The sequence below is a fragment of the Acomys minous genome (assembly GCF_964271855.1).
Source record: "Acomys minous genome assembly, chromosome: 19".
Lineage (NCBI taxonomy): Eukaryota > Metazoa > Chordata > Mammalia > Rodentia > Muridae > Acomys > Acomys minous.
Window position 1 is genome coordinate 19,808,456 of NC_140499.1, and position 288,358 is coordinate 20,096,813.

At 43.5% G+C, this 288,358-nt stretch overlaps 2 protein-coding genes, 3 long non-coding RNA genes and 1 pseudogene across 19 annotated transcripts; 4 read left to right on the forward strand and 2 right to left on the reverse strand.

Annotated features, from left to right (window-relative positions):
- Positions 1-12,117: 12,117 nt before the first annotated feature.
- LARP1B (La ribonucleoprotein 1B) lies at positions 12,118-144,706 on the forward strand. 10 transcript variants are annotated; one of them, XM_084769340.1, is made up of 19 exons: positions 12,118-12,760; positions 22,583-22,641; positions 23,773-23,832; positions 25,365-25,539; positions 26,650-26,790; positions 30,110-30,253; positions 30,582-30,747; positions 33,973-34,117; positions 36,716-36,890; positions 44,873-45,045; positions 48,865-49,221; positions 80,594-80,737; positions 89,015-89,203; positions 89,625-89,734; positions 99,012-99,172; positions 99,486-99,630; positions 101,590-101,699; positions 102,507-102,634; positions 104,880-105,212. In XM_084769340.1, the coding sequence occupies exons 1-19, from the start codon at positions 12,247-12,249 to the stop codon at positions 105,120-105,122; spliced, it is 3,339 nt and encodes a 1,112-aa protein (XP_084625466.1). In that variant the 5' UTR covers positions 12,118-12,246; the 3' UTR covers positions 105,123-105,212. The 10 variants fall into 10 exon arrangements, 8 of the variants coding, with proteins under 8 accessions (XP_084625466.1, XP_084625468.1, XP_084625467.1 ...); XR_014776865.1 differs by lacking the exons at positions 80,594-80,737; positions 101,590-101,699; positions 102,507-102,634; positions 104,880-105,212 and having other exon boundaries at positions 12,124-12,760; positions 89,092-89,203; positions 99,486-99,623; XR_014776866.1 differs by lacking the exons at positions 12,118-12,760; positions 80,594-80,737; positions 101,590-101,699; positions 102,507-102,634; positions 104,880-105,212 and adding an exon at positions 13,051-13,103 and having other exon boundaries at positions 89,092-89,203; positions 99,486-99,623.
- LOC311590407 lies at positions 61,561-89,544 on the reverse strand. The gene is made up of 3 exons (XR_014776872.1): positions 89,317-89,544; positions 75,767-75,801; positions 61,561-62,907 (listed from the first exon to the last, which is right to left on the reverse strand). It is a non-coding gene; the product is annotated as an uncharacterized lncRNA (long non-coding RNA).
- On the forward strand, positions 125,847-136,623 carry LOC311590408. Its single transcript, XR_014776873.1, has 2 exons — positions 125,847-126,006; positions 133,441-136,623. It is a non-coding gene; the product is annotated as an uncharacterized lncRNA (long non-coding RNA).
- On the reverse strand, positions 135,840-152,379 carry PGRMC2 (progesterone receptor membrane component 2). Its single transcript, XM_084769348.1, has 3 exons — positions 151,934-152,379; positions 138,861-139,016; positions 135,840-137,064 (listed from the first exon to the last, which is right to left on the reverse strand). Exons 1-3 carry the CDS (start codon positions 152,349-152,351, stop codon positions 136,967-136,969), a joined length of 672 nt encoding a protein of 223 aa, XP_084625474.1. The 5' UTR covers positions 152,352-152,379; the 3' UTR covers positions 135,840-136,966.
- Positions 152,380-152,657: 278 nt separating this feature from the next.
- LOC311590405 lies at positions 152,658-157,081 on the forward strand. Of its 5 annotated transcripts, none has more exons than XR_014776867.1 (4): positions 152,658-152,832; positions 153,807-155,423; positions 156,602-156,696; positions 156,771-157,081. It is a non-coding gene; the product is annotated as an uncharacterized lncRNA (long non-coding RNA). The 5 variants fall into 5 exon arrangements; XR_014776870.1 differs by lacking the exon at positions 152,658-152,832 and having other exon boundaries at positions 152,843-154,772; positions 155,383-155,423; XR_014776868.1 differs by lacking the exon at positions 152,658-152,832 and having other exon boundaries at positions 152,843-155,423.
- A 13,423-nt stretch (positions 157,082-170,504) lies between these two features.
- Positions 170,505-172,914, forward strand: LOC311590118 (annotated as a pseudogene). The gene has a single exon. The product of its transcript is annotated as an uncharacterized misc_RNA (transcript).
- The last annotated feature ends 115,444 nt before the right edge of the window (positions 172,915-288,358 follow it).

The window sequence follows — 288,358 nt, forward strand, 5'->3', positions numbered from 1 at the left end:
GGACTAGGATAAACCTTGTCTCAAGAAACCAAAAAAGAAAAGAAAAAAATGAAAAATTCCACCTGACTGCTCTCTCTGTTCACTCTATTTGCCTTGTTGCTATAACATAACAATGACAGTACCACACCTGTTTCTATTGTGACTGTTCAATTAGTGTAGCATAAAGCAGCCGCAGAAAACACAGAAATGAGTAAACGTGAATGGGTTCCAACAATGTTTTACTTAAAAAGCTGAAATTTAATATAATGTTTTTATGTGCCACAAAAATATTCTATTTTCATTTTAGAGGGCTTTTCTAGCATGTTCAAGACCTGTGTTCAATACCCACCTTTGGAGTGGAGTGGAGGTGGGGGAAGCTATTCTTAGTGGACAGGATTTGGCCAAGGCCACAGTATGCCACTGCCTAAGCTGGGTAACCCCTGCAGCTCCAACTTGTTTCCTGTCTAACACCTTTACACTATTATGTACCCATTGCCATGGGATGGAAGGAGCTATCCTGTAAGACAGCCACTCCTGTTCGAGGGTCACTTAATAATAAAAACAGTTGGGCTAGAGTTAGCATTTGTGAGCCTCTGAGTTTGATACCACCACTGCCAAATAATAATAACAAATTAATATAATAAAGGCAAAAATAGTTACATTAGGAAAAAAAAGCCAAAAGCCTATCCTTGCCTTTATTTTATGTATAACACTTTTCATCACTTGGAAAATATTAGGTCACAGGGTTACAGCAGCACATTTCATTACATACCAAAAATTACATTCAGGGGCTGGAGAGATGGCTCAATGTGTATGAATGTTTTCTGTGCAAACACAAGGACCCAAGTTCCTATGCCAACACCCATGTAAAAGCTTAATGTGGCTGTGCACGTACCTGTAATCCTAGCACTATGTGAAGAAGAGACAAGTTCGTTGGGGCTTGCTGGCCAACAGCCTACCTCCAGGTTCCTGAGTGAGAGATTCTTTCTCACAGGAATAATGCAGAGTGAGATAAAGACTTAAGGCATATTTTCTGGCTTCTGCATTGCCAACACACACACACACACACACACACACACACACACACACACACACACACTGAAAAGCTTTTCTGTTCATAAATAATAAAACCTCTGAGAATGAAACCAGAAGAAAATATAGCCCACTCATATTTTAAAAAAGAAGCTGGGCATGGTGGTGCACACCTTTAATCCCAGCACTCAGGAGGCAGAGGCAGGCAGATCGATGTGAGTTCAAGGCCAGCCTGGTCTATAAAGCAAGTCCAGGACAGCCAAGGCTACACAGAGAACCCTGTCTCTAAAAACAAAAAAACAAACAAACAAACAAACAAAACAAACAAACAAAAACAGCATAGTATTTTTTCACAAAACTACATAGGCCAAGCCGGGCATGGTGGCGCACGCCTTTAATCCCAGCACTTGGGAGGCAGAGGCAGGAGGATCGCTGTGAGTTCGAGACCAGCCTGGTCTATAAAGCGAGTCCAGGACAGCCAAGGCTACACAGAGAAACCCTGTCTCAAAAAACCAAGTTAAATAAATAAATAAATAAATAAACAAACAAACTACATAGGCCAATAGAATAGAAGACCAACAAATTCACACAGCTACAGCTACCTAACGTTTGATGAAAATATCACAAAATGGCTCAGCAAGTATTCATGCTTGCCACACAAAGCCTGACAGCCTGAGTTTAATCTCTAGAATTCAAATAAAGGCAGAAGGAGAGAGAGAGCTGACTCCTCAAGTTGTCCTCAGACCTCCACATGTGTGCCACGACACATGCATTCCCACACATCTATCTCTCACACACCCACAATGATAAATAAATCAATTTAAATGTAAAAATGGATTCAACTCTAGATTTCACTCACATACCCTTTCTCTATAGACAAACTAATTAATAGAAAACTAGATTAGGCCATCAGAGAGTCTAGAAAAGGGGGTGAGTGTAGTAGTTACCTGCATGTAACCTCACCACTGATAGATGAGACTGGAGGCTCACTAGTTTCAGACCAGCCTGGGATATACAAGAAGAACCTGTCTCAATGATACTTGTTCCTTGCCAGGCTTGGTGGTGCATACCTGTAATCCCATCACTCAGTGAGGCAGAGGCAGGCACATCTCTGTGAGTTCGAGGCCAGCCTGGTCTACAAAGTGAGTCCAGGACAGCCAGGGCTATACATAGAAACGCTGTTTAGAAACAAAACAAACAAAAACTTGTTCCTTTAGTCTCTAGATGGTGTAAAATTTAAGAGCAGGGGCCCAGCACTGTGGTGCATGCCCGCACTCGGGAGGCAGAGGCAGGCAGATCACTGTGAGTTTGAGGCCAGCCTGGTCTACAAAGTGAGTCCAGGACAGCCAAGGCTACACAGAGAAACCCTGTCTCAAATGCACCCCCCCAAATTTAAGAGCACTTGGTCTCATAGAGGACCCAGATTCAATTCTCAGCACCAACATGGTGCTTCCAACCATTCATAATTGCATGCACTAGGCATGCACACAGTACACATACATACATTCTTTTCGAATGGGAAAAAAAGGTTCTACTTTTCTTTTTATTTATTATGTAGTATTCTGCCTGTATTATGCTACAGGCCAGAAGAGGGCATCACATCTCATTATAGATGGTTGTAAGCCACCATGTGGGTGCTGGGAATTGAACTCAGGACCTCTGAAAGAACAGCCAGTGCTCTTAACCTCTGAGCCATCTCTTTAGGCCATTATTTGAGTTCCAGGACAGTCAGGGATACACAAATAAACCCTTTCTTGAAGATAAAAAAAAAACAAAACAAAAACAAAAAACTGTGTTATTGAAAGTTTTTTAAATTTAGAATTATTATTTTTTCATGTGTATGGGTCAGAAGAGGACATTAGATCCTTAGGAACTAGAGTTATAGACAGGTGTAAACCACTATGTGTGAGCCGAGCGTCGTGGCGCACGCCTGTAATCCCAGCACTCGGGAGGCAGAGGCAGACGGAGCGCTGTGAGTTCGAGGCCAGCCTGGTCTACAAAGCGAGTCCAGGACAGCCAAGGCTACACAGAGAGACCCTGTCTCAAAAAACCAAAAACAAACAAACAAACAAACAAACAAACCACTATGTGTGTGCTGGAAACTAAACCTGGGTCCTCTGCAAGAGCAGCAGATGTTCTTAACTGCTGCCCCATAAGTTATTATGTTTAAAGATTTGTTCTTAGCCAAGACACTTAGGCTTTTGGGACACTAAATTTCTGTTTCAGTAAAACTGCCCTACTGAGTGCTACCTAAGCTAGGAGTGGTCATATGTTCCTTGTACTCTTAAGTAGAAATAGGCAGATTTCAAGCTCAGGCATGCTTTAGCTAAACAGGAAGATGAGACTGTCTTTGTTTTGTTTTGTTTTGTTTGAAGACAGGGTTTCTGTGTAGTACTGGCTGTCTGGAACTCACTCTGGAGACTAGGCTGGCCTCAAACTCAGTGAGATCCACCTGCCTCTGCCTCCCCAGGGCTGGGATTAAGTGTGCGCCACTGCCATCCAGCTAGGCTTTACTCTTGTTTTTGTTGGTTTTCTGTTTGTTTCTTTGTTTGTTTGTTTTGAGACAGGGTTTCTCTGTACAGCCCTAGCTGTCGTGGACTCATTTTGTAGACTAGGCAGGCTGGCCTCGAACTCACTTGCCTCTGCCTCCTGAGTGCTGCTAGGATTAAAGGCATGGGTCACCATGCCTGGCCAGGTTTCAATCTTAAGTAACATTTCGTATTTAAAATCAAAAGTAAAAAAAAAAAAAAAAGTTTGAATATACAAAGTTGCTGTAGCTCTAACAGCTGTACATGAAAGTAGTTTCCAAGCCAGGCATGGTGGCTCATGCCTTTAATCCCAGCACTCCAGGGGCAGAAGCTAGTGGACCTCTGTGAGTTCAAGGCCTACAAAAAGAATCAAGGTTAGCCAAGGCTACAGAGAGAATCCCTGTCTGGGGGGGAGCAGGGGGGGAAATGGGGGGGGTGGGGGGGGAAGGGCCCCAAGAAGCAACTATTTTGCCATCAATGATTCAATGATGTCACAGGAAAAACAGGGAAAATTTTTTTCCTTTTGTTTTTAGAGACAGTATTTCTCTGTGTAGCATTGGGTGTCATGGAACTCTATGTAGATCAGGCTGGGCTAGGGACTCATGAGATATGGCTGCCTCTGCCTCCCAAGTGCTGGGATCAAAGGTGTACACCATATTGCCCAGTGTGGGGTGGGAGGCAGACTTTACCAGGCGTGGTGGTGCTCACCTTTAATCCCAGCACTCAGGAGGCAGAGGCAGGGGAGTTTGAGGCCAGCCTGGTCTACAAAGTGAGTCCAGGACAACCAGGGCTATACAGAAAGTCACTGTGAGTTTGAAGCCAGCCTGGTCCACAAAGCTAGTCCAGGACAGTCAAAGTTACACAGAGGAACCCTATCTCAAAAAACAAACAAAATGTTTTTTTTGTTGTTTTGTTTTTTTGAGGGTTATGGTTACCGCCTGCCTCTGCTTCCCCAAACGCTGGGATTACAAGCCACAGAACCCCGCTCTCAAAAAATCATTTTAAAGAGAAATTGGCCGGGCGTGATGGCACACGCCTTTAATCCCAGCACTCGGGAGGCAGAGGCAGGCAGGATCACTGTGAGTTCAAGGCCAGCCTGGTCTACAAAGCGAATCCAGGACAACCAAGGCTACACAGAGAAACCCTGTCTCAAAAAGAAAAAAAAAAGTAAAGAGAAATGAGTAATTCTTACTTAGGCAGGGGCTAAGGAATAGTCATAGTCATCTGGGTGGTTTAACATAGCTTTGACATAGCAAGCACAACATATGTTGTGCAGATTATTTATTATTATTATTTTGTTTACTATTTGGTTTTTAGAGACAGGATTTCTTTTTGTAGCCTAGGTTGTCCTGGAACTTGCTCTGTAGACTAGGCTGGCCTTGAATTTATGGAGATCTTCCTACCTCTGGGCTTTAAGGCGTGCACCACCACCACCACCACCACCACCACCGGCCAGCTACATAGTTTGAAAATGCTTCCTTTTTTTTTTTTTTTTTTTTCATTCTTAGAGACAGGGTTTCTCCGTGTAGCCCTGGCTGTTCTAGAACTTGCTTTGTAAACCAGGCTGGCCTCAAACTCACAGACATCCAGAGATTGATTCTTCTTGTGTTTAGCTAACATAATGCTGCTTTCCCCTTGCTTCTCACCGGTTTATCTGTTACCTGGTTACGGTTTTTCTTATAAAGAGCCTGCCTTAAGAGCAGAAGGACATCACAGATCACTCCTGAGTCCACTGTGTCCCTGGCCACGGTCAATCTTGGGGTGTGGTATTTTAATAAACCATCACTCTCACCAGGTGCAGTGGAGCACACCTTTAATTCCAGCACTCAGGAGGCAGAGGCAGAGGCAGGCAGATCAATCTGAGTTCGAGGCCAGCCTGGTCTACAAAGTGAGTCTAGGACAGCCAACGCTATCACAGAGAAACCCTGCCTTGAAAAACAAAACAAACCGTCACTCTCCCATTGAAATTAGTGCTTCAGTGGTTTGTGTGGCAATTTTTGTATTATAGCAGCGGGTTCAATCATCGAAACGGGAAGAAGGACTTCTCTTCCAAAAGCTTATTTGAACAATCCAGTCATCAAGGTTGTCTAAGCATTATTTTATTTTCTGTAACTTCCCAAGGCTCAAAAGGACCATCCTCCAGGGACAACCTTCTGTTCGCTATATTCTAATTTCCCATTACCCTTGTGTGTGTGACAACCTCAAGTAATTTCCTATGCCTGCTGTACTTTATACTCATCTCCTGCAATTGTCACAATAACGGAAATGAGCCGTAGTAGAACAGAGTGGTCAGTTCACAGGCAGCGGCACTACAGAAGGGTAATGGTGGCGTGGAGGAGACACTGACAAGATCCAACAGTCAGTAGGGTTTAGTGAGAGCCTGGAGTGATGGACTTTGGCCAGGTCCATTCTGGGTACTCAGAAAATAGCAACAAGCCACATTTTGCAGAGGCTTCAAAAGGCAACCTATATGGCCACTGTATTTCCCATCTAGTCCAATCAGAGGCAGGCACACATCCTGATGTATTTCCTGCCTACATCTGATCAAGCACTTCCAGTTCACCTGGGACAAACAAACTTGCTTGGGAGAGTGAAAATGTGTGGCTCAGTGCCATGAACAAGAGCCTCCAGCATTTCAGAAAGTGTCTGTCCTTGGGTAAGGGGCTTACAGGTTAAGAGGCATTTTGTTTCATGAATCTCTTTGGCACAGTAATTAAAACTTAAAACATAACTTTGGCTCTCACAAAACTAACTGTGGAAGGGGAGAGAAGCCGATGTGCAACATAGCTCCTAACTTTTAAGGACTAGAAAGTGGTTGCCACTCCTTAAGGGTGTTAAGCTGAGTGTGGGGCACAGGCCTGAAATTCCATGACCTGGGAATTTAGAGGCAAGATGATTAGTTCATACCTCTCCCCAAGTATATAAAGAATTCAATGCCACCAGGTGGTGATGGGCACGCCTTTACCCCAGCATTTGGGAGGCAGAGGGAGACAGATCTCTGGGAGTGTGAGGCCAGCCTGGTCTACAGATTGAGTTCCAGGACAGCCAAGGCTACATGGAGAGAAAACCCTGTCTTGAAAAAAAAATTTTTTTTTTAGTTGTTTGCAGTGGCACAAGCCTTTAATCCCAGCACCTGGGAGGCAGAGGCAGGCAGATCACTGTGAGTTCAAGGCCAGCCTGGTCTACAAAGGGAGTCCAGGACAACCAAGGCTACACAGAGAAATCCTATCTTGAAAAACAAACAAACAAAAAAGAGCCATTTACAGAGGTGTGAACAATCTTCAGAGAACTCAGCACAGTGCCTTGAGGGCTGGTAGTTATCTCCATGCCTAAAAGGACAAAGATAAGAAATAGAGAGGACCTTGTAAAGAGAGTTCTGCAGACAACCTTTGGTGATCCACCTTGGGGAAGGGGGACTGTGAACTCCCTATCTTTAGACCTTTCTAATATTCAGATACTGGAGGTCAAGACTGCTCTTATCTAGGGAGTTAGACTTCTGGGGAACAAAGTCAAGAGAAGGGTGATTGCCAAGTATGGGGGCACTTGGGTGGCTAAGCGTGGTAGATTGTAGATTGGAAATGAGCCCAGGCTACGTAGCAAGTTCTAGGCCAGGCTGGGCTACCTAATGAGACTCAGTCACAAAAGCAAACCAAAATAAAACAATACAAAGCAATCCAACCAAACAAGACACAGAATTACCCATTTCCCTGACCCTTCCTAGGGAGCTGTTACTCTACTTCTTCTGATTTGTTTTGAGACAGGGTTTCTCTGTGTAGCCCTGGCTGTCCTGGACTCACTCTGTAGACCAGGCTAGCCTCACAGAGAACAGCATACCTCGGCTGGGACTAAAGGCGTGTGCCTCCACTACCCAGCTGCAGTGGTGCACACCTTTAATCCTAGCAAGAGGCAGGGAAATCTCTTAGTTTGAGGCCAGTCTGGTCTTCAGAGTGAGTTCTAGGACAGCTAGGGCCTGTCTCAAAAAACTAAACCAAACCAACAAAAAAGGAAACAGTTACACAGAAGCACGAATTCTTAGTACATACTCACATGACAGGTAATAGTTAAAACCTGCCACTGTATTCTAGTGTCCCAAGACCACCACTGGCGCCCCCCCCTTCTCTCCCTGCAAACCAAACCGTTTCCTAGAGATGCTGCTTCGTCCTCATCCTTCACCTTGACTTAAGAAATCTGTGGCTTGAGCCGGGCATGGTGGCACACGCCTTTAATCCCAGCACTCAGGAGGCAGAGGCAGGCGGAGCGCTGTGAGTTCGAGGCCAGCCTGGACTACAAAGCGAGTCTAGGACAGCCAAGACTACACAGAGAAACCCAGACAGAGTTTCTCTGAATAGCCTTGGCTTTTCAGTAGATCCTGATGGCCTCTAACTGACAGAGATACCCCTGCCTCTGCCTGGGATTAAAGGCGTGTGCCACCATGGCCACCTGGTGAAGTTTCTGACTCTTAAAGACAACACAGAACTGGGGTGAGAGCTCAAGTCAATGAAGTACTTGTGAGAATTTAAGTTTGATGCCTTAAAAAAAGGCCAAACATGGTGGCACTGGGAAGGCACGGACTCACTTCCAGCTGGCCTAACCTAGTTGGTGAGTTAAAGCCAGTGAGAGAATTTACCTCAAAATAATAAACATACAAATAAGTAATACATAAATAAATTGGTGGATATGGCCTGGAGTGTTCCTCTGGCCTTCATACATGCACACGAGCGTGTGTGTGTGTGTGTGTGTGTGTGTGTGTGTGTGTGTGTTCTTTTTCCTCCACTGACTCAGTTTTTTTTGGGGTTTTTTTTTTTTTTTTTTTGGTTTTTCGAGACAGGGTTTCTCTGTTTAGCCTTGACAGTCCTGGACTCACTTTGTAGTCCAGGCTGGCCTCAAACTCACAGCAATCCACTTGCCTCTGCCTCCCGAGTGCTGGGATTAAAGGCGTGCGCCACCACACCCAGCCACTGACTCAGTTTTGTATTTAAATAAACTGATGGTAATAAAGAAAGAGAATGCGTTCAGAATCCCATTAATTGGTATTTGTTGGTACCATTCTGTACAAGAGTTATTTCCTAATAGGATTTTAAGAAACAAAAAACTAGGGGCTGGAGAGATGGTCCACGGTTAAGGGCACTGACTGCTCTTCAAACCAAGGCAGAGGCCACAGCTCCAGCCAAGGCCCAGGCTTCAGCCCCAGCTCAAGCTCCCATAGATGCCCAAGCCCCTGTGAAGGCCCCAGAGAGAAGGCTTCTGCCAATGTGAAGACAGATGGACTGGTGTGACACACCTACTACACACTACTATTGACAGGTGACCAGTGTCCTATGCTGTTTTTATAATAAGCCTGAGGCAAGATCTGTTATTTAAATAGGGGAGGGGCAGGCATGGTGGTGCACACATTTAATCCCAGCACTCAGGAGGCAGAGGCAGGTGGATTGCTGTGAGTTCAAGGCCATCCTGGTCTACAAAGCAAGTCCAGGACAGCCAAGGCTACTCAAAGAAACCCTGTCTCCAAAACAAAACAAAACAAAACAAAAACCAAAAACAAACGAAAGAGAGAAAGAAAGAAAAAACTGACTACAACAAGAACAGCAAGCAGCTGGGTGGTGGCGGGGTACATCTTCAATCCAGCATTCTGGAAGTGGAGGGCTTCATTCAGGATCTCTGTCAGTTAGAGGCCAGATGGATCTACAGAGCTTTTACAGGACAGCCAAGAAAGGCATTGGGCAATACAAATGGAAGTACAGTCTCCATTGGCTAGCAGCCAGTTTTGGGAGGTTGCTTAGGGTCAGGTAAACTGGACATTTTTGTGTAGAAGACAAGAAAAGCCTCACTGTTTATAGCCGAGGTGATGTGTGAAATGTTGAGATTTAACATGGTTGGGGGTGGTGTGAGATGGAGACTGACTTTTCACCAATAGAAACGGCTCTCAACGATGACCTTGCAGAATATAACTATATTAAACCATATGTATGTGCAGCCAGTATCACCTCAAATCAAACTTCAATGCTAAACAGAAAGATCTTACTAGGCTTATCAAAATGTATCTGTACTCTGTTAATACCCATTGCAGGGGAGAAAAACTGGGAATATAGTTAAGTTGTAATCAAGTGCTATTTGACAAATTAAAGACTGGGAGGGATGGCTAATCACTCCTCTAATCAAAGCACTTGGGAAGTGGCGTCATGGTCAGTGTTATGTCTCAAACCAGGGACAAATTGCAAAGGTGCCTTTTTAACATATCAAAGCAGACATGGCAGCCAGGAGAACCTAGCCTGCCTCAGTCTCTACCTATTACAGGGCCCTGCTGGCTCTTATCCTGAACTCTCCAGCCCAGGGCCTAGGCTGCCCTTCCTTATATAATCCAATCATTTTTGTAACTTTGGCCTCCTGGCTGTGGCAGCTTGTTCCCCTCTCTCCCATCCCCTCCCCCCCCCATTCCCCCACCATGGCCCAGCTCAGCATGATGGTGTCCACTCTGGACTCCTCCACCATACCTAAGAGAAGTAATGTCCTTTCCTTTTTATTTTATTTTATTTTTTGGTTTTTCGAGACAGGGTCTCTCTGTGTAGCTTTGGTTGTCCTGGACTCCCTTTGTACACCAGGCTGGCCTTGAACTCATAGTGATCCGCCTGCCTCTGCATCCCGAATGCTGGGATTAAAGGCGTGCGCCACCACCACCCGGCTTTTTTTTTTTTTTTCATTTAGTCAATTGTCCAAACCTAAGGGGCTGGAGAGATGGCTTGAAGATTAAGAGGACTTGCTGCTTGGCTTGCCCATGCTGGGCAGTTCACAATGGCCTGCATCGCTAGTTTAAGGAAGATCCAATACCTCCGGTGATCCAGGGCACCTGCACACTTGTGCGCGCGCCTATAATTAAAAATAGAATAATTCATGCTGGGCGAGGCAGTGCACGCCTTTAATCCCAGCATTTGGAAGGCCAAGGCAAGTGGATCTAAAAAAAGAAATCTTCTAGATGGAGAGAGTGTGAAAGTTCAAAGCCGTTGGGTGTGGTCCTTATGCCTTTAATATCAGCCCTAGGGATGTAGTGGCAGGGAAATCTAAAAGTTAAATCTTAAAAAAAAAAAAAAAGCAAGCCAGCTGTGGTGGCTCAGGTCTTTAATCTCAGCCTTCCTGAGGAAGAGGCAGGCAGATCTCTGTGAATTCAAGGCCAGTATGGTTTACAAAGGGAGTCCAGGACAGCCAGTGCTCTGTTACACAGAGAAACCCCGTCAGGAAAAACAAAAAATAAACATCTTAAAAAAAAAAGTTAAAGACTAGCTGGTGCGTGGTACTCTGGCCTGTAGTCACCCTAGCGTTTAAAGGCTGGGCAGCTGCATTCCTTTGAGTTCAGAACCAGACTGGTCTAAGTGTTGACTTCCAGGACAGCCTGATAGAGAGAGGCTGTCCCAAAGAGCAAGCAAAAGAGAAGGGCGTGGTGGCGCACACCCTTAATCTCAGTACTCCAGAGGCAGAGGAAGAGGCTGATCTCTGAGTTCAAGGGCCAGTCCAGCACAGCCAGAGCTGTTATACAGAGAAACCCTGTCTCGAAAAAACAAACAAAAAACAGAAACAAAAAGAAAGAAATAAAGTTCACAGCTAGTCTTGAATTCGAGGTCAAACTACAAGGAGACCCAGGTGAAAAACACCAAAACCCACTGAAAAAATAAAAAAATGAAAATAAAAACCTGGTGAAATATTAAGTATTTTGACTCCAGAGCATCTCGCTCTCTGTGGGGTGGACCAGTAGGGACGGACAAGTGCACTCCTTGGAATGTCTGGGCTGGGTCTCCATCTGGACTTGGATCCGGCTCAGGAGTGCCCGCGGAGCCCACAGTGTCTCTGGGAAACGTTTCTCGGGTCCTGAGGAGCCGCCGCCGTGAAAGGCCTGCAGCGCTTCACCTCAGCGCAAACGGACCGCCTGTTCTTCCCGGTGCCGGCAGAAAGATGCCGGGTGCGCCAGAAGAGTAGCAGGTTCACTCTCGCCGGCCGCTGGGGCGGGGCCCACATCAAACCACGCCCGCCACACTTGCCGAGACTCTTCCAAGCCGGGGTCGCGAGCAGAGGCTAGGGGGAGCAGCGAGTGGCCACGTCACTCTCCGGAGCGCCACGCCCCTACCCCGCCTCGTCTCACCTCGTCCTCTGCAAGCCCCGCCCCTCACCCCGGTCCTTGGGACCTCGCCTACTGAACGCCGGGCCTCTGGGCGGTCTCGCCTTGAGCACGCCCCGCCCACCACGCGCCCCGCCCTTGACACGCCCCGCCCACTGGCCCCCTATTTGCCCACCCCGCCCATCGGCCCGCCTCGCCCCCTGCGCGCCCCGCCCCCCGGCTACCTCGCCCTCCGCACACCCCGCCCCCCGGGGCAGTTACCGGCTCAGGCCGCGCGCGCCTCCGCAACTCGCCTGGTGATCTCTCAGGCTGGCTGGATCACCGCTTTGCCGCCCGCGCCCGCTGAGGGCTCGCGGCTCGGGCGCGCCGGGCGCGTGTGGCGAGCTCCGGCCGTGCGCTGCGACGAGGCCGGGCGGCGGGCGGTTAGCGCTCCGCTCGGCGGGCGGGGAGGAGCGGCACGCCGGGCGCTGCACGCCTCGGCGGGCGGGTTCCGCGTCCCAGGACCGAAGCGGGTCGGTGCCCCCGTGTGGAGAGAGGGGCGGCCGGGCTCCCTGGACCCGGACGCCCCCGGGCTGGGCAGGAGGCTGGGGCCAGGGGCCGGCCATGTCCGCTCGCGCCCCGGTGCCCGCCGCCGCCCCCCGGGAGGACCCGCCCGCCGTGGCCGGCGACCGGGACGCGCTGTTGGCAGCGGCAGGCCGGCGGGCGGAGCAGCCGGCGCCCGGCGAGCGGGAGGGCAAGGAGGCGAGGGAGGAGCGGGCCGCGGCCGCCACCAGCGCGGGGGCGCGGGGAGAGCCGTCGCCGGCGCTCGTGCTGGGACACAGCGTGCCGCAAGCGGCCGTGCCCGTGAGGCCGCTGGCGCTGCACCTGGCGCACAAGGCGCGCGCGCCCGGGGGTCCCTTCGGCGGGGAGGCCCCTCCGCCGCCGCCGCTGCCGCTTGCGCCGCGGGACCCACCGGAGGAGGCCCGCGAGGACCCAGGGGCCGCCGGCCCCGAGGACAAGCCGCCGCCGCCGCCGCTGCCGCCGCCGAAGGGAAACCCGTGGACCAAGAAGCCGCCGCAGCACCTGTCCCCCGTGGGCACCGGCGCGCCGCCGCCCGCTCAGGACGCCGCGGAGGCCGGTGAGTGCTGTCGGCGGGAGGGAAGGTGTTGGGTCCCTAAGGTGTCATTCACGGTGCCGATTTACATAAATGGACATCGGGGCGCGGGAGCGACAGGAAGAGGTGGGACCTCAGGTTCTCCTTGACGGGTAGGGGCACGGCGTGGGTGACTGGGCAGCGCGGCGGTGCTCGGCTCGTGCCTTCCTCGCGCGCCGGCGGCGACCGGGACGCGGCGAAGGCTGTGGGAAAGTTTGGGTGAACTCGCCACAGAGTGGGAGCGGGGCGGGGCGGGGCGAGCGGACCTGTGTGTGTGTGTGTGTGTGTGTGTAAGTGGAAGCGCGACCCGGCTCGCTCGTGAGGTGAGGTGAGTGGTGAAATGAAAGTCTCAAAAGGCTACTACTAGGTTGATGTGGCGCTGCTGCAGCAGCTGGCGTTGAGGTGGGGTTTTTTGTTTTGTTTTGTATTTTTGGTTTTTTTCGGTTGCGTTTCAGAGTGCCTGAGGTGGGACAGTTGATTCAGAGTCTGGATCCGCATGGCTTGGTCCCATGGCAGCCGGCGAGTTAGAAATTGGGTTGTGTGCCATTGCGTTCGAATGCTGACCAGTGCAGTATGGCCCTTGGGGCTTTATTCGGGTTGCAGCAACTGCTAGTTTGGAAAATAAAACTAAGACCGGCCTGTATTTTGTGGCGCACGTCTGTAACCCTATCGATATAGAGGATTAGGCGTTCGAAGCCAGACTGGTTTATTTAGTAAAGTCCTTAGGAAAAAAAAGGTTAGAATGGAAATGCTGAGTAAAACTCCGCATTTGTTTTTAAAATTAGACTATTTAAAAAGAAAAAAAACTAGGCCTTTTTTTTCTGTGGAAATTGCGCCTGTTTTGTTGGCAAGTTTTCGCTGGTCTGGGAGAGTGGAACATCCAAAGTTCGAGCATGTTTATGGAGTTGTGAGGGTCAAACGCGGTGAACGGATCTTATACAAATGTGATTGTTGTATCTCTCCTGTAGGGGGAGATAAATGTCGAGCCAATTTAGTTTGTTAGCTTTTTGCATGGAAAATCTTCATTAACTTTCTTGTTTATTGTTATTTGTTTGCTTTTTGAAACACTTTGTGCAGCCCAGGCGGGTCTGGAATTCTCCTTGATCCTCCTGCCACTGCCTCCTTCCAGTTGCTGGGACTATAGGCATGAGGCTCTCCATTAAAACAGAAAATTCTGCTCTCCCGTTTGGTGTTGGCATAATTCCAACCTAGCTGAAAGAGCTGTTTACTACCATTGCTAAGTGAAAAGAACATGCTATGCCAAGCCTCCCTAACATTGAGAAAGGCAAGCCTATGTTGATCACTTTATTGACTCTTACCCCTCCACATCTAGATTTAGTGTTATGCATTGTAGTACTCATTGAACTACCAAATATGATTTTACAAACCCAGTTGTTTAGACTTTAAAACTTTTCAAAGTAAGACTGGGGATTCTTTTTTTCTCCCCTATGCTGTGGATGAGCCCAGGGCATTGTGCTTGCTGGGCAAGTGCTTTATCATCAAGCTTTATGTGCAGATTTTCTACACCCCCCCTCAGGAATTTTAATTGCAAATTACTTGGAAAAATATTTGACAGTTTAACCTACTTGAGACTTGGGCGCTCCAGTCTTACTTACATTAAGAATACAGTGACACTTAACTGGAAGTGTGGCCCATACCTGTAATTCCAGCAGGAGGATCATGAGCTGGATTACACTCAAGACCAAGACCTTGGTCTCAGAAAATCAGTAGCCTTTAATCCCAGCAGTTTTGAGGGAGTGACAAGTGGATCTCTGAGTTCAAGGTCAGCCTGTACTACTTGCTATGGAGAAAGACCTTGTTTCAAAAACAAGAAAAACCAAAAGGAATTTCAGTTGTACCAATATTTCTGTATTGACAATTTTTACATTTTGGGGTTATTCTGAAATATTAGGAATGCTTTTTTTTCATATCTGTGGCAGGCTAGCAATCCTGACTCTTAAGCTCCACAGTGAGTAATGGGTGACTTAAATACGAGGTTGTGGTGTAGGAACCTCGTGAAACCTGCTGAAAGAGGTTGGTGATAGTGTAGTTATTACTAGTGAGTTTACTTTCCTTAGTAAAATTATTAGTCTTGTAAATTAATGACATGCATAGATTCATGCCTTGTATTTGTTTTTTCTTTCGAGTTGGCATTTTTTTATATTACAGAGGCTAGCAACAAACTACAACCTCACCCTTGGCCTTCCTAGTACTGGGGTGAGGGCTCCCAACTCTTGCAGCTCTTAACACTAGAGTGCTTTCTACATGCAAGCTAAGTGCCATGGCCTCTTTCTTGTTTGTCTGTGTTTTTTTGTTTTTGTTTTTTATTTGTTTGTTTGTTTGGTTTTTCAAGACAAGGTTTCTCTGTGTAACAGCCCTGGCTGTCCTGAACTCTCTTTGTAGACCAGGCTGGCCTTGAACTCACAGAGATCCGCCTGTCTCTGCTTCCCCAGGGCTGGGATGGCCTCTTTCTCGGTTTCCCTAAGAAAACTGAATAGAATGAGCTCAGGCTCAGTGAAAGCACTCACTGCTCTTGAAGAGGACTCTGGTTTCTAGCACCCATAGCTGGCTCACCCACCCAGTTTCAGAGATCTATTGCCTTCTGGCCCTTGAGAGTATCTGCACATGGGTGGTGCACATGTCTAAAACTAACATTAAGACATCTTCTAAAAGATGTAGAACATTTAAAAAGGAATAAGAAGATATGTAGTGGCACATACCTGTAGCTCCAGCTAGCTGAAACTGAGAGGGTCAGCTACACCTAGGAGTTTGAGCAATGTAGTGAGGCAGGGCTGCAGAGGTGGCTCACAGATTAAGAGCACATAGCACTTTTAAAACAGGATCTGAGTTCAGTTCCCAGAACCCACACTGGGCAGCGCATAGCTGCCTATAACTCCAGCTCCAGAGAATCTTAGCACCCTCTTATTTCCTTGGGCACCTGCACTCACACGTACATACATACAGATAAATGCATAACTAAAGTGGAATAAATAACTATAAACATAGTGAGGCCTTATATTAGAAAAAATAATAAATGATAAATAAATATATCCACAGATCATTTAGGATTCAAAGAACGCAGTTATATTAAATTAGCAGGCTACTGATAGGATACGACTAGAATTTGTTCTATAAAATAAGGTACTCTTGAAAGAGAGTATGTTAATCCCAGCTAAACTGTCACTCTTACTAATGAAGTGAAGAAATCACATCTATAACTGTCATAAACATCATTGTCAGAGTTAGGTACATATACTATAGGAAGAATGGGGAGTCTTTAGGATACGATCAGATCATGGATTTTACTCATGACGTTTATTTCTGTGCATGCATACCATGGTGGTTTATGTGGAGATCAAGGAACAGCTTTGGGGCAGGGGATCGCTTATCTTAGATCATGCCTGTTCTGTGGATCAAACTCAGGTCAGACTTGGCACCAAGTTTCTTTACCTTCTTAGCCAAACCGGCAGCCCAGCTTTCTCTAGACAAAATTGAGGCAAATTCTTGATGGCTCTCATGTTTTTGAGACACCCTCCTCCACTTTTTAGGATGACTCAGGTGTATAACTGTTTCTGGGAAACAAGATAAAACACTTTAGCCAAAGCCAGGCCTACCTAGGAATGTCTTGAATTTAATATTGAGACTAATGGCCTGAGATCTTCCCAAACTATATCGCAAGCTTGTGTTAAATAGTTGTAATTATTTAATAGGCCCTTCATTAAGTAACAGCCTAAGACCTGCTAATTACTTGCTTGTAGCTGTATAGTAAAAATCAATCTTGTAGCCAGGCGTGGTGGTGCACTCCTTTAATCCCAGCATTTAGGAAGCAGAGGCGAGTTCGAGGCCAGCCTGGTCTACAAAGCGAGTCCAGGACAGCCAAGGCTACACACAGAAACCCTATCTGGAAAAACAAAACAAAACAAAAACAACAGTCTTGGAGTGAAATTTTACAGAAACACAGAATATAAAAATACTGATATTTAAAAAAAAAAAAAAACCAGAAAAAGAAGCCGGTGTGGTGGCGCACGCCTTTAATCCCAGCACTCGGGAGGCAGAGGCAGGCAGATCTCTGTGAGTTTGAGGCCAGCCTGGTCTACAAAGTGAGTCCAGGATGGCCAAGGCTACACAGAGAAACCCTGTCTTGAAAAACCAAAACCAAACCAAACCAAACCAAAACAAAAACCCGATATTTTGCCCAGTTTTGTCATCCTCATTCTTTGACCCTATGTTGTTTTGAGAAAGGATCTCACTATACAGCCCTGGCTGGCGCAGTTCACTATGTAGACTAGATTGGCCTCACTCCTTGATCCACCTTCCTTTACCTCCCTAGTGCTGGGATTAAAGGTGTGCTACTAGGCCTGGCTCTATGTTGTGTTGTCTCTGTCTATCTCTGTCTCTCTCTCTCTGTGTGTGTGTGTCTGTCTGTCTTTTTTCTACGTTGCTTTCTTTTTTTGAGGGTGGCTCTTTCAAGACAGGGTTTCTCTGTGAGGCTGGCCTCAAACTCACAGAGTACTGGGATTACAGGTGTGTGCAATCCGTAATATAGCTCTTATAGTAAATTTAGCTTCGACCTGTTGATCTTACTTGTTCCCTTTCCTTATCTTGACAAAGCAACATTTTATGTTTCTTTTGTAATACCTTAGGATAAAGTAGAAATCAACTGTTATACCACAGGGTATTACTGTTTGACACATTGCTTTCCAGTGGCTATAGATTGATATTTTCTTTGTTAGCACAGGAGAGGATTAAGACTTTTCTTGTTTTGTTTTGAGTTTGGGGAGTTTTCTTTTTTTAGGTGAAAATCTTGCTGTGGTAGCTCAGATTGGCCTTGATTGATTGATCAGTTGGTTGATGATCGGTTGGTTGAGGCTCTTACCTCAGCCTTCCCAGAGGACTAGGATTATAGGCTTGCACCACTCACCTGGATTTTTAGATATGGTTTTTAAAAGATTTATTTTATGTTTTTGGGTGTTTTGCCTGCGTGTATATCTGCACCACCTGTGTGTATGACCACGACTTCGGGAGCCAGAAGATAGCATTGGATTCCCTGGAACTGGAAGTTAGAGACAGTTGTGTGCCATCAAGTGGGTGCTGGGAATTAAACCTGGGTCTTCTGCAAGAATAATCGGTGCTTTTAACCTGAACCATCTATCCAGCCTCCAGATAACATTTTCTTTTCCCATGGTTGTCCCCCCACCTTTTGTCCTATATGCCTGTGTTTTTTTTAATTGCATGGAGTAGGTTTTTTATTTCTTTATTTTTTTTTTCTTTGCTTTTTTATTTCTTTTTGTTTGTTTTGTTGAGACAGGGTTTTACTGTGTAATAGCTCTGGCTCCTCTGGAATTCTCTTTGTAGACCAGGCTGGTCTTGAACTTGCAGAGATCCTCCAGAGTGCTGGGATTAAAGTCATGTGGCACCACACCTAGCTGTTTCTTAATTTCTTTCTTTCTCTTTCCTTATTTCTTGAGATTATAAATAAATTACTTAATTTCCTCCTTTCCTTTCTTCCCTCCAAACCCTCCTATTTACCTCTCCTTGATCCTTCAAATGTATGACTTCATTTTTTATTGTTATTCTTATATATGCACTCATATTCCAATACATAAATACAACCTGCTCTGTATACTGTTACTTGTATGTATGTTTTCAGGCCTGACCATTTGGTATTGGATAACCAATTGTTGTGTTCTTCCCTGGGGAAGACTTTCTTCTTTCAGCATTCCTTTGTAGTTTGTAGCTCTTTGGTCATCACCTTGTCCACTTTGGCATGTTTATCATAGGTGTTGTCCTTGTTCAGCTCATGTTTAAGTAGTCACATTGGTAAGATTTTATGGATGTAGTTTCTGACATTCCTATGATGCCTAAAATCACAGCAAACCCCTTGGTCCTCTGGCTCTATCATTTGCTCCCCCCCCTTTTTCATTGTTCTCAGAGCCATAAGTGGGTGAGTTGTAGTTATATCTAATAGGACTGGGCTCCACAACTCTTGTATTTTGATTGATTGTGGTTTTCTTAAAGAGAAGATTCAAGTTTCCTTGGTGAGGAGGGAAAACTACACTTGGATATAAGGGCAAATATTTAGAATATAGTTAGGGATTATGCTGGCTTTTTGGTAGTACTGGCTGTAAATCCTCTTGAGATCCATGATTTCACTAACCCAGGGTAGTTGGCTAAGTTTACTGTACCAGGCATGAATTCCCTGTTTGTTGTTGACCTTGCCTTAATCCAGTTAGATAGATCCTGATTACTGCCAAATTATATGTTTTATCCATATGAATATGCAGTCTATTCCATGTACTTGTGGAATTGTACAAGAACATTCCACCATGCCATATTACCTTCTTTGATAAGTATTTTAAAAAATATTGTTGGCCTGGAGAGATGGCTCAGTGGTTAAGAGCACTGGCTGTTCTTCCAGAGGTCCTGAGTTCAATTCCCAGCAATCATATGGTGGCTCAGAACCATCTATAATGTGATTTGATGCCCTCTTCAGGCATCCAGGTGTAAATGCAGGCAGAGCACTATATACACGCAATAAACAAACAAACAAAAATCTTTAAAAAATATTATTGTGGGGGGGAATATTATTGTAAGGCGGGCAGCAGTGATGATGCACACCTTTAATCCCAGGGAGGCAGAGGCAGGCAGATCTCTGAGTTTGAGGCCAGCCTGGTCCACAGAGAGAGTTCCAGTACAGCCAGAGCTACAAGGAGAAACCCTGTCTCAATATATATTTACTTTATCTACCTATCTATCTATCTATCTACATAGAGACAGGGCTGTCCTGAAGTTCTCTATGTAGACAAGGCTAGCCCCTAACTCAGATCTTTCTGTCTCTGCCTCCTCAGTGCTGGGATTAAAGCCCTGTGCCACTACACATGGCTGTTGTCTTAATTTTAATTTTGTGTATGTATGTGGGAGGTGTGTGTATATGCCTAGAGAGGCCAGAAGATGTTACAGGTAGTTATAACCTGCGTGACCAAACTCAGATCCTCTAGAAGAGCTCTTAACAGGAAACTATCTCTCCAGCTCTCCTCTCCATTTCAAAGATAATTTCAGATTGCAGTCAGCCTGGTTTTGAACTTTTGGTAGTCCCCCTGTCACAGCTTCCCTATTCCCCTGATGATAGGTATTCTAGGTCCCATTTAAATCTGATTGTAGGCTTTAATCCCAGCAGTCAGGAGGCAGAGGCAGGAGGATCGATGTGAGGTCAAGGCCAGCTTGTTCTACATGGCAAGCACCATTGTCAACTCTACTGTGTTGCCCATGTGATGCCCAGGGCCTCCTCAACAGAATGCTGATATTGGTGAGGGCCAGGGCCAGCTCTTCACTCTCCTGAGCTAGGAGTCAGTTTTCCCACCTGCTGCAGGCTTCCAGGAGAGAGGGAGGGCATCTCTCCCTTGCCCACAGCATTACATGGCAGATGAGGTTTAGAGCTGGCTCATCCACGCATCCACCACCAGGGTCAGCTCTACTGTGCTACCCAGGTGAGGGGAAGGGGCTATTCAACCAAGCGCTGCAGCTAGCAAGGGGTGGAGGCAGCTCTGCAGAGCCCTTAGACATCAACATGGTCCCTGTCAGCAGCGCAGACTAGGGATTTCCCCATAGCCTTTAGTGGTAATATGACCCAGGGACATTGGCACAGACCCTTGCTGCTGCATGGCCCTAATTCAGAGGTGGCCCTAAGCGGCAACCCAGGCCTGGACTTCACCATGGCCACAGGTGGCAGCACTAGCTACTCACATCATACTCTTTCTCTCTACCCTGAGTCTCCAGTTCCACCTTTCTTAATAGTGCTCAGGGATGGTGGCACATGCCTGAAATCCCAGCACTCAGGGAGGCAGAGGCAGATGGGTCTCTGTGAGTTCAAGGCTACAAAGGGAGTCCAGGAAAGCTAAGGCTACACAGAGAAACCCTGTCTCCAAAAACAAAACAAAACAAAACATTCTACTTCTCTCTCATCTCCACCACATATTTACATTGTAGTGGCTCCCACTGCAGGTGGGCTACCCAATGGCAGCCCTCTGGGTGTCTTCTTCAGGCTTTTTGTTGTTTGCTTGTTTTTCAAGACAGATTTTCTTTGTGAAGCCCTGGCTGCCCTGGAACTTGCTCTGTAGACCAGGCTAGCCTCCAACTCAGAGGTCTATCTGTCTCTGCCTCCCAAGTGCTGGGGTTACAGGCAGAACAGTTTTTTATGATCCACCATTTTGCTTTCTTTCAAGATAATCACAGGTGGTGCAATCAATGGTTGTCTGTGGTGTTTGCTTGGGCAATGACCTTAAGCATGTTGGGCAAACTCTCTACCTGCCACTGAACTGTAGCCCCAGCTCATTAATGTCCGTAGAGACCAGCTACTTTCCTTCATGTGGCTGGGTTCTGGGTGTCCTGGTTGGTTGGATGGTGGTTTGTTTTTGCTTGGCTGTTTGTTTGTTTGTTTTCCGAGACAAGGTTCCTCTTATAGTTCTGACTCTCCTGGACTTTGTACATCAGGCTGGCCTCAAAACCGCCAACCTCTGCTTCCCAAGTGCTGGGATTAAAGGCATGCTGGGCTACCACACCTAGCTGGATGGTGTTTTATTTTTATTATTTCAATTTATTTGTTTAGTCAACTTGACACAAACTAGCATCTGAGAAGAGGGAACTACACTTTAGAAAATTCCTGCATAAAATTGGCAAGTATATAGGCCATTTTAATTAATGGTTGTTTTGGAGGACCCAACATATTGTGTTACTACCCCTGGGTTGGTGGTCCCGGGTGGTATAAGAAGGCAGGCTGAAGGGCTGGGCATGGTGGTGCACACCTTTAAACCCAGCACTTGGGAAGCAGAGGCAGGCAGATCTCTGTGAGTTCAAGGCCAACCTGGTCTACAAAGCAGTCCAGGATAGCCAAGGCTATACAGAAAAACCCTGTCTCGAAAAACCAAAACAAACAAAGAAGGCATGCTGAGCAAGCCATGGGGAGCAGCCTTCAGGTTTCTGCCCTGACTTACCTGCGATGGACACTTAACCTAGAAGTATAAGATAAAAACAAGCACTTTCTTCTCCAAAATGTTTTTGGTGATGGTGGTTTTGTTAAGATTTATTTTCTTTATGTGGTGAGTGTTTTGCCTACATGTATGCATGTGTACTGTATGTATGCCTAGTGTCTACAGAGGTCAGAAGAAGCTGGTATATTTCCTGGAACAGCATTTATGGATGTCTGTGAGCCACCACAAAGGCAACGGGACCTGAACCCAGGTCCTCTGCAAGAGCAGGAAGTGCTCTTAATCATTGAGCCATCTTTCTAGCCTCTGGTAATGGTGTTTTACAGCAACAGAATCCTTAACAGAGATACTGGGTATAATCTATTAAAGTTGCCAAACCTGTTTGTTTCCTAGAAGTAGTTTGAAGTCTTATAATACTTTCCAAATATTTCTTGGTGAATGTTTTAGTTTTATTATATTGTATTTTATTAATAAAAGGATTGGTCTGTCAGTTTAGTATTTTCCACTTTTTCTTTTTTTAAGACAGGGTTTCTCTGTGTAGCCCTAGCTGTCCAGGAACTTGCTTTGTTCCGCCTGCCTCTGCCTCCCTAGTACTGGGATTAAAGGCATGCACTACCACGCCCAGCTGTATTTTCCACTTTTAAAATGTGGATAACATTTAAATTTACATATTACAGTTGATATTTTTCTAGGAATTTGAGTACCAGAAACTTGCATTTTGTTGGGAATGCTGACTATGCTAACTTGCTAAAATTGAAGTATTTATTTTGTTAAACTTATTAAGTGAAATGGTTGTAAAAGAAATTTTGTTTATTTTCTTTAGAGCTCAGTTCCCCAAAAATTATAAAAGCAGGAAAACTCAAGACAAAGAAATCCAACAAGGTATGTCTTTACAGGAAGTACTTTTTAAATAATTTTGAAACAATCTGATCCTAAGACCACTGAATTTTTAACTGAGAAATATTTTAATTAACTTGCCAAGTCTGCATATAAGTAAATATAGGTGGTTTTAAAAATTACTGATCTAGCCAGTGATAGGACATCTTCCACAGTTATGTGGAGAGCAGGTACTAACTCTGACGTGAGCTCTGGTGCCCCATATTTGATGACCTCCCCTTCCGTGGGAGCCCTGGTGGCACTCAAAGAAAGAATAGGCAGACTACCAAGATGAGACTTGCTAGCCTGCGACCATAAAGTGGGGGGAGAGATCCCCCTCAGACATGGACCTAAGGGAAGGAAGCAGGATGGGGGTGGGGAGGGTAGGAGGAACGGAAGGATACCAGTGATAGAACAATTGAGTTGTAATCTGAATAAATTAATTTTTAAAAAGTACCATTGCTTTATTTGTTTTTGATGTTGCTTCTTTCCCCCCTTCAGTTGAGAAAGGGTCTCACTACATAGCCTTGGCTGGCCCGGAGCTCAGAGGTCAACCTGCCTCTGCCCCCTGAGTGCTAGGATCAAGGGCATGTGCCACCACAGCTAGCTTGTTGCCTTTTCTGGGAAAGGATCTCATTGTAGCCCCGCCTTGGGTATCCAGGGCTGATACTGAATTCCTGTTCCTGTTCTTTCTAAATGCCAAGATTGTGGGCATGTACCACCATGCCTGGCAACAAAAATTACTTTTAGCAGTTTTCCCCCCCCCAGTTTAAAAATTAAAAAAAACTGGGGGCTGGAGAGATGGCTCAGCAGTTAAGAGTACTGTCTGCTCTTCCAGAGATCCTGATTTCAATTCCCAGCAACCACATGATGGCTCAAAACCATCTATAATGTGATCCAGTGCCCTCTTCTGGCCTGCAGGTGTTCATGTAGGCAGAGCATCATGTACACAATAAATAAATAAATCTTGTGTAATCTCAGCACCCAGGGAGGCAGAGTCAGGTGGACCTCTTTGAGTCCACAAAGAGAGTCCAAGACAGCCAAGGCTACACAGAAAAAGCCTGTTTGGAAAAACCACCACCACAACAACAGCAAAAAAATTTTAAAGTTATAACACTTATTTTATTCACCTTTTAGGCTAGTGACTTCAGTGATATGGCAAACTGGCCAACACCAGGTGAATTGGTGAACACAGGGGTAAGTGTATATAAGTTTGTTGTTTTAAAGAGAAAATTCTTATTTTAGCATTATTTGCTGTGATGGGTGTGTTTAAAGATGTAGCTCATCAGCAGGATTATTTTGACATGCAATATCTTTTTCTGCAAAGTAGTATTTGTAATGAATTTCTTGGCTTAACATTTACCCAGGGTGCTTTACCTTTGATTTTTGTAATAATCTCATATGAGTTATAAGGCATCAGTTTTACATTTTAATATGATTATAGTTCTTGATAAAATGATAAAATTTTGACAACGATTCTTTTTATAGTTTTACCCAATTATAAGATACTGCTTTCATTTACATTTCCCTACCTGGCTATATCCCACAGGGGTTGGGATAAGGTGTTAGCATTATTCTATGATTTTTTCCCTCAAAAGGATTAAATTTTATTTTTTCTTAACTAAAGAAATTAGATTCATTTATTTAATGTGTCTAAGTGTTTTGGCTATATGGGCACCATGTGCATAGCCTGTGGCGATCAGAAGGCCTGCCTGGGACTGAGGTTAAAAGTGACTGTGAGAAAGTGAGTGCTGGGAACTTGAACTCAGGCTCTTTGAAAAAGCGACACATGCTCTGAACTGCTGAGCCATCTCTTCAGCCCCTAATTATTATTACTTATTGGGGGGGGGGGAGTTTGCTCTGGCTGTCCTAGAGCTCACTCTGTAGACCAGGGTGACCTCAAATTCATTGAAATCTGCCTGTCTCTGTCACCCAAGTGCTTGGATTAAAGGATTGTATCACCACACCCAGCCTTAAGGTGATAGGTTTTTATCTGAATCTGCATGTAATCCTGTTACCACAACCAGAAAATGAGCTTTTCTTTTGCTTGCAAGCGGTCTAGTCAGCCCTACCATCCAGCAACTCCTGAGAAGCTTTCTGCTTTCATGAACTTTTTGTATTTTTTTTTTTAACTTTTTGTATTTTCTGTCTATGTGCAATAGAGTAAGAGGCACTTTCTGGCTTACTCAGCACTGTTATTTTGAGATTTCTTCATGTTGTCTGTATCAATGATACATTTCAATTTATGGTTGTGACTCTGACCATTCACTTATTTTTTGGTGGACATTCACATTATTAAATAAAACATTTTATAAAATTTTGCACAGGTATCCTCCTCTCCAGTAGATAGCCAGTAGAAGAATGGCAATTTTTTAGTTTTTTAAGTACCGCCAAGCTTTCACTCCCACTGGTGATAGCTAATAATTCCAATTCCTTTACAGTCCCAGTAACTCTTAATTTGGTCAGTTTTAAAACTGTACCCATTGTACTAAATATGAGGTTTGCTTGCATTTCTTTGACTAATGATGGCAGCATATTCATGTGTGTTAGTGCAATTGGAATATAATCCAGCACCTTACGTGTACTACTAGACAAGTGCCTTACCCTCCAGGATTTTATTTTTCATATTTTTTTCCTTTTTCATTTGTTTAACAATATTTACAATAGGTATACTGACTTTTTTCTTTTTTTAGTGAAATGACTCTGTTTAGAACACTTTTTTTTTTCAGTCTCAGAGTGTTATCAGCCAAGGAAATAAGAAGCCACAAATTAGAAAAGAAAAAGAAGAGAAGATTGAAAAAAGAAGCAACAGTGAGAGCAAAGAGAATCGGGAAGCAAAACTAGATGGTCCTGTTGAGACTGTCAGCGAGGATGAGGCTCAGTCAAGCAGCCAGCGGAAGAGAGGTCAGCTGCCTGTGCCTTCATTTTTAACCTGAGGTTTTGGAGACTGCATAGTGATGAATTGCATTATGTAGCTGCTGTTGTGCTGCCCCCACCCCTCTTCTCTCCCTCCCTCCCTCCCTCCTTCCCCACGAGACAGGGTTTCTCTGTGTAACAGCTCTGGCTGTCTTGGACTCGCTTTGTAGACCAGGCTGGCCTCGAACTCAGAGCAACCCTGCCTCTGCCTCCCCAAGTGCCACCACACCCTGCCTTAGCTGCTCTCTTTGTCAACACATGGATATGTTGTATTAAACCATGTGCAGCAGTAACCAATTTGGCCGGTTGGGTTTTTCTGTCCTGCCCCTATACCCCTTTGTTTATTTTTTTCCATTTAAACTTCCATACAAAAAAGGAATGAAGTTCCTTACAGGCTTTGTTTTTTGTTTTTTGTTTTTTTTTTTGTTTTTGGTAGATATATTCTTGGATAACATTGTTCTTTTAAATTTACATTTTATTTGTTGTTGTTATAGCACCACTGAGTGGCCTGGAACTCACTTGCCTTTTGTCTCCTTATAGCACATCTGACAATTTTTAAAGATTTATTTTCATTTTTAGTAATGTGCATGTATGTGTGTGTGCGCATTGTCAGTGTATAGTATGTGCCTGTGGGCAGAGATAGTCATGGAATTCAGAAGAGGGTGTTTGATCCCTGGGGTTGTAGGCAGTTCTGAGTTCCCCACCGTGGGTACCAGGAATGGAACTAGTCTGGTTTTTGGTGTGTTTATGGTATGTGTATGTGGTTGATGTGTGCATGCACATGTGTATGAAGGCCAGTTGCTCTCTGTCTTATTTATTTGGGATGGGTTCTCTTACGGCCATGAGTGCTGGCATCCTAGGTCTGGCTTTTATGTGGGTGCTGGGGGCTATCCTTTGTTTGGCCATAAAGTGTTTTACTAATGGACAAACTTAATGAAGGATCAATCTATAAGAATGAAAATGATTCTTTTGGTATTCTACAGATAATCCATTTAAAGTCAGACTGGATCTTTAATTAAAAGCCAGTCCTTTTAGGATTGCAGAACTCTGATGAAAACTGTACATTAACATAAAATGATTTTGTTTCCTTTCTTCAAGCTAATAAGCACAAATGGGTACCACTCCACTTGGATGATGTAAGACCAGACAGCCAGGAAAGACCTGGGTCCCGGAACAGCTCTAGATGTCAACCTGAAGCAAACAAACCAGCACACAGTAATAGGAAAAGTGATACACGAAGTAAGTGATTTCAGGAGTCTGCATGAATTCAAATGAACATAGCTTTAGTGCTTACCTTTGGAACTGTATAGGGTAAACTGCAGACACAACTCTTGAACCCTGCATATCTTCAGAGGACATGTCTAAAGAATAGTGTATTTCATAGAACTTAACAACAAGGCTGAACGTTAACACAGTGTAACTATCTATAACCTTGTATCCTGGGCTGGAGAGATGGCTCAGAGGTAAGGGCACTGACTGTTATCCCAGGGGTCCTGAGTTCAATTCCCAACAACCATCTATAATGTGATCTGATGCCCTTTTCTGGCCTGTAGGTGTACATGTAGGCAGAGCACTGTATACATAATGACAAATAAATAAATATTTTGCTGGGCATGGTGGTGCACGCCTTTAATCCCAGCATATGTAACCATCTGGAAAACTAGCTGCACCAAGGCAAGGAATTTTAGCAAATAAGATGTAAATTTTGTTACATTTTCAGGTGTTATCCATATTCTGCAGTTAGGAAACTGCAATGATGTCATAAAAACCCAGCTGTTTCTAAATTAAAAAACATTCCTGCCAGGTGTGGTGGCACACCTTTAATCCCAGCACTCTGGAGACAGACGCAGGTGGATCTCTGTGAGTTCAAGGCCATCCTTGTCTACAAAGTGAGTCAAGGACAACCAAGGCTACACAGAGAGACTCTGTCTCTTAAAACAAACATATAAAAAAACTATAACCTTGTATCCAATGTTGCTTTTGTTTTAATTGTAAAAGTAACTTTTATTCTCCTGGCTCAATTGTTGTCTGGGAGGCTTACTGCCTCCTTCTGCTGGTTGAGGCCTAGTCCTGAAAGTTTCTACCCTCCACACAATCTAACCTGGCCCTAGACTGTTTTCAGTTTCTGAGGCTTACTACTTAATAAGCTCGCCTTACTTGTTCTTTCTGAGCTCTGGGCTGGCTGGTTCACTCAGCGATAGTGGCTCTAACGCCTCTCCCAGCTGACTTACTTAATCTAGCTTCTCTCAACCCAGAACTGCTCTGCTTGGCCTCAGACTAACTCAGCAATCTGCTCTAACCCTCTGGCTTCTTCTCACTTTTTGGCTTCTTCTATCCTTTACCTGATTTCTTTCTCTGCAACCCATCTCTCTATTACGTCATGGCAACACTGCCTGCTCCTTCTGAAATACTGCTTCTAATACTTTTTTAAGTGACACTTACCTTTAAATCACATTAAACTTTTTGTGAGTTTATTATGGCATGATATAAAATAAGGCCTTTTAGATTAATCTATATTAGATACAATTTTATTGTCAAGACCTTTAATGCAAAATCATCCTACTTCAACCTTCCAATAGCTAAGATTATAGGTGTGTGGAAGCATTTTTTAGCCAGAATATTTTAGGGTCTGGAGAGATAGCTCAGTGGTTAAGGATGCTTACTGCTCTTGAAGGGCATCAGTTCCATCACCCCATGGCAGCCACCTATAACTCCAGTTCTAACATCTGTGTGCTCTAATCCACATACAAACAGAAACATAAATTACAAAGAATTTTAAATTGTCATTGCCAGTGGAGTTATGGAGCAGCGGCTCTCAGTGGGGGAGACAATCAGTGTTGGATTGCCTTACTGAGGGATGAATAGATGAAAGGGGTTTTGTCTAATGAGGGGAAGTGATGGGTGGTGCAAAATATCTGAACAGCACACACGGTAATTCCATCTTACCCTCACCTAACCAGCATCCAAAAGATGAGGTTGAACAACAGTCAGGAGGTAGAGGCAGGCAGATCTCTTGAGTTTGAGCCATCCTCTGGTCTACAGAGGTCCAGGATACCCAAGGAAACACACAAAAACCCTATTTTGAAAAACAAACAAAAACTGAAAAATCCTTGGCCCTATAATTTGTTTGTTTACATAAATATTAGATTATTCCAATTTAGTTTCTAAAGTTTTCACTCTCACTAACAGTGTACAATGTCCTATCTCTTCTGCCTTGATCATCATTTTAGGGATCATAGCATAGCTTGGTTGTAGGTGCTAAGCTAGCACACATAACACCCTATACTACCAAAACACAAAGTTGGTATCACAGGACTTTAAAATGCCTATCAGACTGGATCAATGACTCTTTTCCTCAGGGCCAATCAGATGGGGGCAGGGGCATCATTTTTATGTTTGTTGACTACTTGTATGTCCTTGTTTGCCTGTTAGCAATATCCTTGTTTGTGGTACATATTTTATGTTTGCATAAGACAGACAACAGTAGAGAGTGTATTATAGATACAATTCTTGTTCTACATGTGTCTTAATCTGGATTAAAATGTTTTTAATTTTATTTCTTATTTTTATTTTTTGATTTTTTGAGACAGTGTTTCTCTGTGTAGCCTTGGCTGGCCTGGACTCGCTTTGTTGACCAGGCTGCCCTCGAACTCACAGCGATCCGCCTACCTCTGCTTCCTGGAGTTCTGGGATTAAAGGCGTATGCCAGCACCTGCCTAATCCGGATTTTTTTTTTTTTAAAAAGGGCTTTCACATTCTCTTTTCCTTACATATTTTATAGAAAAAAAATTTCCCCCAAGACAGGCTTTCTCTATATAACCTTGTCTGTCCTGGATTCACTTTGTAGACCAGGCTGGCCTCCAACTCACAGCAGTCTGCCTGCCTACGCCTCTGCCTCCAGAGTATTGGGATTAAAGGGGTGTAGCATCATGCCCGGCTGGAAATTGTATTTTTTAGAGTAGTTTTACATCTAAACTCAATAGCCATGGAGCACTGTGAATATGTATATAACAGTACATCCTTAGCAGAAGACTCTTTGTCTTGTTAGTGTGTTATTTACTTATTAAAGAATGTTCTTTATATGCCCAGTACACTCCTCATCTTTATCCAAAGATATTAACAGTCTCCTTGGGTTTCTTCCTTGTTCAAAGCCAGCCTCTGGAAGGTTTAGGTAGGAAAGTCTAGGAGGGTCAAGCCAGCCTGGGTTGCCAAGTCAGATTCTATCTCACCCCCCCCCCCCCAAAGAGGAGCCAGGCCCGTTGGTTAACACCTGCCTTTAATCCTATCATTTGGGGTATACGCAGGCAGACCTGAATTCAGTGCCAGCCCCAGCTACAATAGTGATACCTTGTCTGAAAAAAAAATTTTTTTAAAAAAGAGAGATGGGTTGAGGGTGAACATAGTCAAAATGCATTGTGTGCATATGATATTATAAAAGAATAAAACATGCTTTTAAAATCAAAAGAGGAAAAACGGGCAAAGGTATTTACTATGTTTTCATAAAAATAATTATATTATTTTATTGCAAATTTGAATGTATTAAATATTTTATTTTAAGGTTGGAGACGGGATAGAGAAAAGAGAGATGATCAAGATGAAGTATCCAGTGTGAGAAGTGAGGGTGGTGCCATCCGAGGTTCCGCTAGAGGCCGAGGAAGAGGCCGGGGCCGGGGAAGAGGCCGGGGCCGAGGAAACCCTAGATGTATGTGACAAGAATCTTTTTTAATATGTTATTTTTTTCATTTTTATTTGTATGTGTGATTAGGTCAGTGTGCCGTGGTGTGCATGTGGAAATCAGAGTACAAGTCACTGCCATGTGTGACCTGGGGACTATATTCAGGGCATTAGGATCAGTGACCTGTGAGGGCATCTCACTGGCCCTCTTTCATGATGTCAGCTAATTATTTTGGTTTGACAGTAAATTTGGATTTGTGGTTGAAGCTGTTCATTTTGGATTTCTCTTTATGGTTACTGCTTACTGGTTCTTTTTAAAGTTGTGATCACCTTTCTTTTACTTTATTTGTGTCCAGTGAACTTTGATTATTCATATGGATATCGAGAGCCAGGGGAAAGGACTGATCAGCCATTTCCCACAGAGCTTAATACCAGCATGATGTATTACTATGATGATGGCACAGGTGTGCAGGTGTATCCTGTGGAAGAAACGCTGCTTAAAGAATACATTAAGCGCCAAATGTAAGTAGATGCCACACTAGGCAGAGGACAGTCAAGTCTGTTTCTGTCTGACTATTATATTTTTAGAACTGTAGTAGTAAAAACATTAAGAGAATGAGAAAATTATTCTAATTTTTTCTAAGAGACCGACAAAAATAGGTATCTATAAATTTTCCTCTCTGCTCATGTTCCTGTCATTTTCCTAAGATTAGTTAAAATATCATTGCATAATGAGAAAATATGAAATAAGACTAAAATTTTGGCCTATTATTTGAAATAAAGCCAAATGTATCTCATTTGCAAATACCTGAAAATTTGTAAGAGCTGGTATGGTGGTGCATGCCTGTAATTCCAGCTCTACACTAGAGCGGCTAAAGCGGAACTACTGAGTTCTCAGCTAGACTGAGACACAGAGCAAAACCCTGCCTCAAAAAGCAAAACAAATATAAAAACACATAAGTGATTTAGTGCCCAATTTTTAAAAAATTTTCATAACAATTGATTGCTAGTGTCTGTTTTATCTTTAAACTCTTATTTCTTCATGTCTACTAAAGAAGACTCTTTTCGTTAAGACCGTAGTTTTCCATAAGAACTAGCCTTTTGCTTGTTTCAAATATGCATAATATATATATATATATACCACAAAACTTTCCCAAATGGTTTATGTAACCAACTGGGTAAAATCTTAATTATTTTTCTACCTTACATGATAAAGGAAAATAGTCTAATTTTGAGAAGGCACAAGCATTTTATTTATTTATTATTTTTTTGGTTTTTAGAGACAAGGTCTCTCTGTGTAGCATTAGCTGTCCTGAACTCACTTTGTAGACCAAACTGCCCTCGAACTCACAGTGATCCACCTGCCTCTGCCTCCCGAGTGCTGAGATTAAAGGTGTGTACCACCACGCCCAGTATGGTATACACATTTTAAAACATCAATTTTATAAAAAGAAACCAGACCGTTGTCTATGACTAGATTAATTTTTTCATTGGTCACCCAGGCAGGACCTTTGGTTGCCTTGGTGATTGATGCCGTGGACTCTGTGCAGAACAGCCTGCTTATATTGTTCTTGCTTCCTTTGTTACAGTTGACACAAAACTGAGAAAAGGGCCTTTTTATGTCCAGAAAGTGCCTGTCAACTTCACACTGTTATTCCTGTCTACTTTTGTAACCCTTACGGCTCCCTTCTAAGACCTGACAGTGAGCACGCACCTCCATGTCAGGATAGTTGGCCTCCAGTGTGCATGGGAGGGAGGGCAGAGCAGAGCTACTTCCTTGTTGACAGTTTCTGGTCATGCAGTGTAAAATGCTAAGGTAGGACATGTATGACCCCTAGGATACTGAGCAAATGCCAGACATGGTCATGGCTCCTTTTTGTTTTTTTCAGTGGCAGGGTTTTTGGCAAACATTCATTTAGTTCTCTTAGAGAAGGTGGCTCACAGGCTGCTCACTGGAGCTGAGGCTTTGAGGAGCTGTGATTTAGACTGTGTCATGGCTGTTTCTAGCCTAGTCCTTAAATGATGGATTAGGAGGGTTTGCATTTGCTTTTTTAAGTTTTCATTGTACCTTGATTATACTAATTATTTTACTAGTACTACACTCTAACCAACTGAGCTAATTGGGTAGCTGAAAATATATTTTAAAGATGTGTCACTGTTCCTAATGGGCAGTCTCAGTCACTTTGAATGAAAATTTTATATCAATTTTTTAAAATGTAAGAACATTTTTAAAATTTTTAAATGGAGCCCGCTTGCCTGAAACTCCTAGTCCCTCCTGCCTTGGTCTGTCACACACTGGGTTGAAATTTAATACTATGATTAGTTCTTTTTGGGACACTCTCTTGTCATTCATATTTACAGATTAGTATGTTTGAAACCCAAAATAGACTTTAGCTAATAATGATTTGTGGATTTACTTACGTAGTTTGGTCTTCACAATTGATTATGTTTAAAGGGGAGCTTACTACTGATTTAAGAATCATCATAGTAACTTATGACTACATCAACTGTCCCATGTTTTGTAATCTCATTTCAAGATTCTGAGGCACTGAGTAGGCATTTGAGATGCAATAAAAACCAGAACGATTACTTTGATTTTCTTGATTATTTAAGAGTAAATGGTTTATTAGTGTTGCTGAGTTCTCTGTGAGAACTTTGAACTTTTGACTGATAAATGTAACGCAGGACAGATTTAGATGTCTTTATTTGTTTGCTGTTTTTTGTGTGCTTTTATTTTTGTTTGTTTGTTTGTTGAGACAGGCTTTCTCTGTGTATTCCTTGCTGTCCTGGAGCTAACTCTGTAGACTACCAGGCTGGCCTTAAACAGAGATCCACCTGCCTCTGCCTCCTGAGTGCTGGGATAAAAGGCGTGCACCACAACACCCAGCTTTAGATAGCTTATGTTTTTAAAGTAGGGCAAATTTCCCCTCCCCTCACAAATGAAATGTTACCCCAAACCACTTGTTAGTATTAGAGGTACTTAGCTCTTCAAAGTTAGAATTTGTGCTAAGCAGTTCAAAACTCCTAGTGATGGAGTTTTACACTAAAAAGTATAAAATTGTGTGCATTCTCCTAACTTGTTGCCTCTTGAGAACTTTCTCTGGGACTGGAAAGCTGTAGGATTGCCAGCTATGCTGTCACCATGGGATTCTCTTTATCCCAACTGGGGCCCTGATCTTTGTCTTTAGAGCTCTCTCCCAACCCCCTGCTCCAGACAGTGTTTCTCTGTGTACCCTTGGTTGTCCAGGACTTTGTAGACCAGGCTGGCCTTGAACTCATGTCTCCCTGAGTTCTGGGATAAAAGGCATGTACCACCACACCTGGCTTGTAATGGAATCTTTAACCTTCAATGAGTGACTCATCGATAAATTCAGGGCTGTAGCTTTTTCATTTACCTAGCATGGATAGGGCTAGATTTGTTAATGAGATTCCAAACAACATAAACAAATGGATTTTAAAATTAGCTTTTAATTGATTAAACTTAAGTGAAGTTAATCTATATAGTAGTAATTTTTAATCAGTATTCTACCTTTCTCCTTGTGTGTAAAAGAAAGGATCAATTGAGCAGGGTTTTGTTTGGCCTCATATTTTCCCTGTTGCTATGTGATATTCCGTGTTATACTTTGCCTAACTATAAGATAGTATTACTAACTAGAGGCGAGTGTTTTGGTAGCAGTTGTTGTAAGCAGTGGGTATAGCTCTGTGTTGCCAAGTGAGTTGATGAACTCATGTCCTCTCCTTTCCTAGCGAGTATTATTTCAGCATAGAGAATTTGGAGCGGGACTTCTTTCTTCGCAGAAAGATGGATGAACAGGGATTCCTGCCCATTTCCCTGATTGCTGGCTTTCACCGTGTGCAGGCTCTCACCACAAACCTTAATCTCATCTTGGAGGTAAATATTTGTTTAAAAAATAATTTAAGGGGCCGGAGAGATGGCTCCGTGTTTAAGAGCACCGCCTGCTCTTCTAAAAGTCCTGAGTTCAATTCCCAGCAACCACATGGTGGCTCACAACCATCTATAATGAAACCTGGTGCCCTCTTCTGGCCTGCAGGTAAACAAACAGACAACACTGTATACATAATAATAAAATAAAATCTTAAAAATAATTTAAGTTATTTTCAATTTTCAAAGAACCTAAAACTGCCCTAAAAGTAGTGTTAAAGTGGGCCGCTCAGGGGCAGAGCATTTGGCCAGCGTACATGAGGTCCTGGGTTTATTATCACCAGGAGTATCAAAAAGGGGGGCGGCGGGGGAAGAAAGAAAAGTGGGTTGCTGAAATGCTTTCATGAGTAAGGGTGCTAACCCTGAAGACTTGTCTTATTCCTGTGGCCCCCATGGTGGGAGGAGAGAACTGACTCCTACAAGTTCTTTGACTCCACACTCTGAGCATGTGTTTTTAAAAAGTATCCTAATTATGGTGTTTGCTAAGGATCACTTTTGGTCCCAGCACTGGGGATGGGGGGTTAGGGGGGCAGTGGCAGATTGATCTCTTGGGTTCCAGGGCAGCCTGGTCTACAAAGTGAGTTCAGGACAGCCAAGGTAACAACAACAAAAAGCAAAACAAAACAAAGAATAATTTTTGGGAAGTTCAGGACAAGCCTGAGCTACAGAGTAAGACTCTGTCTCAAAATTAACCAACTGCCCCATCCTACTCCTGTACAAGTATGCTAGGCATAGAGATAAAAAGCCACCCAGGAGACTGAGGCAGTAGGAGTCCTTGAGTCCATAAGTTCTAGATTGGTCAGCTGTCATCTCAATAAATATAATAAAAAACTGCCAATCTGTAGTTCCTAAGTTTCGAGAACATCTCAACTATTTTCTGTTTTTATAAAACTTCTGCCTTTGAAAATTTCAACCTTCTTTAGTATTTAGTTTTTCTGACTTCTCTACTTATTAAAGTTGAATTTTCATGTGCTTTAGGAAACCTTCCCCATCGCACACAAGACCGCAGGTAGCTCAGACATGTTTCAGACCCGATGCCACTGTGGAGCCGAAGCTGGCCTTGAACTTGTGATTCCCCTGCCTCTCCCACTGAAGGGCTATGCTCTAACTGTGGGCCACCATTCCAGTCTGGGAAGGTTAACGGGACAAAGCCTTTCTAGCTTTTTAGTCAGAATTTTGGAGGCCCAAAATATCAGTGTACACAGGATCTCATTTAGGTCAAGACTATCACGCGTTGGGATTTTTAAAAAGGCTAGTTTTTAAAAGGGTCTTTACTTAAACTTTTTGTGTATAGTTGTTCTTTTTAGAATTTTGTTGTCTTTTTCCTTTGATATAGGGTTGTCATCCTCCTACTCTACCCTCCTTAGTGTTCAGATTGTAGGCATGTGCTATTATGCCTGGCTGTATTCTATAATTTTTCAGAAGGTATGAATAGTGAATAAAAGATATTAATAGTGAGTGCTTCATTTCTTTTAAATTTGATATCCCCCTGTTCATTTGCTGAAGACAGAATGCAAAGCCTTATATGTGGTCCCACTAAGTAGGTTGTTTCCTACACAGGGAATAAACTCCATAGGGTCTGTAAAGCAGACCTGATCACCACACTACAGAACCCCTGCCTCCACAGGGTCTATAACAAACAGTTATTGTCTCATCTTTGGCCAGTAATGAGTCAGTTGTCTTTTTATTAACAATCAAATGATCAATGGTTTCCTTTTTTGTACTTTCCTCTTGAGATAGGGTCTTTATAGCCTATGCTTGCCTCCACTTCCCGGGGGCTGGGATTACAGGCATGCTTCACTATGCATAGTTTTCCTTCAGGTACTTGTGATCAAACTCAGAACTTCTGTCATGTTAGGGAAGTACTTTAACGAGTGAGCTACATCTTCAGCCTCCATTATGCACTTATTTTTTTGACCATGGGAGTTAGGGCAGACAGAGTTTCATACACATATAGCCCAACCCAGCCTCATGCTCACCATGCACCTAAAACGACTCTGAGAACTTTGGCTACTTCCGTCATTCATCTCAAGTACCCCATTTCCTGAATTCTGGTTCTGGTTTGGTTTTGGATTTTGTTTGTTTTGTTTTTTGAGACAGAGTTTCTCCCTGTTAGCCTTGGCTGTCCTGGACTCGCTTTGTAGACCAGGCTGGCCTTGAACTCACAGTAATCCACCTGCCTCTGCCTCCCTAGTGCTGGGATTAAAAACTTGCACCACCACGCCGGGCTTGGTTCTAGTTTTTTTTGAGATAGGATTTTACTATGTAGTATTAGCTCTGATTGGCCTTCTGAATAGACTAAGCTGTTCTCAAACTTGACAGAATCATCTTGCCTCTGCTTCCTGGGATTACAGACATAGGCCGATATACCTGAAAAATTACAAACACAGCCAATATCCTAACACTAATTTATGGTTATTTTTTAGACACATTAGCTATACTACAGTCTACTAAATTGAAGCTTCATAATTTTTAGAATAGAAATACAAAGCATACAACTAAGAACTTATGAATGTCACTTTAATGGCTTAAACTTTCTATTGTCAGGCACTTAAGGATAGCACAGAAGTAGAAATTGTGGATGAAAAAATGAGGAAAAAGATAGAACCAGAAAAATGGCCAATCCCAGGCCCTCCTCCACGAAATGTGCCACAAACAGACTTCTCTCAGTTGATTGATTGTCCAGAGTTCATACCAGGCCAAGCCTTTGGCTCCCACACAGGTAACTGCTTTTCTTCTAGTGCAAACATTGTAACAGTGGCTGCTTGATGAGTCTGCCTATTTATCTGTAGCTTATTGAGCTTTTATAAAAAGCAAAACAACAACAACAACAAACCCAAAGCTAGTTAAATGATTCTTGGTTCTCCCAACCCTACTTAGTTTATCTCCCAGATAAACTATAATTATGCAGAATCATAGGTAAAGCTCTGCTTATGTCTTTTCATCTTAGATTTTGTGTGTGCTTTGTATGGTCTTTCTTCTTATCTTTTAAAAATTCTACTAATCGACTGTAGATCGTGCTACTTTTCTCCATGTAAAACCAAAAGAGCCAAAATTTGTGCCCAGGGGTGGACTAGTCTTCCTTGACTTTTGTTACAAATGTACTTAATGTTTCTTGAAAATATAAGATAACCCATTTTCTAAAAATATAACTGGGCTTTTAAAACCTGGTTCTTTTGAGTTTCCAAAAACTACATTAGTGTTACGAAGTTTTTTTGCCTGGTTCATTTTAAAGATAATTGCTCTTGGGAAAAATATGTGTGCTTAACCTTTTTTCAGTCAGGGTGATGATCTACTGATGCTCTTGGATGTCATATGATCGGAATGTACAGTGGAGTAGGTGACTCCCTGAAATACCATGTAAATATGAGAGCAAATCGTGCTGCAGAAGTGAGAGTGACCATACTGTCTTCTGTGCAAGAATGCCTACGCCCACCCCCTTGTGGAGAAGGTTGGGCCAGCCTGCAGTGGAGATAACCACCTTTACGATTATGATGTGAGACAGACCAGAGGACTGCTGTTGTTACTGTAGGAGCTTCTCCTTTCTATGTCATTAGCTTAGGCTGCACGGGCTACTTCATTCATGGTGGGAAAGTTCATTGTTATCATTGGGGAAATACTGCAAATTCTATCTTTTGTTTCCAGGCATTTATACTTTGCCCAGATCAATAAAGCAGAAAAAGAGAGGATTGAGTAGCATTTCCAAAATTGTTAGGTCCTTTGCTATTTGACTTGCTCTTTAATATATTATACTTTGCATAACTCACATGTTGTCATATTTCACATGTACTATAAGATGTATTAATATGAATACTTAAGGGGTAAGAAATATAAGTTAAATAAATAAGGGCATTTTTCCTTTATGCTTCAAAATTGTTTTTAAGGGCCTTTTTTATTATTTTATTTATTATTGTGTGTATATGATGTATGTGTTTTTGAGTGTGGACATGTGTGTCATGGTGTGTATGTGTGGGGATAAGAGAACAACTTTTGAGAGTTGGTTCTTTGTTCTCACCATGGGATTCAGATATTAAACTCAGGTGGTCAGATTTGCCCAGCAAGTGCCCTCACCTTCTGAGCCATGTTGCTGGTTTCAAAACTGTATTTCCTACATTGGCATAAAAGCACTGCCTGCCTATCTATGCCCCTCAAGCAATAAACCACAGTAAACCTTTCTGGTCAGGAATGTGGGCACAGCAATGATAAAAGTAACATAAGATTTGGTACCAAGGAGTAGAGCTGTTACTATGATAAACCTGGCTGAGGTTTGTAGGCATTTGGAACTGGTTTTCAGAAGAAATATGAAAGACTAAGGCGCTATATGCAGAGCTCAGTAGGCCATTCTTATGGAAGACCAGTATGCCAATGAAAAGGTAGAAAGTGAACATTGTGCTCAGTTTTCAGAGAGGGGACAATAAATATTTTGTGGGGAGTTGAGCTAAAGGCTATTTGCATTTTATTCTAATGAAGAATCTGAGTGTATTCTGCCTATTGCTGAAAACGTAAGTCATAGATTGATTTGTACTTTGTTTGGCAGAGGCAGTTTCAAGACAATATTACATTTAGGCTGAGGCATGTTTACCACTCACTGCTCTTATTCAGATCTATAGCAGGAGAGAGCAGAAGGACTGGGAAATGTGCAGTTTGGGGAAGAAAGGAACATGCCCTTTAAAGTTTCCAGCAAGTGGAGAGCATACAAAGCTTTTAAAATTAGTGCGAAAAAGAGATATCTCACATTATTCACTAAGGCAGGGCAGATGCCCCGAGGGCAAAACCTATGGAAGTCTCCAACTAATGAAAATAGAAATTAATTTGAAAGAAAAGGAAACTAAACTTGAGACTTGGCTGATAGGTTCCCTGGTATATAAATAGATGCCTATGAGAAATGTTCCCAGGTTTGGAGGCCAAATTGTACAAAAGCTACTTACAGCAGCAGTAAGAGGGAGGGGTTAGACAGCATCTCAGTCTGGCAGTAGACCTTGGATGCTTCATCACCATGTAAAATGCAGGTTACAGGGTTGTGGAAGCTTACACCAGAAGCTGCTGACACTGTGTGGCAAAGAAGATTTTGAGATGCCGTTGTTTGAAGCTGTGAAAGTCAAGTTACAAAGTAGACTTCCAGGCTGTTGGAAATTCCAGAAATGTGGGACATCTACCAAGAAAAATTGGAGGAGTAGAACCATCCTGTGAGAGAGGCTGTATGTGCTACAGGTGACAACACTGGAGGGTGGAGCTGGTCATGGGCTCTGGAGCCGAGATGATAGTACCACAAGCCCCAGATGCTGATTACGGAGCTGCAAGGCTTAATGTTTACCCTGCTAGGTTTAAGACTGCTTTTATCTGGTCTTCCCTTGCTATACCACATCACTTTCTACTGCAATATGGATGTCTACTCTGTACTGTTGTACATTGGAAGTATGTAATTTGTTTTCTGAAATTATAGACTCTCACAGTTCAGAGTTTGCCTTACATCTCAGAGACTTTGGACCTTTGAACAATGCTGGGGATAGTTAAAGACTATGGCGACTTTTGAATTAATATTGCTTTATGAGATGATATGTACTGGTTTAAAAGTGTCTTGTTTGAGATTCAAGTTGACAAGGCATGTACTTGTGATGAACCTTTATTGTCATTGTGACTGGATATGTCTGTGAGGGCAGTTCCAGAAAGGTTTAAGTAAAGAGGGAAGGCCCATCCTAAGCATGGGCTGGGAGCACCAACATTCACCTCTCTGCTGCCTGACTACAGATACAGTGTGACCAGCCACTTCATGGTCCTATCACCATGCCTTCCCTGCCAGCATGGACTCTACCCCTCAAAACCGTGAGCCAAAATAAGTCCTTTTTCCCTCAAGTTGTTTCTTGTCAAGTGTTTTGTTACAGTGACAAGAAAGGTAGCTAATGCACTGCCTATCCATAAAATGTGATGGATAATTTCAGACATTGTTGTTTGAAACCGAAAATTTTTGTTTTATTCCTTTTAAATTCCCTATGACCTAATTCTCTGTTATAAATTGCAGACAATATGTAGAACTTGTTACTCTTTTAGGTAACGAAGAACTGGTTTCTGTACAACTTGAAAGTTTCAAATGTTTTGTGCTCTCTATAGTTATCTTTCTGCAGACGTTTTGTACCCATAATTTTATCTCTCTAAAAAAACTAGGATGTTTTGTTTGTTCGAGACAAGGTTTTTTTTTGGTGTGTGTGTGTGTGTGTGTGTGTGTGTGTGTGTGTGTGTGTGTGTGTGTGTAGCCTTTGACTGTCCTGGAACTCTGCAGACCAGGCTAACCTCGAACTCACAAAGATCCACTTGCCTCTTCCTCCCAAGTGCTGGCATCACAGGCTTATGTTCCCACTGCCTGGCTAGAGTATGTTTTTGGTTTTTTGTTTTGCTTTGTTTTCCAAGACAGGGTTTCTCTGTGTAGCCTTGGCTTGTCCTGAAGTCCCTTTGTAGACCAGGCTGCCCTCATACTCACAGAGATCCACCTGCCTCTGCCTCCCGAGTGTTGAGATCACAGGCATGCACCACTATGCCCAGCTTAGGGTATGTTTTTAAAGAGAAGTCAAATTTAGGTTTCAACTCCTAAATATTGGATGGAAGACTGAAAGTTTGTGTGTGTATGTGTGTAAACGTGATGTCCTTTTTAACCAGCTTACAAGTAATTAGTTGGGAAGTTGGATAATATAGAAAATAGTTTTTCTATATTGTAGCTGTAAACTTAGGGTTGAAGATGATATTTTTAACTAGCTTATGAACAATTAATTGGGAACATTGGGTAATAATGGAAATATTTTTCCACAAGATAGCTAAGTTAGGTCAGTCAAGTTGGAGATGCCTTTTCATTAAACATTTACGCATTATTAATAAAATTGCAAGAATAAAGTAAAAGTATTATACATTTTAGATTTTAAACATATGTTCAAATGCATACAAATAAGTATAAATAAATGTCACATGCAAATAGATGTATAAATGAAGAAATATATGGGTTCCTGATAGAATCACGCTGATTCGAATTAGTTCATAGGAATAAATCTGCCCACCTCCATTTCCTATGAATCTTCACATTCTGACCTTGTTAACTACTTATAGATGCTTGGAGAAGTAGTATGTCACTATATGTTGGAGAAGAAAGAAGGTAGGAAGTATAGACAGCGTTCTTATGTAACTATATGTGAAGAAGAGGAGTGAAGCTTTTAGTCAATACCCTAATCTCAAATTAGAGTATCTTAACATTTGATTATATTTTTGTGCCACTTTTATGGTAAAATGTTTTAACATAATCCTTTTCATCACAGAAATTTAAATATCTACTTTTTCCTCTTTGGAGGTTGAATTATGTAACATGGGTTGGCATTGCCACCGAGCAGAAGATCTTAATCACCACAAAAGGTTGATTTTCAGACTGGTAAGATGACTTCTGGAATGCAGGGTTTGCTTTGTGGGTGTGGTGTCCTGTCAGCTCATGATGTGCAGGAGGGCCTGATGCTTACTGAAAAGGCTGAGGGACTTCCTTTGAAAGCTATATGCAGAGGTTCCTAAAGAAATCCTTATTACTCAGACCCACAATGAAGGGAAAAGCCACACCAGATCAAAACATACATTTATCTTTGGAGAGCCAGGCTGACATTTTTCATTTAACATAAAATCAGCAAAGGCAGACTGTTCATATTCTCACAAATTTTAACCAAGGTATTATGTGTCTAAATAATTTTGTCTATGTAAATTAATGTCAGAAACTCAAGTATAATTAAACTTTTGATTTTATGTTATTTAAAGTTTGAAGTAGTTAAAGATTAGGAGTCTAGAAAACAAGACAGATTATATGTATAAGTTTAAATATTTTTCTTTGCCACATATTTTAATATTTCATTTCTAAGCACAAATTTTTAGTATAATAAGACAACTCATGGTAAGTAAAACCGTAATTCAAGTTTATAGGACCTCAAGAGATGATCATATAATAAACTGTTAGGTGGGTATAAGAAGGCTAAACTTGTGCATTAAAATAGTAACTATTGGGGCCGGAAAAGGTAGCTTTAGCTGTCAAGACCACCTGCTGCTCTTCTAAAAAACTCTTGTAGGGCAGCTCATAACGGGTTATCACTCTAGCTCCAGGGGATGCAGCACCTCTTCTGGTCTCCTCAGCCTCCCACACACAGGTGGCACCCCTCCCTTAAATAAAAAGAAACAAAATAAAAGCTATAGTTTTTATTTTCCTATTTTGGTTTCCATTGCTCTCCTGATATTTAGATCTTAACTATATGTAGCAATTCCGTTAAATTTAATGATAGTTGTGTAAGGAATTAAGTTATCCCTATAGTTAAAAAGCAAGTGGTTCTTTGTGGCCCTTTAAAACTGGTCACTGGTGCCAGACGGTGGTGGCACACACCTGTAATCCCAGCACCCAGGAGGCAGAGGCAGGCAGATCTCTGTGAGCCTGGTCTACAACACAAATTCAGGACCGCCAAAACCACGTAGAGAAGCCCTGTCTTGAAAACCGAAACACACCACCCCCTGCAAAAATAAAATGAAAGAAAGAACTCTTCCATATAGTGGGGGAGGAGGTCCCCCTTGGTCTTAGACCTAGGGGAGGGGAATAGGGTGAAAGCAGGAGGGAGGGAGGAAACAAGGGATGGGATAACAATTGAGTTGTAATTTGAATAAATTAATAAAATTTAAAAAATAAAGCTGGTCATTGTATAAATATTTCAGAATATTAGAAAAGCAGCTCTCTGGAGTTGTTTTTCACACACACCCCTCTCAATGTGGAAAAGAATAGTCATTTGTACTAGTTATGAGTGAATTGGTGATAGATGTGCTGTTTATGGAGAAGGTTGTAGAGCAACAGTGTCCCAGGAGGGGATAGCCTTAAACTACAAAATGTTTGCTGGGTGTGGTGATACATATCTTTAATCCTAGCAGAAGGAGTCAAATCGCTTGTGAGCTCCAGGCCAGGCTAGTCTACCTTGCAAGTGCTAGCAAAGAGGGTGGCATAGTGAGACTAAAAATCAGCAACCAAACAGAAACATTTAATTTCAGTATGTTTTCATAGATATCTTTATTTAATATAGGCACATTATTTTAACATGTCTAATGTAAATCTTTGCTTATCTGGAACAGAAGATACCAGCTCATTTTTAGATGCATATTTCAGAACAGCCTCATTTCAAGTTCTTTGCTCCATATAACTAGAACTTATTATATTGAACAAACTTTTTTCTGTTTTGTGTTTCTGGGCATCAAATCCAAAGGCCTGCCGCCATCCACATGCTTTAAAGCCTATGCCTGCTATATTGACTAGGACATTCTAGTCCTAGCCTTTTCTATTCTAAATCAACTTACCTCTTTAAAAATAATAGTGATCTGATGGTTGCATCCATGTGTCAAAGGGGAAGATACTAAATCCAACTCTAGGATGTTTATGGAAATAAATGTTGCAACCCCCATCACACACATTCCTGCTCTGTGCCTTTAATTTAGTAAGTAAAAGACTCAGTGTTCATCCGTTTCAACTTTCTGCATATGACATTCACCTCTGAGGTGTTTTTTTTTCGTGAATTTTTGGTGTTTTTACTGACTAAATATGAAAGAAGCGATTTTTAGAATTTTAGATCATACATTTCTATTCAAAGTTAAAACAAGTTATCTTCTGAACCGGGGGTGAAATTATAACTTAAACTTCTGAAAAGCAGCTTAGAGAAAACAATTTGAGTTTTATAGCTGAGTTTTATAACTGAAAGGGTAAGGTGAAGAAAGGTTCATTTTAAAAATGTTTTTTAAAAAGCTTTGTTTTTATGTACATTGGTGTTTTGCTTGCATGTACATCTGTGAGTGCATCAGATCCCCTGGAATTGGAGTTACAGACAGTTGTGAGCTGCTATGTGGGTATTGGGAGCTGAACTTGAGTCCTCTGGAAAAGCAGCCAGTGCTCTTAACCACTGAGCCATCCATCCAGCCCCCAAAGTTTTACCGTTAAAAAAAAAAGAGATGTGTTCATTTTTTATTTTTGTGTATGTTTGCCTGCATGTATGCATGTATGCCATGTGTGGGCCTGGGGCCTGTAGAGGTCAGAAAAGGAAGTCAGATTAGAGTTATGGACTGTTGTTGTCTGCCAGGTAGATGCTGAGCTTTGAAAAGAGCAGTAGGTGCTCTTGCCACCAAGCCATTTCTCTAGCCCTAGAAAGGCCCTTAAATTCCGAAAGCGTTAGATGTTATTACTGTGTGCTTTTCTGTGGTAACATGTATTTTGTAGTGTTCAGCACGAGGTATGCTGTACGTGGTTTGCACTGGTTTTCATGCAGGAACTGTGGGTATAGAAGTGATGGCTACTGTAGTTTAGATCTGTCAGTAAATCATTTTGCCTTGAATGTCATGTATATTTACCTGTGGCTTAATAGCAGTTTACATCTTATAGTTCAGTGTATAGGTTGAAGACTTCACTGTTTGGTTCTCCCGTAAACTGACCATCATAATTGCTGACTCACTGATACTCTTGAAGCTGTAATGAATATGATGCTCTGTATAAGTGTTGGTGACATTCCCTCATTCAGTGGCTTTCCTTTGGAATATTTGAAAATTATGGAAAGGTTTTGAAATTATCATGTTTTTATACAGGAAAAATCCATATTAAGGCAAGATGAAATGCAGTTTATAGGTAAGAAGAACCAGTATTTTAATTGCAGAACTAATTTAAAATTTTAGAGTCTGCCCCAAACTCTCCAAGAATTGGAAGTCCATTGAGCCCAAAGAAAAGTACTGAAACAAGCACCTTCCGAGCGATATCTAGAGGTTTGTCTAGCAGCTTACCTGACCTGGACTCAGAACCACGGGCAGAAGTAACGGAGAGGCATCGTCCATCTGCAGTGGCATTGAAGGTAGGGTACAAACCCGTCAGCGCGTGCTTTGGGTATAATTTATAATCAGTGGGCTTTCTGTTTGCCATATACATAGATTTTGAAAGGTTTTAAAAATTGAATTGTGGCCTTCAAGAGAAACTTCAGTTACTTTTTGTATCTTCTCTTTAGGATACATCTTTTAACACGATTAGAGAATGTTTGGCCTTTTCATTTACCACTAATTTTTTTCTGTGTGATTTTTAAGTAATATTTCAATTTCAGTAAAGTTTAAACATTTCCAAATTTTATTATTTGTAAGAGTCTTAAGACACATGTTAGGGTGAGTCGATGTAACAAGAAGAAAGAAGCAAACGGACTTCTTGGTACGTGAGAAAGTATCAGATGCTTGTAAAAGGGCCAGAGGAAATTACCTGGCATTTTTTGACTGTTGGCTGATGCACAACTTACTATAAAATGTTGTAACTTTAGCACAATAACTACTTTCTACAAGCAAAAGTTGAGAAACCTAGGTAAAATTGTGTGCCTATGTGGGTGTGAGTAACTTGTCTTGTGGTAGATAGTTGCAGTGGTTTTCTGGAATGCTTATTTTTGGGGGAGAGTGGGTGAAGGGATGGGTGAGATGCATTATTTCTTAGAACTGTTTGAATGCTCAGAATAAAAACGCTTGCCAAAGTTTAGAGTACGTGCTGCTTGGCTGCATGGACATTGAAGGTAAGCTCTATAAGGAAAGACAAACAATTATGAACTGAACTATGCGAAGAAGAGAGTGCTAGGGGTTTAAAGGTTTATAAAACAGGTTCTCTGTCCTGGAGACCAGAGGTACAGAGAGGAAACTGGGATTTCAAAGACCCTACATTTGCCCAAGTAGGCAAACGCTTTCTTGTAACTGAGCAGTCCTCTGTGTCTAGTGGAAGTCAGGAGTACGGCTGAGGATCCACAGTGCCCTAAGAGCCCCACATGGTCTAAAGTATTACCAAGCCCAATGTCAATAGTGCTGAGTTTATGAAACCTTAATAAGCAGGGCAAAACCTTTAGTTCCAGCACTTAAGAGGCCGAGGCAGACAGATTTCTGTGTATTTGAGGATAGAGAAACTCCTGTCTTGAAAAACCAAAATAAGAAAGAAAGAAGTCTTCTTTTCCTTCTTTAAATTCAAATACTAAATGTACAAGTCAGGTCCTCAAGTATACCAGGCAAGTGCTCTACCACTGAGCTATATCCCAGAACCTGAAACAGACACAGTGTATTTAAATGTTGCAGAAAAACACCACATTCCAAGGTGTGTACTCCAAAGGCTTAAGCACTTTTGGAAAAAAATCATAACCTTCCTGGGTCCTTGTGGGGATTGTGTTCCTATGCCAAGGCATCAAAACGCTACTTTACACATTTGATATCCCCTTCTATATCTAAAATGACTACATTTTAAAATCTCCTTTCCAGCACCATATAATATATTAAATCTTAAAATTGATAGTTTATATAATAACCGATTTTTACATTGTTTATTTGTGTGTACATGTAGATTGTCAGAACAACTTCAGCAGTCAGTTCTCTCCCTCTACCAGGTGGACTCCAGAGATTAAATTTAAATCCTCAGGTTTGGTGGTCCTGTTACCTACTAAACCATCTGTCCAGCCTATTCCATCAATTTTGTGAAGTCGTTTTTAGAATATTTGTTGTCTTTTAATAGTTATTTGTGAATTTCGGTTGGTGGTTCTTATCACTCTTATAGGAAATTGTAGACTTGCCTTCTGGCTTGTGGCTTGTGAGTACAGCTTGCTCACCCTTGGGCCACTTTGTTGAATGTTTACACAGATTTAAGCAGAATTCTGACTTTGGATCTAAGCCATTACAAAAAATAAGTTTTCTGTGAGAGGTACACTTATTTTCTCTTATTTATTGATGAGATTATGTTTTGTCCCTCTGCCCCTCCTTTGACTAGTTGAGAACAAATGTTATAACTTTACCTTCTCAAATAAAGAAAAGGAAAAGACTGACTGTTTTGGAGTTGGTTTTCCAGACATTTGCTTTGACTGCCTCCCACTGTCTATTTCTGATTTTGTTTTTTATCTGAAAGCTTTCTAGGATCCTGGTGCCAACAGGGCCTTCTGTCTTTTTTTGCTATAATACTGGCTGGTTTTCAGTTGCTGGTCCTTTTTGTGTCTCAATAGTATAATCACCTGTACCTGATGCTTTCTAAAAACTCATAGTTTCTGACCTGATAATTCATTGTTGATAAGTTAACTTATGTGATATATATGTAAATATATATTATATATAATTAAAAATATATGGGGTCACTTATGTATACTATCATATCATAGTGTTAGTTTGACTTCTTCTATACCACCTTGTATCCCCTTGTTCTCCTTTAGTTGTCTTATTGCTTTGGCTAGTCTTTTTTTTTTTTTTTTAATTTATTCGTATTACATCTCGATTGGTAGCCCTTCCCCTGTTTCCTCCCATTCTTCCCTCCCTCCCACTTCCTCCCTTCTCCCCTCCCCTATGTCTGTGATTGAGGGAGACCTCCTCCCCCTATATATGCTCTTAGGATATCGAGTCTCTTCTTGGTAACTTGCTATCCCTCCTCTGAGTGCCGCCAGGCCTCCCCATCCAGGGGACATGGTCAGAAAAGGGGCACCAGGGTTCGTGTGAGAGTCAGATCTCACTCTCCACTCAACAGTGGAGAATATCATGTTCGTCGGCTGTGTCTTGGTAGGGGTTCGAAGTTTACTGCCTATATTCTCCTTGGCTGGTGCCTTAGTTTGAGGGGGACCCCAGGACCCAGATCTGTCTGTCATAAAGTTCTTCTTGTAGGTTTCCAGGACCCTGTGGGTCCTACTATTTCCCCATTCTTTTTGGCTAGTCTTCTATTCCCATGACTCTTAGGTTTGGACTTTTCTTCAATCTTACCTTCTACACCTGAGATTGTCTCTCTTCCATCTCTTCTATTCTGTCGGTGATACTTGCATCTGTAATACCTGTTCCTTTTCCTAGGTTTTATATCTCCAGGACTCCCTCAATTTGTGTTTTCTTTATTGCCTTGTTTGTTTGTTTGTTTGTTTGTTTTGCTTTTCAAGATAGCCTTAACTGTCATGGGCTTGCTTATAGAGATCCACCTGCCTCTGCCTCCTGAGTGCTGGGATTAAAGGTGTGCGCCACCACCACCCAGCTATTGCTTCTTTTTTCATTTCCAGATCCTGAACTGTTTTATTCATTTCTTTACCTCTTGGATTGCATTTTCCTATATTTCTTTAAAGGATTTATCCATTTCCTTTTAAATGTCTCTATCATCTTTAAAGGCTGGCTTTAAGATCATCTTCTTGTGCTTCAGTTGCGTTGAGCTATCCAGGGCTTGCTGTATCAGGATAGCTCGGCTGTGGTGTGGTATATTGCCCTGGCTCTTGTTGAGTGTATTCTTATGCTGCCTTTTAGCCATCCCTTGCGTTGGGTGGATATTCTTGCCAGCAGGACTCCTAAGGAGGGAGCAAGGAATGCCTTAGGTATCCTGGGAAAGTCAGGCAGTGGGACTCGGGACAGTGTGCACCTTATAACTGCTGGCTGTGGCCCAGGTGGATATGGTAGGCAGGGCGACTGGTGGAAGATTTATGTGTCTAACCTGGATCTTTCAGGACCCCAGCATGCCGCTACTCGGAGGCAGTCAGAGCTTTGCACCTGACAATAGAGTTCACCTCTGCTGACTATGCCCAAGGTAGACATAAATGTCACAATACTCTTATGAAAATTGTCCTTAAAAAACCACTAAAATAAATAAAAGATTTAATATAGAAAAAAGAAAAATTTAATATTATATCTAAAATACCGTTTTGTTTCTTCAGGAATCAATATGTGCTCCTGAAGAGACATCAAGTCAACTAAACTTTCAAGAAGTATCAGAACAAGAGGAACTTGGCTTTTTGTTTGAAGAGACGGAAAGAAGGAAAAACACATTTATTGATTGGTCTGATAATGATTCAAACTATGAAATTGATGACAAAGATTTAAACAAGATTTTGATTGTAACTCAGACAGGGATAGCACCTTATATGAGAAAGCATCCTGAAGTAGATCAAACAGGCACCCAAGTATCACGAGCAAAACTTACATCAGAACTTGCTGAAGTGATTAATGACGGCTTGTATTACTATGAACAGGATCTGTGGACAGAAGGTGAAAATACACACACAGCCATAAAGGTAATGATTCCTGGTCAGCATCTCTCAGCTGACAGTTCACATTGATTGCATGTTATTGCTTGTTTTCTTAAACTTGAGGGTTTATTTCATACAGTTTTGAATATAAATAAATTATACCCAATTTGAAAGTTCTTGGAAATATATTTGATAGTCACAACCTGAGAAGAAATTTTAAGTAATGATATAATGAATACTACCAGCATAAAAAAATATATATATATATTATTTCCTGACTAAAACTTGTGGGAAAAATGTATGGACAGGCCTACTTCATGTCCTCATTCTAATTTTATTCTCTTGCATTTCACCATAGATCTGGCCTCTACCCTGCTAAGCTAGAAGCGACAATGTCTAGTCTCTAAATCTCTTTAAATTATAGTGGTACAGTTAGGACTGTAGGAGGGTCCTTTTTCTGCTGTTAAACTTTTTGGAGAAGCCTCAAAAGTTAAATACTTATTTGAGTAATAGAACAATGAGAGGAAGTTACCTCAAATGGGAGTGTGATCTTAGAAATCAAACAGTTACAGAAAGAAAAGCTGCCAGCAAGTGGTTGAACAGTAAGAACTGCCTTGGTGTGAACAAGAGGCATGGCTTTGGAATTTCCATTACTGCTTTTAGTCACTGCCTTTTGAGAGAACCTGCCTTAGGTATATGTTGTCAAGACCTAAAACTATCTTGCCTACCCTGTTAGCATTATTTCTGATGCTTGGTTCTAGAGGTGATGCCTGTCTGAAATAATTTTGTAACAGAAATAGATATGCATTTTAATTCCTGGTCCTAGTGGCATAGGCCTGTATAATCCAGCTACTTGGGAGAAGCTAGAAAGAGTAGTACTAGTTCAAGGCTAGCCCGATCAATTTCACAAGACCGTCTGCCTTAAAATAGAAAAGGACTAGGGCTCCATGATCAGCACGGCTGAGGCTATTTTCATGTTATAATCACTGTCCTTGGTTCTGACTTTGTGCTGGATGTGCAAGTTCTACTTCCGTTAGTGTTTCTCCTGTGGGTCAGCTGAGTAACATACTCATTGAGTGCTGTTGTGTTCAGCCATTGCTAGTCCCTAGACATAAGATAAAGAGTGTTTGAAATTGCCTGATAATTTCAGAGCAGACATTAAAACAAACCACAATAGTTAACAGTAATCACTCATATGATAATAAATGCTCAAAAAGAATAAACAGATTGATGTCAGATTAGAAAGAGTGGACCTCTCAAAAGAGTGAAATCAGAAATGTAAGATGAAGTGTTAAAACGCCAGGAAAGTAGTTCAGGAAGAGGAGTCAGGGGAGAGTCAAGGATTGAAAGAGCAACAGCTGGCATATTTGAGGAGCTGAGAAGTTCGCTCTTAGCTGTGTAAGAAGGTAATTATGGTTGTGAAGGCAGACTAGAATTTGTAGACCATGCTAAATAGTGTAGAATTTATCAAAAGTCAAAGTGCAGGTTTATAGATATACTGTGATATGATCCTAATTCTAAAAGATCATTGTCGTCCTTATGACAAAGTAGTAGGTTATATGGGGACAAAAGTGGCAGGAGCTGTTAATAGGCTGCCCATCAAGGAGATAGTAATTAGTCTTAGTTAAACTGGTTGTACAGGAAATACGGAAATGAGAAAAGCTACTACATCTGAGCCTTGATGGATAAGAGAAGAATTGGGTGTGTCAGAAACTGGACAGTTGATTAGGTAAGAATGGAGAGCATATCAAAATGACAGGGCACTTCTAATGAAAAAATATTCGTGGTTCCAGAAGCTGTGCTGAATTGGTGTGAACTGGCAGGCTCACACATCTTTATTGCTAAAAACCAGTGAAATAGCCATGTGATAAATGATGGGATACCTTAGAATCTCCAAAGGTCTTCAAGGTGAATGCTTAGAAAAGAAAAATGCTGGAACTTGTTTACAAGATCATTGTGGGGTTTTATTGGTGTGGTGGGCAGGGGTTGAGGAGTTGAACCTTGCAGAACCTACCTGAAACAGGGAAAAACAACAACAAAAACTCCACACCCAGACAAAGTTGTGGATTCTAGTAAGAGTTCTTTCATCATCAAATGTTTGCATAAAAGAATTGCATGCTTTGTTGGCCCGGGAGAGACCATGGTCAAGAATGTGGGTTTCTAGGGCAAGCTTCATCCATTGTACTTGGGATGTGCTTCCCCTGGGATTTCTTAAAATTCAGGAAACTCCACAGCATAAGAGAGCATTCATGATCTCCCTAAATTAGACAACAGCAACAAAAGTTAAAAAATAGATTCTCAATGATAGACACAATTTTGTTTTTTAACCTACTTCCCCAGAGAATAGACTATTTTCCTGGTCATTTTAAGCAGAATAGAGAAGGAAAATAAATTATACTAGATGTGTATTCCTGCAGCCCAATTATGTTGCTTGGGTGACTGAAGTGGTTGGGACCTGGAAAGAGAGGGCTTTGCAGCTAAAAGTACTTACTGCTTTCCCAAAGAACCTGGGTTCAGAGCCCTGAGGTTTCCAGGCACACACACACACGATGAGCATTCATACATGTCGGCAAATACTCTGCACACATAGAATAAAAATAAATAAATCTCAGGAAAAAAAACAAGATGGAGAACCTCCTCGTGCATGTGCATACACATCTACATACAAAGACACATACATCACACACAAAATTATTAAATATGTTTTAAAAAGTTAACGCGATCCTATCAATTTCACAGGTGCCTACTATAAACAAATTTAGATCAGTTTGAATCAACTGTATTCCTGGAACACAAGGTATTTACTCAATTATTTTATAAGGAAAGAGTAGTCACAAAGTTAATAATTAAACTAAATGAACTACCACATGTGAGAATGAGCCAAAGTATGACACAGGAGGGCTATACCTTAAATAATTGATGGGGGAATTACTAAGCAAATATAGATCACCTTTGTTTGTAATATTTAAGGTAATAAAAACTTCATCAGAGGGCAGAGTGCTACCGCCCTAGCACTTCTGAGTTAGGGGTGGCAGATCTCTGTAAGATCATCTTGTGATATATAGTGAGACTCTGTCTCAAAATAAAATAAAATAAAAAATCCAAATAGTAAACATAGAAGTTGACTGATGGGATTTCCAGCAAATTAGATTTATAGAAAACATGAAGACCGGACATAGGAGATTGGGAATCAGAAGCAACAAGAAAAGCAGGTGTAAAAGGAGTTTTGTTGTACATACCATTTCCTCTTTGTTTTAAATCACTTGTAGATTTTACTATAAAGCTTTTTCATTTGAAACAAGAAAGCTACAAACTGGAAATACAGGGTGACAGGGAACAGGAAATGGTAAGAAAGAACAGACATGGGCCCCTGGAGTGGTTTGTTTAAACACAAATATTTAAGTAGCTGAAGTAAGCAAGTTGTCAGAGCTTATGCAAGTACAACCTGTTATTTACACGCAAAACACCGAAGAGATGAAAGCAGAAGTGGACAGGAAAGATGCACACCATCAGATTAGCACAATCTACATCAGCACCCAGATGGTTTGTGTGTGTGTGCATGCAATTAACACGGTGATCTGAAATTCATGGCAACTTTTAAATAATACAGAATAGTCAAAACAATGTTTAAAAAGAACAAAGTTAGGCTGTAGATGCACCTCACTGGGAAAATGATTACCTTGAATTCTAGAGACTTTGTATTGTAGCCTTAGTACAGCCAAAGGTACAGTTACCAAGACAACAGTACTGGCATAACAATAGATGTATGAGTAATTTGAATATAATTGAGTCCAAATAAAATATGCCTATGTATCAGAAATTCTCAGATGATATTACCCAAGTTAATAATTTAAGTCATTTAATGGGAGAAGAATATTTGTTTGAACTAGTAGTGATGGGTCATCTGGATATCTACATGCAAAATAATGAAGTTGCTTGGGCCTTTCCTTATATTATTCAAATTTAAGATCATTCTTTACACATATATATTTCTACTCTAGTATGTGATATTCTACCCATACAACTCAATTGTAATACAAGGTTTACTTCTAATACTTTGAAAGTGCTATTACAGGCTGTTTGGGATAAGTAAGTTATGCAAGCTAATTTTTAGTTGATCAAATCATGGTCGTATTAATTACTAGTCTTTTTATCACAAGAATAGCCATTCTGGGTGTAACAGATATGATTCTATAGAAATATAAGCCAAAATAGTTTGATAAGGTCTTCAAAAACCCCAGAGACATACAGAACACAGCATTTAAAGATGTTTTTATTCAATAAGACAGTTTAACTCCTGGCAATACCTAGCCTACCTCAAAGAAGATGATGAGCATCAAAGAACCTCCTTATGGAGATGGCTTCAAATGTGGCAAACCTGACACTGGGGAGTATGTCCTTGTTTCTACCACAGAATTCTGCCTAAAAATGGGCAAGCTTGAATGCAGGCAGAGTCGACAGCCAAATTCTGCCAAGACAGAGTAAGCAAGTCCTCAGTAGTTCCTGCCTGACAAATATGTCTGTCAGATATATTGAGCCAGAAGGCTGAGATGATGCTCCAACATTATAGAGTTTTGGGGGACTGTTATGCAGCAAACTGTCTCTGTCATCTTCTCATTTGGGAAGCTGATAACCTGCACTCCCTGTATACTCAGGTAATCAATTTTATTCCTTCTCAAGTCTCTGATAGGGTTTAAGACCAGATAGTTTAGTCTTACAATTAAGCTTAGTTGTTTAGGGGGTAAGATGTTTTTAGGTCTAGGTAGATGTTTTAAGTTAATAACGATGTGATATGATAGATATTAATTTACATTCAGAATTTTAGACTCACCAAGATAGGAAGGAAAGATGTTTATTTCAATGCTGCAAAATGTTCCTGATTGTTTCATGGTTCTTCTTGTTATAGGTAGTTTATTGTATATATGTATAATAATATAAACATATATGTAAAATATTTAATAAAAAACAGAAAACAGCCCCCCCCCTGATATGATCACCCATATCTGGTAAAAAAACAAAACAAAACAAAGCAAAACAAAACAAACAAACAAACAAACAAAAACCTAATTCAGGCTGAGCCCATGACACATGCTTGTAGTCCCATCATTTGGTGTGTAGGTACAGGCTGGAAAATTAGAAGTTCCAGGTGATCCTCAGCTACACAGTAAATTTGAGGCCAGTTTAAGGCAATCGAGACTCCAATCCTAAGAAAAGAATCCAAAATAAAAAGATTCCTAGGAATTAAATGTGTAAATGTAAGCCAAAAAGGCTCCAAATTCCTTTTATGGCATTCTTTTGGCATTGTTTTTGTTGTTCTGCGGATGGATCCTGATCTTCACAAAGGGGAAAAGAAATACAGTAAAGAGAAGTTTTTGTGCCAGGCATGGTGGTACACGCTGTTAATCCCAGCACTTGGGAGGCAGAGGCAGGGGTATCAATGTTAGCTAGAGGCCAGCCTGGTCTACAAAGTAAGTCCAGGACAGCCAAGGCTACCTACCTGTCTGGAAGCTCTGTCTTGGAAAACACACAGAGGGGGGGAGGGAGAAGTGGTTGGAATAATCCACATCCTTAATGGAAATTAACTCAGTGGATTATATACATAAATTTAAAATAAAAACTACAAAACTCAACCTGATGGCCTTGGGATTGCCTTAATTGTATAACACCAAAGTTTTGTCTACTAAAAAAAAAAAAATCTATGAACCAGATTTTATTAAATTTAGTAAATTTAAAGTATCTGCTTAGTGAAAACCAGTGCCAAGTGAGTTCGAGGTCAGCCTGGTCTACAAAGCAAGTCCAAGACAGCCAAGATAACCCTGGGAAACAAAGGGACTATGGGGAAGCATTTGTCAAAACTATATACATAGGCCATTTAAAATAGGAAATCAAGCTGGTTTCAAGGTGGTGAAAAATGCTGGGTACAGGTAAAGACTCCTGAAATCCAAGCACTTGGAAGGAGCAAAAGGATCAAGAGCTTAAGGCCAGCTTCTACTACATAACAGATTTGAAATTAGTCTGGGCATATACGAGACTCTGTCTCAAAGACAAGCAAAACAAAAATGTCCTTCACTAAAGAAAAACAGATGGTAAGTGAGATTATGAAAAGATGTTCCACATGGAGTTTCACTGGAGAGTTACAATGAGAACATCGGGATGCTGTAATGCCCCCCACTAAGATGACCAAGTGCAAAGACAGGAAGAGGTGATGCGTAAATAGCACTGTCACTTTTGAAGGCTATTTCAACAGTTTTGGATTTTTGTTGTTGTTTTGTTTTTCTTAAGACAGTGCTTCTCTGTGTAGCCTTGGCTGTCCTGGACTCTTTGTAGACCAGGCTGGCCTTGAACTCACCTGCCTTTGCCTCCCTAGTGCTGGAATTAGAGGCATGTGCCACCACTGTCTGGCTCAACAGTTTCTTACAAATTATAATTTTAAAAAATTAGAATAATCAAGCAAATTTACCACACGAATAGAAATGTATAGCCTTTTAAAAGGATGTTTACAGCATTAAAATGACTTCCTTTGGGGTGTCAGCTCCCGAATAATGACACAGAAACTTCCTATACTTATTATAGGCACTATAGGGGGCAGATTCTCAGCTATTGTAACCTGACAATACTGGCCTGGCCTATGTCCCTGTTAGCTCTCTTTCCACACCTGATTCTTTTCCAGAGTTCCTCTTTCTGCACCGAAGTCCTGTCTTTTCTGTAGGTCATTCAGCTCTTTATTAAAGCATTCAGAAGGTGTTGAAGGAGTGTCTACAAAATATGGTGCATCCATATTAATAAACAGTACAAAGACTAGCTTTACTCAGCTCTCTGCTGGTACAGACATCATCATTTGAATAATACAAAGACTGTCTTTACACAGTACACAAAAAGATCACCCCAACACAGCAGCTTTAACCATAATAGCCTAAATGTGGATGAAACCAAGATATCTTTCAGGAGGTCAGTAGATAAACCATGATACATCCAGATACTGAACTGTTATTGATGACTACATGTAATCAAGTTGGAGAAACATAAAGGTAAGTCTTAAGCTCAAGTTTCGGAGTGAAACCAATCTGAAAAGGCTGCACAATGTATGGATTCCAGCTGTTGGATTCTGGAAAATCAACTGGAGACAGTAAGAAGAACCCGAGATGTCGAAAGGGAGACTGCAGAGGATTTTAGGGCAGTGTAGCTACTGTCAGTGATGGTGTGTTCCATTGTGAATGAACAGTGGGCTTTGGTGTCACTTGTAAGCAGTGAATCATTCTGATACTGCTCACTGATGATGGGGAGGGTGTGCTTGCCAGGGTACAGATGTGTGGCAATAACTGCTTCTTTAGGTGTACTTTGTTCATAAAGCCACTCTAAATACAAAGACGTATTAGAACATGGCTGAGGTTTAGACATATATATCTGGTAGAGGACTATATAAAGAATATATAGATATGTAAAGACAGGTTAGTCTAAGAACCCACTTCAAAAACTTGGACAGAATTTAAAGAAATATTCCAAAAAAGATTAATTACACAGCAGGAAAGTGGAAACCTAAATCAATAGCCAGATACCCTCATACTAATAGCATGGTTATTATTTACAGAAGGCAGATACTGGAGGTGCCCCCAGTATATAAAATAGAGCATCTACTCTGGAGGACAGTTTAGTTATCACATGACCTAGCAATTCCATTCTTACATGTGTTACCCAAAACAAATGAAAACATGTTCATACAAATATTTATGTACAAGTATTCATCATGGTATGTTAAAGGTAAAAATGCAAATCTTACCAGCTGATAGATGAGGTGTATTCATACAGTAGAGTATTTGGTAATCAATGTGAGCTGATAAGTGAGTGGGACAACATGAAAGACTATGGAGACAGCAAATCAAGGCACTCATAAAGGGCGATATGTTTTGAGTCTGTTTATATGGAATATCCAGAGCCAGGACATCCACATGGCTAGAGTATAGTTTGTGATTTCCTTGCAGGTTGTGGGAGAAGGTGTAAGAAATGTAGAGTGGATGGTAGGTACTGGGTTTCTTAGGAATCATGAAAATGTTCTAAAATTAATAAAGCTAAATATGTAAAAATGATTGAATTGTATATTTGATTGCTTGTATTAATTACATATTTTATAGGTTGTTATATGAAACAATAGGAAAGAGTTGTAGTTGTATGTGCCTATAGTCCAAGTTTTCTAGGGAAACTGAAGCAGGAGGATTATTTGAGCTCAAGAATTTGTGTAGGCTTAGATTTTCTACACCTACTTCTCACTTCTAACTCAACAACCGGAGGAAGGGGAGAAAGACTGTTAATAGGAAAAAGGCGTTGTGGGCCTATTTAGATGTAGTTCCTTGGACCAATTCCATGTGTTGTCAGGATACCAGCAGTCCAGTCCAACAGCTCACACCAAACAGCACACGAATCCATAGAGGTGGCAGGAACCAGCAGAAACTACAAGGCTCTGCTGAATTGGCACAATCCTTGGAGGTAGCCAGAATCAGCCTAAGTACCACGAGAAGTTCTTTGGAATGTTTCTTTCTGTGAAGTGAAGACCAGCAAAGTGTTGCCCAGCATGGTAGAAATGTCAAATGCCTTGTCTGTTTGTAGTTTTTAATACTCCTTCCCACCATCACTCACCCTCTCACATTCTGCTCCCAGCAAAATATCACATGCCCTCTGTTCCAGAAAAAACCTCTCACAATACAGCTTTCAGCAAAACACCACGTGACATAAACTGAATCTTCAAACAAGCTAAAAACTTCTACTTTTAAGTTTGAGACCAACCTGGGTATCACACACCTAGCCAAACCTTGTCTCAACAAGACCAACAAAAGATATAATACTCTTGTTGATGGATGATGTAACATTGTTAGCATATCAATCAGTACCATTCAAAGCAATCTAGACTCTCTAGTTTCTGCCAAAATCTTAACAGCCTTTTTTTCTTCCAAAAATAGAAATATCTGACCTAAAACTTACTGAACACTGTAAAACATTCTCAAAAAATAATGTTGAAATATCTGGGTGTAGGGCAAGCCTGTGATGCCATCACCCACATTGAGAAGAAGAAAGTTGAGGCTGTCCTGGGTTCTTGGCTACATACATAGTGAGAACTGGTCTAAATGGGAGGGGAGATTGGTGAAACTGCTCAGCAGTTAAGAGCACAGGCTGGTCTTGCAGAGGACCTGGGTGCATTACAAGCACCTATGCTGGGCAGCTCACAGCCACCTATAACTTACTTCTAGGGTATCGACTACTATCTTCTGGACTCTGGACACTAGGCCTGCACACGGTGCTTATATGTGCATGCAGGCACTCACACAAAAATGCAATTATTTTTCTAATGGAGAAAGGAGGCTACTTCACTCTTGAGTTCCAAAAATGCTACAAAATCACAGCAACCAAAATTCTTAGCCAATGGTGTTGTGGTTAATTTATCAATAGGCCTTATACTGTTTACTATCAGGCCTATAACTATTATGGTGGTATTGTCTAACCCACTAGCAATTAATCAAGACACAGGCACCTGTTATATTTTAAAATAGCCTTAGTTAACCTGGGGCAGGGCAGATATTAATCACCTAAACTACTTCCCATATTGTGGCAGGTATCTTATACTGAGCCCCAATCCCATGTCATCTGCTTCTAATAGTTTCTGCCAAGCTACCTCCCATACATAGTCCCAAATACTTACTAATTATCATCATCTGGGCCAAATCACCATCCATGCCAGCCGTGGGCTTCTCTCTTCCTCTGACCCATGGCACGACCTTCCTCTCTTTTCCTCTGGTCTCCCCTCCTTTCCAAGATGCTCTCTGTCTCCCCAAGCCCTGGAACCGTTGCCATACCTAGCCTATTTGCCCTGCCCAGGTGTAATGGGCCTTTATTGGTCAAACAGGAAGTTCCTTAGGCAAAGTTACACACCAACCTTGGGGTATAGAGACAACAAGCAGCAGTAGCGTCAAAATATATCAGACCAACATCCATCACAATGGGACAGAGGAGAGCTTGGAATACCTCCATGCATGTACCGAATGATTTTAAATGTATGTGCACCTCCATGTCTGTGAGTATCTATGCACATGTGTGCCTTACCCTATATTTTAAAATAAATTGAAATTGGAGTATATATAACACCTACAACTATAGAACACTTAGAAAAGTGCTTCTCAACTTGTGGATTGCAACCCATTGGGGGTTGAATAGCCTTTTCACAGGGATTTCATATTAGATATTCTGAACAACAGATACACACATTATGATTTATAACAGCAAATTTGCAGTTATGAAGTAGCAACAAAAAATTTTTGGTTGTGGATCACTACAACATGAGGAACTGCATCAAAGGGTCACAGTATTAGGAAGGTTGAAAACCACTGACTTAGAAGAAGGCTGTAGGTGAACTTTGACAGACTATTACCAATCAGTAGTTTCTTGGATATCACATCACAAGCAAATAGGTACATTTGAGTTTATGAAAGTTTTAAATTGCTATGTGCATGAAAGGACCACTAGAAAAGAAAACCTCAACTGTGGACTGGGAGAAAATTTTAATAAATCACACAAACTATAAGGATATAAAGATTATTTGCATATATAAATAACACAACTCAAGAATATATTTTCACAGTAGACAAAAAACTTGTATCAACAGTGATGTAGTTTATAAATGTTTTCAAAGCTGTTCAACATCATCAAGAATGTAGTTTTTATTTTTTTGTTTTTGTTTTTGTTTTTTTCCAAGATATATATTATTTTATTAATTTGTTCTTGTTACATCTCAATGGTTATCCCATCCCTTGTATCCTCCCCTTCTTCCCTCCCTCCCATTTTCCTCTTATTCAACTCTCCACTCTACTGTGGAGAATGTTCTGACCATTGGCTAGATCTGGGTAGGGGTTTAAAGTTTACAGCCTGTATTGTCCTTGGCTGGTGCTTTAGTTTGAGCAGGACCCCTGGGCCCAAATCTGCCTATCATAATGTTCTACTTGTAGGTTTCTAGGACCCTCTGGATCCTTCAACTTTGCCATTCTCCCATGCTTGTCTCATCTAGAGTCCCAATAGGATGTCCTCCCCACTGTCCCAGTTTCCTGGTAATTGAAGACTTTCATGTGACATGCCCCTTGGTCTATAGTTTTTAAATAAACCCATGAGCTAGTGCTTTATTCAGATGGCAACAAGATAGACACAGATGAACCTGAAGACTTCATGCTAGGGAAATAACCATTTACAAGAGAGTACTGTGTGACTTACGTGGAGTATGTACCTAGAGATGAAAATCTACTAAAGCTGGAAGAACAGGGAGATGATAAATCGTTATTAAATCGATATATAATTTCAGTTTTGTTGGATGGTAGTTTGAGATGTTATAACAGAATCTCTATACTTAACAGTAATGAAGTGCACACAAAAATAGTTAAGATGGTAAATTTTACATGGTTTTAGAATCCCAATTAAAATATGAGAAAACTGTTTCATAAATATCACCAAAATAAAATCTAAGATCAGTCAGAATGTACTTAAAAAACTTGGTGACAAAGCGTTATTTGTGCTGGGCTGTGCCATGTTGCAAAGGGCAAGTTGAGGGTTAGGGATGAGCTTGGTGGTACTACAGTTGCCTAGCATACTCCAGGCCCTGTGTTCACTCCCCATCAATGTAAACAGAAGGTGAAATTCATAAAAAAGATAGAGTTTTAGAAATATTAAGAAGTTGACAGAACAAATCTATCATCACTGATTAATTCTACAAATAAATAGGGATAATTGTAAAGTAAAAGTAAATCTAGAACCAGTTCTGTGTGTGAGAAATGTAGGGTTTTTTTTTTAATGGTTTTATGGCTTGTTTCCAAAGATGTGTGTGCATGTGGCTATGTGGCATCAGATCCCCCTGGAACTGGAGTTTGGGAAGTTTTGAGTTGCGCTAGGTGGGTGCTGGGAATCAAATTCAGATCCTTTGTAAGAGTGGGTTACACTGCTAACCAGGAGCAATCTGTTTGGCCCTACCCGTGGCTTCTTGACCTATAGTGGTTTCAAATCAATTTTCAGTTAGGAATTAAACTAATGATTAGAAGTAAAAGTGAAAGGTGTTGATTAGTTGCTCTGTGCTTGAAAATAAGGTTTTAAAGGAATTCACTGCTCAAAAAGAATTCAGTGGAAAGGAGAAAGTGTGAAGTTCACAGCTGAAGTTAAGGAGTGTAGGCACTCAGAGGAAGGACAGCAGGTTACTGAGAAGAGACTTGATACCCTATGAGCATATACAGGGGGAGGTAATCCCCCTCAGGAACAGTCATAGGGGAGGGGAATAAGGGGAAAATGAGAGGGAGGGAAGAAGGGGGGGATACAAGGGATGGGATAACCATTGAGATGTAACAAGAATAAATTAATAAAATTAAAAAAAAAAAAAGAAGTGTAGCAAACAAAGCCATAAACGTTAACTTTTGCAAAAAACATTTTGGATTGAGAAGCCAAGCTCACACATCATTCTTTTTTTTTTTAATGTTGTTTTTTAATTGAAAAATAAAATCATTCCTATTACATCTCAATTGCTATCCCATCCCGTGCATCCTCCCATTCCTCCCTCCCTCCCGCTTTCACCCCATTCCCCTTCCCTATGACTATGACTGATGGGGACCTCCTCCCCTTGAATATGATGCTTAGGGTATCAAGTTTCTCCTTGGTAGTCTGCTATCCTTCCTCCAAGTGCCATCAGGCCTCCCCATCAAGGGGACATGGCCAAATAAGGGGCACCAGAGTTCGTGTGAAAGTCAGTCCCCAGTCTCCACTTAACTGTGGATAATATTCTGTTCCTTGGCTAGGTCTGGGTGGGGGTTTGATGATGACTGCACATATTGTCCTTGGTTGGTGCCATAGATCAAGCAGAACCCCTGGGCCCAGATCTGCCCATCATAGTGTTCTTGTAGTCAAACATCATTCTTGATTCATAAAATTGTCCTCCAGATAACTGTGGAAGTACACACCTGCAATCCTAGCATATGGAGACTGAGACAGGGAGACCATTCAAGTCCAGTGTAGGCTGTGTAGCATGGCCTTGTTTGGAAAAATAGTGAATGAACACATCCAGCTCTCAAGGGCTTCAAGCAAAAACTTGTCATCCAAGTTAGCTGATTTTGATTCCAAGAGCATGGGACTGGGAAAGAGATGAATGCTGAGTTGCTTTAGCCATCTTATTTTGCGATGGATGTGAACCTTAGTGTGGTACCTTAGTGTGCTTTATTGATGTCTTTGACATTTACTGGCTAGAGTAGATCATGTCACCAAGTTTGTGGGCTTGGTGATACAGGTTCTCAAAATCCTTTTGGTCTGCAGAGCAAGTTCCAGGATAGCCAGGGCTCAAGAGAAAAATCCTGTAAAAAAAACAAGCAACCACAACAACAAAGTAAAAAATATTTGACATTTATATAAAGACAAATTCTTGGATAAATTCCTAAGTAGTAAGACTGTTTTTACAAAAATTTCAAACTCTACAATAACTTAAAATATAGACAAATTATTTTATTAATGTATTTTTAATTGGAATGAATAGTTTCAGTCATGCACAAGTATGTCCAAAGTAGAGAACAAATACATACAACTAAAGTTATATGTTGGGTGAGAATGTGTATTTGTGAGCCACTTTACTTACATCATGAGAAGGGTATAACTGCTGTCTGAAATCCACAGGACCGTGCATGCAGCTCAGCTAGCTAGGGAGATACAGGCATATGAAGATTCCAAATCCTCCAGGCAACCAAACTCAGCCATTAAAAAAGAGAGAGAAATATATTGTATTTATCTCAATAAGATATGGTGATGGACATTTGAAAAATTAGTGAAATTCACATTAACAAAGTTATAATCACATGAGTAAATGGCAGAAATTATATATGAAGGTCAAGATGTTCACTGGAAGGTAAACATAGTTATATAAAAATAAAATAATGTTGTTGCAATTGGTTTTCTACAAAGTCTCCTGAAAGCGAACATTCTAAATGGTGAAAGCTGAAGTTACTCTTTTATATCTATATTTATAGCTTTTATATCTATTTTATATCCATGTTTGTCCAGAGGGAGTGAAATGGATAAGGATGGAAAGAGAAATAAAACGTATAAATTATTAAGTAGAAAAATCTAAAGAATCTTACAAGTGCATAGTGAAGAGTTTCAAAGCAGTTTTTAAGAATAACTTAGACAGTTCTCTGCTTATGATAGTTTAAAAGTCATGAAAAACCTGTTTCATGGCTATAACCACTTGTCAAAAAATTAAAAGGCTAAAACAAAACAAATTTGTGTTTGGGTGAACTAGGCTGATGTCTGTGCTCTTTCTCACAGGATCAAATCAAGGTGTTAGAATTTGCAGCTTGTATATGGGAGTTGGTGCCATTCATTATATCTTTGTTTAAGAATCTTTACTTTTTTATAAATGATTTCAAAAAGTGATAAATTATGTGTGGGTATGCATGGGGTTTAAAAAATTGTTAGCATATATCTATTATACAAGTCGATGGGTGTCAAATGACACTTTTGTTCAAGTGTATCATATACTTTGATCATATTCCAGCCACCATCATTCTCATCTTTCTCCTACTACTAGTCCTGTTTCTCTCTCTAAATGGTGCTATCTACTTTGATACCAGTGTGTGGTGTATATGTACAATCTAGGGTCTGTATGTAAAAGAAAACACATAATGTTCATCTGTTCAATCCAGAATAAACTTCTTGTCTTTTTTTTTTGGTCTGGTGTTTTTTGTTTTATTTTATTGTTTGTTTTTTGTGTGTTTGTTTGAGAAAAAGTCTGAGTGTTCTTGAATTCACTATATAGCTGAGGTTAACCTTGAAGTTCTGATTTTCCCACCTTTACCTCTGTAGTGATGGTTGATACGCTTGTGTTACCATGCCTGTTTAATGCAGTGCTGATGATTGAGTGGGATTCTGTGTACTGTAAGTAAGTACCATGTCAACTGTATCCCTAGCCCATACTTACTGCCCAATGGTTATTAGCATAATCTCTTTAAATAGTTTTTAGATTTGTGTTAATGTATGTATGTATAGCATGTGGTTACCTCGTGCCTGTAGAGGTCAGAGGAGGACACCAGATCCCCTTGACAACTTTGAATCTGTTTGAATACTTCATCCCCAGTTGGTGGACATGTTTGGGAAGGATAAGGTGTAGGATTGTGGGAGGAGGTGTTTCACTGTGGGCAGGCTTTGCGGTTTCAAGACTTATGCCATTCCCAGAATGCCTCTTGCTTGTGCATCCAGATATGAACTCTCAGCTCTTCCTGCTTCCATGCCTTTTTGCTCTGCCATCATGAACTCTAGCCCTTTGTAACCATGCACCCAATTAAACAGTTCTTTTATAAGTTGCTTTGGTCATGGTATTTTGTCACAGCAGTAGAAGAATAACTAAGACACTTTGCTGCTGGGAATGGTTGTGATACCATGTGGATGCTGAGAATCAACCCAGGCCCTCTGCAAGAGCAAGAAGTGCTCACTGCCTCTGAGGCAGCTCTCCAGCCCACTTATAGTGATCTTATTACACTCACAAGGTTTCATTATGGGGACCAGAGAAACTCGTTTTCTTTGAGGGACTTGCTTTCTACAAGAGGTTCAATCTTTAAAAAGTTGTACAAGATCTTTAAAGACAATGTCGTGTGTTATAACACTTCATGGACAGATAGTACTAGAATTTGTTTTGATAGATAATTCACTAAAGAGAATAATGTTTGCCAAATTAATTTAAAAATCAGTTTAATTCTGGGGCTTTTTTTTTTTTTTTGGTCATTTTAAAAATGAATCTGACATGTGTAAAAACTTGACATGAATGTATAAGGAGCAGATATTCTAAGCATACCCTTAAAGGTAGGGCAGAGCAATTTGAACATGTGTAGTGTCATAGGGGAGTAGTGCAATGGCCACAGCATTGTGTATGTGCACATTTGCTAAGTGACAGATTTCAGATGAGTGAGAAAGAGTTGATATTTCTCACATGGTGCTGAGAAGGAAGTGATATTATTGGCTTGTGCTTATATTGTTACTTTGATTTGTCCCAAAGAGGGACAAAGCCATAAGGACCTTAAGGGAAACAGAAGGGGTGTGGGGTGAGTGTATGGTACATGTTACACACACACACACACACACACACACACACACACACACACACACACACACTGGGACTTGGGGCCTCATGAATGGAAAAAGTTTTAAGTAGACATTCAAAAGTACAGTGGGTAAAATATAATACAAATAATTTGTAGCCTTAATGGGAAATTACATGGCCAAGTTGGTCTATGGAGGATTATCTTAGCTGATAATTGAAAAATAGTCACACACCATGGGTGGTACTAATCTGTAGGCATGTGGGCCCTATCTGTGTGAGAGTAAAGAAAGTTTCTGGAAGTAAGCAAGCAGCATGAGTGTATTTGTTTATCTTTGGCTATGAATGTGATGTGACCAGCTGTCTAAGCCCCTGCTTCTGACTTCCTTACAGTGATGGACGCTAACATGGGAACTGCACATCAAATAAACCCCTAACTTGTTTTTGATCAGTATATTATCACAGCAACAGACAATCTGATGCTGATACTAGATTTGGAAACATTGGATCAATGTCTTGACTGCATCCATATCAAGGTCCTTTATTCCAAGTCCTGGAGATGATATGATTGTCAAAAACATATTTTGGAATGTAAATAATAAGCAAAAAGAAAGCTGGATAAATGATTGGACTTTTCAGTGTAGTGAACAGAAACCAGAGTTACTGTGAGCATAAATTCTGAGAGAAAATAGCTGTGATTATATACAGTTTCACTAAAGAAGCCAAGAAGAATGTTTTCTGAGATCATGACCTATATAGGGGCATAAGATGTCTCACCTGTAGCTTTATAGGTTTAATCTTCCTGTTTGCTTCTGCTAGAATCTTGTTAGTCTTTCTATTGACTTCTCATACGTCTACTACCAGACTCTAGCTTGCTTTGCATATAATAGAGAAAGTTGAAGCACAGAAAATTTGTTTTAAAGAATCGTGGTTTCTTCAGTTTCCCTTCTATTCATGGTACCATGAATTTCAGAAAAAGGGATTCCATTGATCTTAACACTCTTTCCACACTAACAAAACACATTGTTTTATGCCTTTGAAAAACGTTGCAATAATATAGCAAATTACCTGTATGTTCACTAAGTTCAAATAGTTAATATCTTACCACATTCCTCTTATTCTAGTGTATGTATATATGTATGTATGTATGTATGTATATACCATATATGCACATTTTCCTGAATAATTTGAGATTTAGGGATAAATATTATGTCACTTAGTCATAAATTAATCACATCTCAAAGGAAGTGTTTTCCTATATAATGTTAATTATCAAGTAAGAAATTTGACATTGATGGTTGATGGGCTGTGTTGAGTATGTAGTATCATATTAGGCAATATGATCCCTTTAGATCGCTTTTCCAAAGCTAGGCTGCCTTGTATGGCCTCTGTGGGAGAGAATGTGCTTAGTTCTGCTGCAACTTGAGGTGCCAGGGTAGGATGCTACCCCTTGGGGGCCTCCTGTTCTCTGAGAAGAAAGAGAGGGTGTATGGGGGAGGGAAACATGAGTGTGTGACTAGTAGGAGAGGAGGGGGGCTGGGATCAGGCTGTAAAGTGATTAAATAAATGAAAAAAGAAAATAAGCAGCTTATTTATTTGTGTCTTTCATGACATTGAAGGCCTTGAAGTGTACATTACAGTTGTTTAAGTTTTTCATGTTTTTTTTTAGATTTATTTATATATAGAATGTTTTGCCTGCATGTATACCTGCACACCAGAAGAGGGCACCAGATCTTATAGATGGTTGTGAGCTATCTGTAGTTGTTGGGAATTGAACTCAAGACCTTTGGAAGAGCAGCCAGTGCTCTTAACCTCTGAGCCATTGCTCCAGCCCCCAATTTTCAAGGTCTTAATTTTTTTTCATTTTTTTTTTCACATGAGTAGCTTTGGGTTAAACATTTTGGGCTTTCTTCAGGCATGGTGAGAATTGATTATATGAATATTATCTACGGATTGCCTTGTTGTGAAAGTGCCTTTCTCACCTTGTAATTAGTAATATCTTCAGAGCAATGCTTTGAAATTCTTGTCTATTTCTTACCTTCTATGATACTGTTTTTCTAGTAAGCATCCTTCTGTACTGAACTTTCTACACTATTTTACAATGTTTTAGTCTGTCTTCCTTCTGTCAGAATGGATGGAATGAACTCTCTCATCCATTCTATTCATTTGGATGTTCAATATGTCTTAATTCTTTTTGAAGCTGGAGCCCTTTTAAGATGGCTACTGTGTACAACTGGAGCACTCCCATCTGTTTAGTACCTTTATACCTTATAGTACAAGAGGCCGTGCTTGCTTGCCTTTTTTCCCCCTCCTCATGTCTCTATGTTCACTCTTCAGTTCTTTGCTTATTTTAAAGCGTGCTTAATTTAAAATGTTAACATTTCAACTATTTTCATTTAATGTATTTATTTGTGTGTATTTGTGCATACACACTTATCTCACAGTACATACTTGAAAGTCAGAGGACAACTGCGGGAGCCTTTCTTTGCATCATGTGCGTCTTAGGGATATAGAACTCAGGTCAAGCACCTGTACCCTATGCACCATCTCACCAGCCTTCAGCCATTTAAAAAGGAATAATTTCTGCTTACTTTTTGTCTTAGGGTTTTATTGCTGTGACGAGATTTCATGACCATGGCAACTCTTATAAAAGAAAACATTTAATTGGGGCTGGCTTACAGTTTCAGAGGTTTAGTACATTATTGTCATGGTGGGAAACATGGCAGAGTGCAGGCACTCTGGAGATGCTGGAGAAAGAGCTGAGAGTTCTGCAGCTTGATATAAGGCAGCAAAATGAGACTATGTGCCACAATTCAGCATAGCAAACCTCAAAGCCTGTCTCCACAGTGACAAACTTGCTCCAACAAGGCCGTACCTACTCCAACATGGCCACACCTTCTAATACTACTATTCCCTATAGGGCAAGCATTTAAACACATGAGCCTAGGGAGCCATTCCTATCCAAGCCATACTCTTTAAACAATTTGTGTGTATGTGTGGGTACACACGTGTGTGTCTGTGTGTGTACGTGCATGCACCCATGTACCACAGCACATATATGGAGATCAGAACTCAGTGTCTTCCTCTCCTGTTGTACTGCAGGATAAGAGGACTGAACTTAGGTTGTCAGGCCTGCACACAAGCATCTCTACCCACTGAGCCATCTTGCTTTTAAATGTAGCCTTCCCAGAATAGAGCCTTGCTTTGCTTCTCATATTACTTTACTAACTTGGCTTATACAAATAACTCCCTATTGTCTCTGTTGGACTTTACAAGTACATAACCAGTAGCCTCTTAAGTTCTCCAGCGTGTGGCTTGTCTTTTATAAGCATTTCAGTTACATTGTGTTTACCATGAAAAGGGAAACCTACCCCGAACCTGTCTCTTGTACTTCCTGTTTGGTGTTGAGCCTTAGGAAGCCTCTTCAGCTTCTGGCCTACAACTTTAGGTGCTGGTCCTTCCCATCCATTCCCCTGCCATGCATCATCTCCTAGCATTTATCCCATAGATTCTTTGAAATCATTCATTCTCTTTCTCTCTTGTGTTCTTTTCCCCTTTTCAACCTAGAGAATAAGGAAATTTCATGCTAAGCCCCAGATGTAGTGCTTGTTTTCAGGCAAGACTTTGTACAAAGCTCAAGAACATGATTTTTTTTTCACAGTGTCTTTGATCTGTCTTCCTCTGTGCATGTCCTCTTTTGTTGGCTTGCTTTCTCCACATGGCAGCAATAAAAGCCATGGGCTTCCAAGCTCATGGTTTTAGCTTCCCATTCTCCTGCACACGCTGTTTCTATGTATTCTCTTCATGACTCCTGACTTGCCAAGCTCCTTTTCATCCTTTAGCTTACAAACTCAGGTCACATCCAGGTCCAGGAAATACTTTTATTGATAGCTTATTTTTTCTTCTCATTTTGGGGGAGGGGCATTGGCTGGGCATCACAATCATTGATCTCTACCACTGAGCCAAACCCCAGGGTTATCTTTCTTCCCCATTTCATTTTCCTTCATTTTTTCCTTCCCTCCATTTCTCTCCCTCCCCTTTTATTCCTCCTTCTGGCACAATCTCATTATGTAGCTCAGGCTAGTGTTGAAAGCAAGATCCTGATACTTGAAGTGGCTGCTTGCTGGGAGAACAGGTGTTCACTACCGTGCCTGGCTTCTCTGGTTCCCATTTTGATAGACTACACTATAAATGAATAAAGAAGAACAAATATAAAAATGAGCTTGGTTGTGCACTCCATTGATGTACATCCCGACCTATCTCGCTGAGCACAATTGGAAACATGGAATTTTAAGAAATTAATTAGAAGAAGCTAACAAGACAATAAAAGCTGTGCCAAAAAATCTAGAAGAAAAAAGGAAATTTGGAGAAATAGAGCATGAATTGGGCCTTCATTTTACTTAAAGGCATCTGCCAGTACCAGAAGTGACTAAAAGCTGAAAGTATATTGGTTAAAGACCAGAGAGAACTCCCCCAACCTTGCAGGCTTTGGGAACTATGGGAGCCGTTTCCTACAAGTCAGAATGAGGAAAAGACTTTCCAGAGGGTCAGCTCCTGACTGTTGATTGGCTTGAGGTGCCTTCAACCACTTTCCTGAAGCAAATATCATGGAGGCCTCCACTTTTCAATAAAAACATGGAGCTAAGGAGGCAAGGATGGTACTGCTCCCAAAGCTGAAAGAGGAGGATTCATCCTCAAGAATAAAAACTGAGCAGCCCTCCCCTCTTACCCACTATCCTGTGAGGTACAGTTTTTCATGGGGACGTACACCTTGGACTAGTGTCTCGATATAAGTGAGTATATACCATTTAGCTCTTTTTGCTTCTGTGTGAACTCACTCATTATGACAATTTCTAGTTCAATCCATTTGTCCACAAATTTTGGAAATTCCTTGTTTTTAATAGCTGAGTAGTATTCCATAGTGTAAATGTACCACAGTTTCTTTATCCATTCTTCTATTGAGGGACACGTAGGTTGTTTCCAAGTTCTGGCTATTATGAATAAGGCAGCTATGAACATGGTTGAGCATATGTCCCTGTTGTGTGGTAGTGCATCCTCTGGGTATATTCCAAGGAGTGGAATAGCTGGGTCTTGAGGAAGCCCTATTCCCATTTTTCTGAGAAAGCGCCAGATAGCTTTCCAAAGTGGTTGTACTAGTTTGCATTCCCACCAGCAATGCAGGAGTGTTCCTCTTTCTCCACACCCTCGCCAGCATGAAGTGTCATTTGAGTTATTGATCTTAGCCATTCTGATGGGTGTACTATTGAGACTTTAGGTGTGAGAAGCCTGGGAGAATGAGGAAATAGAAGGATCCAGCGGGTCCTGGAAAACTACAGGCGAGTCTGGGCCCTGGGGTCCTCCGCAAACTATGGCAACAGCCAAGGAAAAAATAGGCAGTAAACCTCAAACCCCTACCCAGACTAGCTGATGGACAGGACATTCTCCACTGGTGAGTGGAGAAGGAGATCTAACTTTCACACAAACTCTGGTGCCCCATATTTGAACATGTCCCTTGGATGGAGATGCCTGGTGGCACTCAGAGGAAAGATAATAGGTCACCAAGGAGAGACTTGATACCCTATAGCATATACAAGAGGAGGAGGTCCCCCTCAGACACAGACATAGGGGAGGGGAAGGGAGTAGGGGGGAAGTGGGAGGAAGGGAGGAATGGGAGGATACATGGGATGGGCTAACAACTGAGATGTAATATGAATAAATTAATTAAAAAAAAAACTGAGTAGCCACCTAGTGGGCACTGCTTTGTTAGTCCTTGTTTGCAGCAGGTTGGAGGGGTGGCTTTAGTCATTAGCACACCTACTATGTGTTTCTCCAGAATTGCACCTGACAGTTTGATGGGCAGGAGAATGAAGAGTGGAAATAGTTACCATATTTCATATTTTCCTCTTTTTCCTTATAGATTGATTTATTTTTATGTATGTTTGTCTCTACATGAGCTCCTGTGCACCATGTGCATGCAGGAGCCCACCATCTGGATGCTGGGAACCAGGCTCTGTTCATAAAGAACAGTATATGCTCTTAACTGCTGGTTCATCTCTCCAACCCCACATTCACTTCTTGTAGGTCAGGGTTGTGAAGTAGATGCACTCTTTGGAAAGAAATTACTAATTTTGGCAAAACTATACTACTTAGCATATTTTGCCTCTATCTTTTAAAGAATGGGTCTTATTACACAGCTCAGGCTCTCAAACTTGCCATCTTGCCTTACTGAGTGTTGGGATTAGTTTGAACATGCCTCTATGACTAGAATAAAATACAAGTATTTCTAAGAATTCTTAAAGATGCTGATGAATGGCTCAAAATTTAGATTATGCAGCTATCATATATAGTATTATCCCTTGAGTGTTTGAATTCAGTTTAAATATATAATATTGCAGTATAGCTAAAGATAAAAGAAGAAACTCTAATGTAGTTTGAATCTGAGTCAGCTAATTACAAACTTATTTTAACATCATGATGTTCCACTAGCATGATGCTTACCTTTAGCCAAAGGGTACAAATGGCCACTGATTGGCTAAGTACAGGTCGTACAAGTATAAGACTACAGAGTCCACACTCCCTAGTGGCTTATTCACTACATCTTGCTCGGTTTGTTTGTTTGTTTTGTTTTCGAGACAAGGTCTCTCTGTATAGCCTTGGCTATCATAGACTCGATTTGTAGTCCAGGCTGGCCTCGACCTCAACCGATCTGCTGCCTCTGCTTCCCTGACATCTTGCTCTTAAAATAAGTAAATTTTGCTTTATCAATTAAATAACAAAGCTCCCTAAACTAGTAAACTAAAGTTGGTGTAAAATGACAATATCAAACAAACAAAAATGGGCAAATTTTATTTATAGCAGATCTTCCTTAAAGAAAATACTGAAGAAAAAAATTTCAGATGGAGAAACATGATTCCAGACAAAACTCGGGAATGTGGGAAGGAGGGGAGAACAGGGGGAAGTGTAAATTTAAGTGTGTGTGGAACTTAACACAAGAAAGCCAGTGCTGCTGCTCTTAACCAAAGGACTTAAAATATTGAATCACTTTATTTTAGTGAACTCCCAAATGAAAATGTCACATAGCAAAAGTAGCCTCTCTTTACCTAGTCCCAAACTATGTACATGTGTACTTTTCCACAGTTAAAATGCCTGTTATATTTTTATGACTCTTCAACCACAGAGAAAAATTATTATGGAGTTGTAACTAGGGGAAAAAACCTAATTCATAGGCTGGGAATGGGAAGATACAAGCAAGGGAATAACAATTGGGATGTAATATGAATAAATGATAATAAATATTAAGAAATGAAAAAATATATCAATAAAATGACCCTAGTGATTAAAAAAAAACAACAACCAATTCACTTTATATCCTATTCCACAGCTCATGTTCTTTTGCCTTCCTTGTCTCCTAGTACTTCCTTTTCTTGGTCTCCTAAATGTTGTTGTACTGTGCCCATACTTACAGCTGTTTATATAGGTAGATGTATAAATAACAAGTTAGGATCCACATATGAAGAAGGACATACATTTCCCCTCCAAATTTGGGCTATCTCATGTAATACTGTGCATTTTCAGTCCCATCTATTTTCCTGCACATTTTGTGGGGTTTTTGTTTATTTGGTTTTTTTTTTGTCTGTTTTTGTTTTTTTCAAGACAGGATTTCTCTTTGTAGTACTGGCTGTCCTGGGCTCACTTTGTAGATCAGGCTGGCCTCGAACTCACAAAGATCTACCTGCCTCTGCCTCCCAAGCGGATGCTTTAAAGGCACAAGCAACCATTGCCTGGCTTTTAATAGCCTAATTTTTTTTTCCAAGACAGGCTTCCTCTTTGTAGCCACGACTGTCTTGGAACTTGCTCTGTAGGCCAGAATGGCCTAGAACTCAGAGAGCCATGTGCATCTGCCTCCGGGCACCGTGACTAAGGGTGTGCACCACCACCACCTGGTAGAAGAGCTACCCTTTTAACATTTTGAAGAACCTCTAATCTGGTTTCCAGAACATCTATTAATTTGCACACTCAGCAGTGAATAAGAAGAGCTGCTCTTTCCTTGCATCCTTTTGTTGGTTTTCTTGATGACAGCCAACCTAGTATCTCAAAAGTAGTTTTAATGTACATTCCACTGACTAGAGATGTTGAACACTTACTAAATAGTAACTGGCCATTATGTTTCTTCATTTATTGTTGGCTTTTAAATTTTTATGTTTATTGGTGTTTTGCCTGCATGTATGTCTGTGTGTGAGGGCATCTGATTCTCTGGAATTGGAGTTACAGACAGTTGTGATCTGCCATGTGGGTTCTGGAACTTGAATCTGGGTTCTTTGGAAGAACAGCCAGTGCTTTTAGCCACTGAGCCATCTCTCCAGCCCTTCCCTGTGTTTCTTCTTTTGAAAACTGCTTGTTGAATTTATTACCACAGTATGTTGAATGGCAGTTTTATTTCCTTGGTATTTAATTTCTGAAGTTCTTTGTAAATTCTAATTCTCAGCCTTGTTTGAAATATAGCTGGTCTTGGGCCACTACTAGGTATTATTGATCCCAAATCATCCAAAAGAAACCTTAAGAGAACAACACCCTATTTCCTTTAAGGGGGTGTCAGGTAGGTTTTTGGTTGCTTCCTTGGGCAATAGAGGGTTATGCTCTTATTTAGAAAGAAAACAAGGTCAGACTCAGTGATGTCTTTCTTTTCCTTTATCTTACATTTTTAGGTTGGGAGATAGGAGTTGAAAAGAAAGAAGGGGGAATATAGAAATATATGAGGAAGATAGAACAAAAAGTAGGTTAATGAATCTACTACTCAACTTAATGCCTCAATTGCTACTCACAAGATTATTTTTAATTCACTGGTATAGAATTTTGTATATAGATGCAAAATAAGTTTAATTCTAGATGCAGTGGTATAGAATTCAAATATAAGTTTATTCTTCACACACATTATAAATGCATATATATTTCTACTCTAATATGAGGTATTGTACCCATATAACTCAATTATAATACACGGTCTACTTTCAATACTTTGAAAGTGCTATTGCAGGCTGTTTAGGATAAATAAGTTATACAAGTTAATTGTTAGCTGATCAAATCATGGTCATGTCAATCACTACTCTATTTTTATCACAAGAATATACATCTTAGGTGCAACAGACAGATGTGATTCTATAGAAAGATAAAGTAGGATAGTTGGATAAGGTCTTCAAAAACCTCAGAGACATGCAGAATATGGCATTTAAAAATGTTTTTATTATTTTAAAGATTCACTTACAATGAGACAGGTTAACTCTTGGCAACACCCAGCCTACCTCAAAGAAGATGATGAGCATCAAAAAACCTCCTTATGGAGATGGCTTCAAATGTAGCAAACAAGCCACTGGGGAAAATGTCCTCATTTCTACCACAGATGGAATTTTGCCTAAAAATGGGCAAGCTTGGATGCAAGCAGAGTCTATGGCCAAACTCTGTCAAGACAGGCAGGATAAACAAGTCCTCAATAGTTTCTGCCTCACAAATAGGTCTGTCAGATATATTGAGCCAGAAGGCTGAAGAAGATGCTCTAACATAATAGAGTTTTGGGTGACTATTCAGGTAGCAAACTGTCTCTGTCATCTTCTCATTTGGAAAGCTACTAACCTGCACTCCCAGCATACTCAGGTAATCAAGTTTATTCCTTCTTAAGTCTCTGGTGGAGTTGAAGACCACCTAGGTAGCTTAGTTTTACAATGAAGCTTAGTTGTTAAGGGGTTAAGATGTCTCTAGGTCTAGATAGATGTTTTAAGGTGATAGTGACAAGATTGGATAGAGATTGGTTTACATTCAGAATTTTAGACGCACCAAGATAGGAAAGTATTTTCTTCAAGGCTGTCAAATACAAATGGCCAAAATACTAAGAATGTAATATTTATATAATTCCTGATTGTGTCATGGTTCTTGCTCTAGGTAGTTTATTGTATATATATGTGGAATAATATAAATTTGTATGTAAAAATATGTAAGTATGTTTATTTTATAAAATTATAAGCAGTCTATGTGCTATTTTTAGAATTTGATCTTATATTTATAAATTATGATGCAAATTGATACTATGTCTTATATTAGTATAACAATTAGCATTAGTTTTACTGTTACTTGTTTTAATAATTTGCTAGCAATATGATACTTCATACTTTATATCCTAAAAATCCATCCATTTAATAGCATTGTCATCAAATTCTTAGACAGACTCACTAATGAACTATTGGTATCACATATACTGTCGATGCCCGAAGTTTTTCAAACTGTACTGTTAGCATTCTTCATATATCCTGACTCCCATGATCAAAAACATTCTCACAATTTCTTCTGCATTCAGTACTTTTTCAATTTTTAGCTTTATATGGAAAGACTCGTTTTTTTTTTTTTTAAATCACTCTTTGTGGTTTTCTGCTGTTTGTTCACAATTTTGTGGATTATTTTACCAATTATTTTTCTGTAGCAAGAATGTTTACTTACATATGTAAGTTTACTTACACATTGCCAGTCTGTGTTCCCAGCTGATGTTTCCTCTGCACGGGAAAAGAAACAGTCAACAGAGAGTAGCAGATTTTCAAGGTAAAAGAATTGCTGGCGAGCTGGCTAGTGGATAGTGCACTTGCCACACAAGCCTAGCAACCTGATGTAGTCCCTAGGACCCACCCAAAGGTGGAAGGAGAGACCCAACCCCATAAACTTGTTCTCTGACCTTTATACTTTATGGCACATGCATACACAAGCAAATCACATACAACATAATAAAATAAAATCATAAAAATAAAGAACTTTTGCATATATAAAGATGGACATTTTATAATCATAGGTTTAACTGTCCAAAAGTTTCAACCTCTAAACTACATAAATTTACTAATACATAAAATTGCAACATAATATAAAATTTGACAGGTAAACACAGTTCTTTACGCGAAAACAAAGATGTGACTTTAATATTCACACATCTCGGGAGCTTTCAGAAAGAAAGGTGGCTAAAGGTAAAGGCAAGAAGCTTGAGCGTTTCATGCCAACCTTAGCTTTGTACTGAGCTTGAAGATAGTGTAGGAGTAAACCCGGCCCTGCCAAAGTGTTGGGCGTGCTGGCTTATGTCTCTGATCCCTTCCTGGAGGACACTAAGGCGGTGGGGGGGGGGGGGGAGGATCACTGCATGTTAAAAGCCAGTCTGGGCTGCATAGAATATAGTTAGTCCCTGTCAAAATGGCTTTGAGCTTTTACTTATTTCTTAGGTCAGTTCTGGATTCACAGCAAAATGAACATGTCAGATTTTACACACACACAAACACACACACACACACACACACACACACACACACACATACACACATACACACACACACACACGCCTAACCACATCCATTATCAATATCTTATCACAATGGAACATTTGTTATAATTATGCACCTACATAGTGTTCTCACGCATGCTTCATTGTTTTGTGTTGGGCTATTTCTTTGTCAAGGTGGCTACATTTTAAGAGCTGTTGTTACTAGGTGTTGATGCAGAGGTAGAGGGCTGAGACCTTCACCATGCTGCTGGTAAGATGTGCATGGCAGCCTAGAAAACAGTTTGACATTTTAAGGGGGAGCATACTGCTGACTTCACACCTAAAATTTGTATCCATGTTCTTAGGGAACATTCTTCTTTATAACAACTTACTTGTGGTACCCATAATGCAGAGAGGACTAAATACTAACAGTACAACAGGTCTTAAAAGGAATCGTGGTATATTTGTACAGTGGAATAGGATGGAGATAAACAGTGCCATGTGCTACTTATGGTTCTGCAGTCACCCTGATGAAGCAAATGGGTGTACCTGTGCTCTAGTCAATGAGAGCTGTATACCAGTAGATGCTGAAAGCAGACTTTGGCCTTGTTCAGGTGTGTATATAACCTGCTGATTTAACCTGTAGCATTGTAAGCTATTATATTATATTATATGCACAAGTAAGTCACAGAGTCCTGTATGACAACCCAGAATCTATGGTGATGAACTCAGCACCCTGGCTATCATTGGGGAAGGAGAAGCCGAAAGCAGAGTGCTAGGAAGAAGCATGGAGGGAGCTTTTAGGATGCTAGTGGTCTCTCTGAGAGGTAGGTGCACAGTTCTGTTCACCATGTGTATATAGGGGGTGGGTGTTGGGAACTGTATTGAGGTCTCATACTGGACAACTCTACCACACTGAGCCAGGTCACTAGCCCCCCTGTTTGCTTGATTACTATCAAGATCAACACTTTGGATTCCTGCACTTATCTAGTTTTATCAGCTGTTTTAAAATTAGAACAGAGCACACACACTGTCTGGGTCCATTCAGGTTGACTGTGTTTTTATGTCTGCCATGTTATAAACATAGAGTAATTATTTATTGACTTGAATTAGGACTTGCTGATAATGAGCTTTGGGCCCCAGTAAGGAATAGACAGTGAAAAGCAATTTCTTCTTTTTTTTTTTCCTCTCCTTCTTTTCTTTCTTACTCTCTTTATTCCTTTCTTTCTTTCTCTCTCCTGTTATTACAGCACTCACAGCATTGCACATACTAGGCAAGCACTCTACCACAGGCTACAACTAGAGACCCCTCCCAGTTTTCCCCCAGTGTTAAGGATTGAACTCCAGTGCTTCACACATGTAAAGGTAACTCTCCAGGCTTTGGAAGAAGAAATTTTGTCCTAAAGTAAGGAGCCAATAAAAATTTTAAGGCGTCCTTTAAATATATATGTATATTTCTAATCCTTTGAAAATTCCTTATATGTATACCATGAAATATATCATCTATCACCCTCCTTTTATTTTTTTAATTTATTCAGATTACATCTCAATTGTTATCCCATCACTTGTATCCTCCCATTCCTCCCTCCCTCCCGCTTTCACCCTATTCCCCTCCCCTAGGTCTATGACAGAGGGCGACCTCCTCCCCTACTATATGGTCATAGGCCATCAAGTCTCATCCTGGTAGCCTGCTTGTTCTTTCTTTGAGTGCCATCAGGCCTCCCCACCAAGGAGAAGTGGTCAAATATGGGGCACCAGAGTTCATGTCAGAGTCAGTCCCCACTCTCCACATAACTGGAGAATGTCCTGTCCACTGGCTAGATCAGAGTAGGGGTTTGATGTTTACTACTTGTATTGTCCTTTGTTAGTGCCATAGTTTGAGCAGACACCCCTGGGCCCCGATCCACCCATCATGATGCTCTTCTTGTAGGTTTCTAGGACCCTCTGTATCCATTTTCCCTATCTTCTATATTTTCCTTAGCTAGAGTCCCAGTAGGATGTCCTCACATCTATGCAAAGCTCCTGGTAAGTGAAGACTTTGTGGGACATGCCTTTTGGGCTAGAGTCCAATTATAAGTGAGTATATACCATGTGAGTCTTTCTGCTTCTGGGTTAACTCACTCAGTGTGATCATTTCTAGTTCCATCCATTTGTCCACAAATTTTGGGATTTCCTTTTTTTTAATACCTGAGTAGTATTCCATAGTTTAAATGTACTACAGTTTCTTTATCCATTCTTCAGCTGAGGGACATTTAGGCTGTTTCCATGTTCTGGCTATTATGAATAAGGCTGCTGTGAACATGGTTGAGCATATGTCCTTGTTGTGTGGTGGAGCATCTTCTAGGAATATTCCAAGAAGTGGAATAGCTGGGTCTTGAGGAAGCCCTATTTCCAGTTTTCTTAGAAAGTGGCAGATAGATTTCCAAAGTGGTTGTACATGTTTGCATTCCCACCAACAATGAAGGAGTGTCCCTCTTTCTCCACATCCTCACCAGCATGTGGTGTCACTTGAATTTTTGATCTTAGCCATTCTGATGGGTGTAAGATGGAATCCAGAATTGTTTTGATTTGCATTTCTCTGATGACTAAAGACATTGAGCATTGCTTTAAATGTCTCTCAGCCATTTGATGTTCCTCTGTTGAGGATTCTCTGTTTAATTCTGAGCCCCATTTCTTAATTGCATCACCCTCCTTTTTAGTTCCCCCACATTTCAAAGCCCCAACATATTCACCTTCCAATGTAAGTAAGATCATCTAAAACACCAACAGGATTTAGTAGATGATGCCAGTTGGTAGTAACTAATGACTGAAGATGTGACATGCTGTGGCTAGATATTCAGAGCAAACTTCTACAACTTTTCCATAACAATGCTTATATTTCGTTTCCGTCTGACAAACACTTACACCCTCTTTGGATACTGTCCACCTGGGTGAGATCTAAGTGCTGTATGGAAACCCTCCCAGTAGTAGATTGGATAGTTTTCTACCTTTCAGAAGCGAATGGCCTCTGCTTCCAGCAGTGCTCTGCATGTTTGCAGATCAGTGCAACGGACATTACGTGATGATGTAGCAGGAGGAACCTGTGGGGTGGAGGCTCCAGTCTTCTTTACTGTCTGTGGAGCTGTGAGGGGCTTAGAAGTGAATCCCCAGCCCGTCTAGATACATTACTCATCATGTGCACCCCGTCACTAGAGAATGAAGCAGAACCTCCTAGGACCTTTCCCAGGTTCCTCAGCAGGCCTTTAATTGCCCATGCTGTGCACACATTTTCTCATTCACCTAGTTATTTTCTGATAAATGTGGTACCTTTTCTCTGCCTTTTGTATTCTTACCATCCCTTTCTAGAATGCCTTTCCCGTCTTGTAAAGTCTTACCCTTTATGGACTATTTTTGTCCCATTTCTCCAGTTTTTGTGCCAGCGTTCTAGTCATCTTAACTCTTACTCTGGATGCTTCACCTGATAATAATTTGTTTTTATGTGTACACTTCGAGCTTAAAATTCCCTTAAGGGGAGACATATTTAGGTTACTATGTAAATTCAATAATAAGCTTTCCTGTCTATAAATGCCCAACAAATAACTGATGACTAGCATATATGCTCTTACAAATTTTTAGTCACAAAATATTCCTAATATTTTAGGACTCTATGCCTTTTAAGCTTTCAATATTGTTGTTAAATATATTGTTAGGTTCCTTATTAGAACATCTTTAATTTTTTGTTAATTTAATTTTATTAACTTATTCAGATTACAACTCAATTGTTATCCCATCACTTGTATCCTCCCATTCCTCTCTCCCTCCCGCTTTCACCCTATTTTCCTCCCTTAGTTCTAAGACTGAGAGGGACCTCCTCCCCTACTATATGGTTATAGGCTATCAAGTCTCATCCTGGTCCTGTCCATTGGGTAGATCAGAGTAGGAGAACATCTTTATTATGGTAGTTAAGCCCTGTTCGAAAGCTCAGTTGTTTTGAGCTTGGTATCAATTGTTGTCTGTTGGTCAATTTTTAGCCAGTTTAGTAATTAGATTCCTTCATACTTCTTCAGCAAGAAGTTGAGAACTTTAAGAAGCTAAATATCATTAGTAAAGAGCAGTTTGAAAACTTAACACCTGAACTTCCTTTTGAGCCAAACCGAAAAGTTGCTGTAGCACTTTCACAGTCCAGGCAAAGTATGCACACCTGCTTTCGTGTCTGAGTACTCGTACGGCAGTTCTACACTGTTTTAGAGGATGCATTAGGTTTTGAGAAATACTAGAACTAAAAAAAAAAAAACAACAACAACAAAAAACCTGAATATATATATATATATATATATATATATATATATATATATATAGAGAGAGAGAGAGAGAGAGAGAGAGAGAGAGAGAGAGAACTTGTGAACATTGTAGAGATTCAAAAATACCGACTATGGGCTGGAGAGATGGCTCAGAGGTTAATAGCACTAGTCTGTTCTTCCAAAGGTCCTGAGTTAATTCCCAGCAACCACATGGTGGCCCACAACCATCTACAACGAGACCTGGTGCCCTCTTTGGTGTGCAGGTGTACATGCAGACAGAATACTGTATACACAATAAATAAATCTTTAAAAAAAAATACAGACTATAAACTTGGGAGGAGGCATCTTGTAGTAAAGTGGGAGGTTCACTGGGATTGCTTTTTACTCTGTCTGCTGGCAGGTAATCTCATAGGACAACATCCTTATCTGTTGCTGCACCAGTACCACACAGTGCTCAGAGCTACATGCTTGCTCAAAACTGGTTGGTTCTTAGTGCATCTGCTGCAATTTTTCAGTTTGTTGGAAATGTTTCTCTTCTTATAATAAATTAAAATTCCCAGTCCTTGGAACACACTGTGAAGTTTTTTACCCTTTTGTTTTGATGCTTCCAAAGTGCAGATACATGTAGTAGTCCTAAATGGAATCTGATATTTCCAGGCAAGTGCGATTGATTTCTTCATAGTCCTTCTTTCTTCTAATTCTTTCTTTCTCAAATGTTTTATTTATTTTTTTATGTGCACTGGTGTTTTGCATGTTTTGTTTCTGTGTGAGGAAATCAGATCCCCAGGAACTGGAGTTAAAGATGTAAGCTGCCATGTGGTTGCTGGGAATTGAACCCCTGTAGGGCTCTCCAATCCCTCATTTTTTTCTAATTTTTATTTGCCTTTCATATATTACACCCCAACTGCAGTTTCCCCTCCCTCCCCTCCTCCCAGTCTCTCTCAAACACACCCCAGATCCAGCCTCCCCCACCTCCCCTCAGACAAGAGCAGGCTTCCCACGGAGCCCAAACTCGGCATAACAAGCTCCAATGAGACCAGGCACATCACATCAAGGCTGGTCAAAGTGGGAGGAGATGGGTCCCATGAGCAGGCAAAAAAGCCAGAGACAGTCCCTGCTCCCACTGCCAGGACTCTTAAAAGGACACCAAGCTAACAACCAGAACATAAAGACCTAGGTCAGACCCTCTAGGTTTCCTGATGTTTCCAAGCCTTCATGAGACCTGGTCAGTTGACACTGTAGGCCGCGTTCTTGGGGTAACCCATCTGTTTCCTCCGATCTTTCCTCCTCCTCTGCAGGACTCCCCAAGCTCTGCCTAATGTTGGTCTGTGGGACTCTGCTCCCACAGGGAGCGCCACAGGGAGCACAGGGGACTGTTCCCATCAGTTGCTGGATGAAGCCTCTCTGGTCTCTCTGATGATTATGCTAGGCTCTGCTCCCAGCACACCCTGTAGGCAGGACAAACCATAGGTCGGAGGAGTTGTGACTGGGTTGGTGTCCAAGTCTCTCCACTTGAGGCCTTGCCTGGTTACAGAAGATGGCCAGTTCAGGCTCCTTGTCCTCCATTACTAGAAGTCTTTGCCATGGGTTACTCTTGTAGATTTCATGGAGTTTTCATTGCACTAGGTTTCTACCTCACCCCAGAAATGCCTTCCAATTTCAGTGATTTCTCCCAGTATCCTCACCACCACCATGATTCCTCCTGCTCTCAGTTCCACCCATCCCCAGTCCACTGTCACATCGATTCCAATTGCCCTTCCAGGGAGATCCTTGCATAGCCCCTTAAGCCTATCTGGGTCTGTGGATTGTAGCATGTTTATCTTGTTTTCCAGGTCATATCCACTTATAAGTGAGTACATATTGTATATACCAGGCTGTTTTGAAAGAGCTGTTCCTTCACTGATGCCCCATTCCTGGTCATGTACTACATTTATATTCACCAACCCTTTCTTCTTTAGGGTATTACTTCATGGTTTTTGTGTTTGTTTGTTTGTTTGTTTGTTTGTTTGTTTGAGACAGGGTTTCTCTGTGTAGCCTTGGCTGGTCCTGGGCTCACTTTGTAGACCAGGCTGGCCTCTAACTCACATCAATCCGCTCGCCTCTGCCTCCCATTACTTCATGGTTTTTAAGTCTCAGCAATTGCGATTTACAAGTTTGGCTGGGTCGTTATGCTGTTTGTTTTTGTTTTTGTTTAGGACAAGATCTCTCTGTGTAGCCCTTACTGTTCTGAAACTTGTTGACTAGGCTGGCCTTGAACTTAGAGATCTGCTTGCCTGAACTAAAGGCATATACCACCCAGCAACTTAAAACAAACAAACAAACAAACAAAACCCCCAAAACAAGCAAAGTCCAAGGCCAGTGTGACTTGCTGTTGTGGTTCAGTCTGTGCTCAGCATATTCCGACCTGTGGACCTCCACTGGAGGGCTGCGGGCCAGTTAGATGGGCAGACCCTCCATTGTTAGGACTATGCTGCACAGGCAAAACCTGAGATGCCTCAATAGAGGTTGCCTGACCCAAAAAGCCAAAAATATTTATGTACTGGCATTTGCTGAACTTGGCTTTAGTGACATCTTTATTGATTTAAACACAGACAAACAAAACCTTTGAAGTCTCTATCTCATGAATATGATGTTGCTGTTGTACAAGCTCCTGTGGGTAGCAGCAGTGTGGGAAGGGATCACACTGGGCTGTGGGTAAAATTTGGAAAATCTCAACTTGTGGAAGAGTAGGCTCAGGGGCCCTTAGATTTAGCAAGCATTGGGTTATTCATTGGGGAACCTGTTAAAAATGAGGCTCCATAAGTTATAGGTGAAATCTGGGCATGCACATTGCTAGCGAGCTTCCTTTGGGGTGCTGTTAGGGCCACATTTTGCTAGCCACTATTTAGCTTATGAGGTATTATTCCTTCATAAGCTTTTAGCAGTCTAGATGGATGATAGATGGCTTATCGTACGCTGTTCTGAAGAGCAGATGGCCTGAGTTGCTTTTTACAGATTTTTGAAGTATAGTTTACATATCATTAAAGTTTAACCACTTTAAGGCTATCATTTGAATTTCAGTATATGCTAGAGTTGCACCTCAGCAAGCCCTTCAGGGTATAGCAACGCCATCACGCTGAGCGCTCCCTCTTACTCACTGCTGGTGATGTCAGCACCAGACTTCAGCCAATGGCAGCTGCTACATACTTGCTTCTCTATGGCCTTGCATTTCCTAGAGAACATATAGGTGGACCATACTGTAAGTGGCTATGGGGCAGCCCTGGTATAATAGCCAGCCTTACAATTGAGGGTCACTATACACATCAGTGCTTTGCTCTTTTTTATTACTGACAGTGTTCCATGTATTTTTAAACATTTTGTTGTCTGATTAGCAGTTAGTGGATATTTGGATTTGTTTCCAGTTTCATCTATACTAAACAATATTATTATGATTATTCATGTATATGGTAAGACCTATAGGTTTTATTAACAAGAATTAACATTAATCTATTCTGCCAGGCTAGTAGTTGATAAAACTGTTAATATGTGTTTGCTATCTATTTATATATGCATATTTAAAATATCTACATATTTTGTCTGTATGTGTGTTTGATTTGCATGTATGTTTATGTACCACAAGTATGCTTACTGCCCACAGAGGCCAAAATATAGGGTGTCAGATCTTCTAGGACTAGAGTTACAGATGGTTTCTAACTGCCATGTGGGTACTGGGAATTAAACCTGGGTCCTCTGGAAAACTAGCCAGTTCTCTTAACCACTGAACTGTCCTTCTAGTTCCTAAATATGCATATTTTATTAGTAAAGTATATACTTATAAACTACCTTAATAATGTTATATGAAAATATTTTAGTGGACCATACAAATTTTTAAATGCTTTTTTTAAGTTAAAAGGCATATATAGATCATAGTCTTCATAAAATTGCTATATCTACTCTTACTGGTATATAAAGTTAATATTAACCCTAAAATCAAGTTTAAGAATTAAATGGGGGGTTGGAGAGATGGCTTGGCAGTTAAGAGCACTGATTGCTCTCCCAGAGGACGCAGGTTCAATTCCCAGCACCTACATGTCAGCTCACAACTGTCTGTAACTCCAAGATCTGACACCCTCACACAGACATATACACATAGGCAAAAACACCAATGCACATTAAATAAAGAAAAGTACAATATTAATAAAAGAATTAAATAAAAAAACCTTATCTTTTATGGGGCAGTCAGGATGACTTAATGAGTAAAAGTGCTGGCTGCCAAGCCTGATACCTGAGTTCAGTCCCATGTGATGGAAAGAGAGAACTGAGCCCAAGTTGTCCTCTGACTCCCCCACCCCACATGCCCATACCTCATACCCTGCACCCAAGTGCATATGTGTAATTAAAGGGCTTCATCCCTTGATTTTTTTTAAGTATTCAGATACAAATAAAATGTAGGAAATTGTGGAAGGGAAGCCTTGCCCAGTCTCACTCGATTGTAATCATTGTGGCTTTTTTTTTTTTCTTTTTAGTCTGACTAGTCTTCACTATCTATTTATTTCAGGTACTTTATACTCAGTCTGGCTTTGCATCATTTTTCTGGAAATTCTTCATCTGCTGCAGGATAGTGATGGCTGAAGGACACAGTTTTTCCTTGATGTTTACAATAGGCATTCATGAAAAATTCCCAGACCCTCTGCTTTGGTCAAGTTGTAATAACATAGTTCCATTGCATTTCTTACATAGAATTATTCTGTTAAAAAGATCTTTAACTCCAACACTGGGAAGACAGAGTCAGGGGAATTTCTATTGAGTTCAAGGCTAACCTGCTCTACAGAGGGAGTTCCAGACCAGCCAGCGCTACATAGTGACACTCTGTCTCACAACAAAAATGGGGGGAAAGTCTCTCAGCAGCTCTTTGTTTAGTTTGAAACAAAATTTTTATAAGAGAGTAAGTGACAAACTCTTGTTTCTTGTGATCAATTTTCAAAATATTAAGTTGGTATCTTAGCAACTTCTGAAAGTAGCTGGGTCTTAGCATTTCATTGTGGACCCATGAAATTCATAATCTGCTTCTGCCACTGTTGTTACTAGTCATATTTCTGCTAACTGGTGGGATTCCTAATCTTCTCCCTTGTCCTTTGACCTTTGTTATTATTACTTAGATATGCTCTTATTTCCTACTTATATATGTTTCTAATAATTTAGTGTTGTTGGGATCTAGGCTCAGGATTTCCAAGGCTTATGTTGTACATTATATTAGACATTTTTTTCCTTGGGCAAACCCAGCTAATCACTAGTAATCAAACTCAGAAATCACTGCTTAGGAAGTTGTTGATCCTAGATGTTTAGGTGTATGTTCTGTCTGTCTGTCTTCCTTCCTTCCTTTGTTCTTTTTTTTCTTTTTGTGTTTTGTTTTGGTTGTTTTGTTTTGTTTTGTTTTGAGACAGGGTTTGTTTGTGTTACCCTTGGCTGTCCTGGACTCACTTTGTAGACCAGGCTGGCCTCGAACTCACAGCGATCTGTCAGCCTCTGCTTCCCTTCCCGAGTGCTGGGATTAAAGGTATGCACCACATGCCTGGCTCCCCCCCCCCCTTAAATACAGGGTTTCTCTGTGTAGCCTTGGCTGTCCTGGACTCACTTTGTAGACCAGGTCAGCCTCGAACTCCTGGAGATCTGCCAGCCCCCACCTCCCTAGTGCTGGGGTTACAGGCGTGTGCCACTGCACTCAGCTCGTGTTGGGTACTTCTTTCTTTTTATTTTTTTAATTTTTTTATTTTTATTTTTATTTTATTTTTTTCTCTTCGGGTACTTCTTTCATCTCAGCACTTGGTTTGACATTTTCCCAGTATCTGTTCATTCTTATTTTCATGATTCTGTGATACTGTGGCAGAAGTAACATAGCACAAACACACTTGAATTAAGTTTCACATTCCTTCTGAGGCACTATAACAGTCACTGCTACTCAGTGAGTCTGTGGCTGCTGATTTCAGGGATCTAATGAGATGACACATAGGAGTAACATTGATGGGCTAAATGAAACATGACTAGCTTCCTCATACTAAGGCAGAATATTTGAGAGACTTCAAAGAAGGAGCTGTTTATTTTGGCTTAGGGTTTTAAGAATCCAGTCCAGGGCTGAAGAGATGGCTCAGCAGTTAAGAGCACTGACTGCTCTTCCAGAGGTCATGAGTTCAATTCCCAGCAACCACATGGCGGCTCACAACCATCTATAACGTGATCTGATGCCCTCTTCTGGCCTGCAGGTGTACATGCAGGCAGAGCACTGAATATATAATAATAAATAAATCTTTAAAAAAAAAAAAAGAATCCAGTCCAGCGGGTGTGGTGGTACACGCCTTTAATCCCAGCACTCCGCAGGCAGGCAGCTGATCACTGTGAGTTCGAGGCTAGCCTGATCTACAAAGCGAGTCCAGGACAGCCAAGGGTACACAGAAGAAAAAAAAAAAATCCAGTCCATGGTCACTAAAGCTTGTGAGGAAAGAGGAGGGACAGGGGCATGTCTCTCTGTGACCTGACTTTCCACTAACCTCTACCTCTGTAGTAGTTTCCACCATTTCCAACAGTGCCAACCTGGGTACTAAGCTGTTCACACATGGGCCTCTGGGAGGCATTTCAGATCCAAGCTACAGCAGAAGCAAGAAGTGGGTAAAGCACCGAGGACACAAAACATATTCACTCTGCCACAGGAGGTGTTTAAGAAGTGCCTCACCCGCCCAGCATCTGTGTCAGGCATTGAAAGACACAGGGCCAACTAGTTGTACACAAGATGAAGGGCAGGACTTTCAGAGAGAAGGAAAAAACACCTGAAAGCCTATTCACCAAGGAAGCAGGACAGCTGCTTGGGAAACCATGATTGAGATGGAGCATGGCCACACATGGAGCAAATCAACCAAGATGGGCTTTTGTACTGCAGGGTTCTGAGTGGAAGCAGGTCTCATTGGCTCTGAACGAGAGCTGGGGAAAACGAGAGACATCTTAGGAGAAGCAGTGGCATGTGAGTAAGTTCAGTTTTGACTTGACAGACTTGCACCTATGCAAGTATATGAGGATAGTAAGTGCCTGATGGTTCTACTGGAATGAAAGATGAACAGTTACATGTAAATCACGTGAAAGACAGAAATAGAGCCTGAATGTTTGCCGCTGCCTCTTGGTCCGTCTTCTGGCTCTCTTGTCTTGCCATAAGATTTTTTATGAACAGATCAACAAGGCAGATAGCTCAGTGGAAGTCAGTTATAAGCTCACAGAAGGGGGCAATTCTGAAAGTTTAAGGAGGTGTGTGCAAACATCTTCAAGGTCACTGTAACTACCCAGGAAATGCAGATAGCATTCAGATCATATGATGGGAAAGTGCTTAAATCAGAATAAAAACTGGTTTTGACTTGGATGAGAAATTGGCAGAAGTAGTCTGATGTGTTGTTTGCTTTGATGGCATTTCCACTCCTATAAACCCTGGGTACGGTACACCTGTGCAAGAGACATGCTCAGCAACATCGGTGTAGGAATGTTGGTTAAGCCAAAACCTCGGAAGGAACAAGTGTCTACCAGTGTGAGCATGGGTAGATTTGATGTTTATATAGCAGCATATCCTTCAGTACTGAAATGGGAGATTGGCAAATGAATGGAGTACAAACTACTTAAAGAATGATACATAAAGTATGATTTCATATATGTAAAACTCAATTAGGGAAAACAGTATTATGGTATATATGTAGTAAAATACTTAGTCCAGGGGCTTGGTTATATCTCTGGGGGAAGGCAGGAAGGAAATGGAACTATAAATGACAGCCGGCACGCAAGCCTTCCTTAAGTGTTGTGTTACTTGTGCATGTGTGCATGTGTATAGGTGCACACACCCCATGCACACGTATGGAGGTGAGAGGACAGCTTGCTGTAGTCTGTTCTCTCCCTGTACCATATGGGTTCTGCAGCAGAACTCAGGTGGAAGGCACATTTACCTGCTGAGCATCTTGCCCCGCTCACTATAAAACAGAACGGAATGATGTAAAACTAAGTAACCACTAGTTACCAAGTATTTTTTAATATTCTTTTTAAGATATTTAAGATATTTCAATGAAAAACTCTTGTGCCTTGAGTTTTTGAGATTTGTCTTCACTCTCAAGGCAAAATATTTTCCTAGCATCTAAATAATTTAAAGAGCCATTTTACAGACTCGCTGATGAATGAGCTTAGAAGCTGTTTGGTCTTTCAGAAGTGACTCCAGCACTGATGGCTCGCACAATACCCTTTGCAGTCCCTGATTCTCCCAGGATTCATCCTGCAGGGACTCCCAGAGCACATCCAATGCCCGGACTGCAAGATCCAAACGAAACACCGAGGTTTTATCCTGTCGTCAAAGAATCAAGAGCCATCGATACAAAGGTACAAAGACCAAGAATATGAGGCCTGCATTGCATGTCCTCTAACAGTGCAAGGGAAGGCTCTTAACACGTGCATTTTAAAACAGAAACAGTTGCCTTTAAAGTGGTATTTACCTTGGCGGTGTCCTCAAGCTGAGAAGTACCTTCTTTTCTTAGTCATGTGAGTAAAGACAATCAAGGTGTAGTGAATTAACCTGTATTGATTTCCTCTAGCCATGTACTCAAACCAGGCCAGGGTCCTTAACTGTTGAGCTTCGTAACTTGTGTGTGAGACATTTGGGTTTTGTGACTTCATGTGATTTCACAATGTGCCACCTGTAGGGTGAAAATGTGTGAGTTGGTTTGCAGGCAGAGGGTTTCAATTTACTTGTGAAGTTCATACTACCAAAAGAAATTGCAATGTTTGACTTCTTTTTCTTTAGAGTCCACGAAAGAGGAAGACAAGTCACGGCACAAACCCCTCTCTAGAGTATCACGTTGGGTGGGTGATGGATTCCAGGGACCACAGGCCAAGACCACCACCCTCTGTCAGGTACCTGGATGTCAGCCACTGTCATGAGCTCTCATTTCAAGTTTTCTGAAAAGAGTACAAGTTGCTATTTGAAAATTAATATATAGAGGATTACGCAGCAGCGAGCAAGCACAGAGCGGTAAGGGAGCACAGAGATGAAGGAGCATGGGAGGCAAGACCGCCTAGGTGTGCACAGAGCAAAGACTTCACTGACATGCTTCCGTTCTAGTTCTTCTCCACAAATGCGTATTGTCAGATTTGTAAATGGTGTGAGCATTGCAAAGTTCCTTAGAAAGAGCCTAGATTCCTCATGATATTTAGTAGGTTCCTAGGAGGTATTATTAAGAGAATTTTTTTGTTTAAATGATTTACTCAAACTATATTAAGAACTAGAGGATATTTTGAATTTCGTTTTCCTCTTGGGAAGAAACAGGTTAGATCATCTGTTAGCGGGATGTATTCTTTTTTCCTTTTAGCTTTAACTTTAAAATAGGTGAAAATATAAGCCACTACAGTGCTGTGTGTTTAAAACCTATTTCATGGGCCCCTGGGATGGCCCCCTGGGAACAGGTCCTTGTCATTAAGCCTGACCCAGAGCTCACCTGTGGAAGGACAACCGATTCCTATAATCTGCCCTCTAATGTCACGGCATGTGTGCAGTGCGCCTGCACACACAGGGAACATAAACGCTAAAGCCCATTTCATGTTTGTAGACAGTATTTTCAGAATTACTGTCTGGTCATTTTTTTCTGGTTCAGATTAAATTCTGCTGAACCATCTTGCAGGTCCTAGGAAAGATTAGTTTTATGAAAATAAGTGCTACAGATTTTATCTTAAACTCAGAGTCTTGAAACTTTTTGTTTTTTTGAGACAGGGTTTCTCTGTGTAGCCTTGGCTGTCCTGGACTCTCTTTGTAGATCAGGCTGTCCTCGAACTCACAGTGATCTGCCTGCCTCTGCCTCCCGAGTGCTGGGATTAAAGGCATGCACCACCATGCCCGGGTTTGAAACTTATTTTTGTCAAAACCTATTTAGAATGCTTTTACAGTGCTCCCATTAATTACATCATCTTAACAGATAAAATGTGTGTGTGTGTTGTTCAACACACTGCTTTTTAAGGGTTTTATTTCCTATTTAAAGTGCTTTCACATTAAATGCATTATTCTTAATGGATAAAATGTGTGTGTGTTGTTCATCACACTGCTTTTTAAGGGTTTTATTTCCTATTTAAAGTGCTTTCACATTAAATGCATTATTCTTAATGGATAAAATGTGTGTGTTGTTCATCACACTGCTTTTAAAAAGTTTTATTCCATGCATAGGTTATTATTTATTTATCTACTTGGTTTGGTGTGTTTGTTACTTTATTTTACCATGTTTAGAAATCAGTAAGGAATGGTCAGTGACACTTATTTTAGGTAGAATAGGCTTCTTTTCTTTCTTTCTTCCTTCCTTCTTTTCTTTTGTTTCTTGTTTGTTTTTCAAGACAGAGTTTTTCTGCACAGCCTCAGCTGTCCTGAAACTTGCTTTGTAGACCAGAGATCTGCATACCTCTGCCACCTGAGTGCTAGAACTGAAGGTGTGTGCCACCGTACCCAGCAATGTGTTTCTAAGAGTCGAATTTTATCATGTTATATTTTTCTTGGAAATAGTTATCATTCATAACTTGTCCATTCCATGTCTCACTCCATAATTTACCATAGATATGAACAGTGATGATGAATTAAACTTCTGTACACACTAAAATGCCAGTCAGTACCATGGTACACTCCTTTTGTCCTTGATGCTAGCTCCTGTTGGAAGCTCTCTTGCTGGATGCTGGTGTAGCTGCTGTGGTTGTCTTTGGTTCATTTGGGGTGTTTTGCTGGGTTTGTTCATCAGTGTTCCTTTATGAAATCACACTGACCTAGTTTGGCCCCCCCACCAGGACTGTGCCTAAGATTCTTGTTTTGGTTTTTGTATTACTGTGTGACTCAGGCTGTCCCTGACCTTGCCGTCCTCATACCTCAGCCTCCTTGTGTGAGATTACAGTCCTGAGCCACCAAACGGGCTTTGTCAGATGCTTCACAGCTTTTAGGGTCATACACACACACACATTTGTATGCACATGATATTCATCCTGTTGTGTTTCTCTGATAGTTCTGGTTCGGAATTATCAGGAAAAATTTCTACTGTCTTCAACATTTTTTAAAACTTTCTTTTATATGTATGTGTGTCTGAGTGAGTTTCTGTGTACCATGTGTGTTCGGGAGTCCCTGCTGACCAGAAGATGGCTTGATTCACCTGGAGCAGGTGGGTGTGAGCCACCATGTGGGAACTGGGAACTGGACCTGGGTCCTCTGCAAGAGCAGTAAGCGATGTTAACTTCTGAGCCATTCCTCCAGCCCTCTCCACCTCTTGTTGCTTTTATTTTAAATTCACAATACATATATGTCCCAACATTTAATACTGTCAGAGTTTTTAGATCTCTGGTGTTTAACTTCCTTCTCTACTCTTTCCTCCTTATAATCCTCATGCTCTTTCCTCATTGGATAGTTTGTCACTCCCATTCCCATCCCCCACCCTGCAAGACAGAGTTTCTCTGTGTAGCCTTTGCTGTCTGAGACTCTGTTGATCAGGTTGGCCCTGAATGCTGGATTAAATGTGTGCACCTCTACTATTTTCTTTTGTTTGTTTGGTTTTCAAGACAGGTTTTCTCTGTGCAGCTCTTGCTGTCCTGGAACTCACTCTCTAGACCAGGTTTCCCCTGAACTCAGAAATCTGCCTGCCTCTCACTTTGGATGCTTTGACCTTTATTTAAGCATACTGTTTTTTCCTCAGCAAGTTCTCTGTTTGCATGTGGTACTCACCTTTCCATTAGGTGGTGCGCGCATGTGTGTGTGTGTGTGTGTGTGTGTGTGTGTGTGTGTGTGTGTGTAACAGAGAGGGGGAGGGAGAGGGAAAAGAGAGGAAAGAGAAGAAAAGGGGGGAGCTGCTGGCTCTTACTATGTACCTTGGGCTGGCCTTGAACTCAGATCACCCACCCTTGCCAGGATTAAAGGTTTGTGCTCCCACCAAGTGACAAGTCTGTGATGGACCTATTCTGTGGGCTGTGTTGGCCCTGTGCTGTGGCCACAGATGACAAGCACATCATGGCAGGAGTGCATAACAGAGCAAAGCCATTTTCCCCATGGCTCAGAAGCAGAAGAGCAAAGAGATGGTCAGGGTCCTATAATTCCATTTACAGGTTTAGGACCTAAAGATCCTCCATTTAACCGCCTGTCTTAAAGGTTCCAAGAGCACCACACTGGTGGTCAAGCCTTTTAAAACACTCAACATCCAAACTATAGTAACATTTTCAATTGAATTAGGAAGAAGTAAGATCTCAACTGACCTGTAATAAAAAAGGAAACTGAACTGGTAATCAGAAACTTCCCAATAAAAGTCTTGGATCAAACAGCTGTGTCAGTGAATTCACCATGAGCCAGGTATGGAGGCACACGCCTTTAATCCCAACCCTCTGGAGGCAGAGACAGGTGGATCTCTGTGAGTTCCAGGCCAGCTTTGTCTACATAAGTGAGTTCCAGGACATCCAGGGCTATACACAGAGAAACCCTGTCTTGAAAAACCAGAGGGTGAGACATGGCTCAGAGGTTAAGAGCACTGACTGCTCTTCCAGAGGTTCTGAGTTCCTAGCAGGCTCACAACCATCTATAATGAGATCTGGTGCCCTCTTCTGACCTGAAGGTGCACATGCAGGCAGAGCACTATAATAATAAATAAATGCATCTTTTTAAAAAAATTAACTGTCATTTAAGAAAGAAACCAGAGGGGGAAAACCCATTGTGTCTCAATATAGCCCCATTTATATTAGCATCCAAAATAGAAATAAATCTAACCAAGGCTGTGAAAAACTTTATGCTCTATACAGGGGGAGGAGGTCCCCCTCAATCAGTCATAGGAGAGGGGAGTAAGGGGAAAATGGAAGAGATGGAGGAATGGGAGGATACAAGGGATGGGATAACAAATTATATGTAATATGAATAAATTAATGAAATATATTTTAAAACTTGTATGCTCAAAACTTCAAACCATGAAGCCAATGAGATGAGTCAGTACAGTCAGGTGTAGTGGCACATTGCTTTAATCCCAGCACTCAGTAGGCAGAGGCAGGCAGATCTCTGAGTTCAAGGCCAGGCTGGTCTATAGAGCCCAGGACAGGCAGGGGTACACGGAGAAACTTTGTCTCAGAAACCCAAAACAAAAAACAAAGGGTGGGGGGATGGGGGGATGGGGGACATGAGAGGGGAAAGATGGATCTGTGTTTAAAGCACTAGTTACATAAGCCTCATGACCCAGAACCCATATAAAGGGAGAGAGAGAGAACCGCCCCCATGAAATTGTCCTTTGATCTTTACGAATGCTCAGTAACACCCCTCCATCCATTATACATCATCATCATCATAATAATAATAATAATAATAATAATAATAATAATAATAATAATAATAATTTTTTTAAAAAAATAGTGAAAGAAATGTAAGAAGATCTAAATAAATGCAAAGGAATCCCATATTCTCAGGTGAGAAGGAGAACACTACTGAGACATCAGTAGTACCCAAAGGATTTGTATGTTGGACACATTTTTATCAATAATATAATAGTTTCCTCACAGAAAATTAAATTCAATGTAATTATAGGGAGTCCTGGAAAGCTAAAAGTAACTGTAAATAAAATAACTAAGTTAAGAGAGCTAACATGTTCCACCTCTGAACATTACTCCAAGTGAAGAGATACCTCAGCAGTTAAGTGCACTTGCTGCCGGTGCAGAAGACAAGGGTTCTGTTGCCCGCACTCAGCATCAGGCAGCTCACATGCCTGTAATTCCAGCTCCAGGCAATCAGAATAAACTCTTAGCTTACGTAAGTTTCCTTGGTCAGTAGCTGATATGTAGATCAATGAAATAGTATAGAAGCCCAGAAATAAACACTCACATGCATGGTCAATTTATTTTTGACAAGGGCGTCAAGACCATTTAATGGGGAAAGAATAAATTGTCACTTAATGGCATTAGGAAAACTGAATGTCCATGTGCATACCACTGAAGCTAGGTCCTTGCCTTTTACCATGTTTAAAAAACAAAACAAAATACTCACACTAGATTTTTTTAAAGACCTAATCCTTTTTTGTTTGTTTGTTTGTTTGTTTTTTTCGAGACAGGTTTCTCTGTGTAGCCTTGGGTGTTCTTTACTCATTTTGTAGACCAAGCTGGCCTCGAACTCACATCAATCTGCCTGCCTCTGCCTCCCAAGTGCTGGGATTAAAGGTGTGCACCACCATGCCCAGCAAAAGACCTAATCTTAACAACTAAAATTATGCAGGTTTTAAGAAGAAAGCATAAAAAATCTCATGAAATTGGATCTGGCCTCATTTCCATGAACAGGACACTAAAAGCCCAGACAACAAAAGAAAAAAAGTAAAGGGACCATATCAAGATGATTGACATCTGTGCAGCAGGGAAGCCACCATTAGAATAATATACCTTAGTGGAGAAATTATGGTCCAGAACATTTAAGTCCAGAACATTTAAAGACTTCTTGTAACTCAACAGCAACAACTACAATAAAGTTTTTAAAAATAAATAAACCAACGTAGGGCTGGGGAGACGGCTCGGTGGTTGAGGGTATAGTGCTCTTACAGACGACACCAGCTCAGGTCCCAGCATCCTGATAGAGTTCAGAACTGCTGAGAGTTCCAGCTCCGGAGGAGCCAGAATTCTCTTCTGGACTCACCTACACATGCACACGCATACATATACACAGGTAAATGAAAATAAAACTTTAAAGAAAAAAATCCCAATTTTACAATGTGTAAGAAACTTAAAAGGACATTTCTCTGGAGAAGGAAAGGTTTACTAGTGAAAACTCAGCATAAAAAAAAAATCATGACATGGTCCTTGACTAGACAAAAACTAAATTAAAAAAAAAAAAAAGAAAGAAAAGAAAAGAAGAAAACCTACAATGAGATATCAGTAGGTTCAGTGAACTGAGTTGTGTACCCCAGAATCCATGTACTGAAGCCCCAATCCTTCGTGTGATTGTGTTTGGTGATAGGGCCTTTAAAGAGGCACTAAACGAGGCCATAGGGTAGAATTCTGCTCTAAAATGCATTTGTCCTAATACGGAGGCTTATAAGCAGACATAGAGACACCAGGCATATGTCTTTATGCCTAAACAGAAGACAGGACATAGCAAGAAGGTGGTCACATGCAAGTCAGGAGAGGTTTCCCCAGCAGCCAGCTCTGTTGGGGTGGGGTAGGGAGATGCTGAGGGTCATGCCCCTGCCCCCCCCCTCAGGCCCTGTTCACATACAGCAATTGCTGTACTACTGAGTTCTCTTCTGAGACAAGGACTCAGACGAGGCAAGTCTGGAACATGCTACATAGAGCATGCTGGCCTCAATCCTGTGACTGTTTGCCCTCTGCCTCCTGCATGCTGGATTGCAGGTGTGTGCCACCCACCTCACGGAGTGTCCTCGTTTGCTTCTCTGTTGTGCTGATGATAAAACATTGGCCAAGACCAACTCGGCAGGGGAAGCGTTTACTTAGTCTTGTAACCCCAGGTCATAGTCCATCATTGAGTGACATCAGGACAGCAGTGCAAGGCAGGGACAGAAGCAGAGACTATAAAGGATTGCTGCTTACTGGCTTGTTTTCATATCCCCCAGGTCTTGGTCCCACCTATATCAGTCATTAATTAAGAAAATGCCTCCACAAACTTGGCCATAGGCCTTAATGGAATAAATTCATCAATTGAGGTTTCCTCTTCCCAATCCACTCTAATTTGTTGACAGAAGAGAATAGAAATGCCTTTTCTACTGGCCGTCTTGTTCTTCAGCATCTAGCCTCTAGAATTTAAGGGAATATATTTCTGTCGTTTAAACCAATCCAATCTGTTCTGTCTTGTTATAGCCCAAGGTGACTGTAGAAGTATAAAAACTTTCTGAAAATGTTTGTGAGGATGCAGACAAACTGGAATCTTCTTCCGTTGCTAGTGGAAATAGGAAATGCTGAAGCCCCTGCAGAAGAGTTAGGCAAGTTTCTCAAAATGTTAGGACGTAGAATTACTGTTTAGCCTAGCTGTACTACTCCTGGGTGTTTACCCAGAGACACTGTGTGTGCATGTATTCATGCCCATGTGTATTTGGGTATATATGTGTACATGTTTCATAAGTGTGTTCTGTTCATGTGGAGGTAAGGACAACCTTAGTAGTTATTCCTTGGGCACTGTCTACCTTTTCTCTAGACAGGGTCTCACTAGCCTTGACCCCCCCTGGGACACCAGGCTGGTTCCCTGTGAGCCTTTGTCCATCGCTCCTACCACTGGGGTCACAAGCATGTTCTATGGCTTGATTTAAAAAAAAAAAAAAGAATTCTGGGGATTGAATTCAGGCTCTCAAGTTTCTAAGCAAGCACTTGCCAAAAAGCCTTCTACTCAGCTCTATCTGGAAGTCCTAAAAACATTTGTTTCATCATATTGGTATAAATTATGTAAAACAGTCAAACTCAGAGGTGGAAGTAGAATGGATAACTTTGGAGGAAGGAGGACTCACATAGTGAAAAGAAAGAGCTGACTTCTCCAAGTTGTCCTCTGACCTCTACCTGTGCACTACAGCATGCACATGGAAGCTTGTACACACACACATATGCACACATACACACATACATACACATATATACACATGCATACACATATACACATACACACATACACACACAAACTTTTTAAAAAACTGCTCCATGGGAAAGCCTTTGTCTGACTTCACAGCTTGATCACATGAGTGTTTTACCACGAAAGTATTGTCTGTGTATCCCGTTTCTTTAGATTGTGGTTAAAAACAAAACCAGAGAGTTCCCGTTGTCACTATTGACGTGCATGTAGGTCTGTGCCCTCATGCCTGCAAGTGTAAAGGGCGGAGGGCAATACCAACTGCTTCTCTGGCCTTCCCCACCTTTCCTGGTTGTGAGATGATCTTTTGCTGAACATGGAGCTCCCCATTTTGGCCACATTGTCTGGTCAGCGAGCACCCAGGATGTGCCTGGCTTCACAGCATCCAGAGTGCTGGGGTTCTAGATATGTGCGCTTTGCTGCCTGAGCCACCTCTGCAGCCCCAGCCTGTTTCCCAGCAGCTGATGAGGGGTCTCAGAGCATTTCCACCATGCAAATCTGAAGCTCCCATGCTTTTGACACTCTATGGCTATGATCTCATAAAGTTACTTTTCCTGCTTCACCAAAGACATCCAAAAGTGAAGCTACTTGTTTGTTTGTTTGTTTGATTTTCCTCATTGCAAGCACACAGTAGGGAAGAATGCAGTCATTAATAAACTTGGGCCACAGCCTCAGGTAATGTCAACACAGCACACTTCTGTCTTGTTAGTGTGGTCAGTATCTTAGCATTGTGTGTGAACAGCTGGGGTTTGCTGGCTTTGAGAAGGCTCTCCTGTACCCTCCGGGGCCTACACTTTGAAAACTGCTGATTTGGATTGCTGTCTTGGGAAGATCTTGGTGGCAAGGTACAGGAAGAAGAATAGTGAGTGAGTCCAAGTGGACAAAGAGGAAGGCCTAAACTTGAATAATGGGTTCACCTGAAAACAGAGACCCCGGGAGTGGATGCTTCAGAGGGAGACATAATTTAGGCACCTGAAGGTGGGACTTTTAAAAAGGTGAGGCTATTAATTTCACCCTGTCAGATTCTGTCTTGCATTTCCATCTTTCATTTTAATCTAGTTAAGTTGAGGTTTTCTCTACCATTATAATATTAACCAAAACCTAACCTCAATTAAATTGATAATCCATCTGGAAGAGTAAATGAGCTGTTCAGTGTTCATTTTTGAGTTTTGGTGAGCTTGTGACATTGTTCTGAGTGATCCTCTTTGGACCTGTACAGCATCCCTTCTGTCCACTTGTGTCAGTAGTTGAGGATAGCTTTGCACTGCTCAGGCAGTCAGCAATGAAGAAAGAACAGCACAGGTTACTTTGGGCTCTTGGGCTCTTCTTTTTCTTCTTTTCATATGTGAGTGTGCACACAGGCACATAGAAGATGGAGATGCTGTTGGGGACCTTCCTCAGTGAGTCAAACCCGGAAACACCAATATGGCTGACTCTGCTAGGCAGCTTGCTGCCATGATCTCCTGAAGCTGGAAGTGCAGGCCACTGCCATGTCCACCCAGAACTCATGTTCTGGTGATGAGAACCCAGCCCTCTTGTTTTGGGTGAACCACTGATGCTTCAGTTTAAAGGCCCTTTCCTCTCCTCAAACAGCAGCTCAAGTGCTTCACCTTCAGAAGGCGCACCACTCACCGGAAGCTGCGGCTGCGCTCCTCACTCATTCCCGAAGTTCCAGCACCCTTCTCATGAGCTGCTGAAGGAGAACGGCTTCACCCAACAAGTATACCACAAGTATCGCCGAAGGTGCTTAAGCGGTAAGGTGCCTCTTCCTCCGCCTAGCTGTCTTGACGGTATAGGAGATTCCAAAATTGAATTGTCATTTTGTATCTAGCCAAGACAGCCTTACGTTTAGTTTACATTCTTCCTGTTACTGTTGACAAGTATTTATAACTTGAACAGCATGTCATAGAGTTAGTGTCCCTCCTCTAGGAGAATCTCAGTTACTGTTTCAGTGGTGTTTGTTCTTGTTTTGTTTTCATGTTGAGTTATACAAAATGCTTGCTACCTTGGCTTTTAAAGGGCATTTGAAGGTGTTTAATTTCAAGGTGTTTCTCTATCTGTTTCCAGAGAGAAAACGCATGGGAATTGGACAGTCACAGGAAATGAACACCCTCTTTCGTTTCTGGTCCTTCTTCCTCAGAGACCACTTCAATAGGAAAATGTATGAGGAATTTAGACAACTTGCTTGGGAAGATGCAAAAGAGAATTACAGGTCAAACATTTCCTAATGTTTTTCCTAATATATCTATATCTATATCTATCTATCTATCTATCTATCTATCTATCTATTTTTAAGTCACAATTTTAAGTAGTCTGATTTTGAGCTGTGAAAACAATCACAATGTAACTGGAATGAGGATTGTATTTTTTTTCCTCTTCCTATATAATAAGCAAACCCTAGACTCAAAACAAACATTTGTTAACTCCTAATAGGGGTTTAGGGCAGGTCTCTGGGCCCATTTAGCCAGGCAACTCCAGCCCAAACCCCACAGGGTTTCCTTGAGGGTGTCTCCGGGGCTGCCATCTCCACGGGGTCTTCCTCATGCTTCTGTCGTTGGCTCTTGGCTAGGGCATCATTTCCTGGCCACAGCTTCTTTCCATCGAGTATTTTTTCAAGGTAGCTTCTCACAGAGCAGCTTCTAAGGCAGAAGCCTCAATATCTTGAATAACCTTTCCTTAGAAATGACAGCATCTCATCTGTCATATGGAATTGCCATACAAACCAGCCCAGGTACAGTGAAAGAGAGAACTGCATGAGACTGCGGATAACGGAAGATAGGGTCAGTGGAAATTCAGGCTGGCACTGAGCCACATGTAATCACAAGAATGTCCTCTGCAGGCAGAGAAATGTCTCAGCCCACACATCAAATACCTCACAGATGTAGCACCAGTCCTAGGGGTCAGATGCTCTCTGGCCTCCAAAAACACTTAAACACACATGGTGTACATACAGCCAAGCAGACACACACACACACACACACACACACACACACACACACACACAATTTTTAAAAAGTTAGAAGGGTTCTGTCTTATGCTCCCATCATTATAGACTTCTTGCCCATGCATGCTAAGAGCCAATGAAGATTTAAGATTTCTTTATTTCTTTTTTTGTTTGTTTGTTTTTGGTTTTCAAGACAGGTTTCTCTGTGTAGCCTTAACTGTCTTGGATTCACTTAGTAGACCAGGCTGCCCTAGGAATCACAGAGATCCGCCTGCCTCCGCCTCCTGAGTGCTGGGATTAAAAGTGTGTACCACCACGCCCAGCCTTTAAGATTTCTTCTTTTTTAAAAAAATTTTTATTAATTTATTCAGTTGTTCTCCCATCCCTTGTATCCTCCCATTCCTCCCTCCCTCCCACTTTCACCCTATTCCCCTCCCCTAGGTCTATGACAGAGGGAGACTTCCTGCCCCACTATATGGTCATAGGCTATCAAGTCTCACCTTGGTAGCCTGCTTATTCTTTCTCTGAGTGACACCAGGCCTTCTTGAGATGAGGGAAAGCAAGACTTTTCAGGCTGTGCATCCTGTCCAGTCTCTCTCTGTGCTCCTGTCCTCCGTGGCTCTGCTCACTGTTCACTGATGGTTGCGCCTCTGTTGTCTATTGATCTACAGTCAGGTACTTGTCCCAGCTTCTCTAGGTGTTCATAAGAAGAAACGGGGAAAGTGCTTTTCCAATTTGTAAAGTGAGTTTATGGTTCTCTTGTCAGTAGATCTTCTATGGTAACGATCAGGAACCATCTAAATAAGCTATGTCATAATAGTGGAAGAGGTTGAACTGTGGACTTTTCCTGACAGAAGATCATTTAAGAAACAAGCACACCATTTAAACTTTGCTTTAAGAAGAATTTAAACCATTTCCAATGTTACTGAATCCTTTCACTACTTCTTAGGAATTACACTGTCCTCTACCGATTAGCATGTCAGTTAAAAATGTGTGTGCCATTGCAGCCTGTGCAAGCTGAAGGGGAGGGGTGGCAAGTCCAGGGCCAGCTAAGACGGTACAGTTAACTCTAGGTAGCCTAGTACACAACGAGACAGCCTCAGAGAGCAAAGCCAACGACTGTCGACTGAACTCTTCTCCTGTTAGGGTTTGTACAAAATGTCACATAAGATGCTTGCATTTTTAGAGCAGAGCCATAATTTTACAACTTTTCCTTCCTTTCCATAGGTATGGATTAGAATGTCTGTTCAGGTTTTATAGTTATGGACTGGAAAAAAAATTCAGGCAAGAAATTTTTAAGGATTTTCAAGAAGAAACCAAAAAAGACTACGAATCTGGTAAAAACAAACACTCACTTTCTTTGGATGTTGTAGACTTGAATAGGTCAATAAATAAGAAAGGAAAGCTGGCAAGATGACTGAGTGGGTAAAGGCACTTGTGCCAAACCTGGCAGCCTCTCAGTAACCTACTCAGTAGAAGGAAGGAACCTGCTCTGAAGAACCCTCCCGCATGTGCATCTTGGCCTACACATACTTGCACGTCCACACATGTGCACGCACACAGACACACAGGCACACATATGCACACAAATATGCATGTACGCACATGCGCGTGCATGTATGCACACACACATACACACAATTTTAAAAAATAAGAAAGACATTTGTAGATTTTTGTCTTTAGGACAAATCACTTAGGATCTAGCCCCCTGGCTGTAGTTGTTGATGAGGGTGGGATAGCACACAGTGAGGAGGCTCCTCCTGTGCGGTGCCTTTACCTTACAGGGGTGTGTCAGCACTAACTTGTTCAGAAACATGACTGCTCACCTGTGCTTCTCACAAGCAGAGTTAGGTGTGCTTGGCAAGGCAAAATTATACCACAAGGAAGGTAGGCTGCATTCAGATCCCTAGGTCCGAATCTCTTACTCTTCTTAGTAGCCATGCGACAACGAGTGGTTCAGAGTAGTTTGATAAGTGATAAAATGTAAGTAGGACCTGTTTCCTAATTCCCCCATCAGGGAATTGTAAGCGCCACCATTGCTAATTGCTTGTGACTTGCTGGGCTGTGAATGGTGTACTGCTGCTGGAATCATACGCGTGATAGGTTTGCTAGCCCCATATAACATATGTTCCTTTGTTATTAAGGCCAGCTATATGGACTGGAAAAATTTTGGGCCTATCTGAAATATTCTCAATCTAAGACCCACTCTGTAGACCCAAAGCTTCAGGAATACCTCTGTAGTTTTAAGAAGCTAGAAGACTTCCGTGTCGACGTAAGTTTCCATTTCTTTCCTCTATTGTTCTTACATCAATAACATTATAACATAACAGGTGTTCATAAGGTTAATCTTACATTTTTTTTGGTTTTCAATTTTGAAATTTTAACTTTTCACTTTTGACATCAAACTTTGGAAATAAGCACAAAAATAGATAAGAAATTACCATATACTTTCTTTATTTAAATTTCCCAAAACTGGGGCATAGGGAGATGGCCCAGGTGGTAAAGTACTTGCCAAACCTGCATCAGGTATCCCCAGCACCCATGTGAAAGCTGAGCACAGTAATGTGTGCATTTATAACCCTGACACGCGGGACAGGGTGTAGGAGAAAACACAGGTGCATGCATTCTTGATGCTCAGTGGCCGGCCAGCCTACCCAAATCCATGGGCTCCTGGGCTAGTGAGAGACCCTGTGTCCGAAGATAGCGGGGAGGGTGACAGAGCAAGACCTCCAGCATCAATTTCTGGTGTCTGCATGCCCTCGTACACAGACACATGCACACTCATGAACACAGGCACACAGATACACACACACACAGATACACACACACACACACACACACACACACACACGCTCTCACACACATACTCCTACACACACAATCACACACAGAATGGGAACATCTCACATAGTGGTGCAGTTGTTGGTGCATTTGAATTTTGATGCACAAGCATACTTAGATGGTTTCTAGCCTGATGAAATGTGCTAGGGGCGTGAAACCTTTTCACTCAGTTTTGTCTGGTTTAGCTTTGGATTGTTCTCCATGGTAAGGACTGAACAAGTGTTCACCACTAAGCTGTATCTTCACCCAGACTTTTTACCTTGTCTTTCGAAGATTATTCTATTTGTGCATGTGTGTATGCATGTATGGAGACAACCCACAGAATCCAGAACAGGGAGTTGGATCCCCTGTAGCCGGAGTGACAGGAGGATGGGAGCCACCTGATGTGGGTGCTGAGAATCTCAGCTCTGGCCCTCTGCAGGCACAGACAGTTCTCTTAACAGGCATCTCTCTGGCCCCAGCCTTCTTCTGCCTCCTCCTCCTCTTCTACTGCTGCTCCCTTCTGCTTTTCGAGACAGAGTTTCTCTGTGTAGCCTTGGCTGTCCTGACTCACTTTGTAGACCAGGCTGGCCTCGAACTCACAGCGATCCGGCTGCCTCTGCTTCCTGAGTGCTGGGATTACAGCTGTGTGCCACCACCACCTAGCAGTATCTTTATACTTTTTTAATGTGCTTTTATTCACATATTTTTTTTAGCGTGTACTGATAGGCATTTATAGTTTCTTCATAATAAAATTAATGTCAGGGCTGAGCCTAGTGTGCATGTAGCTCCTCATTGGATGTTTCCCTGCCATCATAAATTAGTACAAGAATGGTAATTGGCAGGTACAAATTGGTTTGATTTCAAGTGGAAAAGAAGGTTCAGGCAAGAAAACTGCAAAGGAGGAAAGAGGAGAGGGCAAGCCTGAAAAGTAGAAAAGATGTTACACCTGCCTCAATGTAAGCCACCACAAACAGACCCTCAGTTCTAAATACAGCAGAGCACACTGAAAACGGCTGTTCTAATTTGTTTTTCAGATTAAAGGATATTACTCTAACAGTATACATACAGTTAGATCTATAACTGCATAACTGAAACAGACCCTGAAGCAGACACTTTAAAGGCAGAGTCGCCTCCCACTTCCTGCTTGCAGTCTAAGTGGGTTTGGAGGTGTCTACATTTAGTGTCCTCAGTAACACTATCTAGTCCCTCTAGCATAGGAATCTGGGTGAATGACAAACTGGCCGGAAGCGGTTTGGCCTGGCACCTTGACCCCCTTTCTGGCTCCATTCAGCTATTATTTAACATTAGACACTGGAGAAGCCCACACTAGGAGCTCAGTGGTAAGGAAGGGACTAGGATCGCAGTACGTCCAAGCTGAAGGAGGGCCAGTGAAGAAGTGTCAGAGGAGGGAGGGAACCACCTCTGTGCTTAGTCCTGACCTTAGCAGCCACCAGGCCATAAACCCAGGGGAAGCGGAAGCCTCTGAAGTTTTTGTTGACTAAACAAGGTAGCCCTAGTCTGCCGAGGAAATGTAAATGTGGTCCTGTGAGTTGCTGTAGGAATTCATTACAATGCTGAAGATTACAAAGCACCAATGCGGACCCCCTCTCCCCTGGGTCGGGTCGGGAAGTCTGGCATTTGACTCTGAGGGGAGTAGTGAAAACATCTACTCTGCTGTCTTTCATGCTTTGCAGCCCCCTATTAGTGAGGAACTTGGAAGAAAAAGACATTCATCTACTTCTGGGGAGGAGAGTAATCGCCGAAGACTTCCATCTCACTCCTCCACAACAGCACCAAGTGCTGCTAAGCCTGTGTCTGCCAGCGACCACCTGCATGTCCCAACAAATATGCCCAGGAGAAATCCACAGGAGCCCAGCGACAACTCACACCGCAACAGTGCTGTCTCGGCCTCTAGGGGTGAAGCACCAGGGAAGTAGACGCTTACACAAGAGTTGCGTGTTCTTGACATCAGCACAGGCCTCAGCATGTATGTGGGAAGAGCTTCTGATGTTTAGCTGTGGAAATCAGAAAAACAGAAGGGAAGAAAAATGGTAGTCCTTTTTTTTTTCCCTAGCAAGATAAATTCCACATGTTTTCCCTGGTTCTACAAACGAGGTCTGGTTACCTTAGAAGATCCTGTAGTAATGAACTTTGGCCTCAGGTTTTCCCAAAGGCCAAAGGCCAAGAACAAAATCCTTTAATACACACACACGCACACACGCACACACGCACATACACACACACGCACACGCACACACACACACACACACTCCTTCTTACAGGAGATACAGTGTGCTGTAGTCATCTCGTCTACAGAACAACTCTTAAAGAGTCAAATCACCCCACTGTCAACCCATATCTGAACATGGCCAAAGCAAGGGAAGGTTATGTATATTGGTTTTAAGTTCAGCAATGGATATGAACAATGCGTATTTTTGTATATACATAGTTTGAAGGAAATTTCCTTTTTCTTTCTTTCTTTCTTTCTTTCTTGTCCCCCCCCACCCCCCTTCCACAAGTCAGGAATGCACACAGACTGCAGCTGTAGTGCGGCCTGTGGCGCTGGATACTCCTCCTCCCAGTCAGACCAGATTTCACAGCTGCTGTGAGGCTGTGGAGCTTTCTGAACTGGCCTAAGCTAGTTATATATATTCAGACAGGTTGACTGTTCTGGTTCTACAAAACTTGCGCATGTAGTTGAAAACATTCAGGGTTTACTGGACTATTTGTGTAAATAAATAAATGTGTTTTGAATGTCTGCTATTCACATCTGCAAGCGGATGTGTTATAGTCACATAGCCATTCACCTAGGAGGAGCATTTGGGGTTTTTTTTTCCCTTTTTGTTTCTTTTAATTTTGTCTTGTGCCATAGTTGTTTTCAAGAATTTTCACAAATTGATTTCTAATTCTTAGTGCTATTGCAACTGATATAAATGATAGTTTTAATTTTTATGGAATTTACAAATAAATTATTTTGAATTATTTGAGTTGACTTAAATTTTATTTATGCTATATTTACAAAGCTGTAGCATTTGAATTCTACTAGCATCGGTTGTCATGTTTTATTGATGAAGTTCCAGTTACAAAACTCTTCAGTTTTTTTACTGAGCACAGCATGATTCGCAAGTACTAGCGGAAACCCCTAGTTTCAATGCCCTACAATTATTATTTTCTTTTTGAGGAGATTGGATAGCTTATCTTGTTCTCATTAGCTACATATTAAAATACTTTCTGGGCATGTGTCTCAGTGGTAGAGCACTCACCAAGCATTCCTAAGGCCCTGAGTTCAATCCTCACCACTGGGGGAAAAAATCCCAAGTACATAGAGATGGTGATGTAGCTGGGGTAAAACGCTTGCGGAGAGCTCTGAGGCGTGGACTGCATCTGCAGCAGAAAAAAAGGAGAGGGAGAGAAGGGTTGAGAAGAAGCAAAGAAGGAAAGAAGGAGAAATAAAGAAAAAGACAGAAATAATGCCATCTTTTGAGACAAGGCCGTTGATTCATAAATACCTTTTCATTGTGTTGTTATGCATAAATAACATGCAGTTTATGTTTACTACAGAGATAGTTTTGAGGTTTTAACATTAGAAAGCAACTTTTAGTATTTAAAAAGCATTTTTACCGACATATATTACATAGAGGGTGCAAACAAGCTGTGGATTTGAAGACTTAAGTGGATGCTGTTCTGTTCTCCAGGGGGGTTTTCTGAGCCAATAATTCTGTTCAGAAAATAATGTAGCATCTGTGAAAATGTGGCCCATTTGTTTGGTGTATACATGTACTTTGAGAAATTCAGAAAATCTCAAAAGAGAAAATAAAGCACTATCTTTTAAAAAAAAATTTAAAAATGGCATTATGCTATACATATGGAATTTTAGCCTGCTGGGTTTTACTCAGAGAAGTGGGCTTCTAATGATTTTTGTATAGTAACTTTGGTTAGTTACATAGTGTCCCAGTATATCGGGCACAGGTTTTATTTATCTATTTGCCTGATGATGAACTCAGATGTGGCCAAGGTTTGGCTTTTATAGACGACCAGTTTATAGTGTCCTTATAGACCACCTAGGTTTGGAGTTATTACCTAGACTAAATCTCCAGAGGTGAGCATTCCAAGTCAGAACCCGCCTTCTTGGCGCCCTGCACTGGGGATTCCTTCCATCCTTGTAAGCACCACTTACACACTTTTCTCTCCATTAAACTGGGGGAAATGGATTGTTTGATCATATTGCCATTTTATCATTTTTTTTTTACACTTTTGGAAAACATGCCACAGTGAATATGTGGAGTTCAAAAGACAACACACAGGTTATTCTCTCCTCCTGTCACGCGGGTCTGAGGACTGGACTCTGGTCACCAGGTCTGGCTGGCAGGAGCCTCTTGCTGGCCTTCTTGTCATTTACTGAGTGATAAGCTGCATTATCTATCGCTTATATTATATCTAGATTGCTTGGTAATGTCCTTTTTTTCCCCGCAGGGGAATGATTATCTTCTTTGGTTGATTTATTTATTTTACTTACCCTGCTGTCTGATTTTACATTTAAATACTTTTTTTTTTATAAAAGTTAAAATTATGTCCCCTTAATTCTAAATGTACAACTCCAGCAAATAAAAGCATTGGTATTTGATTAAAAGAAAACACTTTAAGCTGACTCTAAATCTAAGTGCTCAGGTCCATAATTTAAGTCTCTTGAGATCCTGCCCTTTTCCTTCCCTCGGACAGGCATGGGGCCCACACCTGTCACCCCGGCAAGCTGTGCAGCTGAGGATGACCTTGACTCCTGACTGGGAAGACCACTGAGGACCCCACACTGTGCTCTTATTTTGACTTTCCTGCACTACGCCAGCCTGGCATTTCCTTAGCATCTTGCTGTCATGCTGTGGTGTTGCCTCCTTCCTTTATGTGCTCAGTCTTTTCCAACTAATTCCTTAACGTCCTAAGAAACTTAATTATTTTGTTCTTGCACAGGAGACAGGTCCAATAGATTCACACTCAATCGTATAACCACTAGATGGCAGAATAGAATAAGTCGGAGCTGTGGACATATGACATAGGAGTGTGTGTGTGTGTGTGTGTGTGTGTGTGTGTGTGTGTTTAACTCTTACTCCATCTTGTGGTGATACAGAATTATAAAAGTAACTTGAATTCCTAATATTCACACACATTTCCCTGTTATTAGTTAATTTGTCTGAGCTATTTCATTATTGATAGAGCAACCATTAAATTTTTGCTATCTTGTCCTTTCACTTAAAACTTTATGATTGACTCTCTTGGAATGGAAACAAAGGAAAAAGATTATCAGATACCTCAAGTTACATGTCTGGCTGACATAAACTATGCAGTTAAATCACTGGTAAACAGGTCCTGCCTGGGACAGGAGGAACTTAAAAGTAAAGCATTCTCTTATAACAAACTAAAAAAAAAAAAAAAGGATTGCACAGCTAGGCCGATGGCCAGGATAGGCTGCCACCCTGAAACCCAAGCCCTCTGCCATAACCTACCAATGGAGTCTTTCAACAGTGAGAACCTAACAGCAGTGCTGTGTCACAGCTGCAGTCAAGCCTAGGTGCTCAGGGTAACACTGCGCTTTGATTAGTGGCTTCTGATGCAGACATGTCTAGTATTTAGATAAGTCCTGGGGACAAAATGGTTAGAAAAGACTAGAGTCCCCATTTTCCCAGAAAATACAAACCAAAAAATGACCATTTGTATTCCAGATGACCCAGAAACAACGTATTTATGGCCTTAAGGTATGAAGAATTTATATTCCAAGGCTAATTAGGAAGAAGCATCTTGGGCTGCAGAAGTGCTCTGGTTGAGAGTGGTAGGTACCCTTATAGATAAACAGAGTTTGAGTCCCAGAGCCCACATTCGGTGTCTCATCACTGCCTGAAACTCCAGCTCCAGGGCAGCCAACACCTTCTGGCTTCTGCAGTTACCTGTACATGCATGCGCAGTAATAAGAATAAAATTCTTTTTAAAATGAATCATCTGTGGCACTTTACTGTTTTCCAGTTTGACTTGACTGATTTTTTAAAAAATATGGTGTCAAGTATTCTAGGCAAAAACTCCATGTCAAGTTATATCCCCAGTCCTGCTTCAAATGAGTTTTTTTTTTCTTGGCCAGTAAAGAAAGATTTGGCTACTAAAATGCTTTCTTTTTTTGTAAATTTTTATTAATTTATTCTTGTTACATTTAAATGATTATTCCCTCCCTTGTATCCTCCCATTCCTCCCTCCCTCCCATTTTCCCCTTACTCCCCTCCCCTATGACTGTTCCTGAGGGGGATTTCCTCCCCCTGTATATGCTCATACAACACAAATTTCGGCAGTAAATTCTAAGCCAGAATGTGCTATTCCTTTTTTATTTTTCCAGGTGATTCTGAATCTACAAGGAGTATGTTTTTCTGTGTGGGTATTTTGTTTGTTTGAGACAGAGCCTCACTACCTTGTATAAACTGGACTTGAATTCAACCAACTTTTGTCTAATCATAGGCACACACACACACACACACACACACACACACACACACCCAAGGATTACAGATGTGCAGCACTACACCAACAGTGTTTTAAGAGCCGTTTGCTCCTTAATGTAATATACATATCTCAGGCCTGGAGTGTTTAATGAACAAATTGCATGTCCCTAATGTAAGGTATGGGCTTTGAGGGAAGGCTTCTTTGAAGGCTTTTGAGGAGAACAGTCCACATATGTTAGCAGACTCCTGGCATGTTAAGGTAGAGAGTTAACAGCTGCTACTGTGAAACTGCTTGGCCCACCTGTAGAGTCCAGGCTCCCCATGCTAAGTTACTGCCCTTCAGCTACAAAGGCCTATCTCAGAGTATTGTCAGAAGCCAGGCAGAGCACTTGACATGGCACCTGAGGTGGGGAGCTCCATGTAAACTGGGCAAGGCTCGCTTCCTCTAGGAAGTTACCAGCAGTCAAGCATCCTGTGAGTTCAGTATACTTATAGCTTTGATTTGCTGTACTTGTCCTCAGCTAAGTTAGGACTTTTGTCCTGCCTTGTGTGTGGCAGGTTCACTTGCCTGTCACAAGCAGGACTGAAGAGTTGGCCACGGCGCCTTCCATGAGGCAGGTACTGACTGGGTCGCAGATCTGCCCACCTGAGAGCTGTTCTGCTGTTATGACCTGTGAGGAGCAGGACAGGACACTGCCTTGCCATGGCCTCTCCCAGCCAGTTGCCCCTTCCATATGCTTTCCGTGTTGGACTTCAGCCCTGCTTTTCATCAATCACATTTTTGTTCACTTTTGAGAATGTGCCCCAAGAATTCTTCGATAATTTTTACAACTTTTATAACAACTTTAACAATAGCTGATTCCCAGCAGAGAAATTGTCTTTATTTCTAAATAAACTAGAAATAAATACTAATATATTAATATTCATTTAAATATTAATAAATAAGTGTTTAGAAATAAATATTTCTATATAAAGTTCTAAGTCAATTTTATTACAGGTCAGCGTGTACCCGCCTTTTCTTCTACTTAACTTGAAACCAATTTGAACAGACACCTTGACTGAGCAGGAACCACCCAGCCATGCCCAGCCTTAGCCTGCTTCGTTCTCGTTGTACTTTTTAGTAAGCGTTGCTCGTGTTAACGTTCAAAATTACAGTATGGACTTTAAGGAGGCCCCAGTGAAGACTCATATGCTCTACAGGTGTCGAGTGGTAGTAAACACTGTCTCTTCTCTTTTTGACTTAGACCAGATTGGCCTTGAACTTGCCATGTAGCTGAGATGACGCTCAACTTCTGATCCTCCTGGCCCTATTTCCGCACCGGGGCTTACAGGCACACACACATCAGCACACCTGGTTTAATAAATACAACTGTCTCAAGTCTTCTTCAAGTTTATATATTACATAAAATGCAGCCACGCTGTGCTCTACGGCAGTGGCGCAACAACTTTAACTTATCATTTTCTCAGAAATAACAGCTTTTAATGACAGTTCCTGAAACATTTCATTTTCCCACCTTGACTATGTTTGAACTATTAATGCCTAGATCATATTGTCCTGATACCGTACTAGCTCAAACAGTCACAACCAGGGTGTTTTAGGAAGAAGAATTATAGATAAGTTATGGTCCAGGCAAAACTTGGTTTCCCATCACCGTTGACCACTTAGCTGCAAAATAAGGGCCAGAAATGCTGTGTCTCCTTGGGCCACAGCTGTTTCCACAAAGTATGAAGAGAGCACCTGAATCCATCTGCCACATACACAGCCAGAGTTTGTATAAATTCTTAAGCCACTGAAGGGGAATGTGTGAAGTCTTTTAAGCAGCACCATGAGTGATACAACAGCAAAGGGGAAGAGGGCAAAATTAAGAGGCAGGGGACAGCAGCATGTTTGCAGAAGTCCTTTTGGTGAACCGTTCATGAGCTCTGGTCTGGATGCTGCCAAGCATATGCAGTACTGAGAAGTTTTGGCTTTTTTTTTTTTTTTTTAAGTTTTGTATGACACACTTGTGATACTGTCTCTGGAGACTCCTCAAGCCAGACACTGGCTGTGTCCTGTTAGCATTGTGTAACAAGTTTTAGGAGGGTCGACTCAATGACATAGTGTAAATTAAGGGCCAATGAAGACATCAGAATACCTCATAAGAGTGTCAAAAATCCCCATTTGGGGGCTTTCTGCTTCGCATCCAAAGTCATGAGCGGGACCAGTGACTTCAAAGCCAGCCTCACTGTATCCCAAGACCTATCTAAAAAATTGAGAGAATTAATTACAGTCCCTGTTCTGAAATGGGCCTTAGCAGTTCGGTTTCTGCTGTCAGCAGCCTAAGCTACTCCAGTTTCCTGTTCCCTGAACATTGTAAGGATTTGTTTCACCTTCCTTTGTGCTGCCTTTTTGTTAGTTTCGAATTGTTGTTTGTTTGTTTGGAGATGGCTCTGGGACTTGTGTTGTTTTTAGTCCTAAAGTTAGATCAGTTCAGGGAAGCTTAACATAAAGAAAAAAAAACAAACAAACAAGGGAGGAGAGGAGACCACGAGACCCCTGCTAGCTGCAGCTTTGCAGTTTACAGGCAGACAACTAACCCGTGTAACTTTTGGCTCATTTTACCATCCCAACTACAACGTAGCAGGCAACATGGGGTGGAGAGGCAAAGATGTCCTTTCCTGGGCCACAGGACCTTGGTGTACGAGAGGGTGATGTATTTCTTCTGCCTGCCATGCTGGGTTCCCTGGATTCTCCAATTGTTAGTTCATAGATGCCCATAAGCTCATGGAGGCGGCTAAGAGTTAAGTTGCTTATTAATTCATTTAGTCTTGACCTACATATGGTTGCATAATCACAGGGCCATCTGTCCTCCTTAATTAACATGCAGAGACAGCGAGATTTCTCTGTACTTTTGTAGGTGGCGTGAATCCTATCAAGAGGCCCATAGTGACTTGTGAGGAGCCCTGGCAATTGCTCTGAGGCCATCAGCCAACGGGGACTGTGTAGGCTTTTTGTTTTGTTTTGTTTTGTTGGCTGATTGAGTCTTTTTAAAGGACCTCTGATGGGACACGCTCTTGTTACCACTGTCCAGCACAGAGGCAGCCTGGTAGATGATCAGCGTTAATATTCTTCCTTACAGGTTCAGGAGGGGAAGAGGAGCTTTCCCCAGATGCCCATGAGTTTCCTCTCCCCCCGGGCTTCCTAGCTTCTCCAGGGTCTTTCCTTGGCTCTGTGACAAGAATGAAAGCAGTGTGTGTGACAGTGTGGCCTCTTGGTTGTCTGCCTGAGCTGATCAGGTAAAGAAGCTGTGAGCTGAAACTCTTAGCAATGAACTTTGGAGGATTTATTAACCTTCATGACCAGAAAATCCTACTTCATGGCCGTCAAGGGGCTGACCAAGGCTGCTTCATGACTCTGGAGAGCTGGAAGGTCATGTGGGTGACAACAGTTTTTGAGTCAGCAAGGTTCGCAGTATTACAAGGACTGTCAAACACACGTTGTCAGTTGAGCCTCGGTGTATCTCTGGTAGGCAGGCAGAGCAGGTAATGTAAGACTCGCATATAGATCAATGAAAATAAAAAGAATGAGGGAACAGCTTCAGACAGCTAGCATTCATTAAAGCCCACTGCTGTGTGTGTGTGTGTCTGTGTGTGTGTATACACATGTTCATCTGCACATTCGTGTGTATGTGTGTCCATGTGGAAGTAGAGATGGACACTGGCTAACCTCTTCTCTTAGCTCCACTTTGTTGAGACAGAGTATCTTATCGAGGCTGGAAAATGATTCAGCAACACTGGCTAGCCAGCAAGATCCAGGGACCCCTCTGTCTCCAGCTCCCCAGACCTGGGACCACAGATGTGCGATCCCAAGCCTGGCTTTTTACATGGGTTCTAGGGCTCCGAACTCAGGTCCTCATGCCTTTTCAGCTGTGATTTTACTGAAAGAGCCATCTCTCCAGCCCCAGACTTTTCAGTGCAGAATTGGGGCTGGTCCTCATTTTCTGGTTTGGATATTTTATGAGACAATTTTCTCTGTGTACCACAGGCTGCCTCCAGCTTCCAATCCTCCTACCATGGCTCCCTAAGTTCTAGAATGGCAGCCATGGACTACCATGGCTAGCCAGGGCTCTAGTATTCACTCTGTACAACTCTTGTTTCACTGGCAGTGGATCTCAACTTTTAATTCAATTCCTCATGTTGTGGTAACCCCCAACCAGAAAATTATTTTTGTTGCTACTTCTTAACTGCAATTTTGCTACTGTAACAGATAATAATGTGAATATCTGATTTGCAGGATATCTGATATGTGACCAGAAGGAGGTCACAATCCACAGGTTGAGAAACGCTGCTTTACGATTCAGAACTTTGATAGGTTTTCACACATCCCTCAGCATGTCCACTTGTCCATAGTGCGAGTACATTACATGCCTACCGTACTCTGCCAGGAGTGCAGTGTGGACCATTCTGAAAACAGACATTAACTGACTTTTTGAAAAGGTGGAAAGCTCAAGGCTAGAGAGATGGCTCAGTGGTTAAGATCATACTGGCTCTGTCAGAGGACCTAGGTTTGATTCCCAGCATCTACAAGGCAACTCACAACCATCTGTAGCAAGAGACCCTGGCATCTCTCTGTTCTCTTTTAGCCTTACTTGGCATTGCAGGCTCATGTATGTAGACATACATACAGATAGAACACACACATAAATGAATGAATGAATAAAAAAGCCAAGATAGAGGGCTATACGGAAGCACGCCTTTAGAGGCTTCCCCTTTTTCTTTTGCACGTGTTCACACTCTCAAGTCTAGCTACTTAAAAATGACCAGAAAATATTTTTGTTTGTTTATTTTTATTTTTATTTATTTAATTTTGTTGTATTAATGTATTCATATTACATCTCAATGGTTATCCCCTCCCTTGGATCCTCCCATTCCTCCCTCCCTCCCATTTTCCCCTTACTCCCCTCACCTATGACTGTGACTGAAGGGGACTTCCTCGCCCTGTATATGCTCATAGGGTATCAAGTCTCTTCTTGGTAGCCTGCTATCCTTCCTCTGAGTGCCCTCAGGTCTCCCCATTCAGGGGACGTGGTCAAATATGAGGCACCAGAGTACGTGTGAAAGTCAGACCCCACTCTCCACTCAACTGTGGAGAATGTCCTGTCCATTGGCTAGATCTGGGTAGGGGTTTGAAGTTTACGGCCTGTATTGTCCTTGGCTGGTGCCATAGTTTGAGCGGGACCCCTGGGCCCAAATCTGCTGACCAGAAAATATTGAAAGCGAGCAAAGTTTGACTTGCACCCTTAAGTTCAAAACCTACAAGGGTATAGTAATTGAAAGTGTGGGCCTGACATACAAACAGATAGGCGCGGACAACCAGAAGTAAACCTCTGCATGCATGATGGATTCTAACAGCAGAACCCACACCACCCAATAGGGGAACGAGTGGTGCTCGGGAAGCTGGTCTAGGGAGGCAAAAGAATGAGGCTGCACATCTGCCAGCTGGTCCAAAGTCACCTCAAAATGGACCAATTAAGGATCTAAAGAACTAACACGATAAACAAAGAGTAAGGGAAATCTGCACGACAGATCTGATGATAGTATCTTAGCAAAAGCAAAGGCAACAAAAGGAAAAATATGGTGAGCTGAGAGCTTCACCAAAACTGTGAGCAGTGTGTTAGCCTCCATGCCAAAGCTAATCCCTCTGCATGAGCAGCCTAGTGGAGGAACGGGTGACTTGCGCTACCGTTCAGAGCGTTAGTGTGTCCTGGTGGGGACGATACATCAGAACAGCCCCAGTCCAGCTGCAGGAGCATGCAGGGGAGCCTGTTCGGTTCACATCACAGAGGACCAGCAATCAGAGCAAAGCTGGAATCGGGCAGGATGTACCATTCAACGGCCTTCTCTGGTGACCTGCTTCTGCCCGCTAGGCCCTGCCTTCTAAGAATCTACAACCTTCCAAAATAGTGTCACTCTCTGGGGAAGAAGTGCTCAAATGTGTGAGCCTGCGGGGGCACCAGATCCAAACAGTCTGGGACACCATAAAGAGAATGAAAAATGAAAAACCACAGACGGTAGAAAGCACTTTCAAATCACACATCTGTTAATAGGTTACTCTCTGGAATATAGAGAGACCTGTAACTCAACAACAGTAAGACCGACTCTAATATACACAAAGGATTTCAACAGGTATTTCTCCAAAGAAGATATGTGCATCAGGAACACACAGACCAGAATTGTGATGAAACGCCTGAATGTCTGCTAAGAGTAACAAGGAAAGTGTGTGTGGTAGCACACGCCTATAATCTCAGCAGCCCCTGAGGAGGATAGAGAGGGTCCTGAGTTCACCAGCCTGCTTTAAGGCAGCTCTTTTGTGTTCTCCAGCCACTCAGTCACTGGTTTATCCCAAGTCCCAACTCTCCAAATACAGCTTTGCCATATCAAGGACTTCTCCAGGACCCAAATTTCCTCAGTAGTCAGAGGAAGGGAATGAGGTTCAATGCTTAGGGCAGAGGAAGCCAGGAGACACTCAAATTCTCCTGGATGATTGTGTTTTATGTTTTCCTTTGTTTGTTTGCTTATTAGTACATGGTGAAAAAAATCCCATGTTCACACCCATTTAAAGACAAAATAAATCCAGGTGTGGCTCACACCTGCAACCAATGTTTGAGAGGCTGAGGTAGGAGTGCTGCAAGTTCAGAGCCAGCCTGAGCTACATAGTTACAGGGCAGCTTAGTTTACAGAGTGAGACTCTGTCTTGGAAACCAAAGCCAACAACAAAGCCAAGCATGGTGCTGCTGGATTGTATAGCCCTGTACCTAGCAGGCTCACTAGAACCCAGATTCGGAAGCCAGCCTGACAAAATAAAGATTCTCCATCTCACAAAAAAGAAATAACCTTTAAAAAAAAAGAGAGAAAGAACAATGAAAACCAACAGAGCACTAAAAATATGTTTTAAAATGCTATACGATCATACGTTTGAATCCCACTCTGATGTTGTATCTATCTAAAAGAAGTAATTCCATTTTTATAATCTGTAAAATTTTTCCTTTTAGAGGAGCAGTTATCAAAATTATCTGATTCATAATAGGATCGAGAGGAGGAATTAGTATTTGCAAGAGTCTAGGACCGTGGAAAAGGAGCGCCAAGTATGGCAGTGCCTGCTGGTGATCAACCTCAGCTGAGGTGGGAATGTGAGTTTGAGGCAGCCAGATCCTGGCTTTCTCCCAAAAATAAAGGTGAGGAGTATGGATCCTCTGGGAGGATCTGTCCTTCCCAGCTACCCTCAGGTTCCTCCAACCTAAAGGTTATCTAAGGTCTCAAGAGCAGCCTGGGGAGGTATTTAATCCTCACTCAGTTGATAGTTTGTGTCCTCTAGGATGATTTTTTCTTTTAAATGGGTCAACATTCTTTTCTGAAAGCAGGGAAGCATGGAACAGAGTAGAGATGGTCAGTCACATCTAACATGTCAGTGTGGAAGACAAGATGGGTGTATTCTGTGATTACACCTAATTCAAGGTCTTCCTAAATCCCCAATATTTGTGTTCTTATTTAAAAGTGTATGCTTTATTCCATAAAGGAATCAAGGGGATTTACAAGAAGTTTAGCCTTATGTTAAATAGACATTTAAAGCCTTTCTCCTTGCTCCTGAAGGCAAGTCCCTCTTTAATTTGGAGGAAACTGCTACACAACACAGCTGCAAGTGCTCCAGAAGAGCTGTGCTGGCCCCTCCTGGCCTGAGCTCTGCATTCACATGCACATGCCAACAAAGGGGAACACTCACACACGACAAACACATAATTTAAAAATAAAATATTTTTTAAAGGATCTGAACACACAGGACTATGATATCAAAAAACCAGGATGACTTCTTTTTTAGGAGTACGGATGTACTTCTATTAAAAAAGAACTTTAAAAGCACAATCCATGCTCACTGGGGAGAGCAGCCCCTGTACCTTGCCTGGTGGACAACACAGGATTGCTGTCCCACTCATTTGCTGTGTGGTCGTGTGAGCATGAGAGAGATGCCCTCCCCTCCCCCCTTGATTCCCCCCTCAAGGCCTGTGTCAAACATGTCAGCTGGACCTGAAGGCATGAGTGCAGGAGAGCTGGTCCTGCCCCTTGCTGGGTGAGGGAATTAGGTGAGCTAGCCAGGGCAGTACAAGAGAGCTGGCCCTGATGGTATGGGCTCAGGAGAGCTGGCAGGCTGACCAAGTCAGCCACCACCCAGGCCCAGATCTAGGGCTTTGAATTGCCTCACCCTAACATCTACCCCATCCATGAACTGCTGGAGTGAGTAAAGTAGCTAGTCATGCAGAACCAAAGCAGCAAGATCCCCACGACACAGGGCAACAACAGGATATCTGAGAGGAGTCCCAGTAAAGATCTCGTATTGAGAGTGTAGCAGAAGCTGGGGCCTAGAAGCGGACCAATGAGTCATTGCAATGAACATTTGCAAGTAGAGATGTTTGGACCAAAGGGCACACTGTGGGACACAGCATGACACACCACAGCTTCCTTGGCAAATATATATTTAAAAACATTTTTTTTTCTTTTCTTAGCGGTGGATATAAAGGGATGGGGAGGTGAGTGGGTTGCATGATGTGAAATTCACAAAGAATCAACAAAAAGTTTTTTAAAAAGCTGGGAGTGGTGGCACGTGCCTTAAATCCCAGCACTCGGGAGGCAGAGGCAGGTGGATCCCTGTGAGTTCAAGGCCAGCCTGGTCTACAGAGTGAGTCCAGACAGCCAGGGATACACACAGAGAAACCCTGTCTTGAAAAACAAAAACAAAAATAAAACAACAACAACAAAAAACTTTTTACAAACACAAAACATGCAGCACAAAAAGTAGTGACAACATAAAGTGAAAGGTCTCTAAACAGTGAGGGACATCATGGTACTAGGTACTGACTGGAAGAACACTTTCCAATGGTGTAAATGACTAAGGTATTGGGGACATAACTCAATGGCAGACCATTTGCCTGCCATGGCCAAGGCCCGGGCTTCTATCTCCAGCACTGCAAAATGAAAGAAGGAAAAGAAAAATGAGAAAGAGGAAGGGAGGGAAGAGATGAAGGAAGATGGAGAAACTACAGATCAACAAGAAAGACAGGGAACCTATAAGGAAAGGATTGAGTGGGGTGCACGCCCTTCATCCCAATACTCATGGAGGCAGAGGCAGGCGGAGCTCTGTGGTCTACAAAGAGAGTCCAGGACAGCCAGGGCTACACAGAGAAACACTGTCTCGGACCCCTGTCCCTCATCCCCTAGCAAAAGAAAAGGATACGATAAGCAATTTACTAAGGAAGAGACTCTCCCAAACAATACATACATACATAAAGAAATGCTTCAAGTTATTCTAAAAGGAGTGCACACTGGCCACTAGCCAAATGACAACCTGGATACTACATCTTCCAAGGAATTCCCACACACAAGGGAAGCTGTGTGGAGACAGCTGTTGCAATGAGGACTTGGAGCCGTGCTGTGTAGCTGTTTCTTCCAGATTAAAGCATTGCCTTCAGGAGAGAGGAGGGAGCGTCACAGGCCTCTCAGGGAGATAAATGACCCATCAGTCTATGTAGTCTGTGAAACTCACAGGATGCCCATGTCCTCTCCCCAAGGTTATGGGTAAACCGCTGCTGGGGAGTACATCCCCTTACCTATGCAGCTGCCTGCAAGTTACAACGAGGTCCAGGTTGCCCCTTTCCCAAGTCTTCACCTGTTTGGGGTGGAATTTCTGGTGGGGCAGTTGCTTTTCTCTCATACCTGATCCTGGAAGGCACGCCTCGGCCATGCTCCTGTAAGTGACATCACTGAACTCAATGGCTCACCGAGTTCAACTTTGGTATAATTGTTACTTCATTAGGTCATCAGTTCCCATGTGGGATGAATAGACATTTAAGTCATGTCTCCCAAGGAAGAATGTCAAATGACAAGCTGGAAGCATGCACTTCTGTCACTGCAGAGAGGCGTGGATATTGCCTCAGGGATACAGTCCAGTCCTAGCATACACGAGGCCCTGGGTTCACCCCTCACCATCCCATGAACCACATGGAGCACACTTGTTATTCTCAAACTTGGGAGTGGAGACTGGAGAGTCCAGGAGTTTAAGATCATATGTAGCCACTTTTTTTTTTGAAGTGTTTTGTATGACGTCCCACTGGTTTCTAACTCTAGAATGATCTTACTGTAATAAATGGACAAAAGAGATGTGGCTGCCTTGGGAGGTGGCGAGCACCATAAAGCACTGCTGATACTCAGGTGTCAGGGAAGATCACGTGGAATTCTAATGAACTTGGAGGGGTCTTGTGTGCTCAGCAGGCTTAGAGACAGCAAAGGACAGACCCTGAGAAGCAAGGCCAAAGTGGAGCATCATAATGAAGGTGAAGGATATTGTTTGTCATGGTTTGAATGAGAGTGGTCCCCACAGGTTCTGCCATCACGGACTCTAACTCTCCAGATGAAACACTTTCTTTTTAGAATTGCCTTCGTTGTGGTATGTTACAACCGCAACAGAAAAGTTGTGTTCATTCACAATGGTGAGATCTGGAATCACCTGGAGAAGGACCTCTGAGGGAGATTATTGCAATTAAATTTATTAATGTATGAAGCCCCTCCCACTCTGGGAGGGGGGGCACCATTTTCCTGGGCTGGAGAGTCCGAACTGCATAATTATGGAGAGAGCCAGCGGAGCCCTGCTGTGAATGCATGCATTCATTCATTCATTCATTCAGTCATTCAGTCATTTATGCGTGCTCTGTTTTTTTGCTTTTTTGTTTTTAACACAAAAGGTATATCTTTGGGTGCTTTGCCTGCACGTATATCTTTGCACCACCATTGTAGCCAGTGCCTGCAGAGACCAGAAGAGGCAATCAGGTCCCCTGGAACTGGAGTTACAGAGGGTTGTAAGGCACCACATGAGGCCTGGGAACAATCCAAGCTCTGTAGAAGGGCAGCCAGTCCTCTAAAACCCGGAGACACCTTCAGCCCCTGTGCTGTGCCCTTGGCTGCAGATGAGACAATCCGGCTGCTTCACGCTCCTGCTGTTTGCATTTTGTGAGCTGGAATAAACTCTCTCTTAAGTTGCTAAAGGGAATCTTGTCACATCAGGAGGAACAGGAACTAAGGCGGCATTGGTGACTACTGTACAGGCTCCGTGGCTGGGACACAGTTCAGGGAGAACACTCAGTGCTCACAAGAAGGGCAACTTGAGAGTGTTGCCAATGGTGCGAGCTTATAGAAGCCTACAGATCTAACCTCCTGTGTACAGAGAAGGCTTAAATGGCTACTTTTTGTTTGTTTATTTGTTTTTGGTTTTGTTTTGTTTTTTTTCAAGACAGGGTCTCTGTGTTGGCCTTGGCTGTCCTGGACTTGCTTTATAGAACAGGCTGGCCTTGAACTCACAACGATCTGCCTGCCTCTGCCTCTGCCACACCTGGCAAATGGCTACTTTTGAATGGACCAAATTTAAGTGAAACCCACTGCCTGGGATTAACATCATGCTTTCAAATGCCAGGAGTACTGCTCCCTATTGTTTCATAGTAAATCTCCCCCAAAGTTAGTAAACCAAAGAACAGCATTCATTTGTTCATCTTTATGTGGGTGCCTAGACAGGGTTTCGTTGCAGTGCTTCTTCTGTTTGGGGTCACTCAGGATTGCACAGCCTGGATGACTCAGGGTGTCTGTCATGTGCCCAGTGACGTAGATGGTTGGACTTCTCTGTCACCATAAGCTTTTCACCCCATGGGAGACACTTTCCAAGATGCAGAAGCTTTGCTGTCTCCCAAGGCCAAGGTCAGAAGACTCACTCCTGGTCTTTGGGCACATCACACAGGTCAGTCAGAACAGGCCCCAAAGCCAGGCAGACTCAAGGAAGAGGGAAACAGATTTCATCTCTCTCTCTCTCTCTCTCTCTCTCTCTCTCTCTCTCTCTCTCTCTCTCTCTCTCTCGGTTTTTCAAGACAGGGTTTCTCACTGTAGCTTTGACTATCCTCCAGGCTGGCCTCGAACTCTCAGCGATCCGCCTGCCTCTGCCTCCCAAGTGCTGGGATTAAAGGCATGCACCACCACGCGGCCAGATTTCATCTCTTAAAGAGAAGTGTATCTGGGGCCATTTTAATCCCCCTGAAAGGGAACTGAGGATTCTTAATAGAAATCATGCTTAATTATAGAAAGGGGGAGGTTTCTCTGTGATGTGTGCATAGCTTATGTACCTACTTGATAGTCAAAGCCCTCAGTCCGCGCTGAGCTTCATCCCCAGAGGACACACACTACGAGGCTCTGAGGAGCCACTTCCTGGCTATTTCAGATGCTCAGTTAGAAACCCAATTTAGGTCCCTTACAGAGACTGTAGTGCTTTGCATAAGAAGACAAAGACTATGGAGTGCGTGTGCTCTCTACACAGTCCCTATCCCTTCCAACTCCCCAACACTAGATAGGAAAGAAAAAAAGTTAGAGGGGAAAAGTTAAGAAAGGGTGTCAATGTTGTTGGACTACTTTCTGCTGAATTGGGGCACTGAGTTCCTTGGGGTAAGTTTGATCTTCCTTGTCAGGGGCAATGGTGGGAGCAGGGGCAGCGGCAGCAGCAGGGGCAGGAGCAGGGGCAGGGACGGGGCAGGGCAGCGGCAGGGGCAGGGCAGGGCAGCGGCAGGGGCAGCGGCAGCAGCAGGGGCAGGAGCAGGGGCAGGGACGGGGCAGGGCAGCGGCAGGGGCAGGGGCAAGGGCAGGGCAGGGGCAGTGGCAGGGGCAGGGCAGGGGCAGGGGCAGGGCAGGGCAGCGGCAGGGACGGGGCAGGGCAGCGGCAGGGGCAGGGACGGGGCAGGGCAGCGGCAGGGGCAGGGCAGGGCAGCGGCAGGGGCAGGGACGGGGCAGGGCAGCGGCAGGGGCAGGGGCAAGGGCAGGGCAGGGGCAGTGGCAGGGGCAGGGGCAGGGGCAGCAGGGGCAGAGGGAACAGTAGCAATAGCCTCTTTTGAGGGTCTGACATTATATTCTCTTGAAGAGTCCTCCAAATTCCAAATGTAAACTATCCTCAGCTGGCAAAACCATGCCCCCTGCTAGAGCTCAGGATAAATCATAGTCAGCTGCTGCGGACAATCTGAAGCAGCCCTATAGCCCATACCTGGGATTAAAACAGAAACATCCCCATACCATTTGTGTTTTTAAGGAAACCAAATTTTCCACTACATATGTGTGCGTGTGGGGTGGGTGGGGAGCGCCCATGCAAGAGCATGCCTATGAGGTCAGAGGACCGCTCTCAGGGGCTGCTCCTCTCCTCTCCTGGACTCCCAGGGCAGACCTCACCTTGTTAGCCGTGCCTGCGAAGTGCGGTTATCCACGGAACCACCTTCCCAGCCTAGGAGCACAGTTTTGGCTACCATAGGGCCTGTCCTGGTTAGGTATTTTGGTGACTTAGTACAAGCTACAATCATCTAGGAAGAGGAATCCCATTGAGAAATGCTTCCATCAGATTGGCCTGTGGGCAAGTCTGTAGGTCAGCTTCTTGATTAATGATTTATGAAGGAAAGCCCAGCTCACTGGGGGCAGTGTCACCTCTGGGCATGTGGCCCCGGGTGTACAAGAAAGCTTCAGTGAGCAGCTGTAAGCATCCTTCTCCTACGTCTTTGCCTTTACTTTCCTCAATGGTAGATGGGTGTGGAAGTGTAAGGCCAATAAATCCTTTCCTCCTCAAGTTGTTTTTTGGTTGTGCTCTTTATCACAGCAATAGAAAGCAGACTAATACAGGGTCTCAAGGGGAGGGGAGTGTGCGGTAGAGATGGCTCAGTGCTTAAGAGCAGTGCCTGCTCTTCCAGAGGTCTTGAGTTCAAGTCCCAGCAAGCACATGGTAGCTCATAACCATCTATAGTGAGATCTGGTGCCCTCTTCTGGATGCAGGCACACATGAAGATAGAGCACTCATATACATTAAATAAATAAATAAATAAATAAATAAAATATTTTAAAAGATAAGGCCTTTATCTAAGGCCTCAATAGGAACATGTTTATGGAGAAAAAAAAAACCAAAACCTTTCTTTGTGTGTGTTAGATCGCAAACCCAGGACAAATGGCTAAGTGGAGTACCTAATGTAACATACCATAGCAGACCTGGCTACCAGGTTCTCCCAGCATCTCTCCGTCCCTGTCTGTTACAAGGTATGGTTGCCATACCCCACCCTTATGCTAAACTTCTCCTGCCCAGGGCCTAGGCTACCCTTCCCTATATAATCGAGCCATTTTGGTTACCTGAGCTTTTATTCTACCCTTCACTCTCCTGGTTCTCCCTCTCCCCTCCACTGCCTCCTCATTTGGCCCAGCTCAGGGTCATGTTCACACTGGATCCTCCCAGATGTCTCCGTCTCTGCCTATGTTCTTCCTTTTAGCTACAATAAACTCTCTCCTCCACCATACGCAGGGGTGCTTGTGTCCTTCCTGTTTGTTTTCATTCAGTGTGGACTTGGGGCCCATGTTAAAGGCCTACACTGAAATCACGTGCAGGGGGAGCGCGCGCTGCGGGTTTAATGGTTGGTCAGAAATGAAGGCAGTGTGGAGGAATGCTGGCCTTGAACTCATTGCTGTCATGCCCCAGCCTCCTCTGGGCACTGAGATTACAGTGTGTACCACTAGACACATCCTGGAAGAAAGTTTTGAATGTCTTTATTTACCATACCCAGGATATGTGATGGAATAGACCTGAAATTTGTCATATACACTGAAAAGTTGATGCCTGCAAGCCTGAGGATTGTACATTTTGTCTTGGTGATGGCAGCTAGGGAAGGAAAACCCTTGCTCCTGTAGGGTAAGATAGGAACATAAGAGTTCATTGAAAAGAGCTTTTTAAAGATTGGCCCGGATGGACAGGGCTGTGAACCTAGCTACTTGAAAGGATGAGGCAGGAGGAGTCCAACTTTAAGTAAAGGGTGACTGGGCAACTGACACCTTGTCTTAAAGAAAAAACAAAAACAAAAACAAAATTTTTCAATAGAAAGGAAAAAACTTCTTTTGGCTTTTTTTCTTTTAGAGGCACCCCAATTTCTGCTTTGCAAACAATTCAGGCTACCACCACCACCACCACCACCACCACCACCACCCCGCCTCTCTCAGGACCCACTCTCAGCATCTGTGTGATCGGATTTAAGAGATGGCTTGGAATCCTTTGCCTGATGTTGACTATTCTGCCACCTGCCTTAGACAGCAAATGCAAACAGGACTCAGTAAGAGCAAGGGACACATGTGTTATGTGTCATATACCTGAACAGAAAGGTCATAAGGTCATGTACCTGGTCGGCCTGGCCCTTTGGGATGTTCTACTGCACTTCTTTACCATGAGTGAAGGAACAATACCGACTCTTTTGACCTTGGGGTGCACGTGGAAACTCTCACAGGGCCCTGATTTTCATTCCTTTTCCTTCAGGGGCACTGAATATGCTGGCTGTTCTCTGAGTGCCCCCCTCTCCCCTGAGTGCTGGCTGTGAGGTGTTACTTCTGAACTCCATGCTTTTGGCTTGACTGTGCTCCATCTCCCACTGAGCTGGCCATACAAGCTACGTGTGCTCTCCTGCAGAGAGTGTTGTGAAAACCTTTGCCACAGAAACAGAAACAAGACACGCGCTCTTGCACATGTGAATGCCAGCAACTTTTCTCTTATAACCTCTGGAACACAATTTCATCAGCTCAGCCACGTGACCAGGAGGAATTACCAGCTTGAAGACCATCTGGTAAGAACGATCCTTCAGCATGGCGCGTGGCACCATGCCCAGATACCTCAGGCATATCCGCCTCATCCTTAATTCCTAAAATACCCACACCCATGCGTTCCGACACAGCCTTATGGGTCTGCTCTGGAGCAGGGCGAAGGGGTCTAGGCCTCAAGTTGTTTGCCTTGAGGAATGTCAGGGGCTGCTGTGTTCCTGGGTTAGGCTAAGGTGTAAGTGTGGCTTCAGGACAGCGCTCATTCAGCTAGTTTTCCATCTATGAGCAGATATTCAGCCTGAGGGGCTAGTAATAGTGTCTGTGTCATTCCAGCACAACAACAGAGATGGAGTAACCCACACACAGGCGACATTTCTTTTTCTCAGTTCCAAAGGTTGGAAGTTCAAGGCCAAAGCACTGGCAGGTTGGTGTCTTGTGAAGGGGTTTGCTCATAGATGGCAGGTCTGGTCATGCTCAGGGTAAGAGGCGAAGAGCACCAGCCCAGTCACATGAGCAGAGCTGACGCCTAACCAGAGGCACAGACATTCAGCACTCACAAAGACAGGAAAGAGCCAGTTTATGCCCTGAAAGGCACCTACAGGGCGTGAAGGTCTCAGAGGAGGAAGGACAGCTGGCCCTTGCAGGTGCAGACGGATGTCACCCTGTTGTCACACTGGCCCAGGTAAGCAAGGGCCACTAGGGCTTAGGGCCACAGAGAGGGCACCTCTTAGGCTGGAAGGCTGTTAATAAAGGCTTTGTAGAGAAGAAAAAACTAGCCAGGCAAAGGAGAACTGTAGAGAAGTCTGGAGCAGAGAGAGCCCAGAGACCTGCCTCCTGCCTGGAGTGTGCGGTGGGAACAGGCCAGCTAATGGCGCACATTCCAACCCTCAGCAGCGTGTTGCTGGTGGTCAGGGTCCGGACCAGGTGTTTCCAGGTTCTTGGCTTTTAGCCAATGGATTGACAGCGAGGGCCTCATGAAGATTTGCAAAAGAAGCAAGGCCGCAAGAGTGCTCAACACCCCAGGGTAGACTTTAAACTAGTGTCTAAAGGAAGGAGACAGGTAAAGTTATTCAGGGGTATAGTTTGGGTGGCTCTCAGTTTTATCGATAAAATTAGGTCATATATTCACCTTTCTTCCTTTCCCTTCTTTCCTTCCTTCCTTCCTTGTTTTGAATTTTGAGACAGGGCCTCTCTATGTAGCCTTGGCTGTTCTCGAACTTTCTACTTAGGCCAGGCTGGCCTCAAATTCACAGAGATCCACCTGCCTCTGCCTCCCACGTGCTGGGATTGAAAAGAGTGCACCATCACACTCGGCCTACATTCACTTAGCTGTGCAAGTCCCTTCCCGACGTGCACCTAATTTCAATCATACGCACACGCAATGAATTACGCATAGGCATAAGATGGTAAGCCGTCTTCCTAAGAGATCACCAGAGGACACAGTTTTGACCTAGTTTGTTTGAACCCTAAGCGAGCTCAGGCCTGATTGGTCTTTTTGTTCTTCATATGTGGAGACATTGGGAATACACTTGAATAGGAATCATCTAGATTGTTTCCAGGGGCAGGGGAACATCATTATTCAGAGAGGGTGTATGCATAGCTCAGTGTGTGTGGAGGGCAGTAAGGGAGGGCTCTAAGGTTTCGAGGTGCATGGTTTAGACTAGGCTCACTTATTGTATGTGCATAGTGCATGCAGGTGAAGGTGCTGGGCTACCGAATACGTTATGACAGGAAGGAGCATGCATATCCCCAAACCAAATAGGGTCCCGGACAAAACTGTCCCCTAGGCTTGCCTGCCTCAAAAGGGCGTCAGCAAAGGAACTCCCTGTGGCCAGACCTTAAAGTGTTAAGAGAATGTACACACTTGTGAGGAGATCCTGCAGAGTGAATGGGAGGTGGAGGAAGAGAGGACCTTTTTGGATGGAGAATGTAGCAGGGTTCAGTGGTGGGCTTAGGAAGATTCCAGGTGCTGATGGACAGTGCTACTGGCACGTGGGGCAGGTGGGAGGAAGAACAGGATGGGGGGAGCCTGAGTGGCTTCCAATAGGAGGTGCTCAGGACATGCTATCCATCAGACCTCTAAGGCAGGAGTCAGGAGCGTTATCCAAGAGTGTACTGGACGATGGAAGAGAAGGCCCCTGAGAATTGGTGAAGGAGGCTGCTGTGACCAGAGATGGGAACAGAGGGTCTGTAGTTAAGGAGAAGGATGAAGGAGACAGTAATGGAGGAGGTGGCTGAGAGTTCTCCCTAGTATGAGTGGGAAAGTAGGAAAGGAGAGGTCCTGGACCTGTGTGGGAGCAGGTCTCGGCTGGCTGGCTCTCAGCAGCCCCAACCCTCCTTTACAGAGCTCACCTCACTGTCTAGGTAGATTTGTTGTACACAGATTGTGGGTTCTCTTTGTGAGAAGCTTCAGGAAGCTAAGCTGGAAATGAGTGCTGTCTCTTCAGGATGCACCACTGTCTACCAGCCAAGCCCCTCCATCCCGGGGCTCTCCTTTCCGGTGCCTCCCACTTCTGCTACATCTGAGATGAAATGGAAAGAAAAGAAAACCGCACAAAACAACATAGAAGCAAAACCCAAATACCCTTTCCACATAATTCTTCCCTTTTGGTTGTCTTTCTGCTTCTAAGATTTATTATTTTTAATTGTATACACCTGTATGTGTATGCAGGTGCCCATGGAGACCAGAGGCATCTATTCCCTGGAGTGACAGGTGGTGGCGAGCTAACGGATATGGGTGCTAGGCATGCACCCAACTGGGGTCTTCTGCAAGAGCAGCACACTAACTGCTCAGGCATCTGTCCCTCTGCGCACCTGTCACCTGGTGCTCTGTGCATCCTCCCTCCTGGACCACTTCCACTTCAGCAGGGGTGGAGGGCCATATGGCAACAGCAGTAGCCAGAGGGACCAGCATGTCCTAATCTTTCTTGGGTGCGAAGAAGGAAATGCCTCCCTTGGAAACCTCAGAGGGCAAAATCCAGAGTATAAACACCACCTTAGACCACAACACGTGTTTGAGTTTTAAACTTGTGGTTTTCTTTACAGTAAGGCAGCCACGGAGCAAGGTAGAACTAGGGCAGCAAGGAAGGTAACTTTGCCAGAAGGCTCTTCAGCCTTGGGGAGCCACTGTCCTCAAATACACAAGACTCAAAGACTAATAGAGGCCTCTAGGGATGTCATTACCCCAAGTGACATCAGGAGCTTCCTGCCTATGCCCATTGGAGACTTGGTAGAGAAATGTTTTCATGACATTTTAAAATTATATTTTTATTATTTGAAAAATCATAAAGTATATTTTGGTCACATCCACCCTCCCCTGCCTCCCTCTAGCTCCCCAAACTGCCCTCCTTGCCCCTTCTCCCCAACCTCACCATTTACTGTACCAAACACTCCTTCCCCCCAGGTCCTCTAATTCACTGAATTATAAAGAAAAAGCTTCTTGAGTAAATGTAGATATTTCTTCTAGGTACTGTTGAAATCATCTTACGGAGAATGCGACTTGACGTTGGAAAGAGATGGCTTTATCAATAAGTAGTACTACGGAGTGCTATCTATAGGACTTTAATGAATTCAATGGCTTATAAAATAACATCCATTAGGAGGTCATTTATGTTAGAAAAAAAGAAGAGGGGAAATAATCGTAGCTACAGCTATATAGTACTTGTTATATACCAGACACTGTTCTGGCTGCTTTGAATATTGGGCTCTTGGGAGCCTAAAATCTGCCCTCTGAATTAACCAGGTTCAGATGTTAAGTTTCTTAGTTAAAGTCATACAGCTACTAAATAGTGGAGCCGGGTTCTAACCCAAGCATTTAGTCTAGATTTTATCTTCCCCTCTGGGCGTGGCTCAGAGTTATATGAGTATATGAGTATAAACCCTCAAAGGAAAAGGTCAGATATATTCACATAAACTGAAAATGCCAGTCATCCTGGGAGAGAACTAAGAATTACATTTGGGGCAGTGAATTCCAATGCTCCATTAGGGGCAATTGTGAAGTTTCTTGAGTTTTCCTCCCAACAGAAAATGGTTTCACGTTACTTTTGAAGCTCGATGGCTTTAGCAATAATTGCTTTAAGAATTGTTGGGGTTAAGCCAGGCGTGGTGGCGCACGCCTTTAATCCCAGCACTCGGGAGGCAGAGGCAGACTGATCGCTGTGAGTTCAAGGCCAGCCTGGTCTACAAAGTGAATATAGGACAGCCAAGGCTACACAGAGAAACCCCGTCTCAAAATACAAAACAAATTATTGGGGTTAACGCAAGTGATTTGGAGCACAGTCGCCAGAGGATGTTCTTAATTGTGAACTCTTTTGTCCCTGGGGTCAGGATGGTTTTCATCTTCTCTTCTGGCCAATCTCATGACTTGCTTCAGAGACAAGATGGAAATGTATGTGTGCTTTCACTGGAGAACAGAAGGAATATGGCAAATGTAGTGTCCCAGAGCTGAGACGTGCCTTAGATACTGAAGCCCAGTTGGTCCAAGCCCATCACGCACTGACCTAAGCCAGGAAGGGATTTGTTACCTAGGTGTCTTGGCTAGGGTTTCACTTGCTGTAATGAAGCATCATAACCAAAGCAACCTGGGGAGGAAAGGCTTATACTTCCGTATCACTGGGCACTAAAGGAAGTCAGGACAGGAACTCAACCTGGAGGTTGAGCCTGGAGGAACCTGGAGGTAGGAGCCGATGCAGAGGTCATGGAAGGGTGTGGCTTACTCCTCGTGGCTGCTCAGCCACCTTATAGAACTCAGGACCACCAGCCCCGGGGTGGTACCACCCACATAGGGCTGCCCGCCCCCCCCCCCATCAATCCCTAATTAAGAAAATACTCTACAGACTTATCTACAGCCTGGTCATATGAAGGCATTTTCTGAATTGAGGTTCCTTCCTCTCAGACGACTAGTTTGTCAGGTTGACGTGAATCTAGACAGCAGATTACCTAATTACAACAATTTTAAAAAGGCATACTAATAATTAAGAAGTATTCCTATAGTCTGATCACAACAGAGTGAAACAATGAGGGGGAAAGAGAAAGCGGGGAGAGAGCAGGGAGAGAATATGAATTTAAAGACGGGTCACATTGTTGTGATTATGAAATCTGCAGAGAGCTGGCTGGCTACACATTCCAGTAGGAGATGATGTTGCAATTTTGAGTCCAAAATCTACAAGTTTAGTTAGGAAGCCCCAAACAGGCTGGCTCTATGCTGAATGCTGGAGGCAGGATTGTTTCGACAGTCTTAGAATGGGTTTGACAGTAGGCGGTCCATATGAAACAGGTGATTCCACATTGCAGTCATGCCTACAAAGAGCTTTCAACCCCACAGCTGGGCAACACACAGAATGAGAATACCCAGAGCGCGTCTCAGTGAACTAGGTGCTGGCTGTTCAAATGCATCCTAGCGATATTTGATTTTTTTATTTTTATTTATTTATCTATTTATTTATTTATATTCGTGACTGAGAAAGTATTCACTAGCTTTAGAGACTCAGTCAGTTGAGAGAAGCCTCTGAGCAGCATGTGTGGTATATTTCGTCCTTTACTCATTTTGCTTAACACAAATTGGGTTGTGATGTTGAAAGATCAACTGAGACAAAACAAGCAAACCTGAGGGTGAACAGGAAATAGGGCAGACTCACACTGTCAAATAGCATTTCCTATTTTGCTGCTAGTTAAAATGAGTTCACACATACAATGGGCTATTCTGCTGTTCTCCAGTGACGACAGCCGCAAGCTCTCCTCACAATTTAACTTCTCAGTATCCAATTCTAGGATCTCAACTAGATACCATTATGGGGAGAGAGAGAGGAGAGAGAGGAGAGAGAGGAGAGAGGAGAGAGGAGAGAGGAGAGAGGAGAGAGGAGAGAGGAGAGAGGAGAGAGAGAGAGAGAGAGAGAGAGAGAGAGAGAGAGAGAGAGAGAGAGAGAGAGAGAGAGAGAGAGAGAGAGAGAGAGAGAGAATATCTATTTGTGTGTGTCAGAGGACAATTTCTGAGCTTCTTTTCCTTTTATTGTGATAAAATACTCAGACAAAGGAAACTTAATGGAGAAATCATTTATTTTAGCTGACAACTCAGGGGTACAGTCCACTACTGTGGGGAAGACTAGGTGGCAAGGGCTTGAAGCAGCTGGTCACATCAGCACAATCAGAAAACAGCTATGAATACACACCACTGCTCAATTCACCCTTAAACAGACTGGGATCCCTGCCTAGGGGATGGTCCCCCCAGTCAAGACCAGTCATCCCACATCAAAGAACGTAATCAAGACAGTCCCCCAGACACAACCAGCTGATTCTAGGTTCTACCAAGCTGTCACCACCACCAAAAAGGTTGTTCCTCAGGGGCATCCACTCACTGGCCTGGAAATTCTTCAGTAGGCTAGACTGGTTGGCTACATGGGTTGTTGGGCGCAGACTGAAGACTTTCAAAGCCCTTTGCCATCCCAGTACTGGGGATATGAATGTGGAAACTGTGCCATAGGCCTGCTTGCTGAACTTAGTATCTGATGCTAATACCACAGAACTGTGGGGAAGGCAGAGGACCACCAGTTAACTACCAAAGGATGATTCAGACAGTTACTTTACTAAGTTATATGCTATCTAAAGACACTTAAAGGCTCAAGAAATGAAACCCCCTCACTGGAAAGTAGCAGGCTCACTCCAGTGAGCCTGTGCTTACACAACACGTGGGTAGAAGCAACGTGCTCACTTCTTCAAGAACTTTCTTCTGTGAGACAGGACTTACCTCCTCTCTCTTTCCCTATTTCTCACAGTGAGGGCAAAGGTCTCTCCACACAGGCCAGGCTTTTTACCCTCAAGAAAGCATATCAGGTCCAGGTCAGTTTCCATTTACCTTTATCACACAGTAGTTTGTAGTCTGTGTGTGAATGTGCACACACACGCAGGTGGCTGTGGAATCCAGGGAAGGGCATCAGATCCTATGGAGCACATGGGATCCATCCAACATGGATGCTAGGAGTCCTCTGCCAGAACAGTCCATGCCCCTAAGAACCATCTCTTCAACCCCTTAGGCCAAACTGAAGTGTTTCTCACCTTGTTGTTTCCCAAGTTCTCACTGGTATCAGCTAGGCCTTGTAAGAAGTGTCTGTGTTGACTGCTGGGTCTGGGGACAGTAAGGAGAAATGACTTCCCTGGAGCACAGTAATGTTGTTATCCTGGTCACCTGGGCTCACTCAGGTCCAGGCTGCTGGAGTGACTGCCTCCTGCTTGATCTTAAACTTGTGTGGTCTATTCCTGGCTACATTTAAACACCCTCTTGAGCTTCTCTCTTCCTTACCCCGTCTCTTCTTGTATCAGCAAATTCTTAATTGCAAACCAAATAAACAGAACTAAGAAATGCTGTTGAGATGCGCCTCCTAGGCTCTCTCTGAAGCCTTGGTGCTTGGGTTTATATTGCTTACTTTTTCAGTTCTCAAATTCACAAAGTGTATGGAGTCAATCTTATGTAGCTAGCAGTGCAGTAAAATCCGTGGAAAAATACTGGGCCTAAGACTGAAGCTGGATCATCAGGACAACTTAAAGGCACGTACCCACTATGAAGGCCTGGACCAGGTCCCCTCACTCAATACGGAGCACTGTAGCTGTTTCTGTCAGGAGCGAGCAGGGCAGTTAGCCAGGAAGGGGACAGGAAGAGTATAACCCAGGCAGTGGCTAGGGGAAGCCACAATTAAGCTGGAAGTAGCTTCATGTGGCAGTTAATGAAGCTGGTGAGGTGGCAAGCATGGCAGGGCTAAGTTTTGATTCTGGAGGTATTAATGAAGGCCTTTCTAGTCAGGGACACACCAAGCCAAATTTAGTTAGATTACCAACAGGTACCAAGTGACAAAAAAGAACCTGAGCAGAAAGACAAATTGGGCAGGGGGTGGCATCGCAGTTCTCCAACGGAGTATAAGCAGCAGGTGTGTAGGGATGATGTAGCAACATTTGAGAGATGTTTGGTGAAACTCAAGTCTTGAGTCAAGAGGATGCCCTGTAACCCAAACATAATGAAGGAGGAAGCAGGAGTTAACTGCTTAATTGAGACTTTTGGCCAATTCTTATTTTTATAACAAGCAAAAGCATATTTTCAATTTATCTTATCTTTGTTTTTGTCTTTTAGCCAAACCTACCATCTCACATACAAAACACTACACCGTAACTTCCATCCGAGAATGGTTAAAGAGCACACTTTAAGCACATATAGACATTCATCAGGCAAACTTACAAGGGGCTGGCTGGAGGTTTGGTCAGTGCTCACAGCACCTCAAGTGGTCCCTTGAATGAAGGCAGGACCTGACGGAAAGCTGCTGTCTAGCTTGGCGTCTTCCTTGGGGGGCGGATCTCAGCACAATGGAAAGGTGGACTTCCTGACACTGGCTGGGAACTGTACTCCTCTGCATGATGACTAAAGGTGTGTCTGGTCACCATTGACCTTTTCCCCATAGCCAAACAGGTCATGCTCTGATCAGTATTATTTACCAAGTCAACAGCTGACCTCAGTGGAACATCCTCTGCCATAGAGGCAGAACTATCATTCACTGCAGTAATACTCAACTCTCCTTTCAACAAGCTCAAAGAGAGCTTGTTGTATACATTTTCCAAGTAGAGTACTTCTAATCTTTTCTGGGGTAAGAGCTGTCAGGCCCTACACTGTTAACAAGGTCTTACTGACAGAGACACCTAGCACGCTGCCACTCTTCTTAAGTCATTGACAGGGGTAGGTGGTGAGATTCCCAGATGTGGATGCTGGTTCAAGGCATCTTTACTTTGAGGACACATTTGTCAAGTGCTAAATCAACACACCAACTTGAGCCTTGAAGCCTGTGGAAGTGGTGAATGGTTGGTCAGCAGCTCATGCAACTCTCAGGAAGGTGAGGAGAATGAGAAACTTCATCTAAATGGGTTTACCTCCCAATGCAAGGAAACTGGCAGTTTTTTCACAGTTCTACTCAGGGTACTTCTGTTCTGGGATGCTGCAAGAGACAAACATCTAAGTGATATAATAAGATTTACTGTTTTCTAAAGCCATTGTTTGATTTTACATGGAATGACTTTTAAATCAACTCTAAAGAAGCTGAATAATAGAAAATCGAGTGTAGAGAGCTGAGGAGATGGTTCAGTGACCAAGAGCACTGGTGTCTTCCAGAGCAGCAGAGTTCAATTCCAGTACCCACACGGTGTCTTACAAACATGGTAACTCCAGTAAAATGGGATTTGATACCATCTTCTGCCCCACACAGGCACTATGGTGCAGAGATACTTGAAGGCAAAACACCTATACACATATATTAAAAACAAAACAAAAACAAAAACCCCAAAACCTCAAATGTAGGGAACTGGACCAAATTATACATTTTATTTTTATTGTATGGCAAATATGGACCACACAACTCCAGAAGATGAATTTCAACATTTCTCCAACATGGCCTATCTTACGCATGACTGGAAGATTCAGGCTCAGTAGTAGGGAGAATGTATACTCTGGAGCTGGGGATGTAGCTAAATGGTTGAGCAATATGGGAAGTCCTAGGTTTGAATTCTAACACTGAAAGAAAAGAAAGAATATATTTTAAAGCCCCTAAAACCAGGTAAATTTGGGGGAAACATGCCAGCTACGGACCTCTCCAAGACGCTACACCACACTACCTGACAAGGAGACATTTGACTGGAATTAAGACATTATCTACAGAATACAGTTTATTTAAAGTCCAAAACACAAAACCACTTCCTTTAAAAAAGCAAAATGCATTGTTTTTACTGCATGAATACCTGGGCTCCTCACAGATAAGATAGATTATCAGCCTTCAGGCTTAATGGTTCAGATACACCAGTTTACTACAGCAGAGGACATACACTTTAACAAGGTGTTTTTAGAAAATATTTTACATAAAAAAGAAAGCATTTACCAACTCTTTAGTCTTCACAAGAGTTCTTCAGCCAGGATTTGGTGACTACCATAGAATATTCCAGTATGCTAAGGGTGTTGCATTTTGCACCCTTCTGCTTACTGTTGCATCTTTTGATGGCCTCTGCTTGCATTACACCCATGCAGGAACAAGTCTTTTAATGTCAACAAAACTTGGGCTTTTCTATGTGGGAGCAACCTGTCCCTGACCAAGAATCCATCATAATAAAGCCAAAATCTGGCCTAATTAGGGTCTGAAACAGACCTTTTTCAAGTAACGAAGAAGGAAACTACTAGCCATCGGCACACTGCTGTATTTTTATGTCAGCTCAGCTCCTGCTTGGAAGGCTGGTGCTCCTAGCATACCTACTGGTGCAAACAAAGCCGAAGCACCCTGTACACTGCACCTCGTCGCATCTTACCTGAGCCATCTACCAAGGTGGACCTGCCCTGCAAGTTACAGTGAGCAGGAGATGTGCACAGCTTTGCTAACCAGGGCCTGGTTTTCATTTCCAAAAGTTTTATTTTGTTTTGTCCTCATCCTGAATCAAATGCAGTCTTATTAGTATATGACACACTAGCTCATGGCTCTGCAGTGAGAGTCCAACTCGAGCTTATTTGGTTTATTGTACATGCTTTATTAAAACGGTTCTCGTATTTACAGCATCGCAGAAAGAGTCCCTCCCAAGGTGCTCTCACACACATCCAGACTCACCCACACAGACATTCATACCACGGCGCCACGCACCCACACCAGTGACATGTGAGGGTCAGACTCAAATTAGGCAGCTCTTGGGGAAGAGTTTTGATTTTTCAGTTTTTCTTGGAAAAGAAAAAAGCATAGGGGATGCATTTGGCCATCACAATGCGAGCTATTGTGTAGTAACACATGGCAGTTAACACTGAGTACTCCTCTTACATTCTACACACAGAGTGACACCAACCTCAGTCTCAATGCTGCTTGTAGTGACTTCTGAATTCAGAGGGGCTTTCCCTAAAAGTAATTCAAGTTTATGGAAGTGAAATAAGGCACAATTAATATTGATTTGACCTAGCAGAAGGAAGGGAAAGAAAGAAAACTGTTTTCAAATTCTCTTAGCTGGGAACTGCTGACTCCAATCCACTGGAAACCCCTCTAGCTTCCAAGCCATGCTTAGGATATTTTCCCTCTTCCCTGACAAAGCCCGGAAAGAAAGGTTTGGGAATTCATGTTTTAACGTTTCAGTGGCCTGAACTTCTTAAATGAATGTGCAACCCCCATTCCCCTGCCCAGGGCTCTTCCCTTAACACAAATGAAACACAGCCTGTGAAACAGGATCCCTAGCTGTTTTCAGAGATCTGCACACTTGAGTAGCAAATACCTATCTGGTTGTCTTTGATACTTTTTTGTTTTGTTTTGTTTTAAAAGAGAGACACGGAGAGACACGGAGGGGAGGCAAACAGGAAGGCAGAGAAGGGAGGGAAGAGAGGAGGGAAAGGGGTAAAAAGAACCTGGTGACTTTCTTGCTGTTAAGAAGGCCCTGTCTCCATTTCAGGAGGATGGAGCCCACCAGACATTACAAACAACTGCAACAAATTCATCCGCAGCACAACAATGCCTCGTATTCAGATCTTCATAGTGAACACATTATCTTGTGAAGTGTTTCTCACAGCAGGTGCATCACACCCAAAGACTGGACATTCTCTGAAAGGAGTAAGAGTTGCAGTTCTGAAGGCCCCTGGCTTTGGTTGTTCACAAAGTTCAGTCCTGTTTACTGTGATCCTTGGTGTCCTCCTCGTCTGTATACTCTGAGGGTTCTTCCCCGGGCTTTAGGAGTCTGCCTACATAATCATATTTTTCTGAAAGATACATCAAAAGAAAGACAGCAGTGGTTAATTTTGTTTCGCAACCTCACTGTACTGCACGAAGGCACTTTACTCCTAAGTTGCACAGAATATGCTCAAGTCCTCCAATGCTTCGTCTACATGCATGTGAGGCCTGGGCAGAAGGCAGCAGGGACTGGCAAGGCTCAGGGCTGCTCTTTAAAGCAGAGTTCACTGTCAGTGGGTCTTAACCACACACTATCAGTATTGCTTGGAGTTTTAAAATCTACATGTACGGACCATCTCAGAGCTGTCCAGCTTGGCTTTACAACATCATGAGCCTCGTAATGTGGCTGTTTCATTTGCTGGTGCCAGGGTTTGAACCTGGAGGCTTCAGGCAGGTCCTCTACACTGAGATCCACCCCCAGTCCTATTCTTTTAACTCTTAACAACCCCCAAATATCACAGTTAAAAATATTATAATCAAGCTGGGCAAGGTGGTGCATACCTTTAATCTCAGCACCTGGGAGGCAGAGGCAGGTGGATCTCTGAGTTTGAGGCCAGTTTGAGGTCTATAAAGTGAGTCCACGATAGCCCAAACAGAGAAGCCCTCTTTTGAAAACTCACTATTTCTCTTTCTCTTTCTCTTTCTCTCTCTCTCTCTCTCTCTCTCTCTCTCTCTCTCTCTCTCTCTCTCTCTCTCTCTCTGCCAGCACTTAGACTGCCATGAGTTTGAAATCAACTTAGGCCGCACACACACACTCACTCATGTATATATATAACTGGAATGTCTAAGTCATTTCAACAGTGGATTATAAAACCCCACGGCTTATATTTTGAAATATAAACACGCAGAAGGACACGGAGACTTCCTTGCGCTGAAGGAACATGGAGTGCTGGTGGCGGCAGAGCATGAGGTGGAGAGCCACAGAGGAAGCAGACCTGAGAAATCTTCTGGAGAGAAAAATGTTACAAAGTAGTAGGGACAAGGACCTCGCTTCTCTGGCTCTCTGGAGGCTCTGCAAGGCCTCGGCTGCAGCATCGCTCTTTCCTCTCTCATGCTCTCTCCATAGATCTGCTACTCTGCATGCTTTTATGTGTTACGCGTTTAAGTCAGAAGCTTGTATACAGCTTCTAAATTAAACATGTTTGTTTTCTGTCTGGAAGTAAAACCTAGGCTGAGTGAGTCTGCTGTGGAGCGGGTTAAGGTGGGATCTGCACCCAGGAGAACCAAGACAAGTGCCAAGGAGCCCCCAGAGCTGCTCCACAGACCCAGCAGGAGATGAATGGCTCAGGTGATGCCACAGGAGGTAAAAACTGACGCTGTGAGGGCACGACAGAGGAACAGCACTCCTTCTCTGCCATTCAAAGTTAAGAACAAACCACCCGCAATGCATTATCATTAGTGTGGATGCCACTAATTCATTTGTTGCTGTTCCTGGTTGGAGCCCAGGGCACAGGAAGGTCATGCACTGTGTACTACTGTGCTTCACACACCCTAACCCTTCAGCTTTTTAAAAAGACAAGCCCGTATTTAACAAAACCAAACCAAACCATTCCTTAATGAACAAGTCTTAAAAAAAAACAATTGAAAGCATCACAATTTCAGACTGTTGGGCCCAAAGGCACATGCTACCTCATCTGGTGCTAAGTACATTTTCAAATACAGACTTTCAACCCAATTGTCATATGTAAGTTATATTAATATTTAGTGGTGTTTAAAATACGTCCTAATATGATGGAACTGAAAATAGACTGTGTCCTTCAAAGCATGGGCAATAGCATATAATCCTGTTTTCCAACGACTCCCGGAATGAACCGACTGAAGATACCTTTAAACTGCATTTCCCATTCTCGAACGCTCTCCATCTGTACCGCGTTCAAATCTGAGAGGTCATCATACTCATCTCTAAGTGCATCCTTATCCAGGCAGAATGTCGCCAGGCCCCTGGAGGCGTCCCTGCCAGCAAAGATCCCATATGGGCCCGCTGAAAGAGAGAGAGACAACTTAGAGCCCAACACCATTTTTGAGTGTCTAAACATCGGGGTCCTCTCCATGATTTGCTTTTGGTACACAACCTTAATTCCATAATATTAAGATTCTGGATGAGATTTGTTGGAAATTTCCTTTTTACTAAAGTAAAGCTCTTTACTGAAAATAAATTCACTTCAGATATCCTGAAACTTGCATGCTGGGAGAGGAGGGGTCAGTGGGACCCACCCCATGAGCGGCTCCATGCTCCAGCAGGTGGCCCTACACCCATGCACACACTGACAGCACCACATGGACACAGTGGGTGTCTAAGAAACACTTCAAATCCAGAGCACAAAGTTGTGGTGGGGATAGGGAAGGGACCAGAGGGGAGGCACAGGGTGGATTTGACCAAACACATCATGTTCCTGTATGAAACACATATGTTCCTGTATGAAATTCTCAGAACAAGAGAAGAACTTTAACAAAACTCTTTTGTGTGTTCATGTGTGCATCAATGTCAGGTGTCTAGCGCAATCTCTCTGCCTTATTTTATTATGACAGAGTCTGTCTCATTAGCTCAGTGATTTGGCTCAACTGGCTGATCAGACAATTCCAGAACCCTACCTCTCCACCTCCCCAGCATCAGCGTCAGCATCAGGCATGCACAACAGGGCCTTGCTTTTAATGCAGCTGCTGGAGATCTGAACTTAGTCCCATGTGCGCACCTACCCCACATCTTTAAGACTTAACTGTTTGTACCTCATACTGCAGAAGCTGCCCAAGAAATCTGTTCAAAATGTTTCTTAAAAAGATTTAAATGATAACAAGATTTCCAAAATATAGAATTCTACAAACGCCAAGTTCTTTCAAGTTTATGAGCTCCTCTATAGATGGTAAGTCACTCTGAGGAAACAGTTTTAAAAGCACAGTTAGAGGCTTCACTTTCAGGAGCAGCCAGTTCCTGCCTTGACCGTTATGAGTGACACTTCAGAGGGCACACTGCATCCTGCTTTGGGTCTCAGGAATCCAAACTCAGGTCACACAAGTGCTGTTATCCACTAACCCATCTCCCAGGCCCAAGGGAACTATTAATTTAATAAAGAGGCTATTAGAATAACGTATTGCCTAACTAAAGAAAACAAAGAGTAAAACTGCCTGAGTTTTTAAGTGAACAATGACCGCATGTGTCCTCACGTGAAAGCATTTAGGAAACTCCATGTTAGATGCAGAAAATACCTGCAGCTTCTGAGACAAGAAATCAAGTCTGCCATAATCAGAAGTGCACCTTGCCACTCACGAGCAGGGATGTGGATTCCTGGCTCAACTTTTTGTTTGTTTGTTTTTGAGACAGGGTTTCTCTGTGTAGCTGCAGCTGTCCTGGACTTGCTTTGTAGGTCAAACTGGCTTTGAACTCACAGTGATCCGCTTGCCTCTGCTGGGATTACAGATGTGGGCTACCACACCTCTGACTGGATTTCTTGTAAACATGGCTGGGGCAGGAAGTTCACTCTTGGAGAGGCCTATTGTGTGCAGCTAGAACGGCTTCCCCCAGGTTTGACCATGAAGGTGACAGGTGTGCAGTGCCTCCAGCTTCTTTAATTATTAAGCATTCTCCATGTTACCAACGGGCCTTAGGAGACTAACACAAATTATAACTAAATGGCTATATTTTTTCTCACTTGAATGGATGTAATTATGATTTAATTATTCTCCCAATAACATGAACATTGTTTTGTTTCCTTAAAGGTGTCTTTTATATAAGAAAAAGGACAACATTTATGACTTTGAAACTTTGCCTATGATCTCAACTAACACTCAAGGAGTACTAAGTGTTTAGAAAAAGAAATTTAATATAGTTTCTACTTACAGAGTAAAATTCAAAAGTTCATTAAATTAGAGTTAACTATTTTAGAGGAAATGTGAACTTTTAAAACAAGCAAGATAGGCTTCTGGGGTAATTAAGTAGAAAAGACCCCAGCTACAGCACCCATCCCCCACTCCTTTTGTGCAGAATTCTCCGAGCTTTGTAAAGAGAACACATGTAAGCAATGAGCAAAGAGTGAAGGTGGGCTTTTTGTTTCTTGAGAAACAAAGATGACCACAGTCTAATGCTTAAAACAGTGGCAAATAAAACAAAGGAAGCATAATAACAAATGACTATCTATAGACAGCAACAAGCTTGAAGAGGAAATGGCAGTTTCTACTTTTTAAAGAATTTCCCTGTAACTTCATACTTTGGTCCTTTCAGATTTTCACAAAGAAGGAGCAGATTTTGTCTTTCCCCTTACTTTGGCAAATTAAATAAATAAAATAAAATGAAATAAAATAAAATCATAGAGTGCAAAATTCAGCGACTCGCCTAACATTCCTGACAGACTGGGATATACTATCTCCCTTTTCTCAGCACTCCAAACCCTGTCTCCAGGCAGCGGAGGCCCCGCAGCCCGGGGCAGCACTCTAAGGCAGCACTGCACCACTCACCACCGAGGCTGCCCTGGCTCTTTTCACTATTTACTATTTTCAGACAGTGTCACTAGGGTGCCCACGTCTGCCTTCAACTCACTATGTAGTCCTAACAGGCCTTGAACTTGTACTCCTCTTGCCTAGACCTCCCATAGATCTGGGATTGCAAGCTTGTACCTGTGTGGCCTGGAAGTTATTCTGCCAGGCATATCATAGTGTAAACAACCATGAAACATATCTGAGTGACGCAAAGGTGAGAATGATGATCAGTGCTTAAGAAAACAACACACAGGCCACACTGCAGGCCCAGGGCCAACCCTCAGCTACCAGAAAACCCTCAGCCTTTGAGTATGCGCACGTGCGCGCACACACACACACACACACACACACACACACGCACATGCGGGCACACACACACACGCACATGCGGGCACACACACACACACACAGTGGGTTCTCATGTCAATTTCTCTGCCAGTTTCCCCAGGGGTTAACTTTGAATAAATAAATTTGCTTATCTTCTGTTACTAAAATAAATTCTAGACAACACTGGTTTCTATCAACTCATTATAAAGGAAATGACTGAGTGATATATTCCTCCACTCCTTAGGCTACACGCAGACTTGTGTGGAAGCATCGGCTGGTGAAGGTCTTTGCTAAGAGGCTCCCTGCGCCATGCTGGAAGGCCACTGAGGAACCTAAGCAGACTAAGAAGCAGAGCTGGGACTGGGCAGCTTATCTGATGAAGGCAGGCTTTGAGGTCTAGCAAAAACATGTCTCCCCACACTCACAGCACAGGGCACAATTCCTCCCCTCAGACACCCTCCATAACAAGCAATAATACCAGCAACAGTATTTTGTTAACTATACGTGATTGTTCATAAAAAACAAAAACAAAAAAACAAAACAAACAACAAAAAAGGCAGCTACCCAAGAGAAGCACATCTGATCTAGTGTTAGGCGTCTGGTATGATTTACCAAAATAGTAAAGGCTGGTTTCTGAGAGTCAAGACTTATTTAGACATTATTATGATGATCCCAACCAAGTAATCAGCTATGATGGTGAATATACTTGGAATTCTGATTGCTGCCTGGACTCAGGTAGAACACTCAGAGGCGCAGCTCCCAGGCAGCTCTGATATAAAGAATCCATAAAGTACAATAAAGTGGGATTTATGTAAGGCGAGTACGTTCAACTGTGGGCTAACGTGAGTGTCGTGAACATGTGCAAGGTAAGACTGGCTAAGCTAGGGTGCTCCATAGGGTAAGCAGATTAGATAGATTTCTGACTCAATATTGACTCTTCTTTTTTTGAGACAAGGTCTCATTATGTAGCCCTGGGTGGTCTCAATTCACAGAAATCAGTCTGCCCTACCTCCTGAAAGCTGGGATTAAAATTGTATATCACCATAGCTGGCTGTGACTTGGCTGGGTGTGGTAGGCACACTTATAATCTCAGTGTTCTGGTGGTGAGAGCGGGAGTGCTTTGAGCCTGAAGTCTGCCTAGTGAGACAAACAAAACAAACAAGTGTGATACAACTGTGCAGAATGGTATGACATATTTTTGAAATAGCAACAAACTATCATATGCATTTAATGAGCATATGATTACTCATTATGAAACAATGATATAAAATAATAAGCAGAAAATGTGGCAAGTGTATAAAATTTATAACAAGTTGACTATAGGATAAGAAACATTCCACAATATTTTAGTTATCTGTGCTTTAAACTGCTATTTCTGAAGTTCCTGTAAATATAGAGACCATTTACACTCTAATCTGGGCAACTCTAGGATTTGTAGAGCCAAGACAGTAAGGCTGAAGAATGTTTCTGTCAAGACAAGACACTTGTACGCTTGGGGTTGGGGGGAAGGGGGACCCAACCAAGTGACACAGTGATGCTGTATCTTCAAACATAAGGCGGAGAAATTATTTTATCTGCCTAAAGTTGAGACCAAATGAGATGTTTCATACAATGATGCTACTACATATCACTGAAACTCCTGTCTTGTTTCTGAATGTCCAACCAGAGGCTTGAGAATACAGAAAAGTGTATCATCTGCAGGAAAGAGGGCAAGCGGGAAAGCGGGAAAGCCATCGTGTTAAAATCAGAAAGACAAAGAGCCCATGCATATGTCACATCGTGACTACACATTAAAACACACATACACGTGCACTCGTCCCAAAGGAAGGGAGGGAATAAGTATAGGACATAAATCTGACTACATACAGCCACAGGCCTAAAGCACTACACAGAGCGAGACTCAGCTAAGTGGTGGGATGCTTGTCTAGCACAAGGGAGGCCACGCCTAGAACTACACACACACAAGCAAAGGAAAAAATGTTCTGCACAGCTGGTGAGGGCTCAGGAAAGGGTGTCGCCAAGTACACTAACAACCTGAATTCTGATACTCAGATCCCATGACAGGAGGAGAACAGATTCCTGAAAACTGACCTAGAAATCTCCATATATTCACTGAGTGTCAGCATTTATGAACACACACAATAAAATATCAAAACAACGAGGGCTGGAGAAACGGTCCAGCAGGTAAGCGCACTGGCTACTCAGCTGCAGGGTCTGGGTTTGACCCCAGCACCCACACGGCAGCTCGCAACTGTCTGCAACTCTAGTTCCAGGGGATCCGATGCCCTCTCCACGAGGCACCCCGCATGCACACAGTGCACAGGCATAATGCAGCCAAACACCCATACACATAAAATAAATTTAAAAATTAAAAACAGACAAAGCCAAACCAACAACAAAATCCCAGCTATACATAAGAGGAAAGAAAAGCACTAAGGACATATTTGCAGCAAAGGCTGAAATGATGAGCGTCATAATTGAAAGAAAATGCAGCAAGGAATCTATGTAGAAGAGAAAATTACTCAGGTCTTCTCCCCCTCCCCTCCCCTCCCCCCAATCCCTGAGACGAGCTTTCTCTGTGTAGCCTTGGCTGTCCTGGACTTGCTTTGTAGACCAGGGTGGCCTCGAACTCATAAAGATTTGCCTGCCGCTGCCATTACAAGCATGTGCCACCATGCCCAGCTGATTCAGGTTTTCTTAAAAGAGGCCCAGTTTTGGGCTAAGGAGATAGTTCAGTTTTTAAAATGCTTGTCCTGCAAGCAAGAAGACTTGGGCTGGCAAGATGGCCTCAGCAGAAAGTCACTTGTTGCCAAGCTTCATGGCTGAGTTAGATAACTGGGTCCTACATGGAAGAAATGACTCCAGCAGGTTATTCTCTGATCTCTACATGTGCAGCCTGCTGTGCCTCCTTCTGTGCACATTTACACACATGCTCTAAGTAAATGTATACTTAAAAAGAAGACCCAAGTTCAATCCCTAAAATCTACATTGAAAATTATAAAAGTGGGTGTGGTGGTATGTTCGCACTCCCAGCATGCAGACAGGCCAATTTCTTGGGCTCCACTAGCCAGCCAGCCTTATCCAGCTACTGAGCTCTAGGCCAGTGATGGGTCCTATCTGATAAAAAAAAAAAAAGGTAGACAGCAACTGGGGACACTCAAGGTTGGCCTCTGGCCTTCATATACATGCACGCATACACGCACTCATTCAGAATAAAAAATGCAAATTACATAACTACTGGAATGCTGTTTTCGCCTCAGCCCCACAGAAAGCAAGCAGGGTAAAGCTCCACATTTGTGACGAGGATGGGAACAGGCATCTTCATGAAGTTCGCATAGGTCAAACTCTCTGGACAGCAACTCCAAATGAGGTCCACACAGTAAGCATGGCCACACCACCAGCGTTAGTAATTCTGCTTCTAGGACTCACAGCCTGCTGTTAACAAGATAACAGCCACACGGCATGAGAGGCTCTCAGGATTAGCATGTACACTCATGTTCAGATGGCTTGACTTGCACAGTACAGCTCTGCAACACTCAGACTGCAGAGCAACATGAGGGGGCTCTCGGGAAGAGCCTTACTTCTCTCTCTAAATCCTTTAGGGTTTTCAGTCTTGGGCATGCAGTTTTTCTTTTAAAACCTACACACAAGGCCTTATTGTGGGACCTAAAGCACTCTACAGTAGTACGTCCACAATGGACAGTTCATGGAACACCCCAACATATGGACAAGAAACAAAGAATGCAGTGACTGGTGGCAAGAAGATGCAACGAAAATGACAAACTATAGGAAGAAAGCACCACCAGGTCAGCAGACACTGGTGCCCCAGAAATAAAAGGAACAAAGAAGGACTCAAGCTGTTTGAGTTATTAAAAACTAAGACATGGGACATAAAAAACATAGAAGAACAGATGAGAAATTAATACACATTTATCCCTCTTCCAGGGGGAAGATGAGAGAGAATGCAGGAGGCAATAATTTAAAGCCAGGTTTAAATGTTCAAAAATGAATGAATGACATGTATTTGCAGACTTTTTAGCAGAATCCGCATGTTAAAAATCAAATCTAGGGGCCTGGGGAGAAGCTTAGTCAGTGAAGTACTTGTTGCACAAGCGGGCCTGATTCTGGATCTCCAGCACCCTACAGCACGCTAGGTATGCGCTCCCCCCAGCCTGGCATGGAGCATGGCTACAAACAGACTCCTAGAGCTTGCAGGCAGCCTAGCCAAACTGGGGAGCTCCAATTTCAGTAAGACCTTGTCTCAAAAAATAAGGTGGAAAGAGGCTAAAGAAGAAAGTGATGCCCACTTCTGTTTTCCACATGCAGCGCGCGCGCGCACACACACACACACACACACACACACACACACACACACACACACACACACACACGAGAAGAAGCCAGGACAGAAAAACCGTCTCAACAACAAGCAGAGGGCAGTGACACACTCTTCTCTAATGAAGGTGTAACAAGAATCTACAATTTCATATTATTACTCCTCAACAAGGACAGATAAAGACAGATATATTTTTCCTACCAGAGAAAAGAACTACAGGCCTTCTATTAAAATGAAGACGGAACTACAAGAAAGATTGAGGTTCAAGAAATGGTAGATTTTCAAAAAGGCAACCGCATAATAAAGACCGAGTTCCATTCCCAGCACCCACACTGGGCAGCTCCAGGAGATATGACTCCTTTTGCTGGACTCTGATTTTATATATATTTATTAGACACACAGACACACAGACACACAGACATAGGGACATAGATGAGAAGTAAAGCACCTGCCCAAAGCGCCCGGGTTGATCTAAGACCAGGAAGGAGAAAAACCTGTCAGGTGACAATAAGGTGTCCTCAATACGTAAGTTTTCCTAATTTACATGGAATGGTATTTGGCTAAAATTCTTCCACTGTTCCAAAGGAGAGATCAATATCTAACCTATATCTTAACATCACCAGAAGAGAAACAGAGGTGTCCAAATCAGCAGAGATGAGAGAGGGGAGGAAATGAATTCTAAGCACTAGCAAGTAGAGTGAAGATCCAAGTGGAGTGTTTTCTAAAGTGAACTGTGTTCAGAGCACTCCTAGTCACAAAGATGTGGCCAGAGGCTGTGTTAAAAAAAATGTTGGAAACAATAATATTGAAGTTATAAAAACATAAAATGCTAATGAGTTTAAAATCTAGTTATATGTTTTTTAAGAGAAAAAAATAAACCTGCACAAGTTGGTTTCAACGGCTAGAGTAAGAAACCTTGCGCTAACTACAAGTAACTAAAGAAGCCAAACCTGAAATGTCAATGGCTGTGACAGGGATGGGTCTGACATGACAGGTCTAGACACAGTGCTAATGGCTTCCATGCACTCACCCAGCTCTACAGTAAGACTAGCAACAACCCATTCAAACACTCTCATACTCAAGCTCTGTGCAGCTGGCCCCTTCAGGTTTAAAACGTCACACTTTCTAAACACCCAAATAATCCTTGATCATATCCCTATTTTCATTATAGCGTACTTTTTTCCTACAGAGTTTAACTCCATACTGGGATGTGTTTGTACACTGCCTATCCTCTTCAAGCAATGCTAACTCCATGGATACGGCCTGGTCTGTGCCAAAGACTAATTCAATTTCTGAAAACACCTTATTTAAAAATGGAGACGAGGCCTTATATTAAAAGCTCTTGAGAAAGGGTACAGGCACCAAGAATTATATAGTGCTGTCTGTCATGCATACATGGGGAGGAATGGGCTACGCTAGGTAGTCCAAAGGGCCTCGAAAACCATCTGGACAGTTCAGTAAATCTGACTGGTTCTTACTTCTAATCTCAGCCAGCACCCTCTCATTTTAATGCTTCAGTATTTAATACAATACAGTTCCCCAAAACATTAAAAGCAACGCAGTGAAGCTGAATTCAGAAGGGGCATCCAAGTGGACACTATGGAAATGATCAGCACAACAGAGAGTGCTTCTGAACTTTGTTTTCTGTCAAGACAGGGACTCACAGCACAGCCACTCGAGTCAACTGCGTAGGCCAGCTGTCCTCCAGCTAAAGGCTCTCCTCCTACCTCTGCCTCAACAGTGCTACCATGAAAATGTGAGTTCCCATGCTTAGCTTCTTCAGGAATTTTTGCTAGTCCCTTCATCTTACTGGTAGCTAACAAGATGCGTGTGGTAACTAGCCCAACAAGAAACCTAGTTGGCTTCAAAGCAAGAAATTGTAATGACAGCTGGATTGTGACAACTCTAGAGATATCCATGCTGCAGTAGGTCAGGCTGGGTTTGGCCTCTATGTAGCAATTCTTGCTTAAACTGCAGTTTTGAAAATTAAAATGCTGAATAAAAGTTAACATATTGGAGAGAAGATTAAACAGGAGGAAGGATTCAGGTTCATGGGCTCCTTTACTCAGCCTCCTATTAGGCAGCGAGTGACCTTTTCCTCTTCAGTGGAATTTAAGAGGTAAATTGGCTATGGCCTTGGCATATATCAACAACAGAGTAAGAGAGAGAGAGAGAGAGAGAGAGAGAGAGAGAGAGAGAGAGAGAGAGAGAGAGAGAGAGAGAATATCAAATAGCCTAAGTATATGCTCTTTTTTTGCCATTCCAAAGAATAAGATTCACAAAGCTCTACTGCAGTAATCGATAACTGTTGGGATTTAGACCTGGTACAAACAGCTAAGGTGCCTTTTTAACCAAAGAGAACCTGGCCTCCAGGTTCTCCCAGCATCCCTCAGTCCCTACTTGTTACAGGGCATGGCTGGCATCTCTGCCCTTCCCCTCTCCTCCCCATCGCCCTCTCCTGCATGGCAACTTCCCTGGCCTGGGACCAGTGAACCTGGCAAGAGCTGCCCACCAAAAACCTGTATTTTGTTTACTCTAATTTGGCTTGAATTAGTTCATTTCATCAGGCAGCAGAATATCTATCAATAATGACTTAAGGTTATTCCATTAATATATTCAAAACCTATTCCATATGTAAGCATGGACTTGATGGATAATGTGAGGCCTGTTGGACTTGGGTTTGATTTTCAGTGTGGCCACTTAGGAGATAGGTGTATTAGAGCAAAATCTCCAAGTTCCAGTCTTCACAAATGTAAAATGAAAATATAAATATCTTGTAGAGCCATTGTAAAAAAATACACGAAAGATGCTCAGGAAGTGGAGCATGAACTTCTGTTTGCTGAATTCCACTAGAACTCCAGGGAAAGCAGGAGTACAGCACTCTATGAAGCCCGAGGTTTAGTGTGGTAGCCACATGGCAGAACGTTTGGAAGGTTACCGAATAACTCATTTTAAATTCTATTAATTTAGTTAGTTATCTGTGGCTTGGGCTACCATACTGAGTAGCTAGAATAACATAAAAGCCATGAAAATATAATTATGTTTGAAGTTCAAAATCTGGGAAAGAGCCAGAAAGGGGAATACAGAAAAGCCAGTAATAGGGCTCTAAGTGTATCCCAGAAAGTGTCTACCAGAGTATATAAAGTTTGTGGCCAAACATATCTGGATTTTCCAGATTTATCTATGTGACCCAAGCCATAAACCTCAAACTCATCTGTAAGGCAGGTACTTTGCAACTTCACCAAAGAACTGTAAAAATGGCAAATGAATGATCCAATATGGCAGCTGCTCGGAACTTCAGTTTCCTACATGAGCATTCTTTTCAAGAGAGCCAAGTGCCTGACTATTATGCTACACATAAATACAATACTGACAACAAAGTCAACACATTCTGTCGAATAGCTGGCAATGAACTACATTTGCATAACTGGCATTTAATTTTATTTTTTAAAACCGGAACTTTAAAGATGCACAGCTAAAAGAGAATGTGTTCAGTATTATGGAGGGGAAAAAAAAAGCCCTCACAGAACGATTTTTAATCCTAAAACATCACTGCAAAATGGGAGTAGATAGCCGTTAGGCATAAAAATAAGCTTTTCAGCTGTAGGCTGAGTTTTTCAAATTACTAAGATTCTCAGGTGGAGAACTGTGGGCTGAATTATAAACTAAAATATCATTTCATTTATTTGAGAATAAGATGAAAATTAAAGGCAACACTTAATTTTACATTTATGTCCTAGCCAAAAATACGGCATCAAGACTCCTTTAACGTACTTTTAACACTTTCTGTCCATGGAAAAAAATCAAGAATCTAAGCTCTCAAGCTGCTCTGGAAACATTTAAGCTCTTCTCAGTAATAAAACCCTCCACATATTCCTATCAGACTGCTTATTGATATGTGTAATAAAATAACTGTGCATCATAACAAGGAGGTGGTTCTCTATTTTTCTGTTTGTTTTCAGACAGGGTCTCACAGCCCCAAATAGCCTGGAACTCACAGAGATCCACCTGCTTCCACCTCCAGGGGGCAAGGTTAAATGCCTGCATCACCACACCCAGGGTGGGTCTACATTATCATCTGAGGAATGCCTGTAGCACTCCAGCCCCAGACCCACTTGCTCTACACTACACCTCTTAGTTTTTAGCTTCTGCCACATTTAGCTCTTTGCTAATGTATAAAGGACTAGTAATGGTTCTTTTTACAAATATTACAGGCAGTCTTTAGCTACTGAACACACTGGCTCAATGTCACTGGGGGAAAGGCTATAGCTAGGTACAAAATCTGTGTAAATTCTCGACTTTAAAAAGTTTATTTGACTTGGTCTGTGTAAATAATGTACTTTGGTCCTATTCTCTTGTCCCACATGCTCTTAAACAAACAAACAAAAAAAGTATTTGCTATTGGAGCTGATGTAAGATGTATTTGTGTTTATATATCCAGAGGAAATACACACATACTATATAATACGAAACATAAAACTAAGAAATAAACAGCTCCAACACCAAATGCTCCAGTTTCTTACCTCTAATCCAATCAACAAACCAAACACTTCTAAAATAGCATCCAGCTGAGCAGTGAAATCAAAAGCATATTCAGTGTCAATAAATCATGTGCACTAACAAAATTAAAGGGAAACTTTTTTTAAAAAGTTTAAAAGTTGGATGTACTCTTTCCAGTAATGAGTCACTTTGGGTCTCTATTCTTATTATAACTGCTCTCTCTCTTTAAAGCTTAATATCAACCACTGCATAATCAGACACACAATGTCGCTCAATTTTATGGGCTACCAACAGATACCCCGAGTCTGAAGTTTGGTTGCATAATATGAAACACAGATTACCACTACACTGCAAAAAAGGGCCTCTATTGCAACGACCTTCCACATAGCTTTTTTTAAAAGTAAAGTTGTAAAACCTCCAACTTAGAGAACCAGTGCATGACTCTTCTATGTCCGCCCCCCCTCCCATTTTGCTAAGGGAAAATACAATAATTATCAACGGGTATTTGAACACTTATCTTACTTTTAGCAGAGAGAGAGAGAGAGAGAGAGAGACAGGAGGGAGGGAGAGAGACAGAGACTGAGAGAGACACGCCTGCCTGCTGGGCAGATGAGCTCCACCCCCACACTCAGGGCCAGTATCTTTCAGTCTTACTTATTAAGGTTTACATTCTGATTCGTCCTCATCTCACATACAGCTGTTAATCTTGGAAAGCATCTTGGAACCAAAACTGGCTTTTTAGAAAAAGAAAGAAAACGAGTTCGAGTGGTTCTTATACCGAGCTCCACAAGCGGGAGGGTTGAGACTTGAAACTACGTGTCCCTAACCCTGGCTCTATTCAGACTAGCCCGGGGAAGGAAAGAGCAGGCAAGTGTCAAACAGACGATCCAGAATAAAAAGAAAGCTGTAACTTACACCGGGCTGAAAACTTTGGGTCGCCACCACTTCAGCCATCTCCTCATCCCTCTTGCCCCCACAAAGCCCAGAAATCGAAAAGCTCAGGAAAAGGGTTGAGAACCAACGTGACTAGTGACAACTCTAAGAATTTTGAGAATTTCAGCCTCAGGAAAAGCTGCGAGGAGACAAGGGCTGGGAAAGGCAGGAACGCCGAGCGCTGGCTGGTTTGTGGGGCGCCTCTGAGCTCTCCCTACACTCACCCCCGCCCTACGCTAGCAGCTGGGGGCGTGCACGGGGCGGCCGTCCAGGTGCGGGGCCGCCGCGGGGGATAGGGTGTCCCGGGGACCCCGACATCCCCTCTCTCTCACCGGGGCCGTAGAACTTGCTGCCTTTGGTTACGTCGAACACTTTCCCATTGACCGCGAGCAGGATGCGCGGCGTGCGCGCCCCGTCGTACTGGCGCAGCTGCTCCAGGCTGAAGTCCCGCTTCTTCATGCGCGGCAGCGTGGCGGCCGGGCTCTCCTCGCCTGCCCCGGGCCCGGAGCCCAGACCCCGTCGCCCCCAGCGCACCCACAGCCGGTAGGCCCCCAGCAGCACCAGCGCCACCAGCGCCACGTTCAGCAGCATCTCCCCGCCCGTCGCCAGCAGCGCCGCCACCCAACTGCTACTCGCCGCCGCCGCCGTCGCTCCCGCGCTGCCCGGGCTCCCGTCGCCGCCGTCGCCGCCGCCACGCTCCCCGCCGCTCCCCAGGGTGCCTAGCTTTACGTCCCCATCACCCGCCGCCATCACTGCCCGCCAGCGCCTTCCTCCTCCCGCCCCCTGCCCTCCCCAGGCCCGCGGACCCGCCCACCGGGCGGCGCGCGGCCAATCACGTGAGGGGACGGGGCGTGGCAGCGCCGGCTGCTTATTGGCTGTTGGCGGGGTAACGTTGTCTGGCTTCGCTCTCGCAGCTCCGGCTCTAGCTGGCGGCGCGCGCGGGCGACGCCCCGCCCACCTCGCCCCACACTTCCCTGCTCTCCCTGTCCCAGAGCTTCAACCTAGAGAGTGTAAGGGAGGGGCGGGGCTGAGGAAAAAAGTGGGGAAGAGGGGGGAAAAAAAAACACACACAGAGAGCCGGCTGTGCGCGTGCGCACTCGCGTGCATGGGCGGGGCGCCGTCAGGGCGCATGCGCGGGCCCTGGAGCGCCACGCGCTGGGCTCTCTCCGGCAGCCCCTCCCTGCTGCGTGCGTGCGCCCCGGTGCCGCCCGCCCCCCTCTGTTCCGAGACGGTGCGTTCGGGTCTGTGACGACTCAGTGGCGGGACTGGAGCTGGATGTGCGGGGCTGCGTGTGAGGCGGGGCTGCGCCCGATGCCTCCGCTCCAAATCTGGGCCCACGCTGCTGCTCTTGGGCAGAGCCCCTAACCCGAGCCCGATGCTAGCGAACCGGTCCGCCCCCTGCCTCCTCCGCGGTGGGCGTGTGCGGATAATGCCGCCCTGTAGCTCTCGCCCTCAACTAGTTTTGACAGGCTTCTGTCGCCCTGCCTTTAAAGAAGGAAGGTGCATCCAAGGCATGGACAGGTCCTTGTAACTTTGAACAACCGACAGGGTGGGGGGACAGGTGTAGATGAACTGTGGCAGCTTAGGGGTGAGCTACCCGGCACAAAGGAGTTGACTCTGGCTTTGGGGTGAGCTGTAGTCTACATAAGTAGGAGTGGGCTTTTCTGGCCGCTGTTAGTTTTTAGGTAGTTATCCTTACTGTCAATGGATAAGACAGCACTACCCATTAACGATACTACTGATCAGAACTTCCTTGGAGAGATTTTGGGACTTGAAGAAAGGAATGGATTGGGAAACGAACCATTGTGCATAGGACTCTAACCATGACTTTTAGTGCGGGGGCTTCGGGGATGGGGTTGAGAAAGTTTTCTGTAATGGGTTTTGTGGGCCATACAGTCTCTGTCCCAACTTCCCAACTCATAGTTAATACTTAAGAGAGTGAGTGTGGCAAAGTGTTCCAATTAAAACTACTCTGCCGTGAGCGGTGGTGCATACCTGTAATCCTAGCACTCGGGAGGCAGAGGCAGATAGATCTCTGTGAGTTCGAGGCCAGCCTGGTCTACAAAACAAGTCCAGGACAGCCAGAACTACAGAGCAACCCTGTCTTGCTAAACCAAACCAAACAAACAAACAAACAAAACTGTACATTGAAATTGAATTTGTTGTTGTGAAATTTTTGTTTACGAACCGGTCTCATGTTTCCAGACTAGCTTTGAACTTGATATGCAGATGAGCATGACCATAAACTCCGCACCCTCCAACCTTCTGCGTGTCAGCAAGCTCTCATAACCAACTGAGCTACATTCTCCTGCCCAGCCGGATTTTTAAATCACTTAATATTAAAGTCGATACCAGCCCCTAAGTAGGTACAAAACAGCCTGTAAGCTATAGTTTGCCAACCCCTGTCTGAGAACTTTTTTATTTTTTTGAGTCATAGTTGTTTTGAATTGGCAATTAGTAATGACGGTATAGTCTTTACAGTGGGAGAACAGGAGTGAAATCGGATTGGCACAGGCAAGCCTCAATAGTCAGGAGAAGGTTAAAGGTTACAAGTCACAGCTGCTGTGGGACTTGGTAACAGAAAATGGAGGTGTCAGTGATGAAGAGAAGACTGAGATGAAACTTGGGAAAGAAATGGTGGTAGCAGTCTGAAGTGTCTGTATGGTTGGAGCAGTGACAGTAGGAAGAAAGGTCCCAGAGGCTTCCTAGTAGGCCAGTCATATCTTACTGTTCAGAATTGGGTCACTGGCTCTCCCTGAAGCATTAGCTGACAGCGAGATTGCATTTTGTTGCATGGCTTTGGGGAGTTCTTATGAAAGACTGTACTGGACATGGGACATGGCTGGTCACCCCAGGCATTATGACATGGAAAAACCTCTTACTTTCTACTGCACACTTGCTCCCTAAGAGGGTGGTACTGACTGAGAACCTAGCATAAATGGCCAGGCTTAACTTTGGAGCTGAAGTAAGGGATGTTTAGTTTTGCTCCACTTAAGTGGTTTAGAAGAGAGGAATCGAATTTCTGTTGTTCCCTACATGGGATGGGGAACATTGGATAGTTAATATTTTCTAGTGAAGCAAGAAACAGTTTTATGCCCTTCTTAAAATATCTTGACTTCATGTTAGAAACCCTACCACCACTTGGAGTCCTCTGAGCAGGTTACCCTCAAGGTAAGCCTCCCCCAGCTGGTCCAAAGGAGTTCTTTCTTTCTTTCTTTCTTTCTTTCTTTCTTTCTTTCTTTCTTTCTCTCTCTTTCTTTCTTTCTTTTTTTTTCCCCTGTCATTTTAATCTCTTCCAGTAGGATATTCCTTCTTTGAATTCCGCAGTAACTTCCTAACTGGGGCTTTCTCTACTTCATGATGGGACTCATTTTGTATTTTAATTTACTTTGATCAGACATCCATCTCAGGGTCCTTGAGGGGTGGGAGAACTCAGCCTTTGAGAAAAGCTGTTAGCCTTCAGTGATTTCCATAAATCCCTAAGTGGCCCCTGCTTTTTTCCTAGATAAACTAATCATTGAGAGCACCTCTCTTAAAATGATCTGTTCTTTTCTTGTAATAGCTCGTCCAGTGGCCCCCACTTGCTGTGCTCATTATCCACGTCCAGCCTCCATGCTCACACTACTGTGTCACTGAATGGCCTCTTTAAACTCTCACCTGTACAGGATTACCTTCCCCCCGAGGCCTTTGACTGATTTCTTCCTTTGAACGTGTACGCTCTTTCCCCTACATCATGCATTTTGACCTTTACTCTTGACTGTTGTGTTTTTGTTGTTTTGAGGCAAGATCTCACTGTGTGGCCAAGACTGCATTCAGACTCGGGTATGTAGCTGAGATTGCCCTCTAGCTCTTGATTTTCCTGTCTCATCCTCCCCTAGTGCTGGGTTTACAGATTTGTGTCAGATATCGTACTATTGAAATTCTTTGGATTTCTCCTTGTGCGCCGCTGCTGTTCTTTCTCTGATTCTTTTCTCTTCCCTGTCCTTTGGTTCCTTAGAGCTGCATGCACTTCCTGATTTACCAGTTACCTCTGGGAGATGTACCTCTGCAGCTCTAACTTTTCTCCAAGAGATGCTAATACTAGCCACATATTGTGTTCACCCCTACCCCAGAGGAATTATTTGTGTCACTTCCAAAGAAAAGCTTGGAACACCCATGCACCTTCTTGTGTTCTCTCCTTTTGCCAGGAGACATTTTCCCCCATTAGTGTTTTGCCTGTATGTACGTCTGTGAAAGGTTGTCGGATCTTCTGAAACTGGAGTTACAGACAGTTGTGAGTTGTCATGTGGGTGCTGGGAATTGAACTCAAGGCCTCTGGAAGAGCAGCCGGTGCTCTTAACCACTGAGCCACCTCTCCATCCTGCCAGGAGACACATTTTTTTTTCATTATCTATTGTCTCATAGTTACCCCTTAATAATTTTAAACAGCTAAGCAACTTTTGTTTTCTCTCGTGGTTTTATGAGTTCCCAGCTCATGGGGCATTGTCTGATTTTGCTTTGAGTTTTCTTCACATGGCTTCTTTGGAAGAATAGTGTTCTGCTTAGGACTTGGAAAACAAAAGAGCAAAAACTTCTAGGTCTTTCTAAGTCTTTACTTGGAGACACCACATTTCTGTTGGTAAACGCAGTCATACATAGGTCTGCTGAGTCGTGAAAAGAGGGAAAAGTGAGTGTCAATGAAAGGAGGGCAGTCTCCATTGTGTTTCTGTTGATGCTGATTTCATCATTTAGAGTCTCATCAGAAGCTGAAAGAGCTGCTAGCTGCACATGGCATCATATGAATGAGAAATATGTCTCTACTGTTTTAACTCACAGATATTTGGGGTTGTACCAATCACAAACTGGTAAAAAAAAAATAGGGCGTTGACATATATGACATGCTATACATTAGTGGTTGGGTGTTAGGTAGCAGTCAGTGCTTGCATTTCCACCACACTACTTAATAAAGATTTCTTAAATAAATTTGAGAGACTGTTTCTTATAATCTTCTCCTATATTAGGGGAAACATTTATTGTTGACAATTCCTGACATATGGAGAAGAAAAGTTGATCCTCTACTCCAGGCTGCCAGTGAATTTCCAGATGTGTGAACCAGGTACTTGCACAACCCATCCTTTTCCTCTCCTTTCTCTCCGTCTTGGGAGTCAGAAACTTACATTTCTTTTTCAGTTACCTCATACCTCAAGTTTATAGGGGACTCCCCTGTAATTTTACCAGGATTCCTGGAAGAAGGGGAGTTTCTGAATTGGGAGCGAAGTTCACTTCTAGAGACCAACAAGACCAGATGTTTGAACTTTAATTCACAGTGGTCAGAGAGTTCAACGTTGGACAGGATGGTTTTGGACTTTAACACAAGTTGGCACTGATTACTTTGAGCTGTAATTTAGAATAAAGCAATTTGATCTCTAATTTCCTCCTGAAAACTTTGTGTTAAGAGAGGCATAAAATAAAATTGGGGACAAATTTTGACAGTTACCAAAGTCCTGGATTTTTTTTTTCTAGAGGGATTATTATGAACAAGCTAGAAGGATGAGATTTGAGATGGTAATAGATCAGGTCATGAGCTAAAGCTCTGGGCAAAAGCTGATTAATTGAGGTACTGTACTGACCCATTTGGGGTCTCCTCAGGTTGGGGGACTTACACATCATTGGTACCAGAAGCTCCTACAAAAAGGTAAAGTATTATAAAAGTGGGAACAGGGCTATCCCAGTTGACTGCTGACTTCACCAAGTGAATAAACATATCCCAAGTTAATCTCATTGGGTAAACTAGAAGGATAAGGCAATGAATGGTCACTTCTTTTTGATATACTGCCTGAAACAATTTTTTAAAGACAGGTCTCATAGTCCAGACTGGTGTTGAATTTACAGTCTTCCTGTCTTAATTTCATACACAATGGGATTTCAGGCTGTACACCACCATGTCTGGCTCTCATAAGTACATTATAATTGACATGCGAAACGTCTTTGTTCTAAGTCTATTTGGGAAAAAAAAGTCTTTGGTATAATATAAACGAATATTTTAAAATTAAAGATGTTATGGAGCCAGGTCTACCACTATAATTTTAGCATTTGTGAGGCAGAGGCAGGAAGACTATGAGGTCACTGAGCTTAAGACCAGCCTGGGCTACATGAGGCTCTGTCAAAAAAACAAAAAACAAAAAACAAAAAACAAAACAAAAAAAACAAACAAGAAGGGTTATTGTCTTAAATACTTTTCGGTAGCTGTGATGAAGAAACATGACCAAGGCAACTTCTCGGAGGGTTTATTTGGGCTTCCAGTTCCCTTGAGGGATAGGGTCAATTACTGTTATGGCCTGGAGCATGGTAGCGAGCAGCCAGGTAGGCATGGCCCTGGAGCAGCAGTTGATAGTTCACTTCCTGGTCCACAAATAGGAAATAGTAGGAATGGTAAGAGGCTTGGGAAACTTCAAAACCTACCCTGGTGATACACCAAACCACCACAGGCACTTACAATTGCACTTAATCAAATATAAACCCCATCGAAGTTTAATACCATCCTCCTTGTCATAGACATTGCCTTTTGATTTCCCCCAAAGGATTTTCCCAGCTTGAATGTATCAATTTCTTTTGATTGGGTTATCATTACAGTTGTTAGTGTATGAAGTACAATTTGACAATTTCCAAAGAGAATTTTACTGGAAGTCTTTCTGTGATTAAAAGTTCTCATAATCCCAATTCAGGAGATATATACCTATATATATCTCAAGACATGCTTTGTCTGTGGCTCCCTAGCTGTTCTGGAATGCTGTCTTTGAACTCAAAGAGATCCACCTGCCTCTGCCTCCCCAGTGCTGGGATTACAAGCATGGGCCACCACCACTCAGCTGACAAATATAATTTTTGCTAGAATATTGTTGGAATGATCTTTTTATGCACTGTGTAAAAATTGTATTTATATTATTCAAGTGCTGATTTTTGTACCAGCAGAGATCTGATTACAGGACAAACTTTGCTATTGTTATTCTTTTATAAACATACACTTCTGTCATCTTCTCATTGGTTCCATAAAAAGCTGAATGGCCTAAAGCAAAGGCAGGGGAGATAGGTGGGACTTCTGGCCAGAGATACGAACTCTGGGAAACAGGTGTGGGAAGAATTGCCAACCAAACACCAGGGGAAGAAACAAGTGCCAGGAACAAGAAGAGATAACAGGTCACATGGAAGAATGTAGATTAATATAAAGGTTAGTTTAAGGTAAGAGCGAGTTGGGAACCACCTGAAGCTATGGCTAAAGTTTAATAATATTTTAAAGGTCTTGATGTTATTACTTGGGAGCTAGTGGTCCAAAGAAAGCCTTGTTTTAGAATAGAAAATACGAACCTATTGATGGGCAGTTCAGGACTTTAAAGTGAATAAATGATTCTTACTAAATGCATTATTTACAATAGAAAACTCATGGCATAAGTGGTAGAGATGAATAATAAGGTAATAAGTGGCTGTCCTAGTTATTTTTTGTTGTGATAATTTTTCCTAAGCCAACTTGGGGAGGAAAAGATTTATTTGGCTTACACATCCTGACAAGCCCATTATTGAGAGAAGTCAGGGCAAGAATCATGGAGGACAGTTGTTTTTTAGCTTCTTCCCTGAATCACTCACCTTTCTCATACCTTTCAGGATGTGTCCATGATAGCACCACCCATAATGGGTTGAGTCCACCCACATCAATCAACAATCAAGAAATGCCTACAGACCATTTTGATAGAGGCATTTCCTTGGTTGAAGTGACTAGTTTGTTTCAAGTTAACAGAAACTAACCACAGTGAGTAACAAAGTTAAACAGTTTTGTTTGGGTTAAAAAATGAATGTAGATTTAAGGAATTCAGTAATTATGTTCTGAAATATCGTCTGGCTATGTATATGTAGCCCAGACTAGCTTTGAAGTGTTAATCTTCCTGCCAGATGTGCATACCACCATACCTAGACGCAGTCATATTTTGTCAAGAGTCTTTCTCCTGTAGTTCAAGGTATTATGTTTTACAAAACATTAACTTTCATGCCTTTTCATCAACACTGGTGTATTGAGATAGAAATCTTTGATTATTTTTACATTTTTCCATATCATACAGAGTAGGCCGCTGAGACCAGGGAAACGGGATTTGGCATTGGGATATTCCTCAATAGCGAGCATGTGTGCCCTGCTGAAGATTAGTAATTCCCAGAATGTTGTTCACAATTCTACATGCTCAAACTCTGAGGAGGTAGGTGGAGCATGGCACTGGCTATATGTTTGCTGTTTGGATGAAGTAGGGACCTGCCTTCTTCCATATTTCCTTTTGTTCTTTCATGTACATTTTTGTGCACATTCTTTGACATCATCAGGGAATAGTAAGGTAAATGGCATTAGACAACATACAGCTCCTGTGTTCTCCACAGCATATAATAACTCAAATGATTACAATGCAGATCAGAATTTTCCATTTCTTGAACAGTACTTTCCTCTTAGTGGAAACCCATAAAAAGTAAGGATACAAGCTTATCATGTTGTGTAGCTGTTTCCTCCATGCATTCCTTCCTGGAGGATATATGTTCATAAGATCCAGGATGGAAAACTTACAAGGCTCAGGAAGCTCCTGGAAGTTACAAGATTTATACAGCTCCTTCCTGAGGTTATAAAAGGAGTAAATGATTGCTGTGGATTGAAGACTCTTACAACTGAGATGCCTACAAGTTATGTGAAGAGCTACCGGGATGTAGCTTTTCTAAAATTCTTTTAGAAATGAAAATATCTTCAATACTGCCTTTTGTCTCTAGTATTTTATATGTATTTCTTTTAGATTTGCATATAGAGGGGTGTGGTTTATTTTCAGTGTTATTTTCCAAGGGACTGGAAATGGATACATACACCCTGAAGAGTTAGTTTAGAGCAAAGAAAGCCACTCTGTGGTTTTAAGCATTTCTTCAAGATTCATTGTGGCCAAGGTTTCAAAAAGATGAATGGATGTAAGATGGGCTGCAGGGCTGGAGAGATGGCGTGGTTAAGAGCACTTGCTGCTCGGGCAAAGGATGTAGTTCCATTCTCAGTTCTTACGGAGAGCAGATCACAACTGCCTATAACTTAAGCTCCAGAGTATCCGACATCCTTTCCTGGCCTCTATGACCCTCCATGTGCATGCAGTCCTCATGCACATAAAGTGTATATGAGTTGACTCTAAGAAAGACGGGCTCACTGCTCAGGTTCTTCCCATACAATACGCTGCCTGCCTGGCTAAGCCATCCTGAAACAAAATATGGCCATCGTATGGGGGAAAAAAAAGCCATAAAGCTTTGTAAAAAAGTGGTTTGGCAGAACTTACATGTTTGTGGATATCTAATATTTATTGAAAATATATTCTTCTCTCATACAATATATCCCAATTGTAGTTTCCCCTCCCTTTATTTATTCTAGCTCCCCCCACCATACCCTCTTCTCCAGATCCACTCCCTTTCTGTCTCTCATAAAAACAAAAACAAAACCAACCAACAAACAAAAACAAAACAACAAACAAAAAACAGGCCTCTTACAACCAACATGACAAAATCAAATATATAAAATGAAGCAAAACCTATCATATCAAAGTTGGCCACTACAATCCGACAGTAGTCCCAAGAGTCAGAGATCCACTTGTTATCACAGTGTGGATCTAATACTTTATGGAAGTGGCTACTTTCTAAAGTTTGTTTTATAAACACCCAGGTCTTTAGAAAATAAGCATTTTTATTAGAACAAAAACAAAACAAAAAACTAACCAACAAACCAAGCAAACAAAAGCTAAGAGTCATAGTTTTGGCAAAAGAAGCTGCTTTTAGAACACTCTTGAACAAATTGTCATGCACTGGCAGAAAATCTGAGTGGCTTTACCTTGTCTTCACGACAAGGTTTTGGAATTTTTTTGGTTACAGTTTGGATTATAGTTTGGTTCCATGTTTCAGGTTGGTCCCTCCAGAGTAGTACCATTTTGGGGGATTGTGGAACCTTTAAGAGATGGCTTGGAGCTAAAGGGAAAGTGGGTTGCTGGAGGGACAAGCCTTCAAGTTTATAGCTTCACCTCATTTCCTGTCCCATCTCTATTTCCTGATCTGCCCAGGTGTGAACAAATAGCATCCCCCTCCTGATGACATGGCTGCAAATGGTCCTGCTCCCATGCCGACCCTGCCAAGAGGGAGTGTGTCCCCTCAAACTATGAGTCAAGGTGTTCTTTCCTCTCTTTAGTTTTTTTTTTTTTTAGCCAGGTATGGTGTCACAGTGACAATAAAAGCAGCTGTACAAACATCAAGTCTTAGTGGTCTCCAGGATGTTAGATCTGACTGATGAGTTCCCATCTGTTGCTGCCACTCCAGTAGAAGAACCCTTCACGACTTTCCGTTTGAATCGTGGCAACACTCTCCTGTCCGGCCCTTCAGTTTCATCCTTGTAAATTCATTCTCCATCATTAGCTCTTTAACAACCTAGGCCAGACTCTATCGCCTCCTGCTTTTGCTTCGTTTGCGTCTCTCCCTTCAAGTGGAATAAATCCAAACTCCTTATCATAACCTACAACATCTGTCTTGTACTTTCTCTCTTGTTGCTCTCAAACTCCTCTCTTTGAACACTCAAGTCCCATTCCTATCCCACGGACTTTGCACATGTTCTTTTGTAGCCCTGGAGTCTCTACCCTTGTGTTCTCATGGCTAACTTGATCTGAGTCTCAAGTCTCAGCAGGAGTACCACTTCTCAGAGACTCCCTTTCCTTATGTCTAAGGAGCTCACAGCTCTGCTCTGTTTACTTTATGTTTTGTTGTGCTTATTTATCTTTGTAACAGGTAACTTGTAACTTGAAGTTTTCTCCACGTTTCTCATTTGTCTCTCCATTAGTTCTCAGCAGCTTGTGATTATCTTTTTTGTTCCCTGCCCTATCCTCAAAGCTTAGAACAAAGGTTGACATTCAGGGGGATTATTAAGTATTTGCTGAATTAATGAATCCAGGTCCTGATGCACCCACAAAAGGCTTCTCAAGAGAGCGTTACACGAGTAATTTGCCATACCTCAGAATTGTGGCCTTTGTTTCTGAGCAGTCAAGAGTCTGCTTTTGCCTGTGTGTGGAAGTTGATTTTCTCCAGGGCAGAACTTAAGTGAACCAAGGTACTTGATTGACATATAAAATCCCCATGCTAATCTCTCAGTTTTCAGTAAGCAGTATTTCACGTGAACCCTGACTTGCAGTGATAAGATCTGTTGGAAAATTTCTGTCTATGGGCTGACATACATAGGACAAGAAATTAAATCAATGCTTTTTGCAAAATATGTAACAACTGGGGGATTAGGTGGCTTGTGTGTTTAAGAGCATGAATATACTTAATACTATTTATGCATCCCCAGCTGTTGTGTGTTCTGTGAGGGGGACTGAGGAATCAACAAGGAATAATACCAATTACCAGCCTTTGAGGGGTTGTCATCGAGTTGTGTGTCAAACTTTTTTTCTAAAAGTTTTGTAGCATTTCCTTTAGACTTACAAGTCTAATGGAAGAAGAATTCATTTTGAATCATGGTATCAGATCTCTCTCTGTCTCTCTGTCTCTCTGTCTCTCTGTCTCTCTGTGTCTCTGTGTCTCTGTGTCTCTGTCTCTCTGTGTCTCTGTGTCTCTGTCCCTGTCCCTGTCTCTCTCTCTCTCTCTCTCTCTCTCTCTCTCTCTCTCTCTCTCTCTCTCTCTCTCTCTGTGTGTGTGTGTGTGTGTGTGTGTGTGTGTAGAGGGTATTTAGAGCCAGGGCTTCTCTGTGTAGCCCTAGCTGTCCTGGAAGTCACTCTGTAGACCAGGCTGGGCCTTGTACTCAAGATCCTCCTGCCTCTGCCTCCCAAGTGCTCTGTTTAAAGGTGTGCTGGGGTTAAAGGTGTGTCCCACCACTGCCCAGCCACGGAGTCAGATTTCAAGCAGGCTCTATTAGCCCTTTGATAAAGGAGAATGTGGCAGAAATGCACGATGGGGCAGAGATACTCGAATCCTGGCAGCCAGGAAGCAGAGACACAGAGGAAGGGGTTGGGAACAAGATAGCCTCTCTCTTGGCACCTAAAGTTTCCATTGTTAACCACCAGTCATTGAACACACGAGGCTATAGAGGACGTTTTATCCCCATAGCAGGTGGGAGGCAGACAGTAGGTCAGTTTCAGAAATTGTATGGCAGGGCTCAGTGGGGTCACTGAGGAATGGGACTGTAGGCCAGTAGTAGAACACTTTCCTAGCTCCTCCCACCCTCCCACCCCACCCCCCACCCTTCCCACCCCATCCCCCACCCCCACCTCCCACCTCCTCCACCCCGCAATTCAGTTCAGTACTAGGAGTGGGAGGCACTGGACTGAGCTTGAGGATTTCAGGTAAACATTGCAGGAAGTGAATGTTTTAGCTGTTGGAGGAGCTAGCTAGGATTGAAGCCAGGCTGGGCCAGGGAAGGGAGCCTTGGGCGGATGCAGCTGGAGTGGAGGTCCAGAACAAGACAGGACTGCTGTTTAATAACTGTAAGACGTTCCATGATACTGGAGTGAAAAAAAAAATTGAGGTTGTGGTTGTGTGCGGCGACTGGGCTCCAGATAGTGCTCATGGATATTGGTTTGGACTTTGTTCCCGTAAAGTGCAAGGGAACTGGCTCCCGTAGGCTTTCCTTAGGGTGGGGAGGCAGAGTTCATCCTGCAGCTTGCCAGGTCACAGCCAACACTTCGCATTCCTCCTGTGGACTTTCCCTAAACATCTGCGTAATGCTCATACTCCTTCTAAACACAGACGGCACCTTCAGCTATGCCCAGCCTTAGTGCCTGCTGCTCTTGAGCAGCACTTGGTGGCACTGTATCCTATTTTCTTCCAAAATACTATTGGTGTGTGCTCTCCTGATCCTCCCACCCTAATCTGCCCCCACTCCTGGCTCTCTCCTCCTCACTTCTCCAGCTTCCCCATTCACTTTCATCTTACTGTTTTTATTTGTTGTCCTGCCTTGTCTTTCTGAGGAGGTGAGCTTAAAGCCTGAATCAGTGTGCCTGCCCTACATGGGTTATCCTTTGAAATGACAAAATAGTGCATGCATTTTTTTTTGTAATAAGCCAGGAAACACAGAAATGTGGAAAGAAAAAGTTAAAACTTGGCCTGGAAAGCTGGCTTAGTGGCTAAGAGCATTTACTACCCTTGCAGAGGACCCAGGTTTGGTGCTAAGCACCAGCAGCAGCCCCATACAGTTGCTTGTAACTATGGTTGGGTTGTCTCCTTTGAACTCCACGGGCACCTATGAGTACCTGGTACACATAAATTTATTCAGGCACTCCCCCATAAATAAAATTATAAATAGATCTTATCTGAAAAGTTAAAGCTTTATATTTCTTATTGAGCAGACATACACATTATGCTGTTAAAAATGCAAATGTAGATGAATATATTTTACAAAAATTGAGCCTTGCTATTCAATTTGAGGTGTGCGTGACATCCCAACAGAGCACTCTACACATTGTCTTAGCACCCGTTGGAAGCCAGGCCCTATATTTTATCTAATATATGACTTCCATATACAGTGGATAGTATGGTCCCTAGTTGATAGACAAGGAATGGAGATGTGATGAACTTCCATAGTGATGGTGGGAGCAGCAATTTGTACATGGTCTCTGGCCCCTGAGACGAAAGTGCTGCCTTTGCTTTTGTTGTCTCCCAAATAATACTTCTACTTAAAAAAAAAAAAGTACCCAGTGCCGGGCAGTGATGACATACACATTTAATCCCAGCATTCAGGAAGCAGAGGTAGACGTACCTCTGTGAGTTCGAGGCTAGCCTAGTCTACAAAGTGAGGCCAGGCAAGGCTACACACAGAGAAACCCTGTCTGGAAAAAAGGGAAAAAAGTACCCAGTATTTATATGGGTGCCAGAATTTATTCACTCTTTTCCCCTACTTATGAATGTTGTCAGGATTGGCAGCTAGCATCTTTATCTGCTGAGCCATCTCACTGACCTATTGGCACTGTTTTTTATTATCTATTTTAATGGGGTTTCTTATGCTTCTTTCCCCCTGCTCCATGCCAATCCCTTCCAACACTAGGTAGGAGAGAAAGAAGGTTACTGGGGAGAGAAGGCGAAAGTTCTCTTTAGCTCCTTTTGGCTGGTTAAGGTCTTTGGGTTCTTTGGAGCAATACCAATTTCAGTTGTCATGATAGCCAGCAGCCCAGGAAACGGCAAATGAACCAGAAGCCTTCTTCCTCCTCCACCACTTTCTTGAAACCTTCTTTAAGTGCCCTGCCCCCACCCCGGACATCTTTCTCAGAGCGTCCTTTGAATTGTTCTCTGAAACATTCTCCTTTCTCTCTCTCTCTGGGCTCTGATATTTATACCTTCTCAGAGTCCTCAGAATTCTACTAATTGCACCTGGCAAAGACCACCCCCTTCTCCTAGCTGCAATTATCAGCTGTGGGCAAACTAAAAGCAGCCACATAACCCCACAGTTGGGATTAAAACAAAAACATGACATAACTGGGTTTTTTAAGAAACCAAAACTTCCCTTACACTGACCCTATCAATGACTTTTAAATTTTTACTCATTTTGTGTGTGTGTGTGTGTGTGTGTATGTGTGTGTGTGTGTGTGTGTGTGTGTGTGTGTGTGTGTGTGTGTGTGTTAGGACAGAGGAAACCTCTTGGGAGTTGGTTCTCTCCTTTTACAGTGGTTTCAGGGATCTAACTGGGGTTGCCAGGGCTATGCATCAAGAACGTATTACCTACTCAACCATCTGTGCTAGTTAACTTTGTCTGCTTGACACTGCCTAGCATCACCCAGGAAGACAGTCTTTGTGGGAAATTCTCTAGATAAGCTTGGCCTTTGGGCACTTCTGAGGGGAATTGTCTTGGTTGTTAATTGATGAAAGAATCAGCCCACTGTGGGCAGTGACATTCTCTAGGTCCTGGACTGTAAGAGTGGGAAAGCAGAGCTGAGCACAGCATGCAAGCAAATGAAGATACATTTCTTTCTTTCTGCTCTTGACTGTGGGTGTGACGTGATGTGAGTTTCTGCCTTGCCTTCCTTGAAACAATGGGTTGTAACTTGGAGTTTAAGCCAAATAAACCTTTCCTTCCCCGTGTTGGGTTTTTTCAGGGTACATTATCACAGGAATAAAAGTAAAACTAGGATACCGTCTCACCATCACAAGCCTAGGGCACACTTATTTTTATTAGAAGTGTTCAAGTCACAGCCTAAGCATTCTATGTCATTCCCAACAGCTTGTTTGGGCATGCTAGCAGAGCAGTCCTTTTCTTTCCGGTCACCTACATCATCCTAGCACTAGAGCAGACATTATAACATCAATCTTACAATATTCCCAAGCAGTACGAGGCAGGGATTTTTTTCTCTCTATCTTCTCTTGTCTTCCATGGTTTTTGGTATTTTGGTGTTCTTTCTTTTCCCTCGCCCAGCAGATGACCAGTAGAAATCGTGTTTTTCCTGACTACTGATGAGGTTGAGGCTTCCTGGGGTGTCTGAACTTCTTATTCCATCTGTGAAAAAAACTGGGTCACATTTATAACCCCTAGTACTGGGGATAGAAAGGTGAAGATGGGAGGAGCTTGGCCTTGCTAGCCAGCCTAGGTGAAAAATAAAAAATAAAAAACTACAGGTTCAGTAAGAGACCCTGTCTCAAGACAGAGCAAGAGTGATAGAGCAGACAGTGGCATTACCACACACCTCATAGTCTCATGATCTCTCAGAGATATACCACACTGCATACTCACACATGGGGGCTGCTGGGGGAGGGACAGGAAGAGAGAGGGTGAGGGAAAGAGGGAGAGAGAGGGAAGGGGAGGGACAGAGAGGGTGGTGGGAGGGAGTTGTTTAATTTTTATGAGGCAGATATGTCAGTCTTTTCCTGAACTTGAAGCTTTGGGCATCTCTCTTCATTAAGGACTGGGGTGGCTGACCTGAACTCCCAGCAGGGTGCTTAAGAGGCTTTGCTTCTGTCTTGGGCTTTTTAGACCTGATGTCTAGTCTCCTGGGGCATCTCTTCTTCCATGGGAGTTGTTAATTACATCCCACTAAACTAAATCAAAGCCTGCCTCGAAGCCATGGTCTTGAAGCCATTTGTCACTTAAAGTGCACTGTCATGTTTGTGTCCTCTCTCTTCTGGCTTGAAGATCATTCAAGCTCCTTCTATTTTTTTGGTGTGCTTTCTGAACCATCTTTAGGCTTGAAGTCTGTGAGCTTTTTCAAGATGATTCAGAAAGAGACTTTGTCCTTGGTACAAGATTTTTAGATAGTGGTAATGGGTTGCTGAGGGGGAGGCTGTGGATTGGCGAATGAATGACTCTGCCTTTGAGTACAACAAGGTCCACTCCCATAAAGCTGGGGTGACAAGAATACTGCTCTGAGGACAATTTTTGACAGTTTAGGAGAAGCCTGTAGGAGTTAATTTAGATATATCCTTCTTTTTGGACATATTTCAAGAATGTTTTTAATGAGGTCAAGTCTTCACAAATTACCTTGGTATCCCTTTTGGCATAACAAACTCTTTTCATTTGCTGTCAGGCCAATAAAAGAAGGATACAATTTGTTGGCCATAATTACTGGTATCCTTTACAGAATCTCTGGAATGGACTGCCAAGTTCATTACTGAGATGAGAAACTCTTAGTGGAAATTAAATTTGGGTCCATTTTATTTCAGCCATGGCTCAGGACCAAGAAACTAACAAAGGGATGTGCAGTTTAGAGATGAGCCTGTAGGTCGAATCTAGCCTGTATTTCAGAGGATGCTTTTAAATATTGTTTTCAGTTGACAAATAATAATGATATATATGACTTTATATATATATATATGTGTATATATATGGTACAATGTGATGAGGTATTCACACATCATAAAATGATTATATCACACCAAGTACCATATCCACACTTCATATACATTTATGGAAATACTTAAAGTACATTCTTTTATCAATTTTGAAATACACACTATGGTTAATAATGGATAATATTCATTGTTCACTACATTTCTGGAAGGAGACAATATTCACATATAATAAATTTCAAAACCTTTTTCTTCCTGTCTAGCGGTAAGTATACCTGTGACCAACATCTCCCCACCCCAGCCTCTGGTAGCCACTCATCCACTCTTGGGTTCTGTTCAGTCTGTAAGTCATTCTTTTTAGGTTCCACACATATGTGAGACTGTGCAGTGCCCCCCACTCACCACTCTGTTTTTGACTCATTTTGCCTGTCTTCCAGATTCATTCATTTTGTCCCTAATAGCAGAACTTCTATTTTGTGACCAATAGTATTTTGATATATATATATATCACAGTTTATTTATTTATTTATTAATTATGTATATAGTACTCTGCCTGTATATGTGCCTGCATCCCGAAGAGAGCACCACATCACATTATAGGTGGTTGTGAGCCATCATGTGGTTGCTGGGAATTGAACTTAGGACCTTTGGAAGAGCAGCCAGTGCTCTCAACCTCTGAGCCATCTCTCCAGCCCCATAGCACAGGTTCTTATCCATTCATCCCACCATAGAACTTTGGTTGAGTCCATTTCTTTTTTGCTGTGATATTGCTGGAATGAATGCAGGAATGCAGATAACTCTTCAACATACTGATTTCATCTGTTTTAGACAGACCTAGAAGTGGAATTGCTGGATCATATAGTATTCCTGTTTTTATTTATTTTTATATAACTATTTATTGGTTCTTTGTGAATTTCACATCATGCACCCCAATCCTGTTCATTTCCCTATCCCTTCATACCCATCCTGTGCCCTTGCAACCTCCCTCCCAAAACAGAAAAAAAAAATCTCATTGTGGAAGCTGTAGTGTGTCACAGTGTGTCGCACAGTATGCCTTTTTGTCCACACTTCTTTGCTTGCAAATGTTCATTGCAATGAGTAATCAGTCCGGTTTGAGGCCTCTGGCTTCTGCTACTCTGTCAATACTGGAGCCTCACTGGGACTCCCCTCAGATATACTGTTGTTGCCCTGGGTCATAAAGATCCTGCAGCTTTGAAACTGCTAGACTGGCCTTTTCATGAGCTCCAGCAGTTCATAGATGGGGTTGATATTGGGATGGGCCAACTCAAAGCCCCGGATCTGGGCCTGGGTGGTAACTGAGTTTGTCAGCCTGCCAGCTCTCCTGTACCCACACCACCAGGGCAGGCTCTCCAGCACTGCCCTGGCTAGCTCATCCAATGCCACAGCCTGCAAGGGGCACAGACAGATCTCCTGCTTCTGTGCCCTTGGGGCTTGCTGAATCGAAATCGCCATGACAATGTCAGCTCTACTGTGCTGCCCAGGTAAGGTGCAGGGCCTGCTTTCCTGAGTATTGTGGCTGGTGAGGGTCGGGGACAGCTCTCCTGCTATTATGACCTCAGGACCAGCTCTTCCACCTGCCATAGGTGTTGAGGGGCTCGGGGGGAGAGGGCGTCTCGCCTTTGCCCATGCCACCACAGCAGACAAGTTTTGGAGCATGTTCCCCCATGCTCACACCCCTGGGCTCTCCTGCACCCCTACTCCCAAGGTCAGATCTTCTTGATGGATTTCAAACTTACTGTGTTTAAGAGATGTTACAGGAGACTCTTGAGCCAATCTTTCAGAGAAGGCTGAGGAGGTATCACCCTTCAAACTGTCACAGAGAAAGGTGTGAATGAACCCAAAGACAGAATCCACCTTCCTGGGGGAGAGTGACAAGTTTCCACTCCTCATACCCCTATAAGCCCTAAGGCGATCTGTCCTCCTCTGAAAGTAGCTATTTCATCCAGATATCGTAGCACAGGAGGCAGAGGCAAGACTACTAAGAATTCAAGTATGAGGGTAGGATGAGAAAGAATTAAGGGGAGTAGTTGAGGTGAATTTGATCAAGATATATTATGTAAAATTCTCACATCATTAATAAAAATATTTTTTAAAATATAAAGATAGATAGTTTTTATTTTAATTCTTATTTATGTATATGTGTGAGTATCTGTGTTGGAGGTGGCCACAGAAGCCAGAAGAGAGTGTTGGCTCCCCTGCAACTAGAGTAGCTGTAAGGTAGCTGACGTGGTTACCGGGAACTGAACTTGGGTCCTCTAAAAGGACAAGAAATACTCCTAACTGCCGAGTCATCTCTGCAGCTCATAAATAAGATTTTGGGCAGGGATCTGAGGAGGGAGGGAGGAGGTGGTAGCCTCAGGTAGATGCTGCTCTTGGCATAAATTGCAGTCGATTAGGCATCGGTTCTCAGATTCAAGTTATAAGTGAGAGTTCAGGTAAGTGAGGCCGACATTGCTGCTTTGAACACCTCGGAAGGGGAGAATGGATTTATCAGGGGTGAAAAAGAAGAGCTTGCTAGGAGTCAAAGAAAATAATAAAAAGTTCAGCACTAGGCCTCTTTCTCCCACCAAACGCAAGAGCCGCTCTGACGAGAAGTCCAAGGATCGCTCTAAAGATAAAGGGGCAAGGATCGTGGCTGGGATAAGACTCGGAAGAGATGCAGTGCTCCAAGGGAACGCAGCAGCACCAGCTCTTGGTCCAGCTCAACCTCCAGCACCAGCACAGGCTCAAGCAGTGGCTCCAGCTGGTCCTCTGCATCCAGCTGCTCAGGTAGTTCCAGTACCTCTCAAAGCTCGAGTTCCATCCAGCAGCTCCTCTGGCTCCCTAAACTCATCTCTGCGTAGGCATGACAACAGGAGGTGTTCTCGCTCCAAACCCAAGCCACTTAAAAGAGATGAGAAGGAGAGGAAAAGGCGGAGCCCTTCACCTAAACCCACCAAAGTGCACATTGGGAGGCTCACCAGGAACGTGACCAAGGAGCATATCATGGAAATATTTTCTACTGATGGGAAAATTAAGATGATTGACATGCCTGTAGAGAGGACGCACCCTAACCTCTCCAACGGCTATGCGTATGTGGAATGCGAGAATCCAGATGAAGCGGAGAAGGCGCTGAAGCACATGGAAGGAGGACAAATTGATAGCCAAGAGATCGCTGCAACTGCTGTGTTGGCACCCTGGCCTCGGCCACCCAACTCGGCGATTCAGCCTACCAAGGAGAATGCTCCCGCCGCCTCCCATGTGGCACAGGCCACTCCCCACGGATGAGGAGGAGGTCTCACTCCCCAAGGTGCAGGTCCCCTGAGCCTGGGAGGTCTTGATCTCCTAGATGGCCACCACCACCAGAGCCACACCAGTTCCAAGTCTTCTCGATAAGCAGGGACGTTGATGCGCACCTCTGTAGCTTATGCTTTTGGGCTCAGTTTTATTCTTTCTCTAGCCAAAGAGGATCTGTAGGGAAGGATCCCTTATCAGGTTAGGCTTTGAAGAGAGAAGTTGAGAAATTTCCTCTGTGGCGGGTACTGGCTGCAGAGGTACTGTTGACTCAGGACTGTGCCCATAGAGGTACCCTGTAGTTTTCTGGCTAGAAAATTCACCCCGTCCAGTTCTTGAGAGCTTGTTTGGTGGCAGAGCCTACTGGGACAAGTAAGCCTCCGTATGGCAGCACACCATTTTCCACAGATGACCTAGAAACTGGTCAGATAACCCGGTCACACACCCTTGCTGTTGCTGTGTTGCATGTGTGGAAAGGACCAAGCTGCTATTTGTTAGGCCTGAGTGCTTTTCAACTTCTAGGGTATTTTTTTTTAACACCTTTGAAAGGGTCTTCATATATAGTTGTCTGTCCCTGTGTCTCTGTTACTCTCTGAAGTTGGGTAAGCCACTTACTTCTACAGGGTCCTCGTGGAACCTTCCCTCTCCCCATTATCACCTGCCATTCATGGTGATGTTGCAGGCTAACCTTGGCAGTGTGTACATTACCTTTTTGCTTTAAAATTTTAATTTAATTTTTTACACATTAAATACAATACGCTACACACAGCAAGAAGAACCACAAAATAATACAAATTAATAGTGTTTTGGTTATTTGTATTTGTCAACCTTGAAGAAAGTATCTTTCCTATCTGAGTCTAAAATTCTGAGTGTAAATCAATATCTATCATATCTCATCTCTATCTAATTAAAACATTTAGACTTAAACGAATCTTAGCCCCTAAGCCACTAAACTTAATTGTAAAACTAAACTATCTCGTCTTCAACCCCATCCGAGACTTGAGAAGGAATAAAACTTAATTACTTCAGTAAACTGGAAGTGCAGGTTAGCAGCTTCCCAAATGAGAAGATGACAGAGACAGTTTGCTGTGTAACAGTCACCAAAAACTCTATAATGTTAGAGCATCATCTTCAGCCTTCTGGCTCAATATATCTGACAGACGTATTTGTGAGGCAGGAACTATTGAGGACTTGCTTACTCTGTCTGGGTAGAGTTTGGCCACCGATTCTGCCTGTATACAAACGTGCCCATTTTTAGGCAGAATTCTGTCTGTGGCAGAAATGAGGACATTTTGCCCACTGGCTGGTTTGCCACATTTGAAGCCATCTCCATGTGGTTCTTTGATGCTCATCATCTTCTTTGAGGTAGGCTGGGTGTTGCCAGGAGTTAACCTGTCTCATTGCAAGTGAATCTTTAAAATAATAAAAACATTTAAATGCCATATTCTGTATCTCTAAGGTTTTTGAAGACCTTATCTATTTTACTTTATCTACCTATAGAATCATATCTATCTGGTAAATCTCAGATGTATACTGTTGTGATGAAAATACACTAGTAATTGAGATGACCATTATTTGATAAACTAACAATTAATTTTTATTACTTAATTGGGTAGGTTTTTGGTTGCTCTTTTGAGCTGCAAATGATTATTTTCAATGGGAGTTGGTTATAGTTAGTATTGTTCTTATTCAAAGAGAAAACGAGGTTGGACTCAGGGATGTCTCTCTTTTCCCCTATCTTTCTTTCATTGGTATGGAGATAGGGGTTGGAAAGAAAGAAGGGGAAATATAGAAAGATATAGGGATGACAGGAAAAAAGTAAATTATTGAATCCATACCTCAACTTAAGGTCTTAATTGTTACTCACAAATAAAGTTATTTTTAATTCATTGGTATAGATTTTTGTATACTGATGCAAAATAAGTTTAATTTTGACACACTGGTATGGAATTCAAATGTAAGATTATTCTTCACACACATTATACATATTTCTACTTTAATATGAGGTATTGTACCCATACAACTCAATTATAATACAGGGCTTACTTTCAATACTTTGAAAGTGCTATTGCAGGATGTTTAGGATAATTAAGTAATACAAACTAATTGTTAGTTGATCAAATCATGGTCATGTCAATTACTAGTCTATTTTTACCACAAGAATATAGGTCATAGGTTTAACAGACACATATGATTCTATAGATATATAAGGTAAAATAATTAGATAAGGTCTTCGAAAGCCTCAGAGACCTACAGAACATGGCATTTAAAGGTGGTTTGTTTGTTTGTTTTGTTTTTTCTGAAACAGGCTTTCTCTGTGTAGCCTTGGCTGTCCTGGACTCACTTTGTATAGCAGGCTGGCCTCAAGCTTAAAGAGATTCACCTGCCTCTGCCTCCTGAGTGCTGGGATTAAAGGCATGCACCACCACTGCCCAGCTTAAAGGTGTTTTATTATTATTATTATATTAATGATTCTATGACAACAAGACAGGGTAACTCCTAGCAATACCCAGCCTTCCTCAAAGAAGATGTTGCACACCAAAGAACCTCCTTATGGAGAGGGCTTCAAATGTGGCAGACCCTTTTGCTTTTAGTGTATAGTCAGTACTATAACGTTTGTTTTGGGTTTTATATCTTTGTAGTATTTTAGATACGGTTGTGTTTGTACTTGTGTAAAGAGAATGGACTGTGTTGAATAAATTTAGGATTAAAATGCAAACTGAAAAAAAATAGAGTTTTGACTACAGACTACTGTATTTTCAAGTTTTAAATTTTGCCCTATGCCTGGAGCCCAGCTCACTCCCCTTTTGCCTTCTCTGAGTAACCCAGCACCAGCTACCCTTCTTAAAGCCTGTCTCTACTAGTGTCTCTGCTCTCCCTCTTCTAGCCAAATTTGCTACTCATGAGACTCACTGGCACCCTGGTCCCAGAGTTGAACTGGATACCTTGACTTATTTTTACACAGGCCATGGAGCTGCGTCAGAATCGCAGCTTTCTCATGTGTGACACCTTTGAGACAGCCTGAGCTGTCCTCAGTTGGCTATATAGCTAAATGTGACATGGAATCCTCCTGAGTGTTAGGATTACAGGTATCTGCCACTATGCCCAGTTTACATGGTGCTAGGAATCAAACCCAGGGCTTCGGGAACTCTCCTTTTAAGCTATATCCTCACCCTCACCCCTACCTAGCAAATTTGGATGCTAAACAAGCCTCTACATAGCTCCATCAGAGGACTTTTAGTGGACCTTGTAGCTGCCTTTCACCTAGACTTTTGCAAGGGCTCTTCCTCCATGTTCCAGACACAGGGAAAGATGGGGAGAGTGAGTTGTTCCTTGTTGCCCAGCTTTGTACAGCAGAGTTTTCGTGTAAAGTGTGTGAAAGATGTTTAGTCTTCTCTTTCCTCACCTTCACTCTAAAACACTCCTGTGATGTCTGTGTGCTCATGTCTAGGTGTAGGAGAGAGGACAGACAGAGAGATACAGAGACACAGACCTGGTGACCATGGAAGCACTAGACAGAAGAAATATCTTTGTTCAGGCCTGCTATAAATATTGAGATGAGGAGCCAGGCGTGGTGAAACACGCCTTTAATCCCAGCACTTGGGAGGCAGAGGCAGGTGGATCTTTCTGAGTTCCAGGCCAGCCTGGTCTACAAAGAGAGCTCCAGGCCAGCCTGGTTTACAACGAGAGCTCCAGGCCAGCCTGGTTTACAAAGAGAGCTCCAGTACAACCAGAGGAGATGCTGAGAGCATCTGCTGGAAGAACCTTGCTTGGCTCAGGCAGGCTCATCTCCAAATCCAGTTTTCTCTCTCTTTTTAGTCACTAGTGTAAGGGGTGGGCTTCAGCCTTGTCTTGGATGCTTTCTTTCTTAACTTAGTTCAGAATCTACACAGTGATTCTACATATCATGCCATTTCCTTTGCATGTAACAACTGTTTTATTTAAATTCTTCATAACCATTTTTATTGTTTTCCTATAGGAAGATAATCAAATGAGAAGTATAAATATATTGTGGCCATCTTTACTTGATAAACACTTCTCTGGAGCTTCTCCCCCACCTGTGATATTCTTTAGGGGAGCAGGAATCACACTTGTCTAGGATCCAACTTCACCCAACAGAAATACTGAGTACAAAAGATTTCTCAGTTCACTTAACAATGCAGTAAGATTTTTACATTTTACTCAGTGACCACATTAACTGTTATTTCTCTAATTTAACTCAGAGCTATTGAGCATAAAGTAAAGCCTGCATATCTACTTTCAATATCATGTTGTAAAACAGGATAATTATAGTAATGCTAATTATATAAAAGTGGTGGGATAAATAATAAAAGTTTGGGTATGAGACTCATAAATGTTTTGGTTCTGGAATCTTCCCTAGGCATCTCTTGCTTCAGCTTATTTATTTATTTGTTTTTTCAAGACAGGGTTTCTCTATGTAGCCTTGGCTGTCTTAAACTCACTTTGTAGACCAGACTGGCCTCGAACTCACAGAGATCCTTCTGCTTCTGCCTCCCCAAGTGGTGGGATTACAGGCGTGTACCTCTGTGCCCAACTATTTTTATTTTATTTTAAATTATATGTGTGTTTGTTGTGACTCTATGCATTTGTGTACAGAGGCCCACAGAAGCTAGAAGAGGGTGTTGGATGTCTTGAGCTGGTGTTACAGGTAGTTATAAGCTGCCCAACATGGGTGCTAGGAAGTAAACTCAGGACTCTGTAAGAGCAGTTAATACTCTTAACCATTAGGGAATCATCTCTCTAGTCCCTGTTTTATTATAAGTTCTTATTCCTTGCCAGGCAGTCTGCTGGGTGTGGGGTTTTAAAGATAAATATGCTTTGGACCTTGTCTTCAAAAGATAAATAGTCCTTGTTGAGAGCTAGCTGGTAAAGAGCCATGAGCATTTGGCATGGAGGCATACTGCAGCACTTGGCATGGAGGCACACTGCAGTACTTGGCATGGAGATATACTGCAGCACTTGGCATGGAGGCACACTGCAGCACTTGGCACGGAGGCACACTGCAGCATTTGGCACGGAGGCACACTGCAGCACTTGGCATGGAGGCACACTGCAGTACTTGGCATGGAGATATACTGCAGCACTTGGCATGGAGGCACACTGCAGCACTTGGCACGGAGGCACACTGCAGCATTTGGCACGGAGGCACACTGCAGCACTTGGCACAGAGGCATACTGCAGTACTTGGCACGGACGCACGCTGCAGCACTTGGCACAGAGGCACACTGCAGCACTTGGCACAGAGGCACACTGCAACACTTGGCACGGAGGCACACTGCAGCACTTGGCATGGAGGCACACTGCAGCACTTGGCACGGAGGCACGCTGCAGCACTTGGCACGGAGGCACGCTGCAGCACTTGGCAGGAGGCACACTGTAGTACTTGGCATGGAGGCACACGGCAGCACTTGGCATGGAGGCACACTGTAGTACTTGGCATGGAGGCACACTGCAGCACTTGGCACGGAGGCACACTGCAGCACTTGGCAGGAGGCACGCTGCAGCACTTGGCATGGAGGCACGCTGCAGCACTTGGCATGGAGGCACACTGCAGCACTTGGCATGGAGGCACGCTGCAGCACTTGGCACGGAGGCACACTGCAGCACTTGGCATGGAGGCACACTGCAGCACTTGGCAGGAGGCACACTGTAGCACTTGGCATGGAGGCACACTGTAGTACTTGGCATGGAGGCACACTGCAGCACTTGGCACGGAGGCACACTGCAGCACTTGGCAGGAGGCACGCTGCAGCACTTGGCACGGAGGCACACTGCAGCACTTGGCAGGAGGCACACTGCAGCACTTGGCACGGAGGCACACGGCAGCACTTGGCAGGAGGCACGCTGCAGCACTTGGCATGGAGGCACGCTGCAGCACTTGGCATGGAGGCACACGGCAGCACTTGGCATGGAGGCACACTGTAGTACTTGGCATGGAGGCACACTGCAGCACTTGGCATGGAGGCACACTGCAGCACTTGGCAGGAGGCACGCTGCAGCACTTGGCACGGAGGCACACGGCAGCACTTGGCAGGAGGCACGCTGTAGTACTTGGCACGGAGGCACACTGCAGCACTTGGCACGGAGGCACACTGCAGCACTTGGCACGGAGGCACACGGCAGCACTTGGCACGGAGGCACGCTGCAGCACTTGGCACGGAGGCACGCTGCAGCACTTGGCACGGAGGCACACTGTAGTACTTGGCATGGAGGCACACTGCAGCACTTGGCACGGAGGCACACTGCAGCACTTGGCATGGAGGCACACTGCAGCACTTGGCAGGAGGCACGCTGCAGCACTTGGCACGGAGGCACGCTGCAGCACTTGGCACGGAGGCACACTGTAGTACTTGGCATGGAGGCACGCTGCAGCACTTGGCATGGAGGCACACTGCAGCACTTGGCATGGAGGCACACTGCAGCACTTGGCATGGAGGCACGCTGCAGCACTTGGCATGGAGGCATACTGTAGTACTTGGCATGGAGGCACACTGCAGCACTTGGCACGGAGGCACACTGCAGCACTTGGCAGAGGCACGCTGCAGCACTTGGCACGGAGGCACGCTGCAGCACTTGGCAGGAGGCACGCTGCAGCACTTGGCATGGAGGCACGCTGCAGCACTTGGCAGGAGGCACGCTGCAGCACTTGGCATGGAGGCACACTGCAGCACTTGGCAGGAGGCACGCTGCAGCACTTGGCATGGAGGCACGCTGCAGCACTTGGCAGGAGGCACGCTGCAGCACTTGGCATGGAGGCACACTGCAGCACTTGGCATGGAGGCACACGGCAGCACTTGGCATGGAGGCACACTGTAGTACTTGGCATGGAGGCACACTGCAGCACTTGGCACGAAGGCACACTGCAGCACTTGGCAGGAGGCACACTGCAGCACTTGGCATGGAGGCACACTGCAGCACTTGGCATGGAGGCACACGGCAGCACTTGGCACGGAGGCACACTGTAGTACTTGGCATGGAGGCACACGGCAGCACTTGGCACGGAGGCACACTGCAGCACTTGGCATGGAGGCACACGGCAGCACTTGGCATGGAGGCACACTGCAGCACTTGGCTCAGAGGCACACTGCAGCACTTGGCATGGAGGCACGCTGCAGCACTTGGCATGGAGGCACACTGCAGCACTTGGCATGGAGGCACACTGTAGTACTTGGCATGGAGGCACACGGCAGCACTTGGCATGGAGGCACACTGCAGCACTTGGCATGGAGGCACACTGCAGCACTTGGCATGGAGGCACACTGCAGCACTTGGCATGGAGGCACACGGCAGCACTTGGCATGGAGGCACACTGTAGTACTTGGCATGGAGGCACACGGCAGCACTTGGCACGGAGGCACACTGCAGCACTTGGGAGACTGAGTCAGGAAGACGGAGAGTTTTTGAGGCCAGCCTGGGCTACACAGTGACTTCTAGATTAGCCTGGGCTACAGAGAGAGACTGTATCCAGAGTTGAGGCTGAGTGGAGGTGCTGGCCACAGCATTCTGCCGAAGATGATCCCAGACTCTTGTATGTAGCAAGAAGGCTTAGCATCTGAAGATCAAGTATGGAATTGGAAGCACAGACCCCAAAGTTGTCCTCTGACCTGCACATGAGCACGTATCTGCCTACACACACAGACACACAGACACAAACACATACACACAGACACACAGACACACACACACACACACACACACACACACACACACACACACACACACACAGGCAGGCAGGCACGCATGCCCCACTAATAATGAATTATAACAACAGAATTCTGGATGAGGGTTTAGAGTGTTATGACTCGACAGTAGATGGTAAAGTTTTAGAATTAAAACACTATATTTAATTAGATATAAAAGTTAACTCAGTAATTAACTTCAACATAAAGGATATCAAACCTCAAACCAAAATACAAAACAAATTACTGTTTTTAATCTCAACTCTTCTTTCCTTCAATGGATGGCCTGGTACTCACTTCATAGTAATGTTCTTGCCCGACTTACTGCCGACCCCCAGGGTTGTGATCGCAGATGTGCACCACAGCAAGCAAGTGATGATGGGCAGAAGTCTAATCTGCAAAGTTGCCACAAGAGGGGCCCTGCCATCCCCTGGGAGCTCAGTGAAAACTAAAGGAAAAGATGGAAGAAAAGGAGCTGTCAGATTCCCAGCTGCCCGTTCTTAAGCTTTTGGAGGAACGTGAAAGTTCAGTTTTTCCCTGCCGCCCTGGGCAGAGCACCTGCCTTTCTCACAAGAGGGCTCTGTTAAAAAGCGATAGCCCCGCCTCCACTCCCATCAAAAAGCCAGGTTTGCATCTCAATAGCTGGGCCTGAGCCCTTGGGCTGGATCACCAGCACTGCATAAGGCAGCTGCGGTGTGGCACTGGGGTACCTGTAGTCCTGACCCTCGGGCAGCGGAGATGCTACCATCAGAAGTTCAAGGTCATTCTTTGCCACATAGTGGGTTTGAGGATGGTCTGGGGTAGTGAGACCCCCTTGTTTGCATTGTTGTTTGTTTGTTGGAAGACTCCGGAAGCAGGTACCCTTTAGCCAGCTGTGGTCACACAGGAAAATGTAGGATAGCATGAGCTCAGCCCCATGCCTGGCTGGGCACAGCTGCTGGGGGATCTACAGGCAATGGATCCTGTCTGTCCACGCACAACTACAGAGCAGCAAGGCTCTGCCCTTGTGGCTTTTGGGGGGATTTCTGCCTCTGCTTTCCTCTGCCATTTCTGTTGCTTAACCATGGCTGTCTTCACAGTTACAGGGCTGGACTCCAGCCTCCGCTTCTGATATCATATCCACCCCCTTAGCAGGAGCCTCGTGGCCTCTCAGCGATAAGTCCCCTGAGCCAGCAGTCAGGAACCTGCTCTTCTCACTTATCAAAAATGTAAACGACCTGAGAGGCCTGCCTGACAGGCCCCTTCAGCTGTGCACTTCTGCTCAAATGCGCTGGTGTCTTGGGGGAGAAGGTGCCTATTTCTGGAAGCTCTGGAGGTGTGAACAGAGTGGCAGAGCCAGAAGCTACCTTTGGAAGTTCCCAAGCATCTGCCTTTCTCATGGAGATGTCTCTGTGAAAGCCATCTTCGCTGCCTTGTGGCTTTGGTTGTCTAAGATCCTCAACTTTAATCTCCTCCCTTCATTTTAGAGACTTATTTGGCATGTTTTACATTTTCCCAAATGCCTGGTGCTATTTTAATAAACATTTTTTATGCCATAAAGTATTTTTCCAGGCTGGGAATATAACAATATTTCCATAGTTTGAAATTGTTTCAAAGTAAGAGCCTATAAAAGAATAAAGATGCTAACGTTTTATTGAGGCATGGATGTTAATTTACATAAATGTAAATCACTACTTATGAAGTTCTTGAAATGCTAATTTTTTTTCCAACTTAGTATTTTTAGTTAAATATTTCCATGTGCCTATTTGGTCACTTACTATGTTAACTTTCTGTTACTGTAACAAAATCCTTGGGGGTAAACTTAGAAAACAAAGAGGCCTCAGACTGGCGACGTGACTTAGTTGGTAGAGTGCTTGCCTAGAACACACAAGATGCTAGACTCAGTCCCCACAAGGACCTCATAAACCCAGGTGGGGGTACACACTGGAATCCTGTACTCGGAAGGTAGAGGCAGGACTATCAGGATATATGGATACATATTGAGTTCACATTCAGCTTGAGATACAAGAGACCCTGACTCAAAACAGAGGCAGTAAACATTATTTTTTTCCTGGGATTATAATTCATTATTTCTGTGAGTGAGATAATGTTTTCTCACAGATGATTATGTTAGAAGATAACGTCTTCATGAGCAAGAGCATTAGTAAACTGACCCAATTGCTCTTAAGAAATATATTTTTAAACAAATAGTCTTGAGCGAATAGCAGGTGTTATGAGTGAATAGCAGCAAATGCTAGTTTATCACAAGCATACTGAAATAATAACGAAGGAAATAAGTACATTAAAACTTTACCGAAAAGTCTATGGCTTGCTGTAATTTCTCTTCCTGGCCATAAGTGTGAGCCTGCAAGATGGGGCTCGGGTGCAGGCCTGTGGAAGACCTTCTTCACGTGTATGCTGTGCTTCCCACTAGCATTAGCAGTGCACGGTGTAGTTTGCTGTCCTTAACCAGTTTCAGTTTATGACCTCAGAACTTGGGCATTATAGTATCAAGACACTTTTTTAAAATTGGTGGTGATGAAGGGACTGTGATTTTACCACCTCAGGTCACAGATTTTCACACTAAGCTGCAAGACACTGGATTGTCACCATGTGTTGGAGAGTTCGTGGATATTCATAGCCCGTCATGGACACAAATTGATTTCCTTTTAATTTTGGACAACCCAAGAAACAACAATAGTCATAACAACACCACTCATCTTGACCACCTTTTTTGGGGGGTGAGGAATTTTTTTTTTTTTTGAGACAGGGTTTCTCTGTGTAACCGCCCTGGCTGTCCTGGGCTCCCTTGAACTCACAGAGAACTGCCTGTCTCTGCTTCCTAAGTGCTGGCATTGCCACCATGCCAAGGGTTGCTTAAAGTGAGGGCCGTTTTTTGTTTGTTTGTTTTGTTTAGATTTGACGGCTTTAGGCAGCTGGTAGAAAGAAAGACTCGAAGAGTCATAGCAGACACAGAACAACTGACTGACAACTTACTGCTTTAAGGAAATGTCCCAAAGACCTTTGCATCTTAAGACAATGATTTTTAAACTGAACAACTGTATCTAAGTGTAAGCTGCCAGGCAGTTTTAGAGGAAACCAAGTAGTAATCCAGGGTGCAGGGCTCTTGAATCACACCACTAGGGCCAGAGTTCACAGTGCTACTAGAGGTTGGCTGCTCTTGGAAATATGTTGATATGGCGTTCAGCCAAGAAAGCAAGGGAAATGAACAAGGACATCTCTTTTCTCCCTGCCCTTTGTCTCTCCAGCAGGGCACTGCCTGGACACACTCTGCCAGGTGAGTTGTCAACACACCAACAGAATCGCCTGCTCATGCAGGGTCCACCCCAGCAGAGGGGGCATCTGATAACTGAGCAGAGCAGAGGCTGTGCAGTTCAGTCAGGCACTTTGGATTTTCCTTATTCCAGACCAGCAACTGCTGGACCTTTGATACAGGCTCTTATCGCTATGTGTAAAGGTGAAATATTGATCGAGCTTGAGTGGAAGAAATGGTGGTACTTCATTCTTTCTTGGCTGAAAGTTGAAAGTCTTGCCTTCCCACGCCACGGATGTCTAACTCTACCCAGCAGACTTTCCCTCATTAAAACACTCTGTTCTAAGAAATAAAAATCTACTGAATGCTGGTAAACAACAGAGCAAGCACTGGCCCCTCCTGTGCGAGTCTAGAAACAAAGCTTAGGTACTCATCAAAGAGGGCACTTATTTATTTATTTCGTCATTGTCTTGATTTGGGTTTTAATGCTGTGAAGAGACACTGTGACCATGGCCACTCTTGTAAAGGAAAACATTTCATTGGGGCTGGCTTACAGGTTCCGAGGGGTTAGCCCATTATTAGCCTGATGGGAAACATGGCAGTGTCCAGGCAGACGTGGTGCTGGAGGAGGCGAGAGTTCTACATCTTGATTTGCAGGCAGCAGAAGAGGACTGTGTGCCACACTGGACAAAGCTTGAGCATAGGAGACCTCAAGGCCCATCCCCAACAGTGACACACTTCCTCCAACAAGGCCACACCTCCTAATAGTGTCACCTCCTATGGTCAAGCATTGAAACACATGAAGTCTATGGGGACCATTCCTATGCACACCACCACAGGAATGTACGTGTGTATTCATGTGTGTACAGATACATCTATCTGTGGAAGCCAGAGACCAACCCCGGGTGCCCACCATTTACTTATTTACATTTGGCATGGCGTCTCTCACTGAACCTAAAGATCCCCGATTCACCTGTCTTTGCCTCTTCAATCCTGGAATCATAAGCATGTGCTACCACTCCTGGCTTTTAAAAAAATGTATTCTTGAGACCAGCCTGGTCTACGTAGTAAGTTCTAGGACAGCCAGGGACATAGAGAAAGACCCAGTCTCAAAAAATGTCTTGTTAATATTTTATGTGCATGGGTGTGGGCATGTGGGCACGTACACATTGAGGGCAGGTGCCCAAAGGGTCAGAAGCATTAAATTGCCACTGACGTGGAGTTCTGGGCGATTGTGAGCCACCCAACATGAGTGCTGGGAGCCAAACTCGGGTCCTGGAAGAGCAGCAAGTACTCTTAGCCACTGGGCCTTCACTCCAACACCCGCCCCTTAAGCCTGGTTTTCTTTGGGGGTTTATGGTATCGAACTCAGGTATTTGCACTTGGAAGATAATGGGTTTGCCGAGTGAGCCATCTCACCAGCCTAAGCAGCATATCTGCCTACGTTCTGCTTCCACTCTTTGCCATCCTCTGCTGGTTTTCAGTGAAGGCAACAAGGCTGGGACTCCCTTGAATGGTCTTTACTCCTCCTCCCAACCCTTAAATACCTCTTCTATTAAATAAAGCCCAGAAATGTTAACAACAGAACTTTGATGAGGCTTGGGGACACCCAGCAACCCTTGGGCCTTAGACCTGTGAGGGAGTAGTCTCAGATCCATTCTCCTAAGCACACCTGCATGCAACCCTGTGCTTTGAATCACTTCTCCGAGTTAGGCTGCAGGGTTGTACTGCATGTTCTTCCTCTGAATTGAGAGATGTAAGTAGCTATTTTATTACACAACAGTAAGAAGCTTATCAGTCTCAATAGAACTTCCTGCGGGGCAGGTTCTAAGTGCTTTGAACGCCTGCTACAGAGTTCTCAGAACGCGCTCAAGGGAGGTGGTGCCTTGTTGCCAGTTTCGGATGAGAAGCTAAGTGGTGGAGAGTTTGGTGACTCTGCAGCACCCTGCCATGTCTTCGTGTGTAACCACAGGACACGGCCTCCTCAAGAACAAAGAGAGCCTGGACAAATACATGGTAGCCTGGAAAGACAGGCCTTGTCTAGAATTATGGAAAGGGAGACAGGAGAAAGAACTTATTATGTCATTTGAATTTCTTTCTTATAATGTTATATTTGCATGTTAGTGCAATTGAAACTTTTTAAAATTAAAGTGATCAGAGTCATAAGTTGGGTTTATAATTTCTACAACCATGACTACTTTTAAAAATGTCATGACTGGAAGAGGCAGACAGATTTTTGAGTTTGAGGCCAGCTTGGTCTACCAAGTGAGTTCTAGGGTAGCCTGTCTCAAAACACCACCACCACCACCACCACCACCACCACATCTGGACATGAAACTGGGGAGGAGTCCTGATTGTAGGATGGTCAGGGAGGTTGGGAAGGGGAGTCAAGGTCATGATATGTTGCATACATATACGAAATTGTCAAAAGATAAATAAAAAATTAAAGTAAGCCAGGCATGGTGATGCACGCCTGTAATCGCAGCACTCAGGAGGCAGAGGCAGGTGGATCTCTGTGAGTTTCGAGGCCAGCCTGGTCTACAAAGCAAGTCCAGGACAGCCAAAGCTACACAGAGAAACCCTGTCTTGAAAAAAAAAAATAGTCAACTAGACCTTGAAAGCTCAGTTGAGAGATCACCAAGTATAAGGCCTTTATTTTTCAATTGAGGAACCTGATGCTACATTCCTTGCTGAAGCTCAGGGAATGAGTTATTAAGGGAGCCAATCTATGGATGCTCAATTTTGAGTTCTTTGGACTACATATTTTGAAATATACCTTAAATAGAATAAATTCTACATTTTTTCTTTGTTAAAGCTGGAGGCAGAAGCTGATGTAGAAACTGTGGAGGGGTGCTGTTTACTGACTTGCTTCTAATGGCTGGCTCAGCTTGATTTTTTTTCTTTTTTTCTACTTCCAGCGGAGTGAGGAAGACACCACCCTTAAAACCTTACTTCCAAATTTTGTCCTGCCTACAGAAGTGTAGGGATAAAGATGGAGCAGAGATTGAGGGAGCGGCAAACCAATGAGTGGCCCAACTTGAGACCCACCCCATGAGAGAGAGCCGACCCCTGTCATTATTAATAATACTCTGCTATGCTTACAGACAGGAGCTAGCATAAGTGTCTTCTGAGAGGCTTCATCCACCAGCTTATAGAAACAGATGAAGATACCCATAGCCAAACAATAGGCTGAGCTGGGGAATGCTGTGGAAGAGTGGAAGGAAGGATAGAGGGAGCCAGAAGGGTCAAGGACACCACAAGATCTACAGAGTAAACTTACCTGGGCCCAAGTGGGACTCACAGAAACTGAACCACCAAGCAAAAGAGCGTTCAGGATCTGAACACCCCCTTTCTCCCCCACATATGTAGCAGATGTACAGCAGGGTCAGCATGTGGGTCCCCCAACAATGGGAGTAGAAGGTATCTCTGACTCTGTTTCCTGCCTTTGGATCCCTTCTCCCTCACCTGGTTACCTTGTCAGGCCCCAGTGGGAGAAGCATTCCTTAGTCCTGCTGCGACTTGAGGTGCCCGGGTGGGTTGATACCCCTGGGAGACCTCCCCTTCTTTGATAAAAAGGAAAGAGGAAGTGGGGCTTGAGGATGAGACTAGGAGGAAAGGAGGGAGGGGGCTGGGATCAGGCTGCCAAGAGGTTAAACCATACAGATCTTAAGTGATCAGCACAGGCATATACCAACCTAACCCCGATAGAGGTCAAGGTCAAGGTGGAAGTCAACATCAACACTTCCGAATGTACTGGGCAGTTTCAAAAGGTTGCCTCTTTTCATTAGTGTGTGTTGGTGAGAATTTGAGAGCTTGCATTTCCTGCGCATTCACACATTTCATAGTTCCCAGAAGAAGCACACCTTAGTGTAGATGATTCCTTAAAATCATAGGATCTCACAAAGTCCTGTGCTCTTATTCTCCGCAAACCAATTCCTAATTGCCGAAATGGCTAATTGCCGTTCTGTGTTTGCAAACATTAACTCAAGTTGCTCTTTAGCCTGACATAATTATCATTACACCAGAAAATTATTCTTCAGTCATCTGATGCTCAAATTCCCCAGACACATTCATAGTCAAAGCACACATCTTTTCCTTTTTAACTAAGCAGTTTCTCTATCAAAATCTTGGAAGTCCTCTAAGAATAAGGTATTTATTAAGGCCACTGGAAGGTTTGGCCTGCTGGGCTTTCCAGCTGACTTGGCAGTACTCTAACAGCAACGGTTCATCAGGGGTCCCCTTGAGCATCTTTCTGTTTTCCTCCTGTGTGTAGTGAGCCATAACCTTCCAGTGCAGCTCATCGGTGTCACTCCTTGAGCATCCTCTTCCTGCTTGCTTTGATCCTGGAGTGGGTTGAAAAGTGTGTGTGTGTGTGTGTGTGTGTGTGTGTGTGTGTGTGTGTGTGTGTGTGTGTGTTAGTGTGTGTATGTGCGTGCCTGTCTGTCTGTCTGAGAGCTATTGTTTGACAACAGTACTAATGAGATGACGATGATGGTGGTGATGAATGAAGGCAATTCTACAATTCTCCATTCACGAGCTTGGGGAATGTCTTCTGGCACGAGCAGCTCGTAATCCACTCACATTCTGACATCTACAACATAATATACTCCATTAGGTCTTGTTCTATAAAAATTATTCAAAGACTTCAAGGGAATATTCCCCAAAGAAATAAGGTAGTTTTTTAAATAAACACATTGACAGCATACTGGAAATAACAAGTGTTCAGTAAGAGAAAGATTAAGCGATGGAGGACTTCCTAAGTGTGGATGATATGTGCTGTTAGTTTGACTCTACAGTGTCCTACAGAGTTATATGTGTTAACGCTTGGTCCCCAACCTGTAGAGCTATCGGAGTGATGCAGCTTTTAAGGGGTGATGCTTCAGGCGGTTTTAGGTTGGGTCCAGAAAAAGGCACGTCTTTGAAGGGGTTGTGAGACCTTGGTTTCTTTCGCCTCTTCTTTTTGTGCCTGGCTGTGAGGTAAGCCAGCCTAGGTGCACTCTACCATGATTGGTTTCCTTGCTGTGTGCTTACAATGGTGGCTAAGCCTGGCCATGACCTGATACCTCCAAAGTCAGGAACCAACATAAGCAAGCGTGTGAGTACATGTGTGCATGTGTGTGCATGCATGTGTGTGTGTGCGAATGTGCAAGGGTGCATTGGTGTTGTATATTATTCTCCAGGATGGCCATCCACCTTGGTTTTTAAGACACTTCCATTAGTGGAACCTAGGGCTCACTGATAAGGCAACACAGCTCAGCAGTCAGCTCCAGAGGTCTGCCTACCTCCCCCAAGCCCTGGAATTATAAGTGCCTGCTGCCACCCTCACTTTTCATGGGAATTGAACTCTAGTCCTCATGCTTAAGCAAGTACTTTATGAAACTTTTCTTTCAAGTCCCCTCATTTTGTGAGACACCGTCTCATGTTATCCCAGCTAGCCAGGGCTACATAAAACCTTGTCTCAAAGAAAAAGAAAAAAAAATTCATAGACCAGTGCTGTTCTGATTTGCCTTAATTGTCAACTTGACAATAGCCTCGAGTCTTTGAAGAGAAGAAGCCCGATTGAGGAATTGCTTGGACCAGATTAATCTCAGAGCTATATGTGAGAGATTGTCCTGCTTACTCATATACAAAGGATGACCACTATGGGTGGCACCATTCCTCATGCAGGTGGTATTGAGCCATACAAAAAATGTTAAGTATGAGCTAGGGAGTGAGCCAGCTGGCAAGCACCATCCTGCATGGCTCTGCTGCGCTTTCTTGTCTTGACTGAGTGAGTTCTCTGATCAGAGGTAATAGCGCATGGAATTACAATCAGCTCTACTTTCAGGTTCTTGACGTGAATTCCCTCCCTGACTTCCCTCAGTGATGGACTATGATGTGGAACCATAGGATGAAATAAAGCCTTTCTTCCACAAGCTGCCTTTGGTCAGAGTGTTTTATGACAGACTGAATGAACAAGTGCTGGCTAGTACGAATCTACACCACCTGGTTCTAAGGTGTTAACATATTTGAAGAATACAACACAGGTATTTTCTTCATCAAGTTTGGTTTTGTGTGAGGATTCCTTGGAATTGCTTTCAGGTAACATGTGTCTGGCCATGCAAAAGAAAAGCATTTTTCTCGGGGTCTTGCATGTGGAGGCACATGCTGCTTGCCTGCTTCTCCATGCCTCTGCGGATGCTTACTGCTTGAGTACACTGTCTGCACAGTCTGAGGGGAGATGAGTGAGGATCACAGAAACCCACACACCCCTCCTCACAGCCTCTCCCCCACACTTAGCCTGTGTTTTGATTACTACTTAAAGCCACATTTCCCTAGATGCAGTGACATACATAGTCTTTTTGTTGTTGTTGTTGTTGTTTTAGGTTTTTCGAGACAGGGTTTCTCTGTGTAGCCTTGGCTGTCCTGGAGTCGCTTTGTAGACCAGGCTGAACTCACAGCGATCCGCCTGCCTCTGCCTCCCGAGTGCTGGGATTAAAGGCGTGCGCCACCATGCCCAGCTGACATACATATTCTTGAGGTAAAGAGGAGACCTCATGTTCCTTTACTGAGGCTGCCCCATAGCTGGAGTATCTGTCCACCCCACCACCATGTTGGTTAGGTTTGTACACCAAGATGAGTCCTCTTACAGGGCTGCCTGGTTTACCATCTACCCCTAGATCTAACGTCTTCATTTTAGACTTCGAAGAGCAGTCTCTGCTTTTCCTGGGGCACACGCTGGCTTCTACTTCACACGAGCAGTTAGTTACTTACGTACCTCTCCTATCCTAGGCACCAGGCACTGCATGCCCTCTAGGCACGTGTGCTGTCTTAATTACTTCCACATCCGAAGCAGGGCTCCGAGCACATGACGAATGGGGCTGTGAGCTGTGTTTGTTCTTGAAGTGTGCATTTACTCTCCCGACTTCCTACTTCTGCTGTGCTTGTTGAAGACCCAGTCGTGTGTTTTAAGAATTCCTCGGCTCCAGCTGCTTGCCATTCCTACACCTGCTGCTAAACGTGTTGCTGTTTGTGCCCCTGCAGTAGGAAGGGAAGCTCTTCAGAGCGTCTGTCATTGCTGCGTTCTTAGAGCGAGTGTTAAGAAAAGTGTTGTTGAGTGAACGAGTAACTCCCTTGCTATGATTTGGATTCCATGGTTTTAGCTTAGTGTCTTACCAGGGCACTGAGCCAGCCTCCCATTGCCTTGACAAGAAGGTATGAGGAGGTCTGTGCTGCCTCTGCGACAGTCTTCTGACATTCACAAAGCATAACTGTGTGTAGTGCTGGGAGAGTGCATGCTCACCTCAAGAGTCCCCTGTGGCCAGGCTTACTAAACTGAAAGTGCAACCTGCCAAGATCACTGGTGTTAGGAGCCAAGGTTACTAATTTGTTCAGAAGGTATGAATTTATCCTGCCAAGACACATAAGAACAAGCATTAATTTAGTACGTAAGTTTAATGAACAGTGGGGAGGATCCAAATTCTGAGTAGGTCAATCAAATCTTATACTGTTACCAACTTCTAAGTACCCCGAGAAAAGATGTCTAGAAAGATGACAGAGATGTTTGTTACATTTTATGGGGAATATGTAAAACACATAAAGTCTATTTTTTTTTTGCAAAAGTGTAATCTTTATGTTTTTTAAATCAATGAAATAACATCATTCTTTATAATGGGACTTTATCCCTTTAGGATATTAACTGGTCTAACTATTAGCACACGCATGTGTGTGTGTGTGTGTGTGTGTGTGTGTGTGTGTGTGTGTGTGTATTTGCATGTGTTCATATGTGTGCCTGCATGTGTGGAAATAAGTGTGCATGTATGGATATGCATGTGGAAGCCAGAAGTTGATGTCAGTTTTCTTTCTCTGTGTCTCTCTACCTTAGTCCTTTGAGACAGGGTCTCTCGCTGAACTCAGAGCTTACTTATTTGGCTAGGTTGTATGAGCAGGGAGCTGCAGTCATCCACCTGTCTCTGTTTTTCCACAGATGTGTGCTGCTGTGCCCAGTGGCTACTCGGGATCTACTCTCAGGTCTTCATGCTTGCGTGGGATGCACTTTCCCAGTCCTATCACAATTTTTAAAAAAATTACTAAAAATTTTTTAAAAATAGTTTCAGATTCCCAGAAAAGGTGTAAAGATAATTAGAGTACTCCCAAATGCCTTCACCCACTTTCCTAAATGTCAGAATCCTTCATTATTGAAGGTGTTTATAGCAAGTTAGAGAGCAACACGGGCAAAGAATTAGCTAAAAGTGATCATTCTGATTTCACGGGTTTTCATCTAAAGTTCCTGTTTGGCTCCAGGGTCCATACTGAACAGCACATTGTGGTCATCACTTGGTTTGGATGTTGAGTTGTGATGGTGTTGGGAAGTGGAGTCTTTAGGTGCTTAGGGCACGAGGGTTATGAATGAACTAAGCCAATTATCTCTCTTGGGACTGGGTCTGTTCCCTCGCACTTACTTCTGCCCTCTCTTTGCCATTTTTCCTCGTGTTGCCCCTGCCTTGTGGTGACACAGCATGGAGACCCGCTCCAGATCCTGGCACCCAGCCTCCACAGCTGTGTGTCAGTATTGGTATTCACCACAAGCTACCCTGTTCAAGTAGTTCCTGTCTCCACAGCCCCTTCTGGTGTGTGGTCCCTTCCCAAGCTTCTTTGTCCTTGAAAGCTGCTGTGGTTCTAAGAACTACAGGTTGGTGCTTTGTAGAGGACCATCTGCTTTATTTTTCTTCATGGTTCTTTTATGAGGAGGTAAAGTTTTTGGAAAGTGGTAATAGTGCCATTCTAATTGCACCACAATCTTGCGATTCATGGTCAGGACACACCAGGAGGACATGTACATGACCTCTTTGGATTTGTTCTCTATGGGAGATTTAACCATTTTCCACGCTTATTTATTTGGCCATTTATTTACATCAGCATAGATTCTTGGATACTTATTTTACAACTGGGTTATGATCCAATATCATCTTACTCTATTGCTCAAATTGTTTCAGTTTTAGGTCCAGAGAGCTCATCCAGTTGGCCCCAGTATCTTTTTGGTGTGTTCCCAATATTTTGTTTTTCAGAAGTTACTCACTTTCCAATAGTACAAGGATTCGAGGATTCCAGGTCTGGCTGGATCTAGAGACCAAATAATGTAACCAGAGTTCCCTCAGCTCCATATTTCAGCTGTTTCTTTCCATATGCTGGGCTTCTTTATGAGCTCTGTATATGTGGACAAAGCACACGTGTGTCTTCTGTGATAACAAACAGTTGTCCTTATCACTCAGGCAAAGGATAAAGCAGGGTGCGCAGCTCAGGGTAGCACAGTTCTTTAGCAAACCCTGGGTTTTATCTCCAGCATCCTCCAAAACAAAACAAAACAGACAAAAGCAAAACCCAGAATATGTGGGAGCAAGTAATGCAGTGTGGCTGTGCAGGCTGAGGACACCAAGATACACACAGAAATGCAGGCCATAGGGCCAGGTACGCCAGTCACATAACTTTACTTTTATTTTTAAAATCATGTGTATATTTGGGGGCTGTGGGGAAGGCTCAACAGTTCAGAGTGTCCTTCTGAAGCTCAGTGCCCAGCACCCACACATACCATAACCATCTGTAACCCTGGTTCCAGGGGATTTGGTGCCCTCTTCTGGCCTTCATGGGCACCAGACACACAAGTGCTGCACACACATACATGCAGGCAAGACGATTATGCACATAAAGTAAAAATGAATGAATCTTTAAAAAATTATGCGTGCATGAGGTGTCTGTACGAGGGATTGCTTATATGAGTGCAGTGCCTCAGAGGTCAGAAAAGGGTTTCAGATTTCCTGAGGTGGAGAGCTGCCAGTGTGGGTGCTGGGAACCTAACCACAGTCCTCTGCAAGAGCAGTGTGCACTCTTAACACTGAGCCATCTCCCCAGAGTCGTGTCCCCGTTACACCACGTGTTTTAAAAAGAAGACAAGATAAGGAAACTATAGTATTTATTTATTTATTCCTGAGACAGTGTTTCTCTGTGGAGCCCTGGTGGTCCTGGAGCTCGATCTGTAGACCAGCCTGGCTTCACACTCACAGGGATCTGCCTACCTCCGCCTTCCACGTGCTGAGATTAAAGGTGTGTGCCACCACCACCTGGCTTAAACTATGATTTTTATATATTGGCAACTAATTCAATTAAACAGCAACACTATTTGTTCATACCAGGGGATGTGTTTATATGATGTACAACTTATGGCCTAACAATCTGTAACCTGTAACCTTTGCCATTTAAGACAATTCTCTGACCGTTTCAGCCCTTACCAGGACACGCACCCACAGAGCATCAGCAGGATGTATTTGCTGCTTTTGAAAATGGATCTCACTGAAATTAGTCATCATGAGATCCATCACGCACTTATGCTACCATAGACACGGTACCAAGCAATGTGTATGTTTCTTCTTCTCATTACAGAAGCCCTATGGCATTGCCGCTGTAACTGTAAGCCCCGGTGCTGGGCTTACAAACCCGTGCAGCCACACTCCGCTTTTTTAATGTAGGTGTTTGGTATTGAATTCAGATCCCCGTGCTTGTATAAAAGCACATTACTAACTGAACTAGCCCTCTCTGATTCTCCCTTGAAAATTCAGAGATGGAGGTACAAGGCAAGGAGAAACTGTGGCAAGTTCTCAAGGACGGTCAATGGCTAAGCTGGAGCAAGTTCAAAGCCTTCTGCTGACCCTACAGCCTCTTGGGGGGCATTAATAACTACAAAGAGGGGATGTCAATGGGGCTTTTCTGAAGTACCCTAAGTCCTGGGCAAATCGTCCTGCTGGTAATGTTTCTGAGTTGAGATGTTTCTCCCTTAAATATCAGCTATTTGGAAGCAGAAATATTTCCTCATCTTTTTAACCAGAGAAGATAACTACAAAAATTATTTTCTTCCAAATTGGTCAGTCATTTCACTCATGAGCTCAGGCATCGGTGTGAGTCCGGGAAGGAGCCCAAGGGGCAGGGAGAATATTTTGAACTGTGATAAATATCTGTCTTGCAGGATCTTTCTGTCAATACTGAAGAGAAATTGCAGCAAGGCACTCTAAAGGGGGCATTTTATATACATAGAGAAGTGGGTATAATGAACAGTTTCAAATTCCAGCATATAATTTCTTAGAGATATGTACACGTGAATTTAATACAAATGTACAGATGGTCTTTTATTGTAAAGAGTTTTGCTAAGTCCTGTAGGGATATAAATATAATAAGACATAATCTCTGTCTTTATGGAGCTTATTACATAGTAGAAAAGGCAGATAGATGTCTTTAATTACAATAATATAAATCATGAGCCATAAAAATAAAAATATTGAGGAACTACTAAGAAAAGAAATATAGCTCAAATTCAACTCAGAAACCAGAGAAGGCTTCCAAGATTTGAGGCAGACCTTGACGGCTGGCCAGGTTTCAGTAGCTATAGTTGGGTATGAAAGCTGTCCAGGCAGAGGGAACACAGAAGTAGACGCAGAGGTGAGAAATCCTGGGCGTGTTTAGAAAACACATAGTAACAAGTCTGGTGCTCTGATTGCCTGTCTAGGGAGCCTGTCCTGCTCACTGAGCAAAGGGTATGTATACTCAAGGCTGCTGAGCAGGCAAGGGGCAAGGGGCAAGGGGCAAGGGACACGACCAGGCTGTAGATGGTGAACTTTGCAGAACTGAAGTGAGAAGAGAGCACAGGCAATGTTGCAGGACTCTTGGGAAGAGCCAACGTCTGGGTGGACAGTAGGGCTGATAGTGAGAGTAGGAAGGACTCCAGAATGGAAGGGAATTCTGCATGTAGCCTTCGAGCTGTGGGAAGGGGTGAAAATAACTTAAATGAACCCCAAAGTTCAGTGCTTACACATCTAGAGGAATGTGCCTACGATTACAGGGCCAGGGAACGAAGGAAAGGAGCTGACTTGAGACACATCGCGAGTTTTTAAATGTTTGAGGTTGACGAGTCAAATAGAAGTCAAGGGAGAGAGTATGTTTAGACCTGAGTTCCCATGAAGCGGAGCTTATGATTGACAGTTGGGAATTATTCTCCTGGGAAATAGACCATCATTTACCTTTATGGTTGTTTCCTGATTGGTAGATAAATTTCTTTATACGACACACAGCTACATAACACCATCATGAAGCTGAGACCCAGAGGCATTCGATTGTAGATATTCCCATAGTTCACTCAGCTCATGACACATTAAGGACCTACTATGTGTGACATCCTGATGCGCAATGTAGCAAAAGGTAGGTTGAACCTGCAACCTTAGGGCACGAGTAAATGAGGGATGGGTTAGATCTAGAGGGAAGGAAACTTGGCCTGAAAAGATGTTGTTAGTGTTGGAAAACACTGACAGTTGGAATGCAGGAGAGGAGAAATGCCCAAAGAATGTGTGTAAGGCGCAGATGGAGAGATAAAGAGGATGAAGAGAGCTTAAGGGAGAGTCTAAAGAGGAGCCCTGTATTGATCTGGATGTTCTCTCAGACTCTGTGTTAAAGGCTTAGTTCCCAGCAGGGCACTGTTGGAAGATGGTGACAACTTTAGGAGGTGTGGCCTAGCTAGAGCTCTGAGGTTATTGAGATTACCCTTGAAGAAGATTGTACCTTATGGGTTGCTTCGTCTTGGTGAGTGGTCCTTCTTTTCATACTCTCCTGCTATGGTGCCTCACCATAGGTCTAAAGGGACTGGGCCAACAACCATATATTGAATCTTACCAAACTGAGCTTAAAACATATTTCCTGTGTAGCCTTGGCTGTTTGGGACTTACTTTGTAGATCAGGCTAGCCTCAAACTCACAAAGATCCACCTGGTTCTGCCTCCCAGAGTTTTGGGATTACAGACATGCACTACCGTGCCCGGCTATTTCCTGCTTTTAAGTTGACTGTCTCAGGTGTTTTGTTACAGTAAATGAAAGCTGACTAATACAAGAAAAGTCAGGTAGAGTGGGAATGAAGCAACTTCTATCTTGCTAATAGCATCATATGTCCTGGAAACATCTTGGACATTGGAATCAAGCACAAGCATCTCAGTTTGATGTTGAGTTAATGAGATGGGTTCCAGTAAAACAGGGAGGAAGTAGAATAAACATGGTAGTTTTAGGGAGTCCAGAAGTCATGACATCAGGGAATAGCAGGTGAAGAATACAAATATTGGCAGAGCTAGTGAGATAAGGAACATGAAAGAGATATAGTGGTTAAAAAGATGGGAGTACCCAGGCATGGGACTCAGTGGAGGTGATGAATTGTTTCACAGCTGGAACATCTGGCTAGAGATGCAACCCGATAGTCTTAACTTTTAGGTGTAAGACCAAACATGGTACTGGTGTGCAGATGAAAACCCTCTCTGACATGCATTTTGGGTAGGCATCATTGACCCGTGTTTCTGAGGAAGAGATTGTCCACAAGTATGATTGTCCTTCTTGAGTCATGTTGCTGAGTACGCGGGCTATGGGTGTCCTCAGACTTGTTTTTGTTGCTTGTCACTGTGTCTCTGCACCTCTACACATGTCTTATGTGTCCTCAGGCAGCACTTATTAGGGTGGCCCTTGCCTCCCCTTCTTCTTGGCACCAGCCAGCCCGGTGTCCTCAGTGAGTGCATGCTATATGGATGCTTCCCTCTGCACTCCAGGTCTCATATGGCACTATCACGGGACCAGCTGTACCCGCACACTGGTCACCAGACACATCAGCATTTCCTCATATATGTGTGTGTGTGTATGTACATATGTACGTATGTATGTATTTATGAATGTATGTATGTATGTATGTACGTACGTATGTATGTATGTATGTATCCCTTCAGGAAGGGAGTGTTGACTAGAGTATGCTTGTATGTGGATGCTGGTGAAACAGACATGAGTGGGAGAAGGAAGAACAGAGGCTGAGAGGAGATCTTGGGAGTTCCCCCAAATGCTGGTGGGGTTTCAGTTTTGCATGAGCTCTGAGGTACTTCTAAATCCAACTGCGTAAAGGACCACTCAAGTGAGTCCTACCAAGGAACTGTTGTGGGACGGTGCCACTGTACAACAATGCCCCAGACGCTGATTTGGATCAAGTAATTAAAAAAACAATGAGTCTGAAAAGGTCAGGAGAGGTGGGTGCTGGTGGTTTATTTCCTATTTTGAATGGAACGAACTTCATCGCGTATGAATTTGTTTTAAAAGCCGTGGTGGTTGTGTAAACAGTTCTGGGCCCTGGGTGAATAATTCTCACTTTTTGGTAGTTAAACATTCTTCGGGATGCCGTTAAATTTAAAAGCACCTGCTCCCCCCACTGTCTTTGGATACCTGCTATGCCAGCACAGACTGTCTTTTATGTGCATTATCCAGTTGCATTTTTTATATTAGCCTTTCAGGTTGTCATATAGAACAGTGGGATTCTTCATGATGTCTTCATTCATGTATGAATTTATGCTTTATTGTAATTCCTTCCCTTCCTCTCCTCCCTCCACTAATCTCCTCCCTTCGTTCAAATTGTGGGCCTTCATTGGATGTCAGTGAGCAGGCTGGTGTTCGTGGAGTGGACACCACACAGGATCTGGTGATGGGCCAGCCTTCCCTTGAATTTATAGAAGGACCTGAGAAGACACCTGGCCTTCCCTCCCTTTGGCGTCCTCTCTGAGACTGGGGATGGAAGGAGCAGCACCCTAGAGATTGTGTGTGAGGATGACCCGAAGGCATGTGGTGTCAGAAAGGAGTCCTGTGAGTTTGCGATGGCCACCCTTCACCTCCTCAGGGAACAGATAGTGCATCAGGCTTTGAGAACATGTGGCCTAGGCTATGTTTACTTTCTCAGCTGACTCTGTGAGACAAGCAAAGAACAAAGGCACAGTGCTTACGTAAAGGGAACATAGGGGACATCTAATGGGTCACTGAGTGGGAAACTCACAAGAGCAGTTGAAGGAGAGGCCACTGTAGGTAGCAATAATGACTCCTTGAGCAGCCACGATCCAAAGGCAGGCTTTTTTTTTTTAAAGAAACATTGGCTGTTTGTGTTCCTTCTCATTATAGAGACATTAACAGCACCACAGGGTTCAAAATCTATTAAATCTGCTTTTGACATTAGAGTTCTAGTTTTGCCTTCAAAGGATTCTTCTATCCTAAAGACTTTAGGAGCAAATGTCACACAGATTACAGACACTCTACAGTAGCTTCTAACTCTTTTTAAAAAGTTGCCACTAAAATTTATTTGTTAACTGTGACATAAAGTTATGCTGTGAGTTGTCAAATTTGCATGTAAATTGTTTATTTATGTATTCACTTTTAAATGTTATTTTTCTATTTAATTAATTTATTAATATTACATCTCAATTGTTATCCCATCCCTTGTATCCTCCCATTCCTCCCTTCCTTCCGCTTTCACCCTATTCCCCTCCCCCATGTCTGTGACCGAGGGGGACCTCCTCCCCCACTATATGGTCATAGGCTATCAATCAAGTCTCATCTTGGTAGCTTGCTTGTTTTTTCTCTGAGTGCCACCAGGCCTTCAACCACGGGAAATTGGTCAAATATGGGGCACCAGAGTTCATGTCTGAGTCAGTCCCCACTCTCCACTCAACTGTGGAGAATTTCCTGTCCATTGGCTAGATCTGAGTAGGGGTTCAATGATTACTGCATATATTGTCCTTGGTGCAATAGTTTGAGCAGAACCCCTGGGCCCAGATCCGCCCATCATGATGTTCTTCTTGTAGGTTTCTAGGATCCTCTGGATCCTTCTATTTTCCCATTCTCCCATACTTCTCTCACCTAGAGTCCCAGTAGGATGTCCTCACATCTATCCCAATCTCCTGGCAAGTGAGGACTTTCAGGGAACATGCCTCTTGGGCTAGTGTCCAATTATAAGTGAGTATATACCATGTGAGTCTTTCTGCTTCTGGGTTAACTCACTCAGTATGATCATTTCTAGTTCCATCCGTTTGTCCACAAATTTTGGGAATTCCTTGTTTTTAATAGTTGAGTAGTATTCCATAGTGTAAATGTACCACAGTTTCTTTATCCATTCTTTGGCGGAGGGACATTTAGGTTGTTTCTAGGTTCTGGCTATTATAAATAAGGCCACTATGAACATGGTTGAGCATATGTCCTTGTTGTGTGCTGGAGCATCTTCTGGGTATATTCCAAGAAGTGGAATAGCTAGGTCTTGAGAAAGCCCTATTCCCAGTTTTCTAAGATAGTGCCAGATAGTGGTTGTACATGTTTGCATTCCCACCAGCAATGAAGGAGTGTTCCCCTTTCTCCTCATCCTTGCCAGCATGAGGTGTCACTTGAGTTTTTGATCTTAGCCATTCTGATGGGTGTAAGATGGAATCTCAGAGTCATTTTGATTTGCATTTCTCTGATGGCTAAAGACATTGAGCATTTCTTTAAGTGTCTCTCAGCCATTTGATATTCCTCTGTTGAGAATTCTCTTTTTAGTTCTGAGCCCCATTTCTTAATTGGGTTATTGGGTTTGGTGGTGTTTAATTTCTTGAGTTCTTTATATATTTTGTATTCACTTTATATCCTAATCATGGCCCTCTCCCACAACTCCTCCCAGTCCCCCCTCCCTCTCTTCCCCTATCTACCCTCCCCTCAGAAAAGGGGAACCCTCCTCCCACCAACCCACCCCAGATCATCAAGTGACATCAGGGACTGTCTACATCCTTTTCCTAGGTGGCCTGGCAAGGCAATCCTGCCAGGGGGTAGTGATCAAAAAGCTGGCAACAGAGTCCTTGTCAGAAACAGCCCTTGCTTCCCTTAAGGACCTTCATGAAGACCAAGCTGCCTACAGGGTCTATATGTGTCGGGGGATGGGTAGCTAACTCTTCCTTAGGCCCATTCTATTCAAATCTGTGTGTGTCTGAGCACTGTAGTAATCTCTGGATGTAGAAGTTGGGGACTTAGAAACTTAGCTTCATTCTTGTGGATTAATTTTTTAAGTAAGATTATCCTTCTCATCAGATTATAGAAATGGACTCCTTTCCCAGATTCCTCCCAAGCGGAAGGTATTTTACCCCTCAACGCAGTTGTCTTGGAAACTGTAGGTGAAGCAGGTATCCCATTGGTTCCCGGGGGTCCTTACAAGCCATCTGTCCCTGAGCTTGTATCTTTGGACTTTGCCACTTAATTTCTTCCCTAATAGTTCTCATCATCGGAAGCCTCATTTCTGCTTCTCGTCTTTATTTGGTGACTCTATCATCTGGTGTGCTGTGATTATTTCCTTCTTTATTCCTGTAATCAATTGGGTCCATTGCCCTTGATCCACCAAACACCCTGGCATTGTAACATCTTGAATTTTTTTTGTGTTGCAAAAATTTCTTCTGCCCCAGTTCAGCCAGCCGCTGCTCCCCCTGTGGCCATACCATAGCACTATTGTCATTACAGATTACCTCACATCCTTCAAGATCTCTGTACTGAGACCATTGCCACGCTGTTTGATAGTATATTTTGAGCCCCAGTGTCATTTGTATTTCCTTGGAATTATTCTTTGGCTCTTTAGGACACTTTGGGGACTGAATGCCCCTTAGATTGGCTCTGCCAATGGTTCTTACTTTTCCTCAATATGATGTTGTCATTCATCTTCTTGCCCAGGCATCTCCTTCCTGTATCTCTCACCAGCAAAGTCTGAGCCTAAGATATATGGGGGGAGTGGCCTCTTAGGGAAATGGCTCACGGGGGAACTTCCCACAAAGTTCAGTTTTTCTCTTATGCTTTACTACACATGCGAAACTAATGTTACTATAGAAAATTCATATGACCGTGTTGTCTGGACATGCCGAATTTTCTACCCTAAATCCCAAACAATGGCCAATGCTGCTAGAAAATGCAATGTTTTTTGTCTTCAGCTCATCCATGCCTCCCATTCTCTACAAAAGTCTCTCTTTCTACATGTCCTTTCTTTCATCTCAGTTAGGCTCTGCTGATAACTTCCACCAGTTTGGTGCAATTTAATAATAAATGGCCCCATCACCCCATCACAAAACCCCAGCTCACCTGTATTTGCTTTTTTCCCTTACACTGGAAGCAGTGTTGGTGTGCCTAAGTCCCAACCCCACCTTGGTACCTTTAATCTGAACCACATTTGCTTACCCTAGGTTTCCGATACTGGAATTTCTTCTCTCACACAACTTTTTTCATCATCAAATTATTCACAACAACATAGAGACATTTTAATTACCAGTCAAGAATAAGGATAAAGCCTGGTCTCCCATCCCTTCTGCAACCCAATTCCCTCTTCACATATTCTCCGAGCTATTGGCTCATACTTCCTGCTTCTATTCTCTCACCACTTTTCCCTTTCATAGGTCATTCCAAGTACACTGACTTTTTGCACCCATTGCTCCACTAAAATATTTTTTGTTCAGATTTTTTAAAAATAGATCCTACTATGGCACTTTATTTATTTATTTATTTATTTATTTATTTATTTATTTATTATTATGTATACAGCACTCTGCCTGCATGTACACCTGTAGGCCAGAAGAGGGCATCTGATCACATTGTAGATGGTTGTGAACCATCATGTGGTTGTAGGGAATTGAACTCAGGAAGAGCAGTCAGTGCTTTTAACTGCTGAGCCATCTCTCTAGCCCCTACTGTAGCACTTTTGGCACTAATTTTACTCAGCCTCATACTGGGTTGCGAATAAGATTGAGGTTCTCTCTTCTTTTTTTCCTGTCATGAATTATGGAGGTATAATTATTTATAGATAATGAAAGTATATTCACAATTCACTTTAAATTCTTCTGTGATATAGTTTTCCATTTTGAAATTTCTCTGAGTTATCTTTTAAAAAATAGATAGATAGATAGATAGATAGATAGATAGATAGATAATTTACTTTACATCCTGGTCATAGCCTCATCCCTCCTCACCTCCCAGTTCCACCCTCCATCCCTCTCCCCCAGCCCCCCTTATTCCTCAGAAAAGGGGAGCCCCCTTCCCATCCACCTCAGCTTCTCAAGTTGTATCAGAGCTGAATATGTCCTCTTCCCCTGGAGCCTGGCAAGGCAATGTCACCAGAGGGAAGTAATTGAAAAGCTGGCAAGAGAGTCCATGTTGTAGAGAGAGCCCTCGCTGCCCTTACCAGGGGATCCACATGAAGCCAAAACTGCCCATAGGCCACATCTGTGTAGGGGGCCTAGGTCCAGTTCATTCAAGGTCCTTGGTTGGTGCTTCAGTCTTAGCAGGCTCCTCTGGGCCCTGGTTAGTTGGCTTTGTTGGTCTTCTTGTGACGCTCCTGTCACTTTCAGGTTCTTTTCTCCTTCCCCCCACTTTTCCATACAGCTCCCTATGCCTCACCAAATGTTTGGCTGTGGGCCTCAGCATCTATTTCAAGACTCTGCTGGGCGGAGCCTCTCAGAGGACTATGCTGCTTGACTCGTGTCTGCAAGTATAGCAGAATATTGTTAATAGTGTCAAGGGTTGGCTCTTTCCCATGGGGTGGGTCTTGGGTAGGGCCAGGAATTGGTTGGACATTCCCTCACTCTCTGTTCTGTCTGTTCTATCTTTATCCCTGCACATCTTGTACGCAGGATGAATTTTGAGTCAAAGTTTTTGTGGGTGGGTTGGTGTTCCCCTCCCTCTACTAGAAGACTTGCCTAGGTTCCAGGGTGACATCTTCAGTCTCTGTGGCTCCTGCTACTAGGAGTCTCTGCTAGAGTCCCTCTCATGTCCTTCCAGGGAGCCTACCTTCACTTAAGTCTCCAGCTTGTTACAGAGATGCCTTTTACCCACAGTTTCTTTTTTTTCTCTACCAGCCTTTTGTTCTCCTGCCCCTAGCTCTCCCCAGGTCAGAGTTCCACCATCCTATCTCTCTGTGTTTCCTCTCCTACTTTCTTCCCTTTCTTCAATCTCTGAGTTATCTTAACAAGACTTATTGAACATATGACTAGTTTTGAAGGGTTTGCTGATGCTTGACTGAGTAGATAATTATTTCCTTCTTCCTAGAAGCCCTTTCTTTTCCAAGCCACCAAATTTCCCTCTGAGTTATCTTGAACTATCTTTCCTGACATTGGCTGTCCTATTTATACTTCTTTGGTTCCTGCTGTTTACTGATTGATCTTGGGATGACCTAACACTGGGGACATATGTGTTGTCCAATTACGTGGGTTTAGATTTTGACTCTGTCACTTCCTAGCAATATGACCTTGGAAATTTAATGCTATTTTTGTTTGTGAAAAACAAGGGGCTGAAGTGGCTCAGTATGTAAAGGCACTTGCTGCCAAGCCTGAATAGCCTGGATTTAATTCCAGGGATTCACACTGTAGAGGGAGAGAATTGACTCTCACAAGTTGTCTTCTGACCTCCTTGCCCATAGACAGACAGACAGACAGACAGACAGTCAGTCAGACAGACAGACAGACAGACAGACAGACAGACAGACACACACACACACACACACACACACACACACACACACACACACCTCTAAATGCAAAAGAGAGACAGATGAATGGGGTAAGAGGGTAGTGGTGGACGGGTGAGTATGATCAAAGTACATGGTATACATATATGAAAATATCATAATAAAACCCATCATTTTGTTTAATATATGTTACTTTAAAAATAAAATTCTAATGCAATAAAATTAAAAACAGAAAAAGGAGAGAAAAAAATCATAACCCCTGCTTCCTAGGATTGATATAGGGATTGAATAAGTTAACATCATCAAACATAGTGAATGACTTGTTCATTGTAAATCTATAATCATGGTAGCTATTTTCATTAATTACTTGTCATTTGGGTCAAGGAACTAGAAAAATGATTGTAGGTGGCTTTTCTCTCTGCCACATAGATTGTATGTATATGAGATAATGAGGCTAGAACGTGAAGGTTTGAAGAAGGTGGCTTGGGAGATAAAGTGCTTGCCACTCAAGCACTAGGACCAGGGTGGGATCCCCAGAACCCACATAAAGCCAGGCACTTTAGATGAACTGAACTAGTGAATTAGCTGGGCTACCTGAATTGTCAGCAAAGACCTGACTCAATATAGAAGTTAGAGGGAGTCAAGGATGACATCCAACATAATACCTGGCCTTCACAGGCACATGCACACATAAGCACACATATACACACCCACACATGTAAACACACATACATACACACATACTCCCCCCACATTTAAATAAAAGAAGAAATTTGCATAACAGTAAAAAAAACTTTAGTTTAGGTTAACAGAATTCATTCCCGATAGTTCAGTCAAATTAGGTAGAGATGTTTTATTGGAAGATATTAGAAAGTGCAGAAATTCCAGAATTGCTAGAAAGTGGTATTAATGGTTCTGTTAAAGTTTTTTGTTGTTGTTGTTTTTGTTTTTTATAAAACTGTGTTTGTTTCTCAGTTTCTCTCTTAACCCAACTATCACACAAATAACTGAGACTCTTTTACCTTTGTTTAATGATAAGTGTCACAGCACAATAACTGAGCAGTTATTGCTCTATTCTTAACCCTTTAAGCTAATTGTTTTCCTCCAAGCATACACCCTAGAGATACTTACACTTTGTAGCTTTCCCTGTACCAGTTCCTTCCTGATCTTTCTTGGACCATTCCTGTGGCTGAATCTCCTACTTCCTCCTCTAACTCCTCCTCCCTTGGCTGGCAGGAAGTCCAGCCCTATTCTCTCCCTTGCTCAGTGATTGATTGTAAGCTGCTTTAATGGCATACCAGAGTGGGGAGGAATGTTTACAGAACATTGAGACAGGAGATTCTCAGAACAAGGATTGTAAACAGATATGTGGGGGTGGGGTAGGTATAGAAATCAGCATTTGAATTACCCAATAACCTTTGTGCCTACATACGTTGTCAATCTTAGTGCAGCTGAAAAGAATGACTAAACTCACTGAGAAAGCATTCTAGCAGACAGACATTCTTGGTATGTATTGCTACTTGATGTGCCACAAACTCCCAGCTTGAAGCCAGAATCTATGCCATTGTTGGTCCAGAAAGGGGCTTCTGCTACCACTGTTTTTTGCCAGTCAATCAGTCTCCTAGTATGTGACCATCATGGTTAACTCTTGTTGATTTTCCTGTCCCTGCCTTGGTGCCTTCAACATCACATCCTTATCTTATCAGGGCCTTCAGGCAGACCATTTCCTGTCTCTAGAAAGTCCTTTCCACCTTTGTCATTCTTCCTCTTTAGAGTCCATAATTGGATGCCTCCTAGATTCTGCCTTATCCTGAATTAGATGCTACTTCATGAGTGGCATTGCAATGGGAGCTCCTTGGGACCGGGGATATGTGTGTTTTGTGCACAATTGCTCCCTGTTGCACAGAACAGCAACTGATGAGTAAATGAATGGGCAAAGGCAGCCCTCATACTCTTAAGATACATGTTTCCTAAGTGTATCTCCAGGATCACAGTGTGCCTGGTGCTTTGGTGTGCCTGGTGCTTTGGTGTGCCTGGTGCTTTGGTGTGCCTGCTATTTTGTTTACATCTGTATTCACACCAATGGCCACGATCAACAGGGTAAGAAAAGCAACTCAAGACACGGAAGGAAATGTGTGCAAACTGTGCTCGTTACTTTTCTCCTTGCTGTGATAAAATGTTTAGCAAATGCACCTGCAGGAAGGAAGGATTTAGTTGGCTCCTGGTTTAAGAAGAGACACAGTCCATCATGCCTGGGAGGTTTGAAAGCAGGAGTATGAAGTGGTTGGTCACACTGCATCTGCTGTCAGCCCAGGATCCTAGCCATGGGACGGGCTGTTCATATCAGAATGGGCTGGTCTTCCCTTCAAGAGAGCATTTACTGACACACCTCATGGACACATTGGTAGGCTGATTTCCTAGGGATTCAAAGCCAGTCGAGTTGACAGTGAAAATGAACCATCACACACATCATATATCTGAAAAGAGATTCATCTCCAGTCCTGTTTTTAAAAAGTTCCTAAAACTTTATAATACAAAATAAATTTTAACAGGGGGAAGGTCTGGGGTAAACATTTTCGGCAAAGAGGATACATAAGTGGGCAGTAAACACACAGGATGATTTGAAAGGTTAGTAGCCACTCAAGGAATGGACATTGCACCCACAATAAGATACCACTTCCTGCTTATTTGGAGGCTTGCTGTCTTCAAAAGAATCAGGCAAACAAAAAAGCAGAAAATAATGCATGTTGGCGAGGATGCAGAGAAGCTGCAACCTTCCTGCTTTGCTGGGAGGAGTGCAAAACTGCATAGCCCGGGAAAAGACGTCTGCTGTTCCCCCAAATTAAAGATAGACTCTGATCCGGAAATTCCATTTTTAGCTATTTCCAAAAGAAATGAAAGCAGAGACTCAAACAGATAACATACACCTACATCCTTGGCAACCTCACTCACAACAGTTAATGGGTGGGGACACAGCCTGGTACCCATGGATAGGTAACACTCACACACACAGCATATATTGTGTGTGTGAGTGTGTGTGAGTGTATGTGTGTGTGAGTGTATGTGTGTGTGTATGTGTGTGAATGTGATTGTGTGTGTGTGTGTGTGTGTGTGTGTGTGTGTCCATGCATATAAGAACTATTCAGCTTTATAAAGGAGCAAAGCTTGACACATGCTACAACACGACCCTTGCGGCCGTCTAGTATGCTGAGTGAGACAATCCAGATGCAAACAGTCAAATATTGTACTATTCCATCTCCATGAGGCCCCTAGAATTGCCAAATTCATAAATAGAGAAAAACTTGAGCCTTTTGGGAACTGAGGAGAGAAGGGGGAAGTGCTCTTCAATGGCTACTTGATGCCAGTTTCATAAGATATAAAAACTTCTGTGGATGGACAGGTCACACTGTGAGTAGACTCAGTGCTGTTGAGCAGGGTGCTCAGAAGTTTTCTGTTCTGTGTACTGTTGCCACAATAGAAACACAAAATTAAAAAGAAAAAAACCCATATTCCCCGTTGCATGTAAGTTCACCGGAACAACAGCCTTGGCTCTGTTGTCCTTGCATCCATCACAGGAAGTGGGACATAGTAGTGACGTTTGTTGGAGCTGAGCAATGAGCCTACAAAGGGTGCTTGGAGTCGGGGGAGACGAAGCTATTTGCTACCAGGTTTGCATCATGAGAACACTGGCCAAAATCCAGTAGAGTGGAGTGGGGCGTGTGTGTGTGTGTGTGTGTGTGTGTGTGTGTGTGTGTGTGTGTGTGTCACAAGTCCCGTCTTTCATTCCTTCAGTGCTCCTACACTACTCCTAACTCCTCAGGGTTTAAGTCTTTGTATCTTTAAAATACAGATAAAATGTGGGTGGCCTTTTGGTGTTCTTAAGAGAACGGATATTCTTATCTGTTACAGTCCTGGGCTCTTTACGGGCCCCGATAAGAGTGACTTAAACTCAGCTCTCCCCATCCCTCTCCTCTGTGGCAGGCAGGTCTGCCTCACCTAATTGATCTCAGCCATTGCTCTTCTTTCTCCTACCCTGGAGGCACCATAGCTGCCTCGTACTTTAAAGGGATGGAGCATGACGGCTTTGTTAAGCAGCTCGTATATCCTTTATGTCTGTTCCTGTATCAGGTTGTAACCCCCAGAGGACCAGAGCCAAGTTGTTAATCCACAGTCACGGTTCTAAATTTAGCCAGTGAAGACATCAGGCCTATCCTCACCATGGCGATGAAGACGGATGTCCATTGTTTTGGATGGGACTACTGAATGTTACGGGGCTTCTTGGAATTTTCTGGATGGTTTCTTCTTCTTTCACTGCAGTACCGATTCCCCTGGAGTAAAATGCACAGACGTAGAGAGGTAAATGGCCTGAAAACAAATGTACTGTAATACTTTCACTCTGGCTACAAAAATACAACACCCCAACCCGAGTTTTCTTTGCAGTCTTTAAATCCAGATGGTAGTAAAATTTGACATTTCAATTCTGTTTGTGAGATTCCTTTTGTTTTTTAAATTGGGAAGAACCATGGGGCTAAAAATGTCTGGAGTCCTAGGAAAGCCCAGTGAGACCTCTTTAGTGATATTATTAATAAGGCTGCGGTGCTTGAAAGGGAATTTGGAGATAGTACATAGACGCTGTCAACAACATGTGCGCATGAATAAGGGCCCTGGTGCCTCAGAGCACAAAGCTGGCCCTTACCTAACGTTAAAGAGACAATGCAAAAAAAAAAAAAATTAATTAATTAATAAAAAAAAAAAAACAGGATCAAGACAAAATTTGTGGCTGTTTTTGGTGACCAAATTAAGCCAATGTTTAAAAAACATAATTCCCTAGTGTCCAGAGTTCAAAAACTTTGCAATAGAATTACAACATTAGCGACTGATGCCTAACTATTCACAGTAGTTGCGCTGCATGGCCAGATGTTTACAGTTTTCATTGCAAAGGCTGAGTGAGGTGTTGTTCTCAACAGCCTTCACATGAAGTACTGAAATTAAAACTCAGATGAAGTCTTTTCATTAAAAGTGTCTATAATGGAAGGAACAACTTAATTAAACTCAAGGTTTAGTGGTTCAGAGTGGTCAAAAGTAGCTAAGATACTTCCCTTATAGAATACTTTGTTGACAAGACTTACGTTTGGTTAGAGTGGCCTCTCTACACATTCTTAAAGAAAATCACAGAAACAAATTGGCAGTTATATATAGTAGTCAGTGTACTAGTTAAGTTCCTTTTGATTGAAAAGAAAGAAAGCTTGCCCTATGTGAATTTAATAAAAGACTATTTGCTTTTGCGTCTGACAGCTCTAACAGGGAAGCTGACCTAAGCTTTCATTCAGCGCACGCACTCCTGCAAACCTTCAGGGTCATGTCTCACCCCCTAGTTCTCTTCCATACAGTGGCCTCTTTCTCAGAGACTCTTCATAGGTGCAAGAAGGCTGACTCTCAAGACTTCCTGATCCCAAGATGCCAAGTCTGTGGTGGAAGAGAGGACCTCCTATCTTAGAAGACACAGATCAGTTGATGGTCCAAATTATGTCATATGCCAATCTTTAAATCAATTACTCTAAATCAGTAGTTTGCAACCTTGCTAGTGCTGCGACCCTTTAATACAGTTCCTCACGTTATGGTGACCCCAACCATAAAATTATTTTGTTTTCACTTCATAACTATAATTTTGCTGTTATGATGTAAATTTCTGAGGTGTGACTCCCAAAGGGGTTGCGACCCACAGACCGAGAACCACTGCTCTAAGCAAAAGTATTGGATGTGTTTATTAATTTTGTCTAGCTGTAACTCACAGTGGAATTAAGAGAGGAATAGGCCATGCAAAGCATGTGGCCTGGCACTGATGGGAAATTAAGAAGACTCATGTAAATACAGTGACCAAAGTGGCAAATACCTGGTATGATTATAGCTAATTAAAGGACTTAGAAGTTTAACAGAACATTTATTGATATTTAGTGGCTATTACGCAGTAGGACTCATGATGATGGCTAGGACAGGTTGTCTCTTTCCATGTGTATAGGATTCCACTGAGTTCTCAGAGTTAACCAGGATGTTAGACTCTCACATATTTTGCTACAAAAGGCTCATGACTATTTTGCTGTATCACAGAAGGATATATAGTACTACCCTCTCTCTCCAGGGCCTCACTCTGTAGCTCCAGCTAGCCTAGAACTCGCTATGTAGACCAGGCCTCACACCAATAGAGACCCACCTGCCTCTGCCTCCTGAGAGCTGAGATTAAAGCTGTGCACCACCACACCTCACCTCCGTATCTTTCTCGTGAGCTGCACATATTCTGTGGAGACAAAGAAAGCAATTTTTGAAAATCTTTCATTTCTTCTGCTAAGCACATTGTGTGTTTAGACCAGCAGGAGAAGGAGTTGCTTTGGGCCCAGGGGTGAAGGATGCTCCTGTGTGAGTGCAGGTATTATACCCGTGTACTTGAACTGTGCATTACGGGTGTGATGACAGCCATAGCTCCCTCCACTGGGTCTGGTGCAGGATCTTCCTCAGTTCTTTCTGTTTCCTTACATGTCTCTTTACCCTCTATAAATGCATAAGCGTATATAAATATATATAGTGCATACATATATGGCACCATGTGCATGCACAGTTGATAATAAAATATTTAACAAGCGATATTGCATATTCATCCATCAGAGTGAATGTCACCCACAAAGGATCAGTACAACTATATCAGGACAGTCCTGGCTGTGAGTCTCATACCTGGGCCCTATAGTCTAAGAATAAAGCATCGTTCCAAGTGAATTTCCAAAAGCTTATCACCCTAACCCTCCAATGTGCAAGAATCAGCTGAGCTGTTCTCGAGAAATAACCAATGACAGAGGAAGATAATCTGTACTTCTTAGGAGACTGCACACCAGTAGATATTGCCTGCTCATAATCTTTGTGAAGGGGACAGAGTCGCCATGTTTTGTGCCACGGAGCGACTTCTGCTTTTGTCACTGAACTAGGGAAAGATTCCTGGGGTGCCGGTTACTGTTATGTGAGGTAGAAAAAGCGGAATCTGGAACCATCAGCTTTCTCCTCTTTGGAACTTGTATCAGTAACAGCAACACATTCATTCGGGAGCTACCCAGTGTCCTGCACATCACAGGAAAGAAGGGCAACAAACAGACAGGGGACAGCAGGTGGTGGGAGTAATTCAGAAAGGACTAGAACAGACCGGCAGACAGCTGTGAGCACAGAGAGCTACTTTCGTAAGATTGGGTCAAGAGGGATTCTCTGAAGAGGATGACGTTTGAAGATCTGCAGGGGACTGAGTTCCACACAGCGGGCACAACAAGGCTAACGGCTCTAAAGTAGTGCTGAGCTTGCTGGGGATGATGAGTGGTCACCTCGGAGGAGTAGCATGGTGAGGAAGAGGACGGCAAGAGCAGCCCTGCGTCAACAGGAGTGTGGGCTTGTTTCCCAAGTGCACCAAGAAGCCTTGCGAATCTAAAGAGGACAACAACCTGACCCGTGTAAACAGAGGCATTCCGTGAGAGAGCACCCGAGGGGGAGAAAACGAGAAGGGGAGAGTTTTCCCGGGGAGCTGACTCAGAAACTGCCTACCTGGAAGGGCTGGAGAGCAGAAACCAAGGCTGCGAAGAATGAGAAAAGAGCTCCAGGCAAAGCGGAGATGCCCCAGTAATGAGGGCAGCCTGAGAGAGCCGAGGAGGCTAGGAGTGGAATCCAGAGGCGCCCAGAGTCAGCTGGCTCCACGTTCCGTGGCTCTCCATCTCTCCCGCAGGACTCTGTACAGTGGATCCTCTGAGGCTTTCAGCTCCTTGTTGGTCCATTGCTTCTTTCATTAAACCACCTTCTCCTGGAAGAGCTACCTTGAGAGACTGTTACTAGAAACTAAACCGAGCTAATGATAACGAGTAAGACCCAGCTGCACGCAGCGTCTAGTACCTTGCCTTACTTACTTCGCAAGTCAAAACGGGCGTCTTTCACGATTAAGGTTCCATGGACTGCTGTGTCACCTTGGTGTGCATGGTGTCTGTGTTGGACACCTCGTGCTCTCTCACACCTCATGCGCTCTCAGCCTCATGTCACTCTGGTAGTTCCGCAGGTCCCGGTGCTATAAGCCACACTGTGTATTTCTCAGTTTCTGCCTTGGGCTTCTCACGCCCCATGTGGGAAACCCATGGGGACCCACTTAACACTCGAGTATGTGTAGACTTGGAAGTGTGACGGTGTTAATCCGCACTGGAAAAAACCTTACCCGGTGGAGGATGGGAGGCAGTGAATAAACGCTCCCCAATACTATCTTCGAGGCTGACACTCCAAAGTGGGTGAGTTCTTTTATGGTTCCATAAAGGCCCCTACCTGAATAATCACCGGATTCCAATACTTTCTGGTTTCGTAATCCGTCTTTATGAAGAGGTTACTTCTCTGTTCCCCACGTCACAGTCCGCCATGGCTCTGTCTCCCAAAGCAAACCACGTGTGTGAGCCTCGGCCTTCTGGCTGGAGCACAGACCAATCGGCTTGCACCCTGTATCACCTTACTGATGCACATGTAGACAGCTTCCTTTGTCCTTTTCTTTTCTGTTACACCCCATGTTATAAAGCACAATACTGGAAGTACATCTTTGCAATTTCCTTAGGGGGACAACACTATAAAATGAAATTACTAAATTAATGACTGTGTAACATACACGCATTAAAGGCTTTCTGTACGTTCTGGAGCAAACCCACTTACACTGAACAGTTTCATGTTTGTGGAAAAGAATTAGCTGCTAATCTCGGGGCATAATTCATCTATGAACTTTCCTTTGCAGGGCTGGTCATGTGCTTGGTCTGGCTGCCTTCCAGAATGGGCCCCAAGACCTCTGGTGTGACTCAGGTGGGCAGATTCTCATAACTGGGGTCAAATCAAACACAGCACTGTGTTTTGGGGGTTTGACTTTGCCCATCACACTTTGAGTCTCTCTAACATTGTAAGGTAAGAAGGAGTGAGAGATCAAGATGTCAGTGGTATTAATACTTTTGTCTTTTAGGTTTGAGACAGTATTTCTACTTGTGAAAGTTTTCAAAAACTTTCAAAAGGCCTTTAGTCTAAGCACTAGTGCATCAAGACCACTAGAAGGATTTTTTTCCTTGACAGGAATAAAGTTGCCACCAGCAACCATCTCTGCTCTGGTGTTACTAAAAAAAAAAAAAAAAAAAAATTTAAGTAGCCTTAGGTATGTTTCAAAATCACTTTCAAAATCCACCCAGGTTGATTTCTCCAAACTCTCTGTCCTTGACAAAGGTTACCTCTCCTTGACTGCAGTGAAAAAAACTAGAAGTTAGCAAACGAGCAAAGGAAACAGTGTTTACATATTCTATCACATTGGCTGTGTTCTCCTGAGTGCACCTGCTTGCGTGCACTTTAGAAAGGCCTGTGATGTGGTTCACAGGCAGGCAGCTGACCATGCCTGGTAGTGGTGGTTTCCACGAAGGCTTATTTGGTGGAAACCTGCTTGGAACTGTGGTTATGTCTGCAGAAACCAGCATCCTACCTATAACATTTTGATTTAATAGCACTTTCCCCATTTTCTTGACCTGTAATAAAAATGTTGGCCTCCAGCCAGAGTGGGCTCTATATTACACCATTGTTTCCGTATAACAATGAAAGTCTATGTGGGTTGTGTTGATTTAAAGTGACTTTTACTGGAACGTAACCCACTTAAAGGGATGGTTTTCCCCTCAGTTGCTGGGTTTGTAGTTCAGAGGCAATCATAGGTTTAACATTGCTTCTAGGAAGCACTCCTGAAGATGAAGTTGAGACTGCAGAGACATAGCCACAACGAAGGTAGAGACAGGCCAACCAGGGAGTTTGGAGGTTGGGGTTGGGGGACTGTGAAGATTTTGAGAACAGAACTACCTAGGTGAAACTGGACTGTTAGAAACTATGATCAAGCCAGAGTGTAGGTTATGAATGGAAAGAGAACTCAATGTAGGCGGGTGCAGTGGCGCACGCCTTTAATGTCAGTACTCAGGAGGCAGAAACAGGTGGATCTCTGTGAGTTCGAGGCCAGCCTGGTCTACAAAGCAAGTCCAGGACAGCCAAGGCTACAGAGAGAAACCCTGTCTGGGGGGGGGGGGGGAATGAATAAAAAAAAAAGAGGGCTCACTGCATGTCAAAAAACTGTCATAGGCATGAAATAATGACGGCTGAGGCAAGCGGGATGCTACTAGAAGCAAGAATAAAAGTGGGGAGGGCACGGCAGGCATTTGAGAAGACACGGAATGTGGGATAGTAGAGGAACTGGGAAAGAATGGCTGGGAGGACATTTGTGTTTGCAAGGGTGGAATCGGGGATTCCGTAGACCCTGCCTGCTTCCCTCGCTTCCTTTCTTCCTTCATCTCCCTTCTTTCCTTTTGTTCTTAGACAAGCAAGGTGTTGCTGTGTAGTCTATATTAGCCTCGAACTCAAAGCGTTTCTTGTGCCTCAGTCTCCCAAGTGCTGGGATTACAAACACCACGATGGATTGGGGGACCTCATCACTCCTTTCTTCAGCTGCAAAGCATTGCTTGACCTGGAGTAGATAATAAATAATACTCACCGAAATGACATTTATATCACCCTAAGTGATCATATGTCATTCTAAAACTGATTTGGCACTTGTTTGCTTATCCCCACCTGGGCCTCAGTGCAGATACTGACCAATCACACTCCGTCCCCAGCATGCCAGTTTTAGTTTGCTTTGTAGCATGTTACTCTTTTCCTTCCTTCGACAGGTAAATCTCAGCTGCCCCAAAGGGTGAGGCCTGAATGGCTTGTCCTTCATCTTTCAAAGCAGGAAATGATTTGTGGATAGCCTCGCTACCCATTTACTTACCCCATAAAGCCACCAAGAGCAAGGGACTGTGCTTGTATTCGCTTGCTTTGTGTGCTGGGTGGGGTCTGGAAGGGTTGCCATGCCCCGAGAAAGCAGAGGCCCGAGTTTGTACCAATGAAACTCCTTGTTAAACAAGGATTTTTGGACTAGAAGGTCAATATAGAAATCTAAAACAAACGATGAAGGCTGGAAGAGGGCAGTGAAACAAGTATAGGAGGAAATTTACAAAACCCTATGGGACATTAAGAAAATGGCAACCTGATTCCATTGTTAAAACAGAGAGACCTGGCTTAGACCATCTCTAAATGTTTTTCAACTCTGATAATATTGTTCTTTTCCTGTATTAAAGATGTTTATTATGAGTGTGTGTGCATGTGTGTGTGTGTGTGTGTGTGTGTGTGTGTGTGTGTGTGTACCTGTGTGTATGTCTTCATGTATGGGGGGGTGTACATGTTGCATATACACATAGACACCAAAGGACAACCTTGACTCTCGTTCTTGAGGAGAAGCCATCTTGTTTTTTGAAGTAAGGCCTCTCACTGGCCTGGAGGTTGGTAGGCCAGGATGACTGGCCACTGAACCCTAGAGGTCTTGTTTGTTCCAACCTCTACTGAGATTACAAGTACATGTCATGCCTGGCTTTTTAATCCTTATTATTTCTTGGTTTATCTGTAGGCACTGGGAACCCAACCTAGGTTCGTATGCTTGTATGTGTGCATGGCCAGAACTTTATCAACCGAGCCATCACTCCAGGCCCAGGACTATCTCTTCACTATGGTCCTGTGCTTTTGTGCTCCCCAGCCTTCTGACTGTGTTCACAACTCACGGCTGACAGCTCATTTGTTAAGACTTGATAACGTAGTCTGTCTAAACCACGGGGCACAGCTGCTGTGCCTGGAACTGTTAGTTTGGTGAGGTTGTAAAAAAGGTACCTAGAGATTTATTAGGAGCTGCCTCGGACACAAATCAGCCTGTCTGTCCTCTGCTACTGTTTATAACCTATGTCTGTACACCCACACGGCATTTCCCCTGAGTCATAATGTCCCACTTAGGACATGATGACCCTTTTAGGTCTCGTCACCCTGGAACTTTCTTTCCTAATGACACATTGACACACAGTTCTGTCATACCTGAGCATCTCCCTGAAAGCATTTTCCCCTTGCTGTTAGGGCCTGAGCTCCTTTGGTTTAACAGATTTATAACTGCATATAACTCATCATCATATGTCTACCCTATTTTTTTTTTAACAAATTACAACAGGTCTCATCTTTGAGAAAACTTCTTGGTAATTAGGTGCAGGATTGTTAAAGTTAGATTCCTCTGTGTTTATTCTGTTTGAGGAGTGCATATTACGAGGCAGATATGGTGTTAAGCCAACGGTGTCATGTTGGCTACAAATTCTAGATGAATAGTGAACTAGCGCATGGGGTTGTATGAAAACTTTAACCTTTATGTCTTATGAGAATAGCATACAGATGTTTAGGCACATCAGGCACCCAAAGGGAGGCATCACATCCTTCCTGCTGTGGCTTCAGATGCTTGGCTTCCTGTCTGGCATAACATAAGCTCTCACCTGGGTATTTACTGAACCCCAGAAGGATCTCCGTTGCTAAGGAACCCTTCATTCAAATCAGAGACTAACAAAAGAATGTCAACCTCGGAAGTCCCTAAGGGGAACTGTATCACCCGTAGGTAGGTGTGCTCCACATAGGAAAGCGGGAGCAGAAAGTCTTCATCTTCATTCCCAACACCAGATTTTGGAATAAGTAGACAGAGCTATCTCCATACTGAATGCCTTAAAGATGCTCATCAGGTAGCCTGGCAGTGAGAGCAAGACACCCAGGACAAGTGCCACAGCTGTAGCACATTCAATCCTGCTTCTGAGGGTATTTCTTTCATGGCCTCTCTTGAGTGCCACAGATTTAAAGCCTTCTAGGAAATCTTTAAGGTCAGTAGGTGTGGGACTCAGCAGCCTCTGGGGAGAGATGACTGCCTGTTAGACATGCCAAGGTGATGCATAAGCTTTTGTCAGTGCCCCGCTGGCAATGGGCAAAGAAACACTTTGTTGGTGATGTTCTATCAATCAGGGGCAGAACAGATGCCAGTCCTTTGTTCATTCTAGCTTGTTGCCTGGCTTGGTAGCCAAAACTGTCTTATGTCCAGGACTCGTAAAAATCAAATTAAATCTAAGCAGCACAACACAGCAGGAGAATGACAGAGACCTATGGACCACCATGCCATCCACAGACCTGCCTTCCAGTGCATGACACAGGTGGGCCATAGACACTTGCTTGCCACCATGCCATGTAGCATGCATGGATGAAGGACGTTGCCCAGGGGCCTACCAGTTGTGTGGCCAGCCTGGAGTGGGAGCAAATATATTGTGGAGAGATGGGAGAGAAAGAGAAGTGGAACACCTTGAGCATTATAAAGAGAGATAGAACTGAAGCCTTGAGGATGAGGAGGAGTAGGATGTTACGAGTGGCCAGCCCTGCCACCTGGGGCCATGGTGAGGTCTCAGCCCTAGCTGTAACTGAGGGCTATGTCTGAGCCTGTGGCTGTGCAGTGGCAGGGGTTGGTGTCAGAGTCTGTGGCTCATATTACCTCTAAATAACATGAAGTTGTCCTTGGTTGAGGGGAAGCCATGGGGACTTTGTGGATGTCCAGGGGTTGTGCACAACTGGCCCCACCCCCCACTGGATGTGGCACTCTGGAGAGATGGCCCCAACTCTCACCTGTGGCAGCACTTGGGAAAGCCAGCACAGTGGAGCTGGTCCTGGCAGCAAGGATGTGGATAAGCCAGCTCTGAGGGTGTGAGGATAGGAGACCTGATCTTGCCACCCCCTACCACCTATTGCCACCTCTAGCTGTTGGCAAAGCTGCACACAGGGTCATAGTTTGGGAGAGCTAGTCCTGCCCCTCATCAGCTATAGCACTCAGGAGAATGGGCCCTGGACAGCACAGCAGAGCCCACCCTGGTGGTAGGGAGTGCAAGTGAGCTAGCCTGGGCAGCGGGGAGATGCCCTCTGCCTTCTCTCCCTTTGACACCTGAGGTAAGTCAGAAGAGCTGACTTTGGGGTCGTGATGGTGGGTGAGCTGGCCTTGCCTTTCTCGCTGGCTACAGCATATGGGGGGGGGGCGAGTGGTCCCTGTACCTTGCTTGGGCAGCATAGTAGAGCTGAGAGTGCAGGAGAGCTGACCAATCCAGTGGTATGTGTGCAGGGTTCATGCCTTCCCTCCCATGACCACCTGCAGTAGCAAGGAGCGCTGACCCTGGGGTCGTAAGTCAGGGAGAGTTTGCCCTGTCCCCTCACTGGCTGTAGCACTCAGGAGAGCCGGCCTTGCACCTTGCCTTGGCAACACAGTGGAGCTGGCTGTGACGGTGAAAGCATGAGTGAGCCAGTCATGAGGGTGTGAGAGCTGGAGAGCTGTCCCAGCCCCTCACAGCCTGCAGTACTTGGGAGAGTGGGCCCCGAACCTTGACTGGGCAGCAGAATGGAGCTGGTTCTGGAGGTGTGTGTGTGTGTGTGTGTGTGTGTGTGTGTGTGTGTGTGTGTACAGGTAAGCCAGGGCATAAGAGCAGGAGAGCTGACCCTGTTTCCTGCCAATGGTGGCATTGAGTGGCCTAGCCTGGGGCAGTGCTGGAGAGCTTGCCCTGATGGTGCAGATAAGGGATAGCAGGTGAGCTGACCAGTTCAGCTGCCACCCAGGCCCAGACCTAGGGCTCTGAATTGATCTGTGAATGGTTGGGACTTGTGAAAGCCCAAGTCCTGCTGTTCCAAAGCTACAGGATCTCCATGGCACAGGGCAACAACAGGATACCTGGGAGGAGTCCTGATAAGGATCCAATATTGATGGCATCACAGAAGCCAGAGGGCTCAAACTAGACCAATGACTCATTTCAATGAACATTTGCAAGTGAAGATGTGTGGACAGAGGGATGTACTGTGGGACACCCTGTGTCGTACTACAGCTTCCATGATGAGATAGTGCCTATGCTTTGTTTTTTGTTGTTGTTGTTTGTGTGTGTGCTTTATTTTGTAAGTGGGGGGCTTGTAAGAGCAAAAGGTGGATATGAAAGGTCAGGGAGATGAGCAGCCTGGGGTGCATGCTGTGTCCTCACAAAGAATCACTAAAAGTTAACAACAACAACAACAACAACAACAACAACAACAACAACAACAACAGCTTTTGTCAGTGATGGGACATTATGTGGTGGTAGTGGCGTTCCTTAGAATGGCATTGAGCAGTTAGTGAGCTTTGGCTCAGTGTCCATGACGTCCCATGGTATCAGTTACTTGTGGTGTCTCCAGCCACCTCTATTCACACACAAAGTCACTGCCATTTCCCTCTCAGCCTAGGACCAAATGATCCTCAGTGATCTCAGGGAACGGAGAGGGGCTCGTTCGACTTCTTCGTTCCCTCCCCAGCTATTTATTACACCCCCACTGTCACACCTTACCTCCTGCAGTCCTGTTATGACTGCCCTCATTTGTGTTCCATTTCTATCCTGCATGTGCTTGAAGTCTGTACTGACAGATTTGTGCTCATAACTTGTTGCAACCTGGATACCTCAGACGGAGTAGGATTAGGTCATTCCAGGGAAGTGTGGGCGATAAAAAAAAATTCAGGTCACCACTTTACTATTCATTTCAACATAATATTCAACAGGGGTTTCCTTAACTTAGACTTTATGAGAATGTCAAATGTAATAGTTGGAACAGCAATTTGAATTGTCTGGGGACCTCCCCATCCTGGCTCAGCATTGGCTAGTTGGCTTTTATTGGCAACACAGAGAACAAATGGTGACATGTTTACACAAACTTGAGACAGGAGATACTTAGAATAAACATCACAGTGCAATGCCTGGATTGAAATCAGAGAGTGGGGTAGAGAGATCAGCATTTGAATGAACAAGGGTGAGCTGTACACAGTCCACAAGAGCATTACGCCAATGATCTCTCAGATCTGGTGAGAAGTCATAACTTGCGTTAAAAAGATCACGCCAGCTGCATGTGGCGCAGAGAATCTTCATTTGGGCATCCGCTCTTCTCTCGCTGATTCCCGTGGTCAGTTACGCAATGGTTCAGAGTCTGGCCTGGAGGAGCAAGCCTTGTGTCACCTGATACAGGCCTGACCTCTAGTGATGCCCTGCCAGATGTGGCAATGGGTATTTGACACATTTTTCTCTAAGGAGCTAACACCAGCACCTGCATCTCTAACAGATGGTCAGAAACTCTTGTTACACCATGGACAGAGAGTGATTTCAGTGCTTTGTGAGTGCCTGTTTTTAAACTTCCTTGGGGACAACACCCTGTGACTCCTCAGAAACAGAGTCTCACCTCTCCTGGGTATTACTGCTGGGCACAGTGACATCTGCAGAGGCAGAGAAGAGCTGAGCAACCTGGGACCTTGCTTAGTTTGGGTTACACACTTCTCTTTAATAGTGCACCCGGCAGCACAGATTCCTTAGATTCACACGCCATGCATACAACCCTTTCTGAACAATGCACCCAGCAACCCTGGACCTCCACCTGTGCATGTTTACATGTTCAATCTCCTCTGAACAATGGAATAGGTTTCCCCTCCCCTAAAGACCATCAGCACTGGACAATGTCCATTCAAATGTGTTTCCAATACCTCCTAGGCTAAGAATAGGGGGTCAATCCACCCTGACCTGGTTCTTGGAATACATGCAGTGAGGCAAAACAGTGTTCTTAAGTGAACTGCTAGGGAGAATACCCTATTTATCTTATCCATCTATGTCTGTGTGTAATCGGGCATGCATATGATTAAAATCACATGCATTCTGTGCAGGGGCATGTGCAATAGAAAGATTGTATGACCTATCAATCAAAACAGAGAAACACCTTTGTTATGTGTCTTAATAGCCACACTCTTTCTTCTCTTGAACTCCTTAAAAGGTTTCCCTAAACAATAATCTGGGGCCCTTAAGTGCTCTCACTCACGTGGCCTGCTGTCAGTGTTGACAGTGTATCCCTCTCTAATCTACAGCGTTACTTTGTTCTGAATGGCGTTACCTTGCTACCTTTGCCCACCCATGTTGAGTCCTTGTTTCATTTTGGTTAAGAGGCCAAGAGCCTGGGAGACCCAGCCTAGACCTTCAGCATTGGTAACACTATCACTTCATTCCTACTCTCCCTCCAAGGACGTTTTCTCCTGGAAGCTTTAGCTGAGATTAGATGGAGCAGCTAGTCGCCCTGGCTGCTTCTTGAGTTTTCCTTTGAGTCATTAGCTCCTAGAAGGAACCATGAAAGCTTAACTCTCTGTCACTATTCTATGCAGCACTTCTATGTTTGCACACTTCCCACTCCTTTATACTCCAAATAATAGACATATTGGTACGTGAGTGGCATGGCGACCCAGCGACTACATGGCTGTGATTATGCAAACGCTCTTCCAATTATGAGAGCCTTGATAACATTTTCTTCCCTGCATTGCTCTTCATCTTCCCTAGAAGTAATAATGGGTAAACAACTTCCATGTTCACGTATTTGCTGAGGTTTCTTTGTGCTTATGTCAGGAGTAATTGAAAACAGTGGCTTGTGGCCCAAATGTAGCCGCTACCTGCTTCTTGCTGAAGTGCAGCAAAGCCCATCTGTTTGCATACTGTCTACACATGCTTTCGCTGTCAGACAGACGAACTGGGTTGCTTGATGAAGACTGATAAACCTAAAATGTTTATCTGGCCCTTTACAGGAAAAATTGGCCTTCTTCCATCTTATGTAATCCAGCCTCAAACTCGCCTAATGTTCAGGATCATTGCAGAAACTCTTCAGAAGCAGTCAGCGTTCTCCTGACTTTCTGTCTTTCCATTCCCACAACCCCAAGACAGGGTTTCTCTGTGTAGCCTTGCCTGTCCTGGGACTCTCTTTGCAAACCAGGCTGGCCTTGAACTCACAGTGATCCACCTGCCTCTGCCTCCCGAATACTGGTTTGAAAGGTGTGTGCCACCATGCCCAGCACATCTCTTTTAAAATAATCTGACTTGGTTTCTGCTCTTTTAGATAGCAAAGGATGCATAGGTTTTTGTTTGTTTACGTGTGTGTGTGTGTGTGTGTGTGTGTGTGTGTGTGTGTGTGTGTGTGTTTAAGAAGGCCAAGGGAAGTCAGAGGGCAAGTTGTAGGAGTTGGTTCTCTCCTTCCATCATGTGGGCCCCAAGTGATTGGCTCAGGGTGTTAACCCTGACGATGAGCACCCTTGTCTGCTGAGCCATCATTCATGACCCCTTTTGGCCTTTGGCACAGCTTCCAGTCCAGTGTTGCCCTTTACCATCCATCTTGAAGGCTCCTTTTGCTCTCTCCTGTAATGGATCCTTTATCAGTTATATCTGATGTCTTATTTTGCCCCATGTTACTCTTTCCTTAAATCTTTAATCTCTTTTTCTCTGTGTCTCTGTGTCTGTCTGTCTCTGTCTCTGTGTCTGTCTCTCTCTCTTTGTCTCTGTCTCTCTCTGTGTCTCTGTGTCTCTGTCTCTGTCTCTCTCTCTCTGTCTCTGTCTCTCCCCCCGCCCCCATGTGTGTGTGTGTGTGTGTGTGTGTGTGTGTGTGTGCCACAGCACACAGGTGGAGGGTAGAGGACTACTTGCTGGAGCCATTTTCTTTCAACTGTGTGGATCCTGGGGATTGAACTTTAGCCATTGGGCTTAGTGGCAAGTGCCTTTATTTGATGGACTATCTTGCCAGCTTTTGAATACAATTTTAGCTTCCTGCAGAAAGATTGGTGGAATGTTGCATTTTTCAAATAGTGCGTGTTGAAGGCACTGTTTATTTCACCTTCAAACTTGACTAATAGTTTGGCTGGGTATAAAATTCTGGGTAGGAAAATCTTTCTTCTGTTTCGAAGCAATTATTCCTTTATCTTCTTGCTTCTGATATTACTGCTGAGAGGTCTGAGACCACTCAGATTCCACGGTTCCTTCTATATGACTTTGAAAATAAGTCTCTTCACAGTCCACTGTTTTATCTCTTTGTTTTCAGCATTGGGCCATTTCATCATGCCGTGTCTTGCTGCAGATCTATTTTCATCAATTAGGCCAGGCATTTGGCAAGCTCTTTTACTTTAGAAATTTATGTCCTTCAATTCTGGGAAATGCTCTTGAATTATGTAATCAATGTTTTCCTCCCGAGGCCTAATTTAAGGCAGAACTGCTTAACCAGGAGAATGTATAAAATTAACTTGGAAACCTTTTAAGATATGTTTTAAAAGTAACTTTTATTCTCCTGGCTCAATGTTGTCTAGGAGGCTTACTACCTTTTTCTGCTAACCTAGGTGAAGACTTGGAAACTTCTAGCCTCTGTACAGTCTAACGTAGACCTAGAATGTTTTAGCTTCTGAGACCTACTGCTTAATAAGCTCACCATTACTTGCTCTTTCTGAGCTCTGGGCTGGCTGGTTCAACTCAACTCTGGCTGGCTTATTTAATCTGGCTTCCCTCTTGGCCTGAATGCTCTTCTTGGCTGCAAACTAATTTAGTAATCTGCTCTAATCTTCTGGCTTCTTCACATTTTCTGGCTCATTCTGTCTTTGTCTGAGTTCTCTCCCTGAAAAACCATTGTAATATTACTGTCTTGGTAAAACTGCCTCCTCTCTCTCTGAAGTAGCTTCCCTTTCCTCTCTCATCTTATGAGAGTTGGGAATATCCTATTCTGTCAAATCTTCTGATTCATCTTTTCTGCCACTCAATTAGACAGCATTTTCAAACATGGGTGCTTCCTTCTACAAACTAACTTTACCTTTGCTTGGGATTAAAGGCATATATCACTCCACCTGGATATAAGCTTTTCTTTACCTGATACTTGCTCTATACCAGGCTGGCCTTGAACTCAGCTCTTTTTGCCTCTGTCTCCTGGATTAAAGGTGTGTTTGTATTCCAGTCAGATCACACAGACCTAGAAGATGTTTGGATGTGATCTCTTGCCAGAACAGCCATGTTCTGAATTAACACTCTTCTACAATATGTACTCCCAGGTCCCAGTGCTTGAGCTTCCATTTGGTGACATTCCTGTAGCAATCTTGAGAAACGTGTCTGGAGAGATGTGGCTTTGAAGAAACAGCCTTAGACTATGAGCTAGGAAATGTCACATCATTAGAACAAAAGCAGCTAGGAAAAAAAATACAGTCTCTGAAATCGAGCTTGAGCCCAAAGATTCCTCTGTAATCACCACATTCAGTTGGTACTATGTGAGGTCTCTGGTTGTGAATTGGTCATATCTCACATTCTCATAGATCGACTGGTGCTGCATCAGTTCACATGTGGTTAGCCATATGCCATTCTAAAATTGCTCTTAAATACTTCTGATGAGCATTTTGTCTACCCAATCAGATGATAGCTGCACAGAAGAGGGACAGCCATCCACAGGCCGACAACTCTAGTGCACTATACTGGGCTCTGTAGCTCAAGTGTTTACATTCCTAATGAGGACAGTCTGAAAAGAGGCACTTATGCATTCTTCTGATTAATTGAGGAGACATAAACTAGAGCTTGGTAGTGATTACTAACTCAAGTATCCAGAATGATGCTTCTTAGGTATTGTTACTTACAGTCAACTGGGTAACATCATGACGACCCTTCTTGATGCTTTGCTTTAACTGCCACGTGGGGAGATGAAAAAGATAAGCTATTAACCTTTACTTACCACTTACCCTGGATCCCTGTTCATCTACCCACTGGTTCTTGGCATACATAAAATTGCAATGTATAAAATCATTCATGGCAACCTTGCTTTGATCACTTTTATATTTCCAACTCTTACAATGGCATTTGACATTGAGCACTCAGCATAAATTTTGTTGAACAAATCTTTATATTTATGTACAATGCTGACAAATACCCAGGCCAGCAGTTCTTTGGGATGTTGAAAATTTATTGATTTTCAAAGCAGAACATTAAGTTTTTCACACTTCTGAGAGCTGTGGTCTTTTTGATGTTTAATCACAAATATTTGTGATCAGCTTCCATTATCAAGCGAAGAAATGGATTTAGGGGCTTTGTGTTACTTGACTTAGGGGCATTGCTGTTCCCACTCAATAAAAAAAAGAACTCACTAAATGGCTTCTATTTTTAGATCTTTCAAAAATTCTAGTGTATAAAGCACTAATTTAGAAATAAAACAAGTCTGGCATAGATACTGCAAGCAAGTTATAAAGGTATGTATTGATAAGCATTCTACCATCAAAATGGTTTTTTTTAAACTGAAGAATATTGTGAAACTATGTCTTTAAAACAATGGAATTGTTAAATAATAATAACAACAATAAATATATATTTATATAATAATATAATATTGTTATATATAATATGAAATATTATATAATGATATAATACTCTATAATAATTTATTGTTACTATCATTATCATTATTATTATTATTATTATTATTATTATTATTATTATTATTATTATCTTTTTAAAAGAAATGGTCTCACATATAGTAGGATGGCCTCAAACTTATTTTATAGCTGAGAATAACTTCAAACTCCTGATCTTCCCACTTCTACCTCCTACGTTGCTAGGCATACTGGTGTGTACTACCACACAAAGCTCATTTTTTAAAAAATGGAAAGTGTTTTACTGTATAAACAAAGCAAATCTGACATCCACTACAGACCAGGTTGGCCTTCAATTTACAGAGACCCACCTGCCTCTGCTTTCCTAATACTGGGATTAAGTATATGTGCTATCAAGCCTGGCTCAATTTTTTTTGACTATGGTAAAACACTCATCATTTAAAAACAAACAATTTGGTGGCATTAAGAATATCCTTAATGATGTACAATTATCTATGATATCTATGATGTATCAAGATCTAGCTCCCAAACATTTTCATCACCCCAGAAGAAACCAGGAGACATCAAGCAGTCACTATCTATGTCAAATCTGCTTCCATCTCCATGTCTTTGCTTTTTCATCCTTGGATTTTTCCCATAAATGGAACAATAGATACAATATGGACTTTTTAAATTGGCTTCTTTCATTTTAACAAACTATCTTCAAGGTTCATCTTTGTTGAAGTGGTTATCAGTACCAAATACCCTTTTGAGGCAGAATAACACTGTTGCAGTAATATGTATTATATTATATTTTTAAATTAATAAATATTTGTGTTCTCCAACTTTGATTTGGAAGCATGCTGCCATGAACATAGGTGCACATAGGTGAGTCTCTGTGTGCTTTCTCTCTCTCTCTCTCTCTCTCTCTCTCTCTCTCTCTCTCTGGTCTCCACCTGAGACCTCCTCATTGGAATCCATGCTCTATCTGTATGTACACCTGCATACGAGAAGAGGGCATCAGATCACATTATAGGTGCTTGTGAGGCACCATGTGGTTGCTGTGAATTGAACTCAGGACCTCTAGAAGATAAACAAGTACTCTTAACCCCCAAGCCATCTCTCCAGCTCCCCAAAGTCCAGATTGTAACCATATCTATGAGTACAGAAGTCAGCATTTGTATTCACAGTGCAAGAAAAAAAAATCCTCCAACACAACAGGACAAGACACAACAAGACTAGACACAAGTCCTCATATCCTGGCTGGGTGAGGCAACCCAGTAGAACAAAAATGGTCCCAAGAACAGGCTAAAGAGTCAGAGACACCCCCATTCCACTGTTAGGAATCCTACAAAAGCACTAAGCTAACAACCATAATGTATGTGCAGAGGACTGAGCACAGACCCATGCAGGCTCTATGATAACCACTTCAGTCTCTGTGAGCCCCTATGAACCCTCCTTAGTTGATTCTATGGTCTATGTTCTCCTGTGTGTGGAAATGGTGGCAATATTCATGGATACTCATGGATACATTTAGAAAAGAATAATCATCAAAGTGTCTCTGAGGATGATGTACCGTCTTCAAAAAACTAACAATTCACCTAACTGGGGTAAGAAACCCATAGTTATTACATTGTGTTTGTTATTGCATTACATTAGTTACATAAGAAGACTGATGAATGCTGTGATTTAGCTCAGCAGTCAGAATGATTTGCCTAGATTGTATGAAGCTCTGGGTTTGATTCCCAGAACCGCATCAAACCGAACATGGTGACAGTAACTCAAGAACTTGGGGAGTAGAGGCAGGAGGATCAGAAGTTCAAGATCATCCTTGTCTTCATAGCAAGTTGGAAGCCAGCCTGGGATGCATGAGACCCTGTTTCAAATAAAAAAGAAACCAAAAGAAGGAAAATTAGTAAGAGAGTCATAGGAAATAAAAGACAAAGAAAACATACAGTGTAAGCATGAGCTTTTAAAGAGCGTCACTGCGCAATCATAGACACGGTGGGCTTTCAGAGAGGGATATTAATTTGAGTCATGCAGAAGAAAAAAAAGACGATATGTTAGATGCACTAAAAATATTTCAAAAAAATAAAAATAAAAGCAGATAATCTAGGGGACTTTTTAATGGTTGTCGCCAAAGGAACTGGAGTTGTATGCTGGCCCACAACTCAACAGCAGCCGTGCAGTGCCTTAATGCCAGGTGCTGAGATAAGGCAAGGGGGTAGGATGAGGAACAGACGGGGAAGAGAGGAATGCCAACAAAGACAAGCAGCAGAGAAGCAGGGGAAGCAGACAGGAGGAATTAAAGATGGAAGCCATCCGCTCAGCAGGTGGTATTGTCTACGTGTTGAGTTTTACAGCTTGAATGGCACTTTCCTCGTGGAATTGGTTGTGCTAGGGTCTCTGGGCACACTAAGGTCTGGGGCCTATTACACTGGACGTGCTCAGCTCTAAATGGGACATCTACATCAAGCCCCCTCCCAAGGCTCAGAGAACATCATGGAAGAGGGGATGGAAAGAACGTAAGAGTTGAAGGATGGAGGGGAGTGCCGTGAAATGTACGTAGGTGACAGTGACCGGCCCCCTGCCTTCAGGAACTCACAGCAGCTGTGGCCTGCACAAGATCAAGCTGGTCCGCATAACAGCATGGAGTGGGGGAGGGTCTCACGACCCCTAGGAGTTGTTTACATTTGATGGCTGCTAGTGGGAGACAGTCATATTTCTTTGCATGGGTGGCCCATTCCCCAGGGAATGCTGCCACACCCATATGTATACCAGTAACACTGATTGGACTCAGCTGAGGCATGAAGCTGAGGGGGGCGGGGGAAGTTGTTAAGAAGAGGGCTCTGGGTGTAAGGGAGTGAAATAGGAGGACTCTTAGCTGCCTCAAAGGGCTCCTAGCACCCGTAGCTGACTTTGTGCAAGCAAGGGATCTCTGTCATATTGGGCTACTGAGATCCAGTTTATTCTGTGGCATAGCATCGTCCTCTCTGGCCAACACACAGGGGCGACTTCAGTCTCACAAGTCACTCCGAGGATATTTGTTACAAAAAGACAGATAGCAAAGGAAGGACAGATGCAGCAGTGGCTCTTTGGGACTAACAAGGAAGTCCCTGGGTTGGCTGTAAAGTATGAGGTTTCTTAAGCTCTCAGATACTGTTTTAATATCAGACTGTGTCTTTTCCCTACATGTTTACAGCTTCTTTAAATTTGCAAAATGGGGTCCTGATTACCCTAGTAATAGAATATTGTGAAAATTAAGAGATGCCATATGTAAAATGTCTAGCCCGTCGTCGCCTAACACATAGCAGCGCCAGCACCATCCTGGGAGAGTATGAGAAACTCTAGCCCATAATTAACTTCGTAAATTTCTGATGTGATTCACAGATGGGTGTTATTTACACTGGTGACATCTAGTAATTTAAAATTCCTAGTTAAGATCTGAACTCTTTGAATCTCACTGCCATAGCCTGTGGCAGCCCAGGTTGATGCCTGGGGTAAGCAAGCAGGAAATGAGAGCTATTGTTTTCTGCTGTGCCACCTCAGACACTGATTAGGCTCCAGGTTAGGCCAGGGCAGGGTGGCTGACTCTACATGGCTGAGGTTTTTGTTAGCTGGGCGATTGATTGGCTCCGTGCCAGTCTGATTTGTTCCAAAGACCAGAAGAGCTGGATGGAGCCACAGGCATAATGACTGTGTTCTAAACATGTTTACCCTCTTACTTTTCTCTATAAACAATCGCAGGAAGTGTTGGATGTGGACCCCAGATCAAGCTTCCAGAGTCCTCAGCTTCTTTACTGCTTTGTAACAATGGGAGCGCTGAAGAAAGTTCCATTTCCTTACTTTTTGGGAGGAGTATTTTGGATTAGCGAGCACTTTTTGGAGCCTAGCATCACATGCACAGATGCACACACAGACAGATGCACGCATGCACACTTTTAAGGAGTGTTTTCCTAAATGTTTGTTTCCAAAATAGAACAGAAGACCCACATGGCTCAGTCTTTGTGCAAGAGTGAATTCAAGAGCATTGTTGGGGCCTAATAAGCATTTATGGTTCTTGAGCTATTTTTGCACTCTCAACACATTGCTAAGGGAGGTGCATGTGTATGGGTTTTTTTTTGGGGGGGACACATATACTCTTTTAAAAACTAACTTTATTGGCATATAATTCACATCGTGTAAAAGTTACCCATCTAAACTATTTAATTCAATAGTTATTAGGGTGGGCTATGCAACTTTCATGCAGAACTAAGCATCTTAGAGTCTTTCTCTTTTATTATCATTTTTATCTACTTCCATTCGTATAACAGGAGGTTTCTAGATCTCATCTCCTCCAGAAGCCACACCTCTAAGCCACGCACACACATTCTCATTGTTCTGTCCCACCTGATTTCTGCTGTTGTGCCTTCCTTCCCCCCTGGCTGTCTCTTTCAGATCTTTAATACATAAATCAGCTGGGACTTGTCCATGGCAATGTTTTCTCTTTACTTGCCTGTTACTTGGATTCTGAAGATCAATGGAAAAGTCTCACGCAGCCCAGACAGGAGGGACATTTCCCCCTTTGACCTAAGCGGGAGTGCAGCTACGGGGTAGAGAGAAGCCTGTGAGCCTGCACACCTCAGTCTTCCTTTCCCTCCTCAGGATTCACTCTCCTCTTGCCTTGCTCTCTACAGCTTGGTCATCTCTGGAAGTGGATCTTGCTTCTGAGGAAGGCCCAGTGTCTCAGGGGACAAAGTGGAATTAATTTTGAGCAGATTGACACAGATTCCACACATCTCATTTGTGCTGTGAAACACTCTTCACTTGCCGTCCTTTTTAGTCCTATTTAAGGCAAGTGCAGCCTCTCGGTGGCAGCTCTGGGGTAGTGTGGGTGTGTCTGTGCATCAGCAAGCCTGTCCCTGCCTGTAGTGGCAGGCTGTTGCCTGATAAGGCCACACAAGGCCTCATAGCTCCTGGGAAGTCACTGCCACATGGTATAAAAAGCTCTCTCTGACCTAGTTCTTTAGTGTGTTGTGTTATTTTTTTTACTAAATCTTAGTCTGAAGAAAATCAATTAAGGGATAAATATTTATTAAACACCCGCTGTGTTCAAAATATACCTTAATTATTCCATGTAGTGGTTGATCCTTAGCCCCATGTAGTTTAAGACGGAAGCACGGATGCATAAGAGAATTTGACATTACCATATTAGAATTACACAGAAGTATAAGTTCTAGGACAAATGGAAATTTCAAACCAGAAAGCATCTTTATAATAGTGCGATTAACAAGTAATACATTGCACGTTATAATTTTTGTAATAGAAAGACATAAAGAAGATAGTCTAAAGGGAGTGAGGTTCTGCTTCTTAGAAATGACTGCTGTTGGCGTTTTGACCAACATTCTTTGAGACCTCTTGCTATGCATACATACTTTATGCTATACATATACAAGTTTACATAACAGGATAATATACTTACTATTTTTAACCGGTCCCCTACCCTCCAACTCAGCATTATGTCAGAAACTGGCTTTCCTATCAGTAAATGTAGACTGATATTATATTTAGTTATAGTAGACTATTTCATTATACTGCTGTCATGTATTTAGCTAGTCCCCTATGGGTAGGCACTTAAATGATTTAATTATTTAAAATGCTTCATACAGCCATTGCTTGTGTGTCCATGCTGCCACGGACACACATTAAATCAAAGAAAAGGGGCATTTCAGTGTTGAGGGCACATTGCCATACATTCCTCAGACTCCAGTCCCCCTGGTTAGGACATGGCCAGCCTTCTGACCCCTCCGTGGGATGGAACCAGTCTGAGGCCTCTGCCCATCTCCACCAGGGATATTCTACAGCTGTAGAGCTCCGCTTCAGGCAGCGAGACAGGAGCTGTTGTACCTCTTATTAATAGATAACAGGGCTCAGAGGGTAGTCACAGGAAGGTTGTAAGCCAGCTGTGGGCAGTGGTCTCCCGTGTGTGGACTCCCTTTCTCTTCTCTCTTCTTACTGACTGACTTTGTCCCCTCGCCCCAGCCCCCTCCGCCTCCTGTGTGCTTTGCTGGAAATCCTGAGACCTTTCCTGAAATCCCAGCCTCAGGATCTGCCTTTGGTGGAACTCAGCTGTTGAAGACAACCTCTTTGTTACAGGTGCACAGTGTGGCAGGCAAAAAGCGGTGCACCCTGCCCAAGTGTCCACATCTGCGCCACTGGGACCCAGGAAAATATTCCGCTAACGTGGCAAGAAGGACTTTGTGGATGTTGTCAAATATGTAATCATGTATTAAGAATCTTGAAGAGCTGGTGCGCTCATCTGGAAGGTAAGGGTGCTTGCCACCGAGCTTGCCAACCTGATCTGGATCCCTAGGACCATGACAGAAGGAGAGAACCAGCTTCCACAAGTTTCCCTCTGACTTCCTCAAATATGTTTTAATATGTGCATGTGCTTTTTTTCTTGTATGCATTCAAGTGCACACACACACACACACACACACACACACACACATGCATTCACACACATGCACGCATACACTGAATAAATAAATGAAATAGTCAGCGAGAAGTCCCCCCAAATAACCACAAAGGTCCTTGGCAAAGAGAGAGGCAGAGAGAGAGGTTAATAGTCACAGAAAAGCAGTGTGGTGTCTGAAGATGGAGGGGTCCATGAACCAAAGAGAGTGGGTGGTTGCTGGGATTTGGAAGAGATAAGAAACCAGTCCTCTCATTACACGTAACCTCTGGAGGGACCAGGGCAGTTTCCAGAGACCTCTAGTTTAGTTCTCTGCCATCTGGACTGTGCTTCTAGCCTCCGGAATAGCACTAACTTTGTGGAAACTTATTACAGCAGCCACAAATATCTAACAACGAGTGTTAAAGAATGGGAGGTGGCTGGTGCTGGAGCATCATACAGCTGTGTAGATTATTCCAAAAGCTGGGCTTGAGCAAGGGAGGCCACTGAGAGGGACAAACAAGAGAGGGGGCAGTCAGTCAGGAAGCGCCTTCCTTCCTTTTGAGCACGAGCCACTTTGCTTGTGCCAGGTTAAGTTTAGAGTGGCTGACTCACGTTCTTCTAACAGAGGCTCATGGCCAGAGAGCCTCCCGGCGAGCTGGGAGTTTGTGTATTTGAATTTATGTGAGAGTTCTGTTAAGTTTCTGAAAGCCTTAATGCATATAAAAATGTATCCAAGAGGATGAAAAGTTAAAAAAAGAAATCATTGGGGGGGGGGGAATTCTTGGATCCCACTTGCCTGAGGACCTAATGCAAAAGTCTGAAATAGGACCTGGGAATCCACATCTACAGTCAGGGCTGGGCATGCGCTTCTCTTGGGAGGGTGTGTGCTTGCCTACTAAGCATGAAGGCCTGGGTTTGGTCCCCAGCACTGCATAAGCCAGCAGAGTAGCCCCCGCCCATAGTTCCCAGAATCCTGAGGCTGAAGCAGAAAGACCCAGAATTCAAGATCACTGTTGTCTACAAGGTGAGTCCAAGACCAGCTTGGGCTGTATAAGACTCTAATTAAAAAAAAAATACAAAAGCAAGGCTATTCTGACACACATGGTTGAAGGGGGCTCTCACTGGAAGCACCTGCTCTTGGTGACTAGTTGTCCATGCCTCACCTTGTTAGGTGGTGCAGGCAAGGTCAGAATGGAAGGGAGTCACTTGGCTTTTTTTTTTTTTTACTGTTGTTTCTTGATCTAAAATCACAGTTTGCTTCTGTTGAGGGTAGTGAATCCCAGCCATCAATAACACCAGCTCTTCAATTGTAAGGGGGAGGGGGCGAGGGTTTGCCCTTGTCACCTGGGACAGAGCATCCTGCCAAGCACCTGGGGTGGGGGGGAATCTTGCGGTCGGTCTGCCAGCAGTTAGCATTTTTCCGTTCGGCTGCAGTGCATGCTCTTTCTAGGTGACCTTGGGGAGTGGGGGCACTACAGCTGCTACCAACTGAAAGCTGCAAACGCCAACATTTGGAGTATCTCCGGGATTACAGATGTGCCAGGATGTCCTCTCCCAGTGAGGGCCACAGAGGTCACCTTCAAAGAATGCTTGCCTTTGTCTCCTGCCTTTTTGAAGGAGTCTCTGCCTGTCTAGCTCCGTGCAGCTCTGAAATGTCAGGAGATAAGAAATGCCTCTCAGCACGGAGGCTCCCAGACACATATGTGACAAGAAATTTGGCATGAGTTTTACAAGTGTCAGATGTCTGGGAGAAAGCAATATGGGTATAGTATTTCTGGTGCTATTTTGGTACCCTGTACATGAGCTTGCAGCATTAGAAAAACTACTTCTCAGCTTTGGGTGATAGCCTTACTGGCGCTCGGCATGCATGTCTGAAAGTACAGTTGGGTGACATACTAGTTACAGGGCACAGAAAGTCACCTACAACCAGGAGACTGGGTTTCAAGGGAGTGTTCTCCAGTGGCATTTCATATCTTGTAGTGACTTGGGTAGCGTGGCCACAGAGACTTTCATCAGATGGTACCATAGGGGTTTTAGCCAGATCTTGCAGCATTCTGTAAAGCTGGTAAACACAATACCCTTACCTTTCTGGTGTGGTGAGACGTCCAACAGACAGGGCCACAGTCGAGGCCTGCTCCTTTTAGGTAGCATAACTACAGAAATTTTTTATTTCAGGCTTACCAGCCACATCATCTCAAGCATGTTGCTGATATAGGAGAAAGGTCTCTGTGCAAGGTTAAGTTGACCAAAAGCTATGTTTATGTTCAGCATACTCTATGGCCTTGCTACTCCTAGAAATTATCTAGCCATAAAAGCAGCTAGCTGGCCCTAACCATAAGCTCCATTTGGGACCAATCAAATTAAAGGTCCCCTAAAACTGCTTTGCCTAATTAGCAAAAATAATTTGAGTCAGAGGTGACTACCCTATTTCACTGGCCCCCTCCCCCTCCATGTGAGCTAATTGCGATTTTTACCTTTATAAGCTGTGTCTAAAGAGTGTTGATCGTCACAGTTTGCCTCCTGAGTCTGCTCTGTGTCCCTGACCATGGTCAGTCTTGGGGTGTTGCATTCAATAAGCCGTCCATATCTAACTGAGATCGGTGCCTGCGTGGTTTTTTTCAGCTTCCTCTGAACCCTACCTAACAGCCACAAATACAGTCAGCTGACTTACTGTTGAATGTATTAGATGAGTGACATCAGAACCAATTTCTCTAAGTAGCTCAAGAAACCTCTCTCCTGGCAGGAAAGCATTGTAGGTACCTGGTGGCTTGCTGAAAAGACGTGATGTTCTCTGTCTTGCTGTCCCTTGGTTAAGAGTAAATGCTCAAACCATGGCACCAGTCAAGGACGGTAAGTGCAGTAAACATCGAAACCCTACCCAGATCTACCCAATGGACAGGGCATTCTCCACAGTTGAGTGGAGAGTGGGGATTGACTTTCACACGAACTCTGGTGCCTCATATTTGACCATGTCCCCTTGATGGGGAGGCCTGGTGGCACTCAGAGGAAGGATAGCAGACTATCAAGAGGAGACTTGATACCCTATGAGCATATACAGGGGGAGGAGGTCCCCCTCAGTCACAGTCATAGGGGAGGGGAGTAGGGTAAAAGCAGGAGGGAGGTAGGAATGGGAGGTTACAAGGGTTGAGATAACTGTTGAGGTGTAATATGAATATGCTTTGAGAAAAAACAAAAACAAAAACAAAACCCCAATAGAATAGGAATCCAAAATTAGTAGTCTTCAATTATTGTTAATACTGGCTTAATTATATTTGTACAAATAAAATTATATTATATATGCAAAAAAGAATAAATGCTTAGGTCACTTGGTTTAATGACTTGTCATGTCAGTGAAGAAAGGATGTGTAAGGAAGAAAATAAAATAAAATATGGTGAATCAGATTGTTGTAGCATTAATGTCCAGTGAAATGCTGTACATGCAGCCTAAGTGATAATACACCCTGCCCACCTAGCATCCTATTGTTTATTGGTTTATTTAGACAAGGTCTCTCTATGTAGCCCTTATTGGCCTAGAACTCTCTATGAAGACCATGCTGTTTTGAACTCACAGAGATCTGCCTGCCTCCAGCATCTAAGCGCTTGGATTAAAGGAATGTGCCATTATGCCCAGCTTTAAATTTCATTTCTTACTCACTTATTTAACACCCAGTGCTGAGCTGTGGGCATCATAGTTTATTAAGGTCAAGAAGAGCAGAATGGAGAGTTTCTTGAATGAGTCAAATGTACAAATTGAAAAGTTATGAGAAAGAGAACCCAATAGGAAGAAGGAAGTCTGCGTGGCCTGTAAACACAAAACACAGTCTTGCTTTATAGCAGACAATTTTCTCTAGCACAAGTGGACTTATTTTATCTCAGAGCATGAACATTTTAAAGAGTTGCAGAAAAAGGATTTTCTAGCATGGAGGATGGATACACAAAAGAATTAGGAATCCCAGGAAGGAATCCCCACTTCTGAAGGTCATTTTTGACTAGACTAAATGAATAAGGCCTGACCAGGCTAATGACTTCTGATGGTTTCTCAGAACTCCAAGGCAGGATACTTGTTAGTGATGGTGGTACCTAGTGAAATGTTTAGACATATAGAAGAATTGTAAACCTGGTGGATAGAGTTCCAGCGTCCAGCTTCCCCCAGCAGCGTTAAGCTTGCCTTGCCTCAAGCAGGATCTTAACCTTTATTTTACCACTAATAACAATGGCCTCACAAGTCGATTCTTCATATTTATTCAATACAGCTAAATTGGATTATTCATTTCTTCCCTCATTTCTTCATATGCTTTTAAAAAGAACCTCTATTTTAAATTAGATATGCTTGCACACAAGGTGCTCTAAGAGGCCAGAAGAGGGAGTCAGATCCTTGGCAGCAGAGTTAGAGGTTGTTGTGAGTCCTTTGGCAGGGTGTAGGGAACTGAACTTGGGTTTTCTGAAGAGGTGATCTGTGCTCCTAACCACTGAGCCATCTCTCCAGCCCCACATGTCTTACTTCTTATTCAAACATCTGCTCAGGCCTCCCTGTCTTTTCCAACTAAAATAAGACTTTCTCACTTTTTCTCACTCGCCACCCCCCCCCCCCCACCAACTTGGTGGTTGTTGTTTCCAGCGTACTAATTGAAGGGTGATTCGTTGTTAAAAATGTATGGCTTAGCTAGGTGTGAAGATGCATACCTTTAATGCCAGCACTCTGAAGGCAGAAGCTGCTGGATCTCTAAGAAGTACAAGGCCAGCCTGGTCTACATAGTAAGTTCCAGGACAGCCAGGGCTGTATGGATGGACATTGTCTCAAAACAAACAAACAAGTAATCGCCTTTTACTAATAGTTCTTTACTTGGGGACAATGCCTTTGTCTCTCTCTATATATATGTAATTAATTTATTCAGATTACATTTCAATTGTTATCCCCTTGCTTGTCTCCTCCCATTCCTCCCTCCCTCCCTCTTTCACCCTATTCCCCTCCCCTAGGACTGTTACAGAAGGGGGACCTTCTCCTCCACCATATGGTCACAGCCTATTATGTCTCATCTTGGTAGCCTCCCTATTCTTTCTCTGAGTGCTATTAGGCCTCCTCACCAAGGGGAAGTGGTCAAATATGGGGCACCAGAGTTCATGTCAGAATCAGTCCCCATTCTCTACACAATGTTGACTCTTTATGCCTAGAATATTACTTGATACCTGAGAGATTTTTATAAGACATTTGTTGAATGCAGACATAGTCATCTGTGCACGAAGACGCAAGTAGCAACTTCGAAAACCTTTATGTGTTTTTACACTCACAATTTACATATGTGCAAATAGATTATGATTCTTTTTTAGTCAGATGGTTATATTTTAAATTTTCTTTGAATGATCTTAGAAATTAATTATTCATTTTAATATCGTCATGACATTGTAGTTGCTAATCCATAGGAGTGTTTTTGAAACAAAAGGATAAGACGTTTTATTGAAACACAGTCTCATGTAGCTGGAGATTGACCTTAAACTTCTGATCTTCCTGCCTCTACCTCCTAAATGTGGGAATCGCAGACATGCGCCATCATGACTGGCTTGAAAAAGGCAATTTCTGTGAAGCAGTTTGAGCTAGCAGCCATGTGACAATACATCAAGGGTTACAGTGCCATTATTAATTAGTGTTGTGAAAGGAGGAAGGAGGCACACAGTCCTGCCAGTGTCTTGGGAGTCACACGACCCACCACATAATTAGGAACTCAGAGCCTAAGAAGTGGATCAAGGTCATGCAAGTACTATGTGTCTTGGTACTCTACACTATGACAACTGGTTTGAAAATCTCATTTCTTCATAGAAGATTCAGGGATAGGTGTGAGGCCAGTGTCTATCTGCTATTAAAATTATTTATGTGAGCTGGTGTGGTGGTGCAGCACTTGGGAGGCAGAGGCAGCCTGATCACTGTGAGTTCGAGGCCAGCCTGGTATACACAGTGAGTCCAGGACAGCCAAGGCTACACAGAGAAACCCTGTCTCAAAAAAACAAAAATAAAAATAAAACAGGAAAGAAAAGAAAAAAAAAAAAAGGAAAAAGTATATACTAGGCTCATAAAACATTTTTTATGTGCATAAAGGCAAATAAAAATTTCCTCTTTGTGGCTAAATCACACAAAATGAGTCTTTGGGTAGCTCTGTCAGTTGGGACTCTGTACTCATGTGTGTTTGGAGGGTCTCTGCAAATACTATGGCTGGCAGAGTAACCATCTAATCTAGGCAAGAAGAAAATCCAGTTCAACATGCCTCAGTAGTGGATGATGGTTCAAATGTCTACAGTCTGTGTGGTGGTTTGAATGAAGATGGTCCCCATAGACTCATAGGGAGTGGCACTATTGGGAGGTGTGGCCTTGTTGGAGTAGATATGGCCTTGACAGATGTGTTCTTAATTACAATGTGTGGCCTTGTGTCACTGGGAGGCAGGCTAAGAGTTGCAGATCTGGATGTAGAACTCTCAGCCACCTCTCCAGCACCATGCCTGTCTGCGTGCCGCCAAGCTTCCCACCATGATGAAAATGGACTAAACCTCTGAACTGTAAACCAGCCCCAATGAAATGCTTTCTTTTATAAGAGTTGCTGTGGTCATGGTGCCTCTTCAGAGCCATAAAACTCTAACTAAGACAGTCTGACACAGGGCAGTTTATTTTTGTTTGTTTGTTTTTAAGACAGGGTCTCACTATGTACCTCTGATTGTCTTGAAACTCACTATGTAAACCAGGGTGGCCTTGAACTAACAAAGGTCCACCTGCCTCTGCTTTCTTAATGCTGGCACTAAAGGTGTGCACCACTACACTTGGCATTAGGCATATTTAAGGATGGTTCAATTTTGAAAAACGTTTTCTGGTGACAATTAACTCAATACCTTGTGCACAATAAAGCTCAAAGCACGACTACATCAAAACCACATGTGGCCTCTCCCATAAAGATGAGTTCTATAGCTTAAGGAAGGAGCTGGTGTGGTCCTGTCATACAGTTAGCACAGAGGTCATCAAGCAACAAAGTACATGTGACGTCTCCTGTAGGGATGGGTTCTATTGATGGAGAAACAAGGCTGAAGATAAAAGTCTAGAGAGGAAGTCTGGGTTAAGAGTCTAGGTGAGTCAGGTGTAACCTGGCTCCACAGATAGGTCGCCAGGTTATCAACAACATTCAATCCCAGCCTTCCAGGCAGAAAACAGGTTACACATTTTTTTCTATTGACTAGCCAACCCTGTGTGCTTGAAGCTCCTGGTTTCCATAGTGCTTTCGTTGTGCTCCCAATATCCAGGCATTGATGGGGCTATGTGGCAGTTGGGGCTGGAGAGCTGGACAGAGGCCTCCTGCTGAGTGTGGCAGGCAGAGGGTTGGCTCCTCAGTCTTTCTCACAGAGGAAGACAGACTTGTCATAGCCTGTGGGATACAGTGTCTGAGTTTTGGTTTCCATAACTGTAAAACAAGAGGGTTTTTTTTGGTGGATTTCAGGCAGGAAAAGTGTTTTATTTGTTATAGAAGCTGTAGGAAACAAGTCACACAGTCTTTTTCATATCCCCACAGTCAGAACTTGTCTGAGGTGCCTGGCTCTATCTCCTTCATCTTCCGCTCCCATTAGATCAGTTTTCTCCTTGTGTCCAAGTGTTCACACGTTCTATCCCCTACCTCCCATACACACACACCCACTAGCTATTGTCCTATCTGTGAGATTCCTCTATTGGGAAAGAATTCCCTTCTTGGTGTAATGAATACGGGGTGGGGGTGAGGGACAATGTCCCTTTCCCTCAGGAACTGCTAGACCAACTGGTCCTTCAGATGAGCAGGTGTTGGGAAATATCTGCCAAAATGGTTTTGCATTTCTGCAGTGCCAGCTCTGACCCTGAAAGTCATACAGACAAATCAAGGGCTTACTCTGTGAGCCTGCAGAGAGCTGGCTGGTTTGAGGACACATCTGAGGCAGCGGTTGTGAAGAAGTGTGCCGTAGAGAATGAGGAGAAAGGATGCCTGGGTGCTGTATGTGTGGGGTCCAAGGTTGGGGTTGTGGTGGAACCCTTCAGATGAAGAGACGAATAGACTTCATCAAAGATGAGTTGGAACAGCAGCTGCAGGACAGGAAGGGCTCTTTTTTGGTAGAGAGCAGCTAGTTCAACCCTAACGCCATCACCAGAGAGGTCAGAGAGGGAAATAAGAAGCATTTCATGCAGGGCCGCAAGCTGCTTAGCATGAGAGCAGAGGCGACAGCCATCATAGAGGGAGAAGAAGGGCACACTGGGGTGGAGCAGGAAGCAGAAGTCAGCTGTCCAATCGCTTTACAGGTCATACTAAGTGGTGGTTAGTTCACAGGGAGCCGCTCACCCATTGAGGGGAAGGAACGGTATTCATTTTGGGAAGAGTATCCCTGCTTGGTACACAGAGGTTAGGTGTGGAAGGATTGAAGTCAAAGGTAGAAAGAGACTATGTAAGAGGCAGTGGTCTAGGGGAATCATTAGAGCCTGTCCTAGGATACCCACTGGTGACTGGGAGAGAGAGCCATTGGCAAGAGAAGAGTTAGGAGAACAGAGTGGATGAAGGGGTAATCAAGAGCACCACTCTCTGAGATGGCATGTTGACTGTTTGAGGAAAATGATAAATATTCAGTTTGATGTTGAGCCTGAAGTACTCAGACAAAGATGGCCATTAACTCCAGGCAAAGAGTTTAGGCTGGGGACAATTTTGGAACAGTTTGTACAGGTGAGAGTAAAAGATGAGACCAAGGGGAAAACTCTGTAAATGCACGTGATGAGAAGAAATGGCCGAGGGAAGTTTTAGGAGACACAGTGACTAAAAGGTCCTAGTGTCTTAGCTTGGGCTTCTAAAAATACACAGCAGACTCATAGTGAAAACAAGTTTCTCTCATCTCTGAAAATTGAGTAGTCTAAGACCAAGCCCATGGGTGAGGCTCTCTCTCATCCTGCCTTGAGATGGCAGCTGTGTCCTGACTGTTTGCAGCAGCAGCGGGGCAGGGCAAAAGGAGAGGTGGCTGAGAGTTCTACATCCAGATCTGCAACTCTTAGCCTGCCTCCCAGTGACACAAGGCCACACATTGTAGCAGCTGCACCCCCATGACATAGCCACCCCAAAAGGTCTCCCCTGCTAATACTACCACGTTGGAGGTGGAGAGTTCAATCTGTGTGTTTTGAGGGGAGCATTCAGTCCACAGGAAGAGAAGGAAAGGGTGTGTCAGGAACGCTTCAATAGCATGGAAAGCCACTGAGATGCTAGGTAAGAAGACAAACATTTATAGTGCAGTTAAGTGAGATTATTAAATAGTCAGACAGTAAATGAGAGGTGAGAAAGTTCAAGCTAACCATTGCTTCCAAGATTGTGGATTGTGAGAAGTTGAAGGCAGAGGCAGTGGTAAACTGAGCATTGGTTGGACCGTCTTTGAAAGAGAGCGAGAGCGAGAGCGAGAGGGGGGGGAAGGGAGTTCTAGAAACCAAATAAAGCAGATGAATCTGGTACAGGGAGAGAATCCACCTTTAGATGAGCAGGAGACTCCTTTTAGCCAAGCCATGGCACCAAGAAGTTTATAGGTTGTGAGGTAGGGTTGCCTACAACGGCTTGAAAGACAATAACCCTTGTATAAGAATTGTGGATTATACTTCACGCAGGACAGATGTGGAGGGAGGAGGCTTGGCAATGAAGGGTTTAGGCATAAAATAGGATAGGGAGAGTGAGCTGGAAGCCTCCAGAGTCTAGGATGTCAAGGACTTAGATACTGCATTGGGAGGTTTATTTTGCCCAGGCAGACAACAGGCCAATGTTGTCTATGTACTGATAGGTTAGGGTTAGGGTTAGGGTTAGGGTTAGGGTTAGGGTTAGGGTTAGGGTTAGGGTTAGGGTTAGGGTTAGGGTTAGGGTTAGGGTTAGGATGTGCCCATATCTTCTATACTGACTGGGGAATCACGTATAACATAAATCTACTCCTTCCCCCATGCCAGTAGGCCTAGCACCCACAAGGTCTTGGTTTCAGTTCCTAGCACTATGAACTCACAAAGTGCATAACAAAAATCCAACTCATTGGGAGATAAGAGAACAATTTTTGAAACGCCATGTCATTAAAGGCAAGATTGAGAACCCCTTTCCAATATGATCAATGAGATGAAAGTCTCCATTCAGTTCCATGGTTCGAACGTGACATGCTCCTCACAGGCTCACGTGTTTGAACACTTGGATTTTAGCTGGCAGCGCTGTTTTAGAAGGCTCTGGAACCTTTGGGGGCACATATGGTGGCTGGTGGAGGAGGACCACCCTGAGACGGATTTTGAGGACCGTAGCTTTCCTTGCTCTGTGATCTACTGCCGTGCTAACGAGCCACACTGCAGGACCCTTCTGCTGCCACATACAGTCACTTGGACATGGTGCTTTTGTGCCACAGTGGGACGCAGCCGGGAAGCACAAGGGCAAACACACCTGTGTCCCCTTCAGCTGCTTTTGTCAATCAAGCATTTTGTCTTGGTGATGAGATGAGCCGACAAAGGCCCTCGCTGAATTCTCTATCACTTTCTGTGGGTGCTGTGGAAAATCACTGCAAGCTGTTGGCTTAAAATAATAAACACCTGTTCTCTCACAGTTCTGGACCAGAAGCCCAAAAGCAATGTGTCAGTAGGGTCATGCTTGCTCTGAAGGATCTCGTGGGGATTCCTTCGTTGCCCCTTCTACCTTTTGGTATCTGTGGGTGCCCCTGACTTGCAATGGATAACTCCGGTCCCTGCCTCCATATCCGCACAGATGTCTTCCTTGTGTTTCTGTCTTGTCTCTTTCCATCTTTCTTCTGGATTTGTGTCTCTCCTCTTCCTGTTTCTCATAAGGGAACATGTCATTGAGAGCCTACCTGGATAGTCTGGGGTATGCATAGTTCAATATTTTAAGTTAAGTACACTTCCAAAATCCTAGCTACAAATAAGGTCACACAGGTTCTGGGTGGGCATAGATTTTGTTTAGCAGTACCTCGCTAATCACTACAGACTCCAACAGATTAAATCTGTTGATTTAGGCCCTTTCCAAAATATGCATACATTTAAATAAAATTTAAATGTAGTTATATACCATATTAATTTAGTGTATATATTTACTTTAAGATTCCTTGTCCTTCCCTACAAAATAGTATCAAGCACTTAGTAACTAGAATTGAGATTTGTATGAGAATCTTCTAGATCACATGTCAAAAAAAATTGAAAAGAAAAGAAAAAGAAAAAAAGATATTGCCAGGTGGTAGTGGTGCACTTCTTTAATCCCAGTACCCAGGAAGCAAAGACAAGTGGATCTCTGTGAGTTCAAGGCCAGCCTGGCGCACAAAGTGAGTTCTAGGATAGCCAGGGCTACAGAGAGAAACCCTGTCTTGAAAAACAAAACAAAATAAGATATTATTATTAATGTTAGTAATTTAGCAATGTCTGGCTTTATCCACAGCAAATGGTGGCTTTGGTGTGTCTCCTTATACTTAAAAAGTCTAAAGGGAGCCTGGAGAGATGGCTCAGTGGTTAAGAGCATGGCTGGTTCTTCCAGAGGACCCAGATTGAATTCCCAGCGTCCATGTGGCCCTTCTGAGGATCCATTACTCCAGTTTCAGGGGACCTGATGCCCCCTCCTGGCCTCCTCTGGCATTGCAGGCACACAGTGCACAGACATTAAAAATAAGTAAGTCTTTAACAAAAGAATTCTAAGGAATTTTTTTTTGAGACAGGGTTTCTCTGTGTAGCCTTGGTTGTCCTGAACTCTCTTTGTAGACCTGGCTGACCCTGAGTGCTGAGATTAAAGGTGTGTGCCAACAAAAGAATTCTAAAGAAAAAAAAAACCCAAGAGGTAGAGATACCCATGGTTTCTTGTGCTTCCTTTATGTCCCGGCTTTAATTACGACTTTCCCTTGCCTTTGGAGACAGTGGTTGACAAGACAGTGCAAAAGTTTCAGAAGTAATGCAAGACCCACAAAGACACACCCGAAGCTTGGCAGAGCTTAAGGTAATAAAACTTATTCTCACTACTTGTTCTGGATCAGAAGCCCAAAAGCAAGGTGCTGCTGGTGCAGCAGCCCAGGAATATGGCTGTGTTTGCAGCAAGTCAGTGACTGACAGGAGCAAGTGAAGGGATCCCAGCAACATGAGCTGCTGTAGCTGAGTGCAGCGCACTGTCAACCACCTCCCACAGACAGGAGAATGCTTCATTAAAGTAATGAGAAACCGGGAACATCCTTATGCATGGTGGCGGCTACACAAAGATGTGTTTCTTATGCCTTCTAGTGATAATTTTGCTTGTGATTCTCAAATAAATCTATGTCTAGTCATTAATTCTCACTTTTACTCTGGCCTCAAATTGAAAATGCTTAGAGAGTATTCCTAATTGCAGCTCTTGCCAGTGCAAGGTACGAATTAATTTTATACGAGAACCCTAGAAAACTCTCCCCACATCTCAGTTTCTGCTACTGGTGTCACCTCTTGTGGATATTAGGTTTCTTAGCACCATGTTAGAGCAGGGAGGGAAAAGCCTAGAATAGTTGTCAAGATCCAAAAACTTAGTTTAGATTCTTTGGTCCATACAAGCTCTGGTTAATTTACATAAACATCAGGATCTTTCTGTGTGTGTGTGTGTGTGTGTGTGTGTGTGTGTGTGTGTGTGTGAGTGATGTGTGCATGAGTGCATGTACTTGTATGAGTGAAGGTGCATTGGTATACACATGGGTATGGAGGCCAGAGGTCTACCTTAGATGTGTTTCCTCAGAGCCATCCACTTTGCTTTTTCGGCCCCACCTTGGTTTTTGGGACAATCTGTTACCGGGATCTCGGTCTCACTAATTTAGTTAGCTAGGCTGGCTGGCCAGGCAGTCCCCAGGATCCTCTGTCTCTGCCTCCCAGAGCTGGTAGATTGTAAACACACGCTACTACATGGACTTTCTACATGGGTGCTGGGATTGACTGCACGCCCTCACGCGAGCATGGGAGAAGCTCTGTTGACTGAGTGGTTTCCCACAGTGCTGGATGTTTCCATTCGTGTGCAGAATGAAGCTCTGGGCCTGAAGCCAGCTAGACTCCTTACTCATTCACCTAACACACACATTCATGGCACCTCTGTGTGCTAGCTGATCGTTAGCAGAGGCCGGAGGGGGTGAGACTGGGGCTGGATGGAGATGGTGGCATGTGGGCGCTCTAGTCAGCTCCGACCCTCCTCTGTGTCTGCCTCTGCCTTTCTTCCTCTCATCACCCCATCAAAACCGGGTGCCTCCAGAGCCTCCCCATCTCTCTGGTCTCCCCACCCTCAGCCTTGCTCTATCCTGTACACCTTTCATCATTTTTCTCCTCCAGACCTGCTGCTTCCTGCTGCTCCTCTGAGTGATGTCACCTTTCTTAGGCTGTTGCCAAGGTCTTCGGCAACCTCTCCTGATGGAGTCTAATTTTATCTCTACCTTCCCACACGAATCCCACCTTTGCCGTTCCTATCTCCTCGTTCTTCGGCAAACTCGCTTCGTGCTCACTTGCTGAGGCCCCCCCACCTCATTGTTTCCCTCCCATCCCCAATACTGTAATCCTCCAACAAACCTACACACTCTCGAGGAAGACCCCTCCCACCCCCGTCGCCACAAGCTGTATCCTCATTCCCTCAGTTACATTCTTGGGCTTTTAGTCTAAAGTTTTGCAAGTGTACCGGTGATTTTTTTTTTTTTTGTCAACTCGACACAAGGTAGAGTCACTTAAGAAGAGATAGCCTCAGGGCTGGAGAGATGGCTCAGAGGTTAAGAGCACTGACTGCTCATCCAGAGGTCCTGAGTTCAATTCCCAGCAACCACATGGTGGCTCATAGCCATCGATAACGTGATCTAATGCCCTTTTCTGTCATGCAGGCAAGCACTGTATACATAATAAATAAATAAATCTTGAAAAAATATTAAAAAAAAAAAAGAAGAGAGAGTCTCAACTGAGATCAGATTGGCCTGCAGGCAAGTCGATGGCTCATTTTCTTAATTAGTGACTGCTGTGGGAGGGCCCGGACCACCATAGACCGGGTCACCCTAGATGGGTGGTCCTAGGTTGTATAAGAAAGCAAGATAAGCAAGTCAGAGAGAGCAAGCCAGTAAGCAGCACTCTTCCGTGTCTTCCGCTTCAGTTGCTGCCTCCAGGTTCCTGCTTTACGTCTGGCCCAGGCCTCCCTCAGTAATGGAGAGTGACCTGGGAGTTGGCAGATGAACTCCATCCTTTCCTCCCAAGTTGCTTTTGGTCACTGTGTTTGTCACAACAATAGAAAGCAGAGCAGCAGGCGTTTGGCCGCAAAGTATTAAGTCTTCCCTTCTTAGAAGTTTAGGTCTCACAGCTTCAGCATATTTGGTAGCCTTTTTAAAAAAAAATTGGTAGCTTTTTTTAAAAATTAAAATTTCCCCCTCAAAAGACAGGATATCATCGTGTAGCCCTAGCTTGTCTGGAACTCACTGTGTAGACCATCCTACCCTTGAACTCACAAAGATCCACCTGCCTCTGACTCCCAAGTGCTGGGATTAAAGGTGTGCACCTTTGTGCCTGGTCCACATTTGGCAGCTGTTCACGCAAAGGTCCTAGGCCAGCCCTGGTCACAGTCAGGGGCACAAGAGTGAAATCTGAGGCTGAACTCCCAGGTCTGGTAGTCCGAGTTCTCAGCAAGACCCCTGTCTTTCTGGTTGTGTGACCACAGATAACTTATTTACCCTCTCTGAACTTCCATCTGATGGTCTGCAAACTTGGCACATCAATATTGGGTGACCCAGTTTGTCACTACTCAATACGAGTGGTGACTTGTTACAGTTAAGATGAGCAGGGTACTGAAAACAGGTATGTAGTAAAAGCTCAGGAAGTGTTAGCTTGTTATTTCATTAGAGGCGTGTGTAAATCAAATGCAAGCCCTAGGTGTAGTGCCTTGGCCGGGAGCAAGCACTCAGTAAGTATTAGCTAGTGCTATCATTTTATTTAACATACGAGGAGGCCTGTTAGAAAAGAAAATAGTTATGACTGTTTTATTGTCAAAAATATTTAAAATGTATGAGGTAGGATTATAATGATATCTACTCTGTGTGGACATGTGTCCAAGTGTGTGTATTTTCATATGTGTGCATATGTGTGTATGCACATGCATGTGGAGACCAGAGGACAATCAGGCTCAGGTGTTGTTCATTAGGCACCATTTATCCACCTTCAGCTTGTGTGTGTGTGTGTGTGTGTGTGTGTGTGTGTGTGTGTGTGTGTGTGCACGTGCCCACACATGATTGTATGTACATTCATGTGAGAGTCAGAGGACAACCATGGGTGCCATTCCTTGGGCACCTAGTCTATTTTTGTTTGAAGTGGAGTTCTCATTGGGCAGGGCTTAGTCAAGAAGACTAGACTTGGGGCTGGAGGGATGGCTCAGTGGTTAGAGTGTTTGCTGCTCATACAGAGGACCCAGCATGCATGTGGTAGCTCACATCTGTCTCTAACTACAGTCTCAAGGGCCCCAATGCCCTTTTCTGGTCTCCTCGGGCATCATGTATGCGCATGGTACACATATGTATTAAAAGGAAACATCCACACTCATAAAATGAAAAATAAATACATTTTTAAAAAGGTTAGAGTAGTGACCAGTGAGCATCCAGTGGCCTCCCTGTCTCTCTCACTATCACTGAGATTACAAGAAAGCTCTGGAGACTCGAGTTCTAGTCTTCACTCTTATGAGGCGAGCACTTTGCAGACTCAGCCTTCTCCTCAGACATGACTTTTGAGACAGGATCTTTCATTGGCCTTTAGTTCACCAAGTAAGCCAGGCTGGCCAGTGAGCCCCTGGGACCTACCTGTCTCTACCTCCTCAGAGCTGGGTTAATATATATATTATATATAATATATGTATATTTAACTATATATATATTATATATATATTTCTGGAGATCGAACTCACATCTTCATGCTTGCTGAACAAGTACTTTATGAACTGAATTGTCTCTCCAGTCCCATGATTTCTGTGTTATTTTATTTTTCCATGATGAGGAAATTGAGGTTTAAAGAAATAAAGTCACAAAACTAACACACTAAAACAAGGTGAACCACCCAGAAAGACTACAGAAGCTCTTCCTTTTTAAACAGTCCGCACTGTGCTCCTGGTCCTGGGTCAGGCAGTGTGTGTAAATTTTGGGGTCTGTAACATCCTGCCTCCCATCCTGTTGCACATGGTACCTGAGCAAGATATTTAATCCTGTAGAGGTTGCCTTTCCTTATCTGTGGGATGGAGACAGTGATGCCACTTCCCTTGTAGGCTGTGGTAGGAATTAAACGGGAAACCCGTGTCACACTCCTTGTGACACCTAGACTTTAGACAGCACTCAGTATGCTTTCAGCTCCTTCCTTTGAACCTCTGAGCAAAACTCCATCTAGCCCCTTTAATTAGTCTGTGATTTGAACTAAAATACAGCATGACTCCAGGAAGCAGCCAATAATACTATGCCTGACATTGCCTGGACTTTGCATTATAAACAGACAGTCATGGATGGTATTAACAACATCCGAACACCTGGCTCAACTTACTTATTCATAGCCACTGTTCACGTATTATTTCTGATTGGCTAGGGTTCTTCTACAAGTTATGGCATGTCCTGGCAGAGTTCTTTTGCTAAGCATGTCGGGGTGGGTAAGAGAAAAATGAGGTTATAAGCAGTCAGAGTTGGGAAGGCTCATTAGGGCGTGTGAGGTGCAGGGAATGCTGGGCCTTGTGGTCGAGTCACTGAGACCTCTGAAGGTCATACTCCTCTCTCTCTGATGCACATGCCACAGGAACTTTCCAAAGATTGTTTTATTTTAGTCTCTGGACTGAGTTGGTGGTGTCACAATCTGTGGTTGAAAATAGCATGAATAATTAGGTTAGAGGCGAGTGCATGTCCCGAGATGTTAATAACATTACCAGGAATTCACAGAGGAATTTCCTCCCCAAATTCAAAGTAGGCACAATTTACATTAAACCGGTTTAAGGCAGCAGCAGAAAACACTGGCGTCCTACACAAGCTGCGGTGTCCGAGTCAGCTGAACAGGGGCTACAATTTCCTTCCCTTCCTTTTTAAAAATTTAATAGAGAAGTGTTACCTTTCAGAGCCTGTGATCCCCTTCCCTGCTCCCTCCTGGAGGACAATGGCTAGCCTGGTTTCTCTGTGCTTTCCTGTTCCACTTTTCACTTCAGAGACTCGTGATAATAGATGTCACTCCCACTACACGGGGCAAATTTAAGAAGAAAATGAGCTCCTAGTTGTGTCTTACTTAGCGTCTTAGTGAGGGTTTCTATTGCTCTGGTCAAACACCATGACCAAAAGCAACCTGGGAAGGAAAGGGTTAATTTCACTTAGACCAGGTAATAGCCCATAGGAGGTCAGGGCAGGGACATGGGGGTGGCAGCTAATGCAGAAGTCATGGAGGAGTGCTGCTTACCTTCCATGGTGAGCTGAGCCCTCTCATATTAACCGCCAATCAGGAAATGCCCAACAGGCTTACTTACCCCCTTGCTCTTCTGGAAGCATTCTCTCAGGTGAGGTTTTCTCTTCCTACGTGACTCCAGTTTGTGTCAAGCTGACATAAAACTAGCCAACGGATTTAGTAATTGCATCTGTGTGTGTGAAATATTTCACATCTACGATAAATGAGAGAAACGAACTAATCCTTAAGAACAAAACTCTCACCAAGAGTGTGATGCAAGTCTTTAATCCTAGCACTTGGGAGGTAGGGGGCAGAGGCAGGCAGATCTCTGTGAGCTCAAGGCCCAGTGGGTCTACTCAGGGAATTCTAGGCCAGTCAGGGCTACATAGTATAAGACTCTCAAATAAGTATAAGACTCTCAAAATAGGTACGTGACAGAACTTAGCTGAGTTCACCACAGATATGAGATTGAACAATCGGGCCCAAATATTAGCCGGTTAGAGTTCAGATCTCCTGCTGGCACCTTCTAACCCTCTTACCTGAAGCACCTGCTTTGTCTGAGTCCCATCCACTCGACAGGAGTACACGAAACAGTGGATGTCAAGCCCCAACACGATGTCTGGCACGGAATATCTCTCAGTAAGTGTCAGCTATTTTTGTTGGTGATAATATTGATGTTATGAAGGTTTGGGAGTGTATTAGTTACTTTCTCACTGCTGTGACAAAACATTTGACAATAAGAAACTTGAGAAAACGAACGTTTATTTTGGCTCACGATTTGAGGGGCGACAAATGGATCCATCATGTTGGAAAACTCGCAGCAGCAGACATATGGGGCAGGTGGTCTTCAGTCAGGAAGGCAAAACTAAAACCAGCTTCTTCCATCATCACTGAGGGCCCCCCAGCCAGCATTCAGGGTGTGTCTTCCCGCCTTAATTAAGCCTCTGGAAACAACCCCCACAGACACATGCAGGGGTGTGTCTCTGAGGTGATTGTAAGTGCACTCAAGTTGACAAGGAAGAGCAAACGCAGCAGTGCAGAGCTCCCCAAGAAGCAATGTGTCTTTTAAAAGTCCCTAAACTAAGGAAGACCAATAATAACTTATAACTAACTCCCATTAGTCTTATTTAGAGAGAAAACAAGTTTGGACTCAGGGATGTCTCTCTTTTCCTTTATCTCCCATTGTTGGGTTTGAAGATAGGGATTAAAAAGAAAAAAAGGGGGAATATAGAAAGATGTAGGGAAGACAGAACAAAAAGTAAACTAGTGAATCTCCTCCTCAACTTAATGCCTCAGTTGTCACTCACAAGGCTATTTTTAATTCACTGGCATAGAATTTTGTATATAGATGAAAAAATAAGCTTAATTTTAGATATATTGGTACAGAATTCAAATGTAAGATTATTCTGCTCACACATTAAATATATTTCTAATATGAGGTATTGTATTCATATAACTCATTTATAATACAATGTTTACTTCCAATACTTTGAAAGTGCTATTGTAGGCTGTTTAGGATAAATGAGTTATACAGGTTAAGTGTTAGTTGATCAGATTATGGTCATGTCAATTACTAGTCTATTTTTATCACAAGAGTATACATCTTAGGAGCAATAGATAGATATGATTGTATAGAAAGATAAGGTAAAATAGTTAGATAAGGTCTTCAAAAACCTCAGAGACATACAGAATATGACATTTAAAATGTTCTTAATATTTTAAAGATTCACTGACAATGAGACAGGTTAACTCCTGGCAACACCCAGCCTACTTCAAAGAGGATGATGAGCATCAAAGAACCTCCTTATGGAGATGGCTTCAAATGTGGCAAACAAACCACAGGGCAAAATGTCCTCATTTCTACCACAGACAGAATTCTGCCTAAAAAAGGGCAAGCTTGGATGCAGGCAGAGTCAATAATCAAACTCTACCAAGACAAGGTAAGCAAGTCCTCAATAGTTCCTGCCTCACAAATATGTCTGTCATATATATATTGGTCCAGAAGGCTGAAGATGGGTGACTATTCAGGTAGCAAACTGTCTCTGCCATCTCTCATTTGGGAAGCTGCTAACCTGCACTCCCAGCATACTCAGGTATATTTTATTCCTTCTCAAGTCTCTGTGGGGTTGAAGACCAGATAGTTTAGTTTTACAATGAAGCTTAGTTGTTTACAGGTTAAGATGTTTTTAGATCTAGATAGGTGTTTCAAGTTAATAATGATGAGATATGAGAGATACTGATTTACATTCAGAATTTTAGATGCACCAAGACAGGAAAGATGTTTTCTTCAAGTCTGTCAAATACAAATAGCCAAAACACTAAGAATGTAACATTTATGTAATTCCTGATTGTGTCATGGTTCTTCTTGCTATAGGTAGCTTATTGTATATATGAGTAATAATATAAATGTATATGTAAAAAATAAAAAATGTTTAATTAAAAATAGAAAAAAATATTTCTTTTACATAAGAAATTCCCTAAACTTAGAAAAGGGTTCGTATGCCCAACAGGGGAAACCTGCCTTCTGTAAAAAGACAAGCAAGCAAGCAAACAAGAAGTGGCTAGCTGGGACTCTTGTGATGGCAATGACTTGGACATCCACAAAAGAATGTGAGCCACCGATGGACTGTAACGGCGTCTGTAATCTCTGAGCATGGCTGAAGTCCAAAGAGAAAACAGAACCGTGAAGAAAAGTTAAGGTTGGATCTGGTTCTTCTAGAAGTCTTTTGGTGTTTCTGTTTAGTCCATCCACCCATCCGTCTTTCTATTTATTCATCGGTCTGCCTGTACATTTAAACATTTCCCATGACCTATTGTACATCAGAAAGTAGGCATTTGTTACATCTACACAAATGAACAAAATTAAGACCCAGCTCTTGAGACATTTTCAGACTAGAAAGCTAGATGGGGAAGCAAATGTTCTTAAAAGTAACAGAGATGCCAGGAGGACACAGCAGAGCCTTGCTCTCAGTTTACTTTTATGAACTATAAGTGGGTTGCAAGTGTGGGTGCCTGGGTGCAGTACTTTGAGAGAAGAAGTAAACATGGCCATATCGAATATTGTATGGGGCATTCCACCTTTAGAAGGGAGTGAGTGAAAATTGTACCTGGCCTCAAGAGTGTACAGACAATACTCCAGAACAGCTCAGTGCAGACTCCCCACTCCCCCAAGACAAGGTCTCTCAGGGTAGCCTTGGCTGTCCTGGATTCACTTTTGTAGATCAGGCTGGTCTCAAACTCACAGCGATCTGCCTGCCTCCTGCCTTCCAAGTGTTGGGATTTACAGGTGTGTGCCACCACGCCCGGCTCAGTGCAGAATTTCACCATGCTGTTCTCTCAAGGAGAGCTGAGGAGCGTGGGGAAGGCCGTGCTAGGATTCAGTCTTCTGAAGTATGGAAAACAGCACTGTGGCGGGAGTGAGGGGGGTGGGGGGGAGGAGGGTGGGGGGGAGGAGGGTGGGGGGGAGGGGGGAGGAGGGTGGTAAACAAAGAGCCTGAACACAGAGCTGAGAGTTAGGGAGCTTGCAATGAGGAGGGGGGCTATGAAGAGAAGAGGTGGGCAGTGAAAAGAAGAGAGAAATGGGAAGAGGAGCAGTGAGGGAAGAAGGCAGTGAGGAGGAGGTGGGGGCCCTGAGGAGAGGGAGACTGAGGAGAAGAGGTGGGCAGTAAGAAGAGGGAGGCGCACTCTTAGCCATAGGGAAAGTCTCACGCTAAAGGCAGAAAAAGCAGCTGTCTTTGCCTTTCTCTGTCTCTAAGTGAGAAAACCCAACACCCCCAGACTGGAAGACAGCACTTTGGAAAGGATTGGGTGATTGAGAGCATTTCCCTGGAAAGGAGCGTGGAGGGACCAGGAAACCAAAAGTTTTGAGATAAACCAACCCCTAGGACTCAGCTGGCATGTCATAAGCGACTGAGAGGCGCACCCACTACTTTTGTAAAGACATATCCTTTGTGGATTTAAACATAAATCAAGGGGCCGAAGAGATGGCTTGTCAGTCAAGAGCATGTAGCTGCTTTTCCAGAGGAACCAGAGTTTGGTTCCTAGCACCGATAGTGGGTGGCACTCTCGGCTTCATCTCCAGGGGATCCAATGACCCTGGCCTCCTCGGGGACCTGTCTTCACATGCTCATACCCACACTCCCACACACTCATAAACAATGTTTTAAAATAAGTTAAAATTAAACCTCAAAGGTGTGCATCTCTCTTGCAGCTGTGTGGATGGCGGCATCCTTGTAAACTGTCATAGACGCTGACAAGGGGAGGGGGTGAGGGCAGCTTTCTGGACCCATGAGTCTGCTGAGACTGTTGCACTATGGCAATTGTCTCGAGCTTTCAGAAGCACAGGGAGGGCACCGTGCAAACAGGTGTGCGGAGCAAACAGGGGCTTTCTTCTTGGATAGGTAAATTAGCTGCAGGGAAGCAGGTCCCCTGTACTTAAACAAAAACAGAGATAACAGCATGGACTTCAGTTTTAGGTTAGTCTGATAGGATTTGTTTTCAGGTATCCTCGCACTCAGAGCTTTCATCAATGAAGAAAGACGCTGGGCCAAAGCTCCTGATGACTCACTCTTGGGGTGTGCTACTATTGGGCATCTATTGAGTGTTTCTGATTTGCCATCTACCTGCCTTGCCTTTTCCACTCCTCACAAAAGCCCCTGTAGTAATTATTGAAGTTTTACAGACAAGGAAACCCGAGCTGATATGGGTTCAGTAATTCACCATGTTGACAGAGTTGCAGGTGTTACAGCCAAGATGGCTTGCTAAGTGGTGGTCTGGTCTGGGAAAACACACACGGGGTACAGTGTAATGACAAAGGTGGACTTGTTGGGACAGTTTCCCCTTCACTGTGAGGATGGCTGTGTGGCTGGGGTTGAGTGAGCTCAGTGGGAGGGAGGAGGATATCATATTGGTGCCTGAGGGATTTATAGACTTGTAATCATTAACATGGACTCCAAGGTAAGGAGTTAAGCTTTCCAGTGAGTTCAGCTGCAGGGCTGTCTGTGACTATCAAGTGGCAGCCAGTGTGACGCTGGTTAGACCAAGCAGGACGATACTGTTGCGATCCTTCATGAGCCAGCAGAGGGGAACATCTCATGTACTCACAGTCCGATTCAAAGTGCTCACTTACATTCAATGCTTTAATTACTGAATTAAAAAAATAAATAGTTGGGGCTGGAGAGATGGCTCAGTGGTTAAGAGCACTGTCTGCTCTTCCAGAGGTCATGAGTTCAATTCCCAGCAACCACATGGTGGCTCACAACCATCTATAATGTGATCTGATGTCCTCCTCTGCCTGCAGATGTACATGCAGGCAGAGCACTGTATACCTAATAATAAATAAATAAATCTTTAAAAAAAAAATAGTTACAACTCACTGCACGTTCTTCATAAGAACTATAGGTCCAGGAACTCAAGTGGACTAGTCCACTCCCTCTGTGTGGTCTAAACTTGTCACAGTAGACACAAAGTACTTTTTTTTTTTAAATCACAACAATCTCTTCACAGGAGTGCTTGGATTACAGATTAGTGCTAGTGAGAGCCTTCTCCAAGGCCCAAGTGCATGGATTTTGGTGGAAAAGAGAAACAGGACACCATTGCCTGAGACTAATTGCTATTTTAAAGGTTACTATCAATCTAGCAAAATGGAGTTAATTGATGTACTCGCATGTTTTTACCAGGAAAGCCATTTCCATGTTTACAGGTCTGAGTCCCTGACCTTGGACGTCTGCCTCACTGAATGCCTAGGCCAAAATGTTTGGGAGATGAAAGAAGGCTCTTTTAAAACATAATACATTTACCAGTAGACCAGGCAAGGGACTGAGTAGCACATACTAAAAACAGAAATGAAAGCTGGTTCATCTACCGCAGCCATGAATCCATAGCAGCTGTGGTTGCATAGGACCTACCTACACACGATCCTGTCAATCAATATTCTAGCAGGAAGTGGGTGGGGCCCTGTGGATAGGTGATGGTATCTCAGGGAGGGGAGGGTCAGTTTTCTGTAAGAGTGTGAGTCCTTACAGCTCCACCATGCTCCAGTCGATGGTTGGATGGTCCCAGATCCACGAGTATATGGGAAGCACAGTTTTTTCTTTTGATTTGTTTGTTTTGACAGAGGGTTTCTCTGTATAGCCCTGGCTGTCCTGGAACTCACTCTGTAGACCTAGCTGGCCTTGAACTCGCAGAGATCTGCCCGCCTTTGCTCCTGAGAGCAGGGATTAGAGGCATGCGCCACCATGAAGTTGGGAGAAGGTTGGCGGTGGATCTGGAAGGAGATAAGGGAAGCACTAAGGGATAAACATGATCAAATACATGGAATGCATGTTTAGAATTCTCAAAGAATTGTGAAATATATTAAAAATTGGGCCATGATATAGAGGAGCAAATTATACTGAGTTGCTTCTATGTCAGCTCAGTGAAGCCATTTAAGAGCCTCAGATTTAGGGACGAAACAGATCATCAGAAGCCCACGGTGACGGACCTCTGCTAGCAGATTCACTCATTTCCGACCATTTTCTCCTTTAACAAGGTAAATGTCCTTATACCTGGCATTTTAATTGTTAAGACACTAAGGCTCATGGAGGCTTGACTGTTAACTGACAAGCGTGGAACTTCAACCCTGGAATTGTTGACTCCAGAGCTCACACTGTTATTTGTAAGCACCCTCTCATAGACTTTGCCAGAACGGTGGCTGGAGTCATGCAGACTTAATCGCCACCAGTGAGCCTCATAGGCACAATCCAGAAATATGAATGGTTGTGGACAGGGCGTCTGTCATCTGGAGGCGACTGGGGCCACTTCCCTGGCCAGTGTCAGCCCCTGGCAAGTACCTCCCAGACACAGGTGCTGGGGTTGATACCCTGGGCTCAGCCAGATGCCATGGAAAGAGTGACTCTTGGCTTCACAGATGGAATCCAGTGAGGGACCATGGTGCCTGGTGATGAGCGACAGGGCCAACCATCTCTCTGCCTGAGAGATGCTGAGGTCTTCCAACTCAGATGGATTAAAATTTTGGCCGACGTACTTCATAGTCTCTGCTGTTTTCTTCATCCAGGAGAGAATTTCATAAGCTTCCGCTAGAGGCGGAATCAACACGTCTCAAGATGAATGCTTTCTTCGGACACCAGCAACGGCCTTCTTTACTTTCACATACATCAAGCACCGCTGCAAATATTTCTTGATATTTTTCCTTGTGGTTTTATATCCTGCCCCTTCTCCTTAATTCCCCGACCATACCCTCTGCTTCCTCTTCATGCATCCTTCGCTCCTGACAAGCTCTAAGAGTTGCTGTTGAGTGGCTTTGACAGCCTCATAACACAGGTGCTGTGCTGAGCGCATTTTTATAATGGCTCCTTGGGTACCACTTGGGTATTTGCCTGGGCTTCTTATGTCCATACTTCAAGCCAACATTTCCGGATTCCCGTGGATCCACACTCCAACCCGGGCCTGAATACAAATCATACTGTCACGTTCTTCAAGAGGTGTCAGCAGTCATGAAAACCGAATATGAGTGAGCTACTCTTATTTTTATAATTTCATTTAAATAATGTAGTTTATTATCATAAATTTACATGTTACTCTATTGCAAATTAAGCCATACCAGGCTTAGCTCCAAGCACAAAGTTTACCCCTTGTGAATATTATTTTCATAGAGACTCTTAGGAAGGACATAGATTATATTTAAATATTTTAAGAACTCGTTTATTTTCAGAGACTTCAGAGACTATGAGAGTGTGATTATTCGGGAGTGCCCTGCTCCCAAGATCTTACAAGAAATTTAAAAAGCAGGCACAGCTGGGCCAGTTGGGCCAGCTCATCATGTTTATCAGCCGTGTGTGGGCTGGGTGCCTCTGCTGCCTCTGTCGTGTGCTAGAGCAACAGGGACCGAGAGTGAAGGCTGTCTACAGAACTTGTCACTTGAGAGCACAGATGAGAACGGTGTCAACTGTTCGGACACGTGACCCTCAAAGCAAAAGACACGGGGAAGAGGAAGAATGAAATTGGCGTGACCCTGAAGAGAGGTTTGCAGTTTAAACAAAACAGGATCTTTTGCTGCTCCTGGTTACTCCAAGACCACTTGCCTTGGCCACCAGCCTGGAGCCAGGATCCAGCTATTTGTGGAACTGGGGTTCTTGCAGGTGCCACATCTCAGAGGGCCACCAGAGGGTGCTTTCCTCCTTTCAGGTTCTGTTTTACTGACTACAGCTCCTTTTGCTGGATAGCACTGAATTTCCCAGGAGCTGGGGATGTGGCTGAGGCAGCTGTGGTAGACAGCTTGGGTTCTGGGCAAGAGGAAATGCCAAGGATTTTATGTGTGTTTCTGTGCATATTTCTTCACTTCTGTCTCCTCTGGTGAGCTGTGCACTTAAGTTCAAGGCATTATCTATACTTACCCCTCATTTGTGGATAGCCCAGAGCCTGATGTTTAAGAGTTTTTAATAAATACTACAGAGTGTGAAGAACTGGTCTTGACTCAGGTTTCAGTTTTCTGCCTCTCTGAGCTATATGGGGTCAGCTTGACCTGGGATTCTCACTCGATAGGCTTGGGATGGGGGTGCAAATGCATCTTTGGGAAGCCCTGTGCTCCATATTAGCTGTTGCTGCCCCACATGTGGGCCTCCTTGGCTTGCTGCCCTGGCTATGGGCCATTGAGGATGATAAATGAATCTCAGATTTTTGGGTCTGCCACTAAGTCCCTTCAGTGTGACCCAGTCTGCCCTCCCATCTTGCCTTTCTTTTCCTCTTCCCATGAGTACCCTTTCCTGCCAGAGATGACATCACCTGCCAGTTGTGGGAGACCAGCTGGGAAGACGAGGGGCTTTTGGCAGGGGCAGCTGCTTCAGTCATTCTGCTTCAACCAATACTTAAACTACATGGGTGCTAGAACAGAGGGTACCCCAAAACTAAGAGGTTATTTTCTCTTATAACAAAGGCTAATAATATCGCTTGTTCAGAGTCCTGTTTTCCAAGGTTTTGAAAAGGAAATGGGTGTATATGTGATGAGTGAGGAGAGTAAGTTTGTTTGTTTGGTTTGGTTTTATTTTTATTTTATTTTTTGTGGTGTTTAGAGACAGTGTTTCTCCATGTCACCCTGGCTGTCCTGGAACTCCCTCTGTAGACCAGGCCAACCTCAAACTCACAGAGATACCCCTGCCTCTGTCTCCTGAGTGCTGAGGTCAAAGGCGCACACCACCACTGCCCAATTGGGGAGAGTAACTTAAAAAATTTTTTTTATTTTTTATGTATACAATGTGGTGTCTGCATGTACACCTGGATGCCAAAGAGGGCACCATACTGAATTATAGATGGTTGTGAGCCACCATGTGGTTGCTGGGAATTGAACTCAGGACCTCTGGAAGAGCAGCCAGTGCTCTTAACCTCTGAGCCATCTCTCCAGCCCGAGAGAAACTTTGGATGGGGGAGAGTCCTCATGTTATTTGGGTTAGCATTGTGTGGGAAATGATTAGAAGGTCAGCCTTTTGAATCAGGTGGCACTGCATAAATGTGAGTGAGAACCTCACTGGTGTGTGTACGAACAAGTTGGTTAACACTCTTTGAGCCTCAATCACCTCATTGGTCAAACTGGACAGTAATATCCCCAAACAGGTTATATGCCAACTTGGCTTTAGTGCCCAAGCTGTCAATGTAAGTGATAGCATGGGAAGCTCATGCTTGGACTGCGGTAGGATGCTGCAGAAAGTTGTCCTTGTGTCCTCTTCTTTGGCCATCATACCAGAAACCAGTCATTTCTCTTCCTGCACTTCCTGAACCTGATGATTTCTACAACTGACTGACTGTTTTCCCTTCTTTAAACCATATAAAACCCAGAGCCAAATGTGTGGTCCATCAGCATCAACTGTGCACGTCGTTATAAGATGTTTTCTTGGCCACATGCATGGCTCTGTTTACATACTTGCCATCTCAAAAACCTGCTCTCACTTTTCAATGATGCTATTATGTATTATTATTCTACAGATCTTACTCTTTCTGAAATAAGACAGAATGAAATAAAAATGCATTTGTTATTAAGTATATGAGGACACAGATTTAAAGCAGTTTTCACAATGTCTGGGCAATAATAGTGTCATAACACACAAGGTAGTTTTATGTAGGCTTGGTAAATGACTCTAATTGCCCTCTGTGAATCTGAACTTGTTTCTTATGGATTTTACTAGAAGGGTATGGTAAAGTAGTTCTTATCATAGACAGGTTTCCCAAGATTGAAAGGTGTTACTGCACTAGCTAGTGGTAGGTGTAATTCTAACCACACTGACAGCCCCAGTTGTCCAATCACTGCAGAGAATGCCTTATAGATGAACCCAGCCTAGAACAAAAATAATTCCAAAGTTATTTCAACCTATATGAGTTTCTCAAAGTGTATTAAAGGGGGATTTATTCCTTGCCAGCCACACATCATAAAATCTTGTTTCTTCTCCTTTCTAACTCCCATTTACTCACTATTTCCCAACTTTCTTGCTGCCAACTAGACTTTCCTCCCATCCCTACCCCTCCCCCTCCCACATTTCTGCCCTTAGTGAGGTGGGCCACTAGGCTCTGCTTTCTTATGTCTCCCTGGGTTTCTTTCTCATTTCCATCCTCTGCTTTTATGTCAGAAAAGATTTATAAAGTGATCCAACAAGGACAATTCCTCTTCTGAAGGGCTGGAGAACCTTCAAATGTTAATACATCCCCACCACCTAAGAAATAAGGTCTGGTGAATACATGGTGGAAGAGAATCAGAAACATGGCTTTACCTCCAAGCATGCTCAGTCTGTGGGATCTGGAGGAAGCCAAGGGAGCAAAGGTCACTGAACTTCACTTTTGTCCTTCCCTTCCAAGCTTCCTTTGCTCTGGGACAGGGACTTCCCTGTGTCTGTCTTCTGGGGGTAGAGTCACAATGCCCTTGTGTTAGATGAGGCTGGAGGTATTGGGCCCAAGTTAGGGGACCAGGGGTGTAAGAAGAAGATCCATTTGGTTGCTATGGATGGTGCAGGAATAGCCACATTGTTTGTCCCTGCTCTATTGGAGTAAGAAGGATAGCAAAGTCTCAAACTCACTATACCCAACTTCCTAGTGGAAATAGAGGCATTCATTTGTTCGCAGTTATTTTCTTGTTCTAAGAAATCCAGTATACACACACACACACACACACACACACACACACACACACACACACACACACACACATCAGGTTATTGCAAAAGCATATCACATCAGCTTTGGAGGCCCTGTTTAGACTGCAGTATAAAGATCACATTTGAAGAGGACCAAATACAATAACAGACCAGGTTGGTAGATGGACACAGAAATATTGGCCTAGTGCAAGAGCTAACAGGACCATTTGCATTGGACTTAGAGGTTCACCCTCATCGTATTTCAGGTTTTTCCATTTGGTGAATACTTACAGTTTGTGGGTTGTTTTAAGTACCAAGGACCCAAGGATGTTACAGTGTTAAGACACTGGTCTCTCTCCGCAGGAAAACACGTGTGAAAAGGATAATTAGAGCACACTTCATTCAATGCTTTGACTGGAATATAAGCAAGATGCTGTGGGAACCTAGAAGAGGGTGTGACTAGCTTGGCCTAGGAGAGCTAGGGAGGAAGTAAACCCTGGGGCTGAAGTCCATGCATAAGAAGGGCTTTGCTCATATTATGGGTTGTTCTGTCTAGATTTTAGTTTTATCACACTGCCTCATAAAAATTACAAAACATATTCTGGCCAAATATGGTCTTAGCATTTGGTCTTTGCATTCTACAATTAGTAACAGACACAGTAGCATCCATGGAATGTTCTTCTGAGTTGAGGAATGTGGAAGATTTCATACACAGTTGGAGAGACAAACTTTATCTTCGAGGTTAGCAGAGAAGTGCCCTGACTTCTGAGCCTGGTGGCAGGTTGTACGGATGTTCATCTTCACTGTAGCGTGACTGCATTTGGAACCACCTAGGAGGTGTGTCTTTGAGGGTGCTTCTAGAGAGGATTAACCAAAGAGTGAAGGGCCACCTCAAATGTGGGCAGCATTATCCCAAGGTCTGTGGGCCCAGACTGAATCCAAAGGATAAGAGAAGGGAGCCGGTTGAGTACTATCACTGGCTTTCTGCTTCCTGACTGCAGCTACAATGTGATCAGCCACGCTGTGCTTCCCCCTGACAAGTCTTCCCTGCCATGGTAGACTATAGTCCCGCAAACACTGAACTAAAATAAGCCCTTCTACCCTTCAGGTATTTTTTGTCAAGTATTTGTCCACAGTAAGAAGACAAGTGAAGAGCTCATTATGTAAAATGCATAGCAAAGGGGACTGGTTGTTGCCTCCAGAACAGTTTTGTGGATGCTATAGACCCAGGCTGACTACATGGATGTTGCTGTTGCCAGGAAAGGAATGACCTGTGCTGTGCACAAGCCACTGGGATTCACTTCAAGCAGGAATAAGATTGTTGGACTACAGCTTTAAGCCAAAGGTCCTGTGAATGTTGCATCCTGGTCCCCATCAGAAAGGACAGCACAGTGGGGCTATCTCTATGCTTTTCCAGTTCTCTGACACAGCTCTTTCCAGTTTTTAGATATAAATCATGAATTAGAGATTTGTTTATTTTTTTAGAAATTGTTATAAAAATGACCATTAAATAGAAGGTTATAGTCACTAGAACAGTTGGAAGCCAACTTTTAGGCTAACAGTTTCAGTACAGTTTACCTTCAATTTTTTTTCCAACTTGATTTCAGTTTTAAATCCTAACAAGGTCCTTTCTGGGCCTAGGTGACAGCATCTTACAGAGTGCCAGACCACTATGGGCCTCCATGTTCAGTAGCATTTGGAATCTAAGGTTCTCTAAGGCCTTAAGCAATCTTCGGAAGAGGCTGTCTTCCTACTTCCTCACTTGTACGGATGTGTTCTTGAGTTTATACTGAGTTGCTGTAAAGAGGGATACTTAAAGCACTGGTTTTTGGAGCCATAGTCTCTGACTGTGTTTCCTGGCTTACTGACAAGCTATGTGGCCTTAGAAACCTAAGGCGACATTTCTGTGATATGTTCTTTTTAGCTGTGATGAGGAAACAACGGTGCACTCACCTCAGAGGTGCTTGGAGGATGAAACAAAGCAGAATACTTGAAGTCCCTGAGACAGTTCTTCATAGTAGCAAGACTTCAGGCATGCTAGCTGCCGTTATGAGTTCACAAAGTCACATGACACTGATGGCCTTGTATTCATTAGATAATTCCGTATTGGGTAGTTTGCATGTGTATGCTTATTCATGGTGGGTTGGAGGCAGGTAGTGACTCTCATTTATAAACCCAACAGTATGGAAGCTGAGATGGGGGATCACCATGAGTTTAAAACCAGCTTGGGCTATCTAGAGAGATCCAGGATAACCTGGGTGGCAAGTAAGAGCTGGTTTTAAAACCAACAAAGCATCCGGGTGGTGGTGGTGCACATCTTTAATGCCCCCACTTGGGAGGAAGAGGCAGAGGCAGAGGCAGAGGCAGAGGCAGAGGCAGAGGCAGAGGCAGAGGCAGAGGCAGACAGATCTCTGTGAGTTTGAGGCCAGCCTCGTCTACTGAGTGAGTTCCAGGATAGCCAGGGCAATACAGAGAAACCTTGTCTCAAAGAACCAACCAAAACAAACAACCCCCCCCAAACCCAAAACAAAACAAAACCTTAAAATAAAGCAAAACAAAAATCTAACCCCAACCCCCCAAAACAACCAAGCAAATATTGATGAGTAGAAAATTTTATTTTACTTTAAGATTTTATTTTTATTTATGTGTACGTGTGCATCTGCGTGAACGAACGCAACATATGTTTGGATGGGGCCCAGAAAACTCAGATTCCTGAAGCTAGAGTTACAAACGATTATGGGTCAACCTATGTGAGTGTTGGGAACTGAACTTAGTTCCTCTAAGAGAACATCAGAGCCTTTTGACTGCTGACTCATCTACCTATGCCCAAGGAATTTATCATTAGACAACTGTAGTCAGTGAGTAGTTGAATAAAACCTTAGAATGAAGGCTTTAGTCTTCCAACCACAAGGGAAAAGAACATTACATTATCTCCAGGAAAACGGATGCAACTGGAGAGAGACTGGTAAATAAGTTAGTCTCCAAAAGACAGATGTACATTTTTTTTTCTCATTTGTGGTCCCCAGATCTTATATACAAAAATCTACATAAATTGTACAATATTACACAAAATCATTTGTGTGTACACAACATGAGTGTAGAAACAAAACTGTCCAGAAAACCAAAGGAGACTAAATTCAGGGGTAGGAGATAACATGATGTGAGGGCAGATATGCTCAGAGTACCTTATATACTATATATGAAAATGTCCTTATTTAATTCCATACCTTACATTATCAAATACATCAAGAAACAAACAATAAAAGAATGGTGGTGTTTCAGAGACAGGCAAGCAGAGCAGGCCAGCTGCCCAAGCCTTGGGTTTGGAAGAGAGCCTCCCCGGGTATTGATCTTACCATTTGTAGGTCACCTTCGGGGCTCATCTAGAAAATGCAATGGGTTTCTCACAAGACCGTTGAAAGCACAACACATAGAACACTTGGGGCACATTCTGAAATTCAAAACAGCTGTGGGGAGCAATCAAAGGAGAGCTGGATCAACTTACAGGCAGGTCTGCTAAGTCATGACTTGCTCCTTGGTAGCAAGGCAGGGAGATGGGGGGGGGGTCTCACATGGGGCAGCAGGCAGAAGGAAAACATCCCGCTCTTCTCACTTTAAGAATGTTACCAGAATTGCCAAACCCAGAAGGACAAATGGCAACATGTGGCTGTCAGTAGAAGTGTGCGGGTGGACAGCCTGGCTCAGATGAGTCATTGGATCTGCCCCATCTTGTCCAAGACCTCCACCTGCAACACTGCCGAGAGAGGAAAGCCAGCAGGCCAAAGAGCTGTGTTTCTTCTGGGAACAGGCGGCCCCTGGGCCGCACTGTGTGGTTTGTTCAGTTAGAAGGTTCTCAGACGTTGTCAGGTGTAAAACTGAAGTCAAGTGTCTGTTTACAAGGCCTGTCTAAAGCCTCCTCCCCAGAAAGGCCAAGTCAGTGGGTCCTTGGGCTAGCTTTAGAATCATCTTCAAGCCTTGTGGCTGCATCCAAGGCAGCTGCTTTGAAGGCTGCATATGGAGAAGTGACCTCAGGTGAGGTCAAGCTGGGTAAAAATCCCCTTGGAAGGCTGCTGCCCTCCTCACAGGTCTTCTCCCCCAAAAGACAAACAAACAAAAAGACAAAAACAAACAAACAAAAAAACAAACAAACAAAAAAACAAACCAAAGCAGAAAACCACTCTTGCTTTGTTTTGTGCCAAAGCACTAAGCTGTATTATTGTTTCTGTAGTCGCTGTGTGGGGAGACTTCATTATTCTATTTGATGTAAAAGGAACTGGGGATGCACCGGTGGTTTCTTTAGGGGCACAGTGTGGTTTGGGGCGAGCATGAATTACTGGCCAACGTTACACAGGTCCTTCAACTTGTCCCCTACCATCTGGGTATTGCTAAACACATCTGTTCCTTCTCCTAAAGGATGCTCCAGGGTCGCCACATGATTTAAATGATGCAGAGAGACAGGCTCCATTTGTCCACATCTCTGGTTTGCAGAGACAGCTCTGAAGAGCCTAGTTTGCCATGACTGGCACTCATTCAGAGCCTGGGTTTTTAACTCTGAATTTTGAATTGGGCATTTGCCTGGGGTGTTAGTCTGCCAGGACCTTCCCAGTCTGTTCTCTGCTGTTTCACTCCTAAAGATTTACAGCTAATGAAGGGATAAAGAAAGGTCACGGGCGAGAGGCAGCAGCATGTGGTGGTGACTCACTGGCTGGGCCTGGTGTGCAGCCAGTTTGGGTGGAATGCTCCGGGCTGTGCCTGCTTTCATGTGGCTCTCAGCCAGGTCCCTGCAGGAACCGGTTTCTTGCCTGTTCCTGGTCAGCGAGAAAGCTTGGCTTTTTTTTTTTTACCTGTTCCCTGCTGGGATGGGCTCAGGTCAAAGCTATGAAACCTGTTGGCCACTTCACAAAGAATCCGACAGTTGAGCTCTGAGAAGCTCAGGAGGCAGTGGTCAGGCCAGTCTTGAGGGGTAGTCAGGCATAGAGACCAGCCATAGGTCACCATAGCTCATGGGCACATTAACAGAAGGGCTGAAGGAGCCCAGGTGGGTAGCTACAGAGGGGCACAGTTTCTGAGTCTTGGCACTGCTGATGCTTTGGGCCAGATGATTTGTTTTTTCTTGTAGAGGGTGTGTGTACACCACAAGAAGTCAACAGTATCCCGACCAACAGGCCTCCCGACCATTTGAGCTTGAGAACCCCTACACCCATCTCCCTGTCAATGCAACTAGGACTGACCAGAGTTGGGAAGATCCATCCATTGCAAAAAATCTACTGGGCACTAGGCATGTGACTGGCCCTCTGCTTGCCGCCATTGCCTCATTTATGTCGCATTACAGCTGTGGGATGAGGAAAGCCTCTTTGGTCCATTGTAGGGCTAAAAGGCCAGGTGCTCACAAACACAACTTGGAGCTCAAGGCCAAGCATAAATTGCCCCTTCCTCCCTTGTTGTCTCCCATAGGTGAGCTATCAGCTAGGAATATGGGTGAAAATTTAACATGCAAATCCCAAGCTGCTACTGTGTCTCAAAGATGCTGCAAGCTGAGTAGACATCGAGGGACTTAAATGAACTTGAACGAACTTGAACTTGAATGGAGGATCCAGCCAGATGTTCTGTGGGGAAGGAGAAGAGCCTGAGTTCCAGCCATATGGTTAGGACGGAGAGGCAACAAGAGATAGGAGGTTGTTGCAGTCAAACCTGTACCTCTCCGCCCTTCTGTTAGTTCCACCTGTCCGTGACTCCCTGACATGATGCTGGATGTGTATTCAAATCTCCCCCTTCCCAGTTCAAATATCACCCAGCCTCCATTTTTCCCTGTCAGGATCAAGCCTCCTTTTGCTGCCTGGAGGCTCTGGGAGCAAGCGTGTGCTGTGGGAAGAGCCATGGAATGGCTGCAACACGGGGTTGATGACGTAGAGGCCTTGTACACCAAGACCTTTGCATGACAATGGAACCTAGTATGACGTCTAGTCTGTGCACAACACCTGGAGTTTGCGAAAACTCCTGACTCTGAATCCAACACCAGTAGCTGGTATTCAACTCTGGGAAAGGTATGTCTAGTAATAACAGCTTTTGGGGGAGTGGGTGGGGGTGGGGCGGGGGAAGAGGCTAGAGAGGAAGGAGAGCAGGGATGGGGGAGAGTCCGTCTTAAAACAAAATGTGCATGAAAACGGCATGTGGACACCTGTTGCTTTTAACACTAGTTTAAAATCAAATACAAATGAAAAACAATTCCTTTAAAATTTTTTTGTTTTTATTTATGTGTATGTGCAGGGGCACATGGGTATCTATGGAGACCAGAAGAGGATGTCAGATCCCCTGTAGCTGGAGTTATGAGTGAGTGTAAGCCTTGTGATATAGGTGCTGGGAACTGAACTCAGATCCTCTAAGGGATCAGCCCTCAACAGCCAAGCCATCTCTCCAGTGAGTGTCCACAACACATTTTATTTTATTTTTTTCATTTATTTTATTTTTTCTCCTTTATTAATTTATTCTTGTTACATCTCAATGGTTATCTCATCCCTTGTATCCTCCCATTCTTCCCTCCCTCCCATTTTCCCCTTATTCCCCTCCCCTATGACTGTTCCTGAGGGGGGATTACCTCCCCCTGTATATGTTCATAGGGTATCAAGTCTCTTCTTGGTAACCTGCTGTCCTTCCTCTGATTGAGAAATGGGGCCTGGAACTAAACAAAGAATTCTCATCAGAGGAATATCAAATGGCTGAGAAACACTTAAAGAAATGCTCAACCTCCTTAATCATCAGGGAAATGCAAATCAAAACAACTCTGAGATTCCATCTTACACCCATCAGAATGGCTAAGATCAAAAATTCAACTGACACCACATGCTGGCGAGGATGTGGGGAGAGAGGAACACTCTTTCATTGCTGATGGGAATGCAAACTAGTACAACCACTTTGGAAATCTGTCTGGTGTTATCTCAGAAAAATGGGAATAGGGATTCCTCAAGACCCAGTTATTCCACTCCTTGGAATATACCCAGAAGATGCTCCAGCACACAACAAGAAAATTTGCTCAACCATGTTCATAGCAGCCTTATTCATAATAGCCAGAACATGGAAACAGCCTAAGTGTCCCTCAACACAACACATTTTAAAAAGGAAAGAGTCAGGCCCTCTGCTGTGGATTCCTCACTTACCAAAGGTGCCAGGTGAAAGCGAGGAAGCTGCTTCATGGAACCAAAGCGAGCATCCAAAGGGAAGGTCAAGGTTGTGTGGGCTGCAGTTGCTTTCTGGTCTGGTGGCCTTCGGTTTTTAAAATGACTTTATCGAAGTAGGACTAGCTTTGAAGACATAGGCTCTGTCCTGTATCCACACTTCATTAGCAATTAAACTCAGGTTTAATGTGAAAACCTGGAGCAGCTTTGCAGGAGGGAGGGTTCCAGTTGAATTGCAAAGGATCAGCCTGGGAGCTGCTGCTCACTGTCTGAAAGCCACTGATGTCTCCAAGGGACTTCTTGCTCAGCGCAGTTACTACGCAGGTTCTAGTGTTTGTTTGAAAGCATCGCTGGGACTCTCTCTGTTCCTAATCCCTCCTGCCCTCTCTTGTCCCCCTGTCCTTTCCAGTAGACACTGTAGCTGGCCCTTGTTGGTTCATTGAACATCACTGAACAGCAGGCTGCTCTAAAGCAACCTTAGGCTTTGCATACTCTATATGATCTTTGCTGTATAGCATTTTAAATATCAGGAAAAAGTACATGAAGAAAAATTAGAAAACGTAATCATATAAGACAAAAAGGAAAGGGAAAAGATCTTATAATCTCATAACCAAGACAGGGGATTTAAGTTATATTCTTGTTTTTGTTTTGCTTTTAACAAAAAGAAGGGCTGGAAGAAATTGTCAGGAGACATGTGATATTTTCTTAAAATTTCCAAAACCATGCTTTTAAGATCTTCAGATTGCTTGGCAAATAGGTCTAGATAAATTTCAATGATACGCATTTTTTTGGAAATAAGAATAGAAATGTCATATGATGAAGGTTGTATCTACCAGTTTCTCTTTTCTTCTCTCTCTCTCTCTCTCTCTCTCTCTCTCTCTCTCTCTCTCTCTCTCTCTCTCTCTGTGTCTGTGTGCGTGCAGGCGTGTGCAGCACAGCATATGTAAATGAACTGTCTGTGGCTCCTGAAGAAGAAATTCTGTTGCTAATTTGCTGACTCACCGCCAAGCTCTGCTGCAGGCAGGGAGCAGATTCTACTTATTCAAGCCAAGCATTTGGCCCTCACGGCTTATTGGCTACCGTGACAGACTTCTCTCACACCTCACCTCCTCCTTGGCACATGGACATACAAAGTGTCTTGTTCATTTTACCTCCTAATCGCCTCTCTCTCTCTCTCTCTTTTTTTTCAACTACTCTTTAACGTCTCTCAAATTTATCTCAGCTCCACCCCCACACGCCTCATTACAAAGTTAGAAATATCCAGGAGCCTCCTTCTTGAGGCCACCGTCGGGGGTGGGGATGGTGTCTCCTTTGAGAGCTTGTCTGAGTATGTGTGCTCCTGCTTTGAGCCCTGAGGGCGCCACGCACATGACTCAGATGGCAAGCTCTGAGGATGGCCCCCCATTTCCTTTCCACAACCAATATACAATCAGGGCCTCCAGTTGAACTCACTTTGTGGAGGTCACAGAGGGTAGGAGGAGGGAACGGTGTGAGGAGGTGATGGGGAAACAACCAACAGAATTCCTCGGCATGCAACTAAAAGAGAACTTAGCTCAGAATGGCTTGACCAGGAACACATTTGCTGAGAAGACATGCAGCAGAGCCACAATTTCCAAAGGTTTACACTAAGGAGCATTCACGCTTGGTGAATACTACGTACCTGGCACTGTAGGGTGGCTTAAAGGATGACAAGGCTGGAAGGAGCTGGGGTGAAAGCTTTGAACGAAGAGCTTGTTTTCAGGCCCTGTGGTGTTGCCCTTCCTCCACCTTGAATCGAATAAGGGACACTATAGTTGCATCTAAGTTGCAGGCACTGGTGTGAGCATTCACCTTGTAACCATTCATTTAGGCGTTTCAATATCCCCGAGGGAGGACCAATCACTTCTAGTTTTACAGATGTTAAAGACAGGAGACTTTACACCCACCCGAGGTCACAGGTTAAGTAAGCTGCAGAGTCGGGATGCAGGGCGGCCTAACATCAGAGGCCGCATGACCTACCTCTTCTTCCTGTGACAGTGGTCGTAGGCTTCTTCGTTCTAGTCAGAGTTTTGCTAGAGAAGCCACATCAGACTTATTAGCTAAGAATGGCCCCGCAGAAGGGTTAGGCTATGCCTGCCCACTCCTACAATCCTTGGACACATCTGGAGAGAGAATTACAACCTGCTTCAAAGGAAATCTGGGCTGCGTTTTGTATCTGGCTCTTACCTGGTCTCAGTTCACCACTATCTTCACAGGAGCAGCATAGGGTCTCTGTTATGAGAAGAGAGTCACTTCCTTTTGGGGTACCAATGTCACTGGGTTAGTTCTACTTAGCAATAAAGATGGGTTCATTGAGGCTTTTCCATGAAGGGTATATGGGGTGGGGAGTCTGGAGAAATGGAGATATTCCTCAACTAGAAAGTATACTATTCCTATTAAAAAACTTTTAATCCCTAGACATAGTATATTGAAAAGACTAAGCACTACTGGCCAAGGGAAATGGCTGTTCCAACTGACTTGCCAGGTATTCTCAGCAACTCACTTGGACCTCAGGGCTTCTTTCTTTGATGAGGTGCAGGCAAAGACCTGAAGCATTTCCTGCAAGACTCTCTGCATGTACTGCCTGCTGATTACCTTAGGTATCCTTGGGAGGAGGGTTTCCCAGCATCTTTTCTGTCTGTCTGTCTGTCTTCTGAACTTCTGCTGCTCCACCCTCTGAATCAACAAAGCCTGCTGAGCCTTTTGGGACAGTGGTGACAGCAAACGTGGAGAACAGGTCACAATGGTAGTGACTGCATATCCACTCGTCAGTAATAAAGAAAGTTACAAAGACCTTCTTTGTATACATGCATACCTTTGCAAACTGAGTCCTGTTCTGGTGTTACCAAAATCTTGGGGCCACCCTTCCAATTCTGTACCTCACAGCAAAATCTCTCCTTCTTATCTTGCAAAGGGGTAAAATTACCCACACCCATGCTTTAGTCTTCAGAAGCCTAAATTTAGTCTTACAAGCCTAAACTTCCTTCCCTATTCTTACCAGGCATCCATAAATTTCTAACTGAATTCCTATTCTGGCCTGGTGAATGTGCTTTGGTAGAGAGCTAATTTTTGCCTGGACCTTGGAGAAGCTGAGCCCAGATATGGTGAGGGGATGGAGAGCAGAAATACTGCCAGAGGGAAGGTGGAATCAGATTTGAAGAGAACCCTGCATCACATTGAGGAGTCTATTTTTTTTTTTTTTTTTTTTTTAGACAACAAAGGAATTTTTTTATTTTTTGGAATTTTAAATATACTTTTCAATGATATTTATTATTGCTAATGAATCTAACCCTTTTAATGGGCAATATAAATTTATGTACAAATATGTATTTGGGGATTAAAATTACAAATAGAATAAGATACTAGGTTTGTATTTATCCTATTACAGTTTGTAGTCTAAGCATGTTCTGGATTACTGAGCATTGCGAATTTATTTATACATAGAATAGTTAAAGCTGTACATCTCTTGCATTCAGCTCAGAATATGACTTCTGAATTGCAGCTGTTACATGCTGCTTTGGCAGACAATTACTGATGCCATTCTCAATTTGTAGCTCTTTCATCCATGTACTTTTGGTGATATACGCACTTTGTTCTTAGCAAAGGGCTATTACAAAGCTAAAGATGCCGCCAGTGTGTGTATGTGCATAGCTGTAGATTTACAAAGCTGCTAAGTGAAGTGAGAAAATGTAGCTCTGTGTAGTTCAAACACCAGCTATTGATAGCTGGAGTTAATTACATGTATGTGACTACAGATGTAAATAACCATTGTTCAAAAAAAATTGAGCATTTTCTCATCTAGGTGCATATTTAAAGTAGTGATACTTAAGTTAATATCATTATTTTTTTTTTTTAAATTTTTTTTTATTAATTTATTCTTGTTACATCTCAATGGTTATCCCTTCCCTTGTATCCTCCCGTTCTTCCCTCCCTCCCATTTTCCCCTTACTCCCCACCCCTATGACTGTTTATGTTGTAAACAGCAAGAAGCACATAGAAAGTATGTGTGTGTGTGTGTGTGTGTGTGTGTGTGTATGAGTGTGTGAATGTGTATGTATGTGTATGTTTGTGTGTGTGTGTGTATGTGTGTGTGTATACACACACAATTCAGGCTTCTTATCTATTAATGTCAACTCACATATCTCTTGCCTCAAAGGCAATGAGACAATTTTTGTATTTAAACAAAAGTGACCATGCCTGGGAGCCTAGATTCAGGTTACCCCAAATACCATGCTTCAATGTGAACTATTTCATGAAGCTGTTATAGCAATAGAACAAAGAAAATAATAAATCAAGTAAAAACATTGGTAGAAAGTCAAATGGATGTTTGCAGTAAAGTGGAGAAATCTCTGTTCCAAGCCATGGATGTTACCCAGTGATAGCCTTGGCCTTGGGGTTGATAGAAGGCATAGGTATGACTGAACATTTCAGAAGGATTTACCCAGTAGTCACACTGACGTAGGTCAAATTACAGAGGTGAACAATGGATGGCTATTAAAAGTGCAAAGGTACTTCAAGATAATTTGGTTTCAAACTTGCAACATCCCAGTTTTCCATAACCACAAAACTTATAATCAGCTAATCAGCTTTGTAGAATCTTTAGCACAGACAAAATCTTTTTTTTTTTCTAGTTTAGATTAGGGATAGGGGAGGCCCGTCAGTTTATAGTAAGGTTCAGTTTATAGCTCAGCACAAATGTTTGATCAGCACCAGTTTTGTGTTGGGCTCTGTGCTGGTTAGTTGCTTTGTCAACTTCGCACAGACTACAGGGACCCTCAGGTGAGGAACTGCTTCAATCAAATTGGCTTATGGGCCATATATGTCAGCTAAATTGTTAAGTAACTAAATTACAAGGCTAAGAAGATATTGACTGCTGTCTGGAAGACAGTCAGCGTTTTCTCAGGGGCATTTTCTCAATTGCTAATTGACGTAAGAGGGCTCTGCCCACTGTGGGCGGTGTCGTCTCTAGGCCCGTGAGCCTGGCTGTATAAGAAAGTAGCTGAGCAAGCCACAGGAGAGAAAGCCAGTCAACAGTTCCTCCATAGAAAGGCAGGAAGTAGCATTTCCTCCGATGTCTTTGTTTCAGTTCCTGCTTTATGTTTTGCATTGAGTTCCCTCCTGCCTTGCCTCAGTGGTGGACTGGAACCTGTAAGGCAAATTAACTCTTTCCTCAGCTCATTGTTTTTGCTTGTGATGTTTTAGTACAGCAGTAGGGAGCAAACTAGGACAGGCTCTACAGTGGTGCAAGAGGGAAAACATAGAGGCCATGATTACCATGATGGGCAGCAGGAGACTGACATATACACGGCACATGTGCGAAGAGTTAAGAATACGTATCCATTCTTCCAGGGAGCAGAGGCTGATTTGTTTGTTTTACTTGTTTGCTTGTTTTGATTTTTTCTGAGACAGAGTTTCTTTGTATAGCCCTGGCTGTCCTGGAACATTCTCTCTCTCCCTCCCTCCCTCCCCCACCCCCTCTCTGTAGACCAGCCTGACCTCAAACTCAGAGATCCGTCTGTGCTGGAGCAGATGTTTTTAGGCAAAAGAAGGGTCACTTTGAGAAACTAAGTAGAAGCCACCATGGTGGTTCATCCCTAGAATCTCAGTTCTAGGACAACCTGGCCTACACAAGGCTTTGTCTTAAAAAGTAAATATAAAAGAACTATCCCCGTTTGACTGTGAAATATGAGCAAGGTGGCAGTTCTCAACTTCTGAGTAAAAACCTATTTGGGGGTACTAAATGACCCTTTCACAGGGGTCCCCTAAGAGCATTGGTAAGCACATATATTTACATTACGGTTCTTTGCAGTAGCAAAATTACAGTTATGAAGTAGCAACAACAACAACAAAATTTAGTTATAGGGGTCACAGTATGAAGAACTGTGTTAAGGGGTCACAGCATTAGGAAGGCTAGGAAGCACTGGGCTAGAGGGTGGAACCAGCAAAGGTGATGGAAGTTTCCTTCAGCGTTAGCTCACTTCCTAACGGCGACGACTGTTGTGGATTTTCCTGCATTTGGCATGTGACTGCACAGTGCAGGAAATCCTACCTAACGGATTTCTTTCTAGGCTTTAGTAGTCAGTACCCATTTGCCTAAATAAATAAAAACAGCACCAAATGTATAAGGCAGTTGCTGCATGGAAAGGTGGCTTTGACGTACCAACATTTTCCAAATGTTTCCAAATATTCTGAGAATATGTAGATCAGCTGGTCAGGGCCCCACTGAGACTTCTTAGGAATAAAATAATGTAATTAAAATCATTTAGGCCCTAGTTACCCTTTTCCAATAATTCACTTATGACTTATACTTGAATATATATATAATCTCACGTTACTGAAGTGCAGAGGGCGGCAGGCAAGAGAACAGGCTCCGCTGTGGGGATCAGTTGTCAGGATGTCGCTGACCTCAGAAATGGCTCTGACTCTCTTCCAGGCAGCACTTGATATTTTATAGCCTTGTGATTTTGTCCGCTGTCACTTAGATCACATGTGGGACACCCATGACATATATGCACAGAGACCCAAATGTGCTAACTACGAAGGCAGAGCACAGGTGGGAGGGCCCTGTTACAACCCCTGTTTAACGACAGTGGCAGACTGTTACGAGAGGGTCGTCGGTCATCCAGGAGGGTCAAGACTCACAGGGTAGAATGTTCTGGGCTGGCCCTGCAGCTTTGCTCCTGTCACTACTCTCCAGCAATGGGGCTGTGTTTGTTTGGTGGAGTTGGGGGAGGGGAGGACAGGAAGAAAAGGTAACCATGGGTGGGTAGGTTGAGGGAGGCTTCAGAGAGAAAGCTATTTGCCCCGTCTGAGCTGACTCACTGTGGTCATTTCAGCTCACTTTAGAAGTGACACTCTGGCATAGCAGTCAGGAATACTTCTCATTAATTTTTAAATTATTTTTTTTTTACATTTAAAAATTGTATGTATGAATGTATGTATGTGAGTATGTAGGTACGTGAATTAGGGTGAGCATATGTAGGTCAGAGGACAAGTTAGAGAAGTCTGCTCTTAGGAGCTTCAACTCAGGCTTGGCAGCAAGGGCCTTTATTTGTTGAGCCATCTTTCCAGCCCTCACTAATTAAACATATTTTGCTATTATTATTTTTATGTGTATGAGTGTTTTGGCTGCATCTATGTATGTGCCTGGAATTCTTGGCAGTCGGAAGAGGGCATCGGACCTTCTGGAACAGGGTCTACGGATTGCACAGGTTGTGGGCTGCCCCATGGGCACTGGGAACTGAATCCAACCAGTGCTCTTAACTGCTGAGCTGTCTATCCAGCCATCTACTTACTTTTTTTGAGCCTCTACACTTTTACCCCCAGATGATTTTTCCTTCATTTGTGTATATGGTGTATGTGTGTGTGTGTGTGTGTGAGAGAGAGAGAGAGAATGCACCCATGGGGTGGAGGAACAAGGTTGATATTAAAGCCTCTCCCGGGTTACTCCCCTCCTTTATTCTTTGAGGCAGGATCTCTCGGTGAAGCCCAAAGCTTGCCCTTTCAGCCAGCCGCCCTCGCCAGCTTGCTCGGAAGACTTCCTGCTGACACCCCTGAGGTTGGCTGCCATGTCCTCCTGAGGCTCCTGTGGGTTCTGGGGAATCAAACTGCAGCCCTCACACTTGGGCAGCAAAAGCACATTAACTCCCAAGCCATCTCCCTGGCTCATCTTGTTCTTTCCTTAATTCCAAGAAATCTACCCGGTGGAGCGTGTGTCCCGCAAAACACAGTTCAAAAACGACGTCCTGCATGGAAACGCAAGCCTTGAGGTTTCTTTCAAGCAAACACTAACATATGAAGTTAAAATGGAAAGTGTTGTATTTGAGAGTAAAAAAAAAAAAAAAAAAAAAAAAAAATCCAAGGTAAAAGTGAATGCGCTGCCCTGTGGCAAATGAAGGTGTATTTAAGGTGAGTCCACCAGCCATGTCTAAAGCCTTTTTTTCTCCTGTGGGTTCTAAGCTTGTGGTTACACCTAACATTAAAAAGAATACATTTGTGTTTTTCCAGACAGATGGCATACTTTTTTCTCCTTATGCTTGTCCTTAAATAGAAAAGGAGGAGGAGGAGGAAGAGAAAGAGGAAGAGGAGGAAGAGGAAAAGGGGGAGGAGAAGGAGGAAAAAAAAAGAAGCTGTTTTGCAGCTCTCTCTCTGTCTTTCTCTCTGTGTCTCTGTCTGAGAAAGAGAAAAAGAAAAGCAGTTGTTTTGGAGCTGTCTGTTTCTCTCTCTCTGTGTCTCTGTCTCTGTCTCTGTCTCTGTCTCTGTCTCTGTCTCTGTCTCTCTCTCTCTCTCTCTCTGTCTCTGTCTCTCTCTCTCTCTCTCTCTCTCTCTCTCTCTCTCTCTCTCTCTCTCTCTCTCTCTCTCTCATAACTCTGGCTGTCCTGGAACTCCCTATGTAGACCAGGCTGACCTCAACTTCCATTGATTAGCCTGCCTCTGCCCCTCAGGTGCTGGTATTAAAGGCAGCAGCACTCTGCCAGACCGACTCTGGAGCACATCCTTAAGCAGAGTTAAGTGCTCAAGACCCAGAGAGACCTGGAAAATTTAGTCCCCATGTTCCAAATTCAGTTTCAATATTTTGTCTCTTAATTCTACTGCCTGTGCCTCAGCTCTGGAAACCTACCTGCAAGATGTTTTGGCAGCAAAGAAACCCAAAGCTGGATCAATCGCTACATCACAAGCAGGGAAGCTGTAGCATTTAAAACCAAGCTCAACATAAGATAAATGTTTCCACGCTGTTTAAAACACACATTCCAAGCCTCCCTTTGGAAGTAGGCTGGTTAAATCCATCCATCACGAACAGAGAGTGATGGCCACTAGGCATCTGGATACTCCTGTGTGGCAGTATCTGTCTGTGTGCATGTAGGAGGATGGATCCCTGGTACCTGTGTGGAGCAGGGCTGGTAGCAAGCCGACTATGGTAACAGAGATCCTGGGGCTGCTGTTGAACACCTGGGGGAGGTCTAGAAACGCAGCCAGTGTTCAACTGCAGAGCTCATCGGCTGGAAAGATTCAGTCACGCCCACACAATGGCACCACCAAACCTTCCTCCATACACTTCTACATTGTGCAAACAGAGTTCATTGGAGATTTAGTGGTAGAAATTGTGAGGTTCATCCAATAGATAGCTGTTGGGTGTGTATAAACTCTGGACGGTGTACAGGGAGGGAAAGTACAAGGTGAGTGTGCCCGCACCAGGCTGTTACTACTTCGTAGGTTACAGTGACATAACTCTGGGTGAACTTCAAGGAAGGCGACAAACCATGCACATATCACGTTAAAAATATATCTTTTATTCATGCATGTGGCTTAAAACACCAGCATGTGAAACGGTTCGCACTGAAAACATCAGTATTTTTTTCCTTACTCCTCGAGTGTCAGAAGTCTCTCCCTTGAACCATAGCCTGCTTTGAGTTGCCTGAGTGGTAATGCCTCTGGGTCTAAACACACACCTTCTCTGAGTTCTCCATTCTGTCCTGCCTCGGTGGATGAAAACCTAGCTCATTCTCTGCCCCCATCTCTCCTCTTCTTTGTAATATAATTATATCACTAGTTTTTAGTTCGTTTAATGGTTACTTTTGAACCTCAGAATGATGCACTTAAACCTCCTTTTAATTGAGTATTGACAGGAGCTCTTGACTGTCCACTTAGGATCTTGATACACTGCTTTCTTCCTGTGACTTTTTTTTTCCCCTCCCTCCTTCACCTTCTAGCTTCTCTCAGGTGCAATTTTGCTTTCAGAGTGTCAAGGCTGATGATATTTACACTCCGTTCTCTAATATAATTATTCTCAAAAGTCGTTTAAAAGAGCTGTTGCAGTATTGTCTGAGGGCTTGTGTCACAAGCGGTAAGTCATCATTACAGGGAAAGAGCCTTTCTGTGAAGATGGGAGCTGTGCTCTGCCCTCTCGCCTATAGACTGTGGGTCCTCAAAGGTCCCAGTGATGTTTCTGCGCTTCAACCTGGAAATCCTGTTATTCGCTGGCATTAGAATGTGTGTGACACCGACTCTTGGGTTAAAGTTGATCCACGGATCTTTTACTGTGTTCTCCACTAGTCTTCTCAACTCTCATTCGCCCCCCTGATGGTTAGGCCAGACCTTTTCTATTTGAAGTTATTCCCAATGTAGAAGAATGTTGCCTTTTATGATTTCATGCCCTCTGCTCACACTGTGTGTGTTCCCTGGGGGTACTCATCCATAGCTCATACAGTTGGTGTAAATCCTACTTTAAATGGTTCCTATCCCAGTTCTCAGTTCTTCCCATGAAAGTAAAGGCTTAGGTTAATGATGTATCAATAATGAAAATTTAGAATTTGGATTTTGAAAAAAAAAATCTTGCTGGATTCCTACTGTGAAGACAAAGCACTACTAAAAATATGATTTGATGTGCTAAGCAGTTTTTGAGATTATCTCATTTAAACGTTAAAGCACCGTGAATTCGGAGAGTGTGAGGTCATTGCTAACCATGTGACAAAACCAACCCATCTCCCCAGACCCAGGACTCACAAAATGTGAGCTCCAGGTTACCACACATGCTCCCTAAGTGTTTATTGGTTGAAATGTCTCACCAGCACTGTGTGAAGTCTTTTCTAGAGAAAGTAGAAACCTGCAGTGGGAGATATGGAATTGCAACCCAGGTGTTCTAGGATGTTGCAATAACTGGAGGAAATATCAAGTATGCTGTATGCACATGTTCACTTACAAGCTGGTGCATGTGTGTGTCATGCATGCGGAGGCCAGAGGGGTCCCTTGAATTTTGTTGCTCTAGGAGCTATCCACCTTACTTGTTTGGTTTTGTTTCCTCACCCTGCTCATGCCCCCTCCCTAGACAGCACTTCTCTGTGTAGTCCTGGCTGTCCTCGAACTCACTCTGTAGACCAGGTTGGCCTCGAACTCAGAGATCCACCTGCTCCTGTCTCCTGAGTATTGTGATTAAAGGTCTCCCGAGTATTGGGATTAAAGATGTGCACCACCACTGCCCGGCCCATCTTGGATTTTTTGTTTTGTTTTTGTTTTTGTTTTTTGAGGCAGGGTCTTGTATTGCTCTGGTGTTTGCTGACTAGGCTGTACTGTCTGGCCAGTGAAGTCCAGAGATCTGCCTGTAACCCCATCCCTGGCATTGGGATTACAGGCACATGCCACCACGCCCGGCTTTTTTTTTTTATGTGGATGCCAGGGTTTGAACTCAGGTCCTGATACCTGCACATTCTGCTTCTGTTTCACAACTTACTTCAGGATGAATATTGATGAGTGGAGATGCCTTCATCCCATGCCTGATACTGGAGGCTGAGATAAGAAGGAGAAAGACAAGTTTCTTTTTTTTTTTTAATTTTTGTGATATAAAATATTTTATTTTATTTTATTAATTTATTCATATTACATCTCAATGGTAAGACAAATTTCTTATGCTTTGCCCAGTGTTTGGCTGTGAGTCTCATCATCTGCTTCACCACTGCTGGGAGGAGGCGCTCAGAGGACAGCTATGCTGGGCTCCCATCTGAAATCATAGCAAAGTATTGTTAATAGTGTCAGGAGTTGGCTCTTTCCCGTGGGGTGGGTCTCAGGTTGGGCCAGTCATTGGTTGGACATTCTCTCAATCTCTGCTCTATCTTTATCCGTTCATATCTTGTAGGCAGGGTAAATTTGGGGTCAAAGTTTTTGTGAGTGGGTTGGTGTTCCCCTCCCTCCACTAGGAGTCCTGTCTAGTTAGAGGGCGTCCTCTTCAGTCTCCATGACCCCTGCTACTAGGAGTCTCAGCTAGAGTCACCTCCAAATCCTCTCAGAAGCCTAGCCTCTGGTAGGTCTCCAGCTTGTCACAGAGATGCCCTCTCCCACAGATTCTCTTCTCTTTGCAAGCTCTGTGTCTTCCCGCCCTGGATCTCCCTAGGTCTGCCTCCACCCTCATCTCTCTCTGCACTCCCTCTCCTACCTTGTTCCCTCATCAACTGCTTCCTCTGTCTATTCTATTTCCCCTTCCAAGTGAGATCTAAGCATCATCCCTTGGGTCCTCCTTGTTACTTATCTTCCTTGGTTCCGTGAATTGTAGTATGGCTACCCTCTACTTGGAAAAGTGGCGGAATGATAGAAGGTCCTGGAAGGGACAGGAGGTCCACAAGGAGATGAACAGAGCCAACTACTCAGGGTACAGGGTGGCTTGTGGAGACTGAAGCGCCAACCAAGGACCATGCATGGACTGGACCTACGTCCCCTACCCATACATACCCAATGGGCAGCTTGGTCTTCATGTGGGTCCCCTAGTAAGGGGAGCAGGGGCTGTCTCTGACATAGACTATGCTGCCTGCTTTTTGATCACTTCTCCCTGGTGGGGCTTCCTCAACAGACCACAGGGGAAGAGGATGTACTCAGTCCTGATGCAACTCAATGTGCTGGGATGGGTTGGTAAGGGGAGGCTCCTTTCTTCTAAAGAGAAGGGGAGAGTAGACAGGAGAAAAAGGAGGGAGGATGGGACTAGGAAGAGGGGAGGGAGGGGGTGTACAGTTGGGATGTAAAGTGAATACATACATACATACATACATACATACATACATAGATGGAAAAAGGCATGTTTCTTTTCTCAGGAAGCCCTGAAGACCAAGGAGGTGGCCAGGTACACCAGTGGAATTCAGGAAACAATGGATGTCTCTTTGTGTTTTGGAATTTATATCCACTTTTGCAACCTTTCAAAATGATGAATCTGATGTGTTGGCTAAGTGTGACTCTATTCCTTTAGGTTAACTATTTCACATACTGCAGTTGCCTTGATTTATGCTAAAAAAAAAAAACACAAGCTATGGACCTTATATCTTTGCCAAGACAAAAGTAGGATGGCCTGTCTGTGTGCTGGCTGTGCTGGTGTGTGCTGTTTTTTTGTATGTGTAGCCTAGAGCACTCCAGACTACAGCTACTGTAGGTGGTTGCCTTTGAAGCAACAAAGAGAAAAACTTCACTGGCATTGTGTTAGTTGTGTTTCTCACCTCTGTGACCAGATACCTGAAGAACAACTTGAAGGAGAGTGTATTTGCTTTGCTCACAGCTTCAGAGGCATCTCCCCATGTTGGTTTGACCCTGGGTGCTTGGGTAGGATCCCACAGCAGCAGGAACATGCAGCATAGAAGGGGTTTCATCTTATTGTGAGCACAAAGCGTAAAACAGACAGGGAGGGTCCAAGCACATGATACCTCCAAGGACTTACCTTCAGTGACCTACTTCCTCCAGTTAGCTCTTACTTCCTAAAGTTTCCAGAACCTTCCAAAATATGATGTTGACATCAGCAGGGCTCAGGCCTTTGACATATAAACCTGTGGGGGAATTTCATATTCAAACTAAAACACATTTTAATCAGTTAATTTTAATTTCTGCTGGAAGAACTAAACATGTATATTATATACTTATATTGCTCCCTTGTGAAAAAAAAATCTATGCTCTGTTAATTAGCCCCATAAGTTTTTCAAAGGTGACCAGAACATTCTCTTAGGTTAGCACTTATTAGACAGAAATTCCTGAATGAATTTTCATTTTGAAATATAAGGTCTGTCTTCTCTTTGATAGGCCCTGTATGAGAATTTTGTGTGAATATGCACACAAGCTTATATGTCTGTACATGTTTATGGTTTATGTGTGTATATATGTATGATGTATGTGTCTAATGTGCACGTATGTGTGGTGGTATGCCTGCCATGTTCTCTGTGTGTGGCATATGTTATAGTGAATATGTGTATACTATATATGTGTGCATGTTTGTGTGTGGTGTATGTATATATGTATATATATTTGTGTGGTATATTTTTGTGTATGGTTTGTATTATATGTGTTGTGTGTGCCATATATGTGTACACATGTGTATTTGTGGTGTGTGTCATATTTTTGTATGTGTCATATGTTTGTATGAATACTATATGTATGTATGGTGGAGTTTTGTGGTGTGTACATGTGTGTGTTGTAGGCACATTTGTGTGCATGTGTGTACCATGGGGTACCCATTAACTTCTAATCATTAGTACAACTCCTTATTCATATTCATTATTATTCACTTGGTTCCGCTTACAGTATGAATAGAAGAAGGAAAACATTTATAGATCACTTAAAACGTTTTACTAGAAGAAAGGGAACAAATTAGCCCACTTGAATCACTAGCTTTGCAGAGGGGAACGAGCAGAAGATATATTTAATCTTTCATCAAAGGCTGTATTTGAAGCTCCTAATATACAGTTGCACTTGGAACAGTGCTAAATGAGTTATTACAACATTTACACAGGGTCGTCATTGTTTTTATTAGCGGCATTATTCCTTGCTTCTTTGTTAGAGAAACACCCCACAGTGTGCGCAGATCATGTCTAATTGCAATGCTTTTACATTTCCCCTCAAATGTAGTTGACTTATTTTATAAATATTTCAAGTACGTAATTGCTATTTTGCTTTAATGAAAATCACAAATGTATTTTGATAACCTAAGGGGTTAGAATCCATCTGCCCCTGTGTCATGGTTATAGAAAGGGTCAGGCTGACTACTGACTTCCTTGACTGTGGCTCTGGGGCAGGGTCTCTGCCATTATGTCCTCCCTGTCTGTCATAGTGAAAAGCTGTTGTGTTTGACAGACATGGGCTTCAAGCCCAGTGTTTTCTTTCTCCTCCACTTTCTAGTGCAGTAATCTTGGGCAAGCTCTTCCCTTCTCTGAGCTTCTGGAATGCTTTGTAAGTTTGCTGAGTGGGATATTATTGACCTTGCCAGTCTAGTATGAAAATAGATGATATTAAACACTTAACCTGGGGCCAGGCAAACAGAATGCACTCGGCGCATTTTATTTCTTTCATTGTTGCGGCCATGCTTTGATGGGCAGGAGAGAATTATCAAGGAGAGTCGCGATGTTCTGCCCTCAGTTGTGAGGGTGGATCTGTCTGCTTAGCGCCATGATTGAGGCGAGTTCACCCTTCGTTTGGGTGTGCTGTGCAAAACAAATAAAAATGCAAGACTTTGTCTTTTTCTACTTCTACCTGCATCTCTGTGTCCAGCAGCCATCGTGACAGTGAGTGTGCCGATGATATTGAACACATTTGAAATGAAGGGAAGAGAGCAATTGTAGCATCTAGGGACTGGCTGTTGGCACCAGGACGCTTGTGCGATATGAACTGGCCGGAGAGGCAGCTGCCTTTGTCAGCACCCATCCTGGAGTCATGGTGGGGATTTCGGTTGGTCCAGGAGGCCACAGTGCACAAATCACTTACTGTGTTGGAAGCAGCTAGCTTTATGTGCCTGTAAAGAATCTGGCTCAGCCAGATGATGGTGTCCCATGCCTGTAATCCCAGCACCCAGGGAGGCAGAGGTAGGCGGATCTCTGTGAGTTCGAGGCCGGCCTGGTCTACAGAGTGAGTTCCGGGACAGCCAAGGCTACACAGAGAAACCCTGCCTCCTGCCCTCCACCAAAATTTTTTTGTTCATAGTCAGTGACTGGTAATTCCTGCTAGAAAATATCTAGGGAGCTTGGGATATAACTCAGTGGTAGAGCATTTTCTTTTTCCTTTTCTCTCCTTTTTTTTTCTTTGTTGGTAGAGCACTTTCTTAGCATGAGTAAGACCCTGGGTTCAATCCCCAGCACTTAAAAAGCATCTGGGAAAGTACTCATATCTCCCTCACTCCACAGCCCTTTGCCCGTTACAGTCCCCACATACACTCCAGATGAACTGGCTCCTTCAGTAGGTGACAAGGACATTCCTCTGAAGAGGAAGCTGAGTTGTTATCATCTTAGGTGACTCCTCCTCGGGGCGGAGAAGTGACCTTGCATTTGCTATGGGACCTTGAAGATGTGGGCTGTACCTTTGTGTGCCCCAACACTGTTGCCCAGAGAGTGAGAATTGTCCTAGCTTAGTCTCTACTTCTTCCATGATACTTCCTTGTGCTCACTATAGAGGACAAATTCTGACTGTCTGTCATTGATTTCCAGAGTCTAAGGGAAAGTGGAGGCTGACCTAGTGCTTTCTGCTGATTCAGTGAGATCTCAGGGGATCCAGCAATCTGTCTTGGGGACAACCACTTTTTCTGTACTTCTCACAAGTTTAGACTTGCACCCCACAGATGCACAGACGAACCAAAGTATCGTCGGTATGGGCTCTTCTCGTATTTGTCACTTGCTCTTGTGGACAGCTATGATGTCCATTGCCACAGTCATTAACGTCGTCAAAGATTGCCACCAAAGCCACCTATTAGACACGATCCACAATGTGTTAAAAAAAAAAAAGCTTAAAGATGCAATCTAAACAGAAAATTTAAATGCACTGGCCAAGTCTTTGTGCATGGGTGTGTCAATGTCCACATGTGCATGTGTATGCATGCAGAGTCGGTCCACAGCCTCAGATGTCATTTGTCATGTGCCTTACACCTTGTTTTTTAAGTTAGGGTCTCTTACCGGTCTGTAACTCACTAAACAGGATAGGCTGATTAGCCAGCATGCCCCAGGGGTCCAGCTGTTTCCACTTCCCAGAACTGGGATTCTGGGATTATAGGTATGTGCCACCATATCTGTTTGTTGTTGTTTGTTTGTTTGTTTAAATGTGGTTTCTCAGGGCTTGAGCTCAGGTCCCCAGGCTTCATTCATAGAGCTATCTCTTTAGCTTTTAGTAACTTTTTAAACGTCTTCTTTCTTTTGGATTAGGTTCTTAGTTATGTGTTTGCATGCCTGTTAGTGCATGCATGTGTGTGGGGTGGGTGCCCTCAAAGATCAAAAGAGGGGGGGTGTTGGATCCCCCGGAGCTGGAGTTACAGGTGGCTGTGAGCCACCTGACTTGATACTGACAACTCAAGTCCAGTTCTCTTTAAGAGCAACAGGTGTTCTTAACCATGGAGCCAGCTCTCCAGCCCTTCTACCAAACCTTAATTCATCTTTTATTTACGGGAGCCTCGTGCAGAGCCTGCCACCCCGGCAGAGGCTCATTCAGCTGCTGCGTGGTGATTTCTGAATTAGTATATATTAGATGACATCAGAGAAAAGGGCTCTGGCTGGAGAGCAGCCTTGTCTGTGCCACTGGTTCCTTTTCTTTTTGGACTACCTTCCCAGCACTCCCATCCCACACCTGAAAGAATTCTCTTCCACTTTGGCCTGAGACAGAATAATGCTCTTTGTACTTTGAGTCTGTACTCAAATCAAGCTGATCACGGAAGTTCCGGTCAGGATTTTGGCCTTTATGCTAGATGTCACTTGAGATCCAGGCCCTGTGCTCTCTGTACCTCCAGCACCAACGGAAGGAGAGGAGCTGGGGCAGGGAAGGGACGGTGGCAGAGGAGCCTTTGTGTATTTCTGTGGTTTCTGTCATTTCACCCTGGGCGGACGACTGAAAAGCGAATGCATTTCCCAGGCTGTACATCTTCTGGTTCGCCGCTCTCGCCCCCAAAGGCTTGTGAAGTTTCACCTGTGCTGATAGTTTCCCGTCAGCCAACTTAAGATCACACCCAAAACAGAGAGCAAAGTTTAAGATGATATTCCAGGTCGTAGAGGTAATTTCTCAGTTAAAGTCCAATAAGGTAGCTTGTGTGTGCATGTGGGTGCTCATGCAGTCTGTACATGGGCACACAAGTGCTGCAGTGCTGGGAGGTCACCCGGTTACTTTGAGGGCTGGTTCTTCCCGTTCCACCTATACGTAGTTCTGGTGATTAACTCAGGTTACCAGGCTTGTGGGGCAAGTGCCTTCAGCTGCAGAGCCGTCTTGCTGCTTGTGGAATAATCTTTTTGGACACTTTCTTAACTGACATGCTCAGTGGTCCCTGTCTGGGTTTGTTCTGTCTCTGTGCAACATGAAATAAACCCAACGTGTTCAGCATCAGGTGTGCTTCTGGTGGCTTCTGTCTGGAGGGCATGATCCTTCACTTGATAACCACGAACTACAGGATTTAAAGTCACATAGCAGAGAGCAACATGAAGGCCACTCTGCCGCCTTAGATACGTTTTCCCTATCTCTGTTGGTTTTCTTTTTGCTTAAACTAGGAGGTAGAGCTTATGTAGATTCCATGGTCCTACTCAGTATCGGCACGCTCTGAGTATCTCTGTCAGGCACAGAGATGCTGTGCGCCATGGAACAGAACAACAAAAAGACAGTATGGGAATATCCTTGGAGCCCTATTTTTTTTTCCCTAGCCTACCAAAGAGAGTCCTGTGGTTACTGATGCAATTCCTTCCTCCTCCCACTACTTTATGAAAAGGACCCTGGTCCTAGGGAAGACAGCTAACATGCTGAGAGTGGACGGAGAAGAAGCAGGAGAGAAAAGCACACAGGCTGCACATGGGAAAAGAGATTTTCTGTGGTTCATAGAGGGTGGAAGGCAGAGACATTGAAACATCAGAGGAGGGGAGAGAAGGGGAGGGGAGAGGAGAGGAGAGGAGACAGCAAAAAAAAGAAAAGTACTGCATAGATTGTGCATTTATATTCCCTTCATAGCCTAGAAATAACAGGATTGATTGTTGAGAAATTTTAATTGTTTATGTTTCCTAAAGGACACAAACCAGAAATCAGACTGCACGGGCCTCTGAGTATCAGAATTTGATAGCACATATCTTTTTTTTTTTTTTTTAAGTTGCAACCTTTTTTATTTTGAGAAAAATATAACATGTAAAACTAAACTATTACTACAGATTTAAAACTTTCAGCAAATGATTCCCTTTTCTAACAGCATTTTGTATTTAAAATGTGTGCATAGGCAATACATATACAACATATGTGTGTATCTATGTGTGGGTATATGCGCTTTATTTCAGATACCCTTTCAGAGACTAGAAGAGAGTGTTAGGTTTCCTGGGGCAGAAGTTAAGGGCAAATGTGGTTGGCATGACAGTGTTGCAACTAAACTCAGGTCCCCTGAAAGAGCCCTGACACTAACGTTTTCTGATGGTGGAAATTATCAGGCCATAAATAAAACTTTTGATAACATCATTAATTACTTTAAGATGGCCAATAGAAGCATGGCTTAGGGGTACACACCTTTAATCCAGCACTTGGGAAGCAGAAGGGACAGATGTCTGGATAGCACATATCTTATGTAGCCTTGAAAACTCCCCTGAGAAGGAAGACCTTAGGAGATGGGGCATGGCTGGCAACCCCATCACTAGAGGCAGGCTTTTGATGGCTATATGCACCTTTGATCCCCGCCTAGCTCTGCTTGCTTTTTGGTGCCTGCTCTCACTGCCTCAGACTGAGACGCAACCCTGCCTCCTCTGCCCGGGGTGGACTAAACCAGCTCGGAATTTTGAACTGAAGTGCACTTTTCTTTCCTTAAGTCATTTCTTACTTAATTTCAAGTAATTTAATCGCTCCTGTGTTGGGAGGAGGTGACCTATCTAAGGCAGTCAAACTGCTATGGGGCCTTAGTCACTTGAGCCATAGATACTAGGTTTGGACACCCAGAATGGAATTCTACTGCTCATAGTCTACGTGTCAACCTTGGTTCAGGTACCTTGAAGCACACACACACACACACACACACACACACACACACACACACACACACACACACACAGTGTGCATAACTGCTATGCTTATTTTCAGGCACATTATTTTGACCCAAAGTGACCACTACAGTGACTTTATAAATATAGAAATATAATAAGGCCAGTGAGATGGCTCAGGGGTAAAAATGTTTACCACACTAGCCTGACACCTGAGTCAATCCCTCAAACCCGCTATGGAAGGAACCAACTCCTGCAAGTTGTCCTCTGACCTCTACACATGTGCACTCACTCAGACATAACACACACACACACACTCACACACACACACACACACTCACACACACTCAGACATCACACACACTTAGATACAGTCAAACATGCACATGCTCACACACACATACACACTCACACACACATACACACGTGTACACACTCACACAGATACACATACATACACACATCAACAAAATAAAAAAAATTTAAAGTTATAACAGTAATACTGAGAAAGGGAGAAACAATTACTCTGGTTCTATCTAAGGAAAACAGAACTGAGTTTTTCTTGGTTTCTCCGTAGCATCACTTGCTTCATACTACTGCTTAACGCTTCTCCCACTTATGGTTCTAAGAAGCACTGTGCCATCTTACTATGACACACTTGCCAACTGCATAACATTCCAAGAGTGTCCCTCCATTGGAAGAGGAGACAATATATGCGTAAAATAACTTAGGTCTTGTTCCCAGATTACCTAGGTGAGAACAGAAAACCCGTTGACTGCACGGTGCCCTCAGAGAGCAGGAGCTACCCTCAGTTCATCTTTTCTCCTTCTGTGCCGACCTGACAAGGCACACAGCTTCAGCCCCTGGGTCTGCAGAGGTCTACAACACTTCCACCATCTGTGTGTATCCTCATTGGAAGAATTTACATGAATGGATTATGCACTTTTGTTGGAGATATTTATTGCAACATTGAACTTCCCTGGGACCAAATTCACCAAAGAAGAAGGAATATTCCTATTTGGGAAGGTGTGTGCAGGGTCAACTCTTGTCTCCAAGCTGTACCTCCACGCTTTATTAATAGCCTGCTTAGGGAAAATGGACATGAAGCTCTTAAGTACTTTTTCTTTGTCAGGTGCCATCAAGTTAGGTCTTGTTAGTAAAGAGTACCTGAGAGCTGTTTTCAGAGGAAAGGGCTTCCTAGCTTAACCACAGGCTCCTTCCTGCATATGGTTTCTCTAGCACTTGGGCTCTTGTTATGCCTGAGGCACCCAGTAGCTAGTGGCTTATATGTCACCTCCTCTTGGGTAATTAACCCAGAGTAAGTAGTTCTAGTGTGTGAGAACCAGCCCCAAGCTGCTGCCGTGGGACGGAAGAGAAAGGCAATCAGATCCAAGAGTGCATTGAGTACAGTTTACTGGGGACTTGCTCACAGCAGCATGCACGAGGAGAACCCCACAGTGCTGTGCTACCGTCCAGCATGTTATTAAGAAGCGTTCGATGTGAAGTGGAAGCAGGAGCACCCCACTCAGTCTCCATCAGCAGGACAGGACTTAGACAAGGACAGAAGTAACGTCATCCGAGCTGGATGGGACCTGCCTTATTACAGCTCCTGCCAAAGACACCAGGCATGTTTCTTGCTCTGATGGCTCTGGGCTCTGGTTGTAAAACTCTGCGTACCACTCCTCTAATAATTTTGTCTTTCCAAAGAGAACAGCGTAGTCTTCCTCAGGGGTGGTCAGGGCCATTAGGACTCAGCATGGTTGTGTTTAAACAAGGCTGACTCTGGATCGGTATTTTGTAGAGCAATGTCTCCAGTGAGCAATCTCCCAGGGAACATCTTTTTTTTTTTTTTTTTTTTTTTTTTTTACAATGCAAAGAGCAGATTTCTATCAAATTCCACACAGCAGGTTTTCAAAAGTTTGGTGAGCTTGATGAAGCAGTCATTTCCCCTGCCTACTCATTGAGCCGCGTCTGTGCCATTTCCTTAGGGGTCTGTATTTCAGGTCTGTGTTGAAGAGAGGCTGGACAGCCTGCTTAGGCTCCGGGTACTTCAGCCCTGTGTGTGCTGGTTTAAGCTGACATCCTTCATGGTCCCTTCACTTCCTGGAGGTTCTGTAATGGGCTGTTGTCATCTTGCTCAGCTCTTACTCCCTTTCTTATTCTTGGCTTAGTGCTCTTGCCATACATCACTCTAATCTTAGATATTGGTATGAGCTCATTCCAGAGGCCAGGTGTTTACACATAACTGACCAAAATGTCCTGTACTCAAGATAAGAGACTGTCACCTCGAGGAGTTCATTGCTTTCAAATGCCACCACAACCGCAGATTGCCTGACTCTGGTCCTGGAAAACACCAATTTCTTCATGTGGCCCTTTATATGAGCCTCAGATAACTGTCCTCCACTTCCTCAAGGACACAGAATGTGGTACTCAGTCAGAAAAATGTCTGCCTCTTCTTCAATAAAGTACACTCTCTGCCTAACACCCAGGCTGGCAGGTCATATTTCATAAGGAACAGGATGCTTTCTTTTACACACTCTAGGAAGCACTGAATTTCAGTGGGGAAATCAGGCTGAGCATGTGGCCACGTTGCCAAGATGGGACCAGGTGGCATCGCACACCTTCTGCTGAACTGTCTTGGAGGAGATCAGCACTGCTCTTGTGGAACTTGTGGAACATTTGCCACGATGTGTTTCCACGTCTGCTTAGGAGGAGGCACC

Coding starts and splice junctions, on each gene's coding strand:
- LARP1B (XM_084769340.1), top strand. CDS start 12,247: ATGTCCGCTCGCGCCCCGGTGCCCGCCGCCGCCCCCCGGGAGGACCCG. Junction 23,833..25,364: donor GTGAATTGGTGAACACAGGG/GTAAGTGTATAT, acceptor TTTTTTTTTCAG/TCTCAGAGTGTTATCAGCCA. Junction 99,173..99,485: donor TCGCCGAAGGTGCTTAAGCG/GTAAGGTGCCTC, acceptor ATCTGTTTCCAG/AGAGAAAACGCATGGGAATT.
- PGRMC2 (XM_084769348.1), bottom strand. CDS start 152,351: ATGGCGGCGGGTGATGGGGACGTAAAGCTAGGCACCCTGGGGAGCGGC. Junction 139,017..151,933: donor CAGCAAGTTCTACGGCCCCG/GTGAGAGAGAGG, acceptor TCTCTCTTTCAG/CGGGCCCATATGGGATCTTT. Junction 137,065..138,860: donor ATGGGAAATGCAGTTTAAAG/GTATCTTCAGTC, acceptor TGTATCTTTCAG/AAAAATATGATTATGTAGGC.